At 44.2% G+C, this 255,451-nt stretch overlaps 2 protein-coding genes across 3 annotated transcripts; both read right to left on the bottom strand.

Annotated features, from left to right (window-relative positions):
- Positions 1-116,388: 116,388 nt before the first annotated feature.
- FADS6 (fatty acid desaturase 6) lies at positions 116,389-142,318 on the bottom strand. The gene is made up of 6 exons (XM_056549741.1): positions 141,550-142,318; positions 130,896-131,062; positions 130,565-130,745; positions 123,966-124,150; positions 120,801-120,980; positions 116,389-116,701 (listed from the first exon to the last, which is right to left on the bottom strand). Exons 1-6 carry the CDS (start codon positions 141,869-141,871, stop codon positions 116,552-116,554), a joined length of 1,185 nt encoding a protein of 394 aa, XP_056405716.1. The 5' UTR covers positions 141,872-142,318; the 3' UTR covers positions 116,389-116,551.
- A 4,416-nt stretch (positions 142,319-146,734) lies between these two features.
- Positions 146,735-247,884, bottom strand: USH1G (USH1 protein network component sans). Of its 2 annotated transcripts, XM_056550054.1 has the most exons (4): positions 247,570-247,884; positions 195,881-196,264; positions 168,368-169,207; positions 146,735-155,475 (listed from the first exon to the last, which is right to left on the bottom strand). In XM_056550054.1, exons 1-4 carry the CDS (start codon positions 247,731-247,733, stop codon positions 155,472-155,474), a joined length of 1,392 nt encoding a protein of 463 aa, XP_056406029.1. In that variant the 5' UTR covers positions 247,734-247,884; the 3' UTR covers positions 146,735-155,471. The 2 variants fall into 2 exon arrangements, with proteins under 2 accessions (XP_056406029.1, XP_056406030.1); XM_056550055.1 differs by lacking the exon at positions 146,735-155,475 and having other exon boundaries at positions 168,364-169,207.
- Positions 247,885-255,451: the final 7,567 nt, after the last annotated feature.

The following is a 255,451-nucleotide window of genomic DNA, read 5'->3' as shown; positions in this document are numbered from 1 at the left end:
AGTCAAACAACATATTGATTCACACAAACAATATGTCTACTTTATGATGGCATCATAAAGTAAACTTAGCAGTACTCTGCATGCGCACGGCAGCATTTAGAAAAGAAGGAGCACCATTTGGGTTTTGGAGAGAGAATTAGGCTAAAGCAGTGAGCATTTTACACCCCAAAGGTGTTTGACACAATTTTGGAACAGTAGGCCATGAATATACCCCATATTTGGATATAAAGTGCTCTGCAAGCACACAGCAGGGCTCAGAAGAGAAGGAGCGCCATTGGGCTTTTGGAAAGAGGATTTGACTGGAATTGAAGTCGGGGACCATGTTGTATTTACAAAGCCCTTATGATACCAGGACAGCAGAAACCCCCACATATGACACCATTTTGGAAACTACACCCATAAAGGAATATAACAAGTGGTACAGAGAGCATTTACACCTTGCAGGTGTCTGGAACTGTTTCTTTATGGATGCACAAGGGTATTATCCCCATTTGTATGGGGGCACAAGGGTATTAATAATTTATGGAGGCACAGGAGGGTATTACTACACTGGGGGTATCATTAATGAAGTGGGGGCACAATGGGGACATTACCAATTAGGGGCATTATTTCTGGATGAAGACACAGCCTATACAGTACTGGTATCTACCGCTATGTGGTCGCTGTATAATGGGGGGGGGGGGGGGGGGGGAGGGGGATTGGTATATGTGATGTTGAGGGGTTATCTGACTCTTGTATATTGCTGTTAGTGAGTTCAGGACTGTATTATAGGTACATAGTTCATAAGGTTGAAAAAAGACCAGAGTCCATCAAGTTCAACCTATATCCCTATTGAGTGCCTACTGAGTTAATCCAGAGGAAGGCAAAAAACCCTCATACAAGAGGTAAAAATACCTTTCCAACTCCAATATGGCAATTAGAATACATAGTAACAGTTTATAAGGTTGAAAAAAGACCAGGATCCATCACGTTCAACATATATCCCTAATGAGTCCCTACTGAGTTAATCCAGAGGAAGGCAAAAAACCCTCATACAAGAGGTAAAAATACCTTTCCAACTCCAATATGGCAATTAGAATACATAGTAACAGTTTATAAGGTTGAAAAAAGACCAGGATCCATCACGTTCAACATATATCCCTAATGAGTCCCTACTGAGTTAATCCAGAGGAAGGCAAAAAACCCTCATACTAGAGGTAAAAAAAATCCTTCCCGACTCCAAATATGGCAGTCAGAATAAATCCCTGGATCAACGTCCCTATAATTTTAATCCATAATGCATCCAGACCCCTTTTAAATTCTTTTACAGAGTTCCCCATGACCACCTCCTCCGGGAGAGAATTCCACAGTCTCTTACAGTAAAGAACCCCGTCTGTGCTGGTGTAGAAACCTTCTTTCCTCTAAACTGAGAGGATGCCCCCTTGTTATAGATACAGTCCTGTGTATAAATAGATCATGGGAAAGATCTCTGTACTGTCCCCTGATATATTTATACATAGTTGTTAGGTCTCCCCTAAGCCTTCTTTTTTCTAAACTAAATAACCCTAATTCTGATAATCTTTCTAAGTACTGTAGTCCTCCCATTCCCGGTATTACCCTGGTTGCCCGTCTTTGAACCCTCTCCAGCTCCACTGTATCTTTCTTGTACACTGGTGCCTAGTACTGTACACAGTATTCTATGTGTGGTCTGACTGGTGATTTGTACAGCGGTAGAATTATTTCCTTGTCGTGGGCATCTATGCCCCTATTGATGCACCCCATGATTTTATTTGCCTTGGCAGCACCTGCCCAAAACTGGTCACTACAGCTAAATTTACTGTTAACTAAAACTCCCAAGTCCTTTTCCACTTCAGTCGTCCCTAGTGTGCTCCCATTTAATACATAATCCCAGGCCGGATTTTTCCTCCCCATGTGCATTTCCTTACATTTATCAGTGTTGAACCTCATCTGCCACTTCCCAGCCCAAGCCTCCAACCTATCCAGATCCATTTGTAACAGTGCCCTGTCCTCTATTGTGTTTACCGCTTTACAGAGTTTAGTATCATCTGCAAAGATTGCTACTCTACTATTCAACCCCTCTACAAGGTCATTAATGAATATGTTAAAGGGGTATTCCAGGAAAAACTTTTTTTTATATCAACTGGCTCCAGAAAGTAAAACAGATTTGTAAATTAGTTCTATTAAAAAATCTTAATCCTTTCAATAGTTATCAGCTGCTGAAGTTGAGTTGTTCTTTTCTGTCTGGCAACAGTGCTCTCTGCTGACATCTCTGCTTGTCTCGGGAACTGCACAGAGTAGAATAGGTTTGCTATGGGGATTTGCTTCTAAACTGGGCGGTTCCCGGGACATGTCATCAGAGAGCACTTAGACAGAAAACAACAACTCAACTTCAGAAGCTCATAGGTACTGAAAGGATTAAGGTTTTTTAATAGAAGCAATTTACAAATCTGTTTAACTTTCTGGAGCCAGTGGATATATAAAAAAAAAAGCTTTTTCCTGGATAACCTCTTTAAATATAACAGGACCCAAGACTGACCCAGGTAGTACCCCACTAGTAACAGTCACCCAATCAGAATAAGTACCATTAATAACCACCCTCTGTTTCCTATCACTGAACCAATTACTTACCACTTGCACACATTTTTCCCCAGCCCAATCCTTCACATTTTATACACCCGTGGTGACGGTGTGATGAGGGCAGATCGAATTACCCCCTTGTGTTCGTGATGCCAGGGCATGGTTTATCCTCTACACCACCCGAAGGAACACCGCTGGACCTTGGGCTAGGCATGGGGGCAAATAATGACTCCGATGCCAAGTTATGGAACAACGGCAGCTTTACTGAGTCAGACAGATGTAACCGTATATACAGCTTGGCTTGGCCCATGGAGGTGACCAGTGACTTCAAAGACCACAGTGCTTGCTGGGACTTATGGTAGACTTGGACAATTTGATGCAGGCCACGCTGACTTGAGACAGGTTGACTTGGACTGACTTGACTAAGACTATACCTCTTTTTTTAGCTTACCAGGCTTTGACTTGGACCTGGGGGGTAGTGGACTTGTGGATCCGTGGCTGTGTGGTAGACTTTGGCCTCCTCTGGACATACACACACCTTGGACTTGACCTTACTGTTCCTCAGTAAAGTCTCAAAGAGGTTGAGCTAGCTCCTCCCAGGGCGTATATGGGGGAGACTCTGGAGGGGTCCCATAGGTCACCCTGTAGTCACCTGGTCACTGGTACCTTCCCTGGTCACAATCACATGACACAATATAGGCATAAGGCTAAGTTTCCACTTGGTTTTTTTTCTGCCAGTTTTTGGAAAACTGCCACTGCAGTTTTTGAGCCAAAGTCAGAAGTGGATCCATAAGGGAGGGGATGTATAAGTTCTTCCTGTATATTTCCTATTCCTTTTGAATACACTTCTGGCTTTGGCTCAAAAACTGCCAGAAAAAAAACCAAGTGGAAACTTAGCCTAATACATTATATAACATAGGCATTAGATGTAATATATACAAGACATAGGGGAGGGAGGGCCCAGGGGTAACAAGATGGAGTCTGCTGGACAGGGCAGCTAGGTTACAGGGGTGCAACTCCTGTACTGGGCCACCACACACCAACCTTTTATGTGGCACCGTATAAAATGCTTTGGAAAAATCAAGATATGTAACATCCAGCGATTCCCCCTGGTCCAGTCTGGAGCTCACCTCCTCATAAAAGCTGATAAGGTTAGTTTGACAGGACCAATCTATCATAAAGCCATGCTGATATGGAGTCATACATTTATTTTTATCAAGATATTCCAAAATAGCATCTCTCAGAAAACCCTCAAACAATTTACTTGGAACGGAGGTTAAACTGACAGGCCTATAATTCCTGGGGTCACTTTTTGAATATTGGCACCACATTTGCTATGCACCAGTCCTGGGGAACCGTCCCTGTCACTATAGAGTTCTCAAATATTAGATATAGGGGTCTGTCTATTAAAATTACTTAACTCCCTTAGAACACAGGGGCAGAGATTATTTGAGCAGGGCTGAGAAATAACCCAAGGAGAGAATATTGATAAGGGTTCATATCTATGCCTTTTTCTACAAGTTGTTTTATAGTGGCAGAATGGGTTGGGGACTGAAAGTGCCTTAGGGCTCATACCTGAAAGAAGCTGTCTCATGAAGACAACCTGTTTACATATGTTCTAGTAGAGCCAAATATTGGCCATTATACTGTTGGCCATTCTATTGAATGGTTGGTGATTGCTAGGCCAGATACAATTTAAAAAAAGGGTTTATCTTCAAGAGACAAGCCGGAGAATCGGAATGGTAGATTTAATAATTTTTTTTCTTTTTTCTCAAATAGTCTACAATATGGAGGATGAAATCGAAGGATTGTGGTCACTAGCATTTAGAGGTGACACATATTCTGCTTCCCTTTCCCACATTTAATTTTGTTTTAGAATGATTGGGGTCTGTAATCTCACAACCCTCGGCAAGCACTATTTTACATAAAGTCTAAATATAGCGTTCTGACCTTAATTAAACACTGCAGTTAAAATACACTTCAAAATACGCATTTAATATTGATATGGTACAAAGTGTATAGTTAAGCAGCTCTTGAAAAACCCACATCATATTCTGCATAGCTACAGTAATTGGAATATTAGATTATTTGCTTGGATAAAGACTAGATTATAGCTTTCTCCAGCTATTGTATCACAGTGTTAAAGGGGTATTCCAGGATTTCTATTTGACTATGCTACAGGGGCTGTAAAGTTAGTGTAGTTCATAATATAGTGTCTGTACCTGTGTGTGACGGTGATCTCGCAAGTCTTCTGTCATTTTTGCCCCAATGTTTATTTTTAACAGCCTACAAAATGAGTTTCATCTCAGGTTTTCCCAGGTTGCAGTGCAGCTCAAGACATCACTAGTCAGCTGATGACAGACAGCCTATCTGCTTTAATGGGTGGAGCGAATGCTGGGTGGGAAGGAGATCATTTTGCAGTGAATTTTAGTTTTGCAACAGCTGGGGGCATCATAGTTAGAAAACACTGGTCTGTTGTTCACAGCAAAGCATGGAAGGCAGCACACATGTGCTTCAGTGGGTGGGGTGGCTGATGTGTGGAAGAGAGAAAAGTGACCTTACACTTACAAACAAGGTATAATGGGACTTGTGGTTTGACAGAGGAATTTCAACAGGAAATAGGCAGTTCACAAAAAAAATAGCCACAGCGTTATGGTAATCACACAACATAGCCATTTAGCTCCAAGACAAGCATGGATCCTTCCTAAGCATGTCCAGTACTGTCTGGCAAGTATGTACTAAAATCACCTTATGGTGGATAACTCCTTTAAGAATACAAGTCACGTTGCTCTGTTAGCTGTGCCTGATAAGCTCAACTCAACTCCTTTCCCTGACAAATGAGCTCGTCCTGGCCCTCTATGCTGCAGGGACCGTCCGGTGGGGAGAATTAGTCGTTGCAGGCTGTGTCCATTTTCACCGGGGGGCCTCTTCTCGGCGCTTCAGGCCCGGACTAGTGACATTGCCTTGACGACAACGCATAGGGACGTTGCGCATGAACGTCCCTGTGCGGCATCGTCAAGGCAGCGTCACTAGTCTGGGGCCGGGCCCGAAGTGCGGAAAAGAGGCCCCCTGATGAAAATGGACAGCCCGCAACGACTAACCGTCCCCACCGGACGGTCCCTGCAGCATAGATGGCCCGAACCAGCTCACCCTTCCTTGCCACCGAGGGGAGGTGAGTACAAAACAAAAGGGGGGGGGGGCTGGACTGGATGATGACGAAGGCCACAGTGGTCTTCAACCTGCGGACCTCCAGAGGTTTCAAAACTACAACACCCAGCATGCCCGGACAGCCGATGGCTGTCCGGGCATGCTGGGAGTTGTTGTTTTTCAACATCTGGAGGTCTGCAGGTTGAAGACCACTGATGAAGGGATTGACAGGCAGAGAGTTCACTCGAGTATAAGCCGAGGGGGGCGTTTTCAGCACGGAAAATCGTGCTGAAAAACTCGGCTTATACTCGAGTATATACAGTAAGTGAGCATTGATCACTCCTATTTAGGAGTATCTTGTATCTGTGCAATAGTCATTTTTATGGCAATTACCTGATTATTACTTTTACATTACTGATAGTACAGTGCTAATGTTTTCAGGGATTTAATTACAGCACTTTGGGCTACTACATGCACTTTATCTTTATATATGGGTAACAAAGGAGTTTACATGATGCAGCAGTCTATATGTTAGCCCCCTTCTGTTGTATTGGCAGACTTTCACAGCACTCGTTCATATTGCTTCCAATTATATGTTTTTTAATATGTTTACAATAATGATATTTTGAAGTTTTATATCAGGTGTTGTTTGAACTCTTTTTCTTGTTATATTTATTACCTTTCCTCTAAAGTATTCTACTAATTGGAAGGACTGGCTCTCTGTGGCTGCACTGGTACTTTGGCCATACTTTGATCTGATGGGACACAGTCAGGAAGAATATGCTACGATATTGGTGACTATAGGTGATATCTTCTGGATAAGGAGGGGGGGGGGGAGAGAGTCATCAAAACTTGTGCAGAGGAAAAGTCAACCAGTTGCCCATAGCAACCAATCATATTGCTTCTTTCATTTTTGTTAAGATCTCTGAAAAATGAAAGAAGCAAGCTGATTGGTTGCTATAGGCAACTGGTCAAATTTTTCTCAGCACAGGTCTTGATGAATCTCCCCCAAGGTTCCTGTTTGGGGCTGCCCTTTTCAAGGTGACTGTCCCATTGGTCCAGAAAGGCACAATAGGGCTTAGGTGGAGCGAGAGGTAGAAGTGCTCAGTGTTTCTTCTTCTTTTGACTTTATTTTCCTCCGTGGAGCATTACTACCTGCTCAACACTGTACTTGATCCTAACAAGACTTATCCAGGACCAGACATTTGGTCACATGCATTATATCATCTTTTACTACATTTTTTTTTTTTTTTTTTGTGATACTTCAAATAAAAGTTGACTTATTTCGACATATTAAGATGTGGTGGACAAGTCACATAATTAGAGTGAAATTTGACAGACTGAAAATAAATCCCATCCTACTCTCACCTTCTTAAAGGGGTATTCTGTTTTCAGAAAATTAAAGAGTACCTGTCAAGGCTGTCGTGATCTTGATATATATATTTTTTTAAATCCTCCCAGTTCACCCCCCATCATAATAAAACCTCCCTGCCTTTTATTTTTATTAAGTTTTTTTTTGTTTTGTTTTTTTACATTGATATTGGGCTGTATATTCTGCTCAGTCCCAGTCAAATCCATGGACTGGGAAGGGGTGTTCCTCAGCAGGTGTGACATCATCTCAAGCCCTGCAGGGGAGAACTTCTTCCCTTACTCTGCTATGCTGCTCTGAACACACAGCCTAGAGCAGTACAGTGTGAGATGGGCTGTGATTGGCTGAGATTGCACAAAACCCCCTCAGCTCTGAATTCAGCCTCCAGCTGTTGCAAAACTACAACTCCCAGAATGCCCGCACAGCCTTTGGAGATTTGCAATAGCTGTAAGCACCCTGATTGGAAAACCTTGCTCTACAGTATAGCTCAGCTCAAAGGGAAAGGGAGCTGTAATATTCAGCTCTATACACTCTACACACTGTGCTGGGCTAAGGTCCCACCTGCATTTCCTGACTTTTGTCTCAGACTGTCTTTGTCTCAGGCTTTGTGCCAGGCTGCTGCAGGAGACAATCTACTAGCAGAACTGCAATAAGGACCAGAAGGAGGACCCCTGTTGGCCAAACGTTTAGGGGTTAATTTAACACATAAAGCTACAACATTTTACTAAGTAGTATATTAGAAAAGTAAATCAAATAGGCTAATCCATAATATTACATAGTAACATAGTTACATAGTTAGTATGTTTGAAAAAAGACATACGTCCATCAAGTTCAACCAGGGAATAGAAGTGAAGGATGTAAGGGGCTAAGGGGAAGGGATGTTGTTTTATAATTCTGCATAAGCATTAATGTTATTTTGTTCCAGGAATGAATCTAACCCTGTTTTAAAGCTATTAATTGTTCCTGCTGTGATCAGTTCCTGAGGTAGACTGTTCCATAAATTCACAGTTCTTATGGTAAAGAAGGCGTGTCGCCCCTTTAGACTAAACCTTTTCTTCTCCAGACGGAGGGAGTGCCCCCTCGTCCTTTGGGGGGGGGGGGGGGGGGTTAACCTGGAACAGTTTTTCACCATATTTTTTGTATGGGCCATTTATATACTTATATACGTTTATCATATCCCCTCTTAAACGTCTCTTCTCAAGACTAAACAATTGTAACTCCTTTAATCGTTCCTCGTAGCTAAGATGTTCCATGCCCCATATTAGTTTAGTCGCACGTCTCTGCACCCTTTCCAGCTCCGCAGTGTCCCTTTTATGGACAGGCGACCAAAACTGAACAGCATATTCCAGGTGAGGCCGTACCAATGCTTTATAAAGGGGGAGTATTATGTCCCTGTCCCTCGAGTCCATGCCTCTTTTTATACATGACAATATTCTGCCGGCTTTGGAAGCAGCAGCCTAAATTGCATGCTATTCTGTAGTCTGTGATCTACAAGTACACCCAGATCCTTCTCTACCAGTGACTCTGCCAGTTTTATCCCCCCTAAGACATATGACGCATGCATGTTATTTGTACCCAGATGCATAACTTTACATTTATCCACATTAAACCTCATTTGCCAAGTGGATGCCCAGACACTTAGTCTATCCAAGTCATCTTGTAACCTATACACATCCTCTATAGACTGTACTGTGCTACAAAGTTTGGTGTCATCTGCAAAGATAGAAACAGAGCTGTTAATACCATCCTCTATATCACTGACAAATAAATTAAACAACAGCAGTCCCAGTACTGAACCTTGGGGTACACCACTAATAACCGGGGACCAATCAGAGTATGAATCATTGACCACCACTCTCTGGGTACGATCCATGAGCCAGTGTTCAATCCATTTACAAACTAAAGTTTCCAAGCCCAAAGACCTTAACTTACCTGTCAGACGTCTATGAGGGACAGTATCAAATGCTTTAGCAAAATCCAGAAACACTATATCCACAGCCATTCCTCTGTGAAGGCTTCTACTCACATCTTCATAAAAGCAAATTAGATTGGTTTGACAACTTCTATCCTTAGTAAACCCATGCTGGTTATCACTTATAATACTATGTGTACTCGGGTAGAAAACAGACATGGTGCACATCTACAATCTTGCACAATGATTCAATTGCTTCTCAGCATAATTTCAAAAACTAACAGGTTGTTAGTATATACGTTTTGATCAAAAAGTACAAAGCCCACTCGCCACATTAAGGACACCTATTTAGAGTGGGTCCCTAATGTCCCTAGCATAAAATGGCGTAGCACTGGGCGGCGACCACCACCGCTGCGACACCAGTGCCCACAGGGGGAACGACCCACTGGCAGAGCGGCCCCAACGTCACTCAAACCAGTCCATGGGTCGCACCTCCCCACAGACACGGCTCCACGGCAGCAACGGACGCCGCACAGCACCACACCAGTGTGAACAGGATGTTATAGCACACTTACCATGCTCTCCCAGTCAAACTGGGAGGCTGCCAGGAGAGAAAAGGCCCATGTGTAGCTAACTACTACTTATATAGGGTTGGGCTGAGGGGGTTGGGAAGAGTGCAGACAACATGTAAAAAAAAAAGAGGGGATAGAAAACACAATGGCCCTCATTTACTAAGAAAATCGGGTTGTAAGTCTATGTTGCTTTCTTACCCGACTGCTTTTTTCCCCTGGTATTTATTATGTCACATCCTGTTTGTCGCACGTGGGTTTTGTAGGTTTTGGTTTCCAACTCCTCTGAGCTGTCGGGAAAAAATCCACAACAATTCAACAAATTCGGGTTGGAAACCTTAATAAATACGTGGGAAAGCTCAGAAATGTCGGGTAACGCCCCTTTTTCGGGTTTGGGAGAATCCACATCGGGTCCGTCGGGAAAAAATGTTGCATAGTGTCGCAGACTGGCGCACGATGTCTGCGACATGGCGCAGACAAAGATGCGACAAAAAAAACCGACAAAAGAGGTCGGGTTTAGAATAGTAAATGAGGGCCAATGTGTACTCAGGTAGAAAACAGACATGGTGCACATCTACAATCTTCCACAATGATCCAATTGCTTCTCAGCATAATTTCAAAAACTAACAGGTTGTTAGTATATACGTTTTGATCAAAAAGTACAAAGCCCACTCGCCACGTTAAGGCCACCTATTTATAATACTATTATCCCCTATGTATTCCTGTATGTAATCCCTTATAAGTCCTTCAAACAATTTACCCACAAGGCACGTTAGACTTACTGGTCTATAGTTTCCTGGGGAAGACCTAGAGCCCTTCTTGAAGATTGGTACCACATTCGCCTTGCGCCAGTCCCTTGGCACAATACCTGACACCAGTGAATCTCTAAATATCATGAACAGGGGTACAGATATTACTGAACTTACCTCTCTAAGAACTCTTGGGTGTAGTCCATCCGGCCCTGGAGATTTGCTTACATTTACTTTACTTAACTTACCTTGTACCATCTCTACATTAAACCAGTTCAGTACATTACATGATGTGTTACCAGCACTGACCTGTCCAATGTCAGCTCCTCCTTCTTCCATAGTATATACAGAACTAAAGAACCCATTCAGTAGCTCCGCCTTCTCTTGATCGCCCGTGACAACCTCTCCATTATCATTATTAAGGGGTCCTACATGCTCTGTCCTTGTTTTTTTTTTTTTGTATTTATATATCAAAAAAAAATATTTAGGATTAGTTTTGCTTTCTTTGGCCACTTGTCTCTCATTTTGAATTTTTGCCGTTTTTATTACATTTTTACAGATTTTATTAAGTTATTTGTACTGTTTAAATGTTATATCTGACCCATCAGATTTGTATTTTTTAAAAGCCATTTTTTTGTTGTTTATTGCTCTTTTAACATGATTTGTCAGCCATGTAGGATTTAGTTTTAATCGTTTATATTTGTTCCCCTTTGGTATATATTTAGCTGTATAGTTATTTAGAGTTGATTTAAAGATGTCCCATTTACCTTCTGTATCAGTATTTGAGAACACCTCCCCCCAGTCTATGTCCTGTAGTGCAGCTCTCAGCCCAGGGAAATTTGCCTTTTTAAAGTTATATGTTGTTGCATTCCCCGTCTGTCTTTGTTTTCTGCATTTTAAGTCAAAAGTAACTATTGTGGTCGCTATTACCAAGGTTTTCCCTCACAGTTACATTACCAACCAGCTCTGCGTTGTTGGAAATGATCAGATCCAACAAGGCATCACTTCTTGTTGGGTCCTCCACAAACTGTCCCATAAAATTATCCTGCAATAAATTTAGGAATGTTCTCCCCTTTGTAGTTTTAGCCAACCCCGGACCCCAATCTATATCTGGATAGTTAAAATCTCCCATTATTACCACTGTACCTGCCCGGGCGGCCCTCTCTATTTGTTTATGAAGCTGAACTTCTATCTCTTCAGTGATATTAGGGGGTCTGTAGATTACACCAAGTACAATTTTTTCAGTATTTCCCTCCTTTTATAATTCTACCCACAATGATTCCACATCCTCAAAATCATCACACTATGGCATCGTTCACACTGACTTTCATACACTGTGAGCCGCAGGCCCAGGGCTGGCTGACAGCGGGAGGAGACATCCATCCACAACACCAATTTAATGAATATTCATTATAGGGGGGGGGGGTGTAAAAGGGGCAAAACCATTTCAGGAGAAAAAAAAAACAGCAATGCCTGCAGCACAGACGTCTTATGCACAACAGTGAACAAAAATGGCCGTGAGTGTGGACGACAATCAAAAGCAACCAGAAAAACTACTGAACTTCCGTCACAGAAAAGAGGTCAGTAAAAAAACAGACATGCTGTGTACAGATGTATAACATGTGAATTACAAAAGTTCTCAACTCGTTACATACACGCTAGATAATCATAAAGGTGTAATACCGGAGTACCCCTTTAATGTTTTCCTTCTCCTGGATCAAAACAGTGCATTTTAAAGGTCAGCTGTCACGCCCCATCCCATAGGGGGCATGGCCTTGACATCACGAGTAGGGCGCAGCTGTGACGTCTCGAGCCTCCGCCCTGCATCGCCAGTCGCAAAGTTTGCTCCATGCACCGGATGTCTGGGGTGCCCCAGCTGAGAGCAGACATTTTATCCCCTATCTTTTGGATAGGGAATAAGATAGGGACCTTTTATAACGTTACAAAAATGCACCACAACTATGTATATGCAAAAATAGATGTACAATTTTATTGGTTTACAAAAACAGGTAAGTAAAAACATAAAGAAAAAAATAAAAAATAAAAAAAAGACGCCCCCTGAGGAAGCGATTTTACAGCAAAACGGTCATTGGGGTGGTATAGGTATGGTTTGGCACTCTGCTGTTGTTATTTGCATCCACTTTACTCAGGTCTTTTCCCTTACCATTTAGTGTATGCATTTATGATTATGCTTTGTACCTGATCTCTAGTATGTTATTCTGTCCCCCCTGGGGATTCAATCCCATACCTATACTTTGTATGTATCTGGTGCTAAATATGTCCTTCATGAATTATTTTTAATAAAAAATATTTTTTTTTACTTACCTGTTTATGTAAACCAATTAAGTTGCACATCTATTTTTGCATATACATAGTTGTGGTGCATTTTTGTAACGTTATAGGGGTCTATTTCTATATATGCACCCTTTTACCTACAATCTTATGTAGGGGTTTTTCCTGTATCGCTGTTATAATAGGGAATAAGATGTCTAGGAGCAGAGTATCCCTTTAAGTTAAACTTGATGGACTCTGGTCTTTTTTCATCCTTATGTAACTATGTAATGCAGCACAACAGCTTGGGAATTAACTCCTTAATGACGCAGGACATATATTTACATCCTTCGTTGGCTCACGCGATATATCGCAGGATCACACGGTGACCCCACATCATATCGGGTCGGTCTTGGTGGCTATCAATGCCCGGGGCCCGTGGCTAATACCGGGCATCACCAATCACGGTGATGCCTGGTATTAACCCTTCAAACACATAAAACCTTCCCGGCAGCTCAGTCGGGGCTGAGCGGGAGCACTGCGGTGAAACCCTGGTGTCCTGATCAGCTGTACGTTGTCCGATCGTCAATTCACTGCTCCGTGCCTGAGATCCAGGCAGGAGCAGTGGAGCACCGATAACACTAATCAATGCAATGCTATGGCATAGCATTGATCAGTGTCTGCAATCAATGTACTGCATGTTATAGTCCCTTATAGTGTAAAAAAAAATTGTTAATAAATGTGATTTAACCCCTTCCCTAATAAAACTTTGAATCGCCCACCCTTTTCCCATTTAAAAAAACTGTGTAAAAAAAATATACATATGTGCTATCGTCGCGTGCGTAAATGTTCCGAACTATAAAAATATATTGATAATTAAACCGCATGGTCAATGGCGTACATGTAAAAAAAAAATCCAAAATAACATATTTTTGGTCACTTTTTATACCATAAAAAAATTTCTAAAAAGTGATCAAAAATTCCGATCAAAACAAAAATTGTACCAATAAAATGTTCGGATCACGACGCAAAAAATTAGCCCTCATACATCCCCGTATGCAGAAAAAAAAAATACTTCAAGAAGAAGAATAAAACGCTGCACTCACCGAAAATTCCGACCAAGGTGTCTTCTTTATTCATAAAGGTAAAAACGCCAATAGGCACAGCGGGAGAGCGGGTGGGCAGACATGCGGGGGGAGTGACGACGGACCGTTGCATGCTCACAGTACTTCCTCAGGCCATACGTCACTCCGTCAAGAGGTGTGCTCTTGTACCTGCCGGTGCAGGTATCACCATAGTGACCACAACAACAAAACAGCTAAAATCACATATAAGGTGAAAAACAAGTTAAACACAATTACCTCTTGACACTGTGAGTCTCTCTTGGTATACACAACTTTTAGGTAGTTAAAAATGCTCCCATTTCGCATTTATCATTCATGCCTAGTTGGCCCAATGCATTCGTTCGGAGTATCCATTTGGATTGTCTCCTTAGGAGTTCCTGGTTTTTATCCTTACACTTCCCAGTATGTTCTACCTTTTCTATTGCGCTAAACCTAAATGGGATTGGTTCATCTGCATGGCATTCTTTTATATGAGCTATGAATCTAGGAGCCCCCACTGCTGTGGTGAGGGACCTAACATGCTCATGAATCCTATGAAATAGTGGTCTAATTGTCTTGCCGATGTAGAACCTGCCACATTTGCAAACTAGGGTATACATGACGTAGCTGGTTCTGCAAGTAAAAAACTGCTTGATATGCACGTCGTGTCCCCCCAAGTTCACAAACCTGGCTTTGGCATTGTACTTACAGGACGACCATCACTAAGCAAGTTAGTTTTCTGTTTTTTTTCCCTTTCATATTTTTTTATTGTATCATCTACTGTTCTGTTCTTTTTAAATGTAATTATCGGTGGATTCTCTACTGCCCCTTTTAAATCTGTGTCTTGTTGGAGCATATACCAATGGGTATTTATTGCTTTTTTAATCAGACGGTTCATAGGGGTGTTCCTAAAGGAAAAGACTGTTCTACCCACTTCTCAGTTTCTTTTTTGTTTTAACAAGTTGTTCTCTAGGGACTTTATCTATCCTCTCCTTAGCTGTTTTTAGTACCCTCGGTGGATAGCCTCTCCTAAGCAGCCGTCTCTCCAGTTCTTCAGCTTGTCGCTCAAACAAGACTGGGTCATTATTAATCCTCTTCAGTCGGGTAAGCTGGCTGAAGGGAATCGCATTTTTTGTATTCACTGGGTGGGAGGATCCATAGTGCAGAATAGAGTTCATGGATGTAGGCTTCCTATAGCCTGTTGTAACAATGCTGTTATTAACTATTTTAATTTTTACATCCAAGAACTCCAGACTGTCATCCCCAAACACGCTGGTAAACATCATGTTACCCTGATTAGATTCATTTAGGTACCGTACAAAGCCATAGAATTCCTCCTCCGTTCCGTCCCAGACGACAAACATGTCATCCACGAAACGGAGGAGGTTCTTAATGTGGCCCACAAAAGGATTAGAACCTGTGAAAATGTGTTGCCTCTCAAAAATGGCCAGGAACAGGTTAGCGAATGAGCACGACACCGGAGTGCCCATGGCCGTGCCCGTTCGCTGCCTGTACCACTGGCCATCATAATGGAATGCATTATTATGCAAAATCAAATCCAGGGACTCGGCTACAAACTCAATGAAAGCCGAGGACTTCTCTGTACACTCAAGGAATTCCTTCACTGCCCATCCTGTGGGATGCAGGTATATAGACTTTCTACGTCTATAGATGCCAATTTGTATCCCTCCTGCCATCTAAAATCTTTTAAGGTAGCAATGAGGTCGCCCATGTCGCGGATTTATGTAGGAGTGTATTTTAACAATGGGGACACCAACCAGTCGATGTAGCTGGACAGGTGTTCCATTGGAGCACCTATCCCAGCCACTATCGGCCGGCCTGGTGGAGGAGACATTTTTTTATGCGTTTTTGGCAATATATACTACCCCGCCTCCTTTGTCTGGTTTCGAGATGACTATGTCATCTTTTTCTCCTAGCCATTTCAAAGCTTTTCTTTACTCTGCAGTTATGTTATGGACAGGGGTGGGATATATTAATGCCTTGATGTCCTTACAGACTGAAAAAAAAAAAAAAGAGAGGGAGAAGTGCCGTGTGTTGTGGGTCCCCTGGGTTTTAGGGTGATATGTGAGGATTCTCCGGGAGATGAAGAGGTAATTATGGACCTAATGATCTTGGGGGGACACTTGGAGGAGGAGGCCTTGGATACAGAGGAAAAGTTTTTTTCAGGGGGTAATGCATCAGTTTTTAACCCCCCTATAGCTCCAGGTGGGGCTGTGGATCTATTCTACAGATCAGTCTGTAAGAACATCAAGGCATTAATCTATCCCACCCCTGTCCATAACATAACTGCAGAGGAAAGAAAAGCTTTGAAATGGCTAGGAGAAAAAGATGATCTAGTCATCTCGAAACCAGACAAAGGAGGAGGGGTAGTTGTCTGGCGTAGAGATGACTATGAAAAAGAAGCCCATAAACAACTAGATAACATTCATGTTTATGAAAAATTAAAAGGTGATCCTACACTAAGAATAATGGACAAACTTAGGAAGTACACGGAGAAAAACATAATCACTGAAAAACTAGCCGAGCGCCTTCTTCCCAATAACCCAGCAAAACCTAAGTGCTATATATTGCCAAAAAAGCATTAAAAAATGTCTCCTCCACCAGGCCGGCCGATAGTGGCTGGGATAGGTGCTCCAATGGAGCACCTGTCCAGCTACATTGACTGGTTGGTGTCCCCATTGTTAAAATACACTCCTACATATATCCGTGACACGGGCGACCTCATTGCTACCTTAAAAGATTTTAGATGGCAGGAGGGATACAAATTGGCGTCTATAGACGTAGAAAGTCTATATACCTGCATCCCACAGGATGCGGATATGGGTAGTGAAGGAATTCCTTGAGTGTACAGAGAAGTCCTCGGCTTTCATTGAGTTTGTAGCCGAGTCCCTGGATTTGATTTTGCATAATAATGCATTCCATTATGATGGCCAGTGGTACAGGCAGCGAACGGGCACGGCCATGGGCACTCCGGTGTCGTGCTCGTTCGCTAACCTGTTCCTGGCCATTTTTGAGAGGCAACACATTTTCACAGGTTCTAATCCTTTTGTGGGCCACATTAAGAACCTCCTCCGTTTCGTGGATGACATGTTTGTCGTCTGGGACGGAACGGAGGAGGAATTCTATGGCTTTGTACGGTACCTAAATGAGTCTAATCAGGTTAACATGATGTTTACCAGCGTGTTTGGGGATGACAGTCTGGAGTTCTTGGATGTAAAAATTAAAATAGTTAATAACAGCATTGTTACAACAGGCTATAGGAAGCCTACATCCATGAACTCCATTCTGCACTATGGATCCTCCCACCCAGTGAATACAAAAAATGCGATTCCCTTCAGCCAGCTTACCCGACTGAAGAGGATTAATAATGACCCAGTCTTGTTTGAGCGACAAGCTGAAGAACTGGAGAGACGGCTGCTTAGGAGAGGCTATCCACCGAGGGTACTAAAAACAGCTAAGGAGAGGATAGATAAAGTCCCTAGAGAACAACTTGTTAAAACAAAAAAGAAACTGAGAAGTGGGAGAACAGTCTTTTCCTTTAGGAACACCCCTATGAACCATCTGATTAAAAAAGCAATAAATACCCATTGGTATATGCTCCAACAAGAGACAGATTTAAAAGGGGCAGTAAAGAATCCACCGATAATTACATTTAAAAAGGGGATAGGGGATAAGAGGTCTAAGCACCGGAGTACCCCTTTAAAGGGTTATGATTTTTAAAAGGTGAGGAGGAAAAAATGAAATTGCAAAAACGGAAAAACCCTGAGTCCTTAAGGGTTTAAATTCCCACTAAGCTACAGCTAAGGCTATGTTTTATCTGCATTGAAATAATTGACATTCTATTTTTCCTGTGAAAATCATGAAGCTGTGGCAACCCAACAGACCCCATTTAAATGGGCATTGTCAGAATCAAACACTTTTTATATGTTGTGCATCTTGGCAAAACATTAACCTTTCCAATATACTTCATTAAAAAAAATGAATCTCCTTATTATAGAAATCATGGCTTATAAACAGACCACTAGGTGCCCCCATACCATGTACTAGCTGAAACACAGGCTGGGACCAAGTTCAGTAAGTTAGGGCAGGACTTGCACTCCTTTGTGCTCACTCCTGTTAACCAGACTCTTGTCTTAAAAGGGTAATCCGGTGGAAAACTTTTTTTTTTTTTTTTTAAACTAACTGGTGCTAGAAAGTTAAATAGATTTGTAAATTACTTCTATTAAAAAATTGTTATCCTTCCAGTATATATTAGCAGCTGTATTCTGTAGAGGAAATTCTTTGCTTTTTGAATTTCTTTTTTTTGTCTTATCCACAGTGCTCTCTGCTTACACCTCTGTCCATGTCAGGACTGTCCAGAGTAGCATAAGTTTTCTATGAGGTTTTTCTCTTGCTCTGGACACGGACAGAGGTGTCAGTAGAGAGCACTGTGGACAAGACAAAAATGAAATTCAAAAATAAAATAATTTCTTCTGTAGCAAACTGCTGGTAAAAAGTTCTGGAAGGATGAAGATTTTAATAGAAGTCATTTTCAAATTTGCTTAACTTTATGGCACCAGTTGATTTTAAAAAAAATGTTTTCCACCGGACAACCCCTTTAAAATAGAGAGGAGGGAGTTACAGAGTAGCCTGAAGTGATTGGATGAAGAGATCCAGCACAGCACAGCAGACTCAGAGAGGAAGTGAATTCATAGTGAGTAAGGGTGGGCTTAGTGCTTGGTTCGTACACAACCCTTCCTGAGCAGTTGTTGTATGAATGAGTGAGCAGCAGAACAGATGGATTTGAGAACCAAATACAAAAGCTAATTCACCATATAGGTGAAAAAAAGGAACAGAAAAAGCGCGGACATGTGTTCCTATACTAAGTCAAAGAGGGAAGTGAATAGGTAGAGATGTGCTCACCTTTCGGTGTTATGCTGTGAGCACACCATTCTAAAAAGCCTTGAACCATGATGTGGTAATTTAATGGGGAGCTGCCGGCATCTATACCCTCTCCTCAATCGCATAAATGGTGGCATAACGTATAAATATAGGTGGTCGTCTTGGTTAGAAGCAAAAGACGATGCAGGGCTAGCGCTCACACAATATAGGGGTAAATAGTAACCATAGCGGACAGAAAATTAAAACAAATTGAAAGGGCTTTTATTGTCAAGTATAATATTTACACACGGACAGCATGTTTTGAGAGAATGGCCCCACTCTAACCAAGAAGACCTATTTACACAAATACAAAAGCTAGACACAAGTAAAGCTAAAAACGTGTGATGCATCTGTATGACCTAGTGGTCATACAGAAGGAGCATTATTTTTTGTTTGTGATATCACAGGTACACTTTTAAGTATTACTGAAGGTTTCAAGTCTGCATCAGGATTTGATGAATGGAGCCTATATGTTCTTAAAGTTGAGGGCTAACTTCCACAGAAAATTTAGGTATACAGTAGGGATGGTCTTTGTTAGAGATAACCAAACTTTTGGTTCTGATGGATCCCTGAACTTTAGCAAAAAGTTCTGGTTCTGACCTAACTATTTTGGTCTGAACCTGTACTTCACCAACAGCCCAAAATGTGTATATAACACTGTCTAAGAGCCCTAAAAGCCCTGTATAACACTGTTAGGTCACCTATGAGTGTATGTACATTTATGGCTATATGTAAACAGATAGTATACGGTGATAACTACCAGATTGAATAAAAGCACATCTGCAGATTTTTCATGTTTTTTATATTAATGTCCAAAAATGATCCCTGTTTGGGAGTAGCGGCAGGTTTTGTGCTTGAAAAGTGAAGAAGCAATGGCTTTTTGTAAGCTGTGAAAACTAGAGATGTCGCGAATTGTTCGCCGGCGAACAGTTCCCGCATCGCCGGGCGAACATATGTGAAGTTCAATCCGCCCCCTATACTTTAACATTGCGGTAAACTTTGACCCTGTGAGTCAGAGTCAGCAGACACATTACAGCCAATCAGCAGCAGTCCCTCCCTTCCAGACCCTCCTGCCTCCTGCACGGACGCCATTTTACCTTCATTCGGCATGCTGCAGGCTTAGAAAGTGGAGGGACAGAGAAGCTGCTCCTGCTGTAATAGGGAAAGGGACAGCTAGGTTGCTGCTAGGTGGTGAATTCAGGGTCCACTTTACTCCTAAAGCACTAGTCTAACATCTGCTTTAAGGACAGCACCCAAAAAAGCCCTTTTTAGGGCTCAAATATCAGTCCGTGGGTCTTGCAACAGCTGGAGACACCCTGATTGGGAGGGAACCGCTGGTTAAAAGGGGTACTCCAGTGTAAAACTTAATTTCCTTCAAGCAACTAACTACAGTATTAAAAGGGCTGTAAATTCAGTCCTAGTGTCTTGCAACTGCTGGAGGCACCCTGGTTGGAGACCTCTGCTTAAAAGGGGAACTCCGCTGGCAACCTTTGTTGGTCATTGTCACAATAGTTGTTAAAAAAAACACCTTTTTTGGCTGTGAAATAAAACCAGTCAGTTCACGTCACAGTTGTGAGTTTTTTTGCCTGCAGGGCTAATTGTGGCACCCTAGTGCAAATCACATTTGGTGTGACACTTGTGCAAATAAAAAAAAAAATACCTTTTTTGGCTGTGAAATAAAACCAGTCAGTTCACGTCACACTTGGGAGTTTTTGGGCCTGCTGGGCTCATTGTCACACTAGTGCAAATCATATGTGGGTTGACAGTTGTGTAAATTAGAGAAAAAAATACCTTTTTTGGCTGTGAAATAAAATCAGTCAGTTCACTTCACACTGCTGTGCTCATTGTCACACTAGTGCAAATCATATGTAGTGTGACCGTAGTGTAAATTTGAAAAAAAAAAAAAAAAAAAACTTTTTGGGCTGTGAAATAAAATCAGTCAGTTCACTTCACACTTGGGAGTTTTTGGGCCTGCTGGGCTCATTGTCACACTAGTGCACATCATATGTAGTGTGACAGTTGTGTAAATTTTGCAAAAAAAATAAAATTTTGACTGTAATAGATTGAATAGCAGTTAGTTGTCTGCAAGCGTGTTTCTCAGGCATTCTCTATGTCTACGTCTGCCAAGGACATGTTTGAACGTAAGATGCCAATGTCACAAGGTCACCCCCTAGCCCGGCGTCTGACATCTGGCTTGTCTGAACTCATAGCCCACCAGCTTTTAAAAAATGTATAAAAACATTTTTTTTTAAATGTAAAACATTTAAAAAAAAATAGCTACATTTTTTTTTTTTAGCTATTGGGACACCGCAGTGGAGGGTACCGGGCCAAAATTTCTTTGCACAAAAGGCAATCCCCAACCGGTACTCGATTGTGCAACAGGAAGTAATGGCGTGTCTGGCACACAGTGTTGGGGCAAGGGTCCATCTGACCACTGATACCTGGTCTGCAAAGAATGGTCAGGGCAGGTATATCACCTACACTGCGCATTGGGTAAACCTGGTGACGCTGTGCAGGGTTGCCACGGTGGATTTTGAATGAAGACGGGCCTCTTGAAGCTGATTGGTCGCCCCCATACCACCCAGCAGCAAGCGACCAATCAGGAACGTGCCATACATGGCTGTGTACAGTTACGCTGTCATAGGAAAAAGTCGGTGAGGGGATGTCATCCAAACATGGGGTTGGTGGGCTTAACTCTGATTGGCTGTTCGGGATGTCGAGTGAGCCAATCAGAGAGGGGACGTATGTGTTCAGGTTGCAAGTCTTTGCCGCTGGTGGCGGCCGGATGTCTTTCAAATCTTTCAGCCAATTGCTGCTAGGCAGGTCCGGGCGGCGATCAATCAGGTTAAAGACGTATAATTCCTCTTTGGGGATTCCTAGAGGCATCGGGGGCAAATCTTTTTTGAAGAATTTGACCAATCGCTGCTGGACAGGTCCAGTCGGTGACCAATCAGAGATGCGACGTGTATTTCCTCTTTGGAGAATTCCAAGAGGCATCGGCGGCAACTCTTTTTTGAAGAATCCGACCAATCATGTTCCGTCTGGGTAAGGTGGCGACCAAGGATGACTTGCATGACTTATCCGCTACCAACTATGGTTCAAGCCGCAATGTTTTTTTGGCACTTTCTGGCTGGGAAACAAACAGAAATTTTTCTGGCTGCTGCTACAGCAGCGTCTGCAACAATACCAAATTTTTCAGCTATGTGTACATGCCTAATTTTTCTGGTACTCTCTGCTGACATCTCTGTCCATCATGCCAGTGAGGCGCTTGATTTGCGACAGCCCAACATGTTGGAATTCAACACTCCTAATGTTCGACCGCCTGCTCCAACAGGAAAAAGCCGTCAACGAATATTTGTATGACCGGGGTGCTAGGACATCATCTGCGGAGCTGGGAATTTTTTTGCCACGTTACTGGACGCTCATGCGCAATGCCTGTAGGCTCATGCGTCCTTTTGAGGAGGTGACAAACCTAGTAAGTCGCACCGAAGGCACCATCAGCGACATCATACCATTTATTTTCCTCCTGGAGCGTGCCCTGCGAAGAGTGCTGGATCAGGCAGTAGATGAGCGTGAAGAGGAAGAGTTGTGGTCACCATCACCACCAGAAACAGCCTTATCAGTGTTACGCCGAGCGCACCGGGTCCCCGCTCCACCCCGGAGCGCTCACAGCGTTCTCCTATTCGCAGCGCCCCGGTCAGACCTGCCGACCGGGTGCGCTGCGATAATGTTCCCAGCCGGGATGCGATTCGCGATGCGGGACGCGCCCACTCGCGATGCGCATCCCGACTCACTTACCAGACCCGTTCCCCGTCTGTGCTGTCCCAGCGCGCGCGGCCCCGCTCCCTAGGGCGCGCGCGTGCCGGGTCTTTGCGATTTAAAGGGCCGGTGCGCCACTGATTGGCGCATGAGGTTTTAATCAGTACCGTCACCTGTGGACTTCCCTACTTATACCTCACTTCCCCTGCACTCCCTTGCCGGATCTTGTTGCCATTGTGCCAGTGAAAGCGTTTCCTTGTGTGTTCCTAGCCTGTGTTCCAGACCTCCTGCCATTGCCCCTGACTACGATCCTTGCTGCCTGCCCTGACGTTCTGCTACGTCCGACCTTGCTCTTGTCTATTCCCTTGTACAGCGCTTATCTCAGCAGTCAGAGAGTTTGAGCCGTTGCCGGTGGATACGACCTGGTTGCTACCGCCGCTGCAAGACCATCCCGCTTTGCGGCGGGCTCTGGTGAATACCAGTAGCAACTTAGAACCGTTCCACCGACACGGTCCACGCCAATCCCTCTCTGGCACAGAGGATCCACCTCCAGCCAGCCGAATCGTGACAGTAGATCCGGCCATGGATCCCGCTGAGGTCCCGCTGAGGTCCCGCTGCCAGTTGTCGCTGACCTCACCACGGTGGTCGCCCAGCAGTCGCAACAGATCAACAAGGCCACCAGCTGTCTCAACTGACCGTGATGCTACAGCAGCTGCTACCACAGCTTCAACAATCATCTCCTCCGCCAGCTCCTGCACCTCCTCCGCAGCGAGTGGCCGCATCCAGCCTCCGTTTATCTTTGCCGGACAAATTTGATGGGGACTCTAAATTTTGCTGTGGTTTTCTTTCACAATGTTCCCTGCATTTGGAGATGATGTCGGACCAGATTCCAACTGAAAGGTCAAAGGTGGCTTTCGTAGTCAGCCTTCTGTCTGGGAAAGCCCTGTCATGGGCCACACCGCTCTGGGACCGCAATGATCCTGTCACTGCCTCTGTACACTCTTTCTTCACGGAGATTTGAAGTGTCTTCGAGGAACCTGCCCGAGCCTCTTCTGCCGAGACTGCCCTGCTGAACCTGGTCCAGGGTAATTCTTCTGTTGGCGAGTACGCCATCCAATTCCGTACTCTCGCCTCCAAATTGTCCTGGAATAACGAGGCCCTCTGCGTGACCTTTAAAAAAGGCCTATCCAGTAACATCAAAGATGTGCTGGCCGCACGAGAAATCCCTGCTAACCTGCATGAACTTATTCATCTTGCCACCCGCATTGACATGTGTTTTTCCGAAAGGCGTCAGGAGCTCCGCCAGGATATGTACTTTGTTGGCACGAGGCGGTTTCTCTCCCCGGCTCCTCTCTCCTCTGGTCCACTGCAATCCGTTCCTGTGCCTTCCGCCGTGGAGGCTATGCAAGTTGACCGGTCTCGCTTGACACCTCAAGAGAGGACACAACGCCGCATGGAGAATCTTTGCCTGTACTGTGCCAGTACCGAACATTTCTTGAAGGATTGTCCTATTCGACCTCCACGTCTGGAAAGACGCACTCTGACACCGCACAAAGGTGAGACAGCTCTTGATGTGAACTCTGCTTCTCCACGTCTTACTGTGCCTGTGCGGATTTCTTCTTCTACCTTCTCCTTCTCAGCTGTGGCCTTCTTGGATTTCGGATCTGCAGGAAATTTTATTTTGGCCTCTTTCATCAACAGGTTCAACATCCCGGTGACCAGTCTCGCCAGACCCCTCTACATCGCCTCTGTTAATAATGAAAGATTGGACTGTACTGTGCGTTACCGCACGGAACCCCTCTTAATGTGCATCGGACCCCATCACGAAAAGATTGAATTTCTGGTCCTCTCTAACTGTACTTCGGAAATTCTTCTTGGACTACCGTGGCTTCAACGCCATTCCCCTACCCTCGATTGGACCACCGGGGAGATCAAGAACTGGGGTACTACTTGCCACAAGAACTGTCTTAAGCCTGCTGCCTGTACTGTCAGTCTAGACCCTGTGGTCCCTCCGATATCTGGTCTCCCCAAGGCCTATCTGGATTATGCTGATGTTTTTTTGCAAAAAACAAGCAGAGACTTTGCCTCCTCACAGGCCTTATGACTGTCCTATTGACCTCCTCCCTGGTACTACTCCACCCCGGGGCAGAATCTATCCTCTGTCTGCTCCGGAAACACAAGCCATGTCGGAGTACATCCAAGAGAATTTAAAAAAGGGGTTTATCCGCAAGTCTTCCTCCCCTGCCGGAGCTGGATTTTTCTTCGTTTCCAAAAAAGACGGCTCCTTACGCCCTTGCATTGATTACCGCGGACTTAATAAAATCACTGTAAAAAAACGCTATCCCCTACCTCTTATCTCGGAACTCTTTGATCGCCTACGTGGCGCCCACATCTTTACCAAGCTGGACTTAAGAGGTGCATATAATCTCATCCGCATCAGGGAGGGGGACGAGTGGAAGACCACGTTTAACACCAGAGATGGACACTTTGAATATCTGGTTATGCCCTTTGGGCTTTGCAACGCCCCTGCCGTCTTCCAAGACTTTGTAAATGAAATTTTTCGTGATCTTCTATATACCTGTGTTGTGGTCTACCTAGACGATATTTTGATTTTTTCTGCTAACCTAGAAGAACACCGCCAGCATGTCCGCATGGTTCTTCAGAGACTTCGGGACAATCAATTATATGCCAAAATGGAAAAATGTCTCTTGGAATGTCAATCTCTTCCCTTTCTAGGATACTTATTCTTTGGCCAGGGACTCCAAATGGACCCAGATAAACTATCAGCCGTATTGGATTGGCCACGCCCCTCCGGACTCCGTGCTATCCAACGTTTTTTGGGGTTTGCCAATTATTACAGACAATTTATTCCGCACTTTTCCACTATTGTGGCCCCTATCGTGGCCCTAACAAAAAAAAAACGCCAACCCTAAGTCCTGGTCTCCTCAAGCGGAAGATGCATTCAATCATCTCAAAACTGCCTTTTCTTCTGCTCCCGTACTCTCCAGACCTGATCCATCTAAGCCCTTCTCGCTGGAGGTTGACGCCTCCTTGGTGGGAGCTGGAGCAGTACTCCTACAAAAAAATTCTTCCGGACATGCTGTTACTTGTGGTTTCTTTTCTAGGACCTTCTCTCCGGTGGAGAAAAACTACTCCATTGGTGATCGAGAACTACTGGCCATAAAATTGGCGCTTGAGGAATGGAGGCACCTGCTGGAGGGATCCAAATATCCAGTTATTATATACACTGATCACAAGAATCTCTCTTATCTTCAGTCTGCCCAACGGCTGAACCCTCGCCAGGCTAGGTGGTCGTTGTTCTTTGCCCGTTTTAATTTTGAAATTCATTTTCGCCCTGCTGACAAGAACATTAGGGCTGCCCTCTCTCTCGTTCATCGGATGCCTCTGAAGTGGAAGCTTCCCCGCAACACATTATTCTTCCGGACTGTCTGATCTCCACTTCTCCAGCCTCCATCAGACAAACTCCTCCAGGGAAGACCTTCGTCTCTCCACGCCAGCGCCTCAGGATTCTCAAGTGGGGACACACCTCACACCTCGCAGGCCATGCTGGCATCAAAAAATCCATACAGCTAATCTCTCGATTTTATTGGTGGCCTACCCTGGAAGCTGATGTTGTTGATTTCGTGCGGGCTTGTACAGTCTGTGCCTGGGACAAGACCCCTCGACAGAAGCCTGCTGGTCTCCTCCATCCTCTGCCTGTTCCTGAACGACCATGGTCTCAGATTGGTATGGACTTTATTACTGACTTACCTTTATCACATGGCAACACAGTTATTTGGGTGGTCGTTGATCGATTCTCCAAGATGGCACATTTTATCCCTCTTCCAGGCCTTCCTTCTGCGCCTCAGTTGGCGAAACAATTTTTTATACACATTTTTCGCCTTCACGGGCTTCCTACGCATATCGTCTCGGATAGAGGCGTCCAATTTGTGTCAAAATTCTGGAGGGCCCTCTGTAATCAACTCAAAATCAAATTAAACTTCTCGTCTTCTTATCATCCCCAATCCAATGGGCAAGTGGAAAGAATTAATCAGGTCCTGGGGGACTATTTGCGACATTTTGTTTCCTCCCGCCAGGATGACTGGGCAGATCTTCTACCATGGGCCGAATTCTCGTACAATTTCAGAGTCTCTGAGTCTTACGCTAAATCCCCATTTTTTGTGGTGTACGGCCGTCACCCTCTTCCCCCCCTTCCCACTCCCATGCCTTCTGGTTTGCCCGCTGTTGATGAGGTGACTCGGGACTTCTCCACCATATGGAAAGAGACTCAAAATTCTCTCTTACAGGCCTCATTCCGGATGAAAAAACATGCCGATAGGAAAAGAAGAGTTCCCCCCATTTTTTCTCCCGGAGACAAAGTATGGCTCTCTGCCAAGTATGTCCGCTTTCGTTTCCCCAGTTATAAACTGGGACCAAGTTATCTTGGTCCTTTCAAAATCAAGTGCCAAATCAACCCTGTCTCTTACAAACTCCTTCTTCCTCCTTCTCTCCGTATTCCCAATGCTTTCCATGTCTCTCTCCTTAAACCACTCATTCTTAACCGCTTCTCTCCCAAGGTTGTTGCTCCCACTCCAGTTTCCGGGTCCTCTGACATCTTTTCGGTGAAGGAAATTCTGGCATCCAAGACGGTCAGAGGTAAAAAAATTTTTGGGGTTGATTGGGAGAATTGCGGCCCAGAGGAGAGGTCATGGGAACCTGAGGACAACATCCTGGACAAGAACCTTATCCTCAAATTCTCAGGTTCCAAAAAGAGGGGGAGACCCAAGGGGGGGGGGTACTGTTACGCCGAGTGCTCCGGGTCCCCGCTCCTCCCCGGAGCGCTCACAGCGTGCTCTTATTCGCAGCGCCCCGGTCAGACCTGCCGACCGGATGCGCTGCGATAATGTTCCCAGCCGGGATGCGATTTGCGATGCTGGACGCGCCCGCTCCCGATGCGCATCCCGACTCACTTACCAGACCCATTCCCCGTCTGTGCTGTCCCGGCGCGCGCGGCCCCGCTCCCTAGGGCGCGCGCGCCGGGTCTTTGCGATTTAAAGGGCCGGTGCGCCACTGATTGGCGCATGAGGTTTTAATCAGTACCGTCACCTGTGCACTTCCTTACTTATACCTCACTTCCCCTGCACTCCCTTGCCGGATCTTGTTGCCATTGTGCCAGTGAAAGCGTTTCCTTGTGTGTTCCTAGCCTGTGTTCCAGACCTCCTGCCGTTGCCCCTGACTACGATCCTTGCTGCCTGCCCTGACCTTCTGCTACGTCCGACCTTGCTCTTGTCTACTCCCTTGTACCGCGCTTATCTCAGCAGTCAGAGAGGTTGAGCCGTTGCCGGTGGATACGACCTGGTTGCTACCGCCGCTGCAAGACCATCCCGCTTTGCGGCGGGCTCTGGTGAATACCAGTAGCAACTTAGAACCGTTCCACCGACACGGTCCACGCCAATCCCTCTCTGGCACAGAGGATCCACCTCCAGCCAGCCGAATCGTGACAATCAGCATCGCTTGCTGGACCTGCGGCAACACTGGAAGAGGATTGTGAGGGAGAGGAGTCAGAGGAGGAATGTGGCTTTGAAGAGGAGGAGGAAGACCAACCACAACAGGCATCCCAGGGTGCTCATTGTCACCTATCTGGTTCCCGTGGTGTTGTACGTGGCTTGGGGGAAGAAGATGATACCTTCCCTGACATCACTAAGGACGCGGAATGGGACATGAGTAGCTCGGCATCCAACCTTGAGCAAATGGGGTCTTTCATGCTGTCGTGCCTGTTGAGGGACCCTTTTATTTTGGAAAGGATTTCTATGTGTTTTTCACCATCCTGCATTATAGAGTCTTCTGGACTTTATGATAATTTAAACTTGAATTTTCAAGAGTACTAACCATTACACAAAGGAACGCTTGTTGCGTGTGATTTTTTAGCTTACATTTTCAAAAGTAAAATACAGAGAGGGAAGAACTGTTTCTTTATTTGATGAAAAATGTTATTTAGAAAGTAATTTATTTGTGTGTTTCTACAGCAGCGGCTGCAACAATACCAACTTTTTGAGCCATGTGTACATGCCTAATTTTTCTGGTACTCTCTGCTGACATCTCTGTCCATTTTAGCTACCGTGCATATTAGATGTATGCTAAGGGTAGCATGGTGGCTCAGAGGTTAGCACTGCTGCCTTGCAGTGCTGTGTTCAAATCCCACTATGTGCTGCCTAAAGGGGGGCTCTAACTATGTGCTGCCTAACATGGGGGGATCTAACTATGTGATGGCTAAAGGGGGGATCTAACTATGTGCTGCCTAAAGGGGGCTCTATGTGCTGCCTAAAGGGAGGCTCTACCTATGTGCTGCCTAAAGGGGGGCTCTATGTGCTGGCTAAAGCACGTTATTCCAAAGAATTTAGGAATGTTAGGTGATTTATGCCCTTTATGGATTAAAACCAGACTCTGCATCAACTAAGTAATTTTCCATGGGAGTTTTGCCATGGATCCCCCTCCAGCACGCCACAGTCCAGGTATTAGTCCCCTTGAAACAACTTTTAAATCACTATTGTGGCCAGAAAGAGTCCCTGTGGATTTTAAAATTCGCCTGCCCATTGAAGTCAATGGCGGTTCGCCTGGTTCACGAACATTTGCGGAAGTTCGCCGTTCGCGAACCGAAAATTTTATGTTCGCGACATCACTAGTGAAAACATGAATCTCATTTTTGGGAGTAGCAACAGGATTGGCCTCCTAGAAAGTGTACAAAAGTGACCCTCTATGCACTGCTTTTTCACAAATAGTGTAAAACAAAAAAGTAAAGTGCACTTAACTTCCAATTAAAACAGATTTTCTACTGATAGAACATATGCTGAATGCTTTATTCTGCTTTACTACAGTTATTTTATGTGTGGTCCTACTCCTATCTGTGCTGTTTACTGCTTAGAGTCCCTTACAGAGATCTTCACCTAACACCTGCCATCTTTATAATGGCTACTGAAGCATGGGCTTTTATAATGGCTTTGACATCACCCATATACTGCCTCCTGATTGCCTGGGAGAGCTGTTTGAAAGGCACTCTCGGATTCCATTAGGTTATATGATCCCTCCTTTTTTATCTTTTCTGTCATGTGGCTTATGTTATTTTAGCAGGTTCTGCTGATCCAAACCGATCAGCCGAACCAAACTTCTAGCAAAGTACTGACAGGACTTCTACAGGTTTGGTTCGCTCATGTGTAGTCTTTTTATATAAAATATTATTATAGTCTATTTCATTACTTACATTTGTAAAATATGTGCCTTTTCAGGTTTGGATGACCAGGATATGGCTCTGCAGTAAAATATAGGTAAAAAATGTACATTTTAACTTCATAAAGATGGAACAAATAAACAGCTGTGTAGTCTGCACCATCCTGTCAAGGCAATCTGGTAAGGAGTTGAGGACAAGACTGAAGACTGCTATTCAGTAAACAATCAATTTTTTTAGTGTAAAACTATGCTATAAAACCTCGTACAACAATAGTTTTTTTTTATTCAGTTATGTGAAGCCCAATTTTGGGTGATACAGAGGAAAAGTGATTGTTTTTGATTTATAAATAACTGAGTACATGGACTTGGAAGGTTACCTTGTTTCTAAAAGCCTGTATTGTGCATCTTTTCAGTGAATGCCCTTGGTTTTGAATCCCTTCCCACGATCGATACCACTGTACCTTGAAATGCTGAATCAGGTTAGCAGCAGAATGCCAATCTTTACAGCCATATCTTAAATAAAAGAAGGTTTATTTTTATACACGTTAGAGACCTTTCCATAAAACACAACAAATATTGTAACAAATTGGCTGCACCCACAATGCATTTGTTTCATGATAATTCAGGACACTCTTCGTTGAGTCTGATAGATTACTTTGTGTACCCATGTCTTGTTTATTACACAGTTCTTGCTCAGAACAATGAGCTGTTGTACTTAATATTTTAGACCATTTTTCTTATTAATTGCTATTTCAGGGAAGATACTCTGCTTGGACATCACCTCCTCCATTGTTCAGCTGATGTAAAAATGTGTTTTCATGTGTTCTATGAAGTTAACTAATAAACTTGGTAATTTATTTTATTGAAAAATACAATAGGTGCCTTTAACAAGTAAATGTTAGTGAAGTAATTGAATACTAGTTTGTCCTAGAACATTGATTCAAATCTGGGACACATTGGTGTTACAGGCATAGCATGCTGTGCTGGTTTACCTTGTTCTTTAGGTAGTTATAGAAGCTTAGAAGAAAAATCTGTGCTTTTTTGCTAAGAGCATTGCCATTTGTGTTCATACATTGTGGCTGGGAATTGCAGCTCATCCCATTTGAAGGAATGAATAACATTTTAGGGATAGCGTCATGTATTTAATTTGATTAAATTACATTCTTTATTGTCAAACCAAGTCTATGAAGATGCAAACATGTATGCAGAAAATGTATTGCATATCACCAGGAAGTAACCCAGCACTAAAAAACCTGGTAAGGTGGTGTACATAAAAAGAAACCAAAACCATTGAACAGAAATCATGTATTGCACAGGAATAAATCAGAGGGTCCAGTTAAAAAACGGAAAGAAAACAAAAATATCAGAAATATCAATATAGTGACATGCAATAACGCATGTCTGAGAGGTGGACATCCAGGGCTCCCACATCGCATTTAATCTGTCCACCACATCCTTCCTCATATTGTTTACTTTCTTTGGGAGAACAATAGAATTAACCCTGGCAATGATCCTATCGTATGTATGTGTGTCGCAAATTAAAAAAGTTGGAGAGACGGAACAGTGTGTTGGGAATATGAGAAGGTTGATATCCCAGTAGACAGAAGGTAGGGGATAGGGGCAGGAAAAACTAGTAATGGTACCTATGAGAGACAGTTAAACCCTAAAAACGATGACCCACTGGGCATATCCACCATTTACGACGCATATCCTCAGTCTGAGCACAACCCCTGATACATAAAGGTGAGGAGATAGGGAACATATGATTTTTTTCTATAAAACTTTTCTGGGGAGTCTATTTTGGAGACACATACTTTCTTCCCGAAGAGTTAGGACACAAAGGTCTGTATATTTTTTATAGCTGGAGAAATGAATTAACAGCAATCTCACAGACTAGTACAGTCTCCATGAACTGATGGAATACAGTACCTTCCAAAGACCACCTAGAGCTTTAACTGTATGCTTATTGCAAGTCCAATCCATGGGTGTTGCCATCCTTACTAGAATGGAAACAACCATAACTTTAATTTTTTAGTTGATATAGCCATATGGGGGCTTGCTTTTTGTGTGATGGGTCAACATTTTCAATGCTACCATTTTAGTGTATAGAGTTGTTGTCTGAATTATATTAAAAGATTAATTATTAAAGGATTAAAAGAAAATACAGTGCTCCCTTAAAGGGGTATTCCAGGAATTTATTTTATTTGACTATGCTACAGGGGGTGTAAAGTTAATGTAGTTCATAATATAGTGTCTGTACCTGTGTGTGGCGGTGGTCTCCCAATTCTTATGTGATTATCGCCCCAATATTTATTTTTAACAACATACAAAATTACTCATGTCTCGGGATTCCCAAGTTGCAGTGAGTCAAGACCTGACATCACTAGTCAGGTGATCAGAGGGAGCCTGTCTTGCTTCAATATGTGGAGCGACCGCTGGGTGGGAGGGAGATCATTTTGCAATAGCTGTAGGCACCCTGATTAGAAAACACTGGTGAATTGCATTGAAGTAATCACAGGTGTGTTTCAATGGGTGGGATAGCTGATGTGTGAGAGGGAGGAATGTGACCTCATACTTACAAACTATGCAACTATAGGATGTGTAGTTTAGAGAAAGAAATTCAACAGGAAATACAGTCAATAGGAGATGTAGTCGACACCACTCTACCATAGATTCAATACAGTCCGCAGGATAATCACCACAGGTACAGATCGCACAGAAATATGTTCGGTGCCAGCATCCAAAATTAGACGTAAACACAGTACCTTGAGAAGGATAGATGATACGGCACCCGGAACGCTTCTTGCAAAACTCACTGCTATATTGCTTACAGCGGGGTATACAGACAAGGATGCATCCTTGTCTGTATACCCCGCTGTAAGCAATAAAGCAGTAAGTTGTGCAAGAAGCGTTCACGTGCCTTGTCCTCTATCCTTCTCAAGTTACTCAACAGGAAATACCAAGTTCTGGCAGGTATGTACTGCTAAAATCACCTTATGGTGGATAACCCCTTTAAGTTACAATATTAATTGTGTCCAGGATAGCAATTGTATACTGAAACTGCAAATCACTTTTTATGTAGAGGGCAGGAGCTTCTTCAGGGTCCTGTACAGTACACACAGTGTCCCAAAAAAGTGAAATAGAGCCGCCCTCACCTGGTGTCCAAAGGAGCAGCTAACCCTGGCACAGGTAAAGAGTACAGTAGTACAGAACATGTAGTATTTCCCTCTACTGTATAGAGGTGCTACCAGAAAGCCAGTCAGTGCATGCACATAAGTAATACAGGTGTTTTACCAGTAAAAGGCCCTCTCTGATTGGTCGGTTCTTCCAGCCATTTATAGGTTGTCCCTATAGAAAAAAAAAGTTTGGAAAATTTGTTATGGCTCTCAGTATAATGGCTTCCCTTGGGTTTTAATGGTGTAAAAGTAGCAACATATATACAATATATACATTTGATATCACTTATTTTGACTCAGTGCAGTATAGCATAATTGCATTTAACATATCTAACCATATTATTTATGTCGCTTGGTGGTAAACGGCATAAAATGTACCTCAAAAAAGAATTTTACAGAACTGCGGATTCTGTGGCAGATGATTGGTCACTCCTGATGCCAATCACAACTGGTTTATTGACGTCTCTATATCATCGTCCAATAGGAGCTCTGCTTGCTTCTTCTGCCTATAACTAGAGCTTTGTCCACAGTTTACTAGAGATATAAATCTATGGACTATATAAGACCAGAACCTAGTTGGGGTACCAATATCGCTACTGAAGAAGGGGTCACCCTGAAATGCGTTTAGCCCAGATATATACACCCCAAGAACATAGAGCACCGCACATTAGAACTGTGTCCAATTTGCAACAGCTGGAACCCCCCACTTTGAGGACCACTGTGAACCATCTGTCGGCCGGACGTAAGTCTGTGCCACCACTGACATCCAGTGTGACCACTACGCGGACAACATCTTCAGGCCGGCTGCCCAGCCGTGCCAGTCTGCAGGAGCGACACATGCCTACCACTGTGGTACCATCTCCCGGAGGCTTCTGTTTAACGGTACGGTGAGTGGTGCAGAGCACCAAACTCTATTATCACAAACTATTTATATTGGATACAATATTCTATCGAACACAGCAACAATTACATTCTTTACAGTGATACAATATCACAGGACTGTGGGTGGCTATTTTGTTACTCAGCAACACTATTTTGTTACATTCTCTGTTTTATTCATTTTTATCATATATGTGCAATTTATCTACAGTATAGTCCATAGCAAGGGCCCTGCTTGAACATACATTTGTATATTTACATGTTTGAATAAATGTTATTCTTGATTTTTACATACAACTAGTCCATTTAAATTATTTTAATATTTATTATATATATATATATATATATATATATATATATAGAGGTCTGTATTATTTTCCTTTTTCTATTTGCATTTTTTGGCACGAAGGAAATGTGCATGCCAGGTACCTCGATATATACAATTAGCAATTGGGACTGTGCGGGTATGATGCGAGCTCAGCTCCTGAGCTCGCCTCATAACCCTCCCGTGCCGCAGCGCCTGGTATACCATGCGTTCTGCAGCAAGAGGTGAATTCTTACAAACTTTGAACCCCCGTTTCACCCCGTCGGGGATGGAATTTTAGAAACACGTTTTCTTTATCTCTAATTGTTAGCCTAAAAACAAAGTTTCATGCTTCTAGCTTCAAAAATTATGGACTTCCATACAAACTTTCAACCCCTTTTTCACCCCCTTAAGGGTTTTATTTAAAAAAATCCATTCTTATTCCTCGTCTAAGTCTTAAAAACACCACCAGTGAAACAATTCAGCTTTCTAGGTCCAAGGGTTTAGGCTGGGCGTTGATGAGTCAGTGAGTCAGGCCTTCTCTTTTTATATATATATTATAAGTGAGAGTAGCTTTAGGTCCAAACATGTGCAAAGTTTCACTGCAATGTTCCTGAGAACAATGGGGGAGATTTATCAAAACCTGTCCAGAGGAAAGTTGCTGAGTTGCTCTTAGCAACCAATCAGATCGCTTCTTTCATGTTTCAGAGGCCTTTTGAAAAATGAAAGAAGCGATCTGATTGTTTGCTTTGGGCAACTCAGCAACTTTTCCCCTGGACAGGTTTTGATACATCTCCTCAGATGTATCTTGAGCTTTTATACTCCCTTAAAGGGGTACTCCGGTGGAAAAACTTTTCTTTTTCAAAACAACTGGTGCAAGTTTACTTCTATTTAAAAATCTTAACCCTTTCAGTACTTATCAGCTGCTGTATATATAGATATACTAAAGAGAAATGTATGAAGTTCTTTCCAGTCTGACCACAGTGCTCTCTGCAGACACCTCTGTCCATGTCAGGAACTGTCCAGAGCAGGAGAGGTTTTCTATGGGGATATGCTTCTAATCTGAACAGTTTTTGAGACGGACAGAGGCGTCAGCAGACAGCACTGTTGTCAGACTGTAAAGAACTGCACAATTTTCTCTGTAGCATACAGCAGCTGATAAGTACTGGAAGGATTAAGATTTTAAAATAGATGAAAACAGTTGATCTGAAAACATTTGTTTTCCACTTGTTTCTACCGGAGTTCCCCTTTAACTATATGCATCTCTATGATATAACAAGATACAAACTCTTGTGTGTAATGCACATATAATATAATGCACTTATTAGGTCAATGGATAACCTTAAGCCAGGGAATTTAAAGTACAATAACTTGGGCTGGCACAGCCTGGGGTAATATAGTTTAAATCCCCTAGCTTAAGTGCATGCCTAACTACTAAGACCCTGGGCCCTATGCCAAAATAGCCAGAGCCAAATTCCTAAGCAACAATTATAGTGAGACCAGCATATTTGTGATTGCAAGTGGCAAATCAAAGTCTAGAGTTAAAGGGGTATTCCAGGCCAAAACTTTGTTTTTTATATATCAACTGGCTCCGGAAAGTTAAACAGATTTGTAAATTACTTCTATTAAAAAAATCTTGATCCTTCCAATAGTTATTAGCTTCTGAAGTTGAGTTGTTGTTTTCTGTCTAACTGCTCTCTGATGACTCACGTCTCGGGGGCTGTGCAGCTCCTATGGTGATATTCTCCCATTATGCACAGCTCCCGGGACGTGACATCATCATTGAGCAGTTAGACAGAAACTTCAGAAGCTAATAACTGTTAGAAGGATTACAATTTTTTAATAGAAGTAACTTACAAATCTGTTTAACTTTCCGGAGCCAGTTGATATATATAAAAAAAGGTTTTGCCTGGAATACCCCTTTAACTCTTGTATCCAAAAAAGTTTATACCTATCTGAATAGCAATAGACAAAACCGCAGTTCTGTAAAATTCTTTTTTGAGGTACATTTTATACTGTTTACCACCAAGCAACATACATAATATGGTTATATATGTTAAATGCATTTATGCTATACTGTACTGAGTCAGTAAAATAAGTGATATCAAATGTATATATTGTATATATGTTGCTACTTTTACACCATTAAAACCCAAAGGAAGCCATTATTCTGAGAGCCATAACAAATTTTCCAAACTTTTTTTTTTCTATAGGTACAAGCTATAGTTTTTACTGCTGCCATTTTGAGAGACCTAAGGCTTTGCAGGTAAAACATTATGGTTATTTTATAGTATTGATTATTATGGACATTCCAGAGTGAAAAGTGTTTATTTTTTTATTTTTTATTAAAGCACTTGAAATGAAAACATATTTTCTAACAAATCTCTGCTTCAAATAATAGTAAATATAAAATTATGATACATCGCACCAGCTCATGTGATCGAACATAAAAATTGTTATTGTTTATTCAAATTTCAGAATCTGAGCACAAAGCACATACAGGCCAACATGCATGTAGGTTGTCAAAACAGAGCACAAAATTCTATAATGGCCTGAGAGCATCTTTCCAGACTGAAGCCAACAAAGGCAAAAGGGAGTCAATAGTTGCACAGAACTATGTAGAACATCTCAGACTCCTCATCAGACTCCTCAATCCAGTAATTGGTGGAGGTCTCTATACATGAGCCCCCAACAATACTATCTTGTGACATGACAGAAGAAAGAAAGGACATGGATACAAGAACGGCAGAGAGGAAATCTTAGATCTTATTTTTCCCTTATTGATCCAGTGGAACAATATGTTGTGTACATAAAAGAATAACCTCCCTTCACTTCCAGACCTTTAAATCACCATCACTGATTTTATAAAGACTCTGTGATGCTCACTAAATGGACCAATGCTATGACTGTTCACGTTGGAAAATCTTTACAATGAACAGACCTTTTTTCTGGAAAAACAGCTGAGATCTGAGACAAGACAGGACCCTACAATGTTTCTCTCTGCCATGTATTTCTGCCTCAGGCCTTTATACATTTAGACGGACTTATTTTAGGCCCCATTTTCTTTGTTATGATCTACACTGTTTGCACAGTTAATAGGCCAAGTGAGTTGTATGCATATTTTCCAACTCCAAGCTGTATAAACTTGAATGCATATCAGGGGATATAAGGTCATAGCAGGTGGCCTAAGGAGATGAACACTCTATATCATGGTATGCATAATTCTTAAGCCTCCTTGGGCAACAAAAGAGATTAAAAAAGTCCATCAGAGGGATGCTGCACTCTTGAAATTGTTCAGATATTGAGGCTTGATCACGGAACCATCAAATGTTTTGCAGCAAATAGTCAACAGGGTCGCAAGAAAAAAGGCACAAATAAACTGACAAAGATTTGAAAAGGATCAAACATAAAGCTACCAGAATACCATAACCCTCCAGTGCCGTCATATTCCGGGACTGCAACCTATCTGGAGGGGCCAGAAGTACAAGGCGTTCAATGCTCAGTGGAATGGCCAAGGTAAATAAAGTTGGCTGAAACTTGAACCAACACTGAACAAGACACAGAAGTTGATTGTGACAGGTGTCTCTCTCTGCCTTTAGCGGTAGCTCCCACTCTTCCTGTCCTAATTTCTGTGACAATATCTTGGAATATCAGGAGGCCTGGATGATGAGATAATTGTTTTCGGCTTTGTTGTCCATAGCTTCCTGGGTTGGGCTTTTTAAACTTCTTTCAGTCATTTAAGTCTCACCTGTGATAAAGGTACAGTGTCTCACATAAATATTTTTGTACATAGTTTATTATATCTTTTCATTTCACAACAAAAGGGATGAAAAACACAGGGGGCGCTCCCTTATGAGGGGTATCTGCTGGTGTGTGCCCTTCACCACACCGGAGTGAGATACCCACCTTGTATAGCGGTGTGCTGATTAATGCAGCAAACGGTACAAATAGGTCGGTTGCGGTTGTTGGCTGCTGCACTCTTACCGGTATCGGACCCCAGTGCTGGTGACCGATAATAATGGAGGACAGATAAAGCGGGAAAAAAAACGTTGGTAGAAGCGCTGCACAACTGTGATCATGAAGAGAGGACTCGAGCAGCACAGGACAATAAAACTTTTATTGATAAATGGGAACAACGCGTTTCGGCACGCACGCGTGCCTTCTTCAGGTCCACTTACAGTACCCAGGGTTTGCTGGGCTTGGTTCTGTAGAGCTGGCTGTGAAGGTCCTGTGTTTCTCTGTGCTGCCGCTGGTCTGAGCTCCCCATTTGTCCCCATTTTACCAATAAGTGGGAAGCCGATCAGGCTGAATTTGTGGGAGGGGCTTTGGCTATTTAACATCCATCGGCCCCTCCCTCTGGGCGTATGCTGGGTTGGCGAAATTGCGGGGGTTCTTTCGTTGCGTACGCTGGGTCAGGTGTGTGGTGGTGCAGGTAAGTGCCGGGTGACCGGCAGGTTTCTTTTACTGGGGCCCTGGTCTGTTGCTATTGCTCCCCTCGTTTGGCGGGCAGGCTCCGGCACCCAGCGTGTTATGTAGGCGGCGGTCCGTCGGTGCAGCGCGTGCCCGGGCTGGCCGCAGTGAACACGGCCTCTGGATCCAGCGGCAGCTGGCGGCATGGCAGGCGCGGGGAGACGCGACCCACGTGGGTCTCCCTGTGCCGGCGTCTCACGTGTAACACGGGGCTCTGAACGGGCGGAGTCACAGCATGCCAGTGAGCCGGCGGTATAGCTCCACGGATGGCCAGCAGGTGGCGCTGAAAAAAAAAAAAAAAAAAATGTGTGTGAGGAAATGTGTTAGGCTTACAGAGTGTATTGGTACCATGCAGTAATAAGGGGCTGGCTCATGGTGCACCGGTGTCAGGCCACAGTTCCTGACACATGCACTGTCACAGACAAGGGGCAGCTTGTAAAGTTAATAATACGATAATCCATATTACTGTGGCTTCGGTTTAGGGGGGGGGGGGTGGTCATGCATATCGGGGTACCGGGTCAGAGGCTTGGGGTAGTCAAGTAATTAGTGGGGTTGGGGTAGTTTCAGGCATAGGGGGGGGGGGGGGCTAGGGGGTGCCAGCATGTATGGGTCAGAGGTGGTAGGTGGCGCGTAAACCATATGGTTAGTACACTGTTAGTTTCTCTTGCAGATTAGGTGGGCTGTATCCAGTTAGGTGGTCGTTACGTTCCTGGTCATTGCAAACTTGGCTACGGTCAGTACCAACCGTACGGCGGTTGTTCATGTTATTTATTCACGTTTCACGGTGGTCATCACTTTCGCTAGCAGACGCTAGTTCACGTCATTTCAGTCAAATGCTTAATACTCCTGTTACATTAGTTAAATGGTACGCACTGCTGCTGTTACACATAGGCCCTGAATCACTGTATATCTGACTCGACATGTCAGATAGGGTTCAAGGCGTCATTGCTACTGTCACGCATACAGAGCATTTCGTTTACACGGGTAGTGGTCACTGCGATCTTGACTCTTCTTCAAGGGTGACCACTTGCCTGCGGTGGTTGCTGACACGTCTTCAGAGCCATCGCTAGTTAGTTAGAAACGGTGCACACTGTAATCTTGACTCGCAGTCAGGAGGTGTTCACGGTTTAATTATTCATGACTATACGCGTCATGCACACGTTCTCGGTCAGACACACGGTCAGGCCTCGTTTCAAACTATTCAGGTGGTACTCTGGGTCGCACTGGCACTACGGTCAGCACTCTTGGGTTTGGCCACATTGCACGGGCAGTCTGCAGCTGTAAGCTAACATTAAGTATGTATTCGGTTGTTTGCAGGGTTACAGTCGATTTGCTGTTCGTTTCAGGCGTCTTACTGTTGTGTTACAGTGGTGGTAAGGTCAGTCAGTACTCAGCAAGGGGGGTACGTTTCTCATATCTGGTGACTCACGATTACCGTGTTTTTTTTCCCCGGCACCCGTTACGGCCCGGACAGGTCATGTCTCATGTGTCAGACATAGAGGACCCGATGTCCATCCCTGATACACCAGCTAGAAGCTCCGTGCGAGGGACGCCCTCCTCTGCAGCTTTCAGGGCTTGGACGATCCCCAAGTTGATGGAGGAGTTGCGCAAGAGGGCAATTCCATTTCCAGCAACCGCCCGAAAAGCAGAGTTGTACAAACTCCTCATGGCGGATCAGGGGGCTGGCGACAGTCAGGAGGGGACCTCGGGCCAGTCCACCCTCTCTGAACTGCATGCAATGATGACTTCCATGTTGGGCAGGCTGGATTCTCTGATTCTCTGGAGAGAAGGGGCATTCAGGGGCCCCCAGCTCCAGCAGCATTGCAGGCGCCAACGCCTACACAGATGTCTGCCCCTGTTCCGGTAGGCAACCCAGGTAGGCGCTCTGGGCCGCCAAGGGTGTCACCAGTCCATTTTGTCCCAGCGGCCCTGAGAAAGGACATACTGGAAGGGAAGGACATCAATTTGGCGGCCCTGTTGCTATCTGCCTTCGACGTTGAGGACACTAGAACGGTAGCATGCGCTGACTTATCTGTTGTCCTTAAGAGTAAGGACACCAGGCTGAAACGGAAGCTAAATATCCACGAGTTTGTGATTGCCTTCAGCAAATACAGGGAGGTGATATGCTCAGCCAGGCCGGAGCGCAGAGAGGAGCTCGACCTGTATTTGCTGAGGGTTACTGAATACGCATACAAATACGGTGGTACCCATTTCTACGATTATCATAGAAGTTTCTCAGCCATGGCAGCGGCGGCCTTCAGCCAAGATGGGTACCTCACGGACTGGAGCATCGAAGATTCACAGATGTTCTGCAGCCACTTCGCAAATCTCAAATTCCCCGCATGTGCCGCCTGTCAATCAATCACGCATACTACGGCGTGGTGTGTAGGGCTGGCTCAACAGGGCGAGCAGGGCGCCACCAGACCGTCCACTTCCACGGACAGTTTCAGCAGGTCCGCACCTTCCGTGGATAAGTTGGGCCGTCCAGTACACTATCTCGGAGGCTCACAAATTTGTAACAACTATAACATGTCTTCGTGCAACTTCAGCAATTGCAGGTTATTACACGTCTGCTTCTACTGCTTCAGGGCACATCCGGGCTCTGCATGTAGGCAGAAAGGGCCAGCATGACTAGGCGGGGTACGTACCCCAGTCCTGGCCGCTCTGCTCGCGGATCACCCGGACCTCAAATGGCAGGGGGCATATTATTTTGCTTCTAAGTTGACTTTCGGATGCAAGAGCAGCCCGTGGTTGTTTGACCAACTGGCCCAGGCATTGCACTGGCTGCTGGTTAATGTCTCTGGATGCAGCCAGGTCATCCATTATTTGGATGACTTTCTTCTGCTCAGTCGCCCGAGGGAAGAGCCGGACCAGTTGGTCAGATTGCTGAAACTGTTCACTGATATTGGGGTGCCAGTGTCTCCCAAGAAAACGGTCGGTCCAACTAAGTGTCTCACCTTTCTGGGAGTAATCCTAGATTCAGTCGCAATGCAAGTCAGCTTGCCCACTGACAAACTCAACCGTATCAGAGACACTATCCACAAGTACACGGTCTCCCAGGTCACGACCAAGGGCGAGTTGCAGAGCTTGCTGGGAATGCTGGCATTTGCTATGCGAGCAATTCCGCAGGGCAGAGCGTTCGTATCCAGAATATTGTCTTTGCTGCATGATGTCCCTCATCAACACAGTAGGGTTTGGTTAGATTGCCAAGCCCTGGCTGACCTGGACATGTGGGATAGGTTCATGGCACAATGGAATGGGACGGCTATGTTTGTCCCGCCAGCCTCCGAGTTGTTCCCCAAGATCTGCACCGATGCGTCATCTTCCACCGGTTATGGTGCAGTGTGGGGCGGCAGGTGGATGGCGGGCCAATGGTCCAAGCAGGTATTGGCTCTGGCAGGCTTCAGCAGCACTTCGGCACTTTTTGAGGTTTTCCCCATTGTAGCAGCTGCAGTGACATGGGGCGACAAGTGGTCAGGGCAGACGGTGGAGTTTCAGTGTGACAATCAGGCGACAGTTGCCATAGTCAACAAGGGCAGTTCCAGGCATGCTACTGTCATGTCATTCATCCGCAGGCTAGTCTGGGTGTCCTTACAACACAACTTCAATTTTGTAGCCAGACACATACCGTGGGTAGACAACACGGCCGCAGATGCTCTGTCCAGGGCTAATTTCCATCTCTTTTCACAGGTGGCTCCGCAAGCAGACGCAGTAGGAACACAACCCCCTTGCCTGGCACAATTAATCTTGGACTGAATTATTACACACAGGTGGCCCGGGAGTTAATGTCGGACGCCTTAGCCCCCAATACCAGAAAGGCCTATCATGCAGCACACAACACCTTTAGGTCATATCTGTCGCAACATAGCATCCCCTTTTCTTACGACACCACTATCATTCTATCTTTCATCGGTTTCTGCCACTCTTCTCTGCACCTGTCTCATAGCACTATTAAATCTTACCTTTCGGGCATTCAGCATTTCATTTCTTTATCCCACCCAGATAGGCTATCTATCCTATCATCTCAGGCTGTCAAGGCTGCGCTCAGAGGGGTGGTGGCTCGTAGCGCCACAGCGCCACCTCTCAGGAAACCGATCAGCGGCGAGCTGTTCCGAGCCATGTCTGACGCATTAGCCAATAACCCGTTTGGCTTCGAGCGCAGTCTGATAATCAAATCTGCCATTTATCTAGCCTTCTATGGCTTCCTCCGGCCGGGTGAATTTTCATGTGTCAGGCGGGGAGCGACACATCCACAGAAGGCTCATTTAAGGTGGCAGGGTTCTTGGTTCGAAGTTTCACTGTCTGTCACGAAAACTTGCAGGTGGGGGGCGGTGGTTAAGTATTTTCCGTCAGGCAACAACTGGTGCCCGGTGGCGGTGTTGGCACAACTGGTTGAGTTCCTCCATGATAAGCCTCTGGAGTCGCCACTGTTGCCCTTCGGTGGGGGTCCTCTTACCACTTCTCTTTTCACATCGCATGTCCGCACGCTGCTTGGCAATTTAGGACACAACCCCAGAGAGTTCTCAGGTCACTCATTCCGCATAGGAGCAGCATCGGCGGCCTCCAGGCACAAGGTGCCTGTACATGTCATACAGAAGTTGGGGAGGTGGCGTTCTGATGCATATACCACTTATGTCCCAGATCCCTCAAGGGAAATGGCAGAGGCATTTCAATTTTTGGCATTATAAATAAATGATACTTAATTACCCTAACTGGTGGTGTATTTTTGCCCTCTATAGGCGGACCCTCGACGCGGTTTTCAGGCACACCTCAACCGCTGTTCTATGTTATAAGTAGAGTTTTGTGTTAGGTCTTGGTAAATCTAGTTTCTTGCAGGTGGCCTTGGCAGGAGATAACAGGTAAGCCCATGCACGGTTCAAAGTCCTGACCACAAAAGTTTTTATTGTCCTGTGCTACTTGAGTCCTCTCTTCATGATCACAGTTGTGCAGCGCCTCTACCAATCGTTTTCTTTTTCTGCCTTATCTGTACTCTGCTACATTTTAAAATAGTGAGTGCACAGCCTGTATAATAGAGTTTAATGTTGTGTCCCCTCAAAATAATCTATTGATATCTAAACCTTGGAAACAAAAGTAAGTACACCCCTAAGTGGAAATATATAATGTGGCCACCATTATTTTCTTGTACAACCTAAAGCCTCTTGGGCTTGGAGTTCACCAGAGCTTTACAGGTTGCCATGGGAGTCTTTCACTCCTCCAAGATGACAGAGCTGGTGGATGTTAGAGAGATTGTGCTCCTCCACCTTCTGTTTGAGGATACCCCACAGATGCTCAACAGGGTTTAGGTCTAGAGACATGCTTGGGAAGTCTATCATCTTTAACCTCAGCTTCTTTAGCAAGATAGTGTTCATTTTGGAGGTGTATTTGGGGTTGTTATCATGTTGGAATGCTACCCTGTGGCCTAGTCTCTGAAGGTAGGGGACCAAACCACACACAAAGAATAGTGAACCAATAAAACATTACCCATAAGGGTGCTACCAGTGCTTGAATCCTAGACACAAAAGTTAAATAGAAAAGCAAAAGCACATATTTAGGCACACACTAATTCCATCTCACTGATTCTTTATTATAGTACACAACATGTAACAAATAGGCAGCACAATAGTCATAAAAAACACTAAAAACAAGAGAGGCCAGGTAACCCACAGCCTCCCTAAGCCACGAAGGGGAACCCCAGAATACTGGAGGATTTCCCTCAGGGACACCCACCTGCTCCCAATAACACAGTATATACAGTCCCTCTAGCTGTAAACCCCTATGCTGAATAGCAAAAAAGTAAACACAATATTGCACAGTATATAGCAGCTGCATAAATATTCAATCATTCAAATAAAGTGCATGGTCAGGACAGATTGTTAAAGATACATCATAATGTGATGGAGCGGTTGTCCCCAGAACAGGACCTGCTGTTAGCCACCAGTCCTTTCTGATGAAGCTGGGGCACCAGCGAAATGTCAAAGGAACTGGCTAACTGGTAGTTTTAAATTGCAGCTTAAAGGAGTACTCTAGTGCAGAGTATTCCTGCTCCGTCCTGCCGGGGCTGCAAAATAAATGAAAATGAACGATCACTCACCTCCCTGGGTTCCCGCGGAGCGCCACTACAGCTGATCGGTCCTCCGGTCCATCTCATTTATACTTCCGGGTGTAACGAAGCGTCACATGGTGCTCAGCCTATCCCCGGCCACCGCAATGTTCTGCCTCGGCCGACAATAGGCTGAGCGCCATGTGACGCTTCGTTACACCCGGAAGTATGAAGGAGATGGACCGGAGGACCGATCAGCTGTAGTGGCGCTCCGCGGGAACCCAGGGAGGTGAGTGATGGTTCATTTTCATTTATTTTGCAGCCCGGGCAGGACGGAGCAGGAATACTCTGCACTAGAGTACTCCTTTAACAGTCATACTCCATACCTTACAATATTAGTGCACCTCCTTTTTCCAAGAGCAGAATGGTTGTCATATAAATAAAAGAGGATATAGACTGGAGCTGTGTTTTTAAACTTAAGTGTGGTCCTGACACCTAGTGATCAGTAAGGAATAAAAGTAACTTTTTATTGGGAGGGTCTTAGTTTAGGGTACCCCTTTGGGGATTTCCCCTAAAGTTGTTGTTAATAAGTTGTTACCCTGGTTCTGTTGTAAATTATTATTTCAGTGTTATGACATAAAAAAATAACATATTTACAAAAATGTGTGAAATCTACTCACTTATGCGAGGTACTGTATATATCTTGGTTCTGGCGCCGTGTCTTTGAACTCCTGTGTATTTACATTTTCTATTTTTGTTAAGTGACCTGACTTTTCTATGACAGACGATTTTGTGTCTTGTCGCTATCTTGGTTGTGACCATGTCTGCCTGACTTTGCTTTGCTTGCCTGCTTGTCAGTTTGTTGTTACCTGTTTTGTGCTCCCTTGGTTGTGCTTTAGTTAAATCTTTTTTTTTTGTCCTGAACTGTTCCCTGAATGCTATACTTTTGTTTCATTATTTTGACTTGCTATTTAGTACTGGGACAGTCTCCCACTTGGGGGTCTGGCGCTCAGGCAGATCATCAAGTAAGCAGAGAAAGAGGCTGTTGGCATGCTCAGGCCTGCATGTGTCCCTGCCCAACCTGACATTATCACAGGCCAAATTTCACATTTGCTCCTCTGATTGCTATGGGTGCTATGGAAGCATTGGTTGATCAAGTGACTGACGCAACTAGTTCAGGACTTAGCAATGCATGTTCTTGCACAAGAGTCAGCTCAGTCTCAGCTTCATTCTCCAGACCCATTTTCTTCTGTAGTAAGCCCATACTGAAGTTGCCTGATCATTTATTTAAGTACAGGAAGGTCTTTGTAGTGTTTGGTGAAGTTCTAAGCTGTATTTTGGGGGGAAAAAATCATTTTGAGGTCCCAAAAGTGGTATAGTGATGGCCCTTCTCCCATCTAAATTTGTCGCACAGAAAGTCGCAGTCTAAATATGTGCGACTTTTTTGCAACTTTTGCTTTAGAGGATTTTTAGAACGTGATGCATTCTATCTATTTTAGACAGAAAAATGCATTGGTGCTGAATTTATCAAAAGCGACTTTTCGGCGACAAGTCGCATCGGCTGAAAGTACGCTGAAATGTTAGACCATGTTGGAGCAGGTTTAAATACAGTCTAAAGCATAGATCCCGAAGTCCATGTGCAGAATTTATAAAGAGCCCTGCGCCTTTTGATAAATTAGGCGCACAATAGACCAGCCTAACGCTCTGTAGTTTGGTTTATATCGATGCAGGATATAGACAACTTTGATAATTCTCCCCCAATGTCTTTAGCAACATGTATAGACAGAAGGCTTAGGGAGAGGGAGCGTGAACGATCTGTCACTCCTACTTCATCTGTCAACCATTCAATTTCTCCGTCCTACTCTATCCACCACTAACAGTATATTCACATGGCAGAATTTAATTTGATGCGGAATCTGAATATGGAATCTGTGCAGAATTACGTGTGTGGAAATTCTGCTGTATGAATATAGTTACATAGCCTAACTCATCTCAGTCAGTTTCTGATAATGAGGCCATGCAAGTTAGGACTATGACCTTTCAAGAGAGAGGGAAGCTCAAGAGGAACAAAAGTCTATGCATTTTTTATGGTTAGGTCAAGCATATGCTTAGAGCCTGCCCAGGACTTCAGCAGCCAGGAAATTCCAAGAGCCTGAGTTCTTATTGAGGAGATTACTCAGGTGCACAAGTGTCATGAAATTATCATTCTAAAATATTGGTACCTATCTATATACACCTATCTATATACTCTATGTTGACAAGACTGTTTCCCGGTCTGCTTTCATTGACAGTAGCTCTGCAAATAGTTTAGTAGCAGGTGCTTCCTTATTAGTGGGTACATACTTCATCCCTAAAGGCACTCCAACATTTTTTGAGTTTTGCTAATTATTAGAAGAAATTTATTCCAAACTTTTTATTTATTGCAAGACCATTACCAATCTGACCCCTACCGATGGTGATCTGGTCAATTGGTCGTCCGAAGCAGTGGCAGCTTTTAAACATCTCCAAAAAGAAAAAAATATCATGGCACTGGTTTTGGTACAGACAGATCAGACCAAGCCTTTCATGGTGGAGGTGGACGCTTTAGAGGTTGTAGTTGGGGAAGTTGTTTGTTCGGAATCCCCCTTAACATACCCACCTACATTCATGTGCTTTTTTTTTCTCTCATAAAATTTCTAGTGCAGCTCAGTAAACAATGTCATCTGTTTCTATAAAATAAAATAAAAAGTCCCTTCTGCTAAGGTCCATGCTAATCTTTCTCCAAAATATATTTTGTATCATGGTGTCCCAGACAATATTGTATCAGATGGGGGAGCTCAGTTTGTTTCTGAATTCTGTCATGGTTTTTCTCATCGGTTAGGGGTAAAATTGTCATTCTCGTCTGCCTTCCATTCATTCTCTGTCTGCCTATTCGCCTGGGAATCAAAATGGGGAAAAGTACTCAAGATGTTACGTGGCAGATAGACAAGCTAAATGGGTCTCTGAATAATCATATCATTTCCTATAAAGGCATGTCTCCCTTCTATTGTGTTGATGGTTTCTACCCTCGCTTCTCTTCTTGCTTTGAGAGTGAATTTAGCAATCCTGAAGTTGATTTCACCATATAAAATCCATGCTCAGTTTGGACTTGGGAATCCAACAAAAACATGCCGCTAACAAGACACATTCTTGTGGCACAAGCTTTGAGTAGCTGACAAGGTTTGGACCCCCCCCCCCCCCCCAGGAATTCCTGCAGGGGGACCAATAATTAAGTCATCCCCCACTGAGCTGCCGCTGGTACCGGCTGCTGGGTACTTACAGGCAGAGCCTTGGCTCCCATGAGGCAGCTCTTCTGCTCATCTCTCCTGTCCGGGAGAAGACCAACAGGCTCACACAGTGAGCGGAGGCTACAGAGTCTGACCTACAGTACAGACAGGACACTCTTGGCTGACTCTCCTCTCTTGCCTCCTCTGGCTCCTCCTCCTCCTGCTGGCTCTCAGGAACAGATGCTGCTAGGGGAAAGATGTGCTACACTGGGTGAGAGGAACCTGATCTTATTACTGGGAGTTCTGCTATGTTTGAGGGGAGGGGGCGTGGGGCTGGGAGTTCTGCTATGTGTGAGGGGAGGGGAGTGGGGTTGGGAGTTCTGCTATGTGGGAGGGAGGGGAGTGGGGCTAGGAGTTCTGCTATGTGGGAAGGGAGGGGGGCTGGGAGTTCTGCTATGTGGGAGGGGAGGGGGGGCTGGGAGCTCTGCTATGTGTGAGGGGAGGGGGGCTGGAAGTACTGCTATGTGTGAGGAGAGGGGGGCTTGGAGTTCTGCTATGTGGGAGGGAGGGGAGTGGGGCTGGGAGTTCTGCTATGTGGGAGGGGAGGGGGGGGCTGGGAGTTCTGCTATGTGGGAGGGGAGGGGGGCTGGAAGTTCTGCTATGCGGGAGGGGAGGGGGGCTGGGAGTTCTGCTGTGTGTGAGGGGAGGGGGGCTGGGATTTCTGCTGTGTGTGAGGGGAGGGGGGCTGGGGGTTCTGCTGTGTGTGAGGGGAGGGGGGCTGGGAGTTCTGCTGTGTGTGAGGGGAGGGGGGCTGGGAGTTCTGCTGTTTGTGAGGTGAGCGAAGGAGGGCTGGGAGTTGTGCTGTGTGGGAGGGAGGGGGGAACTGGGAGTTCTGCTGTGTGTGTGAGGGGAGGGGTGTGGGGGCTGGGAGTTCTGCTATGTGTGAGGGGAGGGGGGGCTGGGAGTTCTGCTATGTGGAAGGGGAGGGGGTCTGGGAGTTCAGCTATGGGGAGGGGGGCTGGGATTTCTGCAATCTGTGAGGGGAGGGGGGCTGGGAGTTCTGCTATGTGTGTAAGTGTTTGGGGTGGGGGGGGGGGAGCTGAGAGTCCTTCAATGTTCCTTGTATGTGATGGTGGTGGTGGGGGGGATGGATAGGTGGGGCTGTTGTCTGGAGGGAAAGGGGGGAGGTTGAGGCTAAATAGGAGGGCCTGTTATGTGGAAGGGAGAGGGGAGCCGAGAGTCCTGCTAGGGGAGACCTACTATAAGGGAGGGGGGCTCAAGAGGGGAGATGGATTATAAGAGGGGGGGCTGGAGAGGGGAGACATTTTATAGGGGGTGCTGAAGAGGGGAGACATGTTATGGGGGGGCTGAAGAGGGGAGACGTGTCTGAAGAGCGGAGACCTGCTGGGAACTTTGGTTCCCTTTTTTTTGCAATGTAATTTGCGCATTTATTCTTTTATTGTCTTTCAATTAAGTATATTTTACTATATTTAAAGGAAAACTGTCAGCAGAGTCACCCACACTAACCAGTGATACTGTCTGGGTGACAGTGATAAAAACGATGCACACCATGCCCGCATCCTTTGTTCCGTTATCTTCATTTTTCAAAATATGTAAGTGAGCAACAAGTAGCATAGGCAGAGTTACATCAGCGCTGTTCATTTAGCGCTCGGCCTGGCTGATCAGTATGCCTTCCTCTGCCTCTCCCCGCTCTGTATTCTCATCTACCGCGCATGTTCAGCTTCCAGGGTACACCCAGAAGCGGCCTCAGAGCAGCTCCATAGTGGGTCTTCAAGTGGGTCTCCAGCTGTTGCAAAACTACAACTCCCAGCATGCCCAGACAGCCAAATGCTGTCCGGGCATGCTGGGAGTTGTAGTTTTGCCAAAGCTAGCTACACTCTGTTTGGTAGAGATACATAGATAAACACATAGGGGAACATTTATCATTGGGTTTACACCACTTCAGTGTACTAAGTGTCCCTGCTAATTTTGGGCAATAGCATTTTTTTGCGCAATTTTCACTAGAACATCATTGTTGTCTACTGTTTGGTGCACTGGACCCTACTTTTTACAGTGGAGCAAAATTTTATTTGAGCAAATTAAATTTAGAAGTTTTTTTTTTTTTTTTATGCGCAAACCTACACCACCTAATAGGACACGTACAAAAGTGTCAGATGCCAGAGCACAAAGCTTAAACCAATCTCTGCAGTTCACTGGTTTCTATAATTGCACAAAATGTATCAAGTCCTGTGCACCTTTTTGGTAAATTTTGAGCAACTGTGCAAACAATACACCAAGCAAACAGCGGTAAAATCTTTACTACCGTACACCAACATTTATAAATGTCCCCCATACAGTACACGGTAGACTAAAATACAGAGCGGGCAGGAGGCAATGAATATAGATTAGCCGGGCCGAGCGCGGAACGAACGCTGAGTGCTGACGTCACAGTGCCCTAGACAAGGATGGTAACCCCGCCTGTGCCAATTGCTCCTAACTTGACTATTCTGAAAAATGTAAATAATGGAAGAAAGAAGCGACAGATGCGGGCATGGTGAACTTCATTTTAATCAGGGTCACCCGCACTACTAGCTAGTACCACTGGTTAGTGTGGGTAACTCAGCATACAGTTTTTCTTTAAAGTTAAAGGAAACCTGTCATCAGTTTTATGCTGCCCAAACCACAGGTACTATAAAACTGGAGAAACAATAGGAGGTATCCAGCTTCACAGCAAACTGTTAAAAGGTTCAAGCTTTAATGTATTCCATTAAAAAACATGATGGTACGTAATAAAAACAACCGCGCTAAAGAATTTCGGACCTATAAGTCCTTAATCATGGCACTTAAAAACTGGTGCAGTCATTGTGTTTGTGGGACATTATGGATTACACTGAGACAACAAGGTGTCTCAGAGTAATCATAATTTAAAAATGCTGCCGTGACCCGGGTACTAGTCCTTGGGGTGGGTCCCGTGACTTGTTACCTAGGTCCTTGTGCAAAATATAGCTGGGAAAATAGTGGGGGAAAAAGTACATATTTTAACACCTCTCAAAATCTGAAACAATGCACTGGTTGTCAAAAAGAAAAATCCTTTTTTCCTAACTTCCTAGATTCAAAAGAAATTTGTTTAAGGAGTACTCCACAACTTTACATCTTATCCCCTATCCATGGCATCCTGGTGAGGGTCGACAACCCCTCTCCATTTATCTCTTTGGGAGAGCCAGAAGTATACGAGCACAGCGGTCATGTATCTCTGGCTCTCCCATAGAGATGAATGCACTAGGAGAGCGCCATGCAAGAAATTGCAGGGGGTTCCAGTGGCCAGACCCCTTGTGATCAGACACTTATCCCCTATCCTGTGAATTTTTACTGACTTCACTTGTTTTAGCACAAACTGTTAAAAATAAAATGTTGTGGGGGCAAATAAAAAATAAAAAACTGCCACTTTGTAATTTTTACTGAAAAGTACACTGTGTGAGACCTAAGCCCCTAAAAGTTTGATCAAAACCTGTCCAGAGGAAAAGTTGCCCAGTTGCCCATAGCAGCCAATCAGATTGCTTCTCTCATTTTTAACAAGGCCCCTCAAAATGAAAGAAGCGATCTGATTGGATGCTATGGGCAACCCGGCAACTTTTCCTTTGCACAGGTTTTGATAAATCTCCCCCATAGACCCCAGACGCCTAAAGGACACACTGCCTTAAAGGGGTACTCCAGAGGGAAAAAAAATCTTCAACTGGCGTCAGAAAGTGAAACAATTTGTAAAGGATTTCTATTAAAAAATCCTAATCCTTCCAGTACTTATCATCTGCTGTATGCTCCAGAGGAAGTTGTATAGTTATTTTCTGTCTGACCACAGTGCTCTCTGCTGACACCTCTGTCCATATCAGGAACTGTCCAGAACAGAATAGGTTTGCTATCTGGATTTGCTCCTACTCTGGAGAGGTCCTGACATGGACAGAGGTTTCATCAGAGAGCACTGGGGTCAGACTGGAAAGACCTACACAACTTCCTTTGGGGCATACAGCAGCTGATAAGTACTGGAAGGATTATGATTTTTAAAAAGTAATTTACAAATCTGTTTAACTTTCTGGCACCAGTAGATTAAAAAGAAATTAAGTTTTCTACCGGAGTACCCCTTTAAGGTGTTAAGATGCCTACACAGGCTGTAGAGAAACAACCTCCCCCTCCCCCGACCTCTCACACAGCCTGCCTCCCACAGTCCTGATAGATCCCTATCTCCTGAATTCACTGCTCCCTGAAGTTACCTGTGCTGATGAGCATGAAGCTTGATTTTGTAGCATCATGCAACATTGAATGGTTCCTCCCCTTTTGTGGCTCTGCCCCCTTTGTGACTCCGCCCTTGCAAAGCCCCACCTGGTTACAATGCTATCCCCCCAGATTTCTGAGGGTTCCTACGCCTCTGAACAAAGAGATACCAGTGTCACTGGGAAGAGCAATATAGAACTGCAGTTGGAAAAAGCGTGACAGCAAGCTGTTATGGACGTGGCAACCCAATGCAGTCCTCTGGTTCTACAACGTAGAGGCTTAGAGATCTATGATAAAGACCATGTATGAAGAAACCATGAAAAATGAGATATGAAAGGAAAACTGTATTACCCCCCCCCCCCCCCCCAAAAAAAAAAATAAAAAAAAAAAAATGATGATGAAAACCAAGGAGATCAGTTACATAGTAAGTGTCCAGATGTCTCTTACCAGCCAGAGAGGGGCTAACATAGATATCACCCGGGCCAATGATGTATCCTACTGCTGTAAGATAATGCTGAGGCTGTAATAAAATTAAATGAAACACCTCGCTAAGGCTGCATTCACACCACGTTTTGTACATACGGTGACTCCGGTCGGCTCAGTTTTGACCCGTATGCGGTTTTTGACCGGACCTAAAACCGTAGTATACTACGGTTTTAGGTCCGGTCACTAAACCGCATACGGGTCAAAACTGAGCCGACCGGAGTCACCGTTTCACTCCGGTCGGCTCATTAAAGTAAATGGAGTCACGGCTGATCCGGCTGGGGTATGGGAGCGCCCGGTTTGCCCCTCCCCCCCCCCCCCCCCCCCCGAATCCAGCACCCGTATGCACAAAACGTGGTGTGAATGCAGCCTTAATGACAGATGTCTTATACAGTGCCCCAGAGGGAAGAAAAATAAATAATAATACTAGACTGGGGCTCACTGACCTGGTGCAGGATGGGAGCTTAGATATGGCACCCAGCAACCAATAGTAGAAAAAGATATGGATAATCCAGCTTCCTAAAACTTCAATTCTTTATTCAATCCATTAAAACTTAATAAAAAGGTGCAGAGTAAAAGCCAAATGAAACGCCAATGCGTTTCGGTTTACTTGAAAACCTTATTCATAGCAATATTTTGCAGAGGAGAGTGTTCAGTATATATACCTGCTCAGAAGTATTAGGTTGGTATAGACACGCCTTCCATAGGGCGTGAGTTCTAAGTAGTTGCAAGTATACGAGCAGGTGTATATGCTATGTACGCATAAAAGAAATGAAAAAAGACAGTGTCTAAAGAATGTATGCATGAACTTATAAATATGCACAAGTAGATGCGTATGTTTTATGAAATAGATCAATAGATATAAGAAAGATCATTCTTGTAATCCAAATCCAAAACGCCTCCCGTCTAAACACCTGTTTGCTCCAGTCGCCACCTCGTCTAGATGGTTTAACTCTTTCAATTCCTTGAACACTCAGGTTAGACAGGTCTCCGGCATGTTTTTCTAGTAGATGTTTTTTGAGTCCAGACATAGATCGCTGAGGGGTTAGAAGTTGGTTATGGAATGCAAGATGTTTGTCAATTTTCATTTTTAGTTTTCTAGTTGTACAACCAATATATTATAAATTACAGAGATTGCATGTGGCAAGATAAATGACGTGTGGTATGACAATTAATGAATGATTTAATATTGTAGCTATTATTGGTAGATGAGGATTTAAATTTATTGGAACGGTTAATATATTTACATAGGTTGCATCGTGTGTGGCCACATCTGTAGGTTCCTGTACAATTAAGCCAATTTTGTTTCCTGCCAGGTTCTGTTCGGAGGTCGCTTGGGGACAGTTGATTGTATAACTATTTTTCTTTGCGGGGAACTATTCTGACTCCTGCATGCAATATTTTTGACAGGGTTTCATCATGATAAAGAACAGGTAAATGTTTTAGAACAATTTGTTTTAGTTATTCAAAGTCCATACTGTACGCTGTACTAAATGTGAGAAGATTAGGCTGTAAAAAATTCCGGTTCTGTTGAGGTGGATGTGGTTTGTTTTTTAGATAATATTCTTGTGGTTTGGAGTTAACAATATTTATAGCCCGTTGGATATCGGTTTGTGTATATCCTTTCAATGATAGACAATTAGATGTCTGTACAAGTTTTCAAATATTCATGATTATATGGCCAGAAGATGCAATCTGGCTATCTGCTGATATTGTAGCATTATACACATGTATCCCCCAAACTGTAGCATATCACTTGGATAAATATAGTAACTATAACAAGAACTTAAACAATATATACTGGATGTCTTGTCGTTCTTGCTTGCACAGAATTTTTTACGTTTTGATTTACAATACAATTTACAGACAACTGGATACCCTATGGGAGCAAAATTCTCCCCATCGCTGGCAAACTTATATATGGCCCACTGGGAGGAGGTTGTCCTATAGAATACCTCCAATCCATTTTTCCACCTAATCGGATGGTATGGAAGATACTTGGACGACCTCCTCCTGGTGTGGCTTGGTACAAAAGAACAAGCAGTTACATTTTATGAGTTTCTCAATCATAACCAATACAACTTACGATTTATCACTCAATGTGATAACCATAATACCAATTTTTTGGATGTTACACTAATGAGTAACCCACAATCGAATAAAATCGAAACTAAACTGTTTTGAAAACAAACCGCAGGCAACAGTTTGCTACATGCAGAAAGCTGCCACCGAGCGAGAAGGACATGTTCAAAAAATCATGAATATTTGAAAACTTGTACAAACATATCTAATCGTCTAACATTGAGAGGATATACACAAACCGATATCTAACGGCTATAAATATTAACTCCAAACTACAAGGACATTATCTAAAAAACAAACCACATCCACCTCAACAGAATTGGAATTTTTTACAGTCTGATTTTCTCACATTTAGTACAGCGTACAGTATGGACTTTGAACAAATAAAACAAATTGTCCTAAAACACTTACCTGTTCTTTATCATGATGAAACCCTATAAAAAATATTGCAAGCAGGAGTCAGAATAGTTCCCCGCAAAGGAAAATCGCTATACAAAAAACTGTCCCCAAGCGACCTCCGAACAGAACCTGGCAGGAAACAAAATTGGCTTAATTGTACAGGAACCTACAGATGTGGCCACACACGATGCAACTTATGTTAATATATTAACAGGTCCAATAAATTTAAATCCTCATCTATCGATAATAGCTACAATATGACATCATTCATTAATTGTCATACCACAAATGTCATTCATCTTGCCACATGCAATCTTGCATTCCGTAACCAACCTCTAACCCCTCAGCGATCTATGTCTGGACTCACAAAACACCTACTAGAAAAAAATGCTGGAGACCTGTATAACTGGAGTGTTCAAGGAATTGAAAGAGTTAAACCACCTAGACGAGGGGGTGACTGGAGCAAACTGGTGTTCAGACAGGAGGCATTTTGGATCCTCCATCTGGACATATGTATCTACTTGTGCATATTTATAAGTTCATGCATACATTCTTTAGACACTGTCTTTTTTACATTTCTTTTATGCGTATATAGCATATACACCTGCTCGTATACTTGCAACTACTTAGAATAATTTGCTCTGCCAGAACTCACGGCCTATGGAAGGCGTGTCCTATACCAACCTAATACTTCTGAGCAGGTATATATACTGAACACTCTCCTCTGCAAAATATCGCTATGAGCAAGGTCTTCATGTAAACCGAAATGCGTCGACGTTTCATTTGGCTTTTACTCTGCACCTTTTTGTTAAGTTTTAATGAATTGAATAAAGAATTGATGTTTTCACATCACATGATTGCAAAATGTAAACAGGGGTGCAAATACAAGAAAGCAGAGTAAATAAGCCAATCTGGACGTTGGTAAAGGGAAAAATACTGATGAAAGATAGAAAATAAATAAAATACAAGGAAAAGATTAAGCAAATGAAAGGTAAATAGTAGATGAGTATGGGAATATAAGCATGACCCTTATTGAAATCTGCTTATTAAAAAATGTATTAAAAAGACAAAAGAACTTTGACTTCGGGCATGGCACCTAGGAACCCAGGCTGACGATGATAGAAAAGATGTGGATAATGCACAGATAGTTAATAAACAACTGGACAATAAGGAAAAGGAAAGTGGGGTAGGAGGAGAAATATCAAAGATGGAATTAGATGGATGATGCAAAAGATAGGGCATCATTCAAACCGAGAGGAGTTACTGTTTTTAATCGGTATATCCAACTTGCCTCCATTTGGAAGAGTTGTTGCTCAATAATCCATCCTCTAATATTCATTTTTAATGTTTCAATGGCTTGTAAAGATATATTTAAGGGGGAATCCGTGTTATGGAGGTGCATGTGATTGGATAGAGTTTTGTCCCTTTTGTTCTTAATATCCCCCACATGTTCTAGAACACGTCATCTTAGTTCTCTCTGGGTTTTACCCACATGACCTTTTGGACAAGGGCATGTAGCCAGATAAATTACTCCTGCAGTCTTGCAGTTGGCATAATTTAAATTTCTAAACTCGTGATTGTCTATATACCTTTTAAAAGCTTTTGATACTTTAATGAAGTCACATGCTTTGCACCCACCACACCTGTATGTCCCCGTGATGTTAAGATTCAACCAGGTTGATTTTTTAGGAGGTGTGAAATGACTATGAACCAGCAGGTCATTTAGGTTTTTTGCTCTTCTGTGATGACTGCCCTATCTTCTACAAATTGGCCCACTATTTGATCAGATTTTAAAATGGGCCAGTATTGGTTAATGATGGGCCAGATATAATTAGCAGCCGCATTAAATATAGCAATGATCTGTGACGGAATCGTGTTGGCTGGATCGTGGACCCTGGGGTGTAGGAGTTGAGTTCTGTCCCTTTGTTGCGCACTTTGGTAGGCTTGTCTTAAAATCTGGATAGCCCCTTTCTTTAAAACTAGATCTAATTTCTTGGGCTTCTGCTTTAAATGCTTGTTCAGTATTTTCTTTGGATACGGTAATATTGTCCCTTTGGTGTACCTCTTTTTAAATGTGTCGGGTGGTGGCTGTCAGTATTCGGCTGGCTGGAGGTGGATCCTCTGTGCCAGAGATGGATTGGCGTGGACCGTGTCGGTGGACCGGTTCTAAGTTGCTACTGGTATTCACCAGAGCCCGCCGCAGAGCGGGATGGTCTTGCAGCGGCGGTAGCAACCAGGTCGTATCCACCGGCAACGGCTCAACCTCTGACTGCTGAGATAAGCGCGGTACAAGGGAGTAGACAAGAGCAAGGTCGGACGTAGCAGAAGGTCAGGGCAGGCAGCAAGGAACGTAGTCAGTGGCAACGGCAGGAGGTCTGGAACACAGGCTAGGAACACACAAGGAAACTCTTTCACTGGCACAATGGCAACAAGATCCGGCGAGGGAGTGCAGGGGAAGTGAGGTATAAGTAGGGAAGTGCACAGGTGAAAGTACTGATTAAAACCTCATGCGCCAATCAGTGGCGCACCGGCCCTTTAAATCACAAGGACCCGGCGCGCGCGCGCCATAAGGAGCGTGGCCGGGTCAGCACAGACGGGGAACGGCTCTGGTAACATCGCGAGCGGGCGCGTCCCGCATCGCGAATCGCATCCCGGCTGGGAGCATTATCGCAGCGCACCCGGTCGGCAGGTCTGACCGGGGCGCTGCGAATAAGAGCACGCTGTGAGCGCTCCGGGGAGGAGCAGGGACCCGGAGCGTTCAGCGTAACAGTACCCCCCCCCTTGGGTCTCCCCCTCTTTTTGGAACCTGAGAATTTGAGGATAAGATTTTTGTCCAGGATGTTGTCCTCAGGTTCCCATGATCTCTCCTCTGGGCCGCAATTCTCCCAATCCACCCAAAATTTTTTTTAACACTGACCGTCTTGGATGGCAAGATTTCTTTCACAGAAAAAACGTCAGAGGACCCGGAAACTGGAGTGGGAGAAACAACTTTGGGAGAGAAACGGTTAAGGATGAGTGGTTTAAGGAGAGAGACATGGAAAGCATTGGGAATACGGAGAGAAGGAGGAAGAAGGAGTTTGTAAGAGACAGGGTTGATCTGGCACTGGATTTTGAAAGGACCAAGATAACGTGGTCCCAGTTTATAACTGGGGACACGAAAGCGGACATACTTGGCGGAGAGCCATACTTTGTCTCCGGGAGAAAAAATGGGGGGAATTCTTCTTTTCTTATCGGCATGTTTTTCATCCGGGATGAAGCCTGTAAGAGAGAATTTTGAGTCTCTTTCCATAAGGTGGAGAGGTCTCAAGTCACCTCATCAACAGCGGGCAGACCAGAGGGCATGGGAGTGGGAAGTGGGGGAAGAGGGTGACGGCCGTACACCACGAAGAATGGGGATTTAGCAGAAGATTCGGAGACTCTGAAATTGTACGAGAATTCGGCCCATGGTAGAAGATCTGCCCAGTCATCCTGGCGGGAGGAAACAAAATGTCGCAAATAATCACCCAGAACCTGATTAATTCTTTCTACTTGCCCATTGGATTGGGGATGATAAGAAGATGAGAAATTTAACTTTATTTTCAGCTGATTACAGAGGGCCCTCCAGAATTTAGACACAAATTGGACGCCTCTATCCGAGACGATATGCGTGGGCAGCCCGTGAAGGCGAAAAATGTGTATAAAAAATTGTTTCGCCAACTGAGGCGCAGAAGGAAGACCTGGAAGAGGGATAAAAATGTGCCATCTTGGAGAATCGATCAACGACCACCCAAATAACTGTGTTGCCATGTGATAAAGGTAAGTCAGTAATAAAGTCCATACCAATCTGAGACCATGGTCGTTCAGGAACAGGCAGAGGATGGAGGAGACCAGCAGGTTTCTGGCGAGGGGTCTTGTCCCGGGCACAGACTGTACAAGCCCGCACTAAATCAACAACATCAGCTTCCAGGGTAGGCCACCAATAAAATCGAGAGATGAGCTGGATGGATTTTTTGATGCCAGCATGGCCTGCGAGGTGTGAGGAGTGTCCCCACTTGAGAATCCTGAGGTGCTGGCGTGGAGAGACGAAGGTCTTCCCTGGAGGAGTTTGTCTGATGGAAGCTGGAGAAGTGGAGATCAGACAGTCCGGAGGAATAATGTGTTGTGGGGAAGCTTCCACTTCAGAGGCATCTGATGAACGAGAGAGGGCATCAGCCCTAATGTTCTTGTCAGCAGGGCGAAAATGAATTTCAAAGTTAAATCGGGCAAAGAACAACGACCACCTAGCCTGGCGAGGGTTCAGCCGTTGGGCAGACTGAAGATAAGAGAGATTTTTGTGATTAGTGTATATAATAACTGGATATTTGGATCCTTCCAGTAGGTGCCTCCATTCCTCAAGCGACAATTTTATGGCCAGTAGTTCTCGATCACCAATGGAGTAGTTTTTCTCCGCCGGAGAGAAGGTCCTAGAAAAGAAACCACAAGTAACAGCATGCCCGGAAGAATTTTTTTGTAGGAGTACTGCTCCAGCTCCCACCGAGGAGGCGTCTACCTCCAGCGAGAAGGGCTTAGATGGATCAGGTCTGGAGAGTACGGGAGCAGAAGAAAAGGCAGTCTTGAGATGATTGAATGCATCTTCCGCTTGAGGAGGCCAGGACTTAGGGTTGGCGTTTTTCTTGGTTAGGGCCACGAAAGGAGCCACAATAGTGGAAAAGTGCAGAATAAATTGTCTGTAATAATTGGCAAACCCCAAAAAACGTTGGATAGCACGGAGTCCGAAGGGGCCAATCCAATACGGCTGATAGTTTTTCTGGGTCCATTTGTAGTCCCTGGCCAGAGACTAAGTATCCTAGGAAGGGAAGAGATTGACATTCCAAGAGACATTTTTCCATTTTGGCATATAATTGATTGTCCCGAAGTCTCTGAAGAACCATGCGGACATGCTGGCGGTGTTCTTCTAGGTTAGCAGAAAAAATCTGAATATCGTCTAGGTAAACCACAACACAAGTATAAAGAAGATCACGAAAAATTTCATTTACAAAGTCTTGGAAGACGGCAGGGGCGTTGCAAAGCCCAAAAGGCATAACCAAATATTCAAAGTGTCCATATCTGGTGTTAATTGCTGTCTTCCACTCGTCCCCCTCCCTGATGCGGATGAGATTATATGCACCTCCAGTCCAGCTTGGTAAAGATGTGGGCGCCTCGTAGGCGGTCAAAGAGTTCCGAGATAAGAGGTAGGGGATAGCGTTTTTTTACAGTGATTTTATTAAGTCCGCGGTAATCAATGCAAGGGCGTAGGGAGCCGTCTTTTTTGGAAACAAAAAAAAATCCAGCTCCGGCAGGGAAGGAAGATTTGCGGATAAACCCCTTTTTTAAATTCTCTTGGATGTACTCCGACATGGCTTGTGTTTTCGGAGCAGACAGGATAGATTCTGCCCCGGGGTGGAGTAGTACTAGGGAGGAGGTCAATAGGACAGTCATAAGGCCTGTGAGGAGGCAAAGTCTCTGCTTGTTTTTTGCAAAAAACATCAGCATAATCCAGATAGGCCTTGGGGAGACCAGATAACGGAGGAACCACAGGGTCTTGACTGACAGTACAGGGAGCAGGTTTAAGACAGTCCTTGTGGCAAGAAGTACCCCAGTTCTTGATTTCCCCGGTGGTCCAATCGAGGGTTGGGGAATGGCGTTGAAGCCACGGTAATCCAAGAAGAATTTCCGAAGTGCAGTTAGAGAGGACCAGAAATTAAATTTTTTCGTGATGGGGTCCGATGCACATTAAGAGGGGTTCCGTGCGGTAACGCACAGTACAGTCCAATCTTTCATTATTAACAGAGGCGATGTAGAGGGGGCTGGCGAGACTGGTCACCGGGATGTTGAACCTGTTGATGAAAGAGGCCAAAATAAAATTTCCTGCAGATCCGGAATCCAAGAAGGCCATAGCTGAGAAGGAGAAGGTAGAAGAAGAAATCCGCACATGCACAGTAAGACGTGGAGAAGCAGAGTTCACATCAAGAGCTGTCTCACCTTTGTGCGGAGTCAGCGTGCGTCTTTCCTGGCGTGGAGGTCGGATAGGACAATCCTTCAAGAAATGTTCGGTACTGGCACAGTACAGGCAAAGGTTCTCCATGCGGCGTCGTGTCCTCTTGAGATGTCAAGCGAGACCGGTCAACTTGCATAGCCTCCACGGCGTAAGGAACAGGAACGGATTGCAGTGGACCAGAGGAGAGAGGAGCCGGGGAGAGAAACCGCCTCGTGCGAACAAAGTCCATATCCTGGCGGAGCTCCTGACGCCTTTCGGAAAAACGCATGTCAATGCGGGTGGCAAGATGAATAAGTTCATGCAGGTTAGTAGGGATTTCTCGTGCGGCCAGCACATCTTTGATGTTACTGGATAGGCCTTTTTTAAAGGGCGCGCAGAGGGCCTCGTTATTCCAGGACAATTCGGAGGCGAGAGTACAGAATTGGATGGCGTACTCGCCAACAGAAGAATTACCCTGGACCAGGTACAGCAGGGCAGCCTCGGCAGAAGAGACTCGGGCAGGTTCCTCGAAGACACTTTGAATCTCCGTGAAGAAAGAGTGTACAGAGGCAGTGACAGGGTCATTGCGGTCCCAGAGCGGTGTGGCCCATGACAGGGCTTTCCCAGACAGAAGGCTGACTACGAAAGCCACCTTTGACCTTTCAGTTGGAAACTTGTCCGACATCATCTCCAAATGCAGGGAACATTGTGAAAGAAATCTACGGCAAAATTTAGAGTCCCCATCAAATTTGTCCGGCAAAGACAATCGGAGGCTGGATGCGGCCATTCGCTGCGGAGGAGGTTCAGGAGCTGGCGGAGGAGATGATTGTTGAAGCTGTGGTAGTAGCTGCTGTAGCATCACGGTCAGTTGAGACAGCTGGTGGCCTTGTTGCGCTATCTGTTGCGACTGCTGGGCGACCACCGTGGTGAGGTCAGCGACAACTGGCAGCGGGACCTCAGCGGGATCCATGGCCGGATCTACTGTCAGGATTCGGCTGGCTGGAGGTGGATCCTCTGTGCCAGAGAGGGATTGGCGTGGACCGTGTCGGTGGACCGGTTCTAAGTTGCTACTGGTATTCACCAGAGCCCGCCGCAAAGCGGGATGGTCTTGCAGCGGCGGTAGCAACCAGGTCGTATCCACCGGCAACGGCTCAACCTCTCTGACTGCTGAGATAAGCGCGGTACAAGGGAGTAGACAAGAGCAAGGTCGGACGTAGCAGAAGGTCAGGGCAGGCAGCAAGGATCGTAGTCAGGGGCAACGGCAGGAGGTCTGGAACACAGGCTAGGAACCCACAAGGAAACGCTTTCACTGGCACAATGGCAACAAGATCCGGCGAGGGAGTGCAGGGGAAGTGAGGTATAAGTAGGGAAGTGCACAGGTGAAAGTACTGATTAAAACCTCATGCGCCAATCAGTGGCGCACCTGCCCTTTAAATCGCAAGGACCCGGCGCGCCCTAAGGAGCGGGGCCGCGCGCCGGGTCAGCACAGACGGGGAACGGGTCTGGCATCGCGAATCGCATCCCGGCTGGGAGCATTATCGCAGCGCACCCGGTTGGCAGGTCTGACCGGGGCGCTGCGAATAAGAGCACGCTGTGAGCGCTCCGGGGAGGAGCAGGGACCCGGAGCGCTCAGCGTAACAGTGGCTTTCTGAATACTCTGGTATTGATACCTCCATGATTTTTTCGTTCAAGAACAACATCTAAGAAATTCAGAGTGTTTTTTTTTTTAATTTCCTGGGTAAATCTGAGGCCTATGTTGTTATTATTGAGAGTTAATACAAATTCTTCAAAAAGTTGGGACGTTCCAGACCATTTGATGATAATATCATCGATATACCTGCCCCACAGTACTATGTAGTCGTGGTATTAGGGGGGTGGACTCCAAAGACGATCGTCCCCTCCCCCCAGTCCAGGAGTAAATTGGCATAGGTGGGGGCCACTGGGGTCCCCTTTACCGTTTCCCTGAGCTGGTGGTAGATCCTGTTATTGAAGACAAAGAAATTGGCCTTTATTTACTATTGCAAACCCGACATGGTTTGTCGGGTTGTGCGCCAGATTATGTCGCATTGTGCCAGAAATTCTGTCTGCGCCAGAATTTGCACCAGAATTGAAAAAACCCTACAAACTCTCCATTTTGCTAATAAAACCTGAAAAAGGGGTGTGGCCGCAAGGGAAAGGGGGCATGGTCTCCAAAAAGGGGCGTGTTCCCGACATTTTCACAAAAACCCAACATATTTACTAAGGTTCTCACATAAAATGTGGTGGATTTCAGCTGAGGAAAACCAGACAGATCAGAACATGTGTAAAAAAAGCAAAAGTCTAGGGAAAGTGGAAAATGTAGGGAAACCTTAGTAAATACAGTGGAAAATAAATTGTAGGGAATTAAAACACACAAAGAAACCTATACTCCACTCTTGGTAAATAAGGGCCATTGTGCGTAAAAAAAAATGTAGGTAATGACATAAAAAATCCGTTGTGGGGGACTAAATAAACACTCCTACATTTTAGATAAAAATATTTTGCTGCCAGGCCCGCTTGGTGTGGGATCGAACTATACAGGGCCTCAACATCAATGGTGCAGAGCCAATGGTGGTCCTCCAATGTGATGTCTTCCAATTTTAACAACAAATCTGTTGTGTCCCAATTATAAGATGGTAGACTAAGTACAACTGTATGGAGGATTAGATCAAGGTACATGCTGGCATTTTGAGTGAGGTTGTCCACCCCGGACACAATGGGTTGACAAAGGGGACATCCCCTTGTGGACCTTGGAAAGTCCATAGAAAGCTGCCATACAGGGATGGGAAGGTAACAAGAAAGAATACTCTTTGTCATCAATAAGGTTTAATAATTTGGCTTGTTTGAAAATATTCTTCAGCTCTTTATGGTATATACCCATTGGATTTGAACCCAGAATTTGGTGGAGTCATCAAGTATCTGAAGGCACATTTTTGCATAGTCATCATGATTGAGTAATACAAGGTTACCACCTTTATCTGAAGGCTTGATAACAATACTGTTGTCTCTAGTGCTGTATCTTTGAACTGCTGTGTATCTACAGTTTCTACTATACATGTTCTATCCTTGCTTAGCTGACTATTCTCTGCCTGACGATTTTGTACCTTGCCGCTTTCTTAGTTGTAGTAAGTAGGACAAATAACTTCCAGCTCTGGCGCGTCTCCAAACTTGAAATGGTTTATTCAAAAATAATAACACATAGTTACAGGTCGGTGGTAGCACTCATCAAGACGTTTTGAGTTCGAACAGAACACTTTTGCAAGTTTGGAGAAATACCAGAGCTGGAAGTTATTTGTCCTATTAACCATTGCTGATTGCCAAGATCCGGAGGAGATCGGGGATTCCTGGGCTGCTGACCTACCTTCACGACATGCTGTTATTGATGTTGTGCTCTTAGCATAACCAACTTTGGTGAGCATAACTGCTTTCTACTTATCCTACTTTTCATGTTATGGGATAATGCACTAGGATCTCGCACCGGTTTCTCTCTTTTTTGGTGCTATATGGCTTTCCTGATGTTAAAATTTAAAAACTGGGCCAAGAAATATCTGAAGAAAGATTTAAAGAAGGCTTTATTGACTATTGAGAGTTATTTGTGACAGTCCAGCTAGATGGACCCGTAGCTGGATCAGTAGTGGGCACATAGCTCCACTTTGATTCAAACACCAGCAAGGTGAAAGTGGGGTACTGATATGGGCTGGCATTTTTAAAGATGAGCTATTTGGACTTTTTTTTTGTTTAAAAATGGATTCAAAATCAAATCTTAAACCCACTGCCAGTTTTTAGAAGACCCTTTGTTCATCTTTCAAGAAGACCATGATTTTTATGCAGGGCAGTGCTCAGTTGCATGCACTTAAAGGGGTATTCATTATTTTTTTTTTTTATTTGACTATGCTACAGGGGCTGTAAAGTTAGTGCAGTTTATATTATAGTGTCTGTACCTGTGTTTCATGGTGGTCTCGCAATTCTTCTGTGATTTTTGCACCAATATTTATTTTTAACGGCATACAAAATTACTGTCTCAGGTTTTCCCAGGTTGCAGTGCATCCTGAGACATTACATTACTAGTCATGTGATCAGAGGGTGCCTGTCTTTGTTTCAATGGGTGGAGCGACTGCTGGGTGGGAGAGAGATCATTCCGCAAGAATTTAGCTTTGCAGCAGCTGGAGGCACCCTGTTAAGAAAACACTGGATGCATTGAAGGGATCACAGGTGTGTTTCAATGGATTGGGTGGCTGATGTGTGAGAGGAAGAAGAGTGACCTTACACTTACAAACAAGGAATCATGGGATTTGTAGTTTAAGGGAACGAACTCCAACAGGAAAAAGCCAGTTCACAAAAAGATAGCCTCAGCGCTATGGTAATCTCACAACATGGCCATTTAACCCAAAGATAAGCAGATATCCTTCCTAAGCATGGCTATCACTGTCTGGCAGGTATGTACTAAAATCACTTTATGGTGATTAACCCATTTAAGTACTCCACTGCTAGGCTAGCTAGTAAAGGCCTTAAAGATTACCTCTCATGATCTTGTTACATTTTATAATCCTCCTAGATCACTGCCCCCATCATGATAAACCACACCCTGCCTGTATTTTTTATTATTTTTTAGTTTTCTACCTTGAAATTGCTCTGTATTTTCTGCTCAATCTCAGATTCACAAACTGGGAAGGGGTGTTACCCAGCAGGTGTGACATCATCTGATGCCATACAGGGGAGAACTCCCTCTCTCTGCTACACACAGCCTAGAGCAGTTTAGTGTGAGATGAGCTATGATTGGCTAAGGCTGTCCCCCACCCCCAGCACTCCAGACTGCATTTTCTGATTTTGGACTTCTGCCAGGCCAGCAGAAGTCCAAAGTCTGTACAAGAGAAAGGGAGAAATATGCTGGTTGAACTTGATGGACATATGTCTTTTTTCGACCGTACTAACTATGTAACTATGTAACTATGCTCTGGACAAGTAGGGAGACACTTAGTGGCAGCTTTTTTAAACACAATTAAAACATGGAAAACGTAATTTTTTTTAAACAAAGTACATTAGAAAGATTTTTTTATTAACCATAAGGAGTGCAATAGCAAAAAATAGTTTTAATGAGAGTGCCCATTTAAAGATGAAAAGATAATAACATGACCCCCCCCCCCCCCCCATCTGACCAAAACCCTAATGAGAACTTGTGGGCCCTTTTTAAATGGGATATTTATGATAAAGGAAAATAAGTCACAGATTTTTATTTTTTAAAAATATTTTTTAAAGTCACAAAAGTTGATTTTTAAAGTATGAGTTGTTTGTTTATTCTCCGTTTAACTGCTTCTTCTGGCAAGCCTTTTTGGCCTTCATGCCCAAGCAACTTTTTTTCATTTTTCCATTTTTTCCTTCCAAGTGTCAAAACTTTCTTATCTTTCTGTCCACAAAGCCAGGCTGTGTCAGTGGAGCGCCGATCACACTGTATAATGCTACACAATAGGCACAGCATTATACAGTGAAAGCAATCTAGAGTGCATATACTGTAAAAGTTTCCTATGGAGACTTAAAAACTGTAAACATATACCAAATAAACACACCGCAAGTGGAATTGTCTAAAATAGTAAATATAATGGCCCTGATTTACTAAGAGTGAAGTGTAGGTTTCTTTGTGGGTTTTAACTCCCTACAATTTTTGTTCCACCGTATTTACTAAGCTTTCCCTACATTTTGCACTTTTCCCAACATTTTGCCTTTTTTACACATGCTCTGATCTGTATGGTTTTCCTCAGCTCAAATCCATCACATTTTCTGTGGAAACCTTTGTAAACATGTTGGGTTTTTGAGTAAATGTCGAGAACACGCCCCTTTTCTGTGACCATGCCCCCCTTTTCCCCTACAGACACGCCCTTTTTTCAGTTGTTTTTTTCTCGGTAAAATGGAGAGTTTGTCGGGTTTTTCATTTCTGGCGCAGACAGAATTTTGGCGCAAATTCTGGCGCATACAAAATTTTCTGATGCAATGTGCCAGAATCTGGCACTCAACCCGAAAAAACGTCAGATTTACAATAGTAAATCAGGGCCATTGTATATAATCCCTCACGGTGAAAAGTGCGGGGCTGCAAAAAAGGATGACGTCATTATTATGGGGGACTTTAACTACACTGACCTAGACTGGGAAGTTGAAATTTCCAGGTCCAGCAAGGGCAACCAGTTTTTGGCAATAATAAAGGGTGTTTACTTTGGGACCTTATACTAACCAACAGGCCAGACAGAGTATCTGAAGTAGAGGTAGGGGGTCATTTTGGTAGTAGTGACCACAGCATAATGAGTTTTCCTTTATCCTATAGGAGGATGTCTACTAGTTGGGCTACAAAAATATTAAACTTCAGGAAGACCAATTTTCTCTAACTGAAAAGGGACCTCAATGACATATATTGGGACCATGCCCTCAGTAATAAAAGTAGACAAGCTAAATGGGACATTTTTAAAAGCATCCTGAATAGATCTTGAGAACGACATATACCCTACGGGAATAAACATGCTAGAAATAGGAGAAAACGAAAAAAAAAGTTAGGGATGTGATAAATGATAACATGAAAGTATACAGAATACTAAAACAAGAAGGTAGCGGGGAGGACTAAAACAAATTATAAAGAGAAGAATTTATACTGTAAAAAAGAAATAAAAGTAGCAAAAATTTCAACATAGAGCAGTAAAAAGGACCCCAAAATATTGTTCACCTACATTAATAATAAGAAATTATAAACTGAAAATGTTGGCCTCCTAAGAAAAAAATCTGGGTGTAATGGTGGAGGAGGATAAGGAAAAGGCTGTTCTACTAAATGCCTTCTTCTCTACTGTATTTACACAGGGAAATCCAATGTCAGAGGACAGGAAAAGGGATAATGTAAATTTTTCAGCAAATCTCACAACCAAATCTCACCAACAAGAAGTGCGGTGCCACCTTAGTAACATTAAGACACACAATGAATGCAAATATCGCTTCATTAAACTCCATTTAGTGTGGTCCAAGCTCCAGGGCATCTAAAATGGCGGATCCACATGTGAGGAATCCTGGGAAGGTGGGAACAAGGGTAGACGGGAAGACACTGAATCACATGCAGAATGCAGCCTATCAGAAGCCAGTCATCCCTGTGATGTTACAGCCCTATATAATCGGCAGCCATATTGCGGCCAGTCACTTCAGCCTTTCACTGCAGAGAGATAGATAGGCAGTAAAGAAAATAAAAAGGGAACAAAAGGGGGCGCTATCTAAGTGCCGTGATTTTGGTATAATACAAGGATGGTAAAAAGAAAGATAAAAATAAAAATAGCAAAAAGAAATTTCAGGTGAGATTAGCAAACTCACCTTTTCGTGTTGCGCTAATTCAGGCACAACACTGATGTTCGCATTGCGAGTGTAAGATTCACTCTATATGTTCCTCGCGGCTGCCAAGCATCTGTCCCGATGGTCCGTAACATCGGTCTGGTAAGTGGTTGCTTCAATGCCGGAGTACCTCTGCATGGTGCTTGTCCAGCGGTTTACAATTGATGCTTCGTTGGGGCACCTCGGAGGATTCCTAGTCCCAAGATAGGGTTTCGGAATGATGGTACAGTAGCGTGACAAGGTAATGTATTTTCTTTATTTTGACAATGCGTTTTGCAAGGGGTCCCTTGCTTCATCAGGTCCTGACAACAAAACATGCAAACGCACTTTATAAACATACCAATTTTGAAAAAATGAGGGAGATGAGACGTAGTGATGACGTCACTTAATTGCCGGATGTGATGTTTCGGCTTTGACATCGCAACCCAGTAATGATGCTGTTAGAATATAAGTTTAAAAATAGAATTTGCAGTAGGAATAGTTAATATTCATCAATGAAGAACAAGCAGCACCTTTGGAGGAGCTGACGGGTATCGCGATATATTGGAAATGCTATCTAACATCGGGCTAGGGGAAAAGGTGCATCTGTCATACATAAATAAAATAACATGGCATGCATCAGCATAAATGCAGAGATGCATTAGTCTAGTATATGAAATTCAGATGCAGTAGTATATTGGTATAAAGATATGCATCGTATGCGCATTGGGATTATGCACATAAAATCATGCACATAAGGAAAATGTAATATTAAATCACGCACATACAGATATATGCCCATAAAAGACATTAGACATTAGATGAAATGTATGCACATAAAATCTAGTTAGAGATCATGCACGTAAAGATATATACCATACAAGATATATGAAATATAGAATCATGCACCTAAAAATATATCCATAAAAATATTAAACTCTAAATAGAATAGAATATATGCATATAAGCAATATATATAGAATGCATGGACCTATATATATATGACGTATATATATTGTGACGATCCGTCTTGGGGATTAGCTCGGGGATCGTCCTGGACCACGCCACAGGATGCGTTTCTTCTCAATAAACCAGCAAACAAACGCTTATAATGCAAATCTGGCACCTTGCCAGTTTTATTAGACAGGTTGCAGGGAAAGAAATAAACAAAAAGCAGGAACAAAACAAAATCCTAGACCGTCTGGTCACTGACTAAACAGATCAGCTTGTCCTGACTAACAACCGCTGAGCTTCCCTCAGCCGGTTAAACTTATGTCCCCTGCAACCTTCTACTCACAATTCATGGCAGTCTCTTTGAGCCTCTCTTAGCTCGGGCTGTGTACTCCTCAGCAGGCTCTGTCTCTTCCATACAGCCCACATGCTGTCTCCTAGGAAGAGCCCCCATTACACTGAGTCTCCATCTCATATACTCCTCCCTTCCCTCCTGCCTCATTACTTAAGAAGCAGGTGAGAGCTTCTGCAGGGTGAGCCAAGGAAATACACCCTTTCCTTGCCACACTGCCACATATCCCCCCCCCCCCCCCCTTTGCTCAGACCACCGGGAAGGAGCACATGTATTTGAAAGGCAGAAACCATCTGCCTTTCCTTTCTCTTGGACAACTTTTGTCCCACAGTCTCTGAAGTCCTTGACTTTTTTCTTCCGGACTTTTACCAGCCACCAATTGCAAGTCTCTCGGTCACACCTCTCCAGTACCAGGTTCTTCCCCCTGGTGTGGGCAAGGTTCTTGAAATTAAGGCGTGAGAGGACCGATGCTTCTAACCTTTGTCTTCTTCTTGCTTGCCGGACCTCTGCCTCTGCTTTAGAGAATTTTTCGGCCTCAGTGGCTTCACCAACCACTGTCTTGTTCTCTGTACCGTCAGAGGACCTCTGACACGGGTCCATCTCATCCCATCCAGCTTTCTCTTCTGGGGCACCAGCTTCCTCAGGTTTGGCTTCAGAGTCTTTGGCTGCTTCAGATTCTTGTGTAGAATCAGCTTCTACTACTGCAGCTTCTTCAGGCTTACTCTTCTCTTCACCTGTAGCTTCAGTTGTGCCATTCTCTTTACTCACAGCTTTTGAGGTTGACTCTGGTTTAGCTTCTGCTTCAGAGGATTTCTCTGCCTCAGCATTACCTTCAGAATTTTTGGTCTGCTCAGGTTCAGAGGATTTCCCACCTCTCTTCTCCTTAGTCTTCACTTCAGAGGATTTCCCACCAGGTTTCAGCTCAGTCCTAGCTTCAGGAGACTTCTTACAGGACTTCACCTCAATCTTAGCTTTAGAGGACTTTTTCGCAATCAGAGAAAGCATAACTGTATCCTGTAACTTCGGCCCCAGAAGCCTTTCTTGAGCCAACTCCGCCATATCTTGGTCTCAGCTCACTTCTAGGACTTCCTGGTCCTCTTCCTTTTTCTCACATTTTCGCAGCTTACACTGGAGCTTAGCGGACTTCATCCTCTCACAGTCAAGCAACTCTGTCAAGTCCCTGACAGTATCCTCCGAAGACAGCAATTGTCTCCTCAATTGTTCATTGTCCGCCAGCACAGCCACCTGCTCGTAGAGTTGCGCTCCCAGCAAAACCAAGGCAGCTACGTGGGACCTTCTGCGCGTTTCGTTCTGCGCTTCCAGGCTCTCTTTTAAGATCTTCATGTCATCTTCCAGCTTTATATATCTCAGCTGCTCACTCTTGAGTTGTGCGGAGATCACCTTCTCACTGTCCAGCAACTGTTTCTTGGACTTCACTAACTCATTGATAGATGTTCCACTCTCACCAATCTGTTGAGATAGATCTGAGATCTCCTGTTGCAAGTTTTTGTTTTCATGTTGCAGAGTCTCAACTTGTTCCAGGGCCTCCTCATAGTGCTCACGGAGCAAGACATTGTCATGACGAGCAGATTGAAGAGCATGTGCAAGGGCATTCTTCACCTTGACTTCCTCCTCAAGTTGTCTCTTAGCTTTAGAGACACTCTCCAAATTGCTGGCAAGAGCTTCAGCTTCCATTTTCATTTCATTCTTCTCTTTTTCTATTTTTTCCATGGCTACCAGGCTAGCCTTGTGATCACTCTGCAGAGCCTGATATGCACCATGTAGAAGACTCACTTCTTCTTCCTGGAATGACATCCGCTTGGCCAGACTCTGCACTTCACTCTCCTTGCTGGTCACAAGACCCTGGGAGCGGGACAGTTCATCCTGCAGAGCCACAAACTCACTTCTGTGATGCTCCATGACTTTTTCCAGCTGAAGCCTCACTTCTTGCTCTTTTTTAAAGTCAGCAAGTGATTTGTCCCTCTCCTCTGTCAAGCGATGTACCTCTTTTTCTTTCTCCAACAAATTCACAGAAACCATCTGCAGGGTTTCTTCCAGATTCTGGATCTGCTCCAGTTTTTTCCCAAGGCCAGCTCGTCTTTTCCGAGACCTTTTACTGACAGCGGTCTCCTCACTCTCGCTGTTAGACCTTGAGACATCCTCTGGTCCTCTGTCAGACACTCGACCCAGCTCTTCTCCATCTCTAGATGAAGTCTCCCCCTTTTCCGGGGTTGCGGCCACTTGTGCCTCATTATTATCATCCACAACAGGTGCCACTGACACCTGGCACTCTTCCTCTCCCACCACGTTGGCAACTCTGGAGACTCTCGCTAAACACTCCCGTCGGACCGGCAATCCCTTGGCGGTAAGTTTGTTGCCCCTAGCAACAACTTTCAATGGCTCTTGGCACCAGCGAGTCAGGGATATTCCTGATCAGTTCCTCTGAACTGTCTCTCGGCTTCTTGGCAGACTTTTCTTTTGTCTTGTCACAGTCTCCTTCACTTAGGACTCTGTCTGTGACCGTAAGTGCATCCCCCAGCTCCACTGGTACTCTTTTCTGGAGTTTTGGTTTTTCCACAGCCATCTCTGGAGCGTCTATTCCAGTCACCACTTTAACTTGACTCGCGGACTGTTCTTCAGCTCCCCTAGTGGTCTGGCACACTCCCACCTGACATATACCTAGGGTCTGCTGACACTCCCTGTCCTCAGCTGAGTTACTGTCCCCTGCTATGTGGTGAAAACCAAGTGTTGTGAGCCTATCAGGTGTTCCTGCTCTAGTCACCTGACTATCTTCCCACAACTGCTGAAAAAACGGAAAATCCTTCCCCAGCACTACTTCATACTCTAAGGTAGGCTCTATTGCAACCTTGTGACTTATGGTACCATAGGGAGTAGAAATACACACATTAACTGTTTTATAACCCCAAATACCGGCTTGTATAGACACTATAGCGGGGTCTGGCTTTCTGCAGCTGGTTTTTACCAGACTTATTATACATTTTGGATCTAACAAAACAGTCATCTTTTTACCTTCTATTTCCAGCTCACACAGGTTTTCTTTTGTCCTGCGAGAGGTGGGAATAGAACTCTTTACATCAGAACACATTAACATAAGTGTTTCAAGAAAAACATTATCAGCCTGCATGGGTTCACAATATACAGCACCATTCACACAGTCCAGTAGAGACCCCCCAGTCCTCACTCCTTCCGGAACCTTTGTGTGCGAACTCTCAGGTGCACTCTCAGCATCCCACAGCTGCCAGAAATACGGAAAGTCTCTGCCCAGTACAATTTCCACTGTAAGTTCCGCACATACCTCCATCATATGGCTTACTGTCCCAAAACATGTATCAAAGGTAATTTGAACAGTCTTACCGGGCTCCGGGCGGGACTTCACAAAGGGAATTATTTCTGGCATAATCCGAGATAGTCTGGCAACAATCCAAGTCCACCCACAGTGGGATTCCGCCCACCGACAACTCACGGGACCTCGGCTTCTTCTTGGCGTCCATCGGTTGTGGCCCACGTCGGTTGCTCCCAGCAACAGCCTTTCGAGGTTGTCCCATTTTCTTGAAAAAAATTCTCGATCCGTTGCCCCTAGCAACGCTCCTCCACAGACACCAAACTGTGCTTGTTGGTTGCCCTTGGCAACGGGTTGCCCTTAGCAACGGCGTGCCCGCATCCTCCACCAAAATGTGACGATCCGTCTTGGGGATTAGCTCGGGGTTCGTCCTGGACCACGCCACAGGATGCGTTTCTTCTCAATAAACCAGCAAACAAACGCTTATAATGCAAATCTGGCACCTTGCCAGTTTTATTAGACAGGTTGCAGGGAAAGAAATAAACAAAAAGCAGGAACAAAACAAAATCCTAGACCGTCTGGTCACTGACTAAACAGATCAGCTTGTCCTGACTAACAACCGCTGAGCTTCCCTCAGCCGGTTAAACTTATGTCCCCTGCAACCTTCTACTCACAATTCATGGCAGTCTCTTTGAGCCTCTCTTAGCTCGGGCAGTGTACTCCTCAGCAGGCTCTGTCTCTTCCATACAGCCCACATGCTGTCTCCTAGGAAGAGCCCCCATTACACTGAGTCTCCATCTCATATACACCTCCCTTCCCTCCTGCCTCATTACTTAAGAAGCAGGTGAGAGCTTCTGCAGGGTGAGCCAAGGAAATACACCCTTTCCTTGCCACACTGCCACAATATATACATGTAATCCACAAATGATAGGACATGGCAGCTATCATGATTCCTGTTGCTGCGGTGGTGAGGAAAAAACATGCATCCTATCAGACAATAAGAACAATAAAACCATAAGCATGGTGGGCATAACAGAACTGCACATATGCTAATGTCATATCTAGAGATTCAAAAATTTGATTCGGCCGAATCTAACAAGCCCCCACAGGGCTCATGTGGCCATGAGATGTAGGCACAACGTCTCCATTGCCCTGACCAAACATTGTTTCCAACACTTTTCGCAAGGCAAACCATGTGAAGAACAGCGTGACACCGCCGTTCCCTGCACACATGGTATGCTGAAGGGCCACTGAGACTTGTCGGGCAGTGGAGGCTGAGGACATGGTGGAGGATGAGGAGGCAGAGTCGCACACTTTCACAGGACCAACGGGCTGACAGAGTGGAGCAAGAAGCAGCATGAGTACACAAGAGGGATTCACAACCCCTAAAATTAAAAGGTGAATGTTGAAATCTCTATTGAAGATGCATGTTAGGTAGTGCTACCATACAAAAATTTAAGGACCAAGCCCAGAAGCATCAGTAAGCCAAGTAGTTCCTGAAAGACTCAGTCAGGAAAAGGCATCAGCAGTTTACAAGAGGATTTCATAACCAACTAAGATTGAAAGATCAATATTGAAATCTCAATTAAGCATGTATGTAAGCTGGTGCAAAACTTCCAAAAATGTAAGGCCCAAGCCCAGAAGCATCAATAAGCCATGTAGTTCCTGAAACACACAGTCAGGAGCAGGCATCAGCAGTACCCAAAAGGGTTTCATAACCCCTTACATTGAAAGATCAATGTTGAAATTTCTATTAAGCATGTATTAAGCTAGTGCTAAACATCTATAAATGTAAAGCCCAAGCCCAGAAGCATCAATAAGCGAAGTAGTTCATGAAACAAACAGTCAGGAGCAGGCATCAGCAGTACCCAAGAGGGTTTCATAACCCAACATTAAAGATAAATGTTGAAATTTCTATCAAGCATGTATTTGGCTCGTGCTAAACATCCAAAAATGTAAGGCCCAAGCCCAGAAGCATCAGTAAGTCAAGTCATTCCTAAAAGACACAGGAGCAGGCATCATCAGTACACCAGAGGGTTTCCTAACCCCTTACATTGAAAGATCAATCTTGAAATCTTAATTAAGCATTTATGTTAGCTAGTGCTACCAGAACATATTTGGCGTTAATATCCCAGTCCCTGTAGCATCAGAGAATGATATATTGGCTGGATGACACAGTCTGGAGGTGGGGAAAGCATAAGGAGCCTATGTAGTGTCTGAATGGTACAGCCTGAAGGTGTCTGAAGCATGAGCAGACCATTGAAATACAAGAATTTTAAATAGAAATCTAAGATTTTGAAATTGAGGATTTTGAAATGGAACTTTTAACTCCCAAGTTTTATTGGCCCTAATCTAACAAGGAGTCCAATGTCACATGTCAGCACAATGACAGAGCCTTGAGGTGGCATCAGTAGGAGGAGACATATAGTGTCTGAATGGCACAGCCTGGAGTTGGCTGAAGCATAAGGAGACTCCAGGGATTCACCAAAATCGTCAGAATACAACCTGACATTCAAAATAATAAAATGATAGATACGTTCTATGAAGAAATTGATCCTTCATTAGATGACAATATGAGTATTGTGTGTTAAAGTGACATAGGAGGAACAGGAAAAGATGATACAACTTAATTCTGCAACTGAAGAACCACAACAAAGAATTAACGACTTAAAGCCTACTGGAACTGAGGATCTTCTAAATTGTAAATCTACTACCTGGGATAGCCAGTCAATTCCAACAGCTGGTGGTCAATATCCACAGTTCCCTGTTTCTGCTAGTCCTTGGTAATACTCCTTTTATGACTGGTCTAGTAGCAACATGGCACAGCCTGGAGTTGGCAGAAGCATGAGGAGACAAAATAGTGGCTGAATGAAACAGCCTGGAGGTGGCAGCAGCAGCATCAGGAGTCCTGAAAGTGACCCGGTGACAGAGTGGTGCGGTGGGTGGCATTACCAGTACTCGGTAATGAAGGTGGATGGAATGTTTGTAACTGGGGAGCAGTACCTTAAATCTGTTTGGCACTATCCATATTTGTGCAGTGTTGGTGTAGCACCATGGTCAATCTACTCTGATGCATCTGGCATTGGTGGGTGGAAATTCTGGTTGATCCATGCCTGATTCATCTTCACAAAGGTAAGTGTCTCCACATTTTTCGTGGACAGACGAGTTCGCCTTGGGGTGACTATGGCCCGCGCTGCACTAAACATCCGCTCTGATTCCACACTACTGGCCGGGCAGGACAGCTTTTCCAGGGCAAACTCTGCAAGTTGCAGCCACAAATCAAGTTTGGCTGCCCAGAACTCAAGCGGATCTTCAAGGTGTGTTGGCATGGGCATGTCAAGCTATGCCACCACCTGCTGGTTCAGGTCCTGCTCCATGTCTACCTGCTGCTGATGAGTTGCTTCACTATGCGGGTGAAGAAAAGTACTCATCAGTGGCTGTAGACTCAGGCTGCAGCTGATGTAGCTGGTACTGCTCCAGCCACCCCACCCCTCCCCAGCAGCCATGGCAAAGGAAGGTGAGCGCAGAGGGCCCCCCAAGTAAGACCTGCTAGTGGATGGACGATTGTGCCGATAGGCATCAGCCAACTGATTACATAGGATCTTTCTGTATTAGGTCAGTTTGTCCTCCCTCTCAGTGGGTGAAAAAAATGCCCCCATTTTGTGCCGGTAGCGAAGGTCCAATAATGTGGAGAGTCAGAAGTCATCCCGATGCCGAATGGTGACAATTGGGCTGTCACTACGCAAGCAAATGAGCATACATCGTGCCATTTGTGCAAGTGACTCGGAGGGTCTCCCTGCCTCCATCTCCACTGCATACTGCCACGGTGTGTCTGGGTCCTCTGTCTCACCTTCCTCATAACCTTCTAGCTCCTCTAGTTCATCATGCTCCTCCTCCTCTAGTTCAGCCCCCACAGAGATCATGTGGCCGTGAGATGTAGGTGCAACGTCTCCATTGCCCTGACCAGCCATCATTTCCAACACATGTTGTAGGAAATGAAGCAGTGGAATGACGTTGTTCATCCTGTAATACTGGCAACTTACGTATTATGTGACTTCCTCAAAGGGCCTGAGCAAATGGCAGTTGTCACGTATGACCTGCCACAGGTTCACATTGAAGTTACACACAAGATTACCCCTGTCCCCTTGGATCATCAAGAAATCAGTGATGGCTTTTCTCTGTTCGTACAGTCGGTCCAACATATGCAGGGCGATACCCATTCTGACACTGCAGCTCAAGGAGGGTGTGCTTTGCGGTGAACGAGTGGCTGAAGTGCATGCAAAGTTTTGTTCCCATTCTTAGGATGTCTTGCAAATTGGGGGAACACTTCAGGAACTGCTTGACAACCAGATTTAACACGTGTGCCATGCAAGGCGCATGGGTCACCCTTCCTTGTCGCAGCACGGCCACAATGTTCTTCCCCTTGTCGGTCACCATGGTTCCCATTTCTAGTTTTCGTGGAGTAAGCCATGCTCCGATTTCTTTATGAATGACTTTCAGCAGTTCTTCCCCTGTGTGACTCTTTTTGCCAAGGCAAACCATGTGAAGAACAGCCTGATGCCGCCATGCCCTGCACACATTGTATGCTGAAGGGCCACTGAGACTTGTCCGGGCAGTGGAGGCTGAGGATACGGTGGAGGATGAGGAGGTGGAGTAGCACACTTTCACAGGACCAATGGGCTGACAGTGTGGAGGAGGAAGCGGCGTGATCTGTCCAAGTTGGGGTTGTTGCTGTTCAGGAACCTCTTTCACCGAGAGAGCCATAAAGGACATGTATTGTCCCTGACCGTAGTTACAGCTCCAGACGTCAGCGCTGCCGTGCACTTTGGTACACACCGACAGGCTCAAGGACTGGCCCTACTTCTCTTCCACATGGCTGGTACTGCCTTCTTCGCAAAGAAATGACGGCTTGGTACTCTCCACCTTGGTTCGGCACAAGCCATCAGTTCTCTGAAAGGTGCAGAATCCACCACTTGAAAAGGGAGGGACTGTAGCACCAGCAACTTAGACAAGAGCACATTCAGCTTCTGTGCCGTTGGATGAGTGGGCGCATACTGTTGTCTCTTGGACATGGCTTCGCGGATAGATTATTGGCAGAATGGTTGACTAAAAGTGGGAGAAGCAGGAGCATCTGGAGTGACAGAAGGAGGGTATGACACACAGCTCCCTTCCGCTGAGGTGGTGGAGCCTTGGCTGGCTAAAGGAGGGAGCGGCTTGCCACTGGGTGATGCAGCAGGCTGGACCACTATATCGGAGCCACGGTTCTCCCAGGCCGCTTTATGGTGGCGAAGCATGTGTTGACGCAGGGCTGTGGTGCCAACATTGGGACCCTGGCCACGCTTCACCTTCTGCCGACATATCTTGCATGTGGCTACGTGAACCTCCTCCGGATGCTTGATGAAAAACTACCACATTGTCGAGTAGCTGATTTCCCCACCAACAGTCTGCACTAATTGACTGCTACTGCCGCCATCTCCAGGAACCCCTGTTCCACTACCTCCCGGAAAGGTAGGCTGCCGCGAAGCAGGAGGTCTCCCCCAGGCACGTTTGGCTCCAGAATTTCCCTTTCTGCCACCACCCTGACTGCCAACCATGCTACCGCCTTGCTGGCTCAGCTGCTGCCTCAAGGGCAATCTGCAACACTCTTCTCCTGATGATGATGAAGCCCCTTCTGCACCTGACTCCCAATTGAGATCAGCTTCATCATCATCAACAAGTGTCTGCATGTCACTGATGTCCTCCTCAGGTTCCTCCTTAGTGTCTGCTTCCGGACCCTGAACCCTGGCAACACTGCCTCCCACATCACTCTACTCATCACTACTTGGCCACCTAGCGGAGGAAGCGGCGCATGTCTCTTCCCCTTCTTGGCTGGGCAGTAGCTGCTGACTGTCCTCTATTAGATCGTCCTCACTGAATAGTGGAGCTGAACCCACAGCATAAGATACTTCTGTAGGAGAGGGAACAGCATAGGACACAGGCAATGGAAGGACAAGGACTGCTCCTGGGCCATGCCAACTGAGGGTTGTATCTGAGGAACCCACAGACTGTTGACTGGGGGTGTCAGATGTCACTTGTGATGAAGTGGATGACCGTGTTAACCAATCAACGACGGCAGATGGGTTGCTGGTTGAGACACGACCGCTAGCTGATAACGGGAGCTCAGGCCTCTCACTGCGACTCCTGCTGCCACTCGCCCGTAGTCTGCTGCGACCTCTGCCTGAAGGATTTAGGCCTCTGCCACTTCTCTGTGCACATTCCGGCACTTCTCTGCCTGACATACATAGTGCATATATGAGGGGAGTACTACTCTTAAATCAGTATTTGTCTAGAATAGCAGCAGGTGATTACTTTTGGCTGTCCTTTCACAGTATGTAGGCCCTTGACAGATTAACAGGTACAAAATAGTACACTGCTTAGATGTACGTATGCGGCATGCACTTAAGAGGGTAGAAAAATGCTCTACAATGAGCCCAAAAACTCTGTAAGTTTTGCAGAACACCAGCCGGTGAGTACTATTGCTTGGACTTTCACAGTATGTAGGCATTTGACAGATTAACAGGTACAAAATGGTACACTACTTAGATGTACATATGCGGTATGCACTGATGAGGGCAGAAAAATGCGCTACAATATGCATAAAAAACTCTGTATTTTTGTAAAACACCAGCCGGTGAGTACTAGTGCTTGGACTTTCACAGTATATAGGCCCTTGACAGATTAACAGGTACAATTTGGTACACAGCTTAGATGTAGGTATGTGGTATGCACGTATGAGGGCAAAAAAATGCGCTAAGTACACTTGGAAAACGTATTTTCATAAAACAGCCAGTGATAAGTTTTCGCTGGCCTTTCACGGTATGTAGGCTGGTTACAGATTAACAGGTACAAAAAAGTACACTACTTAGATGTAGGCATGTGGTATGCACGTATGAGGGCAATCCGCTACAGTACACTTGGAAAACGTATTTTCGTAAAACACCAGCAGGTGATTCATTTTGCCTGGACTTTCCCAGTATCTAGACTTGTTACAGATTTACAGATACAAAATAGTAGACTGCTTTGATGTAGGTATGTGGTATGCAGAAAAATGCACTACAGTCCGCTGAAAAAACGTATTTTTGCACAGCAGCAGTACACAACAGTGCTGCACCACAAAAAAATTAAAAATTGCACTGTGTCAAAGAGTACACAGAACTGCGCTGAAAAATAATTCCTGCCTCCTGTGATACAGTTCATGAAGTTTAGGCAGCTTGTTGATCTGTATGAGGCAATGAAAAGCTATCTGTCCCTCTCTGATAAAATGCTGAATAAAGTGACTGGGAGGTTAATGGCTAGCGTAAAAATCCTTCTAAGTGACAACAAGCAAAGCACTGCACTGCTCTCTGTCCACAACGCTGATGTGACTAGCAGTTGGCAGTGGAACGCTACGGTATGATCAATTTAGCGTGTCTGTGTAAAACACAGATACACGCAGCCATCCTCTCTCTCTCTCTCTCTCTCTCTCTGCAGTGTATGGCATGAAAGGAGCAGCTGCAAAATGGTTGCCGATTATATAGGGCTGTGACATCTCAGGGGTCAAGGATTGCTGATAGACTGCATCCTGCATGTGATTCAGGGTCATCCTGCCTACGTCCCTTCCCGCTTGCCTTCCCAGCATCCCCTGCCCCATGTACTGACATGTGGATCTGCCATTTTAGGTGTTCTGGAGCCTGGAATGCTGTAAAATTCAGTTTAATTAAGCGATTTGCGCGATAGAATCGTGGTGATATTCGCATTCGTTTCGAATCGTATAAATCCTGAAATTTGTAAAAAATTCGGGTTAGTCTGCTTCGATTCGCTCATCTCCAGTCATATCGCACACATGTACATGAATAAATGTGCATGTACTGGATGAAAAATATATATATGGGGTGTATGAGACCTAGTTAAGGTCCTGCAGTCTGAATGGAAATGAAGTATTTTTCATGAATAAATGTGCGAGTACTGGATGGAAAATATATATATGGGGTGTATGAGACCTAATTGAGGTGCTGCGGTCTGAATGGGAAAGCAGTATTGATCTTGAAGTGGTGTTATAAATATTGATGATTTTGCTTAAATATAAATACCAATAATATGGAATGATGCAGACACGATCTGTGGGATGGGTAAAAGTGTGAAGGGGAAGGAGGGGCCAAAAAGAGGGGGGAAGATGTGATTTACGTTTTTTGGTTTTTGATTTTTGAACTGACTGTGGTTATCGGATGAGTTCCGTGGCTTCATTTAAGCCTCTCGGAGCAAAAGTGCCGAGACGAAATATCCAAAACATTTCTCACTTCACGAGTTCTTCAAATCTGTTGTGAGTAGTTTCATCGATCTGATCTATTGGATAGATCCATATCGGGTATTTAGTAGATGCATGTTTTTCCCGGCAGTGGCAGGAGACACTATTTAGTAAATATCCTTTTTAATGTTGGCCCTATGGTTATGGTTATGTTCTAACAGCATCATTACCGGGTTGCAATGTCAAAGCCGATACATCACTTCCGGCAATTAAGTGATGTCATCACTACGTCTCATCTCCCGCATTTTGATGTCATATGTTTTGATGTCATGACCTGATGAAGGAAGGGACCACTTGCGAAACACGTTGTCAAAATAAAGAAAATATGTTGCCTTATCACGCTTCTGTACCATCTTTCTGAAACCCTATCTTGGGACTAGGATCAGAGATCCTCTGAGGTGCCCCATCGAAGCATCAATTGAAAACTGCTGGACAAGCACCCTGCAGAGGTACTTCAGCATTGAAGCAACCATATACCCGAGAGATAGGGACAGACAGCGTTGTTTGTTGCACAGAAAAGCTTTTTACCAGCAGCGATTCTCCTCCTAGTCAAGTCAGCGTTCTGTTGCACAGAGAGAGGGTCAGAGAGCAGTGTGTGTTTCACAGAAAAGCATTCTTACTGCAGCGATTCAACTCCCAGTCACTGTCTACAGTGTTCTATTACAGAGTGGGACAGGGAGCAGTGTGTTGCACAGAACAGCAGTGATTCAGCTCAAGCACAAATCCTGCCTAGAAGCACTGATAGGAAAGGGAGTGAGATTGAGAGAGAGTGCAATTTTGGGTGTAGTACACAGTGAAAGTGTGCTGCAGCACTGGTGTGTACTGCTGGTGTTGTGCAAAAATGCTTTTAAAAGCGTACTGTAGCGCATTTTTCTCCCTCCCCTCATAAGTGCATACCACATACATACATCTAAGTGGTGGACTATTTTGTTCCTGTTAAAGTCTCAAGGGCCTAGATACTGTGAAAGGCCAGTCAAAATTACTCACTGGCTGGTGTTGTACATAAATACTTTTTTAAGCGTACTGAAGCGCATTATTCTCCCCTAATAAGTGCATACCTGTGAAAGGCCAGGCAAAAGTACTCACCGGCTGGTGTTTTACACAAATACTTTTTTAAGCATAGTGGAGCGTATTGTACTCCCCTCATATACACACTATGTATGTCAGGCAGAGAGGTGCCAGGATGTGCACAGATGAGTGGCAGAGGCCTAAATTCATCAGGCAGAGGTGGCAGCAGACTAGGGGCGAGTAACAACAGGAGTTGCAGCGAGAGGCTTGAGCTCCCGGTATCAGCTAGCGGTCGTGTCTCGTGGTCGCGGTCATGTCATCTGCCATCATCGATTGGTTAACACAGTCATCCACTTCTTCACAAGTGACATCTGACACCCCCAGTCAACAGTCGGTGGGTTCCTCAGACACATCCCTCAGCATGGCCAGCGAGAAGTCCCTGTCCTCCCATTGCCTGTCCTATGCTGTTCCCTCCCACACAGAAGTATCTTATGTTGTGGGTTAAGCTCCACTATTTAGTGAGGACTATCTAGAGCACAGTCAGCAGCCAAGAATTGGAGGAGACATCTGCCACGTACTACGCTAGGCGGGCAAGTAGTGATAAGGAGAGTGGACTTGGAGGTGGTGTTGCGAGCATTCAGGCTCCTGAAGCAGACACTATTGAGGAAGCTGAGGAGGACATCAGTGACGTGCAGACACAACTCAATGGTGATGATGAAGCCGATCGCACTTGGGAGCCGGGTGCAGAAGGGGCTTCATCATCATCGGGAGAAGAGGGTTGTCGGTTGCCCTTGAGGCAGCAGCTGAGCCAGGAAGGTGGTAGCATGGTGGCAGAAGTGGAAAGTCTGGAGCCAAATGTGCCCAGGGTAGATCCTCTGCTTCGTGGCAGCCTACCTTCCCGGGAGGTAGTGAAACGGGTTCTTGGAGACGGCGGCAGTAGCAGTCAGTCAGTGCAGACTGTTGGTGGGAAAATCAGCTACTCCGTGGTGTGGCAGTTTTTCATCAAGCATCCGGATGAGGTTAACCTGGCCACATGCAAGATATGTCGGCAGAAGGTGAAGCGTGGCCAGGGTCCCAATGTTGGCACCACAGCTCTGCATCAAGATATGCAGCGTCAACATAAAGCGGCCTGGGAGAACCGTGGCTATTATGTGGTGGTCCAGCCTGCTGCATCATCCAGTGGCATGCCACTCCCTGTTTCAAACAGCCAAGGCTCCACCACCTCAGCCACAGGGAGCTGTGTGTCATACCCATCTTCTGTCGGTCCAGATGCTCCTGCTCCTCCTACTTCGAGTCAGTCAATCTGCCAGCAATCCATCGGCAAAGCCATGTCCAAGAGACAACAGTATGCGCCCACTCATCCAACGGCACAGAAGCTGAATGTGCTCTTGTCCAAGTTGTTGGTGCTGCAGTCCCTCCATTTTCAAGTGGTGGACTCTGCACCTTTCAGAGAACTGATGACTTGTGCCGATCCGAGGTGGAGAGTTTCAGGCCGTCATTTATTTGCGAAGAAGGCAGTACCAGCCTTGCACAATTTTGTGGAACAGGTGGGCCAGTCCTTGAGCCTGTCTGTGTGTACCAAAGTGCATGGCAGCACCGACGTGTGGAGCTGTAACTACGGTCAGGGACAATACATGTCCTTTACAGCCCACTGGGTAAATGTGGTTCCTACACAGCCACAACAACAGCAACTTGGACAGATCACGCCGCTTCTGCCTCCATGCTCTCAGGCCGTGGGTCTTGTGACAGTGTGCGACTCCGCCTCCTCATCCTCACCATGTCCTCAACCTCCACTGCCCGGACAAGTCTCAGTGCCCCTCCAGCATACCATGTGTGCATACCTGTTCTTCACATGGTTTGCCCTGGAAAAGCTGTCCTGCCCGGCCAATAGTGTGGTGTTTAGTGCAGCGGGGGCCATAGTAACCCCAAGGAGAACTCGTCTGTCCACTAAAATGTGGAGAGACTGACCTTTGTGAAGATTAATCAGGCATGGATCAGCCAGGATTTCCACCCACCAATGCCTGTTGCATCAGAGTAAATTGACCATGGTGCCACACCAACACTTCACAAATAAGCATAGTGCAAAACATGTTTAACCCCTTAAAGGGGTACTCCGCCCCTGGCATCTTATCCCCTATCTACAGGATAGGGGATAAGATGTTAGATCGCTGCGGTCCCGCAGCTGGGGACCCCGGGGATCGCCGCTGCGGCACCCCGCCATCATTACTGCACAGAGCGAGTTCGCTCTGTGCCTAATGACGGGTGATACAGGGGCTGGAGCAGCGTGACGTTATGGCTCCGCCCCTCATGACATCATGGCCCGTCCCCTTAATGCAAGTCTATGGCAGGGGGCGTGACGACCACCACTCCCCCTTCCCATAGACTTGTATTGACGGGGCGGGCCGTGACGTCACGAGGGGCGGAGCCGTGATGTAACGATGCTCCGGCCCCTGTATTGCCCGTCATTACGTGCAGAGCGATCTCGCTCTGCGCAGTAATGATAGCGGGGTGCCGCAGCAGCGATCCCCGGGGTCCCCATCAGCGGGACCCCGGTGATCTGACATCTTATCCCCTATCCCTTAAGGACCAAGAGTTTTTCTGTTTTTGCACTTATTTCCACCTTACCTTTTAAAAATCATAACCCTTTAGATTTTTCACCTAAAAATCCATATGAGGGCTTATTTTTTGCGCCACCAATTCTACTTTGTAATGACATCAGTCAGTTTACTCAAAAATCTACAGCGAAGCGGGAAAAAAATTATTTTTGTCGACAAAATTAAAGAAAAAAAATAAATTTTGTCACTTTTGGGAGCTTCCGTTTCTACGCAGTACATCTTTCGGTAAAAATGAAATTTTATCTTTATTCTGTAGGTCCATACGATTAAAATGATACCCTACTTATATAGGTTTGATTTTGTTGTACTTTTGGAAAAAATCATGACTACATGCAGGAAAATGTATATGTTGAAAATTCTCATATTCTAACCTCTAACTTTTTTATTTTTCTGCGTACAGCCGGTATGAGGGCTAATTTTTTGCGCCATGTTCTGAAGCTTTTATTGGTATAATTTTTGTTATTGATCGGAATTTTTGATCGCTTTTTATTCATTTTTTCATTATATAAATGTGACCAAAAATACGCTGTTTATTTTTATTTACACATTTTTTTCTTTTTTTATGGGAAAAGGGGGGTGATTAAAACTTTTATTAGGGAAGGGGTTAAATGACCTTAACTTTTTTTTTCCACTTTTTTTTTGCAGTGTTATAGCTCCCATAGGGGGAGCTTGGAGCAATCAAACGCCGATCGGACGCGACGGAGCAAGGTAAGGGGGTCTCCGCTCGTGTCCTAGCTGATCGGGACATCGCTATTTTATCAGCCCGACTGAGCTGCCGGGAAGCTTTTACTTTCATTTTAGTGGCAGCAATCAACTTTGATCACCTCGTCTAAAGGGTTAATAGCACACGGCACAACGATCGGTGCCGCACGCTATTAGCCCAGGGTCCCGGCTATTAGCCCAGGGCCCCGGTATGATGCGGGGTCACAGCGTGACCCTGTTTTAAATACTGGGACTGGGCGTAGGGCGTACAGGTACGCCCTATGGGGGAGATTTATCAAAACCTGGGCAGAGGAAAAGGTGCCTAGTTGCCCATAGCAACCAATCAGATCGTTTCTTTCATTTTGTAGAGGCCTTGTTAAAAATGAAAGAAGAAATCTGATTGGTTGCTATGGGCAACTTTTCCTCTGCACAGGTTTTGATAAAGCTCCCCCTATGTCCTTAAGGAATTAAGAACTCAGTCTATTTTTGCTTTATTAAAGGGGTACTCCAGTGGGGGAAAAAAATTTTAATCAACAATCAACTGGTGCCAGAAAGTTAAACAGATTTGTAAATTAAATTAAATTAGGTTTATTAACATTTTGGAGAGCACTTTAGATTTTCAGAAATATAATTACTCCCCAAAAATACAACTTGCCTAATAATTTGGTATACAGTGTACTTCCCCTTGAGAATACTTTTTTTCTATTTTGCTGCGTTACAATTATATTTTTTTGTGTAATACTGTGTGGCAACTAATATGGAGATTATAATTGCCTTCACACAGTTTGTCGCTCTGCTTTCCCAAACTCCAAAACAGCTTATTGGTCTAGTTATAAACCAATACTTTACTGGTAAATATATCACAACATAAAAAAAGGAAGAAAACTGATTAATAACTTGGTAAAAAAAAAAGTATATGTTGAGCTAGCAATAGTGGTTTTAACCCTCCCCGTCCCCAATGAAAACTAATAACATCTCTAAATATCTAGATCACATTATTTTTTAACACCTTCTTTTTATTGCTAGAATAGATAGTTCTCTATAATTCTATCGCCATCTTGTGGAGATGTATTGTATGCAACACAGTGTAATCTATGGAGAGTCTAAACTCTACATAATTAATAATGTCCTTCGGAGGGAATCCACCCTCAGGAATGAGCCCTCTTAATGGGGGAATCACTAAAACCTAACTTTTATTAGTTATAAGATGTAAATCATAGAAAAAACACATGTGAACTTTAAACATTTTCAGTACTGTTCACTATTCTTGAGTATGCACATAGTTGGGATATATCTTATATGAGGATTTTGTCCAGTGATCGGAGGTCTCTCACACCTTCCTCATATATATATATATATATATATATATATATATATATATATATATAAACAAAGAATAAGTCAGCCAGCACTTTAGTTGATACCAAACTATTATATGGACCTGGCCTACAGGTGCACGCTACTGTATATATATATTTTTACTGGACACTCATCAAATGCATCCCACTATGTGTCTCTATCAGTGGTATATCTCTGATCCTATAGCTATCCAGATCATGGGAGGCTTATCTCACACACCTTCCCTTTATGATAGTAAAGCCTAAGCACTTTAGATGTGCTTTTTTGGATGCTCATCAGATAATTATATTTTTCATTTATAATATTAACCCTAATCCTTTAGATTCGTGGCAGTACTGTCTAAAATACTAACACCAGCCTCCCCGACATTTCACCACTAAGTGGCTTTGTCAAGGGTTACTGAGGCTTATGGCCGCTTGAATGCTCGTTTGGCTATTTATAATCTTTTGATGTGATGTCACTTCAGGTTTCAGGATTCTCTAATACTCACCAATAGGGCTTCCGTTTACAGTTCCTTATTCCTATGTACCAATGGGCTTCTATTTACTATTTAGTTCTTACTGTCATGTGACCATCACGTGACTTCCTCCATCATCATATGAATTGCTCTGTTGCGTCCACGCTCTGCTGATGTGTCTCGTGATACTGCGCGTCCTTCTCACGTCCGTGCATGATCACGGACTTTAACTTTCCATCCCGAACATTGCTATCCGTGCATGCCCGCGGACTTAAAGGGGTACTCTGCTGCTCAGCATTTGGAACAAACTGGAGCCAGCGCCGGGAGCTCATAGCCCCGTCCATCATGATGTCACACCCCGCCCCCTCAATGCAAGTCTATGGGAGGGGCGGGACAGCCGCCACGCCCTGTCCCATAACTTGCATTGAGGGGGCGGGGCGTGACGTCACGAGCTCAAAGCTCCAGCGTTCAGAACAGTTTGTCCCAAATGCTGAGCAGCAGAGTACCCTTTAAAGGGGTTATCCACCATAAGGTGATTTTAGTATGTATTTGGCAGACAGTAATGGACATGCCCGCAGACTTAAACTTCGGGGCTTCATTCTTCTTTAGTTTGCGCATGACCGTATTCTCAGGCTCCTGTATGACAGACTCCTTTCCGTAAACCTTATATTGGATTATGACCTCCAAGGTAACTTCCTCATTCATCCTTCATATTTTAAATTTTACTTTTTATTTTTTTTAAATATTCTTTTTATTAAACATTTTTTGCATATGAAGCACACATTATGTAAGCACATAAAAGATGTATGGCACTACGCAGAGCACCGCAAATAACGAATATTAAGAACAATTATAACAATAACCAGAACCCGCAATGGTAAGCCGCCATGAGTTCCAAGTGGGCAAGAGTCCGGTTCAAGTGCGACAGGGATAAACAGAACAGCATCCCACCATCCCCTCCCCTCAAGGTCCCAATGGAAGTCCGTTGCCATAACAGTGTGACCAGCGAGTCCAGGTCAAGTCCCCAGCCGAAACATTTATCCCACAGCAATGAAAAGCACAATGCCTGAATCATACATTTTAGGAAGGAAACGGCAGTTATAAAATAATCCGGGTTAACATGTTAAGTGGGAAGGCATAGGGCACCCAAAGTGTCCTTCAGGGCCTCTAGGCTATACCATTCCGTCCAACGGAACAGGCGGACAAGTTCCTGTATTTCAGTTGCGGAATAGTGTGTAACTATAAATGATTTCCACTTATCAAAAAACCTTTTCGTATCTGTGTTTTTATGTCGTTCCGTATCTACCCTGTCTATACCACAGTATAATTTTAACTCAGAAACCAAAAATGGTATGTCGGGGGGTGTAGAGGAGATCTATGAGTGAAAAAGACATCTAAGCGCTACATGCAGTACTATGTGCACAATGACAGGCACTTTGGGTGATTCTAGACCCTCCCCCTCAGAATAAGGTGGCCTAGGTTGGTGGAAGAGGACAGCTTGAGGTGTCATAGGAAGGTTAATACCCCAATAGGTGTTTGCGTGCCAGAACTGAAGCCCAGTAGGCTTTGGTTACCTCACATGTCCAGACGCCATGCCATAGATTGGTTAGTGGTTGTGAGCACTTCGGACAGGCTGTAATTCTATTCGGGAATGTGGGTGAGGGTAAAATATTGAACCGATATAAAGCGCTATGGGCTAGCTTAAAATAAGTCTCCCACCAACGTTCGTTAATGATGCATGTGCCTACAGTTCGCCAGCCCTGGAGGATACATTCCGTGATATCCTCATCTGGTACCCAATTTCGCCAGGCATCAAATACAGTATCAGAGTGAACCTTGAGAAACCTGTCACGTAAGGCATGATACTGGAGAGTTATGGATGTCCTGTGGGTGTCTGGACCTATGATGCCATCTAGGGTATGGGGATGAGTTTCTTTGCTAAGGTCACGCAAGCGTGATCGACAGAAGGATATGACCTGATGAACAGCCAACGTGTGAGAGGATGGTAAATCAAAGCAGTCCAAAATGGTCAGCGTTAATGCCCATCCAGCACTCTCCGTGTCCATGAGATCCCCCACTCTAAGAAGGCCCCTATCATGCCAAAGTGTACAACTGGGAAACGTACTATCTGTAGGAAATTCAGGATGACCAATCAGCGGCATGTGTATAGAGAGAAGGAAGGGTAAGTGAAAAAGTTTGCTTATTTCTTTCCATGTAACTATCGTGTCGCGGAGGAGAACTGAAGTTTTCACATGATTAGGTAGAGATAAGTAGGAAGTATTAAGGAGAGCTACCAGATTACAGGGAGAAGCCTGGGCTTGTTCTAACGGGATATTGGTGTAACAGGAGGTACCATGTAACCAGTCAATAACATATCTAAATAGACATACTAAATTATAGCCTCTGACATTAGGGAATCCCAAACCCCCAACCAGTTTCCCCAACATCAGTTTCTGAAGAGCGATGCGAGGGCGGCGCCCCTGCCATATAAATAAGGTAAAGGCAGACTGCAAAGAAGTGACATCTGTGTGTTTTAGCAATAGAGGGAGTGTTTGTAGGGGGTACAATAGGCGTGCAAAACTAACCATTTTGATAAGGCGGCAGCGACCCATAAAGGAGATCGGCAAGGAACTCTACTTATGAAGTTCTGTACGAATTTTAGTCAGAAGAGGAGGGTAATTTAAAGAGTAAAGAGAATCCGGGGTCTTCCCTATCTTTATGCCCAAATACGTAATTGCTTGGTTGGAAACGGTGAGACCCAAGTGACTAATCCCAGGAAGCCAACGTGGAGGAGACCTGCCCAACGGAAGCAATTCAGTCTTCACCACGTTGATTTTATATCCAGAAAAGGTCCCATAAGTGTGTAGAGCATGCAGCACTCCTGGGAGATCATGAACTGGATTACTGAGAAACAAAAGAACATCGTCGGCAAACATTGCGAGCTTCACCGACTCCAACCCTACCGATATACCATCAAAAATAGAAGAGTGTAAAAGATGTTGGGCTAATGGCTCTATAGCTAGATCAAATAAAAGTGGGGAGAGTGGGCATCCCTGTCGAGTCCCCTTAAACAGAGAGAAGGGGGTCGACAGAATGCCAGGGGTATGAATACGTGCTTTCGGAGAGGGATATAGACTGGACAGAAAAGTTCGAAAGGCCCACGTGATGCCGAATCTTCTCAGTACCATGTCTAGCCACGCCCAATTAGCGTTATCGAAGGATTTTTCCGCATCTAAAGCCAAAAGAGCCGGTTGGGCAGTCGAGGCTGACTCACTCTGAACAGAGTCCAACACCGAGAGAACCCTGCGAATATTAGTCGTGGCAGATCGGTGGCGGACAAAGCCCACCTGGTGAGGTCTCACAAGTCCCGGAAGAAATTGCGCCAGGCGATTGGCTAAGAGTTTAGTGAACAGTTTGATATCTTGGTCAATTAAAGAAATAGGCCTATAAGAGCTAGGATTTAGCGGATCTTTGCCCGGTTTTGGAAATACTTTGATATATGCCATTGATGCTGTACGTGGGAGAATACCGGTCTGTAGGAAGCCATTAAAGACGTCCGTAAGGCAGGGGGATATTTGATCGATCAGGGACTTGTAGAACTCCCCAGGGTAACCGTCCAGTCCCGGAGCCTTACCATTATGTAGAGTTTTGATGGTGCTACGCACCTCCTCCTCAGTCACGGGGGCATTCAAGTCAGATCTCTGATCGTCAGACTAAATTTTACTTTTATTGGAAGATTTTAGTTATATCTACCAATTTTATTTGTTTCTCTTTTTACCTTATTTCTGGTTATATATACATGGGAATATTTTAATACTTCTGCATTTCCCATCAAATGGTTATATGGATGTGTGAGTGTTCTGTATTATTCATGTATGTGGACATATCATGTAGGTGCTGCCTTATATTACTATCAATTGGCCATGCATATTCCATTGTATATTGGTGAATATATATGACCCTATGATTTATTGTTGGTATAACTGCACATTCCATTGCCATTATGTGGGCTATGCATATTCTATTATATGGAGGTGAATGAGTAGTTGTATAATTACATAATCGCATCATTGTATATGGATAGGCATATTATTGCGAATGTTCTTGCCTCTATAGGGACCATACATGATTGTTTTTGTATCTATGCATATTACATACCTATGAGTGAATTCCTATGTTCTCTTTTCCTCTTATTTTCTAACTCCTAAATATTATGTTGATTATATTAGTAGTTTCCCACTCACTAAAGCATTTGTGCTCACAGGGGCATGAAATAGTGTTCAACAAAAATATGCATTGTCTATACTAGGCCATTCAGTTCGGGATGGACATTATTAGTCCACTTGTTTGTGGTCGTTATAATTTGCTTATTGTTATATTATTAGAGAAAATATTGGATGGAACTGTATTGATCTTTTTTTATTAAAATTTTTCATTTAGGGGTCATCGTCTCATCACCCACATCGAAGCCAGAACCTTGGTATCGAATCTCCGATCTCCCTGATGTCTCCATTGGTGAGTATTTATTCTTGATCTTACTGTACATTTTTAAATGTAATTTCTCCATAATTTGAGCATTCTGGTATTTTTATATTTCTCTAGCCTCTTCTTCTTTTTCATTCTTATTCTTGTCTTAAGTTAGGAATGCAGAGTACGAGAAGCCTTTGTTCAATCCAAATGGCTGCTTATTATTTAACCTGAATATTCATTTTGCTGCTTCTCGCAATAGGACTTTATCTAGGTCTCCTTTTCTCAGGCCTATTTTCAGTTGACATATCCCCCAAAATTGCATGCCTCTATGTTGCTATTATGGAAAGTATTTCCATTCCTGGCTATTGGTGTATGCGCTCTGGTCTGAATGATACTGAGGTGTTTATTTACCCTATTCCTTAGTTCTTGAGTAGTTTATCCCACATAAATTCTGGGACAGGGACATTGTGCTATGTAGACCACATTTTGGCTTACTGCAGTTAATGAACTGTCTTAGTGTATATTTCCGTTTGTCAACTGGATTTTGGAAAGTCATTGGGGGAAATTTATAAAAACCGGTCCAGAGGAAATGTTGCTGCCATAGCAACCAATCAGATTGCTTCTTAAATTTTTCACAGAAGATCACCTAATTAGGTTGTGATAAGAGCTTCATTCGTAACTCTTGATTCGTAACTCGCTCACCTGGACAGGTTGTTCAGAATCCAGGCACAACACTTACCGAGATGTGATGGAATGGTCAGCTGCTGCATCTTCCCACGCCGAAAGCATTGGAGAATGGAAGCTTGGATCACGCTGCTGGAGGACCTGTATGCAGAAGAACAACATCAGAAGGTATGGAAAGTAGTTTTTATTCATGCAACACGTTTCTGTATATTTAAAACCCTTTCATCAGACATCACTCATCATTTAAATACCCAGAAACACGTTTCATTAATAAAAAATCATACTACTTTCCATACTTTCTGATGTTGTCCTTCTGCATACCAGTCCTCCAGCAGCGCGATCCAAGCTTCCATTCTCCTGAACTTCTTTTATTGTTAACTAGCTGAGTACCCGGCGTTGCCCGGTTTTTCCTTCCTAATCCTTTTTGGGGAGGAAAATAAACAAAGGAGGAAGCTTTTGACTTCATATCCCGTCCTTGTATATTGTTGTCATATCCCAACCCCACATCCCGTCCTCCTATCCCGTCCTCCTATCTCGACCTCCTATCTCGACCTCCTATACCGTCCTCCTATACCGTCCTCCTATCCCGTCCTCCTATCCCGTCCTCCTATCCCGTCCTCCTATCCCGTCCTCCTATCTTGACCTCCTGTCTCGACCTCCTATCCCGTCCTCCTATCCCGTCCTCCTATCCCGACCTCCTATCCCGACCTCCCATCCCGTCCTCATATCCCGACTCGTAATATGTGTACCAGGTAATGAAATAGCTCCAGCCGTACGGAAATTTCCCATTGATTTGCATGGGACTTTAAAAAAAAAAAACCTGACCCTCACAAATGGGGGTAGTTAAGGGTTAAATTAACTATCCTATATTTTAAGTGGACATATAAGTAACATGTGACCAAGTATTATCGAAATATCTCCAGCCGTTTGGAAGTTATGCGGTAACATATATTTCCCATTGACTTGCATGGGACTTTAAAAATAAGCCCCGCCCCTGGCAAATATGGGTGAGTAAGGGTTAAATTACCTATCCTATGTTTGTTGTTGACATATAAGTAACATGTGTGCCAAGTTTCATGTTCATATCTTTAGTCGTTTGAAAGTTTTTGTGGAACATACACACATACACACATACATACATACACACACACACACGTTGAGTTTTATTTATATAGATTTTTCACAGGCCTTTTTAAAAATGAAGGAAGTGATATGATTGGTTGCTATGGGCAACTCAGCAACTTTTCCTCTGGATTTTGATAAATCTCCCTCTTTATTTTTGGCATCACTCTACATGTGGAACATTGCCCACATGGGAATGATCCTGTAGGGGGTTTAGGTAATCAGGTCTCACCTTGTTCTTGTTCCATCTTCTGGTGACTGTGTACTAAGATGTCTCTTAAGTTTGGTCCTCTCCTCTATGTTATGTTTGGTCTTTCTCCTAATACTTCTTCCAGATCCCGATCTAATCTCAATAGATGCCAGTAGGATCTAAGGATTCTCGTCACTTGTCATGCATAGACATCGTAAGTGACGATGCATCAAATTATTTTGATTCTTCTTGTGGTTTTACTGCATTACCTAGTAACATGTGACGCTCACTGTGTTTTGTTCTATGAAAGGCTTTTTTCATCCCTTTCTTTGGGTACCCTCTTTGGTAAAATCTCATCATCAAATTACTGCTTTCTTTCATGAAATTACTCTCCTCTGAACAGTTCCTCCTGGCTATCAGATATTGTCCTATTGGAATGCTACGTTTTAGAGGAGTAGGATGCCAGCTCTTCCAATGCAGGAAGCTATATGCAGGAAGCTATTGTTCGCTGTCAGTTTTTAATAAATATCCATCTGTATGTGATTGTCTTTGTCTATAAATATAGTTAAATCCAGAAAATTCAATGCTCTCCCACCAATCTCTGCTGTAAATTTCATGCCAATGCATTGTTATTCAATACTGCTACAAAATCATGAAATAATGTGCTCCCCCATCCCAGAAAATTTAAATATCATCAATGTATCTACCCCAGTAAAGAATGTGCTGTGTAAAGTGCCTAAAATCCTCACCAAAAACAATTGTGTTTTTCCACTGCCCTAAAAAAATATTCGCAAACATAGGTGCAAATGCCATCCCCATTGCTGTACCTTTTATCTGTCGATAAAAGGTACCCCCAAACAAGAAAACTCTTCATTTACAATCAAATCATTAATTTCATGGACAGTGCCTTTTGTGTCGTTTAAAGGGTGCCAATATTGCCAATATTTATTATTGCCAATAATAGGGTGCCAATATTTTATCTATGAAACGATTTTATCCGGAAACGATGGGCAACCTTTTATGGGATTCGTCTTTTTGTGCATTTTTGGGAGAGTATAAAAAGTAGCAATTGTTGGGTGTGCATTCAATATATATTTCTGTTCTTCCTCTGAGATTATGTTCTTAGTTTTTGCTTCACTTAGAATGGCTTGCAGTTCCTGTAGATATTAATTCAATGGATATTTACTTAAGACTTCATAGGTATCCTTGTCGTCTAGAAGTCTTCTTGCCATAGCCACATATTCTTTGGTATCTATCAAAACTATATTTCTGCCCTTATCCAAGGGCTTAATTACTTTAGTTTTATCTTCTTGTAATTCTTTAAGGGCCTGTTGTTCATCCAGAGATAGATTCGCTTTGACCTCAATTTTCTGAGATCTTGTGTTACATTGACAAAGGTTGCTATGTAAGCAAACTGTGTAAATGGTGGGGTCGTTTTTGACCGAGGGTTCAAGTTGGTAAATGGTCCTTTAATTTCTTCTTCATTACCCTCATTTTCATCCAATAAACCACAAAGTGTCTCTAAGACTGTTGACTTTTGGATGTTGGATACTTTTTCCTCCCTTTCCTTGATCGCATGTACCTTATGTAGGGCCAACTTACGGGTGAACAGATTTGCATCTTTACCCCATTCGAAGGAATCGAATCTTCATGTTGGAGTGAAAGAGAGGCCCTTCAATAGGAGAGATCTTTCTGCCTCTGTTAGTATACATGATAAGAAGTTAAATATTTCCATACTTGATTTGTTCTTTTGCATGGACTCTCTTATCACCAGGGCCGTTTGAAGGAATTTGGGGGCCCCAAGCAAAATGGACATGGAGGCCCCCCCCTTTGATGTTCACGCACGTCACGCTCTAGGGCCGGCGTCAGGACATAGTAACGCCGGCCCTTGAATTCTGGGAGCGCAATGTGAGCTAACGTCGATACGATGCACATTAGGTGCAGCAGAGTCCGCCCCACATTAGGTGCAGCATAGTTCTCCCCACATTAGGTTGGCAGTGTTCCCCCCACATTAGGCAGGCAGTGTTCCCCCCACACTAGGCAGGCAGTGTTCCCCCCACATTAGGCAGGCAGTGTTCCCCCCACATTAGGTGCAGCAGTGTTCCCTACCCATACCCCCTGTCCACCCCCCCCTTGGGCCATTTTTTTTGGTGGGGGTCTGACTGCTGAGACCCCCACCGATCACCTGGGTTGAAGTGGTTCTCCAGCTGTTGGAAAGCTAAAACTCCCATCATGTCTGGAGAGCCTCTGGCAATGAAAGTTGAAGTTTTGTAACAGCTGGAGAGACACAGATTGGACACAGTTTTACCCATCATCACTGCAGAACTTACAATTGACTACAGCTCTGATGGGACAGTCAGGAGAATACACAATGATATCAGTGACCTGAGTGACGTCTTCTGCCTTGAGTGACATCTTCTCTGTTATCTTTTCTTCTTCATCTGGTCCAGAGACCAGGTCTTCCCCCAGCTCCATCTTCTCTGCAGAGTCTGACATCCAGACATAATTGGCTCCTCACTGTCAGCAGATCCTCATCCTCTGCATGAAGACAGTAATCATTATAACCTTGCCAGAAAGTGATCCCTAAATATAATCCTGCCCCACACTGTACCCTGAATATAATACTGCTATACACTGTACCCACTAAATATAATCCTGCCACACAATGTACCCTGAACATAATACTGCTATACACTGTACCCTGAATATAATACTGCCACACACTGTACCCCTGAAAACAATACTGCCATACACTGTACCCACTAAATATAATCCTGCCACACACTGTACCCTGAACATAATACTGCTATACACTGTACCCTGAATATAATACTGCCGCATACTGTACCAACTAAAATTAATACTGCCACACACTGTACCCTGAATATAGTACTGCCACACACTGTACCAACTAAATATAATACTGCCACACACTGTACCCTGAATATAATTCTGCCATACACTGTAGCCTGAATATAATACTGCCCCACACTGTACCCTGAATATAATACTGCCACACACTGTACCCTGAATATAATACTGCCCCACACTGTACCCTAAATAAAATACTGCCCCACACAGTACCCTGAATAAAATACTGCCCCACACAGTACCCTGAATATAATACTGCTATACACTTAACCCACTAAATATAATCCTGCCACACACTGTACCCTGAACATAATACTGCCACACACTGTACCCTGAATATAACACTGCTACACACTGTACCCACTAAATATAATCCTGCCCCACACTGTACCCTGAATATAATACTGCCACACACTGTACCCTGAATATAATACTGCCACACACTGTACCCTGAATATTATACTGCCATACACTGTACCCTGAATATAATACTGCCATACACTGCACCCTGAATATGATACTGCTATACACTGTACCCACTAAATATAATACTGCCCCACACTGTACCCTGAATATAATACTGCCACACACTGTACCCTGGATATAATGCTGCTATTCACTGTACCCACTAAATAAAATACTGCCCCATACTGTACCCTAAATAAAATACTGCCCCACACTGTACCCTGAATATAATACTGCCATACACTGTACCCTGAATAAAATACTACTATAACCAGGGGGGGTTATGGGGGGGTGATGAAGAGAGGTGCAGGGGGGGGCACCTCTCATCACCCCCATAACACCCCTCCCTGCATCTCTTATCACCCCCATAACACCCCCTGCACCTCTCATGACCCCCATAACACCCCTGCACCTCTCATGACCCCCCATAACACTCCCCCTGCACCTCTTATCACCCCCATAACACCCCTACTGCAAATCTTATCACCCCCATAACACCCCTACTGCAAATCTTATCACCCCTCATAACACCCCCCCTGCACCTCTTATCACCCTCATAACACCCCCCCCTGCACCTCTTATCACCCCCATAACACCCCCCTGCACCTCTTATCACCCCCATAACACCCCCCCTGCACCTCTTATCATCCCCATAACACCCCCCCACACACACACCTCTCATCACCAATGTAGTCCCCTAACCACCATACAATCCCCCGACACCCCCCCCCGGCCAGTTTACTTACCCTGCCGCGGATCGTTGCAGCAACGTGAGTCTTCTGCTGCTCCTGTCACTGCATGAGGAGGATGCTGGAGGATCGTGTAGGGACGTAAGCAAGGACAGGTCAGGTGATCGGAGTGGACGTGCGTGCCTGCGCTGGGCACGTGACGTCTCTACTCCCATCAGCCCCTGACCTGTCCGGTGCCAGCCCTGCGATTTGTTTCTTAAGGGGCCCACGGCCTACAAAGGTAATTTAATTGAAATGTGCGGGCCCCCCGAAGTGCCCCATCGCTACTGGATGTGCACCAGCTCTGCTCGGGGCCCCCAGCCAGCTCGGGGCCCCAAGCAATTGCTTGGTTTGCCGGTCCGGTAGCGACGGGCCTGCTCATCACTGTATTATTTTCTAATGAAGTATTCTCTCTCAGGTATTTATTGTCACCGGTGCTGTTATCGGATTCGGTATTGATTGTGTCATCATTGCTTGCGACCCTAAAAAAAGGGCTGGGGGGAGTAGAAGTCGAAAAAATTGTCATTGTTGTGGTATTGGTGTGTGTCGGCATCCTGTGCTGTCCAGAGAAATTGAGATTCATACCCATATGGGAGGCACTTGATTAACTCATAAGGGGTACCATCATACTCATTGTTGGACCTTTTTGAAAATAACTGCCCACAGGATTGCACATATTATTGTCCATATTGCATATTGTTCAGATGTTCTCTTGACTCTAGTTGAGGATTTGAGGATTTTTATATGGTGGTTTTTGGTTGGGTACTTATGTCTTCCTCGTTTCACTTTTCTCTTTGTACCAGTTTCAGCTGCATGAGTGGTACTACTAGAATCAGAAAATCCTTCTGTTCCTAATGTTTCAGTTTCTGAAATTGACTGCCACTTGGAGTTTGTCCTCACAGAACATCCCCTTTGCTGTTTTTCCTTATAGGTATAAACCCTACCTGTGGCAAAATCATTATAGTCACGTATAAAATATAGGCAATATATATATTATGTTTTCTTTCCTTCAGTTCTTTTTGTAGCTCTCTAAGTTCTTTGTAGCTTGCTTTCCAAATTCTGAAATTCAGAATTACTGAAAAACTTTGGATTTGCTGTATCTCTGATTCTAGTTGTGTTGTCATTTTCTGGAGGTACCCTCTTTCATATTCCAGGAGATAATTAATTAGTCCTAGAGAATTTTCTGTTTGTATTTTATCCCAGCCTCTTATGAAGTCCTCGTCCATCCAAAGTTTGGCCAGTAATTCTGAATTTCAGAATTTGGAAAGCAAGCTACAAAAGAACTTAGAGAGCTACAAAAACAAACTGAAGGAAAGAAAACATAATAAATATATACAGTGATCCCTCAACATACAATGGTAATTCGTTCCAAACGAGCCATCGTTTGTCGAATCCATCGTATCTTGAGGGATTTGTGCAATGAAAAGTATAGGAAGCTGTACTCATCTGTCCCCGCCGCTCGCGATGGTGTCCCCGCCGCTCCCGATGGTGACCCTGGGCCTCCGCTGGGCTCTCCTGGTCATCTCCGGTCCTCTGCTGGGCTCTCCTGGTCTTCTCCGGTCCTCCGCTGTCTTCTCTGGTCTTCCTATTGGATGACGTGCGCAGCAGGGTATTATCGTCACCGGAGAGGGCCGAGAAGACACCGGAAGACCAGCGCTGGACCCGGAGGGCACCCCGGAGCATCGTGGAGGGGTAAGTAATACTTACCGCACCACACGGGGAACATTAAGCTGCTATCCGGCAGCAGCTTAAGCATTTTGCACTGCCGGATAGCACTTAATGCGATGGCCCCGACATAAAAAAGCATTGTATGTCAATGCAGATATCGACATGCGATGGCCTCTGAGAGGCCATCGTATGTCGATTTGATCATATGTCGGGGCCATCGTAGGTCGGGGGGTCATTGTACGTGACTATAACGATTTCGCCACAGGTAGGGTTTATACCTATAAGGGAAAACAGCAAAGGGGACGCCCCGTGAGGACAAACCCCAAGTGGCAGTCAGTTACAGAAACTGAAACATCAGGAACAGAAGGATTTTCTGATTCTAGTAGTACCTCTCATACAGCTGAAATTGGTACAAAGAGAACAGTGATAGGAGGAAGACATAAGTACCCAACCAAAAAAAAACACCCTATAAAAAACCTCAACTAGAGCCAAGAGAACAACTGAACTAGAGATGAGCAAATTTTTAGTAAAATTCAAATCGGGCGATTTGGCAAATTTTCCGAAAAAATTTGGTTTGCAGCGAATCGCTATTAAAAACAGCTATTTCTGGCCTACAGAGAGACTCCCTTTGTCCTAATATGCATAGGAAGTATCCTGTGTTAGTGAAATAATACTGTTATTCAGTATGACATGCAGATTAGAGGCATCGCTATTAGAATCACTGTCGCAGAGCGTCTAGATGGGGCAGCAGGGAGACCATATGGCATCAGAATTGAAGAGAATTAAATAGATTTTTAATTAAATTTTTATTTCATTTAATTTGAATTTATTTAAATTTTTTGAGTACCCATTCTGGTGAGCATTGAGCTGGCGGTCCGCCGCGAGGCAAGCTACCACCTGTTCCAGCCCATGGCCTCTCAGCGCCCCCGGCCAACCTTCCCACTGTTTTACTCTTTGCGGAACTGCAAATGTTTCATTTTATCAGTTATGGTTCATTGTAATCGCTCCAACCTGTTTCATTGGATTCTTGTGGTAATTTCACAACTATCGTATTTGTATTTATCGGCATATAACACGCACTGGCGTATAACACACACCCCAATATTTACAGTTAAATTTAAGTTAAAAAAATAAATGACTTGGACTAAATGCCACATCATCCCCCCAACTTTGATTTCCCCTGCACCTCAGTTTGGTCCCATCCGCCCCAGTGGCACATCATTCCCTGTGCCACAGTTATCCCTCTTATTGCCTCCTCCATGTCTAATCATCCCCCTCATCATTTCCCCCTGTCTCATCATCCTCCCCATCATTCCCCTCCTCATCATTGCTCCTATGCCATTCTTCCCATGCCTCATCATTCCCCCTTTTCCCCTGCTTTTTATATATTTTTTTATTTTCCTTACCTGGCTGCGCTTGCGGGCTGTGTAGTCTGGGAAGAAGATGAGTGACGTCCTCTGCCGGCTCCTCTGCATGGTATCAGGGACGTCACTTTTCATTTCCTGTAGTCGCCACTGGTCACTATTCTAAAGTGGCCGCAGCTGAGCTGCTGAACTTAAGCCGACATGTTGCTGACTAGTGGGGGCTGCAGGAAATGAAAAGTGACGTCGCCCGCAAGACCCACTGAAGAACAGCCAGGTAAGTAAAAAAAAGCAGGGCAAAGGGGGGAATTATGAGGAAGGGGGAGGTAAGTAAAATAAAAAACAGAGCGGGGAGAAGTCTGAGCCAGCAGGAGACCCCGCTGGTCACTGATTTAAAGTGGCCACAGCTAGGCTGCTGATCCTTCACAAGCAGCCGCCGCTACGGCCACTTTAGATCAGTGACCAGGCTTTTTGCCTTACATTTAAGTTTTAAAAGTGCATGTTATACACCAATAAATACGGTAATATATGACGTCGACGACCATAGGTCCTCAGTCTTGAAAAGATTACATCGATTTTTTTAAATTGAAATTTAAGATTTTGAAATTGAAATTTTAGATTACACACCCAAGTTTTAATGTACCGGGCCTCGGCTTTTACTGTGAATAAATAGTGTGGTTCCAAAAGACTGACTCTAACAAGGAGTCACATGGCCGCACAACAATAGAGCCTGGAGGTGGCATCAGTATGAGGAGACCATATAGTTGCTGAATGGCACAGCCTGGAGTTGGCGGCAGCATGAGTAGAGCATATGGTGGCTGAATGGCACAGTCTGGAGTTGGCGGCAGATGAGGAGACAATATGGTGGCTTAATGACACAGCCTGGAGGTGGCAGAAGCATGAGAAGATCATATGGTGGCAGAATGAGACAGCCTGGAGGTGGCAACACCAGCATCTGGAGTCCTGTAAGTGGCCTGGTGACAGAGTGGTGCGGTGGGTGGCAATACCAGTACCAGGTGACGAAGGTGGATGAAAAAAGGTCTGATGCGGAGGAATGTTTGTGAAGATGAATCAGGCATGGATCAGCCAGGATTTCCCCATTACAAAGGTCAGTCTCTCCACAGACGAGTTCTCCTTGGGGTGACTATGGGCCCCGCCGCACTAAACACCCGCTTTGATGGTACACTACTGGCCGGCCGGGCACTTCAGCTTTTCCAGGTCAAACTCTGCTAGTTATGGCCACAAATCAAGTTTGGCTGCCCAGAAGTCCAGTGGCTCTTCAAGGTGTGTTGGCATGGTCATGTCAAGGTATGCCACCACCTGCTGGTTCAGGTCCTGCTCCACGTCTACCTGCTGCTGATGAGTTGCTTCACTATGCGGGTGAAGAAAGGTACTCATCAGCGACTATAGACTCAGGCTTCTGCTGATGGAGCTGGTACTGCTCCTGCCACCCACCCTTCCCCAACAGCAATGGCAGTGGAAGGTGAGTGAAGAGGGCCCCCCGAGTCAGACCTGCGAGAGCATGGACGATGACGACGATAGGCATCAGCCAACTGACTATGTAGGATGTCTCTGTAGTAGGTCAGTTTGTCCTCACTCTCAGTGGGTGTAAAAAAGGGCCCCATTTTGTGGCGGTAGCGAGGGTCCAATAAGGTGGAGAGCCAGAAGTCATACTGCTGCCGAATGGTGACAATTCAGCCGTCACTATGCAAGCAAGTGAGCATCCTGCCTCCATCTCCACTTCATACTACCATGGTGTGTCTGGGTCCTCTGTCTTGCCTTCCTCATAACCCTTTTGCTCCTCTGGCTGCTCCTGTTCCTCCTCTCCTGTCAGATGACTAGAAAAACCGCCCATTTCGTGAAACCTAAACTGTGCTCCACTGTGTCCCTCCCCCCATCCCCTCCTCCTCCAGTTCAGCTCCCACAGGGCTCATGTGGTCGTGAGATGTAGGCGCCACGTCTCCAGTGTCCTGACCAGCCATTGTTTCCAACACGTGTTGTAGGAAATGAAGCAGTGGAATTATGTCATTCATCCCGTAATCCTGGTGATTGACTAATAATGTGGCTTCCTCAAAGGGCTTGAGCAAACGGTAGGTGTCACGTATGAGCTGCCACTGGTTGACATTGAAGTTACACAGGGGAGTGCCCCTATCCGCTTGGATCATCAAGAAATCGGTGATGGCTTTTCTCTGTTCGTAAAGTCTGTACAAGATATGGATGGTGGAATTCCAACCTGTGGGAACATCATAAATCAGACTATGTTGGGGGATACCGTTAGGATGCTGCAGCTCAAGGTGGGTGTGCTTTGCGTTGTATGAGTGGTTAAAGTGCATGCAAAGTTTCCTTCCCATTGTCAGGATGTTTTGCAAATGAGGGGAACAGTTCAGGAACCGCTTGACAACCAGATTGAACACGTGTGCCATGCAGGGCGCATGGCTCAGCCTTCCTTGTCGCAGTGCAGACAAGATATTCTTCCTGGTGTTGGTCACCATGGTTCCCATTTCCAGTTTTCGTGGAGTAAGCCATGCTCCAATTTCTTTATAAATTACTTTTAGCAGTTCCTCCCCTGTGTGAAGGGGCACTGCAAAGGCAAACCACATGGTATGCTGAAGGGGCACTGAGACTTGTCTGTGCAGTGGAGGATGAGGAGGCGGAGTCACACACTGTCAAAGGACCAATGGCCTGAGAGCATGGAGGAGGAAGTGGCGTGACCTGTTAAAGTTGGTGTTGTGGCTGTGCAGGAACCACATTCACCCAGTGGGCCATAAAGAACATGTATTGTCCCTGACCATAGTTACAGCTCCAGACGTTGGTGCAGCCATGCACTTTGGTAAACACCGACAGGCTCAAGGACTGGCCCACCTTCTCTTCCACAAAATTGTGCAGGGCTGGTACTGCCTTGATGGCTTGGGACTCTCCACTTCGGCTCAGCACAAGCCATCAGTTCTCTGAAAGGCGCAGAGTCCACCACTTGAAAAGGGAGGGACTGCAGCACCAGCAACTTCAACAGGAGCACATTCAGCTTCTGCGCCATTGGATGAGTGGGCACATACTGTTGTCTCTTGGACATGGCTTCGCCGATGGATTGCTGATGGAATGACTGACTAAAAGTAGAAAGACCAGGAGCATCTGGAGCAACAGAGAGAGGGTATGACACACAGCTCCCTTCGGCTGAGGTGGAGGAGTCTTGGCTGGCTGAAACAGGGTGTGGCACTGGGTGATGCAGAAAGCTGGACCACTACTGTCAGGATTCGGCAGGCTGGAGGTGGATCCTCTGTGTCAGAGAGGGATTGGCGTGGACCGGTTCTAAGTTGCTACTGGTTTTCACCAGAGCCCGCCGCAAAGCGGGATGGTCTTGCAGCGGCGTTAGCAACCAGGTCGTATCCACCGGCAACGGCTCAACCTCTCTGACTGCTGAGATAGGCGCGGTACAAGGGATTAGACAAGAGCAGGGTCGGACGTAGCAGAAGGTCAGGGCAGGCAGCAAGGATCGTAGTCAGGGGCAATGGCAAGAGGTCTGGAACACTGGCTAGGGATACACAAGGAACGCTTTCACTGGCACAATGGCAACAAGATCCGGCAAGGAAGTGCAGGGGAAGTGAGGTAATATAGGGAAGTGCACAGGTGAACACACTAATTAAAAACCATGCGCCAATCAGTGGCGCACCGGCCCTTTAAATCGCAAAGAACCGACGCGCGCACGCCCTAGGGAGCGGGGCCGCGCGCGCCGGGACAGCACAGACGGGGAGCGAGTCTGGTAAGCAGGACGGGATGCGCACCGCGAGCAGGCGCGTCCCGCACCGCGAATCGCATCCCGGCTAGGGACATTATCGCAGCGCACCCGGTCAGCGGGTCTGGAGAACGCTGTGAGCGCTCTGGGGAGCAGCGGGGACCCGGAGTGCTCGGCGTAACAACTACATCGGAGCCACGGTTCCCCGAGGCCGCTTTATGGTGGCGCAGCATATGTTGACACACGGCTGTGGTGCCAACATTGGCACCATGGCCACACTTCACCTTCTGCCAACACATCTTGCATGTGGCTATGTTTACTTCCTCCGGATGCTTGATGAAAAACTGCCAAATCACCGAGCAGCTGATTTTCCCACCAACAGTCCGCACTAATTGACTGCTACTGCCGCCCTCTCCAGGAACCCCTGTTCTACAACCTCCCGGGAAGGTAGAATGCCACGAAGCAGGAGGTTTCTCCCAGGCATGTTTGGCTCCAGAATTTCCACTTCTGCCACCATGCTGACTGCCAACCATGCTACTGCCTTGCTTGCTCAGCTGCTGCCTCACGGGCAACCTGCAACCCTCTTCTCCTGATGATGATGAAGCCCCTTCTGCACCCGGCGTCCAATTGCGATGAGCAACATCATCATCATCATCATCAACAAGTGTCTGCACGTCACTGATGTCCTCCCCAGGTTCCTCAACAGTGTCTGCTTCAGGACCCTAAATGCTGGAAACACCACCTCCCACTTCACTCTCCTCATCACTACTTTCCCGCCTAGCGGAGGAGGCGGCAGATGTCTCTTCCACTTCTTGGCTGGGCGGTAGCTGCTGACTGCCCTCTATTAGATCGTCCTCACTGAATAGTGGAACTGAACCCACAGCATAAGATACTTCCTAAGGGGAGGGAACAGCATAGGACGGAGGCAATGGTAGGACAGGGACTGCTCCCGAGCCATGCCAACTGAGGGTTGTGTCTGAGGAACCCACCGACTGTTGACTGCGGGTATCAGGTGTCACTTGTGATGAAGTGGATGACCGTGTTAACCAATCGATGATGGCAGATGGGTTGCTGGTCAAGATACGACCGCTAGCTGATACCAGGAGATCAGGCCTCTCACTGTGACTCCTGCTGCCGCTGAGCCCTAGTCTGCTGCGACCTCTGCCTGCGCCTGATGAATTTAGGCCTCTGCCACTCCTCTGTGCACGTCCTGGCACTTCTCTGCCTTACACACTTATTGTGTATATGAGGGGAGTACATTATGCTTCACTACGCTTAAAACAGTATTTATCTAAAACAGCAGCAGGTGTGTACTTTTGGCTGTCCTTTCACAGTATCTAGGCCCTTAACAGATTAGCAGGAACAAAATAGTACACTACTTAGATGTAGGTATGTGGTATGCACTTATGAGGGGAGGACAATGCCTTACAGTACGCTTAAAAAAGTATTGGAGTAAAACAGCAGCCAGTGATTACGTTTGCCTGGACTTTCACAGTAAGTAGGCCCTTGACAGATTAACAGGTACAAAATGCAAGTGGGGCTGTATGCTCTGAACCAGCGACCAATGCAATACACCTGCGCAATCGGACCCGCCGGTCCCGCCCCGGCTTCACAGGAGAAATACAACAAGGAAAGAATGTCCAGCGCCCGGTGCGCACTTAAAACTTGCTTTATTGCTTGACTAGAGTCACAGTACAGGTACAAAATAGTAGACTACTTAGATGTAGGTATGTGGTATGCACTTATGAGGGGAGGACAATGCCCTACAGTACGCTCAAAAAAAGGTATTGGAGTAAAAAAAAACAGCCAGGGATTACTGTTGCCTGGTCTTTCACAGTATCTAGGCCCTTGACAGATTAACAGGTACAACATTGTACACTACTTAGATGTAGGTATGTGGTATGCACATATGAGGGCAGAAAAATGCGCTACAGTACGCTTAAAAAATTATTTGAATAAAACACCAGCCAGTGATTATTTTTGCCTGGCCTTTCACAATATCTAAGCCCTTGACAGATTAACAGGTACAAAATAGTACACTACCTAAATGTATGTGGTATGCACTTATGAGGGGAGGACAATGCGCTACAGTACACTTAAAAAAAGGCATTGGAGTAAAACACCAGCCGGTGATTAATTTTGCCTGGCCCTTCACAGTACTAGATACTGTGAAGGGCCAGGCAAAATTAATCACCGGCTGGTGTTTTACTCCAATGCCCTTGACAGAGTAACAGGTACAAAATAGTACACTACTTAGATGTAGGTATGTGGTATGCACTTACGGTATGAGGGGAGGACAATGCTCTACAGTACGCTTAAAAAAGTATTGGAGTAAAACACCAGCTGGTGTTACTTTTGCCTGGACTTTCACAGCATCTAGGCCCTTGACAGAGTAACAGGTACAAAATAGTACACTACTTAGATGTAGGTATGTGGTGTGCACTTACGGTATGAGGGGAGGACAATGCTCTACAGTACGCTTAAAAAGTCTTGGAGTAAAACACCAGCTGGTGTTACTTTTGCCTGGACTTTCACAGTATCTAGGTCATTGACAGATTAACAGGTACAACATTGTACACTACTTAGGTGTAAGTATGTGGTATGCACATATGAGGGCAGAAAAATGCGCTACAGTACTCTTAAAAAAATTATTTGAATAAAACACCAGCCAGTGATTACTTTTGCCTGGCCTTTCACAGTGTCTAGGCCATTGACAGATTAACAGGTACAAAATAGTACACTACTTAGATGTAGGTATGTGGTACGCACTTATGAGGGCAGAAAAATGTGCTACAGTACGCTTAAAAAACTTATTTGTGCACAACACCAGCAGTACACAACAGTGCTGCAGCACACAGCCGCTGTGTACTAAACCCAAAATTGCACTCTCTCAAAGACTATTAGGAATGGACTGCTGGGTATGTACTATACCATGTACAGACTAGTATAACCAGCAGACCTGTTACGCCGAGCGCTCCGGGTCCCTGCTCCCCCCCGGAGCGCTCGCGGTGTCTCTCTCTCTGCAGCACCCCGGTAAGACCCGCTGACCGGGAGCGCTGCACTGACATTGCCGGCGGGGATGCGATTCGCATAGCGGGACGCGCCTGCTCGCGAATCGCATCCCAAGTCACTTACCCGTCCCGGTCCCCGGCTGTCATGTTCTGGCGCGTGCGGCTCCGCTCCCTAGGGCGCGCACGCGCCAGCTCTCTGAGATTTAAAGGGCCAGTGCACCAATGATTGGTGCCTGGCCCAATCAGCCTAATTAGCTTCCACCTGCTCCCTGGCTATATTACCTCACTTCCCCTGCACTTCCTTGCCCGATCTTGTTGCCTTGTGCCAGTGAAAGCGTTTAGTGTTGTCTAAAGCCTGTGTTCCAGATCTCCTGCTATCCTCTTTGACTACGAACCTTGCCGCCTGCCCCGACCTTCTGCTACGTCTGACCTTGCCTCTGTCTAGTCCTTCTGTCCCACGCCATCTCAGCAGTCAGAGAGGTTGAGCCGTTGCCGGTGGATACGACCTGGTTGCTACCGCCGCTGCAAGACCATCCCGATTTGCGGCGGGCTCTGGTGAAAACCAGTAGCAACTTAGAACCGGTCCACCGACACGGTCCACGCCAATCCCTCTCTGGCACAGAGGATCCACCTCCAGCCAGCCGAATCATGACAGTAGATCCGGCCATGGATCCCGCTGAGGTGCCGCTGCCAAGTCTCGCTGACCTATCCACGGTGGTCGCTCAGCAATCGCAGCAAATTGCCCAACAAGGACAGCAGCTGTCGCAGTTGACCGCTACGTTACAGCAACTTCTGCCACTGCTACAGCAGCAACCATCTCCTCCGCCAGCTCCTGCACCTCCTCCGCAGCGACTGGCCGCTCCTAGCCTCCGCTTGTCCCTGCCGGACAATTTGATGGGGACTCTAGACTCTGCCGTGGCTTTCTGTCTCAATGTTCCCTACATATGGAGATGTTGTCGGACCAATTTCCCACAGAACGGTCTAAGGTGGCATCCGTAGTGAGTCTTCTTTCTGGAAAGGCCTTGTCTTGGGCCACACCGCTCTGGGACCGCAATGATCCTGCCACAGCCACAGTCCAGTCCTTCTTCGCTGAAGTCCGTAGGCGAGTATGCCATCCAATTTCGTACTCTTGCTTCCGAATTATCTTGGAATAACGAGGCTCTCTGCGCGACCTTTAAAAAAGGCCTATCCAGTAACATCAAGGATGTGCTGGCTGCACGAGAGATTCCTGCCAACCTGCAAGAACTTATCCATTTGGCCACCCGCATTGACATGCATTTTTCTGAGAGACACCAGGAGCTCTGCCAGGAAAAAGACCTTGATCTCTGGGCACCTCTCCCACAGTATCCTTTGCAATCTACCCCTGTGCCTCCCGCCGAGGAGGCTATGCAAGTGGATCGGTCTCGCCTGACCCAGGAAGAGAGGACTCGCCGTAGGGAAAAAAATCTTTGTCTGTACTGCGCTAGTACCGAACATTTCTTGGTGGATTGCCCTATTCGTCCTCCACGTCTGGGAAACGCACGCACCCAGCTCACGTGGGTGTGGCGTCTCTTGGTACAAAGTCTGCTTCTCCACATCTCACTGTGCCTGTGCGGATTTCTCCTTCTGCCAATTCCTCCCTCTCAGCCGTGGCCTGCTTGGACTCTGGTGCCTCTGGAAATTTTATTCTGGACTCTTTGGTGAATAAGTTCTGCATCCCAGTGACCCGTCTCGTCAAGCCACTCTACATTTCTTCGGTCAACGGAGTGAAGTTGGACTGTACTGTGCGTTACCGCACAGAACCCCTCTTAATGTGCATTGGACCCAATCACGAAAAGATTGAATTTTTCGTCCTTCCCAACTGCACCTCAAGTCCTCCTCGGTCTGCCATGGCTCCAGCATCATTCTCCCACCCTTGACTGGACCACCGGGGAGATCAAGAATTGGGGTTCTGCTTGCCGTATGAAATGCCTCACCTCTGCTCCCAGTCCCGTTTGTCGGGCCTCAGTGTCTCCTCCTGTGCCTGGTCTCCCCAAGGCCTATCAGGACTGTGCCGTGCCTCCTCATAGCCCCCGTCCTGGTGACACTCTGCCCCGTAACAAGCTTCACCCTCTGCCCCCCCTCCCCATTCCCACTTCTTCTGAACTACCTGCCGCTGGTATAGCTACCCAGGACTTCTTTTTTCTGAAGGAGACTCAAGAGGCGTCCCCTATGTTCTCGTCTCTTTTGAAGGGACAAGGAGACAAAAAGAGGGGGAGACCTAAGGGGGGGGGGTACTGTTACGCCGAGCGCTCCGAGTCCCTGCTCCTCCCTGGAGCGCTCGCGGCGTCTCTCTCTCTGCAGCGCCCCGGTCAGACCCGCTGACCGGGAGCGCTGCACTGACATTGCCGGTGGGGATGCGATTCGCATAGCGGGACGCGCCCGCTCGCGAATCGCATCCCAAGTCACTTACCCGTCCCGGTCCCCGGCTGTCATGTTCTGGCGCGCGCGGCTCGGCTCTCTAGGGCGCGTGCGCGCCAGCTCTCTGCAATCAGCCTAATTTGCTTCCACCTGCTCCCTGGCTATATTACCTCACTTCCCCTGCACTTCCTTGCCGGACCTTGTTGCCTTGTGCCAGTGAAAGCGTTTAGTGTTGTCCAAAGCCTGTGTTACCAGATCTCCTGCTATCCTCTTTGACTACGAACCTTGCCGCCTGCCCCGACCTTCTGCTACGTCTGACCTTGCCTCTGTCTAGTCCTTCTGTCCCAAGCCATCTCAGCAGTCAGAGAGGTTGAGCCGTTGCCGGTGGATACGACCTGGTTGCTACCGCCGCTGCAAGACCATCCCGCTTTGCGGCGGGCTCTGGTGAAAACCAGTAGCAACTTAGAACCGGCCCACCGACACGGTCCACGCCAATCCCTCTCTGGCACAGAGGATCCACCTCCAGCCAGCCGAATCGTGACAAGACCATTTGTTGTGGAGCAAAGAGACAGTGATGTGGTAAAATCTTATTCCTCCCTCCTCTGCTAAGGTTTCTGCAGCTGAGCGAGCTTGTTCAAACGTATGAGGCAACACACAGCTCTCTGCCCCTCTCTGTAATACAATGCTGTAGAAAGTGACTGGGAGATTAATCGCTAAAGTAAAAATTATTTTCTGTGAAAATGCACTGCTCTCTGTCCACCAGAAAGCTGACTTGACTAGCAGGTGAAACGCTGCTGGAAAAAGCTTTTCTGTGTAACACACAAAGCACTGTCTGTCCTATCTCTCTGCAGTGAAAGGATTAAAGGGTAGCTCCCACCATCCTATATTTTTTTTTCTGTCCCTGCCTATTGCCCATCTATCCCTAACCCCCTCCCTACTTTTTAATATTTTTTTACTATATTAAAAATAACTTTATGTCTGCCTGGTAGTGTGTCCACTACCAGGCAGACTTCACCAGCAGGCACCACGTCACTGATGCCTGCTGGGGGGGGACTTCCGCCCTTAGTTCATCTACACAGGGTGCCTCCAGCTGTTTCACCACTACAACTCCCAGCTTGCCCTGATATCTATCGGCTGTCAGGGCATGCTGGGAGTTGTAGTAGTGAAACATCTGGAGGCACCCTGTGTAGATGAACTATAACTTAGTGCCATGCGGCACTACGCCTGCCGCCGCATACTCCATTCCCTCTGTCACAAACACCCCGCCCCCCGCATACCCCGTTCCCTCCGTCACAAACACCCCGCCCCCCGCATACCCCATTCCCTCCGTCACACACAGCCCCCCCCAGTTCCCCCTGTCACAAACACATACCCAGTTCCCCCTGTGCCCCTCCTTCTGATGCTTACTGATACTGCAGAGTCCGGCAGCAGGCATGCAGGGTCAGCGGCGGCGACGACACGTGAGGGAGGAGTGCCCAGCCAGTGGCCGGGGAGCCAATGCGATCGCTCCCGCCTGTCTGATTGACAGGCAGGGAGCGAGAGCAGCCTAAATGAAAAAAGGCTGATTGCCTGGCCAAAATCAGTCCTTTTTCAGGCGTGACGTCACGCCAGGCTGCAGCCAGTCACTAGGAGGGTGACCCCTTGTGGCCGGTTTTCAAACGTAAAATTCACCCTCAAAATGAAAAAATAAATATTGAAAATAAATTACTGATATGTTGTAGTACATAAGTACTACAACATATCAAAAAATAAAGTTGGTGACAGTGCCCATTTAAGTGACTAGCCGCAATATGGCTGCCGATTATATAGGGCTGTGACATCACAGGTGTGACTGGCTGCTGATAGGCTGCATCCTGCATGTGATTAAGGGTCATCCCGCCTACCCTTGTTCCCGCCTTCCCAACGTTCCTTGCCCTATGTCCTGACATGTGGATCCACCATCTTAGATGACCTGGAGCCTGGACCACACTAAATGGAGTTTAATGAAGTGATTTGTGTGATCGAATCGCGGCGATATTCGCATTCATTGCGAAGTAAATTTTTCCTGAAATTCGTAACAAATTCATATTCGTCAGATTCGATTCGCTCATCCCTACTCATGGATAAAGAATGTCGTAAAAGCTCCTATTAGTAATGTGTAGATGTCCTAATATTTTTGTCCATACCTGCATTGGTAGGGTCCATACCTGTGGTAATGGAACTGAATGAAAAACCTAAATGCAATTATGGCAATGGAACTGAATGAAAAACCTAAATGCAATTATGGTAATGGTAATGGAACTGAATGAAAAACCTAAATGCAAGACGTGTTCCAATACTTTTGTCTATAGGAGGGTGCTCTTACATGTTCAAGATTTGGTCAGGTTTTATTTCAGGGGTTAGTAGCTTATGGGGATTCCTGTCTTCGTGTTGAGATAGCTGGTGCATCAAAAACTTCACCAAAATAAATTTTAGCCATCTAGATTCTAATACAAGACAGCATCCCTGACAGTTTAAAGTCCATTACCAGTCTTGGTATTCTCCAGGCTCCACAAGCTTTAGCACTGCCTTTAACTTCACCAGACTTGGAGTCATCACCCGAGAGGCTCAGCCCTCTAAGAGGTTCCTTGGATGGTTCTTACTGAGCCTTTTTAACTCTAGGTCTTAGGCTATGTTCACAAGGCAGAATTTCTGCACCAAATTCTGCATGAAAATTCTGCAGTAAATTCCGCAGAAATTAATTGCTTACTTCAATGGGATTCCTGCTCCTGCAGCAGAAATTCTACAGTAGAAATTCTGCTGTGTGAATGGGACAGCAGAATCTCATTGAAGTGTATTGGCTATAAATTAATGCAGAAATTCTGAAATGTGAACGTTACATTAGGGCTAGTCAGTGGGAAATTTAACATAGAATTGACATAGAATTGATGCAGAATTTCATGCTTTCTGCATGATTTCACAGCACAGTTAAAAGGGTGGCCTTTTTTAAAGCTAAGTTTACATTTCGCACAAATTCCACATGTATTCCATATGCATTGTGCAAAAATAAGACCAGACATATTTTTTCTGGAGCGTGGAAAGTGGGATTTCCATATCAAACATTCTTCAGAAGAAATTCTGCTGTGTAAATGTCCTCGAGGAATCCCATTAAAGTGAATAGGTAATAAATTAAGGCGGACTTCCGTGGGGAATTTCTGTCATGTGAACTTGAGTTAATGGACTGGGAGCTGCCTCTAATTGCCAAGTATACTATCATTGCTGAGTTTTTCTTTCTTTATTTTGACTGCCGTCAGTGCATCATTACTATTAACCCATATTAACCATAAGGACACTTATAAGAGGGCTTGTTTTTTGTGCCACCAACTGTACTTTGTAAGTAAATAACTTACCACCAAATCTACAGCAAAATGAAAAAAAAAATTTTTTTTACACAGTGCACTTTTCATTGCAAATGACACATTGGCCCTCATTTATTATTGCAAACTTGACATGTTTTGTAGGGTTGAGCGCCAGATTCTGGCGCATTGTGCCAGAAACTCTGTCTGCGCCAGTATTTGCGCCAGAATTGAAAAAAACAGACTAACTCTCCATTTTACTAAGAAAACCCTAAAAAGTGAAGTGGCCATCAGGGAAAAGGGGGGAAATGTTCCTGACATTTTCACAAAAACCCAACATATTTACTGAGGTTTCTACAGTAAATGTGGTGGATTTCAGCTGAGGAAAACCCTACAAATCAGAAAATGTGTAAAGAAAAAGCTAACTGTAGGGAAACCTTAGTAAGTACTGAGGGGAAAACAATTACTGTATTTTTCGTCCTATAGGACGCACCGGCGTATAAGACGCACCCAATTTTTAGGGACAAAATCTAAAAAAATAAAGATTTTGAACCCAATAGTGGTCTTCAACCTGCAGACCTCCAGATGTTGCAAAACTACAACTCCCAGCATGCCCGGACAGCCGTTGGCTGTCCGGGCATGCTGGGAGTTGTAGTTTTGCAACATCTGGAGGCCCGCAGATTGAAGACCACTGCAGGAGGAGGTAATACTCACGTGTCCCCGCCGCTCCGGACCCGTCACCGCTGCCCTAGATGTCGCTCCATCGCTGTCGCCGTGTCCCCGTCGCTCCGGAACGTCTCTACTGCCGGCCGGGAATCCTCGCTCTCCGTCGCCGCCATCACGTCGTTACGCACGCCGACGCACGTACGCGACGACGTGATGACGAGGAAGGAGAGCGCCGGCCATACAGGGGATCCCTGAACGGAGAAGACGCCGAGGAGGCAGGTAAGGTCCCCCCCGGTGTCCTGTAAGCACTAACCCGGCTATTCAGTCGGGCTGTTCGAGACCGCCGCGGTGAAATCGCGGCGGTCCCGAACAGCCCGACCAAACAGCCGGGTTAGTGTCACTTTCCCTTCAGACGCGGCGGTCAGCTTTGATCGCCGCGTCTGAAGGGTTAATACAGGGCATCACCGCGATCGGTGATGTCCTGTATTAGCCGCGGGTCCCGGCCGTTGATGGCTGCAGGGACCGCCGCCATAGGGGTGTATTCGCCGTATAAGACGCACCGACTTTTTCCCCCCAGTTTTGGGGAAGAAAAAGTGCGTCTTATACGGCGAAAAATACGGTATAGGAAATTAAAACCCACAAAGAAACCTACACTCCACTCTTAATAAATCAGGGCCATTATCTTTATACTGTAGGTCCATATGATTACATTGATACCTAACTTGTTAAATTTGACTACTTTTAAAAACGTATAATTTTTTGTACGATAATTAATATGCCTAAAATTGTCATCTTCTGTCCCCCCATAAGTTTTCTATTTTTACGTACACTAGGACATATGAGGGCTCATTTTTTGCACTTTGGTCTTTAGTTTTTACTGATACCATGTTTGTTTTGATGGGACTTTTTGATCAATTTTTATTATTTTTTTTTTCTGGTATATGAAGCAACCAAAAATATGCAAACCTTTACTTTTGATGCCAATTAATGTAATATTTTAGTAGTTTGGACATTTACGGCTGCGGCGATACCCATATTTATTTTTGTTTACATAATTACATTTTTTTTAAAATGGGAAATGGGGGTGATTTAAACTTTATTGGGGATGGGGCATATTCATATTTATTAACTTATTAATAATTTTTTACACTTTATTCACAATTTGCAATCTTCAGGTTGCATACACTGATCAATGCTGTTCCATAGAACAACATTGATGAGTGTTATCGGCTCCAGGAGCGCCGATCAGACAACAGGAAAGCAGGTTAGAGACTTCCCTCGGTCCTTACAGCTGATCGGGACATTGTGATTTCCCTGCGATGGTCCCGATCAGCTACCCTGAGCTACCGGCTGTAGTTTTTGGAAGTTTTTGACACTGTGATCAACTTTGATCATGCATCTAAAGGGTTAATACCGGACATCAGCCTGATCGGTTATCATATCCACAGATGTTGGCTGCTGATAGCAGCTGGGACCAAGCGGGTATGATGCCATCTCAGCTTCTGAGCCCGCTTCATACCCCTGCAGTGCCACTGCACCATTTAAAGATGGTGTTCTGTGGCAAGGAGTTATGTGCATATGCCTTGTCAAGCTTGTATAATTTTTTGCATGGTTGTTATAGTTCATTTAAATACTCTTTTCAATGTAATTAACAGATCATAATTTAATCTCATTGCATTTTAAGCACAGGGTTGGGCCAGTAAGATTATTACATACTGAATTATAATTACAGTTAATGTATGGTTTAATGGTTTACTATCTATGCAGTATATACATTAATTTCTTAAGATCACACATGTGAAAAAATACAATATACAAAATAAATAAATATAAAATTAGTTGTGATGGACTGACCAGGGACCTCTCAGTGTCCCCCTCCGCCAATAGTGACTTCTCCTTCCAGACGACAAGCCTCAGGATACCACAGGCAATATCCCTAGGCAGAACCAGAGAATATTGCATCCCCTTATCCAAAGAACCAGGCAACACCAGTCTTCAGGGATAAAAATCAATCTCTCTTTATTCAGGAACCAGTGTCTCCTTTTATAGGAAAGACATCACAGGGAGGAAGGGGCAGTAAAGACAATACAGGTGACAGTAAGTCTGGAAGGTAATTAGCTCTCCCTATATAGTGCCTTGTGCAGAATGTGGACCGTGTGCAGAATGTGTCATGAAAACAGCAAATGAAGGTATTTTAATAAGATATCCAACAAAGAGCTTGATGTCACTGGACAACATTAGCTGAGGGGCACAAACTGTGGAAATAGTGATGTCCTAAAGTCCATCAAAGTCCTGGTCTTACCCATGCCTGCCCCTGAAGCTAGTCCGAGTTCCATTCAGTCACTCTTCCATAGTCCATAGTCACTCTTCCATAGCCATAGTCCTCTGGGAGCAACAATAGCGAAGGGGTAAGTTGACTCTAGGAACCATCACATTAGTGTTTCAGAATATTATCAGTAAGGAAATGTAGAGCATTATATATATATGAAGATTAAGATATGATCTAAACGGACCTCAGTGAAATTCCACCAGATGAGCAATGGGTGGAGCAAGAACCATAAGCTCTTTATAATTGCTCAGAAATAGTTGAAGACGTGACATATATGTGTCCTCGTGGTAGGGCAGATTGTGATCACACACATATTTAGACACCAAAGGCTTTACCTGTGAGAACATAAGAAAAAAAAAGTAAGTCTTTAAGTATAAACAGGGCCATTGGTAGGGACTATTAAAAGATAAATAAATAAATCTTATGCATATGCTCTGCCAACAAAAAATATATGGAATACAGTTTTATCACTACACTATATCTGTATTTAATATATAATGAAACCTATACCCAAAAATCAGATCAGCTCTGTCCCCATGGGCAAATAAACTTTTGGGGGGGGGGGGGGGGGGGGGGGAGATAGGAGGGGTATTAGGTAGTATGCAGGTAATGTAAGGGGGCCTGATAATATATGGCGGCGAAATGAGGGGGCCTGCCAGTATATAGGGACAATGTAAGGGGCATACTACTATATGGGGGCAAATTGAGCAGGGCTGCTATTATATGGGGACAACATAAGGGACCTACTACTATATGAGTGAATGTGAAGGGGTCCTGCCATTATATTGGGGCAATGTGAGGGGGTCTAATACTTTGTGGGACACAGAAGAGGCCTAAAACTATTTGGGAACAATGTGAGGGGCCCTACTACTATATGGGGGCAGTACGACGAGCCTTCTACTATATGGGGGCAAAGAAGGGGCATATTACTAACTGTGGGGGCAGTGTAAGGATGTCTCTTTCTATAAAAGGGCAGTATGAGTTGGCTAACACAGTCAAGGGGGAAGTGCGAGGGTTGCCTGCTAATATAGGAGGATGATGTAAGGACCTAATGCAATATGAGGGCTATTACTATGTGGAGGCATGAAGGAGGCCTATCTGCTATGTTGGGGCATAGAGGTACCTTATTGCTGTATGAGGGCATAGACAGGCCTAATATATGGAGGCACAAAGTGAGGCAATACAGATGGGACGTTTGTAAAGAGGTGAGGATTGTGCTAAGACAAGGAGCTTAAAATATGATTAGTTGTTGCCTGGAGAAGTCTTCAAGATGGCCCAAGACAAATAGTGAAGTAAAAGAAAAGTAAGCAACTCAGATCAGAGAACACGTTACCTGTGAATCACTAGAAGCACAGTATCCAGTGCATGAACTGCATAGTAATCACTTTCGGTCAGCAGGTTGTTAGCATCCAGCTGTTATCTACTGCTATATGATCAATTTATGTGGGAATATTGGTCTTATTGGTCTTTGTTTGTATGTATGGCAGTAATAAGTCAGTTGTTAGATACAGAGATGGGAGCTCTACATAAAATACTTAAATGAAGACCCAGGCCGAGGATACTGCATTGCACACACCCGATGTGCCTATAGATACTAATAATTAACAATAAATGGAGCAGTCCGACTAGGCTAGGGGAAAAAAGGTTATAGAAATCAGAAGAATTGAAATAATAGGAGAGAAAAAGAGGTTTGTGTCAAATATTGGACATTTATTTAAAATAACAATGATACTCTTGATGACTTAATGGTGATGTCCTTGGCAGGGCCCTTGCTTTGGACAACACACAATATAATACAAATGATATATAAAATGTAAAATACATAAAAACACAATTGCTAGCTAAAATTGCACTAGTGAGGTGGCTGGGACACAGGGTCTGTGCTATAGTAAACACAGTGGGACAGTCTGTAAATTGCAAATGTCCTATTTGTTATAGGTGATGATTGGTGTGAATTGTAGTCTCAGTGAGGGTATTTAGCGCAAATAGCGCTGAAAGATTAAATCCACAGTGTTGGCCGTAGTTGCAGCGCTCGACAGCGCTGGAAACTCCCAGTGCTTAGCCCACTCTCCCTGTCTGCGCAGGGCTGTCTGTAGAATAGGCAGATACGTGGTAGCGCTGAAGCTTCACCAAGTTTCACACAGTATCAAGAAGTTACTCCTTCTATACCCCGACGGCACGGGGACAAGTTAAAGAAGGTGATAAAGGATAGGCCTCTTACCAGCTCTTACTTTCAGCCCCCCCTCCCCCCACCCCCGAGAGCTTTTCCTCAAATATTTGCAGGGCTGCCCCTGTCTGTCCCCAATAGATCACATCAGCCCAGCCCCCAAATAATGCTCCCCATCAAAAACAGCATTATTCTGAATAATAGTCATGCACTTAATTCCTCCATAGCAAAACCATATATATCTACTACAAAGACCAATAAAATCAACAATATCACCATACAGTGCGCATACAGCTGCCACACACCAGTACTACACTGGTATTCTACAGGGTCTAATCTATAATCACACTGTAGACCTTATATAAGCTATTGCAGTACAGTTACAGTTTGGTGCCCCTCCCAATTAGTGATAGTTCCCTATTGCCCTACAATTGGTTATAATGCCTTTCATGTTCCCTACTCACATGGGCAAATGTAAAAAATAAAAAATAACCTAATGACATTATTTCATCATGTTGACCTGTGCAGGCTTCCCATCCCAGCCAGAAGTGCCTGCAGCCTATGTGCAGCAGAGGAGGGAGCTGACAGCTCCCTGTTCTGCTTTTTTATTCAAGTGCATCTGCATCTAAAGGACACAGATACTCTTAAAGGAAATGGCTGCCCAGAGGTTTACACAATTTGGATGACTGGTGCTTGTGAGTTGTGACTGATTATAGAGATGCTATATACCTGCAATTTGTAGTATATATAAAAATAGTATGTGTTATCCATCATGAGCAGACCTGGGTGGTATTAATCTGTTCTTTTTCTGCCCATGCTTCTGGTTTTATGATGGCAAAAATATCAAAGCCTGCAGTACTATTTTTGTTGACTAAAATATTTTATCTGACAAAGGAACTAAGACTCCATTTTAAGTTTATGGGTTTTGTCAAGATCAGTCACGGCTCTCATTTCTCCATTGTAAACAAAGCCTAATAAATATACAGTATCCTTTGTGCAATTTGTATGTATAAAGATATGGGTGTTAACAGTACTGAAAGAAGCACTTCAGCCCCCCCCCCCCCCAAATATTGTAAACTGACTGTCACCTCTGAGGTAGGGAGCAGTGCAGCCATGAGTCTAGTCCAGATAACTGTCCCTACCTATTTGAATTATCCTCCCTAAAACGATGCCCCCCGACTGGGCAATGGTCCCTACAATAGACAAAGTTCAGGGGCTTCAAAAATAGTCAAATAGTCAGCAACAGCTGGCAAAAAGGTACCAATACAGCAAACAAATTTTAAGCCAGGGACAATCCAAGAGTCAGAAACCTAGATGGCAGTAAAAGTACAGAATGTCAGGCAAAGGGATAGTCAGGTCACATGCAAGGGTCAGGTACAACAGATCAGTAGAAGATAAAGTTATAAATGCTAGTGCATGGAAAAGGCCACTAACACAAGTAGATGAGTCCCAGACTGACTAATGTTAAAGGGTTACTCCACTGGAAAATATTTTTCTTTTAATCAACTGGTGACAGAATGTTAAACAGATTTGTAAAATCCTCCAATAAAAAATCTTAATCCTTCCAGTACTTATCAGCTGCTGTATGCTCCAAATTGTTTTGCCCCATAACCTCTGAAGACGTCACATCTGTGATGAAACAGGTTGGCGGGGCTCTGTGAAGAGTTTTTAATTACAGCACAGGCACTGTTTGTAGGCACACACTGCAGGTGTGCCATTAAAATTAAGAAGCAAGCAGTAGCGGTAAAAAGGAATCCGATCCTGGCGCTCACTCGTGCGGCTGCTGAGGAATTGAGTCAGGAGCCGGTGATAAAGTAAAAGAAACCCTTTATTTGAGACTATGCAGGGACTACGCGTTGCGAGGGGACACGCTCCCCTCTTCCTCAGGTCCGGACGACTGGACCTGAGAAAGAGGGGAGCGTGTCCCCACGCTTCTCTCCCCCTTGCTATTGGCGCCGGCACCGTTAGTCAGGGGGACAGAACGGGCAGCGGCGCCGATAGCCAGGGGGTGAGAAGGGCCGACAGCAGCGCTCTAGACCCCAGGAAAGGCAGGGGGAGAGAAGCGGGCAGTGACGGCCTCTCTCCCCCTGCCTTTCCTGGGGGTGTATCGGCGTATAACACGCACACAGATTTTAGGCTAAAAATTTTAGCCTAAAAAGTGCGTGTTTTACGCCGATAAATACGGTATATACAGTACTATTATATCTATGTACAGCACGTGCTACTATGAATTGTGCCTTTATGGCTAAAATTTAATTGTTTCTGACCTTAAGACACATATTGTCGGAAAGATGTGGGAAAAGATGATGTTCCACATGACAACTGATGAGGGAGTGTCCAAACGTCCAATCCAGAATGACGTTTCGGGGCAGGTTTAGTACTGCATTAGTCATTAGTTGAAGGCGACGTGGCCGATTTGATAGGGAAAACATTGGGAGACCAATGTGCTAGGTGGAGGCAAAATGAAACATACAAAAAGAATGAACACATTTAGTTTACACAGCTCTCCACCCCTCTCCACCCCCAAATTATAAATGAACAATGAGGAGCTTTATAGAGATTAGAAGTTTTATAGCTTACTATAGCATGACTAAGGTAATTGGTAAATAAATTAAATAATAGAAAAAAATAGTGTGCAATTGACTTCACTACAATTGTAGCACACTCCTCAATGTCACACTTAGTCATCTGCAAAAAGATTATACTTCAACCCTTTCCCTATATACATTTTGTAAGATCTCTACGTATAAATAATAATAATACATGAAAAAATAATTTTCTTTCGTTATACTTCATAAAGGGGTACTCCACAATAGAACTTATCATTTAAAATCTTGCCCAGCTGCTGGCCTAAAAAACATAAAAATAAAAAAACTGATAGCAATGCGGTGAGAGACATTACATCACTAGTCAGGTGTTCAGAGGAAGCCTGTATTTGCTTCGATAGGTGGAGCGACCGCTGGGTGGGAGATCATTCTGCAATTATTTGCAGCAGCTGAAGGCACCCAGAAAACACTGGTCTATTGCATTGAAGATCACAGATGTGTTTCAATGGGTGGGGTGGTTGATGAGTGGAAGGAAGAAAATGACCTCACACTTACAAACAAGGAACTATAGGATTTGTAGTTTGTGAGAACAAACTCAGGAAATAGCCAGTTCACAAAAAGATGGCCTCCGCATTATGGTAATCTCACAACATAGCTATTTAATCCAAAGATCCTTCCTAAGCATGTCCATTTCTGTCTGGCAGGTAGGCACTTAAATCACTTTATGTGGATAACCTCTTTAAGGGAGTGGTGGGAGGTAAGATATTATTTATTTATTTATTTTTTGCTGGCAACTGGGCCGAATTTTTAACTTCATAAGGACGAAGGGCATACCTGTACGCCCTCATCCCGCTCCCCTTCTATGATGCGGGGTCGGGAGCTGACCCCACGTCATAGCAGGGTGGTCCCGACGGCTATCAGCCGCCGTAACCCGTGGCTAATACCGGACATCACCAATCCTGGTGATGCCAAGCATTAACCCCTTAGATGCCACGATCAAAGTTGATTTTGGCATCTAAAATAATCCCGGCAGCTCATCGGAGCTGATTGGGACCACTGCGGTAAAACCGTGGGACCAAAGAATAGGGGATAACATGTCTGATCCCAGCAGAGTTGGGTCCAGCCACTGGGACCCCCCATCCCCGAGCTAGCTCTGTAGCGTTCATGCACATAGCACCCTCCCATAGACATGTATGGAAGGGGTGTGGTGTGACATCATGAACACTGCAATCCTTCCAGTACTTTTTAGGACTGTATACTACAGAGGAAATATTTTTCTTTTTGGATTTCTCTTCTGTCACAACCACAGTGCTCTCTGCTGACCTCTACTGTCCATCCATTTTAGGAACTGTCCAGAGCAGGAGGAAATCCCCATAGCAAACATATTCTGCTCTGCACAGTACCTAAAATGGACAGCAGAGGTCAGCAGAGAGCACTGTGGTCGTGACAGTAGCGAAATCCAAAAAGAAAAGCATTTCCTCTGTAGTATACAGCCCCTAAAATGTACTGGAAGGATTAAGATTTTTTATAGAAGTAATTTACAAATCTGCTTAACTTTCTGGCACCAGTTGATTTGAAATTTTTTTTTTTTAATGATTTCCACAGGAGTACCCCTTTAAGGGGTGTCCTTAAAGGAGAACTCCAGAATATAAAAAATGTGTTATCACTTTAATGCTTCCTGAACCACGAGTCATCAGGACATTCTGCACTGGTTTTTCCCCTCCCCACCAGCCTTGATTGATCAAACCCTATTAACTCAATTAATGCTGGTAGAGTGGGTAGAAGCCAATAAGGACTGTCCTGATAACTCATGGGTTGGGCAGCATGAAAGTAATGACCGGTTCCCTATAAGCTGGCCATACACAATATATAAAAGTAGGTTGATGGTTGAATGACTGTTCAACTAACATTACTGTGATAAATGATCTTCTTGTAGTTACAGTAACACATTTTAGTCCATACTGGCCATTACAGTTGTTAAAGCTAGCTTTCCTGAAAATATTATGGGAACGTTATGGTAATTTTATGAGCACATACTTTCCAGAAAGATGGTTCGAGGATCAAAAAAATCTCTCCTGGATGAGAAAGATTTCCTAAATAAATTTCAAAAACAGTCTACTTCTTTCTAGGCCATAACAGCCTGCCAGCTAAAATGATCATTCATTGTTACAATTCTAAAAATTATCATTTTGATGTAGACAATCTGTTTTCATCAACTTTATTCTAATTTGTATGTGTACTTTAATTTATCAGGCTTCATTGTTGTCAAAGCAATAGCACTGCAAATGACATATAGTATCCTGATTCTCACCTCCAGTGTTTTTAGTGTTTACAGAGCACACATGGAGGGCAGAGAATATACATTTGATTAGACAGCCACATGAATAAATAGGCCACTTCATCAACATTCTGCCTCAACACAAGTGGCCAGACATGGCTCGGCTCCCTAGGACAGTCAGAAGGGCATATTGTGACACTGTAAAAGATTCACTGAGAATTAAAGGGGTATTCCAGGAAAAATAAAAATTTTTATATATCAACTGGCTCCAGAAAGTTAAACAGATTTGTAAATAACTTCTATTAACAAATCTTAATCCTTCCAATAATTATCAGCTGCTGAAGTTGAGTTGTTCTTTTCTGTCTGACAACAGTGCTCTCTGCTGACACCTCTGTCTCGGGAACTGCACAGAGTAGAAGAGCTTTGCTATGGGGATTTGCTTCTACTCTGGACAGTTCCCAAGACAGGTGTCATCAGAGAGCACTTAGACAGAAAAGAACAGCTCAACTTCAGCAGCTCATAAGTACTGAAAACCTGGCTAACCCCTTTAAGGTAGCTATCAATTGTGTTGTCTCATATATCATTTATCCATACATGCTGAATATTACCTGAAATATATTAACATGTATAAATGGTATGGCTAACAGAGCTCTGGAGAGAAACATGCACCCAAGTGCTGATGAATAACTCAAGCCTGAGACATTTACAAGCAACTGGAAGTTACTCCACAATCCGAAAACCATACAGAAAAGACTGCGCAGTGCTGGGACTAATGGCATCTGAGTCACATATTCTGAAAATATAAAAAAAAAGACAAATGTTTATATAATCATGTATGTACAACAGACCTGGGAACATATATGGATAGTTCATTAATACAGGAAAGAGTAGTCAAAATTTAGATCGCTCTACCATGAGAGATGGCAGATATAGTTACAAAAATCGATATATTTATCTCTATAATATTGAGAGGTGTTATTTAGGGATGAGCAAATCGAATCTGCCAAATCCGAATTAGTTATAAATTTCATGAAAAAATCAGTTTGCAACAAATCCGAATATCGACGCGATTCGATCACAAGAATCGCTTCATTAAACTCTTATGCAGTTCAGGCTCCATGGCATCTAAGATGGTGGTTCCACAACTCAGGACATGGGGCAAGGAACTCTGGGAAGGCGGGAACACAGGTAGGCAGGATGACCCTGAATCACATGCAGCATGCAGCCTATCAGCAGCCAGACACCTCTGCCTATATAATCGGCAGACATCTTGCGGCAAGTCACATCAGCGCTCTATTGCAGAGAGAGAGGGACAGAGAGCAGTGTGTGTTGCACATAAAAGCATTTTTACATCAGCGATTCCCCTCAAGGCCAAATCCAGAATAGAAGCACTGATAGGGAAGGGAGAGAGATTGAGAGAGTGCAATTTTGGGTGTGCTACACAGCAACTGTGTGCTGCAGCAATGGTGTGTACAACAACTGAAAAGCTAATAGTAGCCAGCCAGTTAGGGTGAGCAGAGCACTAAAAGCCATAATCACCTGCTATTAGTGCCTAATACAGGTTGTGTGGCGTACCGTATTGTCCTCTATTAAGTGCAACCTGTGCGTACATAGGTGAATTCAGATTTTGTTCCTGTTAAAGTCTTAAGAGCCTACTTACTGTGAAAGGCCAGCCAAAAGTACACACCTGCTGGTGTTGTAGTAAAATACTGTTTTAAGTGTAGTGGAGCGTATTGTCCTCCCCTCATATACACACTAATTATGTCAGGCAGAGAAGTGCCAGGACGTGGACAGAGGAGTGGCAGATTCCTCAGGCAGAGTTTGCAGCAGACTAGGGGTGAGTGGCAGCAGGAAGAGCAAGAGGCCTGAGCTCCCGGTATCAGCTAGTGGTCATGCCTCGACCAGCAACGCATCTGCCATCATCGATTGGTTAACTCGGTCATCCACTTCATCACAAGTGACATCTGACACCCCAGTCAACAGTCGTGGGTTCCTCAGACACAACCCTTAGTTGGCATGGCCCGAGAGCAGTCCCTGTCCTCCCATTCCTGTCATATGCTGTTCCCTCCCCCACAGAAGTATCATATGCTATGGGTTCAGCTCCACTATTTAGTGAGGACAATCTACTAGAGGACAGTCAGCAGCTACTGCCCAGCCAAGAAGTGGAGGAGACATCCGCCGCTTTCTCCGCTAGGCGGGCAAGTAGTGATGAGGAGTGGCATGGGAGGCGGTGTTGCGAGCGTTCAGGCTCCTGAAGAAGACACTGTTGAGGAACCTGAGGAGGACATCAGTGACGTGCAGACACAACTCGATGATGATGAAGCCGATCGCACTTGGGAGCCGGGTGCAGAAGGGGCTTCATCATCATCAGGGTTGCAGGTTGCCCTTGAGGCAGCAGCTGAGCCAGCAAGGTGGCAGAAGTGGGAAGTCTGGAGCCAAACTTGCCCGGGGTAGACCACCTGCTTCGCGGCAGCCTACCTTCCCAGGAGGTAGTTGAACAGGGGTTTCTGGAGTCGACGGCAGTAGCAGGTAATCAATGCGGACTGTTGGGGGAAAATCAGCTACTCGGCGGTGTGGCAGTTTTACATCAAGCATCCGGAGGATGTTAACCTGGCCACATGCAAGATGTGTAGGCAGAAGGTGAAGCGTGGCCAGGGTCCCAATGTTGGCACCACGGCCCTGCGTCAACATATGCAGCGTCACCTTAAAGCAGCCTGGGAGAACCCTGGCTCCGATGCGGTGGTCCAGCCTGCTGCATCACCCAGTGGCACGCCACTCTCTGTTTCAGCCAGCCAAGGCTCCACCACCTCAGCCGAAGGGAGCTGTCTGTCATACCCATCTTCTGTCGCTCCAGATGCTCCTGCTCCTCCTACTTCGAGCCAGTCATTCCGCCAGCAATCCATCGGCGAAGCCATCTCCAAGAGACAACAGTATGCGCCCACTCATCCAACGGCCCAGAAGCTGAATGTGCTCCTGTCCAAGTTACAGGTGCTGCAGTCCCTCCCTTTTTAAGTGGTGGACTCTGCACCTTTCAGAGAACTGATGGCTTGTGCCGAGCCAAGGTGGAGAGTCCCAAGCCGTCATTTCTTTGCGAATAAGGCAGTACCAGCCCTGCACAATTTTGTGGAACAGAAAGTGGGCCAGTCCTTGAGCCTGTCGGTGTGTACCAAAGTGCACAGCAGCGCCGACATGTGGAGCTGTAACTACGGTCAAGGACAATACATGTCCTTTATGGCCCACTGGGTCACGCCCCTTCCGCCTCCACACTCTCAGGCCGTTGGTCCTGTGTCAGTGTGCGACTCCGCCTCCTCATTCTCTACCGTGCCCTCAGCCTCCACTGCACAGACAAGTCTCAGTGCTCCTTCAGCATACCATGTGTGCAGGGCACGGCGGTGTCACGCTGTTCTTCACATTGTTTGCCTTGACGAACGGAGTCACATGGGAGGAAAACTGGAAATGGGAACCATGGTGACCTACAACGGGAAGAACATCTTGTCTGTGCTGCGACAAGCAAGCCTGAGACATGCACCCTGCATGGCACAAGTGTTCAATCTGCTTGTCAAGCGGTTTCTAAAGTGTTCCCGCCCATCTGCAAGACAACCTAAGAATGGGAAGGAAACTTTGCATGCAATTCAGCCACTTGTACACCGCAAAGCAAACCTTCCTTGAAATGCAGAACTGTATCCCCCAACATAGTCTGATTTGCCCTGGAAAATCTGTCTTCCCTGGCCAGTAGTGTGCCATCAGAGCGGGTGTTTAATGCGGCGTGGGCCATAGTAACCCCAAGGAGAACTCGTCTTTCCATGAAAAATGTGGAGAGACTGACTTTTGTGAAGATGAATCAGACATGGATCAGCCAGGATTTCCACCCACCAATGCCTGATGCATCAGAGTAGATTGACCATTGTGCCACACCAACACTTCACAAATATGGATATTTAAGGTGCTGCTCCCCAGTTACAGAAATTCCTCTGCATCAGACCACAAATAAGTATTGAGGGATATGCTTTAGCTAAAACTTAACTTTTCTTAGGATAAAATATATGGACCCCAATATTTTTTATATCTAAGAAAAGGAAATGTGCCACCTACACCACCAAGTATTGATGTTATGCAAACGGGGAAGGGAACATGGTATGGTCCATTGTAACAGGTGGGGGTAAAATCTTCCCCTGTATACTCTACTCTCGCATTATTAATTCCCTTCTTGGCAAGTGTTACTCACCCTAAAAAGGTTGGCCCCACACAGGAACCTCTCCCTATTTCCACCTACAAACACTGCTATTTCACAGGGTTTCTAGGTGCAAATAGGGAGAGTTTCCTGTGTGGGGCCGCCATTTTTAGGGCAAGTAACACTTGCCAAGAAGGGATTTAATAGGGCGAGAGTAGGGCCTTACAGGGGAAGTTTTTACCCCACCTGCTACAATGGACAATACGTTGTTCCCTTCCACCTTTTCAAGGAAAGTGTTACTCGTCTTAAAAAGGGCGGCCCCACACAGGAACCAATCCCTATTTTCACCTAAAACCCTTAGAAATGGCAGTGCTTGTAGGTGGAAATAGGGAGAGGTTCCTGTGTGAGGCTGCCCTTTTTAGGGTGATTAACACTAGCCAAGAAGGGAATTAATAGTGCAAAAGTACGGCCTTACAGGGGAAGTTTTCAACCTGACCGGTTACAATGGACTATACATTGTTCCCTTCCATCTTTGTATCACATCAATAATTGGTGGTGTAGGTGGCACATTTCCTTTTCTTAGATATAAAAAATATTGGGGTCCATATATTTTATCCTAAGAAAAGTTAAGTTTTAGCTAAAGCATATCCCTCAATACTTATTTGTGGTCTGATGCGGATGAATTTCTGTAACTGGGGGAGCAGCACATTAAATATCCATATTTGTGAAGTGTTGGTGTGGCACAATGGTCAATCTACTCTGATGCACATGGTGTTTTTTGCACACCTTTCCTTTTGTTAAATAAAAATAAAAATTTTGGTTACATATATTATATCCTAAAAAATGTATTAAAAGTTAAGTTTTACATAATGCATATCCTCAATCCTTACTTGTGCACACTAACACTTTTACAAAAGAGACAGTTTTCTTCTGCCTACCTTCCTCAGATACTATTCTGATGCCACACATAAGCCAAGTTCTCCGTTTTTCACCCACCTTCGTCTGGGTACTGGTATTGCCACCCACCGCCCCACTCTGTCACTGGGTCACTTTTAGGACTCCTGATGCTGCTGATGCCACCTCCAGGCTGTCTCATTCTGCAACCATATGTTCTCCTCATGTTGATGCCAGCTCCAGGCTGTCTCATTCTGCAACCATGTGTTCTCCTCATGCTCATGTCAGCTCCAGGCTGTCTCATACTGCCACCATTTGTTCTCCTCATGCTGATGCCAGCTACAAGCTGTCTCATACTGCCACCATATTTTCTCCTCATGCTGATGCCACCTCCAGGCTGTGTCATTCAGCCACTATATGGTCTCCTCATGCTGCCGCCAACTCCAGGCTGTGTCTTTCAGGCACTATATGGTCTCCTCATGCTGCCGCCAACTCAAGGCTGTGTCATTCTGCCAGATTATGGTCTCGTCATGCTGCCGCCACCTCCACGCTGTGTCATTCAGCCACTATATGGTCTCCTCATACTGATGCCACCTCCAGGCTCTGTCACTCTGCGACAGTGATTCTAATAGCGACACCTCTAATCTGCATGTCATACTGAATAACAGTATTATTTAAAGGGGACCCCCCGTGATCTCCTGTACGGGGCCGTGGCAATGTACAGGAAAGGGGGCATTCCGTCCCCGCATGATGCGACAGCGGGCACGTCCCTCCATGTATCTCTATGGGATTCATGGAGGGACGTGTCGGTTGCTGCATCATTCGGTGATGGAACGCCCCCTTTGCTGTACATTGCCACGACCCCATACAGGAGATCGCGGGGGGCCCCAGCGCTCAGACCCCCCACAATCTAAAACTTATCCACTATAAGTTATCTTATCCCCTTAGTGGACCAAACCACAAAATTCTAACTTAAGGACCACCTAGGGGATAGATAGAATAAACTTTAAGCAGCGCTGCAAAAGTTTAGAACTGACCACGCCGATCCCGCACTGCCAGCATTTAGGAGAGTGAGAGCGCACCTCCCCTATGGGCTGACAGAACAGCTAATCAGAATTCAGAGCAGACAGAGACTCTGCAAGGAGCTCTGAGCAGGCAGAGCGCTGCGGCTTCAGCTTCCTAAACATAAGCCCCGAGCTGAAGCCTCCAACCCTGAGAGATGAAAAAAAGGTTAGAGGAGGAAAAAAGTCCTTTTCATAGTACAAAAAAAAAAAATGGGGGTTTATATACCCTTTTGAGGGTTTATATTTTGGGGGTATATATTTAATTAATTGGATCATTAAAGATTCCTATTGACCTACAAGTGCACAGAGGTGGAGCTTCACCCCATTGTTGTGCTACTGCCAGGATGCTAGGGATACATACATATATAAGGTACCTGAATCCCTAGTAGACACTTGCATGTTAGGCACATCTGTTAAAAGATATTGTCCACGTTGTCCCCTATCAGCCTATGTAGAGTGGGTTGCTTGCTGTTCTATATTTCCTGCTGAAGGGAGGGAATAAGATTTGTGCAATGATTACTGTTGGAAGGGATGAGGTGTGAGCCTTGTGCTTACTTCTGGGAATAAGATGTGAGCCCCAAATGTGCTTACTGCTCGGCATAAGATGTAAGCCTTGAATGTGAATACTGCTGGGCACAAGATGTACGCCTTGAATGGGAATACTGCTGGGCACAAGATGTAAGCCTTGAATGTGAATACTGCTGGGCACAAGATGTAAGCCTTGAATGGGATTACTGCTGGGCACAAGATGTAAGCCTTGAATGGGAATACTGCTGGGCACAAGATGTAAGCCTTGAATGGGAATACTGCTGGGCACAAGATGTAAGCCTTGAATGGGAATACTGCTGGGCACAAGATGTAAGCCTTGAATGTGAATACTGCTGGGGAAAGAGGAAATGTGAGCCCTAAATGTGATTACTGCTGGGGTTGCGATGTGAGCCCTGAATGTGATTACCGCTGGGGAAGAAGAGATGTGACCCCTGAATATTATAACTGCTAACAGAGGAGTTGTGGGATGTGTTTTATATTCTTATGTATGTGATTAAATAACAGATATTTCAAGTACATTTATACTTACTTAATCCAACAAAAACTGTGACGATAGGTAGCAACAGTGGTGCCACAAACATATAGATGCCACAACTAAGGTATGGAACCTTCCAGATGCTGGAGTCCCCTAAACCAATAATGTTTGTGTAACCATGATGTAATTTCACATGCCCTTCTTCTCCACATTGAAGTGGTACACATGAACACACCTAAAATATATTTAAATATGTTACATCTCTGTGATGGAGCATTCAAGACTCTCACTTAAACACCTCAACACACAATAACAGTTTGCAGATGACTATTGCATGTCACATGTCTTACTAAATATTTATTTTCTGCTTTATTACTCCTTGTACCTCAGCGAAGAACGTGGCCCAAAACTTGCCCAAGGTGCGAGACTGGCACAGTGTGCGATGACTTGACATATGACTCCCTTTAATTGTGAAGACAAAATGAACCAGTCCAAGTAAAAAAATGCCCACTGCACACAAGAAAAGGCTTTGGGATCTCAGGCACAGGAAACCTACAAAAAGAATATGAGCATGTAACAATCTGATAATACAAAGGCAGTTGAAAAGTTTTGCATTCAAGAAGTTAAAAAGCTTTTAGTTTCTAACAACTTTCCTCTATTTGCAAATCACATTAAAAAAATCTCTAAAATCTTGTCCACTAGGTGTCTCACTTTTCTGCTGTTCCCTGCTTGTTGTACGACTCAGTTTAGCTCTAGTAACAGAGAGACCAGGACAGGACACAGGAAGTAGGGGAATGGCTAAGCTGATATTTTGTAAAAGAAAGGGGAGAGCAAGCCTGCAATATATACCTGCAATCTGTGAGCTTATCTGCCTCCTCCCATTGATCTACACTGTCCAGTGCTTAGTGTAACCCCTTCCTGGTTGTGTTACTGCTGATTAATTCATTTCTGCTCACATAGTAACTTGGAAAGCCAGTGCATTAATGCTAGTGCCATTTATATTAATGGTCTGTAAATCATCCCCCAGCAGTGTTTTTCTCCGTAAAAAAACTGTTTAAAAATGATTCCTTTAAAATTTACACTGAAGTTAGAGATGATCGAATTGAAGCAGACGAACCCGAATTTTTTACGAATTTCAGGATTTATTCGATTTGCAACGAATGCGAATAACGCCGTGATTTTATCGTGCAAATCACTTCATTAAACTCCATTTTAAAGTGTTTCATGCTCCAGGACCCCTAAAATGGCGGATCTACATGTCAGTACATGGGGCAGGGGATGGTGGGAAGGGAGGTAGGTGGGATGATCCTGAATTACAGGCAGGATGCAGCCTATCAGTATTCATTGACCCCTGTGATGTCACAGCCCTAAATAGTCGGCAGCCATTTTGCAACTGCTCATTTCATGCCATTCACTGCAGAGAGAGAGGACGGCTGCGTGTCTCTGTGTGTTACACAGACATGCTGAATTGATCATACCGCAGCGTTCCACTGCCAACTGCTAGTCACAGCAGCATTGTGGACAGAGAGCAGTGCAGTGCTTTGCTTGTTCTCACTGAGAAGGATTTTCACGCCAGCCATTAACCTCCCAGTCACTTTATTCAGCATTTTATCAGAGAGGGGCAGATAACTTTTCATTGCCTCATACATATCAACAAGCTGCCTTAACTTCATGAACCATATCACAGGAGGCAGGAATGATTTTTCAGCGCAATTCTGTGTATTTTTTCCACAAGAAATCATCAGCTGCTTATACTAGTCTGTGGATGGTATAATAACCAGCAGTTCACACCATTCTTAATACTCTGTGACAAAGTGCAATTTTGTTTTGTTTTTTTCTGTGGTGCTGCACTGTGTCATGCTGCCGTGCAAAGATAAGTTTTTTCAGTGGACTGTAGAGCATTTTTCTGCCCTCATATGTGCATACCACATACCTACATCAAAGCAGTCTACTATTTTGTATCTGTAAATCTGTAACAAGTCTAGATACTGGGAAAGTCCAGGCAAAAATAATCACCGGCTGGTGTTTTACAAAAATAAGTTTTCCAAGTGTACTGTAGCGCATTATTTGGCCCTAATACGTGCATACCACATGCCTACATCTAAGTAGTGCACTTTTTTTGTAGCTGTTAATCTGTAACAAGCCTACATACAGTGAAAGGCCAGGGAAAACTAATCACTGGTTGTTGTTTCATGAAAATACGTTTTCCAAGTGTACTGTAGCACATTTTTTTGCCCTCATACGTGCATACCACATACCTACATCTAAGTAGTGTACTTTTTTGTATCTGCTAATCTGTAACAAGCCTACATACAGTTAAAGGCCAGGGAAAACTAATCACTGGCAGTTGTTTCATGAAAATACGTTTTCCAAGTGTACTGTAGAGCATTTCTTTGCCCTCATATGTGCATACCACATACCTACATCTAAGTGGTGTACCATATTGTACCTGTTAATCTGTCAAGGGCCTAAATACTGTGAAAGTCCAAGCACTAGTACTCACCGGCTGGATTTTTACAAAAATACAGAGTTTTTAATGCGTGTTGTAGTGCATTTTTCTGCCCTCATCAGTGCATACCGCATATGTACATCTAAGTAGTGTACCATTTTGTACCTGTTAATCTGTCAAAGGCCTACATACTGTAAAAGGACAGCCAAAAGTATTCACCTACTGCTGTTCAAGACAAATACTGTTTTAAGAGTAGTGAAGCGTATTGTACTCCCCTCATATACGCAATAAGTATGTCAGGCAGAGAAGTGCCAGGACGTGCACAGAGGAGTGGCAGAGGCCTAAGTCCTTCAGGCAGAGGTCGCAGCAGACTAGGGGCGAGTGGCAGCAGGAGTCGCAGCGAGAGGCCTGAGCTCCCGTTATCAGCTAGCGGTCATGACTCGACCAGTAACCCATCTGCCATCGTCGATTGGTTAACGCGGTCATCCACTTCCTCACAAGTGATATCTGACACCCCCAGTCAACAGTCGTTGGGTTCCTCAGACACAACCCTCAGTTGGCATGGCCTGGGAGCAGTCCCTGTCCTCCCATTGCCTCTGTACTATGCTGTTCCCTCTCCTACAGAAGTATAATATGCTGTGGGTTCAGCTCCCCTATTCACTGAGGACGATCTAATAGAGGACAGTCAGCCGCTACTGCCCAGTCAAGAAGGAAAGGAAACATTCGCCGCTTCCTTTGCTAGGCGGCAAGTAGTGATGAGGAGAGTGACGTGGGAGGCAGTGTTGCCAGGGTTCAGGGTCCTGAAGCAGACACTGTTGAGGAATGATGATGAAGCTGATCGCAATTGGGAGCCGGGTGCAGAAAGGGCTTCATCATCATAAGGAAAAGAGAGTTGCCCATGAGGCAGCAGCTGAGCCAGCAAGGCAGTAGCATGGTTGGCAGTCAGAGTGGTGGCAGAAGTGGAAATTCTGGAGCCAAACATGCCCGGGGGAGACCACCTGCTTCGTGGCAGCCTACCTTTCCGGGAGGTAGTGGAACAGGGTTTCTTGGAGACGGCGGCAGTAGCAGTCAATTAGTGCGGACTGTTGGTGGGAAAATCAGCTACTCGGCGGTGTGGCAGTTTTTCATCAAGCCTTCCGGAGGAGGTTCACATAGCCACATGCAAGATGTTGGCTGAAGGTGAAGCGTGGCCAGGGTCCCAATGTTGGCACCACGGCCCTGCATCAACACATGCTTGGCCACCATAAAGCGGCCTGGGAGAACCGTGGCTCCGATGTAGTGGTCCAGCCTGCTGCATCACCAAGTGGACAGCCGCTCCCTCCTTCAGCCAGCCAAGGCTACACCATCTCAGCCGAAAGGTAGCTGTGTGTCATACCCTCCTTCTGTCGCTCCAGATGCTCCTGCTTCTCCCACGTTTAGTCAGACATTCCGCCAACAATCCATCCACAAAGCCATGTCCAAGAGACAACAGTATGTGCCCACTCATGCAATGACCCAGAAGCTGAATGTGCTCCTGTCTAAGTTGCTGGTGCTGCAGTCCCTCCTTTTTCAAGTATGGACTCTGCACCTTTCAGAGAACTGATTGCTTGTGCCGAGCCGAGGTGGGGAGTACCAAGCCGTCATTTCTTTGTGAAGAAGGCAGTACCAGCCCTGCACAATTTTGTGGAAAAGAAGGTGGGCCAGTCCTTGAGCCTGTCAGTGTATACCAAAGTGCACGGCAGCACCGACGTCAGGAGCTGTAACTATGGTCAGGGAAAATACATGTCCTTTATGGCTCACTGGGTGAATGTGGTTCCTGCAAAGCCACAACCCCAATTTGGACAGGTCACGCCGCTTCCTCCTCCATGCTGTCAGCCCGTTGGTCCTGTGACAGTGTGCAACTCCGCCTCCTCATCTTCCAACGTGTCCTCAGCCTTCACTGCTCGGACAAGTCTCAGTGGCCCTTCATTATACCATGTGTGCAGGGCACGGCGGTGTCAGGCTGTTCTTCACATGGTTTGCCTTGGCGGAAAGAGTCACACAGGGGATGAACTGCTAAAAGTCCTTTGTAAAGAAATCGGAGCATACCTTACTCCATGAAAACTGGAAATGGAAACCATGGTGACCGATAACGGGAAGAACATCGTGGCCGCACTGCAACAAGGAAGGGTGACCCATGCGCCCTGCATGGCACACTTCTTAAATCTGGTTGTCAAGCAGCTCCTGAACTGTTCCCCCCATTTGCAAGATATCCTAACAATGGGAAGGAAACTTTGCATGCACTTCAGCCACTCGTACACCACAAAGCACACCCTCCTTGAGCTGCAGTATCAGAATGGTATCCCCCAACATAGTCTGATTTGTGACGTTGCCACACGTTGGAATTTCACCCTGTCTATGTTGGACCGACTGTACGAACAGAGAAAAGCCATCACCGATTTCTTGATGATCCAAGCGGATAGGGTAATCTCGTGTGTAACTTCAATGTGAACCAGTGGCAGCTCATACGTGACACCTGCCGTTTGCTCCGGCCCTTTGAGGAAGTCACATTATACATAAATCGCCAGGATTACGGGATGAACTACGTCATTCCACTGCTTCATTTCCTACAACGAGTGTTGAAAATGATGGCTGGTCAGGGCAATGGAGATCTCACGGCCACATGATCCCTGTGGGGGCTTAACTGGAGGAGGAGGAGCATGATGAACTAGAGGAGCTAGAGGGTTATGAGGAAGGTTAGACAGAGGACACAGACACCGTGGCAGTATGCAGTGGAGATGGAGGCAGGGAGTACCTCCGAGTCACTTGCAAAAATAGTGCACGATGCATGCTCACTTGCTTGCATAGTGACAGCCGAATGGTCACCATTTGGCAGCGGGATGACTTCTGGTTCTCCATCTTATTGGACCAGGGTGGCAGGAGCAGTACCAGCTCCATCAGCAGCAGAAGCCTGAGTCTACAGTTGCTGATGAGTAGCTTTCTTCACAAACATAGTGAAGCAACTCATCAGCAGCAGGCAGACCTGGAGCAGGACCTGAACCAGCAGGTGGTGGCATACCTTGACATGCCCATGCCAACACACCTTGAAGATCTGCTGGACTTCTGGGCAGCCAAACTTGATTTGTGGCCGCAACTTGCAGAGTTTGCCCTGGAAAAGCTGTCCTGCCCGGCCAGTAGTGTGGCATTAGGGCGGGTGTTTAGTGTGGCGAGGGCCATAGTCACCCCAAGGAGAACTCGTTTGTCCACGAAAAATGTGGCGAGACTGACCTTTGTGAAGATGAATCAGGCATGGATCAGCCAGGATTTCCACCCACCAATGCCAGATGCATCAGAGGAGATTGACCATGGTGCTACACCAACACTGCACAAATATGGATAGTGCCAAACAGATTTAAGACACTGCTCCCCAGTTACAAACATTCCAGCCACCCTCCTCACCGGGTACTGGTATTGCCACCCACCGCACCACTCTGTCACCGGGTCACTTTCAGGACACCTGATGCTGCTGCTGCCACCTCCAGGCTGTTTCATTCAGCCACTATTTTGTCTCCTTATGCTTCTGCCAACTCCAGGCTGTGTCAGTCAGGCAATATATACTCTCCCATCATTATTGCCATATTGATACCAGACCAGCAATAAAAGGAATATTGCCAAGGACTTGCAGAAACAGGGAACTGTGGATATTGACCACTGGCTGTTGGAATTGACTGACTATCCCAGGTGGTAGATTTACCATTTTGAAGTTCCTCAGTTCCAGTAGGCTTTAAGTCGTTCATTCTTTGTTGTGGTTCTTCAGTTACAGAATTAAGATGTATCATGTTTTCCTGTTTCTCCCATGAGCTTATGTCACTGGGACACACAATACTCATATTGTCACCTAATGATGGAGCCTTTTCTTCAGAGAATGTATCTATCATTTTATTATTTTGAATGACAGGTGGTATTCTGACATTTTTTGTGAAGCCCTGGGGTCTCCTCATGCTTCAGCCAACTCCAGGCTGTGCCATTCAGACACTATATGGTCTCCTCCTACTGATGCCACCTCCAGGCTCTGACATTGTGCTGACATGTGACATGGGACTCCTTGTTAGATTAGGTCCTTTGTACCCACACGCCGGGGCCCGGGCCACTAAAACTTGGGAGTTAAAAGTAACATAGTTAGTATGGTTGAAAAAAGACATACGTCCATCAAGTCCAACCAGGGCATTGAAGGGAAGGGTGTAAGGGGATAAGGGGAAGGGATGTAGTTTTATAATTCTGCATAAGCATTAATGTTATTTTGTTCCAGGAATGTATCTAACCCTGTTTTAAAGCTGTTAATTGTTCCATTTCAAAATCCTCAATTTCAAAATCATAGATTTTTATTTAAAATTCTTGTATTTCAATGGTCTCCTCATGCTTCAGCCACCTTCAGGCTGTACCATTCAGACACTACATGGCCTCCTTATGCTTTCCCCACCTCCAGGCTGTGTCATTCAGCCAATATATTGTTTTCTGATGCTAGTGGGACTGGGATATTAACTCCAAATATGTTCTGGTAGCACTAGCTAACATCAATGTTAACTTAATTGAGATTTCAAGATTGATCTTTCAATGTAAGGGGTTTTGAAACCCTCTGGTGTACTGCCTATGCCTGCTCCTGACTGTTCTTGTGTCTTTCAAGAATTACTTGGCTTACTGATTCTTCTGGGCTTGGGCCTTACATTTTTGGATGTTTAGCACAAGCTAAATACATGCTTAATAGAAATATCAACATTGATCTTTCAATGTAAAGGGGTTATGAAACCCTCAGGTGTACTGCTGATGCCTGCTTCTGACTGCTTCTGTGTGTTTCAGGAACTACTTGGCTTATTGATGCTTCTGGGCTTGGAGCTTACATTTTTGGATGTTTAGCACTAGCTAAATACATGCTTAATAGAAATTTCAACATTGATCTTTCAATGTAAGGGGTTATGAAACCCTCTTGGGTACTGCTGATGCCTGCTCCTGCGTCTTTCAGGAACTACTTGGCTTTCTGATGCTTCAGGGCTTGGGCCTTACATTTTTGGATGTTTTGCACTACCTTACTTACATGCTTAATTGAGATTTCAACATTGATCTTTCAATCTTAGGGGTTATGAAATCCTCTGGTGTACTGCTGATCCCTTTTCCTGACTGTGTCTTTCAGGAACTACTTGGCTCACTGATGCTTCTGGGCTTGGGCCTTACATTTTTGGATGGTAGCACTACCTAACATGCATCTTCAATAGAGATTTCAATATTCACATTTTAATTTTAGGGGTTGTAAACCCCTCTTGTGTACTCATGCTGCTTCCTGCTCCACTCTGTCAGCGCGTTGGTCCTGTGACAGTGTGCGACTGCACCTCTTCATCCTCCACCGTGTCCTCAGCCTCCACTGCCTGGACAAGTCTCAGTGGCCCTTCAGCAGGGCACGACAGTGTCACGCTGTTCTTCACATGGTTTGCCTTGGCGGAAAGTGTTGGAAACAATGGCTGGTCAGGGCAATGGAGACTTTGCGCCTACATCTCATGGCCACATGAGCCCTGTGGGGGCTTGTTAAATTTGGCCCTTTATAGCCACACGCCGGGGTCCGGGACACTAAAACTTGGGAGTTAAAAGCTCAATTTTAAAATCATTAATTTAAATTTTAGAATCTTAAATTTAAATAAAAAAATCATACATTTCAATGGTCTCCTCATGCTTCAGCCAACTCCAGGCTGTGTCATTCAGGCAATATATGGTTTACTGATGCCGCTGCTGTGCCTGGGTTGGGGAATAACATTTTTGTTATGGTATGTAGCACTAGCTATCCAATATCTTCATTTTAAATTTAAAACATTCTTGTGTTTTTTCTTGGGGATTGTGAAGCCCTGGTGTGTACTCATGCTTCAGCAAACTCCAGGCTGTGTCATTCAGGCAATATATGGTTTACTGATGCTGCTGCTGGACCTGGGTCTGGGAATAAAAATGTTGTTATGGTAGGTAGCACTAGCTATCCAAAATCTTCATTTTAAATTTCAAAAATTCTTGTGTTTTTTTGGGGGGGGGATCGTGAAGCCCTGGGGTCTCCTCATGCTTCAGCCAACTCCAGGCTGTCATTCAGGCAATATATGGTTTACTGATACTGCTGCTAGGCCTGGGTCTGGGAATAAAAATTTTGTTATGGTAGGTAGCACTAGCTATCCAAAGTCTTTGGTTTAAATTTCTGAATTAATCTTTTAATCTTAGGGATTGTGAAGGCCTAGTGTCTACTCGTGCTGCTGCCACCTCCTGGCTGTGCCATTCAGTCACTATATGGTCTCCTCATGCTGCCAACACCTCCACACTGTGTCATTCAGCCACTATATGGTCTCCTCATGCTACAGCCTCCTCCAAGCTGTGTCATTCAGCCACTATATGGTCTCCTCATGTTGCCAAAACCTCCATGCTGTGTCATTCAGCCACTATATGGTCTCCTCATACTAATGCCACCTGCAGTCCCTATTATTGTGCCGCTCTGCTGCAGTAATTCTAAAAGCGATGCCGGTTATCTGCATGTTATTCTGAATAACAGTATTATTTCACTACCCCAGCACACTCCATATGCATGTTAGAACACTGCAAAGTGTTCTATACCCCTATTGAGGCTCTCTGTAGGTCATAAATAGCCGTTTTTAATATAGATTCGCCACAAATAAATTTGGATCGAAACAATTTTTAGAAAAATTCGGAAAATCGTCCGAATCAAATTTTTGAAAAGTTCGCTCATCTCTAATTGAAGTCTATAGCAAATGGATGAGCTATTAATGTCATCAGTTTGCACCCAGTTTTTAAAATCAGTTTTTGAACCGTTTATATTTCTGAGCATGCTCAGAAGAGGTGAAAGCAATAGACTCCTGCAGTGTTACGGGACTACTACAGACTTGTTTCCAAGATGGGAGTAGTAGTTTCCCTGGCTTCGGGAGTCTGTGCGTGGCTGGGGAGGCTACATTAGTGCCTATACTACTATCCCCATCATGGAACAGGGCCTGTTCCATGTTGGGGTTAGTAGTACAGGGGCTGAGGGACAGATGGCACAGGGTCTCACTTCTGAGACTCCATGCGATCATAAGCTATTAACCAGGGGAGCGGGCAGAATGCTCCACTCCCCTGCGATGTATCATGCGTCTTTTACTTTAATTTTCAAATATCCCGCTGGGAGCTCTGAATGGCCAGAACAAAGGGGACATTCAGGGCTTCCAGCAGGTTTTTTAAAGTCAGTCAGTGCCATTGTAATTATAATGTGCAGGCCGGCCAGACACACTGCTTTAAACAATCCTTTCCACATATAGCGCAGCGGGGGCAAGCCATATAACACAGCGGGAGCAAGACATATAGCAATATGTCTGGCCCCCCGCAGCTCTTCTATGTGGCTTGTCACCCGCAGCGCAATTTGGCTTGCCCCCCCCCCCCCCCCCCACGGTGCTATATGTGCAAAGCATTGTTTAAAGCAATGCTTCTGGCTGGCCGGGGAACGCTGCGCGATGCCGCCTGCTTCCCCAGGCCCGCCGGCACAATGTAATCACGATCGCACTGACTGCATAGCCATATTGCACAGCGGGGGAAAAGACATATAAAATATTGCAGCAGGGCAAGCCATATTGTGCTGCGAGGGACAAGCCATATAGAAGAGCTGCTGGGGCCCAATATATAGGTATATGTCTTGACCCCGCTGTGCTATATGGCACCTTGTCACAAATCTTTTGAAAACTTTTGAAATGACACGTACACTAAGGAAAATAAAGACACCTACAAGTACTTGCCATCAAATAAGTAAACATAACTTGGACTTATACGTTCGTTATACTGTATTAAAATTCCATGATGTACAGCTTCACACTACAATTTATGTATACATACACACCTAGATTTTAGTCATACAAGTAAAAATGTATGCAAAAAATGTATTGCATTGTGTTAACAATGAATGCATTGGGCCCATAAATAATACTATACTATAGCTAACAGAAAACTGATTTTAGGCAGAGCACAATTTTGGGTGCATAAGATGCATAAATCATTTCATATGTACATATAACTCAGTCCATAAATGCATATATATATCAATTTATAAACAGAAAGCCAGGAGAGGATATATATATATATATATATATATATATATATATATATATATATATATCCCATATTAGAATAGATGCTATTCACAAGCGGACCATAATTACCTGCCTCTGATATTATATATATCTGCCAGGCAAAGTTAAAAGTGAATAGAGCTGCTCGTGTTCCCCCACCCTAACCAACGCATTACACTTTAAAGACACACTAAGCTGCTAATAAAAAAATCAGCTCATAAGAAAGAATTTTCAGCATGCCCAGACAATGAGCAGTAAGCAGATACCTTTTACATATAAAAAAAAAATAAACTGTGCCAAGAATTTATTTGTCACAAGGTTGGTACATCCCTTCCCCTTCTCCCCTTACCCCCTTCCCTTAAATTCCCTGGTTGGACTTGATGGACGTATGTCTTTTTTCAACCATACTAACTATGTAACTATGTAATATAAAAAATATTTAATTTTATAAATACTTTTCTGTATCTTTATATTACCAGTATTTGTGTGGTGTTACTTACCAACAGGTAACATGCAGAATGCCAGTCCAAATATACTCCAATCTGTTCCATACCTCTCCCACCAACTGCTGTTTTTCCATACTTTATGCACCACCTGAGAAAGTTCCTGCATCCTGTCATCTTCATCTGTATTTGGAGATTTCCACAACTGATCCTTTATAGAGTCTGTGCCACAGTCCGGTGAGTGCTGTTTGTCCCTCCTTTTTCTATGGATCAGTAAGCATTCATCTGAGAGACTCGCCTCTGATTCTTCCATTTTGGATGCCTGAAGACATAGATTATTGACTTGCCGGGAGTTAAGCTCTTCCACCTCATCATCCATTTTTTTTTCGAGGCAAAAACAACAAAGACACAAAATGTAACAAACACTCCCTCCCTGGTTTATGTCACGTCATCGAAGTTTACTGACAGGTGAATGTTGCAACTTGGCCTCAAATGTCTTCAAGTAAAGTCTACTGAAATAAAACATGAAAATGACTTTGAGTCAAAAAGCAAAAAAGAATGTATTGTTATACAGAGACACATCTCCAAAAGATCACCCTTTTTGAAAAGGTTGCTCTATAAAATGTTTTTATCTGTAAGTATTTTGATAATATGTGCAAGGACCACAATTCCTAGGCAGACTTTTCTCCAATAACTTTGGCTGGCTATCTCAATGAGGTTAAATTGGAGGGGTGGACATTAAATATGTGCAACCTGGACCATTCCTACAGTTTGTTAGAGTGCATGAAAGGGAATGTGATATCCAATATAATTCCTTACAATAAAAAGTACAGGCAGGCAAAGCAAAAATTGAGCTGATAGGCACTGTTCCAAGGCAGTTCATAAAATGAACGGACACATATCAAATGTCCTAAATTCAGATTTATTGGCAATACAGCAACGCGTTTCTGGTCCGGAATGGACCCTTCGTCAGGCGCGTTGCACACAGCCAACTGTTCTCTTAGGTTCTGTATCTCGGCGTCTCTTAACCGGATTTCTTCCGGTTAAGAGACGTCGAGATACAGAACCTGAGAGAACCGTTGGCTGCATGCAACGCGCCTGACGAAGGGTCCGTTCCGGACCAGAAACATGTTGCTGTATTGCCAATAAATCTGATTTTAGGACATTTGATATGTGTCCGTTCATTTTATGAACTGCCTTGGAACAGCGCCTATCAGCTCAATTTTTGCTTTGCCTGCCTGTATTGTTTCCGGACCTGTATCATTCGAGTCCAGCAGACCAACGGCTGCGGATCCATAACCAGCACCATTTAAACCAGACGTCCACTGAGGTGTAGCGCTCTTAGTGCAACCTCATAGGGTGAGTGCAATTCCACCTACTGTATGCTTGTGTGTACTGTGATATATTTCACTAGGGGCGCATATCTCTCTTTTCTCTTTTTATCTGTGCTTACAATAATAAGTGGATTGGAAGAGAGAAATAAGGGCGTTTACTCTGCTGAAGTATTTGGAAACAAGAGGCCCATATACAGTAAAAGCTCTTTCAGAAGACTACCCAAAATTGAATGAAAAAGTGGTCTTGTATCTTCTACTCTGCAAAATGTACGGTGGTCTGAGAATCCATTACACAAAATCTTGCCTGGATAAGGGGAGGGGGGTGTCTTCTATATACATATCTAAGCATATGTAATAAGATGTTATAAAGATTATAACTGCCAAAATAACAATGTAAAAATATAATAACCAAACTTTGTAAATCTGATACGCAAGTGTGGTAATAGCAAATGTTAACAATGTAGACAGTTGTTAAAGGTGACATATCTTCTAGGGTCAGGGGCATATTTTCTATAGCTTTTCCTAGAAGAGACAGTCGTTAGGGGATGTACACAGAATTTGCATTGTAATTAGATATCAGATATACAAAAATAAAGAATAAAATGGAAATAAAAAAATGTTCTCACCTTCTTGGAATATCTTGACTGAACTGTCAGCCCAGGACAACACTGTCTCACTTGTTCACCTGACAAGTAGAACAAGACCATATAGAAGGGCGGGAACCTTAGAACTAGTATAATGAAGACAGTGAGTCACAGCGTTCATTAGAAAATGGTTTATTAGAAGATTACATTTTACATGAGGTCAAATAAATAAGTGTGACACAGAAGATGAAGATGCATATTCATACAGTGATACACAGGAAACATTACTGGCATACATTATAATGTATTGACTTGTTTCATATAGAGGATGTACCAGAAGAAAAAAAAAAAAACAGCTCAGACAGAAAGCATAACAAGACCAGACACCAGAACATACGACTGAGCGCTTTGACCTGCTTTTTCTCTATAGGTGCAATGTGTGACTATACTATAAGTCCAAAGATGACTGCTGATGCAGTAATGCATTCTAATAGTAAGGTGTTTCATTTGTGGTATCAGTCCGTCTTGCTCAATATATTGTAATACACATATGTAGATTAAAGTGCCTAAATGACAAATGAATACAATTTTTCTACCATATATAAATATATGCCAACACAAAGATGTACATAAAAGACCACTGTATTAACAAAAATAGCACCATACATACATATACAAATAAAGACATTTTTACACATCGATATGGCCAGACAGAGAATACTCTACATATTTTACCCTCCACTATATCACAAGAATAGAATAATTTATTATCCAGGCATTTTATATTGTAGATTGTCAGCCCTCGCTGGCAGGGCCCTCTCTCCCTCTATATCTGTCTGTCATTTACTGTTTTAAGTCCATTGTACTTATATTTGTATTAACTCCATTTGTACAGTGCCATAGAACCATACAAATAAATAATAATAATGTTAATTTACAGAAAATACCCAAAACCTTATTCCCAATGGGACTCACAATCTAATTTCCTCTGTCAAGCAAATACACACATAAAGGGCCAATGTCATAGAAATAACATAAACATTTATAATAAGTGTTCTAGTGCCTAATAAAAGTCTGAGTCTCAAATCAGTAAAGTCTAGGTGATGTATTTATTTTAAAAAATAAATATTTCTGATACTATGTTTAAAGTGTGGTTGTGTTTAATTGTGATCTGGATACATATTCGCTGGAAGTCCCATGCATGTCTGCAAGACCTCTGTATCCAAATAATGATAGTCTTGGAATAAGTCTCCGGCTCAAAAGTTGCCTGGGAATTTTAAACATATATCCTGCTCCAGACCATTGCTGAATGTACACTTTAATCTTGACTTGAAAGAGGACCAGTGGTCAGAGTGTGTCACAGTAAACGTACCGAACACACAACATATTATCCAAGAGAAAAGTATTCAAGAAAGGCACTCGCCCATCTGGCGGATAACTGTGACATTTATTGTGCAAGTATGTACATACAGCAAACCAGCATAGTGGGAGAGGGACACCGGCAGGAAGGGGATAGCTATTTCGCATGTATCACATGCTTTTTCTGACCAGAAGTCAGAAGAAGCATGTGATATGTGCAAAATATCTATCACCTATCTGCTGGTGTCCCTCTCCCATGATGCTGTGCCATTCTTGAATTCTTTTCTATTGGATTGTTGATGGACTTTATCTCCTGATTTGAGCAACCCGCACTGGTACCTTTCATGTATTGGGATCCTGTAATTTATCTGAACTAGTGTTGCGGAGATTCAGCTATGCCGAGAGCTGTTTCTAATTGCTGTGGGACACCACATATTATAGTCATATTCCTGCCCCTCTGAGAGATTATCTCAATTGTCAGGACTACAAAATGCTATATCTTAAGACCAGGAGGGATCGATCGACATGCTATAAAAAGGTATGCGATCAGCTCCCCCATCAAAAGGTTACACTAGTTTTTTTTAAGTCAACCTCTTTAAATCTGTATTCATAGTGAGGCTAAGTTTACATACTTTATGATCGGAAATCCAGCAGTGTGGTCGCATGCACTTTTTTGGGATTTGGTGAGTTAACAGGTCTGGCGGAATTCCCACGTCCCATTTCTTTATGCATGTGCAATGCATCAAGCTTACTGCAATCAGCATTTCTATCAAGGGAGGCTCCAGTATGGAAGTATGTGAACCCAGCCTAAGTGTACGTTCAGACGGGTGAATCCACAGCATATTTTAACCTGCGGATCCACCGACAATGAACCCCTTGTTGGTGCCTCAGATGTTACGCCGCTACAAGCAGACACACTGCTGCGATGTGCGAGTCGCCGCGCATGTGCAGTGTACTAGCACACACCGCGATGTGTGTGAGTATACTGCGCATGCACGCGGCGACTCACACATTGCAGTGTGTCTGCTCATAGGGGCGTATTCCCGCTCCGAGCAGGCACATCTGAGGCACTAACTAGGGGTTCATTATCAGCAGATCCGCAGCATAAAATACACAGTGGATCCACCTGTCTGAAGTACCCTAAGATAGTAAATAGTTTTTTGTGCTCCCTAATACTTGAACCATATAATGAAAAATATCTGTGGAATACATAATAAAGATTAAAATTAGACTTTCATGATATCACCACACTCATGAATCAGTAATAGTAGAAGTCTATTGATTTTATGGTAAATACACTTAATATAAAAATTTGTTGAATTTTTTGAAAATAGATAAGACATAAGGCATTTGATGTATTGTTTATCATCATTGCCAGCTAAATGGAAGTAAAGATGGTAAAAATCTGCACTTCCCAAAGTTGTTGGACTTGCTGTTTTCAAAAGTAGAGAGCGCCATGGACCTCCATCATCTATGTTTTCTATCTTTCTAATACAACAAGACCATTTACTATAACATGCTAGCTTGTTGAGGATGGATTTATGAATATTGCACCTTGCGCTTTTACTTCATACATAAGCTGGAATCAAAACTTCATTTTGGAAACATCTAAATTCTGTATTCAAGAGAAAACAATCTGGAGTTTAAAAAAAGAAACCAGCAAAAGCCAAAAGGATCAACACTGTATGAATAGTTAATAAGACAGTTGAATATATTTAGAATCCAAGGGAATAGTCAAGTAATTAGCATATACAATGTAAAAAAAAAGAATAGAAACTAACATGTTAAATATTAAAGGAGAACTGTGCTGAAATATTTTTCATTTTCTCTGTGCAGGGGCTGCAAAAGCTAAAAATACAAACTTTAACTCGCCTTCTTACGTTCCCCCGTTGTGCCGATATCGGCATCCCAGTCCTCCGGTGCTTGTCTTCTTCCTGATTCCTGGGCTCGGTAACTCCTACTGTGCTCAGCATATTGCAGCGATGTCAGCAGGTGATAGGCTGACTGCACTGTCATGTAAGGAGCCCGGGCAGAAAGGAGAAGGCAGGGCACAGGCTCCTTACATGACAGTGCGCTCAGCTCATCACCGGCCAAGGCAGGACATTGCTGCAGCCAGTGATACGCTGAGCGCAGTATGAGTCACCAAGCCCATGAAGCAGGAAGAAGACCAGCACCGGAGGACCGGGAAGTAGATATTGGCACAACAGGAGAACGTAGGAAGGTGAATTTTTTTTTTTTTTGCAGCCTGGACACAGGGGAAATGAAACAATTTTCAGCACAGTTCTCCTTTAAAATGTTGCCGCCATTTTAAAAGAGAACTGTTCCAGTTGCTTCATCCCATTTGAGAATTATACTGCATTGATTAAAATAGCTTAAAGTATGTGTTTACACTTTAATATTAAGGTCAATGGGCAGCAAAATCTGAAGCAAAAAATGAGGTGTGAACTGGCCCTAAAAGTATTTTTTACATGTAGGAACAGTACTATGTACCAGAAAAATTGGACATCTAACAGGGTGCTGAACTCAAGGGCTCTACTTGCTTGCGTTCAGCGCCCCGTTAAATGTCCCATTTTTCTGGTACATAGTACTGCTCCTACATGGATCTATCACCAGTGATCAATTCCTAGAACAACGGAGGGACCTGGAGGCTGCGAACATGGTTTATAATCTACGCCCTTTGAGATGTTATGCTCTTCGCATAACACTGCTGGGTAAGGTGCCAACTATTCCACCTTCACATCACCAGTTTCCTTTTGACGATCTGCACGAGGTGCGCACAGTTTCTCCTTTGTCTTTAAAAGTATTCTTTGGTTTTGCAAAAAAATCCTCATACAGCCCAACCGAAGGAACACTAAAAGAGTTATGGCTCTTAAAATATTAACATTTTCTGGTCTTTAAGAGGTTAAAATTAGCTGGATGGTTTAAAACATTTAAATGTGACAAATTAGCAGAAATAGAAGAAATGAGGGGTAAATACTTTTCACAGCACCATACACTGAATCCATTATAAAACACAGTATGCAGTAGGTTTCTAATCCCCTCCTTGTAGCTAAATTGGTATCTATTAAACCTGCTGTATGTCAATGTTGGCGATTTGAAGCTTTATCTTCTATATAGATACATAAAAAAATAAATCAGTGAAGGATATGTACATTAAAATGACATGATGATAAAAAAAATTGCACATTAAGAGTATTGTTACAGTGAGTGAGTTGAGTTACTGCGTCTATTATAAATATTATAAAATGTAAGCCTCCCACTAAAACACTATTTATCCAGTCATAAAGAGACACAATGATAACAATCATGCAAGTCCCAACAAAACATTATGGCAGATTATGCTTCATGAACCAGATGGGCTTCTGAACCAAGTGAACAGAAGTAAGTCTTCAATAAAAATGCTCTGTTGGCCACCAATCTTTCATCCAAGCAGCATAAGCTTCAGCTTGATTCAATTCTATGTTTACTGATTTAAAGGGGCTTTCCAAGAAAAACTGACTGATGGCCTGTCACTTTGCCTGGAGAACCAGAAAAGAAAATGGGAGCCTTCGAGGGGTTTTAAATAATAATAAAATACAGCATAGTCACTATGATAAATGCAGCGCCACACCTCCAGTCCACTCCTACGGCATCTGTTTACTTCCCCTGATGAAACTCTCCCCTGATGACATTTTTAACGTTAGATGAGTATGCTATTTTTTTTTATCCATAATAGTTTTATTATTTATTTATTTTCACCCTTTACAAGTTGTAATTTTTTAAATTTATATTGGAATATCAATATAAGAAACTACGTAATATGTATGTGTACTATATATATATATATATATATATATACATATACATAAAAATAATGTGTGCATTACAGATGAGAAGACCTTGATTGTTCTTGATCTTGTTTTGGTGCGGCAGGATTTTTCTACTCCTTCCATGGGCCCTGCCTCCTGTACATCACCGCAGCCCCCATGCAATCCTACTATTGTACAGCTTTTTGTTGCCTGCTTCTGTGTGAACACATTAAGCATATGCCTGCTGCTTGCCCACATCCTGGACTTGGGATGCAGAAAGAACTATTGGTAGCAAGATTCATTGCCATCCTCAAGAAAACCAAGGAGAAAGAGCCTGGTAGCAGATTGCTAAGAAAAATAAAGTGTGTCTCCTGCAAAAAAAAGTAAATAATCCTCTTTGCCAATGCCTGTTTACCCTTCATTTGTTGGTGAACTACAAACTCCAAATCCAAGCAAGCAGACTTTCAGGACCTGCTGGGAGATTACTACATAAGAGCCATCAATTGTAATTCTATCTTAAACCCTTTCCACCATGTCATATAAAACTGTAGTTGGCCACAGTTTATGGGTGATTCCTCCATACCAGTATTCTATTACACACTATTTTTGCTGATAGATTTACTATTTCCTCCTGATGAAAAAATGTAATAGGAGTCAATTAAAGGGGTTAGCCACCATAAGGCGACTTTAGTACTTACCTGCCAGACAGTAATGGAAATGCTTAGGAAGGATCCATGCTTGTTTTAATGTTAAATGGCGGTGTTGTGAGTCCGCTAAAACACTTCTGCTATCTTTTTGTGAAATGGCTATTTCCTGTTGGAGTTTCTTCCCTTCAATTACAAGTCCCAGGGTCCCTTGTTTGTAAGTGTGAGGTCATTTTTCTCCCTCCCACACATCAGCCACTCCAAGCATTACAGTGCAGCTGCAGCCCTGTGAAGAATGGTCCCCCTTCCCCCCAGCAGCCGCTCCAACCACTGAAATAAAAGCAGTCTCGATTTCAACGCCTGACTATTGATGTAATTTCTTGGGCCGCACTGCAACCTGGAAAAACCTGAGACTACACGCATTTTGCATGCAGAAAAAAATGAACATCAGGGCAAAGATCACATATGAATTGTGAGACCATCCATCAAACACTGGTACAGGCACTATATTATGAACTAAACTAACTTTCATTTAAACCCCTTTAAATTATATGGGCCCTTAAAACTGTGCTATTAAAAGCTTAAACTTCTGCTGCAAAAAAAAAAAAAACACACACCTACTCAGCTGCAAAATCACAAAAAAAAAATTATAAAAAAAGTTATGGCTCTTGGAATGTGGTAATGGGGTGTACATTAATTCTGAGGTCTATGCTGCAGGCATATTTATTTGACAGTATTGTATTTGGCAGCATTGGGCACTCTTGGTATGTTTTTGTGATAGCAGCATTTGTGATAGCAGCATTATGGCAGTGTTAATGGATGTGAAGGGGGTTGTGCTGTAATAAAAGCTAAAGATGGCAGCAGAAAAGTGGGGCCAAAGATATCTCAAAGATCTCAGCAGCAATCATAAGAAGTGGTCATGAAGTCACAGGTAGAATGCTTGACAATCATCTCCCCTGACTCACAGATGAAGTATCCTAAGTCTCCTTTTCTTCTTCATCTGCATCAGATAGATCAGCCAGATAGAGAAGAAATATAAACTTTCCAACTTTACTCAAAGAAGACGTCACCTTACGGGATATCATTTTTGGGTATTCTGCTAGTGACTGCATTTGACCAGCACAGTATTCTTTTGTATAGTTTGAAGAACACTTGTGTAGAGCAGGTATATATGATTGACCACCATATAGTCACTTTATGGTGGGTTTATTGGTTATATTTTTATTTGAATTATTTATTGTTATTTTTATATACTGTATTACATTTATAGTTTGGGGTAATTGGGTTGATTCTAGTGCTATAGCAGTGATAACTGAAGAGTCAGTTTTTAAATAAGATTAATGTTGGATGTGTGCATGAGGACTCATGTTAAAGGCCTCTAGCCAACCAGCACCCTACCTTGTACTGAGTAAGAACCACAAAATAGCTGTTAACAGATAAGTTCTCTTCCTTTTTGAAGAGATTATGGTCAGGTTATGTAATGAGTGATGCCATTACAAAGTACAATTGGTCGTGCAAAAACAAGCCTCTTATGGGTCTGTGGATGGCAAAATTAGTTATAGCTCTTAGAATGCGAGGAGGAAAAAATCAAAATGAAAGAAAAAGGAAACTTTTTGTGTCTTCAATGCCAAAATGGGCTGTGTCCTTAATTCTATGAAGCGTTTGTTACAGTTTGTTATCAGAAAGATAATTTGTTACAGTGACAGTCACCCAAGGGCCGTCACCGCCACATTAGGAATGCAGCCGCTCTCTACCACTTTAACAGAGCAATGGCTGCTGGGATAGACGTGTTGAGACAGTCACGTCTGCTAGAATACACCGGGCCCTCCGCTGCCCGCCAATGAGGAGCAGAACAGCCCCGGACTGTGATGGTAACTAACTTCAGTTGGGGCCTACTGCCATATAGGAGCTATACAGGAGGGTTGGTTATCTCTACAGGGGGGGCATTATTACTGTTTGGGGCACTATAGGTGCAGGAAAAGTGCAGAGTCTAAAATGTTTGTCTTGCAGGTTCTGTGGAGATGAGTTGTGTCTGGAATTAACCATCATGACATTCTGAGCCAGATGAAGAAGAAAAGGTAAATAACCGACTCTGATCAGAGAAGACGTCACCTGATGTAACTGTATGTAATAGTTTATTTGGTCTGAGTAGAAGTGGGGGTAAAGGGCAGTAGTTACCTCTGTTCTCTCCTTCTCAGGCTACTTTATAGGGTCCTATATATTCACACCACGATTTATCCTTACACTTAGGGTATATATTCTGTCAACATATACTGCGGTGTAGTGGCAATGCCCTCATTTACTTTAGTGGCCTAAACATAGTCAAGGGCTAGTGTCTATGTTTAGTTCATTTTCTGCATGCATATGTTTACTTAGTGTGACTAAAAAGTGTGGTCTGCTGTGCTTTACAGTGCTGCAAAGTTAACATACATGCAGGGAATGGACTAATACTTAGTCATTAGTTGAAATAAAAAGTGAAATAGACCACTGCCAGTACACCACAGCATGTGCTGGCAACCCATTTTGTATATTCAAAGCGTTAGATGGTGATGTGAACAGCCCCCTAGTAGGATAACACAGAAGGTTAACCTGCTATAAAAAAAATAATGTGTATACAGTTAAAATCTGTGACTGAGCAATGAGTCTTGCCCTGTTACTAAACTCTTATAAACCGTAGGCAGCTGTATGCCTGGGGCCTTTAAGAAGCCAGCCTGGTACCATGCAGGATGTCAAGTTTTAGCTTGGATGTTTTTTTTTGTTTTTTGCGCAAAGTGTGTGTGTGTGTGTGTGGGGGGGGGGGGGGGTGTTGTATTAGTAATCTTGGGTTAGTTCCCACACTTTTTTTTTCCAGGACTTGACCCCTGCTTCTCAGGTGCATATAAATACCTAGCTGGTCTGCTCACTCCTTGATTGTATTCAGTTCTTCTGCACTCGCTCTTGTATATTCCTTGTCTGTTTTAAATCTGTATATTCCGACCTCAGTTTGTGACACTACCGTTCTCTGCCTATTGATTTGGTACTTTTGCTGCTCTCTGTTTGGACCTGGCTTGTTTGACTACTCTTCTTGTTTGACCACTCTTTTTACCACTCTCCAATCAGTTTGTGTGTTTATTACGTGTTTACTTTCTTGCATTTTGTTTGTTATCCCTCTGAATCCTGACCTGTTTCTCTAATGTTTATACAGTGTTTTGTTCATTGTTTACACCTTGTTACATCACTGTACTTACTCAGAACATGGACCACTGCCCAGTTGAGGATTCATCGCTTAGGAGATTTACTCCTCAGGTAGAGAGAAGAAGTGGCTGTAGGTGAGCTCAGGGCTGCACTTATCCCTGCCCTTCACAACAGGCTCATGTTTCAAGGATCTTAAATGGGTCAAACATTTTTCCGTGTAGCTGCAGGTTAGGCCCAGAGGATTCTTTAGTCAACGTTCATGTTACTTGCTGTTGGAAGCATATCAGGGATTTTAATAACTTCTAGAATAGTGTATTATTCTTTGTACATTATTATAGGGGGGCTGCAATCTTGCCTGAGATTTTTTTTAACAGCATTTAGAGATTTAGAGATACACTTTACAGCAGGACCCATGGACATAGGCAATAAAATGAAGCTGTCCCATTCACATGTATGGAAAAGCTCAGTTAACTTTTCAGAGGTCATTCCACAGGAAGAGAGAGGCTGATCTGTGCACAACAGCTTTTGTGTGTAGCCTTGTTATCTACTGGTATCACCTTTTACTGAACTCCTGTCTGTGCTGATAAAAAAGCACTGATAGAAAATTTGCTGTACAGAACTAGAAGTATCAACTTAGTTTTAGGATAGTAGCCAGAATAGAAACTGCAAGATTTCACAATTATTTTATAATATTGATATAAAAATGGAAAAAGCATTACCAAAAATGTTTCAAAAATATGGTTAACATAAAAACCTGATTTAAGCAGTAAGTAATTTTCCCTTTAATTCCAATATTCCATTGCCATTAAAGTTATCACAGTAACAGGATGTTGAGATCTAAATTGTTCTATACGGGTACTTCACATCACATACATCGCATCCACTCATATTATTGCACATCAATACTCAAAAAAATCTGTAAATTAAACAGAAAGGTGCATCCTATTGCAATGACATATGCATAACTTACAAAGAAATGTGGAGTCAAGTAAACAGGCCAATAACCTGGTAGAGTGGTGCTAATATAGGAGCAAATCTACTGAAGACCAGCACCGAGTGAGTTCTTCTTACCAGGGAGAAAATGAATCAAAGTATAATTGACCCTGGACATCGATGTAAAGCATTGGAGTACATGTAGTAGTACTCTTAAGTTTGTACCATACTATGCGTTTTGGTGCTCCTACACTGGGACCTTCATCAGGGTTAATAACTCATGCATTTCAAGATACAATTCCAGGTTTTATAAGAATGGTGGAAACCTTTGTAATTAATAACACAGGCTCATCTGGCTTTCAATATCACGTAGCATCCACTAGTATAATTGGGCATCAATATTCAAAAAATATCTGGTTTTAGCTTCAATATTTCACTGCTAATCAAGTTATCACATTAAAAGGATGTAATGAGATCTAAGCTGTCCTTGTGCCTATCTAGTAAAGAGTAAAAAAAAAAAAAGGGGGTAACATAATGATGACTCTCCAGATGCTAGCACAAGGCCATTATCCCAGATGTCAGCTTCCTAGGCTCCTATAAATATGAAATAGCACACAAATCCATATTTACATGAACGCAGAATGTCATATTTTGGTTGACTGAAAATGTAGGGGGAGATTTATGCAGAGGAAAGGTTGGCCATTTGCCAATAGCAACCAATCAGATTGCTTATTTCATTTTTAGAGGCCTTTTAATAAATGAAAGAGGCAATCTGATTGGTTGCTATTGGCAACTGGCCAACTTTTTCTTAGCACAGTTTTTGATAAATCTTCCACAAAATGTCTACCATTTCGAATTGTGTAAGGGCATGGACTGATCTATAATAAGATGGTGACAACAATTTCAGAGACAGGGGACATTGATCATAAATCCTTTGTATTTCACTTAAATATTGGGGGGGATTTATCAAAACCTGTCCAGAAGAAAAGTTGCTGAGTTGCCCATAGCAACCAATCAGATTTTTATTTTTCACAGGCCTTTTCAGAAAGAAGCGATCTGATTGGTTGTAATGGACAACTCAGTAACTTTTCGTCTGGACAGGTTTTGATAAATGTTCCCCATTGTTTCCCCTGTATCACTGGTGTCTGTAGAATAAACAAAACAAGCCACATGGCAAATAGCACACTAAAGAGTGGAACTTTATAGTGTAAACTTTTGTCAGACATAGAAATCTGCCTGAGAATAAGTTGTCTAAAGGGAAACTGACACTGATTAACAAGGTACCTTTATTATTCCTCTCCGATGCAGTGTATTTGTGTAAAATAAATGTTTACTAATATGCTAATGAGGGTGTTCAATGTACGGGGGAGGCACTACTTTACCCCTAGGGCCAGATTAATATTCATGAAGAGGGTGTTTTACAGCAGTGTGAGGGTAAATTAGTTCACCTAGGGGTAAAGTAATATCCTCGGTGCACTGAACACCCTCATTAGCATATTAATAAACATTTATTTTACACCAGATTTGATGCGCAGGATTTGATGTTGTGGATTTGAAGCTCCATTAAGTATTTTTGTTTACATTGAAATCTGCAGCATAAAATCTGCAGCTTTAAATCCTGCATGTCAAATATGCGCAAGAGATTGACTCAAAAAGGGCTTGTATGAGATTAGTAATTGCATTTCTGATCAGTGTCAGAACCTAGGGTGAGGCAGAAGCTCCAGGCAAAGTAAAGCAGCCTTGCCAACTTTTTTAGAGACATTTCCACACCCAGTCAGACACAGTGTAGCAACCTCAACACTGTTCTTTTTACTTTAATGGAACTATGTTGTAATTCTTGACGGGGCGTCTGGCAACATTCTCCTTTTGTTCTCTTGACCGGTGAAATATACATACGTATATACAGTGAAAAGAAAAAAAAAATATATATATATATATCACTAAGAATATAGAGTTGCGCAGATTTTTCTGCATGTTTTAAAACACATCACACTGTGGATTCTGAAATTCCTTGAGTACAGAAGTAATTGTCTTGGCACCTGAATGAACCATGAGGCTATGGAGAGTAACACATCTCCTTGTGTGGCAAACATTTGGCGTGGGTCAGTCTCTAGGCTAATGAATGATATATCTGGCACTGTAGTTGGGTCTTGCTTGATTCCACTATCTGTAAAATAGGAAGAAAAAAACACAATTGCTTATACTTCTCTGCATAAATAATGATTTTCACTTTTGTTTTATGTATGAATAGTATAACAATAGGGAAAAAACATTTCTACAGCAATTTCTGTGATCCTAGATAGTTTTCAAACCTAACTGTGTAAGGCTACATTTAACTGAAAGGCAAGTTACAAGAAAAATGTTGCTGCCAAGATGACCTGCAGATTACAACTAATGATTCATGCAGAATGATGCTCCTCAATCAGCTTGTTATTGGGAAAAAACAGACTGCTCTAAAGTGGTTAAACTTTTTCTAGGATTTAAAGGGGTTCTCCACCATAATGTGACTTTAGTACTTACCTGCCAGACAGTATAGGACATACTTAGGAAGGATCTGTGCTTGTCTTGTGGCTAAATGGCTATGTTGTGAGAATACCATAAGGCTACTGCTTTCTTTTTGTGAAATGGTTAATTCTTGTTGGAGTTCCCTTCCTCTGACTACAAGTCCCAGGATCCCTTGTTTGTAAGTGTGAGGTCACTTTTCTCCTACCCACTCATCAGCCACCTCAGCCATTGCAGCACCGCTGAGCATCTTTTCCATGCATGCTGTGATTGGAACTACAATCCCCTGCAGCCCTGTGGACAATGATCTCACTCCTACCCAGCGATCACTCCACCCATTTTAACACCTGACTAGTTCATGCAATGTCTAGGGTCACACTCCAACCAGGGAAAAGCCTGAGACAGCACACATTTTGTATGCAGCTAAAAAAGTGACATCAGGGCAAACATCTCATAAGAATTGCGAGACCAGCCATCAAACACAGGTACAGACACTTTATTATGAACTACACTACCTTTACAGCCCCTGTAGCACAGTCAAACAAAATATCCCTTTAAACGCACAGTGTCAGATCCCAAAACTTTTTATATGTTGTTACTGATGAACATTAAAGACATTTTGTAATATGGTTATTTAAAAATGTTTTAATATTTAATTTAAAAAAAATGGCTCCTGGAAATCCCACCACTAAGGGTCCCCATAATTACTGGGACACTAACCAGTCCTGCAGCATCACCTTGTCCATGAGTTACGGACAAGAAATGCCTCATGGACAAGGCTGCATGAGCAGACACACCGATCACCTCCCACCACCACACGCCCCCTTCCCCTGAGAGGATTTCTAACACTGTGAGCTTATGAAGAGGTATTTTTATAATAAACATAGGCGATGGCATAAAAGAGGCATAAAAATTAGATATACATGGTCAGGATTGGGTACTGAGTTAGGTTCCTTTCACACTATGAGCATTCATCTGTTATTAAATATCCGTTTTCTGTGTAAAAACAGATGTATAACAGGGTGCTAACGGCTGAATAATTTCGGTCAAAATAACGGGCATATTCATCCGTTAAGACCCGTTATAACATCCCTCATGTATGGCCGTTTTTACATCTCTGCCTACAGACTCCCACAGCTGGGACTACTACTACTCCCATCAGGGAACAGACTTGTTTCCATGATGGGAGTAGTAGTTCCCCGGCTGTGAGAGTCTGTCGGTGGCTGGGGAGGCTATATTAGTGTTTGTACTACTACCCCCATCATGGAACAGACTCTGTTCCATGATGGGGGTTGTAGTACAGGGCTGAGGCATTGGTCTCACTTCTGAGACCTGATGCGATTAGAAGGTATTAAACAGGGGAGCGGGCGGCATGCTCCACTCCCCTGCGATGTACGATGTATTTACTTTCATTTTTTAATTCCCTGCCGGAAGCCCTGAATGGCCGGTACTGAGGAGCCATTCAGGGCTCCCGGGGGGGGGGGTTTCAAATAGAAGCGCTGCGGTGGGGAAAGATATATAGAATCGCTGGGGGTGGGGGGTATATATATCTGGCCCCCACAGCGCTTCTGTGAATATTAAAAAATAGGGATCTGTCTATTACATTACTTAATTCCTTTAAAACCCGGGGGTGAATGCCATCTGGACCTGGTGATTTGTCTATTTAGATTTTTTGTAGGCGGCACTGTACTTCTTCCTGGGTTAGACAGGTTATTTGTACAGGGGAGTTTAACTTATCTCGCTGCATTTAATTTTCCTCGGGAAATACAGTGGAGAAGAATTTGTTTAATATATTTGCTTGTTCCTGATCCCCATCTATAATTTCTTCCTCATCATTTTTTTAAAGGGCCAACACTTTCATTTTTGAAAATAAAAAGGTGGAAGTATTCCGTACGGCGCCTATCCCCAAAACAAAAGTATGCAAATGTATTTTCTATACAATTGGCGTTTATTAGAATAAAAGGTGCAACACAGCTGTTTCGAAGCCGGGCCGGGTTCTTCCTCAGGTAGCAGGTATTACAGACACAAAAGCGCGCCAACTTAAGTATACACATGGACATTCAATTGCTGCCGGGTCACCGGGTCACAATGACAATGGTAAGAAAATACAGAAAAAAAGGAAAACATTTTTTAAAACAATTTCTACACATACCAAATATAAAATGATATGTAAAACAGTACAAACACCTGGTTATAAGATCCAAGTTCGTTCATTATTATTTAAAATTCCTTTATTATTTGCTCTGTTGCGCTGATGGTTTATGCATGGAGACCCATGCTGGCGTGATCTAAAAGGATTTTTGATATATATACACAGAAGGACATTTCAGGACATTCGTGATACCTTCTTTTGCAGCGCTGGAGACCTCCACAACGAGGCCCACACTGCTTCATGAAAGAGATGCGCTCCACTCTGAATAAGGAGGGTGCTCATTAGGGTTTGCGGTCAATGATGTGGCAGAGGAAATAGGAGGATATATTGTATTTTAGTGCTGAGGGGTTTGGATGTGGATTATGCTGGTGGGAATGTCGGATGTCGAGCTGATCAGGTCTAATGGCCGCATTTTGCAGCGCTGGAGACCATGTACAGAAGGACAACGCATGAACGGGGCCGGCATTTTCGGCATATAGTGCATCGCTGATGGTCCAGTCGCAGGCAGACCGCACTGTACATGAGGTGAGTACAGTGTTGGTACAGTTTCTATAGATATATTGGAGAGTATTTATTTCTTGCAGAGGTGTGCAGCGCAGTTCTTGCATTTTCGGCATATTGTGCATCGATGATGGTCCAGTCACAGGCAGACCACACTTCACAAGGGGGGGGGGGACAGTGTTGGTACCGTTTCTATAGAAATATTGGCAAGTATTTATTTATTGCAGAAGTGTGTAGCGCAGTTCTTGCTGTAATAGAATGCAGAAGTTTGTAGAGATTCCGGCAGTGGTAAAGTGTTGGTCCCATTTGTGTCCAACACTTTGTGTCCCATTTGTGTCCAACACTTTACCACCGCCGGAATGTCCACAAACTTCTACATTCTACTACAGCCAGAATTGCGCTACACACTTCTGCAATAAATAAATACTTCCCAATATTTCTATAGAAACGGTACAAACACTGTTCTCACCCCATGTGAAGTGTGGTCTGCCTGTGACTGGACCATCATCGATGCACAATATGCCGAATATGCAAGAACTGCGCTGCACACCTCTGCAAGAAATAAATACTCTTCAATATCTCTTTGGAAACTGTACCAACACTGTAGTCACCTCATGTAAAGTGCGGTCTGCCTGCGACTGGACCATCAGCGATGCACTATATGCCGAAAATGCCGGCCCCGTTCATGCGCGGTCCCTCTGTACAAGGTCTCCAGCGCTGCAAAATGCGGCCGTTAGAACTGATCAGCTCGACATCAGACATTCCCACCAGCATAATCCACATCCAAACCCCTCAGCACTAAAATAAATTATATCCTCCTATTTCGTCTGCCACATCATTGACCGCAAACCCTAATGAGCACCCTCCTTATTCAGAGCGGAGCGCATCCCTTTCATGAAGCAGCGTGGGCCTCGTTGTGGAGGTCTCCAGTGCTGCAAAAGAAGGTATCACGAATGCCCTGAAATGCCCTTCTGTGTATATATCAAATCAAAACTGTGACCTCAACAGACCTTTTAGATCACGCCAGCATGGGTCTCCATGCATAAACCATCAGCGCAACAGAGCAAATAACAAAGGAATTTTAAATAATAATGTACGAACTTGGATGTTATAACCAGGTGTTTGTACTGTTTTACATATAATTTTATATTTGGTATGTGTAGAAATTGTTTGAAATTTTTTCCCCCTTTTTTTCAGCATTTTTTTACTATTGCCATTGTGACCCAGAAGCAATTGAATGTCCATGTGTATACTTAAGTTGGCGCGCTTTTGCATCTGTAATACCTGCTGCCTGAGGAAGAACCCGGCCCGGGTTCGAAACAACTGTGTTGCACCTTTTATTATAATAAATGCCAATTGAATAGAAAATACCTTTGCATACTTTTGTTTTGGGAATAGGCGCCGTACGGAATACATCTACCTTTTTATTTTTTATTTCAATTTTACCGCACCGTTCCCTGAGGGATACGGTGAAGGATGCCGGGCAGCCACCCATCTGAATCTACAGACTTCCAGCGAGTCTACAGGCAATACATGGTGTTGTGCCCTCAGCACAACCACATACGGTAAGGTGAAATTAACCCTGCACGTGCCACCCTACCATAATAATATTCCACTAGGAGTGCACCTCTTTTCTTTCATTCTATTTCAAACACTTTCATTTTTTACTTTTTTGCTATTTATATAGTTAAAGAACATTTTGAGGTTAGTTTTACTCTCTTTGGCAATGAGTCTTTCTGTCTCTATTTTTGCAGCTTTTAACAGTTTTTTACATATTTTAAATTTTTCTCTATAGCTTTTTAATGCTTCTTCACTGCCGTCCTGTTTTAGTAGTTTAAATGCTTTATTTTTGTCATTTATTGCACCTTAACATTTTTATTCATCCACATTGGTTTTCTTTTATTCCTGAACCTTTTATTCCCATAAGGTATATGCCTCTTACAGTGAGAATTTACAATATTCTTAAAAGTCTCCCATTTAGTGTCAGTATTCATGTTTTTGAGGACATTATCCCATTTTATATTGTTACTGGCTGTCACAGCGAGCGCTCCGGTCCCTGCCTCTGGACCTGAGCGCCCGCTTCCTCTCCTCCTCTCCCCGGGATCCCGGCGTCTCCCGCTCGGACATACCGACCAGGAGCATGGGATCCCTTGTGTCAGGGATGCGGCTGCCGTGGCGGCTGGTCCCCGCTCATGCGCCGCGTCCCTGTCTAACTCACCCTGCACCCCGCTCCATACGCCGACTCTCTCTGCCTTTCGGCGCTCATGGCCCCGCTCTCTAGGGCGCGCGCGCCATCTTCAGTAAATTTAAAGGGCCAACACACCATTGATTGGTGCGCTGGCTAATTGTTCCCTGCTCCTTCCCCATAAAAGTTACCTGCCCCTGCCGGATCTTTGTGCCCTAGTGCCTTTGAGAAAGTGTTCCATATAGTGTGTATTGCCTTGCCTGTTGCCGAACCCGTTGCTACCGCCTACTCGCCTTTGAACCCTTGCTGCCTGCCCTGACCTCTGCTACGTCTGACTACGCTCCTGCCTGCTCCCTGTGTACCACGCCATATCAGCTGCCAGAGAGGTCGAGTTGCTACTGGAGGATACAGCCTGGTGGTTACCGCCGCAGCAAGTCCATCCTGCCTTGCGGCGGGCTCTGCGGAAAACCAGTAACCACTTAGAACCGGTCCTCTGGTACAACCCGCGCCATCGCCTCTCTGGTCAAGAGGATCCACTACCAGTCCTGCCGGTACGTGACAGTAAGATCCGGCCATGGATCCCGCTGATGTTCCTCTGCTAGCCCAGCTAACTGCCATGATGCAGCAGCTCCTGCCGTCTCAGCAACAACCAGCCCCTCCGCTTGCATCTGCTGTATCTCCTCCGCCTGCAGCTACTACTGGTTCCAGAGTCCGCCTATCCCTGCCGGACAAGTATGACGGAGATCCCAAGCAGTGCCGAGGGTTCCTTTCACAGTGCTCTCTCCACCTCGAGCTACTCTCTGACCAGTTTCCTTCCGAGCGAGCCAAGGTAGCCTTTATCCTAAGTCTGCTCTCCGGGAAGGCCCTGGCCTGGGCTACACCACTATGGGACCGCGCTGATTCTGCCACCTCCTCCGTCCAGAGTTTCTGTCAAGAGTTCCGGAATGCTTTCGAGGAACCTGCCCGGATTACCTCCGCAGAGACTGCCTTACTAAATTTGTCCCAGGGAGGCTCTACCGTGGGTGACTACGCCATTCAGTTTCGCACCCTAGCCTCGGAACTGAACTGGAACAATGATGCCCTGTGTGCCACATTTAAGAAGGGACTTAACAGTGAAGTAAAGGACGTCCTGGCTGCACGTGAACTACCTTCCACCCTTAGTGACCTCATCTTGTTGGCCACTAGAATCGACAAGCGTTTCGCCGAGAGACGAGAGGAACTCCTCCTAGAAAAAGGAAACGCTCAACCTAGATGCTACCCTCGTCTGGCTCCCGTTTTTCACCTCAACCTCTTTCTGGGCCTCCCGCTGTGGAAGCCATGCAGGTGGATCGGTCACGCCTGACTCCGCAAGAACAAAGCCGTCGCAGGGACAAGAACCTGTGTCTGTACTGTGCCAGTACTGAGCACTTCCTGCGAGACTGTCCTCTCCGTCCACAGCGTTCGGGAAACGCTCGCACCTAGTAAATGTGGGAGAGGCGTTGCTAGGTGTGGATTCCTCCTCTCCACGTCTCATTATATCCGTGCAGTTGTTCCTCTCTTCCAAGTCCTTCTTCACTGCTGCAGCCTTCTTGGATTCCGGTTCAGCCGGCAACTTCATTCACGCCTCCTTGGTCGACAAGTACCACATTCCGCATTCCCACTGGACTCCGAGCCATACAAAGGTTTTTTGGCTTTGCCAATTATTACAGGCAATTCATCCCTCATTATTCCACTCTGGGGTCCCCAATTGTAGCCTTGACTAAAAAGGGCGCTAACCCTAAATCCTGTCCTTCTCAAGCCAAAGAAGCCTTCCAGTCTCTGAAGATCGCCTTCGTCTCAGCTCCAGTTCTCTCTAGACCTGATTCCACCAAGCCCTTCTCTCTCGAAGTGGATGCCTCCTCGGTGGGAGCCGGAGCTGTGCTCACACAGAAATCTTCCAAGGGCAAGACCTTAACTTGTGGCTTCTTTTCAAAAACATTCTCTCTTGCGGAGAGAAATTATTCCATAGGGGACAGAGAACTGCTGGCTATTAAATTAGCACTGGAGGAATGGAGACATCTTCTTGAGGGAGCCACCCATCCTGTGAATATCTTTACGGACCACAAGAACCTGGCCTATCTCCAGTCTGCTCAGAGACTAAATCCTCGTCAGGCTCGCTGGTCTCTGTTCTTTGCCCGTTTTAATTTTGAGATCCATTTCCGTCTGGCTTCTAAGAACATTAGAGCAGATGCCCTGTCTCGCTCTTCTGATGTGGCGTATGACGAGTTAACACCTCAACACATTATCCCACCTGAACGCCTGATTGCAGTCGCTCCTGCTGATTTGAGCCATCTTCCTCCTGGCAAATCCTACGTACCTCCACGTCACCGGGTGCAAATTCTCAAGTGGGGCCACACTTCTCATTTCGCTGGTCATCCTGGGGTACAAAAATCTCTCCAACTAATCTCCCAAAGGTATTGGTGGCCTTCTCTTGAGAGGGATGTCTCAGACTTCGTCCAAGCCTGTATGATTTGCGCACGAGATAAGTCGCCTCGAATGAAACCTGCAGGCCTCCTCTTACCTCTTCCTGTTCCAGAGATTCCCTGGTCTCATATCGCTATGGACTTTGTTACTGATCTTCCCACCTCCCATGGCAACTCCGTTATTTGGGTGGTGGTAGACGCTCTCCAAGATGGCTCACTTTGTGCCCCTGCCCGGTCTTCCCTCTGCACCCGTGTTGGCCAAACAGTTCTTTCAGCACATCTTCCGCCTCCATGGTCTCCCTAAACATATTGTCTCCGATCGTGGCGTGCAGTTTGTCTCCAAGTTCTGGAGAGCCCTTTGTGGTATGCTCGGGATCAAGCTGGACTTTTCCTCTTCTTACCACCCACAGTCTAACGGTCAAGTGGAACGGGTGAACCAAATCTTGGGGAACTATCTCCGTCACTTTGTGTCCTCTCGCCATGACAATTGGGCGGATCTACTTCCTTGGGCGTAGTTCTCCTACAACTACAAACAATCTTCTGCTTCCAACAAGTCTCCTTTCTTTGTAGTTTTTGGCCGTCATCCTCTTCCTCCTCTGCCACGATATCCCACCCCTTCTTCCGTGCCTGCCGTTAACACTCTGGTACAGGATTTTTCCTCCATCTGGCGTGAGACCCACGCTGCCCTCCTCAAGTCTTCTTCACGTATGAAACGTCAAGCAGACAAGAAACGCAGAGCTCCTCCGGATTTCCACCCTGGCGACAAAGTATGGCTGTCCTCTAAGTACATTTGTTTTAGGGTCCCGAGTTACAAATTGGGTCCTCGTTACTTGGGTCCCTATAAGATCAAGAGTCGCATCAATCAAGTCTCTTACCAACTTCATCTTCCTCCCTCCCTCCGAATCCATAACTCCTTCCATGTCTCCCTTCTTAAGCCTGCCGTCTTTAACCGCTTTTCTCCCAAACTTTTTTCTCCCACCCCGGTAGCCGGTACCTCTGATATTTTCTCGGTCGAGGAGATCTTGGCGACCAAGATTTCTCAGGGAAAGAGATTTTTTTTTGGTTGATTGGGAGGGTTGCGGTCCTGAGGAGAGGTCTTGGAAGCCTGAGGAGAATATTTTGGATCACAGCCTTATCCTTAGTTTTTTGGGCGCCAAGAAGAGGTGGAGACCTAAGGGGGGGGGGGTACTGTCACAGCGAGCGCTCCGGTCCCCGCCTCTGGACCGGAGCGCCCGCTTCCTCTCCTCCTCTCCCCGGGATCCCGGCGTCTCCCGCTCGGACATACCAACCGGGAGCACGGGATCCCTTGTGTCAGGGACGCGGCTGCCGTGGCGGCTGGTCCCCGCTCACGCGCTGCGTCCCTGTCTTACTCACCCTGCACCCCGCTCCATACGCCGACTCTCTCTGCCTCTCGGCACGCGCGGCCCCGCTGGCTAATTGTTCCCTGCTCCTTCCCCATAAAAGTACCTGCCCCTGCCGGATCTTTGTGCCCTAGTGCCTTTGAGAAAGCGTTCCATAGAGTGTGTATTGCCTTGCCTGTTGCCGAACCCGTTGCTACCGCCTACTCGCCTTTATCTTGCTGCAGTACTGCTAGCTCTGAAATGGCATCTCCCTCATCCGCCAACCCGGCAAACTTGTTGGGGTGTGTCAGCTAAGGACTAGCCTCCCTGACACTCTTCCCTCTACCCCGTTTTCTAACTGTAACCCAGCTAGCTGCCGGACTGTCCTGCACCTCCGTCCCACTATCCTCCCACACCTCTACCCCAGAGAGTACTTGCTCAGTGAGCAGGAGACTCTTCTCCAAGTTATCAATGCATCCCAGTGTTGCCAGTTGCTCTTTTAGATCCAGGAACTGGGCTTCCAAATGAACAACTTGCACACATCTCACGCAGCAGTATGCACCCTCAAACTGCTGTTCAAGGATTGCATACATCGCACAAGATGTACACCGGACTGCATTGGAGGCCATCGAGTTATGGGGATTTCACAGATTAACAGCCAAAAACAGACAGTAAATATTACAATTAAATTCTTAGTAGACCTTGTGAGTTTAAAGTCCCTAAAGTGTAAGGAAAGTAACACTCACAGCGATCTCAAACTCCTGCTTTCAAACTCCTGTTTTTCAACTCTCTTTCAGCTGCCTCTCCCCAAAGCAACACTCATACAGAGCACGCTAAGAACTGGGTCCCAAACTAAGATTTGAGCACCAATCTACCCCTCCCTCTAGAGGCAGAGTAGAGAAAAAAAGTGAAAAGGCTGTTTAAAATTCTGTCAGTGATCCCTGTGAAAATGTAAGTACTCACACAAGTCACTCCAACTTCACAGATTCACTCCACACAGCAGATATCTCCTGTTTTTCCACTCTCTCTCTATCAGCTGCCTCTCTTCCAAAGCAACACTCAGATAGAGCCTTATTAACTATTGAAAGACTATCCCTCTACTAACTATAATCATGGGAATGGAACAATTAACCTACTAATATGATTCATGCCATACATGTGGATGTGAAAGTCACTAACTAACTGGTGCTTCTTGGTTACAAAAATGCAAGTGATTTTTCAATATGATTAAGTGTGTATATGATATGTAAAGAGAAACAAGAAAACAGCAGAAGGCGCTATATAATGCAGTAGAGAGTTTTTGTATGTATAAATAGAGGTGAACACACAAGCAGTTGATCTGTAGTGCAGGGTGCTCACCTTTAGGTATTGTGTGGCAGGCACAACACCGTAAAACACCTTAGATAAGTGGAACAAGGAGCTGCAGGCTGCAGGAAGGATTCTTATTAGAGAGTTCTGGCAGAAACACTCCTTGAAAAAACGGCTTGTGGCTGCACTCACTTAACCCCTTAAGGACCAGGCCCATTTTGGCCTTAAGGACTAGACCATTTTTATTTTTGCATTTTCATTTTTTCCTCCTCGCCTTCTAAAAATCATAACTCTCTTATATTTCCATCCACAGACCCATATGAGGGCTTGTTTTTTGCGTCACCAATTGTACTTTGTATTTACATCACTTATTTTATCATAAAATGTACGGCGCAATCAAAAAAATATTATTTGGGAAAATTTAAAAAAAAAATAAAAAAAAATTGAAATCTCAAACCATTTTAACAAAATTAGTATGTTTGAAATTGCCCTATTTTGACCATCTATAACTTTCTAATTTTTCCGTATACGGGGCAATATGAGGGCTCCTATTTTGCGTCATGATCTGTAGTTTTCATCAGTACAACTTTTGCTTAAGTTTTACTTTTTATTAATTTTTTATTAATTGTTTTTGGAATAAAATGTGACAAAAAAGCAGCAATTTGGGACTTTTAAATTTTTTTTTACGTTTACGCCGTTACCCGTATGGGATGATTAACAATATATTTTAATAGTTCAGACTTTTACGCACGCAGCGATACCAAATATGTGTATTAAATATTTTTTTTAATGCTTTTTTTGGGGGTAAAATTTGAAAAACGGACATTTTACTTTTTTATTGGGAGGGGATTTTTCACATAGATCTGTGTAATCGGTCCTCCATTACTAGAGCCTAGTGCAACCAGGCTCTAACAAATAAAGAGCCACGGATGGCACAGAAGGAGAGGCAAGTCTTCTGGCTACCTTAACTGTGGATTGCAACCCCCCCCCCCCCCCCTTTGCTTACCTCCAGAGTGCTTTTTCGGTTCCTTCGGTCGTGTCCCCTGATGTGATCAACTTCCTGAGCTGCAGCATGACATATTGGGCCCAGGAAGCACCCAGGCCCGGTGTCTCATACTACAGCTCAGTGAATAGCTGCCTAACGTATAACACCTGCAGAGTAGGGTCATGCGTAACGATCTGCAGTGTGTTTTACTCGCACGTCCATGTGGCTCCCTGTAGCGGTGGATTGCTGCTGCGAGCAGGACGAGGGGGAAAACAGCTGGAGGTACACTATAGGGTAGGGTCATTGGTGCATCCACATCGTAAAACACGTTGCGGATCCGTTAAATGTGACCCTACCCTTAATGGTACAAACTCAGATTGAGTGACTGTTACTAGTTGGGTACCACAGATGTCAGTGCTGGCCCTACTCTTTTTAATATATTTAATAATGACCTTGTAGAGGGATTATATAGTAAAGTTTCAATCTATGCACTGGTTAACACAATAGAGGACAGTGCATTGTTACAAATGGATCTGAAAAGGTTGGAGGTTTGGGCTGGGAAGTGGCAGATGAGGTCTAACACTGATAAATGTAAGGTTATGCACATGGGGAGAAAAATCCAGCCTGGGAATATGTATTAAATGGGAAAATACTGTGGACAACTTACATGGAAAAGGACTTAGGAGTTTTAGTTGACAGTAAATTTACCTGTAGTGACCAGTGTCAGGCAGCTGCTGCCAAGGCAAATCATGGGATGCAGCAAAAGGGGCATAGATGGCCACAACAAGGAAATAATTCTACCGCTGAACAAATCACTAATCAGACCACACATGGAATACCGTGAACAGTACTGGGCCCCAGTGTACACGAAAGATATCGTGGAGCTGGAGAGGGTTCAAAGACGGACAACCAGAGTAATACAGGGAATGGGAGGACTACAGTACCCAGAAAGATTATCAGAATTAGAGTTATTTAGTTTAGAAAAAAAGACGGCTTAGGGGCAACCTGATAAATATGTATAACTATATCAGTGGGCAGTAAAGAGATCTCTCCCATGATTTATTTATTCCAAGGACTGTATCTATTAAAAGGGGGCATCCTCTATGCCTAGAGAAAAAAAAAATTGCACACCAGCACAGAAGGGTGAAACTATGGAACTCAAAAAAGTTCAAAAGGGGCCTGGATGCATTTCTAAAGAGTAATAATATTATAGTCACTAGATTCTGGAGGTGGGATGATGGTTCAAAAATATACTCCTATTGCCAGATTTCTCATAGTCAGGAAATAATTTTTACCCCTTAAATTAGGAAAATTTACTTCCACCTAATGATTATTTATTTATTTATTTTTTTTACTTTCCCTGGATTAACATTACATGGTAATAGGCTGAACACTATGAAGTAATAGGCTGAACTGGATAGACATACATTTTTTTTCAGCCTTACAAACTATGTAACTAAGTTAGTTTTTAAGTATGCTCAGTCACTACAATCTGTGAGTGCATCAGCCTATACATCAGATATTTTCAGCCAACACATTGACTGTGTACCAAGAATGTAATATTAAGCAAACCTTGCAGAGTGGATCTATATGGAACCCCCTATACAACCATGATAATGTGTAATATGTAATAACAGTCACTTACAGCTCAGTGTCTTCCATGGACATGGGTCTCTCCAGTGCCTGTTTTCTCCTCTGAATGCCATCTAGGATTTTCTTGCGTTGTCCAAGTGGGATTCGTATACTTTTCAAGTCATGGTCTGAGCAGAGTGTGAGAGCTGCCAGGTCAATCTTCTCATCCTGAAGCAGGGAGACCAGTTCGGACATCTGTAGGGAGGCTAAAAAAGTCTCCAGTGGAGTGGTGTCAGGCTCCTCATCATCATCTAATCCTAATTCTCCATCTTCCCATGGTAGCTCCTGCTCATTTCTTGCCTCCAAACTGCTAGCACTGCCAATGCTATCATCTAGACTTGAAGAGCGTTTTAGTCGGCTGCGTAGCTTAACCTCCCCACCTCCTATATTGAGTGCATTTTCTTCTTGTCTTCCAACGCCAAACAACCCACTGCTAAGATAGTTCCTCCTGAATACCATGGTACCAAGGCCTGGTCTAGTAAACAAAGAGTCATGCCCAGAATCTGTGCTAACCTCAGAGTGGGCTGACTCTAAATGAAGTCCAGGGTCACTTACAGCTCTAGACATTGAATCTTCTTCATGTGAAAACATATCACGAAGGTGTTGGCGACCTCTGTCCCTGGGGCTTGCATAAGTTCCCTGCTTCACAAACATTACGTCACTACCTAGTTGAAGTCCAGAGAGCGAGCGCACACTTTTTCTACCATCTTCATATATCTTAAAAGTCCCATCATTCTGCTTCCTTCTTTCCAGCTTCTTTTGCATCTTAGTTTTGCCCTTTGTGGCGCCTGCAGCATGTGAATATGGCATGGTAGCAAGCAGTGTGGCACTCGGGAAGCGTTGGCTTACTGAGCTGAGGAAAGTAGAAAAGAAAGAAAACAATTTAACATAAAGATTAAGTGACTTCTGATCAAATGACTATGATTTTTGTCTTTCACCTTGATCCCACCAGAAAAATTATTAAGACCCACCCTTTCTTGATATTATTCATATTGAATATTGATGAGGCAGAGAAGCTTGGCTCCCCGCCTCCAATGTGTGCTAGAGTGCAAGAGGAATAAAAGAATAAATAGTCACAACTTTGCACACAAGCCACAAAATGACTGAGTGACCCCTCATTAAACAACTATTCACCCACACTATAACCCAGTTTATCACATCATCACATCATAAAATGTCTGATCGCCGGGGTCCTGCCGCTTGGAACCCCCACAATCTCTCCTGCAGCACCCCGTCATCTGCTGCACGGAGGTAGCTTTGCTCCATGCTTGATGACTGGCGATGCAGGGGCCAGAAGTTTGTGACATCACGCCCCGCCCATTCAATGCAAGTCTATGGGAGAGGGCGGGCGTCGTGAGGGGGTGGGGCTGTGACATCACGATCCTCTGGCCCCTCCATCGCCAGTCATCAGGCAAGGAGTGAAGAGAAGCTCTGTGCACCAGATGACAGGAAGTGCTGCAAGAGAGATCGCGGGGGTTTCCAGTGGGAGAAACTGCTTGCGATACTCCCACTACAAAATAATGGTGCCCAAAGGACCCCATTATAGTAAATTGGGACCAGTAAAAGTAGCCTTAGTGTGGGTGAATCAGCTGTCAGATTCCTTTTAAAGAACACCTGTGGCCTGTCATAGCCTCTCTTAGTAAACACCTATGAAATAACAATTCAAGAATATATTATACAGGTTTGTGTTGTGCCATTCATATATTATTCTTACTTAAAAGTGGTGGATTGTTCCTTACACTGTCTGATATATATTTTTAGTAAGAATAATAGATATACTGCACAAAAAAGAGTTATAAGTAAAGAAGCTCCAAGTCTGGTATGAGTGGCCACCTCCTATTTAAATACATATGACACATAGGACTCATTAGAAATAAGCACATAGACTTGCATTAAGGGGGCAGGTCGTGACGTTACGAGGGGCGGAGCCGTGATGTCACGATGCTCCGGCCCCTGTATTGCCCGTCATTACGCACAGAGAGAGTTTGCTCTGTGCAGTAATGACAGTGGGGTGCTGCAGCCAAGATCTCGGGGGTCCCCAGCGACGTGACCCCCGCGATCAGATATCTTATCCCCTATCCTTTGGATAGGGGATAAGATGTCTATGGGCGGAGTACCCCTTTAACCCCTTGGGGACGGAGCCCATTATAACCCTAAGGACGGGAGCATTTTTTGCAATTCTGACCACTGTCACTTTAAACATTAATAACTCTGGGATGCTTTTACTTTTCATTCTGATTCAGATACTGTTTTTTTGTGACATATTCTACTTTATGTTAGTGGTACATTTTTGTCAATACTTGCATCATTTCTTGGTGAAAAATTCCAAAATTTTATGAAAAAATTTAACATTTTGCATTTTTCTAACTTTGAAGCTCTCTGCTTGTAAGGAAAATGGATATTCCAAATAAGTTATACATTGATTCACATATACAATATGTCTTCTTTATGTTTGCATCATAAAGTTGACATGTTATTACTTTTGGAAGATATCAGAGGGCTTCAAAGTTCAGCAGCAATTTTCAAATTTTTCACAAAATTTTCAAAATTTGAATTTTTCAGGGACCAGTTCAGTTTTGAAGTGGATTTGAAGGGCCTTCATATTAGAAATACCCCATAAATGACACCATTATAAAAAGTGCACCCCTCAAAGTATTCAAAATGACATTCAGAAAGTTTGTTAACCCTTTAGATGTTTCACAGGAATAGCAGCAAAGTGAAAGAGAAAATTCAAAATCTTCATTTTTTACACTTGTAGACCTAGTTTTTTTTTGCATTTTTACAAGGGATAATAGGAGAAAAAGCCCCCCAAAATTTGTAACCCAATTTCTCTCGAGTAAGGAAATAACTCATATGTGTATGTGAAGTGCTTGGCGAGAGCAGTAGAGGGCTCAGAAGGGAAGGAGCAACAATGGGATTTTGGAGAGTGAGTTTTTCTGAAATGGTTTTTGAGGGGCATGCCACATTTAGGAAGCCACTATGCTGCCAGAACAGCAAAAACCCACCCACATGGCATACTATTTTGGAAACTACACCCCTCAAGGCACGTAACAAAGGGTCCAGTGAGCCTTAACACGTCACAGGTGTTTGATGACTTTTCATTAAATTCGGATGTGTAAATGAAAAAAAAAATTCACTAAAGTGCATTTTTCCCCAAATTTACAATTTTTACAAAGGGTAATGGGAGAAAATGCCCCCCAAAATTTGTAACCCCATCTCTTTTGAGTATGGAAATACCCCATGTTAGGACGTCAAGTGCTCTGCTGCCGCACAACAATGCTCAGAAGAGGAGGAGTGTCATTGGGCTTTTGGAGACAGAATTTGTTTGGAATGGAAGTCAGGGGCCATGTGCATTTACAAAGCCCCCATAGTGCCAGAACAGTGGACCCCCCCCCCCCCCCCCCACACACACACACACACATGTGACCCCATTTTGGAAACTACACACCTCACAGAATTTAATAAGGGGTGCAGTGAGCATTTACACCCCACTGGTGTTTGACAGATCTCTGGAACAGTGGGCTGTGCAAATGAAAAATTACATTTTTCATTTTCATAGGCCACTGTTCCAAAAGTCTGTCAGACATGTGGGGCGTAAATGCTCACTGTACCCCTTATGACATTCCGTGAGGGATTTAGTTTCCAAAATGGGGTCACATGTATGTGTGTGTGTGTGGGGGGGGGGGGTCCATTGTTCTGGCACTATGGTTCACTTTGTAATCACACGTGGCCTTCAATTCTGGACAAATTTTCTCTCCAAAAGCACAATGGAGCTCCTTCTCTTCTGAGCATTGAAGTGCACCCGCAGAGCACTTTACATCCACATATGGGGTATGTTATTACTCAGAAGAAATGGGGTTACAAATTTTGGGGGGCTTTTTTCCAATTTTCCTTTGTGAAAACGAAAAATTTAAGATAACACCAGCATTTTAATGAAAAAAAAATGTTTTTCTTCATTTCCCCATCCAACTTTAATGGAAATTCGTCAAACACCTGTGGGGTGTTAAGGCCCACTATACCCCTTGTTAAGTTCTGTGAGGGGTGTAGTTTCCAAAATGGGGTCACATGTGGGTATTTATTTTTTTGCCTTTATGTCAGAACCACTGTAAAATCAGCCACCCCTGTGCAAATTACCAATTTAGGCCTCAACTGTACATAGTGCGCTCTCACTCCTGAGCCTTGTTGTGCGCCCGCAGAGCATTTCACGCCCACATATGGGGTATTTCCGTACTCAGCAGAAATTGCGTTACAAATTTTGGGAGTCTTTTTTTCCCTTTTACCTCTTGTGAAAATAAAAAGTATGGGGCAACACCAGCATGTTAATGTAACATTTTGAATTTTTTTACACTAACAGGCTGGTGTAAACCCCAACTTTTTCTTTTCATAAGGGTAAAAGGAGAAAAAGCCCCCCATAATTTGTAGTGCAATTTCTCCCGAGTACGGAAATACCCCATATGTGGCCCTAAACTGTTTCCTTGAAATACGACAGGGCTCCGAAGTGAGAGAGCGCCATGCGTATTTGAGGACTAAATTAGGGATTGCATAGGGGTGGACATAGGGGTATTCTATGCCAGTGATTTCCAAACAGGGTGCCTCCAGCTGTTGCTAAACTCCCAGCATGCCTGCACAGTCAGTGGCTGTCTGGAAATGCTGGGAGTTGTTGTTTTGCAACAGCTGGAGGCTCCATTTTGGAAACCCTGCCGTACGATACATTTTCATTTTTACTGGGGGGGGGGGGGGGGGACAGTGTAAGGGGGTGTATATGGAGTGTTTTACCCTTTATTATGTGTTAGTGTAGTGTAGTGTTTTCAGGGTACATTCGCACTGGCAGCTGTTTACGGTGAGTTTTCCGCTAGGAGTGTGCGCTGGGGTGGGAAATTTGCCGCAGCTCAAACTTGAAGCAGGAAACCCTCTGTAAACCCGCCCGTGTGAATGTACCCTGTACATTCCCATAGGGGGGCAAACCTCCAGCTGTTTCAAAACTACAACTCCCAGCATGCACTGACCGACCGTGCTTGCTGGGAGTTGTACTTTTGCAACAGCTGGAGGCACACTGGTTGGAAAACCTTCAGTTAGGTTCTGTTAGGCTGGGTTCACATCCCTTTTTTGCCATACCATTTTCAATCCGTATGGCAAAAAAATGGATGGAACAGTATGGGAAAAAGTAAACCGTATGCATTTTTAAACTGTATACTGTTTTTAAAAGTGCATATACAGTTCCGTCCGTTTTTATAAAAAAAAAAAAAAACATAAGTTTTTGATAATATTGCCCATCTTTAATCGGAGGAGTGTTGGGTGGGGACTTTAGGATGCAAATGCGCATGTGCAAAGTAAAAACCGTATACGGTTTCCCATATGGAACTGTATACATGTGCGTTTCCCATTGACGTCCATGTTAAAAAAAAATATATGTGGTTGCAGTACGGTTTTTAAACCGGAGTCAAAACCGTGGTTGACCACGTTTTTGTCTCCGCTTTAAAAACCGTACTGCAACCGCATACGTTTTTTTTTAACATCGACGTCAATGGGAAACGCACATGTATACAGTTCCATATGGGAAACCGTATACAGTTTTTACTTTGCACATGCGCATTTGCATCCTAAAGTCCCCACCCAACACCCCTCCAATTAAAAATGTACAAAATTATCAAAAACGTATAATTTTTAAAAAATAAAAACGGACGGAACTGTATGCACTTTTCAAAACAGTATACAGTTTAAAAACGCATACAGTTTACTTTTTCCCATACTGTTCCATCCGTTTTTTTGCCATACGGTTTTCTTTAGAAAAACAGATTGAAAACAGTATGACAAAAACGTGATGTGAACCCAGCCTTACCTAACTCAATATTTTCCAACCAGTGTGCCTCCAGCTGTTGCAAAACTACAACTCCCAGCATGTACTGATCGCCGAAGGGCATGCTGGGAGATGTAGTTATGCAACAGCTGGAGGTACGCAACTACAACTCCCAGCATGCTTAGACAGCTGTTTGGGCATGCTGGGATTTGCAGTTTTGCAACATCTGGAGGGCTACAGTTTAGAGACCACTGCACAGTGATCTCCAAACTGTGGCCCTCCAGATGCTGCAAAACTACAAATCCCAGCATGTCCAGACAGTAAACTGCTGTGTGGGCATGCTGGGAGTTGTAGTTTTGCAAGATCTAGAGGGCCATAGTTTAGAGACCACTGCACAGTGATCTCCAAACTGTAGCCCTCCAGCTGTTGCAAAGCTACAAATCCCAGCATGCCCACACAGCAAATAGCTGTCTGGGCATGCTGGGAGTTGTAGTTTTATAACCAAAAACAAAGAGACCCACAATACTAATATTATTTCAAAAAGTATAACAATCTTTATTAGACAATAAAAAGCAAACAATTTAAAAATAGTAAAAGGCAGAGGATGACCTTACGCAGGAGACAACAAGTGCCAGTGGACCTGGTATGGGCGATGTAGGTATTCAGTCAAGAACATACATAATGTAAGACTGGCACGGCTGCACACTTATGATATCGTAACAATAGATATAATATCTAACATACATTGATGTAACATAGGGAGCAGCAATGCAATATAACAAACATAAATAGGGACCCAAGATGGGTGATACCTAAAAAGACTACCTGTCATATACCCAAAGGCCAGGAACACCAAGCACCAACACCCCAACGCACGTTTCGCGTATGGGCTTCGTCAGGGGGCGTGTCCTGATTCCCAAAAGAGGCAAGTATATAAGGGCTAACATGCCCAATCAACATCCGCAGATCATGGTGATGGACAGTCGTCAAGGCCAATAAGATCCAGCCGATCGATAAAGGTCAGACCGGGTAGGGTAAGTAAAAACCGCCCAATTATCTGTAGGCCGGAAAAAGGGGGCATCCCTCCTCATGAGCCGGAAGTCCGGCGCTAAAGAATGACGGCACCTATATTTCCGGCATCCCGAGGTGACGCACGGCGCGTCATCCATATTAAGCGGGCAACACAAATAGGGCATGGCTCCACAAAAATGGTCGTGCAATTAGTCGTGCGCATGCGCCCAGAAGGGCGCACGCGCTCAACGTAGGGGAGCCCATGCCATCGCGCACGCGTTGGATATCGGCGCACGCGCGATAGGGATGGGCTCCACAAAGATGGCGCCGGAGCGGTGAGCGGAGACAATAATGCCATGAATGGCGACACTGGGAGGAGACGCTCGGAAGACCAGATAGCTATAAAGAATAGCAGCATACGTCATAATGTAAAGGGGAAGGTTAGAAAGGTATAACATATAAATAAATAAAAACAAATGAATTAGAAATAGGGGAGATGAAGAAGAACCACCGCACGTGAAAAAAGTGTGTGAAAATAGGAAAATAAGCAAAATACGATAAAGACACCTACCACCTAAGAATGAAAAAAATGAATACCTATAATGAACATAAAGATAAAAGGAAATAAATAAATAAACAAAAACAAGGTTATTGATATTATCCATTTTTAATGAATTGTTAATATTCACACCCATTTTTATATGACTAACCTTGTTTTTGTTTATTAATTTATTTCCTTTTATCTTTATGTTCATTATAGGTGTTAATTTTTTTCATTCTTAGGTGGTAGGTGTCTTTATCGTATTTTGCTTATTTTCCTATTTTCACACACTTTTTTCACGTGCGGTGGTTCTTCTTCATCTCCCCTATTTCTTATTCATTTGTTTTTATTTATTTATATGTTATACCTTTCTAACCTTCCCCTTTACATTATGACGTATGCTGCTATTCTTTATAGCTATCTGGTCTTCCGAGCGTCTCCTCCCAGTGTCGCCATTCATGGCATTATTGTCTCCGCTCACCGCTCCGGCGCCATCTTTGTGGAGCCCATCCCTATCGCGCGTGCGCCGATATCCGACGCGTGCACGATGGCATGGGCTCCCCTACGTTGTGCGCGTGCTCCCTTCTGGGCGCATGCGCGCGACTAATTGCACGGCCATTTTTGTGGAGCCATGCCCACACTGGCGGGCGCCATATTTGTGTTGCCCGCTTAATATGGATGACGCTCCGTGCGTCTCCTCGGGATGCCGGAAATATAGGTGCCGCCAGTCTTTAGCGCCGGACTTCCGGCTCATGAGGAGGGATGCCCCCTTTTTCCGGCCTACAGGTAATTGGGCGGTTTTTACTTACCCTACCCGGTCTGACCTTTATCGATCGGCTGGATCTTATTGGCCTTGACGACTGTCCATCACCATGATCTGCGGATGTTGATTGGGCATGTTAGCCCTTATATACTTGCCTCTTTTGGGAATCAGGACACGCCCCCTGACGAAGCCCATACGCGAAACGTGCGTTGGGGTGTTGGTGCTTGGTGTTCCTGGCCTTTGGGTATATGACAGGTAGTCTTTTTAGGTATCACCCATCTTGGGTCCCTATTTATGTTTGTTATATTGCATTGCTGCTCCCTATGTTACATCAATGTATGTTAGATATTATATCTATTGTTACGATATCATAAGTGTGCAGCCGTGCCAGTCTTACATTATGTATGTTCTTGACTGAATACCTACATCGCCCATACCAGGTCCACTGGCACTTGTTGTCTCCTGCGTAAGGACATCCTCTGCCTTTTACTATTTTTAAATTGTTTGTTTTTATTGTCTAATAAAGATTGTTATACTTTTTGAAATAATATTAGTATTGTGGGTCTCTTTGTTTTTGGTTATATATCGGTACCCCCGGGACCTACATACGGTATTGTTTTGCCGTTTTGTTGTTTGGCTAAATTGAGTTGTAGTTTTGCAACATCTGGAGGGCTACAGTTTAGAGACCACTATATAGTGGTCTCAAACTGTAGCCCTCCAGATGTTGCTAGACAACACACCGGCTTCCGTAGGATCCAGGGAGCCGCATCGCCGTCCTCTTCTGCCGCGATCCCCGTCGCTGATCGCCGCCGCGGATCGGTAAGTGGATCTTTGGCGCCGGTCCCCTTCGGTTTCCCCGTTCTGCGTGGCCTATTGTGGGTGGGCAGAACGGGGACACTGAAAGTTAACCCCCGCCCTCGATCTGCTATAGTTTGTCGCTTCTAGACGACCAATTACAGGGATAGGAGGGGTGGAACCCCTGCCACCTCACTCCTATCCCTTCGTGGGGATGGTGGGTGTCTTGGACAACCCCAATCACCCTTATTTTCTGGGTCACCATAGACCCGTATGACCCAGAATAGCCCAAAATCGCCAGTGTGAATTCACCGACGATTTGCGGCGATCGCCGACATTGGGGGGGGGGGGGGTCTCAGGGCCCCCAAGGGCATTGGCACGGTATGCCTGCTGAATGATTTCAGCAGTCATCACGGTCCGAGCGTCAGAGATTGGAAATGCGGAGGGCGTACAGGTACAATTTTATTTCTACGTGTTCGTTTTTTTCTTCCTCGACTTTTAAAAATCATAACTCTTTTATATTTTCATTCACAGACTAAAATGAGGGCTTGTATTTTGCACGACCAGTTGTCCTTTGTAATGACATCACTCATTTTATCATAAAATTTATGACAACCAAAAAATACTGTGGGGAAATTGATAAGAAAAGTTTAGTTTTCACGCTGTACACTTTATGGTAAAATAGAAATGTTTTCTTTATTCTGTGGGTCAATACAATTAAAATGATACCAAGATTTCATACTTTTCTATTATTATACCGCTTTAAAAAAATCGCAAACTTTTTAACCAAATTAGTACATTTATAATCCCTCTAATTTGCTGACCTATAACTTTTTTAATTTTCCGTATAAGCGGCTGTATGAGGGCTCAATTTTTGCACCATGATCTGTACTTTTTATTGATACCATATTTGCATATGTAAAACTTTTAATACATTTTTTTATCAATTTTTTGGGGAATAAAATGTTATAAGAAAGCAGCAATTTTGAACTTTTTTTTTTTAAGTTCACCGTATAGGATCATGAACATTATATTTTAATAGTTCGGATATTTAAGCAAGCGGCAATACCAAATATGTTTATAAGTAAAAAATTTTTACACTTTTTGGAGGTAAAATGGAGAAAAAAGGGACAATTGATATTTTTATTGGGGGAGGGGATTTTTTAATTACTTTTTTTTTTTTTTTTCTACTTTTATTTTTACACTTTAATAGTCCCCATAGGGGACTATTTATAGCAATCATTTGATTGCTAATACTGTTCAGTGCTATGCATTGCACTGATCAGTATTATCGGCAATCTACTTCTCTGGTCTGCTTGATCTCAGACCAGAGCAGAAGACGCCAGAAGACAGATGGCGGCAGGTGAGGGGACCTCCGTCCGCCATTATGTATGATCGGATCCCCGCGACAGCGCTGCGGGCGATCCGATCATCCATTTTAGTGACCACACATGCTGCGCATGACCCAAGCGTCGCTCTGATGCTCGCGGTCATGTACAGGATGTAAATGTATGTGCTGGTGCGTTACGTACCACTGCACCAGGAAGTACATTTACGCCCTGCGTCGTTAAGGGGTTAAAGGGGTAATTCAGCAAAAAGAGGGTTAAAAAAAATGCCCTCTCACACAGTATCACTGGTCAAGTGTCCGCCGTGCTCCACTTTTTGGTGTCCCAATTTGTCGGTGTCGCTCAGCTAATTATTGACTGATGCCGAATATCTCTGTGGCCAGTGATTGCGGGGTCCTGCTTGAGGCAGTGATTGGCAGTGATTCAGGCAGTGATTGGTGTCACTCTAATGTCTTGGGCCCCAAGGAGGACTTCCCTGCTCCTGACAAATTATGGCCTCTACTTGGCCCATATGTGTTTCTTACAGTCTCACAGTTGCTCTCTGCTCCAGTGGGCAGCTCTGCTCACCCACACAAGTCCCAGACACCATCAAGCACAGTTCCCACCTGTAGCACCTACAACTTTTCCTCTGCAGCACTATGGTCACTAGCACTAGTCACCAAGAATTTTCAGGCATAGACACCGAGCTGTAAAATATAACATACTAAACATTATGTCCAGAAGGGCTAGACAAAAGAAAATTCCAGGAGCAGTCAAGGTCAGAGCAAAAATGCAACTTGAAAAACAGACTTGGAATATGGAGCTGTTCCTGATAAGCTACTAAAGAAGCATTCCAGGTGTTTTCCTTTTTTGTCCTATCATGCACATTCAATCACTGGTTGTACAGCGGCATTTGGTTCATTCCAGCACAGCTGCACCTATGTGTTTATTACTCCAACTTGGTCATGTGATCGGGTGGTACTTTGGAACCTCTTTATTATCATTGCAATAGTGGACAAGGTGTTTCCTTCATTAGGTCTCTTAAGTGGGCACTGTCATTAAACATTAAAAAAAAATGTTTTATGTTAGTTTTTCTGCTGTATACTTCTGGCCACCAGGGGTCTCCCTTCTTGGCCAGAGCACATTCTGTTTGGTCACAATGTCAGATTTTGGTCTCCTGCTTGTAATGGCAGGAAATTAAAGTCAGGAAGTGTTTCTCTGCACTGAGCTTGATTGACAGCTGTAAGGAGACTCACTGAATGCAGTTGCACACACTAAGCTGCACAGACTAAAAGAACTGAAAGAGCCTCACTGAAAGATACATAGAGCTTGAGGTCTTCTATTCATCACAGCGCTACAATGATGTAAGGGGGGAAGTGGTCCCCCAGCAGGCTTCAGTGATATCATGCCTGCTGGGAAACGCCCACTTTCTTCTGCTGAGAGATTTCACTATGTGATCAAAAATAAAGGTAAATACAGAACTTTTAAAAGCTCTGAATTTTTTTCTTAGGGTGGGAGGGTTGTTACGAGTAGTTAGGGAACATAGCCTGAGTTGGTTCAGAAAAGTTTATTTAGTGACAGGTACTATAATTTTACACATACAAGTTTTTAAAACTGGTGGGAGAGAATGATCCGAAAGAATAATTTGACACATATGCTTCACAGATAATCTATATACATAATAGAAAAATATTACACTTTTACATTTCCCTTGGATTGTTACTTCCATACAGGACTAGCAAGATTATTGATAACACACTAGCCACTAGCTAGTACCTGGCCTTGTCGGGTATTCCTAGCTTAAACTTGTGGGAAAGGAAAAACAACAATGGTTTATAAATAACACAATCTTATATATATGGTAAAGTATGATTTAGCTGTCTGGGCTCTGCAGGTTTATTCTCGAGCTCCCTGGATGAGGGTGGCTACGTAACTTTTTAAACAGCAGTGATAATAACTGCCAGGAATCACACAGTGCAAGAGCCGATAGGGAGCAACATTATACAGTTTTATGAATGCCTTATTATATATGGGCTTCTTTGTGACTGTATCACATTTATTATTCTGGTTTACTATCCTGAGCAGAGGCTGTGATTTTAAGTAACACACTGACACCTAGTGGTCTTATCATGACAATGCACTAGACTTTTAATTGTATACTAATAAAGGTATATATATTTTTCTTTATTTGGGGGGGGGGTTCTAGTTTAGGGTGTGCCCCTTGGGGGTGACCCCTAAAGGTTGTTGGGATTCATTAGTAGTGCCCTGAAATCCCCCTGGCATCTGGTTGCTTACAAAAGGAGTCTTGACCCTCATTTTGGGTCAGACTGAATTATTGTGTACTTTTTAAATGGTTTTAGTTTTTTGCAGTGTGTCCATGTTATTTTAATTTGGGATTTGTATAGGTATTGTTTTTCCATGAATAAAGTTCCTGCATATTGTTTATACTCTTCAGAAGTGTAGGTTGTGTTGTATATAACTGCTTTCTTTTTTGGTATTAAGTGATTTGCCCTTTGCAACCAATCACAGCTTTGCTTTCATTTCTCAAATCACTCTGGTAAAATAAAACTGTGGTTGGTTGTTATTGGTAAATTAGATGGTTGTCCTCAGAAAGACTGATAAATCTGGGCCATAGTCTCTTTTGTACAGCCTATAATGCTATAGCATATCGGGATATTTGGAAATGGGTTCCTCTGGAAAAAGGCGCTGGTCCACAATTATTGTAAACAAATTTTATTTATTTATATCAAATAAAATTTGTTTACAATAATTGTGGACCAGCGCATTTTTCCAGAGGAACCCATTTCCAAATATCCCGATATACTACTTCCACCAGATAGACTGACGTCACTCCGGGAAGTTCCTTGTGGCACCGGTCCAGTCGCTTCTCTCCAGACTCTACTGTAGGTGTTGTGCCCTGAGCGCAACACCTAGTGGTAAGAACCCATCTTTATTTCTCTTCAGCTATACCTGCTAAACGGTCTTCACTAGGGGTGCACCTCTTGTCTTTTTTTTTTCTCTCTCTATATTATAATGCTATAGCGGCATCTAGTGGAAACCAATAACTTTGCAGACATACATTCAGCTAGAGTAGAACACAATGAACAGTGTATTACATAATACAATTTTGTTAGGGGGCAGAAATCACCTCTTGCAGTTCATTCCCCTCACATAGGTATAGTTTACCCATAATTTCTCTATACAGTGCCAAAAATTATCGCTAGTTTCTAAAACCACAATACTTTCTTTCGAGGTGCATTTGAACTCATGAAAGGTGGTGCTGACAGCTCAATATGAGCATTAAAGGAGTACTGCAGTGCAAAATAATTATCCCTTATCCTTCCAAACTACAGGCTAAACCATCTTTGATGTAATGTCCTTAAAACAAGTCAAAATGAGGCCCAGTAGTGTGTGGCCTCCACATGCCCGTATGGCCTCCCTACAAAGCCTGGGCATGCTCTTGATGAGGTGGCACATGGTCTCCTGAGGGATGTCCTCCCAGACCTGGACTAAAGTATCCGCCAACTCCTGGAAAGTCTGTGGTGTTGGTGGATGGAGCGAGACCCAGTCCCAGATGTGCTCAATCGGATTCAGGTCTGGGGAACGTGCAGGCCAGTCCATAGCATCAATGCCTTCCTCTTGCAGGAACTGCTGACACACTCCAACCATATGAGGTCTAGTATTGTCTTGTATTAGGAGGAACCCAGGGCCAACCGCACCAGCATATGGTCTTACAAGGGGTCTGAGGGTCTCATCTCGGTACTTAATGGCAGTCAGGGTACCTCTGGCACGCACATGGAGGGCTGTGTGGCCCCCCAAAGAAATGCCACCCCACACCATTACTGACCCACCGCCAAACCGGTCATGCTGGAGGATGTTGCAGGCAGCAGAATGTTCTCCACGGCGTCTCCAGTCTGAAACTGCTTTCATCTGTGAAGAGCACAGGGCGCCAGTGGCGAATTTGCCAATCTTGGTGTTCTCTGGCAAATGCCAAAAATCCTGCATGGTGTTGGGCTGTAAGTACAACTCCCACCTGTGGACGTTGGGCTCTTATACCACCCTCATGGAGTCTGTTTCTGACTGTTTGAGTGGACATATGCACATTTGTGGCCTGCTGGAGGTCATTTTGCAGGGCTCTGGCAGTGCTCCTCCTTGCACAAAGACAGAGGTTGCTGGGTTGTTGCCCTCCTTTGGCCTCCTCCACGTCTCCTGATGTACTGGCCTGTCTCCTGGTAGCGCCTCCATGCTCTGGACATTACACTGGTAGGAAATCGGTGTGGCTTCAGAGCTGTGGAAAGAAGGTTTGCTGTGTCTGTCAGTGTAATGTCCAGTAATCTAAAAAAAGGAAAATAGTGTGCTCCTTGGTGTAATAAAAGAGAGATTCTCAACATAAAATATATGTATGAAAGCCGCTCACCAGAGGTGGTTGTGTATCAGCATACACAACAATGCTAAGCGCATCAGATGGTATGGTATCCGCAGCCCTCTGGCATAGCAATGGCAGGAAATCGGTGTGGCTTCAGAGTAGACGCCGGCTCCACATGGCGCAGGATACAAACAGGAGGAGGAGACAAGGTAAAATCAGGGTAGTTTATTTCCCAAGATGCAACGCGTTTCGCTGCAGGAAAGCAGCTTCATCAGGCATCATGATCAACTTGGAGTTACATTGTGTTGTTTAAGTGTTCCCTTTATTTTTTTGAGCAGTGTATGTGCACAAAAGCAAGGTAACATATTTAAAAATGTGTCCAATGACTTGAACCATTGTTCTGCAAAATTCTAGCTTTTTTAGTTTTATTTATAGTTTATGCCTTGTAGGCTTGTGGGATCAATGGGGGGAGATTTATCAAAACCTGTGCAAAGGAAAAGTTGCTCAGTTGCCCATAGCAACCAATCAGCTCGCTTCTTTCATTTTTGAAAAGGCCTCTGCAAAATGAAAGAAGTGATCTGATTGGTTGCTATGGGCAACTGGGCAACTTTTCCTTTGCACAGGTTTTGATAAATCTCCCCCCCAATAACGTTATATTTTTATAGTTCAGACTATTCCACACACGGTAATACCGCATATGCTTAACTCCTTAGGGACTCAGCCCATTTTCACCAGAAGGACTCAGCCCTTTTTTGCAATTCTGACCACTGAGATGCTTTTACCTTTTATTCTCATTCTGAGATAGTTTTTTAGTGACACATTCTACTTTAACATACTGGTAAATTTTCCTCGTTACTTGCATCCTTTCTTGGTGAAAAATACCAAGAAACTTACTACTTGTTAGGAAAATTACATTCCAAATAAATTATACAGTACAGACCAAAAGTTTGGACACACCTTCTCATTCAGAGTTTTCTTTATTTTCATGACTATGAAAATTGTAGATTCACATTGAAGGCATTAAAACTATGAATTAACACATGTGGAATTATATACATAACAAAAAAGTGTGAAACAACTGAAAATATGTCATATTATAGGTTCTTCAAAGTAGCCACCTTTTGCTTTGATTACTGCTTTGCACACTCTTGGCATTCTCTTGTTGAGCTTCAAGGGGTAGTCACCTGAAATGGTTTTCACTTCACAGATGTGCTGGTGTGGAGGAGGAGGTGTGATGGTGTGGGGGTGCTTTGCTGGGGACACTGTTGGGGATTTATTCAAAATTGAAGGCATACTGAACCAGCATGGCTACCACAGCTGTAACGCCAAGTGCTCCGGGTCCCGCTCCTCCCCTCGCTGCGTTCTGTTCATGCTTGCAGCGCCCCGGTCAGACTCGCTGACCGGGAGCGCTGCTCTGTGTCCCCCGGCGGGGATGCGATCCGCACGGCGGGACGTGCCTGCCCACAGGTCGCATCTCGATGATCTCACCTGCCCCGTCCTCCTGCTCAGTCCCGGCGCGCACGGCCCCGTTCTCTAGGGCGCGCGCGTGCTGGATCTCTCAGATTTAAAGGGCCAGTGCACCATTAATTGGTGCCTGGTCCAATCAGTTCCTAATCACTCCCTACACATAAAAACCCACTTCCCCTTCCTGTCCTTGCCGGATCTTGTTGCCTTGTGCCCTGAGAAAGCGTTTAGTGTGTTCCCTTGCCTGTGTATCCAGATCTTCTGCTGTTGCCCCTGACTACGAACCATTGCTGCCTGCCTTGACCTTCTGCTACGTCTGACCTCGCTTCTGTTAAGTCCTTGTGTACCGCGCCTGTCTCAGCTGCCAGAGAGGTCGAGTCTCTACTGGGGGACACGACCTGGTAGTTACTGCCGCAGCAAGTCCATCCCGCTTTGCGGCGGGCTCTGGTGAACACCAGTAACTACTTAGAACCGATCCTCCAGTACGACCCACGCCATCGCCTCTCTGGCACAGAGGATCCACCTCCTGTGTCCTCACCAGCCACCAGTCCGGATCCTGACAGTAGATCCGGCCATGGATCCTGCTGAGGTGCCGCTGACGAGTCTTGCTGATCTCTCTACCGTTGTTGCCCAGCAGTCCCAGCAGATCGCCCAAGGACAACAGCTGACGCAGTTGACCGCCATGCTCCAGCAGCGTCAACCATCTCCTCCGCCAGCTCCAGCTTCTCCTCCACTCCGAGTTGCTGCAACTACCTCTAGACTCCGCTTGTCTCTCCCGGAGAAATTTGATGGGGACTCTAAGATGTGCCGGGGATTCCTGTCCCAATGTTCCCTACACCTTGAAATGATGTCGGACCAGTTCCCCACAGAACGGTCGAAGGTGGCTTTTGTGGTCAGTTTGTTATCTGGAAAGGCCTTGTCCTGGGCCACACTGCTGTGGGACCGCAACGATCCTGCCACTGCTTCTGTCCAGTCCTTCTCCGTAGTACGCAGCGTCTTCGAGGAGCCAGCCCGGGCTTCCTCTGCCGAGACGGCTCTTCTGAATCCCGTCCAAGGGAGCTCTTCAGTGGGCGAATATGCTATCCAGTTCCGCACCCTCGCCTCTGAGCTAGCTTGGAACAACGAGGCTCTCTGCGCGACCGTCAAGAAAGGTTTATCCAGCCACATCAAAGATGTTCTGGCCACACAAGAAATTCCTGCTACCTTGCCTGAACTCATCAAGTTGGCCACCCGCATAGATATGCGTTTCACGGAAAGACGCCAGGAGCTCCGCCAAGAAAAGGATCTTGTTCGCACCAGGTGGTTTCCTCGCTCGGTACCTCTCTTCAAGAGTCCTCTGCAACCTACCCATGTGCCTCCCGCTGAGGAGGCTATGCAAGTGGACCGGTCTCGCCTGACCCCAGAAGAGAGGACTCGCCGCCGAAATGGAAATCTGTGCTTGTACTGTGCCAGTACTGAACATTTCCTTAAAGACTGCCCTATTCGCCCTCCGCGTCAACACACGCACCTAGTTAACGTGGGAGAGGCGTTACTAGGTGTGAATTCCTCCTCTCCACGCCTGACTATTCCAGTGCGGATGTTACGCCGAGCGCTCCAGCTCCTCCTCCTCCGGAGCGCTCGCGGCATCTTCTGCCCTGCAGCGCTCCGGTCGGCAGCGCTGACCGGAGACGCTGCTCTGTTGTGCCTAGCTGAACGTGCCCGCTCGCAAATCGCACCCTGTCCCACTCACCTGTCCCGATCTCCTGCTGGGTCCCGGTGCGCGCGGCCCCGCTCTCTAGGGCGCGCGCGCGCCGGGGCTCTCAGATTTAAAGGGCCAGCACACCGCTAATTGGTGCCTGGCCCAATCATCCTAATTAGCTCCCACCTGCTCCATGTGAATAAAAACCCACTTCCCCTTCCTGTCCTTGCCAGACCTTGTTGCCTTAGTGCCCTGAGAAAGCGTTTAGTGTGTTCCCAAGCCTGTGTACCCAGACCTTCTGCTGTTGCCCCTGACTACGACTCTTGCTGCCTGCCCTGACCTTCTGCTACGTCCGACCTTGCTCTTGCCTTGTCCCTGTGTACCGCGCCTGTCTCAGCTGTCAGTTGGGGTTGAGTCGCTATCGGGTGGAACGACCTGGGGGTTACCTGCCGCTGCAAGTCCATCCCGCTTTGCGGCGGGCTCTGGTGAAAACCAGTAACCCCTTAGATTCCGTTCCCCTGGTACGGCCCACGCCATCACCCCACTGACACAGAGGATCCACCTCCAGTGTCCTCACTGCATACCAGTCCGGATCCTGACAGCGGATTTCTCCATCCGCTAACTCCTCCTTCTCTGCGGTGGCCCTCCTGGACTCTGGTTCTGCAGGAAACTTTATTGAAGCCTCATTCATCAACAGATTTACCATTCCAGTTACCCATCTCATCAAACCCTTCTTCATCTCATCTGTAAACGGAGAGAATCTGGACTGCACCGTGCGTTACCGCACGGAACCCTTGCTCATGACCGTTGGAGTACTCCATCAAGAAAAAATTTTGTTTTGCCGAATTGTACCTCGGACATTCTGCTTGGCTTACCCTGGCTCCAGCGTCACATTCCTACCCTCGACTGGACCACTGGGGACATTAAGTCCTGGGGCGCTTCCTGCCACAAACGTTGTCTTAAGTCAGTACCAATCAGCCAAGTCCCCATCGCTACTCCTTTGCCTGGCTTACCTAAGGCCTACCAGGACTTTGCTAACGTCTTTAGTAAAAAGCAAGCGGAGGTCTTGCCACCACATAGACCTTACGACTGTCCTATTGACTTGCTCCCTGGTAGCACACCGCCCCATGGCAAAATTTATCCTCTCTCCGCTCCAGAAACTAACGCCATGTCTGAATACATTCAGGAAAATCTTAAGAGATGTTTCATTAGGAAGTCTTCTTCACCAGCCGGAGCAGGGTTCTTCTTCGTTGCCAAGAAGAATGGTTCACTACGCCCCTGCATAGACTATCGTGGCCTCAATAAAATTACTGTAAAGAACCGCTACCCTCTGCCTCTCATCTCTGAGCTCTTTGACCGTCTGCACGGAGCAAATGTTTTTACAAAGCTTGACCTCAGGGGTGCCTACAACCTCATCAGAATTTGTGAGGGAGATGAGTGGAAAACCGCTTTTAACACCAGAGATGGCCACTTCAAATATCTCGTCATGCCATTTGGACTTTGCAATGCCCCTGCAGTCTTTCAAGATTTTGTCAACAAAATCTTTCGGGACTTACAGTATACCTGCGTAGTTGTCTACCTAGATGACATCCAAATTTTTTCCTCCAACCTTGAGGAACAGCGGCTCCATGTCCGTCAAGTGCTCCAGCGCCTTCGTGTAAACCATCTTTACGCCAAATTAGAAAAATGCCTTTTTGAACGCAGTTGTCTTCCTTTCCTGGGATACCTGGTCTCTGAACAGGGTCTTCAAATGGATCCTGACAAGCTCTCCGCGGTCTTGGATTGGCCACGCCCCTCTGGACTTCGTGCTATCCAGCGCTTCCTCGGATTCGCCAACTACTATCGTCAGTTCATTCCCCACTTCTCCACCCTCGTTGCTCCTATTGTGGCACTGACGAAGAAAAACGCAAATCCGAGGTCCTGGCCTTCCCAAGCGGATGAAGCTTTTACTTGCCTTAAGGCCGCCTTCGCTTCTGCACCAGTTTTGTCTAGACCAGATCCACTGAAGCCTTTCTTCCTTGAGGTTGACGCCTCCTCGGTAGGAGCCGGGGCCGTCCTTCTTCAAAGAACCGCTAAGGGAAAAAACGGCACTTGCGTTTTTTTCTCTAAAACTTTTTCGCCTCCTAAAAAAAAACTATTCTATAGGAGACCGTGAACTGTTGGCCATCAAGTTGGCACTTGAAGAGTGGAGACATCTCCTGGAAGGGTCCCTTCATCCTATCACCATCTACACTGATCATAAAAATCTGTCCTATCTCCAGTCCGCCCAGCATTTAAATCCTCACCAGGCCAGGTGGTCGTTGTTCTTTGCCCGCTTCAATTTTCAAATTTATTTTCGTCCTGGAAACAAGAATATCAGGGCAGATGCCTTATCACGTTCCACCAATGCCTCCGAAGCCGAGACCCTTCCTCAATACATCATACCTCCTGAGTGCCTGATCTCTTCTGCTCCTGCTTCTCTGGTGCAAGTTCCTCCAGGAAAAACTTATGTTCCTCCACGTCTTTGCCTCCAGACTCTCAAATGGGGTCATTCCTCCCATCTGGCTGGTCATGCCGGAATTAAAAAAAATCCATACAGTTGATTTCCAGACACTATTGGTGGTCTTCCCTGGAAAAAGATATGACTGATTTCGTACGGGCCTGTACAGTATGTGCACGTGATAAAACTCCACGCCAGAAGCCTGCAGGTCTTCTCCACCCCCTACCAGTGCCTGAACTGTCAGACTCGCTGACCGGGAGCGCTGCTCTGTCTCCCCCGGCGGGGATGCGATCCGCGCGGCAGAACGTGCCTGCCCGCGGGCCGCATCCCGATCATCTCACCTGCCCCGTACTCCTGCTCAGTCCCGGCGCGCGCGGCCCCGCTCTCTAGGGTGCGTGCATGCCGGGTCTCTCAGATTTAACCCCTTAAGGACGCAGGACGTAAATGTACGTCCTGGTGCGGTGGTACTTAACGCACCAGGACGTACATTTACGTCCTGTGCATAACCGCGGGCATCGGAGCGATGCCCGTGTAATGCACGGCTGATCCCGGCTGCTGATCGCGCTGATCTCGCGGGCGTCCGCCATTAACCCCTCAGATGCTGGGATCAATACAGATCTCGGCATCTGCGGCAGTACGCGATTTCAATGAATGATCGGAACGCCGCACGGAGGTCCCCTCACCTTCCTCCTTCCACCTTCCTCCTCCTGGCGTCTCCTGCTCTGGTCTGAGATCGAGCAGACCAGAGCAGAAGATGACCGATAACACTGATCTGTTCTATGTCCTATACATAGAACAGATCAGTATTAGCAATCCCTATGGGGACTATTCAAGTGTAAAAAAAATGTAAAAATAAAAGTAAAAAAAAAGTGAAAAATACCCACCCCCAAGAAAAAAGCAAAACGTCCGTTTTTTCCTATTTTACCCCCAAAAAACATTAAAAAAATGTAATAGACATATTTGGTATCACCGCGTGCGTAAATGTCCGAACTATTAAAATAAAATGTTAATGATCCCGTACGGTGAACGGCGTGAACGTAAAAAAAAAAAGTCCAAAATTGCTACTTTTTTTAATACATTTTATTACAAAAAATTATAAAAAATTTATTAAAAGTTTTTTATATGCAAATGTGGTATCAAAAAAAAGTACAGATCATGGCGCAAAAAATGAGCCCTCATACCGCCGCTTATATGGAAAAATAAAAAAGTTATAGTTCATCAAAATAAAGGGATTATAAACGTAATAATTTGGTTAAAAAGTTTGTGATTTTTTTTAAGCACAACAATAATATAAAAGTATGTATTAATGGGTATCATTTTAATCGTATTGACCCTCAGAATAAAGAACACACGTCATTTTTACCATAGATTGTACGGCGTGAAAACGAAACCTTCCAAAATTAGCAAAATTGCGTTTTTCTTTTTTAATTTCCCCACAAAAATAGTGTTTTTTGATTGCGCCATACATTTTATGATATAATGAGTTATGTCATTACAAAGGACAACTGGTCGCGCAAAAAAAAAAGTCCTCATACTAGTCTGGCGACGAAAATATAAAAGAGTTATCATTTTTAGAAGGCGAGGAGGAAGAAATGAAAACGTAAAAATTAAATTGTCTGAGTCCTTAAGGCCAAAATGGGCTGAGCCCTTAAGGGGTTAAAGGGCCAGTGCACCATTAATTGGTGCCTGGTCCAATCAGTTCCTAATCACTCCCTACACATAAAAACCCACTTCCCCTTCCTGTCCTTGCCAGATCTTGTTGTCTTGTGCCCTGAGAAAGCATTTAGTGTGTTCCCTTGGAAAGCGTTTAGTGTGTTCCCTTGCCTGTGTATCCAGATCTTCTGCTGTTGCCCCTGACTACGAACCATTGTTGCCTGCCTTGACCTTCTGCTAAGTCTGACCTCGCCTCTGTCTAGTCTTTGTGTACCGCCCCAGTCTCAGCTACCAGAGAGGTCGAGTCGCTACTGGGGGACACAACCTGGCAGTTACCGCCGCAGCAAGTCCATCCCGCTTTGTGGCGGGCTCTGGTGAACACCAGTAACTACTTAGAACCGATCCTCCAGTACGACCCGCGCCATCGCTTCTCTGGCACAAAGGGTTCAACTCCTGTGTCCTCACCAGCTGCCAGTCCGGATCCTGACAACAGAATCTTGCAGCTGCATGATATTCCATCTGGTTTGCGTTTAGTTGGACCATCATTTATTTTTCAACAGGAAAATGACCCCAAACACACCTCCAGGCTGTGTAAGAGCTATTTGACCAAGAAGGAGAGTGATGGGGTGCCGCGCCAGATGACCTGGCCTCCACAGTCACCGGAACTGAACCCAATCGAGATGGTTTGGTGTGAGCTGGACCGCAGAGTGAAGGCAAAAAGGGCCAACAAGTGCTAAGCATCTCTGGGAACTCCTTCAAGACTGTTGGAAGACCATTTCAGGTGACTACCTCTTGAAGCTCACCAAGAGAATGCCAAGAGTGTGCAAAGCAGTAATGAAAGCAAAAGGTGGCTAGAACCTAGAATATGACATATTTTCACACTTTTTTGTTATGTATATAATTCTACATGTGTTAATTCATAGTTTTGATGCCTTCAGTGTGAATCTACAATTTTCATAGTCATGAAAATAAAGAAAACTCTGAATGAGGTGTGTCCAAACTTTTGGTCTGTACTGTATATTGATTCACAAATACAATATGTCTATTTTGTGTTGGCATCATAAAGTTGACATGTTTTTACTTTTTGAAGACAATAGAGGGCTTCAAAGTACAGCAGCAATTTTCTAAATTTTCACGATAAATTCAAAATCTGAATTTTTCTATGACCAGTTAAGTTTGAAGTGGATTTAAGGGACTCCCTGCACCCGCTCTCGCCCTCCGGGAAAATAGGGTCACCCTTACAGCAGGCGTCCTGATTCATCTGTTGGTAACGGCCGACCAATCAGGACGATCGTGAGGTGGCACCTCACTCCTGCTGCTAAAGGATGAGAGGTGCCATCTCGGACCCGATTGACCCGGAATTGCCACAAATCGCTGATCTGAACCCCCCCCCCCAGGCATTGTCACAGGATGCCTGCTGAATGATTTCAGCAGGCATCCCGGTCTGTCCTGAGTCCTTAAGGATCAGGGATGCAGGGCGTATGCATGCGCTCTGCGTCCCCAAGAGGTTAATATCCTTTTTTTCATGGTGAATGGAAAAGGAGTGATTTAAATTATTTATATTTTTTTAAAAATTTTACACACATTTTTAGTCCCCCAGGGGACTTGTATGAGCAATCATTCAATACTATGTACTGAATTAATCCATGCAATTAGCACTCTATTGATAGAGCCTGCCATAGGCAGATCCCAGAAAAGATACGTTTCTTCGAGTTTCTTCTCGATGAGTCATTATTTACAATTCTGCAAATTTTTTTTTTTTGTAAAATGGGAACAGAAGCGTGATTTAATTATTTAAATTTTTTACTAGGGGAGGGGCTTTATATAATTTTAAAGCCATTATATATATATATATATATATATATATATATATGCAATAGAGGCTGTGGAGTCCGCTCTCACTGAACATCCAGGTAGCTCACCTGTGCCAGGGACCGGCCGGTACCGCCCTCGGCAAAAAGTCCAATCAACAAAAGAAGAAGGTCCGGCACGTTAGGTAGAGGATAAAATAAGCTTTCCTTTATTCACAAATCTTGACACGATTCACATACAGAAAAAGGTCTGAGGCGTTTCACCTACGTTGAGGCTTAATCGTAGACTCACGTCTTAGTCTACGATTAAACCTCAACGTAGGTGAAACGCGTCAGACCTTTTTCTGTATGTGAATCGTGTCAAGATTTGTGAATAAAGGAAAGCTTATTTTATCCTCTACCTAATGTGCTGGACCTTCTTCTTTTGTTGATATAAATATATATATATATATATTTTTTTTAACACTTTTATGGTTACCATGGAGGACTTTTATATTCTGTTATATTCTGTTATTCTATAATGTGTGATGACTCGCTCTTGCAGATAGGTGCAGTTGGAGTATAGAGGCAAGGAAACAGTACTTTTCAAATCAAAGTTCAGTGTTTTTATTCACACTTGGCACATAGCAAACAGTCTTTAAGTGCAGAACAAAGGACAACGTAACAAAAGTCCACCTGTATTCCTTAGGTGTTTGTTCACACCTGAGTCCATGCCATGCGGCATCAAGAAAGTCTTTTCATGGCCTCCAGGCAGGCTGTTCACCAGCTTCCAACCTTGGAGCAAACGCAGGGAAGAACTCCACTCTCAGCTCTCTCTCACAGTGTGAGCTGCAACTAGCAAATCCCCCTAAGCTGGTGAAGCAGGCTGCCTTTAAGGCCAACAAAACGCGGCCTGGATTGTCTGGAATGATCCCCACCCTGCACTTGGTCATTCCCAGTAAGAGCCGTCCCAGGTTGGCCTTCCAGCCATACTACGGCCATAGTGTCAGTCTGCATTTCAGCACAGACACTGAATAAATACCGTCTTTTACTTCACCAAGGCCAGGAGCCTTGGTGACACATATCGCCCATCCGCCACGATGCCTTTCACCTTCTCACAAATGCTATGCCTATTGCATAGCATTACCAAGTGTGATCAACGCTCCAAAGGCATAATTGGAGAGTTGATGCGGCTGCCGGATACAGGTAAGGAGACTCTCCGCCACCATTTTAGATCATCGGACCTCCACAATCATGTTGCGGGGATCCGAAGAGCTCCCAGAGCTAACCGGCATCTGTGATTTAATATTTTAGACAAAGTGATCAGACTTGATTACAAAGTCTAAATGGTTAATAGCGGGCAGTGACGGAATTGTTATTGTGTAATCTTATGTCTGATACTTGTCTTTGTTTGTACCCCATAATTGTAAGCGCTGCGGAATCTGTAGGCGCTATATAAATAAATAAATAAAAATTGTCACTTCCTGACATTAGGGGTGAGTGTCCGGCTAATGATCACTCACCACCTACGAAGCAAGCGCAGCTACTGCGCTCAATTCATAGTCACTTAACGATCCAGGGCATACATTTACATCAAGTCCCAGATAGCAAGGGTGTACATGTATGTCCGATGTTGTCTAGGGGATAAAGAGACCCTTAAGAAGCTTATGGCATAACACATAACAGTGGAAGCAATCAAATGACTGGTTATAATAGTACACTATAAGGACTTAGAGGACTTCAAATGTGTAAAACTTCATTTAAATGTGTAAAATTTTATGACCAACAAAATAGTAATGATGAAAACAACAAATAGCACAAAAATTAGCCCTCATACGGCCCTGGACATGGAAAAATAGAAAGGTTATAGGGCAATTTTGATCAATTTAAACTGGAAGGTCCAGTAAAGTGAGTTGACGAACTAGAACAAGATTCTTTATTTAGACAAGAAATAAAAAACACTGGCAATGCAGTACTTCCACTTCTTAATCACAGCAAATCATGAACCAATGAGTGCTTCCATCAGTGTGAGTGAGGAGTAAAGTACCCAGGTACAGAACAATCAGAAAGTGGTGAGCAAGTTTCTTGGCTTAAAGGGGTACTCCAGTGCTCCAGCGTTCTGAACATTTTGTTTAGAACGCTCAGAGCCAGTGGCCGTGATCGTGACGTTACTGCCATGCCCCCTCGTGGCATCACGTCACACCCCCTTCATTAATGTTGATGGAAGGGGGCATGTTGGCTGTCACAGACTTGAATACAAGGGGCGTGGTGTGATGTCACGGGGGGCGTGGTCGTGACATAACGACCACTGCCGCAGAAACCCGGCATTTGTTTACAATGTTGGGTGCAGCAAGAGTAGCGGGACCCCCACGATCAGACATCTGAACCCCTATCCTTTGGATAGGGGATAAGATGTCTTGCAGCAGAGTTCCCCTTTAACTGATTTTTTCTTGCTCTCCAGTCCTGTGTCACAACCCATTCGTGCACCAAGACAAAACATACTGCAGTCCACAACACAACCTGATGCTAGCTGCTGTTAAAATTCTGTGTATGATCCATCTTGAGAATGTAACATTTAAAACTGGAGAGCTAGCTATTAGGTGCCTTCTTGTGGGGTTTCCTTTCACCACCACAATGTTCAGAAATACATAAAAGGTATGATGCACCCCAACACTTTGCTTATGCATCAACATTTTTATCTTTATCAATACAAAAACATACATCACTCCAGTGATATATCACCAATTCTTGTGCAACGTCATTTAAATCAGTCAGATTTATGTATAAATGGCAGATTTCTAAGTCCCAATGCAATAATGTATCTGGGTTATCGAAAATGTCAGGTGTACTCAGAGCAGTTGTTTCTGAACAGGAGCCATCAGATGTCTTTACAGACCAAGACATGAACGTTTTGCAATGCATCATACTTTTTGTGTACTGCTGATCCATCTCAAAGGCCACAGAACACACATGAATGAACATTTTTGGGTGTGCACACACAAAAACAGAAATAATATTGCAAACTATAAAAACATACACACCAGTATCCATTATACAATACAAATGCTGTGATACTGATCAGCCTTGTTCACAACAAAGAAATTCAGCAAGGAAATTTCTCCAGTAAACAAGAATAGCCATGGGTAAAATATGCCAGTAATTTGTTAAAGAGAGGTATGTATAGATTCCTTAGCCATGTTCACATGGTCGATTCCGTGGGGACATTCTGCAGATTTGAATGATCTGGACCACTCGGAAAAGCACTTCATGGACATTCTGCCATGTAAACATGGCCTTAGGGTAAGCTGATCACATACCTTTTTACGGTTTATCGATCTGGAACAGGGGTAGAGGGGGGGTATCAACAAAACTTATTAACAACATGTGATTAGTGATTTTCCTACAACAACCAATCACAGCTCAGCTTTCACTTTACCAGAGTTCGTTAGCTGAGCTGTGATTGGTTGCTGGGGGGAAATCTCTCCACTTTTTCCCCCACACAGTTTGCTAAAAACACAATTTGGGAGATTTATCAATGTCCACAGGTTCTCTTTAATAAAAAGATTGTAGTATTTACTGCAGGCTGAGCACCTCCTCTGGAATATGAGTTATATAACTGAGCCCAAGCCCTCAAAATATTATCTGACAAGAGTAAAAATTACTACTGTATGAAGCAAAATATATAATATATCTCATTCATTGTATCTGTAAAACTAGTAGAATAGAGGATAACTATTTCATATAATGTGTTGTATATATAAAGCATTTTTTCCTATTTAAACCTGTATAGTAGCATTTCATGATGGACTTTTTTATGTTATAATATCTATTATGTACAATATGCAGTACTCTATAGTGTGTTACCTTGAGAAACTGGAGAAGCTCATTGTATCAGAATGGTCAGACATCTCCTTGCGGTAACGCCGCTCCATACGCTCGTGGTGCTTGCGTTGCAGTTTTGCACAGTCTCGGATACGTTTCTCTGCCTCTCGGAAAGCTCGGTCCTTCAGTTTAGACACCAACTTGGGATTTAAACTATTTTGCTTGGCTGCAATGGAATCCAGATAGCGTACACACTCCATGTGCCCCTTGGTGGCTGCCATATCCAGAGGGGTGTGATAATCATTATCCAGACACCAAATATTGGCCCCAAAGGACACCAGAAAGGATAGGCAATTCAGATGACCATTGGCAGCAGACAGATGTAAAGGTGTGTTTCCCCAAATGTCACATTTATCTGGATCTCCCCTAAAGAAACGGAAATAAGAGCAAAAAAGAAAATAGTAAACAGACATTCCATGTTTTCTTTCATTAATCATTGTACTTTATGCAGCAATATGTATCAGTGAAGGAATACTTCCATTACTTAACCAAATATTTGTTAAATTAAAAATATGTTAAGTCTGGAAGTATGCCATAAACCCTCCCATAACAACATGTTTTGGCTACAAAAGCCCTCTACAGATACCTTGTAAAGTGTTTTTGCCCTTTTTAGTGTCTTTCCCGTAAATGCCACCTTTGCTGCCAGCCCAAAGTGTCCTCTTGTACCTTATAGTGCTTATTTTGTACCTTATAGTGCTCGTCAGTTTTCTCTAACTTTCTATTTGTTTTCTTCCTTTTGTTCCATTTTCCCTTCTCCACTCACTTCCACTCACCCAACTCCACCGATTGCTCACTCTTCCCAACCTGATAACTACATAAAGTGAATGTATTGCATAGATTTTGTTTTTCTGATTAGTGCCACATACTAAAACTTTTCTTCTAACTTGTTTCTATAAAATGAAAGTGTTGGCCCTTTAACCCCTTAAGGACGCAGCTCATTTTCACCTTAAGGACGCAGGCCTTTTTTTGCAAATCTGACCACTGTCACTTTAAGCATTAATAACTCTGGGATGCTTTAACTTTTCATTCTGATTCCGAGATAGTTTTTTCATGACATATTCTACTTAATGTTAGTGGTAAAATTTTGTCGATACTTGCATCATTTCTTGGCGAAAATTTAGCATTTTTTTTTACTTTGAAACTCTCTGCTTATAAGGAAAATGGACATGCCAACTAAATTATATATTGATTCACATATACAATATGTCTACTTTATGTTGGCATCATAAAGTTGACATGTTTTTACTTTTGGAAGACATCAGAGGGCTTCAAATTACTGCAGCAATTTTCCAATTTTTCACAACACTTTCAAAATCAGAATTTTTCAGGGACCAGTTCAGGTTTGAAGTGGATTTGAAGGGCCTTCATATTAGAAATACTCCACAAATGACCCCATTATAAAAACTGCACCCCTCAGAGTATTCAAAATGACATTCAGTAAGTGTGTTAACCCTTTAGGTGTTTCACAGGAATAGCAGCAAAATGAAGGAGAAAATTCTAAATCTTCATTTTTTACACTCGCATGTTCTTGTAGACCCAGTTTTTGAATTTTTACAAGGGGTAAAAGGAGAAAAATCTTCCTAAAATTTGTAACCCAAGTTCTCTGGAGTAAGAAAATACCTCATATGTGTATGTGAAGTGTTCTGTGGGTGCACTAGAGGGCTCAGAAGGGAAGGAGCGACAATGGGATTTTGGAGAGTGAGTTTTCTAAAATGGTTTTTGGGGGGCATGTCACATTTAGGAAGCCCCTGTGGTGCCAGAACAGCAAGGAAACCCCCACATGGCATACTGTTTTGGAAACTACACCCCTCAGGGAACATAACAATGGGTACAGTGAGCCTTAATACCCCACAGGTGTTTGACGACATTTCGTTAAAGTTGGATGTGTAAATTTAAAAAAAAAAATTCACTAAAATGCATTTTTCCCCCCAAAATTTTACATTTTTGCAAGGAGTAATAGAAGAAAATGTCCCCAAAATTTGTAACCCCATCTCTTCTGAGTATGGAAATAGCCCATGTGTGGACATCAAGTACACTGCGGGCGCACTACAATGCTCAGAAGAGAAGGAGTCACATTTGGCTTTTGGAAAGCAAATTTTGCTGAAATGGTTTTTGGGGGCATGTCACATTTAGGTCCCTATAGTGCCAGAACAGCAAAAAAACAAAAAAAAACACAAGGCATACTATTTTGGAAACTACACCCCTCAAGGAACGTAACAAGGTGTACAGTGAGCCTTAACAGCCCACAGGTGTTTGACGACTTTTAGTTAAAGTTGGATGTGTAAATGAAAAAAAAAAATTTCACAAAAATGCTGTTTTTTCCCCAAATTTTACATTTCTACAAGGGGTAGTAGGAGACAATGCCCCCCAAAATTTGTAACCCCATTTCTTCTGAGTATGGAAATACCCCATGTGTGAATGTCAAGTGCTCTGCTGGCGCACTACAATGCTCAGAAGAGAAGGAGCCACATTTGGATTTTGGAAAGCAAATTTTGTTGAAATAGTTTTTGGGGGGCATGTCACAATTAGGAAGCCCCTATGGTGCCAGAACAGAAAAAAAAACACATGGCACACTATTTTGGAAACTTAACCCCTCGAGGAATGTGACAAGGGTACAGTGAGTCTTAACACCCCACAGGTGTTTGACAGATCTTTGGAACAATGGGCTGTGCAAATGAAAAATTACATTTTTAATTTTCACGGACCACTGTTCCAAAAATCTGTCAGACACCTGTGGGGCGTAAATGCTCACTGCACCCCTTATTACATTCAGTGAGGGGTGTAGTTTCCAAAATGGGGTCACATATGGGGGAGTCCATTGTTCTGGCACTATGGGGGCTTTGTAAACACACATTGCCTTCAATTCCGGACAAATTTTCTCTCTAAAAGCCCAATGGCGCTCCTTCTCTTCTGAGCATTGTAGTTCGCCCGCAGAGCACTTTACATCCACATATGGGGTATGTTCTTACTCAGAAGAAATGGGGTTACAAATTTTGGGGGGCTTTTTTTTCCAAATTTTCACTTGTGAAAATGAAAAATTTAGGATAACACCAGCATTTTTGTAAAAAAATATATATATTTTTCATTTCCCCATCCAACTTCAACGAAAATTCGTCAAACACCTGTGGGGTGTTATGGCTCACTATACCCCTTTTTACATTGTTGCTTTGCAACAGCTGGAGGCTCCCTTATGGAAACACTGCTGTACGATACATTTTTATTGGGGGGGGGGCAGTGTAAGCAATATGTAGTGTTTTACCCTTTATTATGTGTTAGTGTAGTGTAGTGTTTTTAGGGTACATTCACACAGACGGGAGTTTACGGTGAGTTTCCCACTAGGAGTTTGTACTGTGGCGGAATATTTGCCGCCGCTCAAACTTGAAGCCGGAAACTCACTGTAAACCTGCGCGTGTGAATTTACCCTGTACATTCACATGGGGGGCAAACCTCCAGCTGTTTTAATACTACAACTCCCAGCATGCACTGACAGACCATGGAGGAACACTGGTTGGAAGACCTTCAGTTAGGTTCTGTTACCTAACTCAGTATGTTGCAACCAGTGTGCCTCCAGCTGTTGCAAAACTACAACTCCCAGCATGTACTGATCACCGAAGGGCATGCTGGGAGATGTAGTTATACAACAGCTGGAGGAATGCAACTACAACTCCCAGCATGGCGAGACAGCCATTTGCTGTTCATACATGCTGGGAGTTGTAGTTTTGCAAGATTTAGAGGGCCACGTTTAGAAACCATCGCACAGTGATCTCCAAACTGTGGCCATCCAGATGTTGCAAAACTACAAATCCCAGCATGCCCAGACAGCAAACTGCTGTGTGGGCATGCTAGGAGTTGTAGTTTTGCAAGATTTAGAGGGCCACAGTTTAGAGACCACTGCACAGTGATCTCCAAACTGTAGCCCTCCAGCTGTTGCAAAACTAGAAATCCCAGCATGCTCACACAGCAGTTTGCTGTCTGGGCATGCTGAGATTTGTAGTTTTGCAACATCTGGAGGGCTACAGTTGAGAGACCACTGTATAGTGGTCTCCAAACTGTAGCCCTCCAGATGTTGCTAGGCAACTCACTGGCTTCTGTAGGATCGCCGCACCATGGGGGAGAGAGGATCACAGCCCGCCGCCGATCGCCAAAAAGGGACCTCCACAGCCATTGCAGGACAGTTCACCCGTTCTGCCCGGATTATCGTGGGTGGGCAGAACGGGGGAACTGAACTTTAACCCCTTTGCCCCGATCTGCTATCGGTCGTTCGCTTCTGACCGACCAATAGCAGGGATTGGAGGGGTGGCACCCCTGCCACCTAACTCCTATCCCTTCAGGGGGAACAGGGTTGTCTTGGACACCACCGATCCCCCTTATTTTCCATGTCACTGGAGACGCGTATGACCAGGAATCACCACAGATCGCTGGTCTAAATTGACCCTGATCTGAACATTTGCACGGTATGCCTTCTGATAGATATCAGCAGTGATCCCGGTCCCTGGTAATTTCCACGGGCGTACAGGTACGCCTTGGGTCCTTAAGTACCAGGGTGCCAGGGCGTACCCATACGCCCTGGGTCCTTAAGGGGTTAAGCAACATTTAGTGATATGCTTTGCAGCAAGCCTCATCAACATAGATGCAATGAATATATATCTCCAAACCCTATTCCTTGTAGGGGACAGGTTTGTAAGCATGCCCTGTGGCCTATGCAAAAGTCATTCTAAACGGCAGGCGGAGGCTGAGCTCCTATTGTCTTCTCTGTCTACTGATGTCACCTGTCAATGTAATGCTGTGGATATCAATTTTCGGCAGCCTCTTACTAATCATCACAGATTTAGTGACACAAATTTAAACTGAAAAAAATGCAAAAAAAAAAAAAAAAAGTTAACCTATTTAAATAGATTTAAACCATAGGTCATTTTCTGATGACACATTCAAGCATACCTTGCTGATAAGTGTAGTTTTTACATTAGGCATTGTATCAATATTATACCTTCTACACTTCTACCACTACATTTCCCTATAAACAACACTTATCACCTATCCAATTAAAAGTTAATAAATTATTGCTGTGGACCCCACAGTTAGGGCCCCCACTAATACTTAGTAACATAGTTCGTAAGGTTGAAAAAAGACCAGAGTCCATCAAGTTCAACCTATATCCCTAAGGAGTCTCTACGGAGTTGATCCAGAGGAAGGCAAAAAACCCTCATACTAGAGGTAAAATTCCTTCCCCACTCCAAATATGGCAGTCAGAATAAATCTCTGGATCAACGTTCTGTCCCTATAAATCTAATATACATTACCATCAATGTTATTACTCTCCAAAAATGCATCTAGACCCCTTTTAAATTCTTTTATCGAGTTAACCATTACCACCTCCTCAGGAAGAGAATTTCACAGTCTCACTGCTCTTACAGTAAAGAACCCCCGTCTGTGCTGGTGTAGAAACCTTCTTTCCTCTAAACTTGGGGGATTCCCCCTTGTTATAGATACAATCCTGGGTATAAATAAATCATGGGAGAGATCTCTGTACGGTCCCCTGATATATTTATACATACCGTATTTATCGGCGTATATCACGCATTTTTTAGGCTAAAATTTTTAGCCTAAAGTCTATCTGCGTGTTATACGCCGATAAGCCGCTGCAGTTCAATTATTTAAAGCGGGCGCTTTAAATCAATGAACTGCAGTGGCTTTTGCAGGTCCAGAGACCGCCACCCGCTTCTCTGCCCCTGCCTATCCTGGGGTCCAGAGACGGCCGGCACCGCTGTCCCATTACTTCTCCCATCCCCCCCCCCCCCCCCCCCGAGGCGCAATGACGAGGGACGCGACGTCACTCGTCATTGCTATCCGCAGCGCATAGCAACGACGCATAGACGCCACACCGGAGCCAGAAGCAACGCGGACCAGAGCCAGAAACAGTGCGGACCCGAGCCAGAAGCAGCGCGGTTCCGAGCCAGAAGCAGCGCAGACCTGAGCCAGAAGCAGCGCGGACCCGACCCCGGCAACAGGTAATCATACAACTGGGGATGGGGGAGGCAATGGGACAGCGGCGCCGATAGCCAGGGGGAGAGAAGCAGCGGCAGCAGGGCTCTAGACCCCAGGAAAAGCAGGGGGAGAGAAGCTGGCAGCGACGGTCTCTCTTCCCCTGCCTTTCCTGGGGGCTTCTGCGGGGTTAGAAACAGTGTATCGGGGTATACACATGCACACACACGCACCCTCATTTTACCAAGGATATTTGGGTAAAAAACTTTTTTTACCCAAATATCCTTGGTAAAATGAGGGTGCGTGTTATAGGCCGGTGCGTGGTATACCCCGATAAATATGGTAGTTATTAGGTCTCCCCTAAGGATAAAATGAGTTATGTGTCTCCCATCTGAATAAGTGGCAGCTGGGCATGTGTGCTACTACTACTTCCCATAAAGTAGCTACTATTTCCCATAAACTTAAAGTGAGAAAGTAACATTGCAATGGGGCTCCTGATTTAATTTCTGTATTAATTCACTGTGGCTTGCTAAAAATGAACAGAACTTATGAACTTATGTTCAAACCTGAAACTAAACTACGTTTCTCATGTCAGCAAGCTGGCAGAATGGTATGCCAACGTATACGGCTCGTACCCGTGCCAGATCCATTGATTTCAATGGACCAAAATATTCTTAAAGTGACTCTGTTTTAACCATTTCTAAATGTGCAAGACTCAAACCACAGCTGTCTGCACTTTTAAGTCCCCCCAAAAAACTGTGTACACTTAGAAATGTGCTGAATATAATCACTACTGTTTTACATTTGGTTCAGTGAAATCAATAGATCCAAAGTGAACAGGCAGCGCTATATGTCTGCTGTTCTGCTGGTTTGTTGATGGATGATAGGGGATAAATTTCAGAATGCGGTGGGTCCGACCTCTGGGGCCCCTTGCGATCTCCTGTACGGGGCCCCAAGAGCCCGCACGAAGAGGGCGTGTTGACCACCGCATGAAGCGGCGGCTGACACGCCCCCTCAATACAACTCTATGGCAGAGCCAAAGCGCTGGCTTTGGCAATCTCCGGTTCTGCCATAGCGATGTATTGAGGGGGCGTGTTGGCCGCCGCTTCGTGCGGTGGTCAACACACGCTATCTGCCCAGCGAGCCGGGGCCCCGTACAGGAGATCGCGGGGGGCCCCAGCGATCGGACCCCCCGCAATCTGAAACTTATGCCCTATTCTTAGGATAGGAGATATGTTTTTCACCACTGGACTACCCCTTTAAAGGTTAAACTTCCTATATTGCTATATAGAGCATTTGAAAACTGAGTAAGAATGACACAGCAAAAAGTAACTGAATGAAAATAAATTAGCTACATAGAATTTAACAACCTAGAAGTAAGTCTTTATCTATTGCGTTTTACTTCTTTAGACTGAACATTTCGTCTGGATAGAGTTGTCTTTCTTAGGTTGCAAAGAACAGTATTAGCATTTAATCCTAGAAATACTGTTTCAAGGAGCAGCTCCACCCTCTGAGCTATCTGAGAAGTTGGGCAGTTTATTTACTAGTATCAGTGTCAAGATACATGATCATTGTGCTAAATCCACATACAGTGGATGGTGTTTTAGAACCATTCACCTTTTGGCAATTACACATTTTAATGAGTGAAATATATCATTTGAAAACTTTTGACACCTTTTTTGAAAAGTTATCACACCTATTTTCGTCTCCATTATGCCAGTTTCTGTTGAGCAAAATTAATTTGCTACTCCTCTAGACAGTCACTATCATGGACAGAGGTCACAGCAGTGAGCACTATGGGGGTTATTTATCAATAATGGTCTTGGCTAGATCATTTTTGTTGTTTGTCTGGATGCGTTTATTTTGGCGGTGCTGCACCAAATGTATCATATTGTTGCAGTGACCATGATAAATTTCACGCAGATCAGCAGAACCACACCCAGATCATTTTCTTCTGCCGCTCTCAGATCATGTCTACCCTGCTTCTGAGGAGCTTGTTTGTCTGTGTGTTTATGTTTATTTGTTTTAATTTTAAGGCAAATTAATATCTAAAAGAAGGTCTGCAAAGAGAGTCTCCTTCACATTTGAGTAGTAGTTTACCTTTCAGCAGGCCTGGAAAAAAAAACTTTAGTGATTGAGTGACGGAGGTTTTTTTTTTTATTTTACCTTACACCATTTTTATTTTTTATTTTGTTATAATCACTTTGTTGGATATTATTTAAACTTGGGCACATTAAATTGTGAGATGTTGGCCATTGTTAACAATCTTATTGTTTCTTACATCGTTACCATTCCTTTTTTGTACCTTAAAAAATATATCTGACTGTTTCATATGGACAACTGCTTTAATTTTCCTTTGCAGGTTTTCTTTCATTTTTAACTTTTTATGTCTTTAAATGTTCTTATCTGCTACCTTATTATCTCTCTCTCTTCCCCTCTCTCTCTCCTCCTCTCTCTCTCTCTCTCCCCCCCCCCCCCTATCTCTCTCCCCCTCTCTTTCCTTTCCTCTCCCCTGCTCTATCGCTCTCTTTAGACCTAGTCAGGAGGTGGTCTAAATTTGCAGATTTTTTTTGCATCAGTTGTAGCAAAATTTGCACAAAAATCTAAAACACACAGTTCATAAATTTGTGACCACTGCATCTCTCACTTCAAAAAATGGTCTAGCAACACCAAAAGTTCAAATTGACGGATTTTCGAACTAAGGAAATAAAAATGCAAAAAAAAAATAAAAAAAAACAGCAACGAGCAAACTGTAGACCAAAAAAGCACAAGAACATAACCCCCATGTCTGACTGAAAAGACTCACAATATAGAATAATTCAACCAATGAGGCAAGGATAAATAAAATATAACTTTTACTAGATTCATATAAAATTACAAAAAAGTCTAACACCATAAATCACAGGATTGACGATGGCTCCTGATGGGGAGGGGGTAGGATACAGGTGAATACCTGATGCTTGATAACCCCTGCCTATCAATTTGCTAGTCTCAATCTAAGTGTGGATAGGGATAAGGGAAAGAATTGGTGGATGAAACCATTAGGATATATATACATTAATGGTAACTCAAAGTGACAAATTTCTCATGCTCCATGTTCCAACGCGTTTCTCCTAGGTATTGTCAGTGGGTTCATCAGGGAAGGAGGAGAAGTAGAGACACCAAGCAATATTGACATATAAATAATGAAGAGCGATAGAGATACATCCAAAATAATTAATAAAAGATAGAAAGATTCTCAGCACAATAGGTAGAGAGACAGCAGTCACTATCATAAGTGTAATCACAGGTCTGTAATTGTCAGTCAATGACAGAGATGTCAGTCAGTGACAATGTGAGTGACAGAGATGTCAGTCAGTGATAAATAATAAGTTGAGAGATGCACCAATAGAAATTGTTGTATGGGGTCAATGTTAGTAAGATAAGGTTAAATATAGAACAAATAATAATACATTTTACTCCAGTGTTGAATATAGTGACACAACCAATATCCAATGAAATATGTAGCACATTAGATTATGGCTCAATAAAAAAAACAGGTATAAGATATCATGTAATGATGCACATATCCAAACAATGACCTGTAATAAAACAAAAGAGGGGAGTATCACTAACTCTGATATAGACTACAACATGTAAGTATAAAAAATAGGTGTAATTAGAATAAATGTGTACCTGAGATTAACCTAGGCCATATTTGACCCCTAGATGATGATGATGATACAGATATTATAGATAGATATGCTACAAGAAATAAATATAATTTAACCATTAATGGTGGCTATTGTAGATCAGGAAATGATGGCAATGTGAAACGTTGAATTGGGTACAGTGACCCCCCGACTTACGGTGGCCCCGACATATGATCAAATCGACATACGATGGCCTCTCAGAGGCCATCGCATGTCGATGTCAGCATCGACATACAAAGCTTTTTTATGTCGGGGCCATCGCATTAAGTGCTATCCGGCAACGCAAAATGCTTAAGATGCTGCCGGATAGCAGCTTAATGTTCCCCGTGTGGTGCGGGGTGCCCTCCGGGTCCAGCGCTGGTCTTCCGGTGTCTTCTGGGCCCTCTGCGATGACGTCAATACGCTGCTGTGCACGCCATCCAATAGGAATGGCGTACGCAGCGGCGTAATGACGTCGCTACGCAGGCCCAGTTAGGCCTTGCGGGAGACAGCGGAGAACCGGAGAAGACCAGGAGAGCCCAGCAGAGGACCAGAGAAGACCAGGAAAGCCCAGCGGAGGCCCAAGGTCACCATCGGGAGAGGCGGGGACACCATCGGGAGAAGCGGGACGCTGTCCGGAGTGGAGGGGACAGGTGAGTACAGCTTCCTATACTTTACATTGCACGAATCCCTCAACATACGATGGATTCGACAAACGATGGCTCGTTTGGAACGAATTACCATCGTATGTTGAGGGACCACTGTATTGCTCATGTTAGGCTTACCCGCAGTGACTATGTACAAGATATAGCCGGAGCAAGGCCTGGATGTTTGCCTGTCTCGGATGTCATGATATGATGGTCTTCCGAGATGAGCGAATCGAAGCAGAGGAACCCGAATTTGTTACGAATTTCAGGATTTATTTGATTCGCAACGAATGCGAATATCGCAAATCGCTTCATTAAACTCCATATTACAGCGTTGCAGGCTCCAGGACACCTAACATGGCGGATCCACATATCAGTACATGGGGAAGGGAATACTGGGAAGGCAAAGCGAGAAGGGAGGTAGGCGGGATGACCCTGAATCACATGCAGGATGCAGCCTATCAGCATTCATTCACCCCTGTGATGTCACAGCCCTATATAATCGGCAGCCATTTTGCGGCTGCTCATTTCATGCCATAAACTGCAGAGGGATAGGACGGACTGCGTTTCTCTGTGTGTTACACAGACACGCTGAATTGATCATACCACAGCGTTCCACTGCCAACTGCTGGACACATCAGCATTGTGGACAGAGAGCAGTGCAGTGCTTTGCTTGTTGTCACGGAGAAGGATTTTTACGCCAGCCATTAACCTCCCAGTCACTTTATTCAACATTTTATCAGAGAGGGACAGATAGCTTTTCGTTGCCTCATACATATCAACAAGCTGCCGTAACTTCATGAACCGTATCACAGGAGGCAGGAATGATTTTTCAGTGCAATTCTGTGTATTTTTTCCACAAGAAATCATCAGCTGCTTATACAAGTCTGTAGACGGTATAATAACCAGCAGTTCACACCATTCTTAATACTCTGTGACAGAGTGCAATTTTGTTTAGTTTTTTTCTGCGGTGCTGCACTGATGTGTCCTGCTGCTGGGCAAAAATACGCTTTTTCAGCGGACTGTAGTGCATTTTTCTGCCCTCCTAAGTGCACACCACATACCTACATCAAAGCAGTCTACTATTTTGTATCTGTAAATCTGCAACAAGTCTAGATACTGGGAAGTCCAGGCAAAAATAATCACCGGCTGGTGTTTTACGAAAATACGTTTTCCAAGTGTACTGTAGCGCATTTTTTTGCCCTCATACGTGCATACCACATACCTACATCTAAGTATTGTACCATATTGTACCTGTTAATCTGTAAAGGGCCTACATACTGTGAAAGTACAAGCAATAGTACTCACCGGCTTGTGTTCTACAAAAATAAAGAGTTTTTAGGCATATTGTAGAGCATTTTCTGCCCTTATCAGTGCATACTACATACCTAAATCTAAGTAGTGTACTATTTTGTTCCTGTTAATCTGGCAAAGGCCTAGATACTGTGAAAGGACAGCCAAAAGTAATCACCTGCTGCTGTTCTAGACAAATACTGTTTTAACCCCTTAAGGACTGAGCCCTTTTTCACCTTAAGGACTGAGCCCTTTTTTTGCAATTCTGACCACTGTCACTTTAAGCATTAATAACTCTGGGATGCTTTTACCAATTGTTTTGATTCCGAGACTGTTTTTTCGTGACATATTCTACTATAACACATTGGTAAATTTTGCGTCGTTACTTGCCTCCTTTCTTGGTGAAAAATTCCCAAATACAATGAAAATTTTTAACATTTTGCAAGGGGTAAAAGGAGAAAAAGCCCCCCAAAATTTGTAACCCAATTTCTCTCGAGTAAGGAAATACCTCATATGTGTATGTCAAGTGTTCGTCGGGCGCAATAGTGGGCTCAGAAGGGAAGGAGCAACAATGGGATTTTGGAGAGTGAATTTTGCTGAAATGGTTTTTTGGGGGGGCATGTCACATTTAGGAATCCTCTATGGTGCCAGAACAGCAGAAAACCCCACATGGCATACCATTTTGGAAACTACACCCCTCAAGTCACGTAACAAGGGGTCCAGTGAGCCTTAACACCCCACAGGTGTTTGACCACTTTTGGTTAAAGTTGGATGTGTAAATCATTTTTTTATTTTTTTCACTAAAATGCTGGTTTTCCCCCAACTTTTACATTTTTACAAGGGGTTATAGGAGAAAATGCCCCCCAAAATTTGTAACCCCATTTCTTCTGAGTATGGAAATACCCCATATATGGATGTAAAGTGTTCTGCGGGTGAACTACAATGCTCAGAAGAGAAGGAGCGCCATTGAGCTTATGGCAATAGAATTTGTTTGGAATGGAAGTCAGGGGCCATGTGCGTTTACAAAGCCCCCCGTGGTGTCAGAACAGTGGACTCCCCCACATGTGACCCTATTTTGGAAACTACACCCCTCACAGAATTTAATAAGGGGTGCAGTGAGTATTTACACCCCACTGGCGTTTGACAGATCTTTGGAACAGTGGGCTGTGCAAATTAAATTTTTCATTTTCATGGACCACTGTTCCAAAAATCTGTCAGACACCTGTGAGGTGTAAATGCTCACTGGACCCCTTATTACATGAGGGGTGTAGTTTCCAAAATGGGGTCACATCTGGGTATTTATTGTTTTGCGTTTATGTCAGAACTGCTGTAAAATCAGCCATCCCTGTGCAAATCACCAATTTAGACCTCAAATGTACATGGCACGCTCTCACTCCTGGGCCTTAATGCACTTAATGCCCACATATGGGGTAGTTCTGTACTCAGGAGAAATTCTGTTACAAATGTTGGGGGTCTTTTTTTTCCTTTTACCGCTTGTGAAAATTAAAAGTATGGGGCAACACCAGCATGTTAGTGTAAAAAAAATTTTTTTTTACACTAACATGCTGGTGTAGACCCCAACTTTTCCTTTTTATAAGGGGTAAAAGGAGAAAAAGCCCCCCAAAGTTTATAGTGCAATTTCTCCTGAGTACAGAAATACCCCATATGCGGCCCTAAACTCTTTCCTTGAAATACAACAGGGCTCCGAAGTGAGAGATCGCCATGCGCATTTGAGGACTAAATAGGGTATTTGAATCCGCCACAAAAATACCCTACGGCAGTGTTTCCCAAACAGGGTGTCTCCAGCTGATGCAAAACTCTCAGCATGCCTTGACAGTCAGTGGCTGTCGGCAATACTGTGAGTTGTTCTTTTTCAACAGCTGGAGGCTCCGTTTCGGAAACACTGCCGTACAATACGTTTTTTTTATTGGAGTGGGGGGGGGAGGGACTAGGGGTACGTGTATATGTAGTGTTTTACCCTTTATTATGTGTTAGTGTAGTGTTTATAGGATACATTCACAGGGGCGCAAGTTTACAATGAGTTTCTCGCTGCGGGTTTGAGCTGCAGCGGAAAATTTGCTGCATCTCAAACTTGCAGCAGAACTCGCTGTAAACCCGCCCGTGTGAATGTACCCTGTACATTCACATGGGGGGGGGGGGGACAAACCTCCAGCTGTTGCAAAAGTACAACTCCCAGCATGCACTGACAGACCATACATGCTGGGAGTTGTAGTTGTAGCAACAGATGGAGGCACATTGGTTGCAAAACACAGAGTTTGTTACTTAACTCATTGTTTCGCAACCAGTGTGCCTCCAGCTGTTGCAAAACTAGAACTCCCAGTATGTACAGTCTCTCAGTGCATGCTTGGAGTTGTATTTTTGCCACAGCTGGAGGCACACTGGTTGCAAAACAATAGGTTAGATAACAAACTCAGTTTCACAACCAATGTGTGCCCAGCTGTTGCAAAACTGCAACAATCAGCATGCATTGACAGCCGAAGGGCATGCTGGGAGTTGTAGTTTTGCATCAGCTGGAGGCACACCGCTACAACTCCCAGCATGCCCTTTGGTAGTCTCTGCATGCTGGGAGTTGTAGTTTTGCAACAGCTGGCTGCACACTTTTTCATAGAAAAAAGTGCCTCCAGCTGTTGCAAAACTACAACCCCCAGCATGCACAGACTACCAAAGGGCATGCTGGGAGTTGTATAGATGTTGAAAAACTACAACTCCCAGCATGCCCTTCGCCTGTGCATGCTGCGATTTGTTGCTAAGAAACAGCAGGAAAGTGAACGCCGCTGGAACGCCACCGCTGCTGCCGCCGATCCTGCTGCTCCTGTCGCCGCCACCGATCCCGAGGGGACCCCGCCGGACCAGGGCAAGGTAGGAGACCCGCGCAGACGCCAATCTCCACCATCCTCTGAATTGACATGGTCATCGCCGACATGGGGGGGTCTCGGGACCCCCCCAGGGGTTTGCACGGGGTGCCTGCTGATAGATATCAGCAGTCACCGCGATCCGGTCCCCGCCCGGCGAGTGACGGGGACCGGAATTCCCACGGCCGTATCAATATGCCCTCAGTCCTTAAGGACTTTAAAATGGGGGCGTATGGATACGCCCGGCGTCCTTAAGGGGTTAGGAGTAGTGAAGCGTATTGTACTCCCCTCATATATGCACTAAGTATGTTAGGCAGAGAAGTGCCAGGACGTGCACAGAGGAGTGGCAGAGGCCTAAATCCTTCAGGCACAGGTCGCAGCAGACTAAGGGAGAGTGGCAGCAGGAGTCGCAGCAAGAGGCCTGAGCTCCCGTTATCAGCTAGCGGTCGTGTCTCGACCAGTAACCCATCTGCCGTCGTCGATTGGTTAACCCCGTCATCCACTTCATCACAAGTGACATCTTACACCCCCAGTCAACAGTCGGTGGGTTCCTCAGACACAACCCTCAGTTGGCATGGCCCGGGAGCAGTCCCTGTCCTCCCATTGCCTGTGTCCTATGCTGTTCCCTCTCCTACAGAAATATCTTATGCTGTGGGTTCAGCTCCACTATTCACTGAGGACGATCTAATAGAGGACAGTCAGCAGCTGCTGTCCAGCCAAGAAGGGGAGGAGACATGCGCCACTTCCTCTGCTAGGCGGCCAAGTAGTAACGAGGAGAGTGGCGGCCAAGTAGTGATGAGGAGAGAGAGGGTCCTGAAGCAGACACTGTTGAGGAACCTGAGGAGGACATCAGTAACGTGCAGACACTTGATGATGATGAAGCTGATCGCAATTGGGAGCCGGGTGCAGAAGGGGCTTCATCATCATCATCAGGAGAGGAGTTGCAGGTTGTCCTTGAGGCAGCAGCTGAGCCAGCAAGGCAGTAGCATGGTTGGCAGTCAGCGTGGTGGCAGAAGTGGAAATTCTAGAGCCAAACGTGCCCGGGGAGACCACGTGATTCACGGCAGCCTACCTGATAGTGGAACAGGGGTTTCTGGATTTGTCGCTCCAGATGCTCATCCAACGGCGCAGAAGCTGAATGTGCTCCTATCTAAGTTGCTGGTGCTGCAGTCCCTCCCTTTTCAAGTGGTGGACTCTGCACCTTTCAGAGAACTGATGGCTTGTGCCGAGCCGAGGTGGAGAGTACCAAGCCATCATATCTTTGTGAAGAAGGCAGTACCAGCCCTGCACAATTTTATGGAAGAGAAGGTGGGCCAGTCCTTGAGCCTGTCGGTGTGTTCCAAAGTGAATGGCAGCGCCGACATCAGGAGCTGTAACTACGGTCAGGGACAATACATGTCCTTTACGGCTCACTGGGTCAATGTGGTTCCAGCACAGCCACAACCCCAAATTGGAGAGGTCATACCGCTTCCTCCCCCACGCTGTCAGCCTGTTGGTCCTGTGACAGTGTGCGACTCTGCCTCCTCATCCTCCAACGTGTCCTCAGCCTCCACTGCCCGGACAAGTCTCAGTGGCCCTTCAGCATACCATGTGTGCAGGGCACGGCGGTGTCACCGTTTGCCTTGGAGAAAAGAGTCACACAGGGGATGAACTGCTAAAAGTCATTTGTAAAGAAATCGGAGAATGGCTTACTCCACGAAATCTGGAAATGGGAACCATGGTGACAGACAACGGGAAGAACATCTTGGCTGGGCTGCAACAAGGAAGGGTAAAACATGCGCCCTGAATGGCACACATGCTAAATCTGGTTGTCAAGCAGTTCCTGAAGTGTTCCCTCCATTTGCAAGACATCCTAAGAATGGGAAGGAAACTATGCATGCACTTCAGCCACTCGTACACCGCAAAGCACACCCTCCTTGAGCTGCAGTGTCAGAATGGTATCCCCCAACATAGTCTGATTTGTGAAGTTGCCACACGTTGGAATTCCACCCTCCATATGTTGGACCATATGTACGAACAGAAAAAAGCTAGGGATCGACCTTTTATCGGTTTGGCCAATAATAACGGACGATATTCACGATTTTGGACATTATCGGTATCGGCAATTACCTTGCCAATATGCCGATAATGCACCGCCCCCGCCCTGCCTCCCCTGCCAGAAACCACCACCTCCGCTGCCCCATTGCATCCCCCATCCCCAGTTTTATAATTACCTGTTCCCGGGGTCCGCGCTACTTCTGGCTCCTGCGACGTCCTGCACTATTGCTGCGCGCTGCGCAGCCCAAATGACGAGTGACGTCTTCAACGCGACGTCAGCATCAGTACGCACAGAGACAGCTCAGGACGCCGCCGGAGCCAGAATAAGCGCGGACCTCGGGAACAGGTAATTATAAAACCGGGTATGGGGGAGGCAATGAGGCAGCGGCGGTGGTGGTTGTACTAGGGAGGACCCCAGGACAGGCAGGGAGAGAGAAGCAGGCGGCGGCGGTCACTGGCCTTCAAAAGCCGATGCAGTTCATTGATTTAAAGTGCCTGCTTTAAGTCATTGATCTGCTGGGCTGGGGGGGGGGGGGGGTGGTTGGTGTCTGGGCGAAATAGCCGATAACTTATACCGGAATATCGGTGTAAGTTATCGGCTATCTGCCTGAAAGGTCACAGATTATCGGTATCAGCCCTAAAAAATCGATATCGGTTGATCCCTAAAAAAAAGCCATCACTGATTTCTTGATGAACCAAGCGGATAGGGGTAATCTCATGTGTAACTTCAATGTGAACCAGTGGCCCCTCATACGTGACACCTGCCATTTGCTCAGGCCCTTTGAGGATGCCACATTATACATAAGTCGCCAGAATTACAGGATGAACGACGTCATTCCACATACATATCCTAAAACAATTGTTGGAAACTATGGCTGCTCACTGCAATGGAGACGTTGCACCTACATCTCACGGCCACATGAGCCCTGTGGGGGCTGAACTGGAGGAGGAGGATGATGAGGGGCACAGTGGAGCACAGTTTAGGTTTCATGAGATGGGCGGTGTTTCTAGTCATCTGACAGGAGAGGAGGAGCATGATGAACTAGAGGAGCTAGAGGGTTATGAGGAAGGCGAGACAGAGGTCCCAGACACACCGTGGCAGTATGCAGTGGAGATGGAGGCAGGGAGTCCCTCCGAATCACTTGCACAAACGGCACGACGCATGCTCACTTGCTTGCGTAGTGACAGCCGAATTGTCACCATTCGGCAGTGGGATGACTTCTGGGTCTCCACCTAAATGGACCCTCGCTAGCGGCACAAAATGGGTGCCTTTTTTACACATACTGAGAGGGAGGAGAAACTGACCTACTACAAAGAGATCCTACGTAGTCAGTTGGCTGATGCCTATCAGCGCCATCGTCCATCCACTAGCAGGTATTACTCGGGGGGCCCTCTGCGCTCACCTTTCACTGCCATGGCTGCTGGGGAGGGGTGGGGTGGCAGGAGCAGTACCAGCTCCATCAGCAGCAGCCTGTGTCTACAGTCGCTGATGAGTACCTTTCTTCACCCGCATAATGAAGCAACTCAGGTAGACATGGAGCAGGACCTGAACCAGCAGGTGGTAGCATACCTTGACATGCCCATGCTAACACACCTTGAAGAGCCGCTTGACTTCTGGGCAGCCAAACTTGATTTGTGGCCGCAACTTGCAGAGTTTGCCCTGGAAAAGCTGTCCTGCCCGGCCAGTAGTGTGGCATCAGAGCGGGTGTTTAGTGCAGCGGGAGACCTTTGAAAAGATGAATCAGGCATAGATCAGCCAGGATTTCCACTCACCAATGCCAGATGCATCAGAGTAGATTGACCATGGTGCTACAGCAACACTTCACAAATATGGATAGTGCCAAACAGATTTCGGGCACTGCTCCCCAGTAACAAACATTCCAGCCACCTTCATTACCGGGTACTGGTATTGCCACCCACTGCACCACTCTGTCACAGGGTCACTTTCAGGACTCCTGATGCTACTGCTGCCGCCTCCAAGCTGTTTCATTCAACCACTATTTTGTCTCCTTATGCTTCTGCCAACTGCAGGCTGTGCCATTCAGCCACTATATGGTCTCCTCATGCTTCGGCCAACTCAAGGCTGTACCATTCAGACACTATATGGGCTCCTTATGCTTTCCTCACCTTCAGGCTGTGTCATTCAGCCAATATATTGATTTCTGATGCTGCTGGGACTGTCTTGAATATTACAATTTTTTTTATGTTAGCACTAGCAAACATATATGCTCAATCGAGATTTCAACATTGATCTTTTAATGTTAGGGGTTGCGAAGCCCTCTTATGTATGCATCCTGTTGCCTGCTCAAGGCTGTGTGTTTCAGCAACTATATGGTTTAGTGATGCTGCTGGGTCTGTACCTAAAATTTATTGAGGTTAGCACTAGCTAACATACATCTTGTACACAGATTTCAATATTAACATTTTAATGTTAGGGGTTGCGAAGCCCTCTTGTAAACTCATGCTGATGACTACTCCAGGCTGTGTGTTTCAGTAACTATATGGTTTAGTGATGCTGCTGGGCCTGTGCCTAAAATTTTTTGAGGTTAGCACTAACTAACATACATCTTGTAAACAGATTTCAACATTAACATTTTAATGTTAGGGGTTGTGAAGCCCTCTTGTAAACTCACGCTGATGCCACCTCCAGACTCTGTCATTGTGCTTCCATGTAACATGTAACTACTTGTTAGATTTGGCCCTTTGTACACACACACCGGGCCCGGGACGCTAAAACATGGTAGTTAAAAGTTCAATAAAAAAAATCCTCAATTTAAATTTCAAAATTTGAAATTCAAATAAAAAAAATAATAAATTTCAATGGTCTCCTCATGCTTATGCCAACTCCAGGCTTTGTCATTCAGGCAATATATGTTTTACTGATACTGCTGCTGGGCCTAGGTCTGGGAATAAAAATGTTGTTATGATAGGTAGCACTGGCTATCCAAAATCTTCATTTTAAATTTCAAAACTTCTTCTGTTTTTTTCTTTGGGATTGTGAAGCCCTTGTGTGTACTCATGCTTCAGACAACTCCAGGCTGTGTCATTCAGGTCATATATGGTTTACTGATACTCCTGCTGGGCCTGGGTCTGGGAATAACAATTGTGTTATGTTAGGTAGCACTAGCTATCCAAAATCTTCATTTTAAATTTGAAAAATTCTTCTGTTTTTTCTTTGGGATTGTGAAGCCCTGGGGTCTCCTCATGCTTCAGCCAACTCCAGGCTGTGTCATTTGGGCAATATATACTCTCCCAGCATTATTGCCATGTTGATACCAGACCAGTAATAATAGGAGTATTGCCAAGGACTAGCAGAAACAGGGAACTGTGGATACTGACCACCGGCTGTTGGAATTGACTGAGTATCCCAGGTGGTAGATTTACCATTTTGAAGTTCCTCAGTTCCAGTAGGCTTTAAGTCGTTCATTATTTGTTGTGGTTCTTCAGTTGCAGAATCAAGTTGTATCACGTTTTCTTGTTCCTCCGATGAGCTAATGTCACTGGGACACACAATACTCATATTGTCATCTAATGAAGGATCCTTTTCTTCAGAGAACGTATCTATCACTTTATTATTTTGAATGGTGGTATTCTGACAATTTTTGTGAAGCCCTGGGGCCTCACGCTTCAGTCAACTCCAGGCTGTGCCATTCAGACACTATATGGTCTCCTCCTACTGATGCCACCTCCAGGCTCTGTCATTGTGCTGACATGTGACTCCTTGTTAGATTAGGTCCTTTGTACCCACACGCCAGGGCCCGGGCCACTAAAGTTAAAGTTCCATTTCAAAATCCTCAATTTCAATTGTCTCCTCATGCTTCAGCCACCTTCAGGCTGTGCCATTTAGGCACTACATGGGCTCCTTATGCTTTCCCCACCTCAAGGCTGTGTCATTCAGCCAATATATCATTTTATGATGTGACTGGGATATTAACTCCAAATATGTTCTGGTAGCACTAGCTAACATAAATGCTTAATTGAGATTTCAAGATTGATCTTTCAAAGTAAGGGGTTATGAAACCCTCTGGTGTACTGCTAATGCCTGCTCCTGACTGCTTCTGGGCTTGGGCCTTACATTTTTGGATGGTAGCACTAGCTAACATGCATCTTCAATAGAGATTTCAACATTCACCTTTTAATGTTAATGGTTGTGAATCCCTCTTGTGTACTTATTGATGCTTCTGGGCTTGGGCCTTACATTTTTGGATGTTTATCACAAGCTAAATACATGCTTAATAGAAATTTCAACATTGATCTTTCAATGTAAGGGGTTATGAAACCCTCTGGTGAACTACTGATGCCTGCTCATGGCTGTGTTTCAGGAACTACTTGGCTTATTGATGCTTCTGGGCTTGGGCCTTACATTTTTGGATGTTTTACACAAGCTAAATACATGCTTAATATAAATTTCAACTTTGATCTTTCAATGTAAAGGGTTATGAAACCCTCTGGTGTATTGCTGATGCCTGCTCCTGACTGTGTGTTTCAGGAACTACTTGGCTTATTGATGTTTCTGGGCTTGGGCCTTACATTTTTGGATGTTTAGCACAAGCTAAACTCATGCTTAATAGAAATTTCAACATTCATCTTTCAATGTAAGGGTTTATGAAACCCTTGGGTGTACTGCTGATGCCTGCTCTTGACTGCTCTTGTGTCTTTCAGGAATTACTTGGCTTACTGATGCTTCTGAGCTTGGGCTTAAATTTTTGGATGTTTAGCAATAGCTAAATACATGCTTAATAGAAACTTCAACATTGATCTTTCAATGTAAGGGGTTATGAAACCCTTGGGTGTACTGCTGATGCCTGCTCCTGACTGCTCCTGTGTCTTTCAGGAATTACTTGGCTTACTGATGCTTCTGGGCTTGGGCCTTATATTTTTGGATGGTAGCACTAGATAACATGCATCTTCAATAGAGATTTCAACATTCACGTTTTAATGTTAGGGGTTGTGAATCCCTCTTGTGTACTCATGCTGCTGCCTGCTCCTGTATGTGTCATATAGTAACTACATGGTTTAGTGATGCTGCTGAGCCTAGAACATTACCTATATATGTTTATGGTGGCACTAGGTACCATACATCTTCAATTGAAATTTCAAAATTCATATTTTATTATTAGAGATTGTGAGGCCCTATATGTGTCCTCATCTGCCACCAACTCCAGGCTGTGCCATTCAGACACTATGGGGGAGATTTATCAAAACCTGTGCAGAGGAAAAGTTGTCCAGTTGCCCATAGCAACCAATCAGATCACTTTTTTCATTTTTCACAGGCCTTGATGAAAATGAAAGAAGCGATCTGATTGGTTGCTATGGGCAACTGGGCAAGTTTTCCTCTGCACAGGTTTTGATAAATCTCCCCCAATATGGTCTCCTCATGCTTCAGCCTCATCCATGCTGTGTCCTCCAGCCACTATATGGTCTCCTCATGCTGCCACCACCTCCACGCTTTGTCTTTCAGCCACTATATGGTCTCCTCATGCTGCCAACACCTCCACGCTGTGTCATTCAGCCACTATATGGTCTCCTCATGCTTCAGCCTCATCCAAGCTGTGTCATTAAGCCACTATATGGTCTCCTCATGCTGCCAACACCTCCACGCTGTGTCATTAAGCCACTATATGGTCTCCTCATGCTGCAAACACCTCCACGCTGTGTCATTCAGACACTATATGGTCTCCTCATGCTGCCAACACCTCCACGCTGTGTCATTCAGCCACTATATGGTCTCCTCATGCTTCAGCCTCATCTAAGCTGTGTCATCCAGCCACTATATGGTCTCCTCATGCTGCCAACACCTCCACACTGTGTCATTCAGCCACTATATGTTCTCCTCATGCTGCCAACACCTCCATGCTGTGTCATTCAGCTACTATATGGTCTCCTCATGCTGCCAACACCTCCACACTGTGTCATTTAGCCACTATATGGTCTCCTCATGCTTCAGCCTCATCCAATCTGTGTCATTCAGCCACTATATGTCTCCTCATGCTGCCAACACCTCCACGCTGTGTCATTCAGCCACTATATGGTCTCCTCATATTGATGCCACCTCCAGGCTCTGTCATTGTGCCGCTCTGCGGCAGTGATTCTGAAAGAGATGCCGGTAATCTGCATGTTATTCTGAATAACAGTATTATTTCACTACCTCAGCACATTCCATATGAGTGTTAGAACACAGAAAAGTGTTCTACACCCCTATTGAGGCTCTCTGTAGACCAGAAATAGCCATTTTTAATATAGATTCACCATGAATAAATTCAGATCAAAATAAATAAAAAATAAAAAATTTGGCAAATCAGCCGAATCAAATTTTTCAAAAGTTCGCTCATCTCTAATGGTCATGATGTGGCTAATAAATTTTTTTTATATGTACATATAAGGATAAGGCGCCATTCAAAAAAGCAACAATATTCTTGCACGATAGATTAAGAGATATGGACACTAATAAAGTGACAATAACCCCTTAAGGACTCGGCCCATTTTCGCCTTAAGGACTCAGACAATTTAATTTTTACGTTTTCATTTTTTCCTCTTCGCCTTCTAAAAATCATAACTCTTTTATATTTTCATCCACAGACTAGTATGAGGGCTTGTTTTTTGCGCGACCAGTTGTCCTTTGTAATGACATCACTCATTATATCATAAAATGTATGGCGCAAACAAAAAACACTATTTTTGTGGGGAAATTAAAACGAAAAACGCAATTTTGCTAATTTTGAAAGGTTTCGTTTTCACGCCGTACAATTTATGGTAAAAATGACGTGTGTTCTTTATTCTGAGGGTCAATACAATTAAAATGATACCCATTATTACATACTTTTATATTATTGTTGCGCTTAAAAAAAATCACAAACTTTTTAACCAAATTAGTACGTTTATAATCCCTTTATTTTGATGACCTCTAACTTTATTTTTCCGTATAAGCGGCGGTATGGGGGCTCATTTTTTGCGCCATGATCTGTACTTTTTTTTTATACCACATTTGCATATGAAAAACTTTTAATAAATTTTTGATATTTTTTTTTAAATAAAATGTATTACAAAAGTAGGAATTTTGGACTTTTTTTATTTTTCGTTCACGCCGTTCACCGTACGGTATCATTAACATTTTATTTTAATAGTTCAGACATTTACACATGCGGCGATTCCAAATATGTCTATAAAAAAAAATTTTGACGCTTTTTGGGGGTAAAATAGGAAAAAACGGACGTTTTACTTTTTTATTGGGGGAGGGGATTTTTCACTTTTTTTTACTTTTACTTTTACATTTTTCTACATTTTTTTTACACTTGAATAGTCCCCATAGGGGACTATTCATAGCAATACCATGATTGCTAATACTGATCTGTTCTATGTATAGGACATAGAACAGATCAGTATTATCGGTCATCTTCTGCTCTGGTCTGCTTGATCACAGACCAGAGCAGGAGACGCCGGGAGCCGGACGGAGGCAGGAGAGGGGACCTCCGTGCGGCGTTATGAATGATCGGATCCCCGCAGCAGCGCTGCGGGCGATCCGATCATTCATTCAAATCGCGAACTGCCGCAGATGCCGGGATCTGTATTGATCCCGGCACCTGAGGGGTTAATGGCGGACGCCCGCGAGATCGCGGGCATCGGCCATTGTCGGCGGGTCCCTGGCTGCGATCAGCAGCCGGGATCAGCCGCGCATGACACGGGCATCGCTCCGATGCCCGCGGTTATGCATAGGACGTAAATGTACGTCCTGGTGCGTTAAGTACTACCTCACCAGGACGTACATTTACGTCCTGCGTCCTTAAGGGGATAATGCATCAAAAGTGTATACATGAAATGCAGTTAAAGGTGCAGGGACTAGTATAACAATAAGATCCTCAAGAAATGCACATAATAAGATGCATCAAAGGAGTGTATATATGGAGTGAGCTACAGAATATAGAGGCTGGAGTAGCAAGATAATGCTCCTGAGATATACGCACCATAGTAGGATGCAGCATATATGGAGTGCACAACAAAGTATAAAAGCTAGTGCAACAGGATAATGCTCCAGAAATATACACACAATAATAGAATGCAGTTCAGGGAGACTTACAAGATAAATGAAGAGGCTAGGAGCAGTGAAGCTGCTAAAAGATAAGATGATGTTGTGCTTACCCAGAGCGGTGACTGCCTCACTGATAACCCAGCGTGGACTGGCGGCGTCTAACAGCGCCGCAATTCCGGTTAAATGGAGCGCTGGACCGGATGTGTTATGACGTGCGCAGATGCTAATGCACAAGTGTAAATATCACTGAATCGCAGTGTGTGTCAGCGGCCGGAAGTGAGTCGCATAATGGACCGCAATGCGTGTCAGCGGCCGGAAGATGGCAAACTACATAGGGGTTGAGGCGCATATGCGTATGCATGTCGGAAAACCAATTAGATCCCTGACAGGTATATGATAAACCACTACAGATGGCCATGATAACGAATATGCCTGATAAAGCAGTCAAGCCCGCATTGTAGCCCAATTCAATGCAATTAATGCATAATATACCAAAGACATGTGACAACAAATATGAGAGGTGGTATAAAAAATTATGAAAACCCAAGATAGATACAATAAGATATTTTGATACCAATGATAATCCATATAGATAATAGTATTACAATGATTACTGTATATGGCAAATAAATAGTACAGTAATAATATTAACATAAACTATGACAGCAATTATATATTTTTATGAAATGTGACAGAACAAGTATTTAAATGAAAGAACAAAATGACATAGAGTCATTGAGGCCTCATGGAGTCAATGTGCCTAATCGGTATATCCATTTTACTTCCTTCTGCAGAAGTTTTTGTCCTAGATTACCCCCACATATATCTCTTTTGAGAACTTCAACAACTTGGAACTTCAAAGCCTGGGGATCATCCGGGTGATGTCTATACATATGTAGGGATATAGGTTTCTCTCTCCTATGTCTGAAATCACCCAGATGTTCCAAAATTCTGTGCTTAAATTCGCGAGTTGTCCTCCCTACACACTTAAGGGAACACGGATATGTCACCAGATATATCACCATTCTAGTTTTGCAGTTGGCATAATCTAGGCATTTATAAGTTTTACTGATGTCTGAACCACAGAATTATTTTGAAACATGAATAAAGCGGCAGGCTTTTCAGGTGCCGCATCGGTATGTACCGGTGACTTTTCTGTCCAACCATGCACCAATAGATTTAGGAGGACTATAGTGGCTATGAAACAAAGAATCGTTCAGATTCTTCCCCCTTCTGTCTTCGACCAAGGTACCCACCATAGGGTCAGTACTCAAAATTGACCAATGTCTAGTAACGATAGATTGTATTTCCTCCGAGGCCACATTGAATGCAGCTATTATCTGTGTTGGGACTGCTTTAGATTGATCCTTGGTTTTGGGATGAAGAAGAAGTGTTCTGGGTAACTGAGCCACTTGGTGGTATGCGTCTCTCAGAATCTTATTGGGGTAACCCCTTTCTTTAAATCTACTCCGCAGGGCTTTAGCTTCTTGCTAGATATAGGAGTGTATTGTCCCATAGGGATCCCCTTCTTCACGGGGTGGGGGTGATGGCTACTCCAGGATAATAAATTGTTCCCTGCCGTGGGTTTTCTATGAATGTTGATATCTATACCCCCCCCCCCCCCCTCTTAGATTCTTCTTCAGTGTAACATCCAAAAACACTAAGGAATCAAGATGAATTTCATGAGTTTCATGTGACTGAAAAGACTACATAATGTCTTCCAGGGCATGCAGCAGCTCATAATTCCGCAAAGGCTTAAGTTTTTGCTTTTTTTTATTTTTTTCAGTAAAAGTAATACACAAATCCATATCATTTTCTGGCACGAGATGATTTAAAAAAAATTAAATAATAATAATAATCCAGTCAGTGGGGACCAACTGCTGTGACCCTTCCAAAGTTCTCATGGCACAAGGAAAGTACTGTGTCACTGCTCTTCTAACTGATACACATTTGCAAACTTAGGGCTCGTTCACATTAACGTCAGCCCCCGTTAATTCATGTCCGTTCTCAAATCTGTTCAAGTCTTTTGCAAACGGCTTGCAAATAGATAAATAAATAGATCTATTGATGTCAATGAGATTTTTCTTATAGTCCTTCGTCACCCCTTTGGTTCCTTTTCCATTATTTTTAGCGGAGAAAAGACGTTGCATGCAGTATTTTTTTTCTCCGTCAAAAATAACATATTAGAAATGTATATATGAAATTTTGCATTGAAGTCTATGGAAATGGATGAACCTGTAATGTCATCTGTTTGCATCCTTTTTTCAATCTTTTTTTAATCTGATATTACTTCTGAGCAAGTTCAGAAGAGGTGTGAGCAACCAATAAAGGATACAAACGTATAAAAAACTGATGAAACAGGATGTCACTAAATGGCATCCCTTTACATCAGTTTGCATCCGTTTTTTAGTATGGTCCAGCAGTGATGACGGGAGAGTAGCGGGACGGGAGAGAATAGCCATGTGAACCTTGCCTAACTTTTAAAATGAAGGTGGACTTTTTTTATGTGCATTTTTAAATGGAAATTACTAAGGGTGCTTTCACACCACATTTTGTACTTACGGTTCCCGAATACGGCAGGGAGGAGGGGGCGGGGCTTAAAAACGCGGTTGACGCGGTTGACCACATTTTTGCCTGCGGTCGGGAAACCGCATACGGCCGAAAACGCAGCCGACCGGAGGCTGCGGTTCACTCCGGTCGGCTCATAGACATGCATTAAATACGGTTCCCGAATACGGCTGGGTGCGGGCGCCGCGATTAAGCACCGCCCCCCCTCCTCCCAGCCATATTCGGGAACCGTAAGTACAAAACGCGGTGTGAAAGCACCCTATCTGAAACAATAACTTGGTTACTTAACATATTCTTTTTAAATGTCTGTTAGCTCAAGCCTTAAAAAACATCCTTGCAGTCACTTTACAAAAGAAATAGTAGAACTTCACAATGCTGCCTCAGGAGAAATCCAATTTCACTTTGAGCTACAGATCTTACCAACTACATTTATTTTCTTTTTATAATCTCCTTATGACACAGCAAATGCAATGCAGCATATTTGTTATGCTCAAAAGGCCTCTCTACTGCTTGTATAGATCTACTTGCATACGTAACTGCAGCATAAAAGTTTCATTGATATGCATAATTCATGGTGCTCGGTTAGTGAGATGGAGAATGTAACTGAGCTCATGAGAGGCAGCTATGTGACACACACACACACACACACAACAGCATCTACAGTGACCTTTGCACACATGTGGCTTCCCTTACTATACCTACAGTACATTAGAATGAGAGCCATGGTATTAACTTTACTCACAAATATTTCAGTCACACTGTATTCAGAAATAACTACATAGTGCTTTTTAGAAGAGCGGGTTTCCATACATACTCCACAAGACACATCAGCGGGTGAATCACTTATGCCACATGCAAAATAAATTACCGTATTTTTCGCCGTATTAGACGCACTTCTTCTTCCCCAAAACTGGGGGGGAATAGTTGGTGCGTCTTATACGGCAAATACACATTAAAACCCTGTCCTATCGCGGCGGTCCCTGCGGCCATCAACGGCCGGGATCCGCGGCTAATACAGGACATCACCGATCGCGGTGATGCCCTGTTGCTCAGTCGGGCTGTTCGGGACCGTCGCGGCGTCCCGAACAGCTTACAGGACACCGGGAGGGACCTTACCTGCCTCCTCGGTGTCTGCTCCGTGCCGGGATCCCCTGTATGGCCGGCGCTCTCCTTCGTCGTCATCACGTCGTCGCGCACGACGTCCCATTATCCAATAGGAGCGGCGTGTGTAGCAGCGTGCATAGCGACATGATGGCGGCGATGGAGAGCGAGGATACCGGGCAGCAGAGACGTTCCAGAGCAACGGGGACACCCCGGGGACGCGGCGACAGTGATGAAGGGCAACATCCAGGGCAGCGGTGACGAGCGGTGACGGGTCCTGAGTGGTGGGGACACGTGAGTACTACCTCCTATACCAGTGGTCTTCAACCTGCGGACCTCCAGATGTTGCAATACTACAACTCCCAGCATGCCCGGACAGCCAACGGGAGTTGTAGTTTTGCAACATCTGAAGGTCCGCAGGATGAAGATCACTGTCCTATACTTTACATTGTATTTGGTTCAGAATCTTGATTTTCTGGACTTTTAAACTTTAAAATTGGGTGCGTCTTATATGCCGGAGTGTCTTATATGACGAAAAATACGGTACTTGGTGCGTATATGTACACAGTTAAACACGTACATGTGTATATATTATAAAACAGTATATACAATGTCTTAATATATCTGTTATCAGAATCACTTGGTTGGCATAGTCATGAAGCATCTAAGGAGTGGCTGACCTGAAAAGATTACTCAAAGGGTGCAGCAACAATTTAACGAGGAAGCTACAGCATGCGTGTTCAGATATTTAGATAACACTTACAGTCATATGCATAAAGTGTATGCACCCCTGACAATATCCATGATTTTCATTTATAAATAATTGGGTGTTTGGATCAGCAGGTTGTCAAATGTAAATTTGGGCAAGCCAGTTTCATTTTGAAAGAAGGTGCTGTGGACTGATGAAACAAAGTTATTGAGTTATTTGGTCCCAACAGAGTTATTTGGTGTCAAAAGAACACAGATTTCCAAGACAAACACACACAGTAAAATTTGGTGGAGGTTCCATCATGCTGTGGGCTGTGTGGCCAGTGTCGTTACTGGAAGTCTTGTTAAAGGGGTACTCCGGTGAAAACCTTTTTTCTTTTAAATCAACTGGTGCCAGAAAGTTAAACAGATTTGTATATCACTTCTATTAAAAAATCTTAATCCTTCCTGTACTTATTAGCTTCTGAATACTACAGAGTTAATTCTTTTCTTTTTGGAATGCTCTCTGATGTCGTTATAATAATAATAACTCTTTATTTATTGTTGTCCTTAGTGGGATTTGAACCCAAGTCCCCAGCACTGCAAGGCAGCAGTGCTAACCATTGAGCCACCATGCTGCCCTTAGCATACATCTGCTATGCACGGTTGCTAAAATGGACAGAGATGTCAGCAGAGAGAACTGTGCTCGTGATGTCATCAGTGTTCTAAAAATATAGGAATTTCCTCTGTAGCATTCAGCAGCTAAAAAGTACTGAAAGGATTAAGATTTTTTAATAGAAGTAATTTACAAATATGTTTAACTTTCCGGCACCAGTTGATTTAAAACAAAAAAGGTTTTCACCGGAGTACCCCTTTAAAGTTGAGGGCTGCATGGATTACACTCAGTATTAGTAGATACTTGAGAATAATGTAGAGGAATCAGTCACAAAATTGAAATTACATCGGGGCTGGATATTTCAACAAGACAAGGACCCAAAACACTGCTCAAAAAGTACTCTGACATTTATACAGAGGAGTAAGTAGAAAGTTCTGGAATGGCCATCCCAGTCCCTAGACCTGAATAGCATTGATAATCTGTGGTGTGATGTGAAGCGGGCTGTATATGCTTGGCAACTATCAAACATAACTGAAATGGAGATGTTTTGTAAAGAGGAATGGTCCAAAATACCTTCATCCAGACACTAATTACAGTCTAGAGGCCGTTATTTATGCTAAAGGAGGCTAAACTAAATATTGATGTCCTATTTCTGTTGGGGTGCTCAAATGTATGCACCTGTCTACTTTTGTTTTTATGCAGATTGCATATTTTGTTTATCCAATGAACCGGTAATTTTTTTAGTGAAATATTTAGTTTTTTTTTTATATTTAATAGCTCAAAATTAACTTGCTGATTCAAACACATAATTATTTATAAATGAAATGGAAATTGTCAGGGGTGCCTAAACTTCTACAAACGACTGTATTTAGCCAACAACTGTCTTTGTAAATTCCTGTGAGGCTCTCTTTGATTTTAAAAAGGGCATCACAAAAATAAAAGAAGCTATTTGATTGGTTACTATGGGTAATTTCCTATACACAGGGTTTCATAAATCTGTCCAAAAAGTTCATAATGAAAACTACCTGATCCTTTTCTTCATTAACATTTGCAGTGGAAAGGGCTGGAGGGGTGTCAAAAGCAGACAAATATATTCGATGCTTGACTGGGTTCGGCTAATAGGTTATCTAATATGAATGGTCAGCTTAAAGGGGTACTCCAGTGGAAAACATTTTTTTTAAATCAACTGGCTCCAGAAAGTTAAAAAGATTTGTAAATTACTTCTATTTAAAAATGTAATCCTTCTAGTACGTATCAGCTGATGTATGCTCCACAGGAAGTTATTTTATTTTTGAATTTCTTTTCTGTCTGACCACAGTGCTCTCTGCTGACACCTCTGTCTGTGTCAGGAACTGTCCGGAGCAGGAGAGGTTTGCTATGGGAACTTGGCTCTGCTCTGGGCAGTTTCTGACATGGACAGAGGTGCCAACAGAGAGCACTGTAGTCAGACAGAAAAGAAATTCAAAAAGAAAAGAACTTCCTCTGGAGAATACAGCAGCTAAGTATGGAAAGGATTAAGATTTTTTAATAGAAGTAATTTACAAATCTGTTAAACTTTCTGGTACCAGTTGATTATAAAAAATTATTTTCCACCGGAGTACCCCTTTAAGCTCTATGGGATAATGTTCTATGGACAGATTAGTCCTAGGCTACACTTAAAGGGTAGCTCCCACCATCATGTTTTTTTTTTCCAACCCTGTCTATTGCCCTTCTATCCCTAACACCCTCCTGGTAGTGTGCTCACTACCAGGCAGACTTCCCCAGCAGGCACCACGTCACTGATGCCTGCTGGGGGGGCCCTTAGTTCTCCTAACAGGGTGCCTCCAGCTGTTTCACCACTACAACTCCCAGCATGCCCTGACATCTATTGGCTGTCAGGACATGCTGGGAGTTGTAGTGGTAAAACAACTGGAGGCACCCAGGACAGGAGCTTCATGGGGGAAGGAGTGAGCCGGGAGTCGATGCGGGAGGGACGGGTGCGGCGGAGCCTCTTCCTGCCGCTCGGTGAGTAACACCCAAACACCAACACCCCCCCCCCCCCCCGCACCTTGCAGCAGCGCCCCCGCGCCCCCCGTACCTTGCAGCAGCGCCCCCCCCCCCCCGTACCTTGCAACAGCGCCCCCCCACCCCCCGTGCCTTGCAGAAGCAAACCCCCCCGCCCCCCGTACCTTGCAGCAGTGCCCCCCCCCGTACCTTGCAGCAGGGCCGTCGGCGAGTGCGGGGAGCCGATGCGCAGCCCTGGATGTTCCTGCGGCTGCGCAAAATTTTGACCGATGCCCTTCCGGAATCAGTCGGAATTTTGCAGTGACGTCACTCTGCACTGCATTCGGCCATTAGGAGGGCGACCCCTAGTGGCCGAATTTCTAATTGCTTTTAAAATGTTTTAAAAGCATTTTTTTAAATAAAAGTATATACTACTACAACATATCAAAAGTACTACAATATCAAAAGTACTACAACATATCAAAAATAATTTCATGACAGTGCCCATTTCACAATTTGTGACAGGTGGGCATCTACTGGTACTGGTCAGGGTTAGGCCCCTTTCACACTATAAATTCATCCATTTTAAAGACACGTTATAATGTTCCATTATGAAAACTCTTGGCTGTTAAACGGCCATTACAAAATCCCATACAGCCGTTACAAAATTCTATTGTAGTCTATGGGATTTTTACATTATCCGCTTTAACCCGTCATAGCCCGTTATTAATAACGGATGTTATTTTGTGATGGGAGAAAGAACGGAAGAAATAGTGCATGCACTATTTCTCCCGTTACTTTCTCCCGTCACAAAATAACGTCCGTTATTAATATTGGGCTAGTGGCAATTTTATAGAGACACCTTCTTTATGTGTATCTCTACTTCTCCCTTGGATTTATGGTAACATACCTGAGATCTAGGGCAGGTGACCTTCTCTGCTTAGATTCTATAGCAGAGAACAGGTTACTGCCAGTGGTATATGTTGAGGCCTTCCTACGAAAGTATACCTTGGAAGCTTTACCAGGGCTTTACTGGGGTTTCTGGGAGATGCTAAAGACAAAAATTTAAATTAAACTTTACCAGTAAGATGAAGTGCTGGTATCATTGAGGGCACATTTTGTTTAATAATCTAAAATAACACTGTTTACTAGGCTTGACTGACAGATCTCTCCAGATGAGTGTATAGGGAGAGAACTGTCAGTCAAGTCCAGCAGAGCGGACAGAAGATGACAGAAAGCCGACCTCCTTGATTGTATGCTCAGTTTCTGGCTAATCTTTATAGCTCTGGATTTTTTTTGGAAGCACCACAATGCCTGCATTTTAATGAGAGAGTCTGTGTCTGCTTCATGCTGCCTGTGAGGGGAGAGTGGCTGTCTAAATTTACAAAATACAGGGGACCCACTCCACCTTCAAACCCGACATTACTCCCCCCCCCCCCCTAAAAAACAAAACAAACAAAAAAGACTAAAAAGGTGAGTGTCCTCTCTGGAAAAGGGGTGTCTCCCCCGACAAAAGGGGCATGGCTCCCGACAAAGGGGGCATGTCCCCGAAATATCTATTAAGGTTTCCACTTAATATGTGGTTGATTTGAGCTCTGGAAAAAAGCAAAACATAGGCAAAAGCAAAACATAAGGAAAAATGTGTAAATACCGTGGAAAAATATTGCGTAGTAGAAACAGCATTCGGCACAGCTACTGCTTCGAAGTATAGTGCATACAGGAGTCGGTATGGTGAAGTGCGGAGGAAGTGCATATGGTGACAGTCTGAGGCCCGCACGGAGGCATGATACGGCTGTGACCGCGCTGGGTCACCCGGCATCCCTGTCTACCTGTATTTTCTTTATGACACTGCACCGTTTGCATTAAATAAAGAAGATCCGCTACCTTGAACCTGGTGAGTGCCGCTTTCTATATCTACACCTCTTACATCTTGAATACCGTGGAAAAATACCTGTCAGGAAAAAAACCCTAAACAGAAAACTACATTCCACTCTTAGTAACCCTAATGTGTACACTCAAAGAGGGTTTTGGAATAGTAGTAAACTGTTCTAATTGATATAAAAAATACATGTTTTGCCTCCTGTGCTTAACCCCTACCATGCCAATGACAAAAAAAAAAAAGCAAATTCATAACTTTTATGCGAGGCAACAGTACATGACATAACTAAAATGTAATAATATCTTAACCCCTTAAGGACTCAGGGTTTTTCCGTTTTTGCACTTTCGTTTTTTCCTCCTTACCTTTTAAAAATCATAACCCTTTCAATTTTCCACCTAAAAATCCATATTATGGCTTATTTTTTGCGTCGCCAATTCTACTTTGCAGTGACATTAGTCATTTTACCCAAAAATGCACGGCGAAACGGAAAAAAAAATCATTGTGCGACAAAATCGAAAAAAAAACGCCATTTTGTAACTTTTGGGGGCTTTCGTTTCTACGCAGTGCATATTTCGGTAAAAATTACACCTTATCATTATTCTGTAGGTCCATACGGTTAAAATGATACCCTACTTATATAGGTTTGATTTTGTCGCACTTCTGGAAAAAATCATAACTACATGCAGGAAAATTTATACGTTTAAAAATGTCATCTTCTGACCCCTATAACTTTTTTATTTTTCCACGTATGGGGTGGTATGAGGACTCATTTTTTGCGCAGTGATCTGAAGTTTTTATCGGTATGATTTTTGTTTTGATCGGACTTTTTGATCACTTTTTATTCATTTTTTAATGATATAAAAAGTGACCAAAATACGCTTTTTTGGACTTTGGAATTTACTTGCGCATACGCCATTGACCGTACGGCTTAATTAATGATATATTTTTATAGTTCGGACATTTACGCACGCGGCGATACCACATATGTTTATTTTTATTTTTTTTTACACTGTTTTATTTTTTTTTATGGGAAAAGGGGGGTGATTCAAACTTTTATTAGGGAAGGGGTTAAATGACCTTTATTAACACTTTTTTTTTACATTTTTTTTGCAGTGTTATAGGTCCCATAGGGACCTATAACACTGCACACACTGATCTCTAATGCTGATCACTGGCGTGCATTAACACGCCTGTGATCAGCATTATCGGCGCTTGACTGCTCCTGCCTGGATCTCAGGCACGGAGCAGTCATTCGTCGATCGGACACCGGGGAGGCAGGTAAGAGCCCTCCCGGTGTCCGATCAGCTGTTCGGGACGCCGCGATTTCACCGCGGCGGTCCCGAACAGCCCGACTGAGCAGCCGGGTCACTTTCACTTTCACTTTAGAAGCGGCGGTCAGCTTTGACCACCGCTTCTAAAGGGTTAATACCGCACATCGCCGCGATCGGCGATGTGTGGTATTAGCCGCGGGTCCCGGCCGTTGATTAGCGCCGGGACCGACGCGATATGATGCGGGATCGCGGCGCCATCCCGCTTCATATCGCGGGAGCCGGCGCAGGACGTAAATATACGTCCTGCGTCGTTAAGGGGTTAAAGGGGTACTTCCCTGTAAAACTTTTTTTTTTTAATCAACTGGTGCCACAAAGTTAAACAGATTTGTAAATTACTTCTATTTAAAAATCATAATCCTTCTAGTACTTATCAGCTTCTAATTGCTCCACAGGAAGTTATTTTCTTTTTGAATTTCCTTTTCAGTCTGACCACAGTGCTCTCTGCTGACACCTCTGTCCATTTTAGGAACTGTCTGGAGCAGGAGAGGTTTGCTATGGGGATTTGCTCCTACTCTGGACAGTTCCTAAAATGAACAGATATGTCAGCAGAGAGCACTGTGGTCAGACGGAAAGGAAATTCAAAAAGAAAAGAACTTCCTGTGGAACAAATAGAAGCGGATAAGAACTAGAAGAATTAAGATTTTTAAATAGAGGTAATTTACAAATCTGTTTTAGCTTTCTGGCACCCCTTTAACACACTTATTGGCACCAACACGACAAGAATGTTTTCCCTTTAGTTTTTGTTGCACATTTTCTGCCACAAAGAAAAATAATATGACTAGGCCTCCTCAAATGTCTTGAATCGCCTTCCCCTCATAATACAATGACACTATGCCAAAAAGGAGGAGAACATCTATTGTTCAATGGGCACAAACAAGAGCTCATTACTGAATATTATCTGGATGCCAGGAACATGCAGTGTATTTCCCAGCATTTCAGTAAGACAAAAGGAATTTGGAACACCAATTGCTACTATTAAATATAAGGGCATAACATAGCACAATAACATATGTGCTAAAATAGACTGAAGAGGATGAAACAAAGGCCAACCATACATAATAACATTTGATGTGAAAAATGCCACATGAATGCATATAGCAATATGTTAAGGTGCCCCTGTCATAAAAAATAATAATTCATAGAAATCTCAAAAGTTTTGAATGGAAGGGGTCTTTGTGCTAAGGGCACTTCCTAGCTCATAGGGATCGCTTCAGATGCTCTGGATGGCCCCATAAACTTAAATTGCTATGAACTGGGGAGTTAGACACATGCTTCTCCCTGCTCCTTCTGCAGATATTTTGGGGGTCACTGAGACCCCAACCAAAAACATTTTTGTCATGTTTTTTTTTTTTTGTGTATGTGTGTGACAGGGACATTTAAATTTTATTGCTAGATTAATACAGTGATTCCCTCAATTTACAATGGTCTCAGGTTACAATATTTTAACATACAATGGTCTTTTCTGAACCAGTTTAGCTTGAAACCAGACTCAACATACAATGCTACATACAGACAGTCCCGATCTGCAAAACGTGTAAGTGGCTGGAAGAACTGACCAATCAGAATGGGCATTTTATACCTGTATTAATAAAGTGCATGCAGTGCCTGGCTGTCTGGTAGCGCCTCCCTACAGTACAGGAAAGTACTACATGTTCTATAGTACGCTTTATCTTTGACAAGGTTAGCTGCTCCTTTGGACACCAGGTGAGTGTTTCTCTATTTTACTTTTTTGTGACACTGTATGTACTGTACAGAACCCTGAAGAGACTCCTGTTCTATACATTGACAGTGACTTCCAGCAGCTCTTTCTTACTTTTATATGTAAGGACTTGCTTTATCTACTTATTTTTCTTTAATCTTCCCTTTTTCTATTTTGGAATGGCATTTTGTGGCTTTAGAATCAATTACAAGGTTTCCGTACATTCATGGTTCTCAATATTCAATAGTTTTAACATAAAATTGTCATCCTGGAACCAATTATTTTTGCAACTTGAGGGATCACTATACAATATCCGTGGCCTACCTATAAACATACTTATTTCTCTTTTATCTAACCTTCAAGAGGTACTCCAGATTTTTTTTTAAAAAGTGTGTTCTATTCACAGGATAGAGGATAAATGTGTGATCATGGGGGCCCAACCTCTAGGACCCAATCTCCAAAATTCCCCCTGCCATATGAATCATGTGGTCGGCACACCCTTCATGCATTCTTTATGGGAACACCAAAGATACATGATCACGCTGTATCTCTGGTGCTCCTGTAGAGAATGCATGGAGAGTGTGCCGACCCCTCTTGTTCTGGAGACCGCAGAGGTCCAAGGAGTTGGTCAGACATTTATTGCCTATGCTGTGGGGATAAGTTTTTAAACACTGGAGTATTCCTTTAACCTCTTAAGGACTCAGGGTTTTTCCGTTTTTGCACTTTCGTTTTTTCCTCCTTACCTTTTAAAAATCATAACCCTTTCAATTTTCCACCTTAAAATCCATATTATGGCTTATTTTTTGCGTCACTAATTCTACTTTGCAGTGACATCAGTCATTTTACCCAAAAATTCACGACGAAACGGAAAAAAAAATCATTGTGAGACAAAATCGAAGAAAAAACACAATTTTTTAACTTTTGGGGGCTTCCGTTTCTACGCAGTGCATATTTCGGTAAAAATGACACCTTATCATTATTCTGTATGTCCATACGGTTAAAATGATTCCCTACTTATATAGGTTTGATTTTGTCGTACTTCTGGAAAAAATCATAACTACATGCAGGAAAATTTATACGTTTAAAAATGTCATTTCTGATCACGTTTTATTCATTTTTTAATGGTATAAAAAGTGACCAAAATACGCTTTTTTGGAAGTTGGAATTTTTTTGCGCGTACGCCATTGACTGTGCGGTTTAACTAACAATATATTTTTATAGTTCAGACATTTACGCACGCGGTAATACCACATAAGTTTATTTTTATTTACACTGTTTTATTTTTTTTATGGGCAAAGGGGGGTGATTCAAACTTTTATTAGGGAAGGGGTTAAATGACCTTTATTAACACTTATTTTTTACTTTTTTTTTTGCAGTGTTATAGCTCCCATAGGGACCTATAACACTGCACACACTGATCTCCTATGCTGATCACAGGCGTGTATTAACACGCCTGTGATCAGTGTTATCGGCGCTTGACTGCTCCTGCCTGGATCTCAGGCACGGAACAGTCATTCGCCGATCGGACACAGAGAAGGCAGGTAAGGGCCCTCCGGGTGTCCTGCAAGCTGTTCGGGATGGCGCGATTTCCCCGCGGCGGTCCCGAACAGCCCGACTGACTAGCCGGGATACTTTCACTTTCACTTTAGAAGCGGCGGTCAGCTTTGACCGCCGCTTCTAATGGGTTAATACCGCACATTGCCGCAATCGGCGATGTGTGGTATTAGCCGCGGGTCCCGGCCGTTGATGAGCGCCGGGACCGACGGGATGTGATGTGGGGTCGCAGCGGGACGTAAATATACGTCCTGCGTCGTTAAAGGGTTTGTCCAACAGGTAAAAAAAAAAAAGAGAATCTTTCACCCAGTGCCCAGCTTTCCAAGGTGTTCATTGTATTATGTAGCATTTATGCCATTAATTACAATGGGACCTTTTATTTCAGTCTTCATGGCTTATAGATGATGAAAATAAAGTTTAATCACTTCAGAAGCATAGACACCAGCTTCTAGCATATGCTACCAATGTCTAGCTGGCTGTGACCTTTGACTTGCTAGAATTGACTGTGACACTAGGATACACTTGGAATACACATCTAATCTCTGCTTTTTCCAAGCATTGGCTGTCCATAGAGTTCTTTTCTAGTGCAACGGGAACTTTAATTTCCTAGGATATACCATTGATGTCTATGATGAGACATCCTTCCAAATGGGTCTAGATGATATAGTTGAGGCCACTAAACACAAGTAGCATCTTCATCTGTCAGTAGGACATTGTCCCACCGCTGTTGTAAAATCAGTGGCATTACTGAATTTTAATCCACCATCTAATGGTCTTAAAATGCACATTCTTAAAAGCAAATATATGTGGAGACATATGTGCTATCAGAACATAAAATATCAAACCCATGGGTGGTGGAGCGGGTCCCCATTTGCTGTTATAGCATTCTCCTAATAAGGTCAGGCTCTGATATTGGGCAATGAGGCTGTATTCATGCAGTTATTCCACATTTTATGTTCTTCAGTGATTTTGAGGTGATTCTGGTGAAACTGCTGCAAAAAATTAGCTACTGTACTTTACCATGAATGCACAAATGTTACCATTTTGCAGATACATTTACCAAAATCATGGCAAAATTGTGGAGAAAAACACCAAAAACATGGAAAAAACAAACAGTGTATACAGAGCCTAAGGTTTGGCTCCTAGTTCCTCATTTATGTGTTTATCATGCCCTGTGTATACCTGGCCATACACATAAGAGTATGTTCACATGACTAAAATCTATTGTGATCTGGACACAAAATCCATGACGATTTCTGCATTATAAATTAGCGCATTTCTGCATAATCTTCCATTAACTACAATGGGAAACAGCCTTGACTGTTCACACAACACTTAAAAAAATCGCCATGCTTTTTTACATTATGTATTTTTCTGTGCAGAAAATAAAGTACTATGTTACCTAACTGCATGCTTTTGTATAGAATTGCTGCAGATTTCTCCCTTTGTAAACAAATCCACATAAAATTACAAAACCACTTCAAAAGTTTTTTTCACCATAGATTCTGAACAAATGTATACCCCCCTAAGGACTCATTTAAATGTTTGCACTTTTGTTTTTTCCTCCTCACCTTCTAAAAATCATAGTTTTCCACCTACAGACTTATGAGGGCTTGCTTTTTGCACCACCAGTTTTACACTGCAATGAAATCAATTATTTCACCACAAAATCTACAGAAAAATAAACAATATTTGTGGGGCAAAATTGAGAAAAAAATGCCATTTTATAACTTTATACACAGTGCACTTTTTGGAAAAAATTTTTAATACATTTTTTAAGGGTATACAAAGTGACCAGAAATACTCAATTGTGGTATTTATTTTATGTATACGCCATTGTCCGTGTGGTTTAATTAACGTTATATTTTTATAGTTCGAACATTTATGCACATGGCGATACCATATATGTTTATTTTTGTTTACATATTTTTTATTTAATTGGGAAAAGGTGGGTAATTCAAACTTCCATTAGGGAATTACATTTATTTAAAAAAAATTTCCACATTTCTTACACCATTTTTTTTATCCCCCATAAGGGACTATAACATGCAATCATTAGATTGTATACGTTTAACAATACTATGCCATAGCAATGCATTGATCAGTGTTATCGGTGCTCCATTGCTCCAGTCTGCCATGTCGGAGCAGACGGTGAGGAGGCAGGTAAGGGACTTTTGCATTTAAGGGACATTGCGTTTTCACTGTTTTCTCCGCTGTGCTGCCGGAAGTGTATTTATTTTTATTTAAGATGCAGCAATCAACTTTGATTTTGGTGATTGATTTGATTTCGGTGATGTCCTGGACCACTTTGCTATGATGCGCGCTCAGCTCCCGAGGACGCGTCATAGAAGGGAAGTGGGCGCAGGGCATACATGCATGCCCTGGATCCTTAAATGGTTAAGGCAGAATTTTTGGCCTCTTAAAAGGGGTTTTCCAAAGAAAGAAACAACCTGTGTATATTAAAGCAACGTACTAATATAATGTTATTAGCCCCACTGCACAGATCTTTCATTATGAGCTGAGCTTTCTGGCATCACGTCACAGGCTGTCCTTGCTCCCCCTCCCCTCCTATCTCCTGACAACCAGCCCATTAATGTAAATAAAAATAAACAGGAGCGCTTCCTTGTGAAGGATCCAAGTGGACAGCGTGGTAGTGTAAAAGTGATAAGACAGCACTCACCTGGTGCGGTTGTGCAGTGACCAGGCACAACGCTGACAATGGCAGAAATGAATGAATCGTGGAAGATTGGATTCGCACTACTAAAAACTTTGTAAGAGATTACCAAATCGGTAAGTTTACACATTTATTTGCACACACAACGCATTTCTGGATATTAACAACCCTTTCATCAGGCATGAAGAAAGGGTTGTAAATACCCAGAAACGCATTGTGTGTGCAAATAAATGTGCAAACTTACCGATTTGGTCATCTCTTACAAAGTTTTCAGCAGCGCGACTCCAAGCTTCCACGATCTTCTTCCTGTTCCTGTGATTAAATAGGGGGACTACTTAGATTTTCAGACAGCAAGACTTTCTCGGTTAATACAGCAGTGTGCCTGGTCTGATGGAAACTACTGTGACTGAGAAAGGCTTCTAAGGTGGTCAGCGGTCTAATGATAATATGAGCATCCTCTTCACATTCACAAATTGGTCCTCAGCCAACAGGAGGTGAGGGGAGAGCAAGAACAGGAACAGACTGCCGTTTAACCCATTCAAGACGTATGTATATGCCCTTGTGTCCTGGTACTTAAAGGGGTACTCCGGCGCTTAGACATCTTATCCCCTATTCTTTGGATAGGGGATAAGATGCCTGATCGCGTGGATCCCAGTGATCTTGCACGCTGCACCCCAGTTAAAATCAGTCTGATTACCGGCGACCACAGGGCCAGTGGCGTGTGATGTCATGCTCCGCCCCTCAATGCAAGCCTAAGGGAGGGGGCTTGACAGCTGTCTCCCTTCCCTATGGCTTCAGATGATGTCACACCTGTTGGGTAACGCCCCTTCCCAGTCTGTGAATGTGACTGAGACTGAGCAAAAAATACAGAGCAATATCAAGGTAGAAAAGTAAAAAATAATAAAAAAAATAAAGGCAGGGGGTAGTTTATCATGATGGGGGCAGCGAGCTGGGAGGATTATAAAATTAAACAAGATCATGACAGGCACTCTTTAAGGCCAAAATTGGCTTGGTCCTTAAGGGGTAGTGAGTGTGAGAGAGAGTGTGACGTGATGTCACAGCTACAAGCTAGACAGCTTAGCTGATAATGGAAGATCTGTGCAGTATGGCTAATGACATTATATTGGTAAATTGTTGTATCATACATTTTCACACCACACACATTGGCTCTCATTTACTATTGCAAACCCGACATGTTTTGTCAGGTTGTAGGCCACATTCTGTCGCATTGCGCCAGAAATTCTGTCTGCGCCAGAATTGAAAAAATCCCGACTAACTCTCCATTTTGCTAAGAAAACCTGAAAAGGGGCATGGCTGTCGGGAAAAGGAGGCGTGGTCTCCGAAAAGGGGCGTGTTCCCGAAATTTTCACAAAAACTCAACATATTTACTAAGGTTTACACAGAAAATGTGGTGGATTTGAGCTGAGGAAAACCCTAAAGATCAGAGCAGGTGTAATAAAAAAGCTAAATTTAGGGAAAATGGAAAATGTAGGGAAACCTTAGTAAATTCTGTGGAAAATAAATTGTAGGGAATTAAAACCCACGAAGAAACCTACACTCCACTCTTAGTAAATAAGGGCCATTGTTTATTTTCCCGGACAAACCAATTAATTTGTAAACAATATCAAAGGTGTGGTTTCTGCCACATTCAGTTTGGATATGGATATCTCTCATGACAGAATAAAAGGTCGCTGTGTAGCCCCGACATAACATCATGCGGAATACCAATCATCATATGTAGGATCAGCCTGTATTATTTTCTTGATAATGTAACATATGTTGCTGTATTTACCGTAATTACCAGCCATTTGTAATTAGTGATACAGGTCAACAGATTATATGCACCCCACTTTTAGTCTGGGTTCACGCGGCGGAATATGTGCGGAATGTCTACAAGAAAAAAAGGGCGGACATTCCACACATTTGCCCAATCCGGCAGGTGCTAGGACCGCTCAGAAATGTGCAGCTTCATAGGTAGCAAGTCCGCTGACAAAATAAACATATCTATTTTTTCTGCGGATGCCGGAATGGAAATTTCGACTGGAGCAGAAATTCTGCCATGTGAACAGTGCAGAAGGAAATCAATGGGCTGCAGTGTGTCACGATTCGGCTAGCTGATAGTGGATCCTCTGTGTCAGCGAGGGATTGGCGTGGACCGTGTAGGTGGACCGGTTCTAAGTAGCTACTGGTATTCACCAGAGCCCACCGCAAAGCGGGATGGTCTTGCTGCGGCGGTAGCAACCAGGTCGTATCCACTGGCAACGGCACAACCTCGCTGACTGCTGAAAAGGCGTGGGACAGAAGGACTAGGCAGAGACAAGGTCAGACGTAGCAGAAGGTCGGGGCAGGCGGCAAGGTTCGTAGTCAATATGGAAATAGCAGGAGGTCAGGAACACAGTATGGGTAACACAGTAATAGCTTTCTCAAGGCACGAGGCAACAAGATCCGGCAGGGAAGTGCAGAGGAAGTGAGGTTATATGAGCATGGAACAGGTGCAAGCTAATCAGGGTGATTGGGCCAGGCACCATCATTGGTGCACTGGCCCTTTAAATCTCAGAGAGCTGGCGCGCGCGCGCCCTAGAGAGCGGAGTTGCGCGCGCCAGAGCATGACAGCCGGGGACCGGGACAGGTAAGTGACTTGAAATGCGATTCGCGGGCGGGCGCGTCCCGCTATGCGAATCGCATCCCCGCCGGCAATGTCAGTGCAGCGGGTCTGACCGGGGCGCTGCAGGGAGAGAAACGCCGCGAGCGCTTCGGGGAGGAGCAGGGACCCTTAACATACGATGGTAATTTGTTCCAAACGAGCCATCGTTTGTCGAATCCATCGTATGTTGAGGGATTCGTGCAATGTAAAGTATAGGAAGCTGTACTCACCTGTCCCCGCTGCTCGCGATGGTGTCCCCGCCGCTCCCGATGGTGACCCCGGGCCTCCACTGTGCTCTCCGCTGTCTTCTCCGGTCCTCCACTGTCTTCTCCAGTCCTCCACTGTCTTCTCCGGTCCTCTGCTGTCTTCCGCAAGGCCTTACTGGGCCTGCATAGCGACGTCATTACGCCGCTGCGTACGCCATTCCTATTGGATGACGTGCGCAGCAGCGTATTGACATCATCGAAGAGGGCCGAGAAGACACCAGAAGACCAGCGCTGGACCCGGTGGGCACCCCGGAGCATCGTGGAAGGGTAAGTAATACTTACCGCACCACACGGGGAACATTAAGCTGCCATCAGGCAGCAGCTTAAGCATTTTGCGCTGTCGGATAGCACTTAATGCGATGGCCCCGACATAAAAAAAACATTGTATGTCGATGCTGATAGGCCATCGTATGTTGATTTGATCATATGTCGGGGCCATCGTAGGTCGGGGGGTCACTGTATTTCTATTTGTCATATCATGGAATCTGGAGGGGGTACGCCAATGATATTTTGCTACAATGGGAAAATTACCATTACAATACATTGACATTCTCATAAAAAATACAATGGTGGGGTAGCAATGTGATTGGCAGAATGTGGTATTTGAGTGAAGTCGAGTGCAGAGGTTACTGTGGCTCCCATGCACTAGTGTCTTAGGCTGGGTTCACATGTAGTATTTTGGTCAAGAGTGTGTTTAAAAATAAGAAAAATGTGCAAATCTTTCAATGATTGTTTTTCTTGCATCAATTCTACTCCTGATTTCTCTACAAATACTAAGCAAAATGCTACTTGTAGACCTAGACTTATGACCCAGCACACATAATTGTCTCCTCAGATATTTATTGGGTTACCGGTACTTTTGTAATGTATATAAGGATACAGTGTAAATTCATTCCATATATCAGGAAGTGGGCCTATCATACTATAAAGTTATTGGTCATGGGCCTAAGAGCTTCCAGCTATTTATTTCTACAATATTGTATAAACAGAAGGCAAACATGTAAATATGTAAAAATAACTACCGTATATACCCGAGTATAAGCCGACCCGAATATAAGCCAAGGCCCCTAATTTCACCCAAAAAACCCAGGAAAAGTTATTGACTCGAATATAAGCCTAGGGTGGGAAATACATAATCCCCCCTGTCATCATCCAGACCCCCATCATTAACACCCGCATCATCATCACCCTGTCATCATCCCCCCTTCATCATCATCACCTGTCATCATCCCCCCCTTCATCATTACCCTGTCATCATCCCCCCCTTCATCATTACTCTGTGATCATCCCCCCTTCATCATTACCCTGTCATCATCGGGGGGATGATGACAGGGTAATGATGAAGGGGGGATGATGACAGAGTAATGATGAAGGGGGGGGATGATGAAGGGGGATGATGACAGGGTAATGATGAAGGGGGGGATGATGACAGAGTAATTACTCTGTCATCATTACTCTGTCATCACCCCCCCCCCCCCTTCATCATTACTCTGTCATCATTCCCCACCTTCATCATTACCCTGTCATCACCCCCCCTTCATCATTACCCTGTCATCATCCCCCCTTCATCATCCCCCCCTTCATCATTACCCTGTCATCATCCCCCCTTCATCATCCCCCCCTTCATCATTACCCTGTCATCATCCCACACCACCCCCTTCATCATCACCACTTGTCAATGTCTGATTTAACAATGGTCTTCAACCTGCGGACCTCCAAATGTTCCAAAACTACAACTCCCAGCATGCCCAGACAGCCATCGGCTGTCCGGGCATACTGGGAGTTGTAGTTTTGAAACATCTGGAGGTCCACAGGTTGAAGACCACTGCTCGGGCCTTCGTCATCATCCAGCCCCCCATCCCCCCTTTAGTTTTGTACTCACCTCCGCTCGGCGGGACGTTCGGGTGAGCTGGTCCGGGCCATCTGTGCTGCAGGACCGTCCGGTGGGGAGGGATAGTCGTTCCGGGCTGTCCATCTTCACCGCGGGGGCCTCTTCTCCACGCTTCGCGCCCGGCCCCGGAATAATGACGCTGCCTTGACGACGACGCACAGGGACGCAACGTCCCTGTGCGTTGTCGTCAAGGCAACGTCATTATTCCGGGCCCGAAGCGCGGAGAAGAGGCCCCCCCGGTGAAGATAGACAGCCCGGAACGACTATCTCTCCCCACCGGACGGTCCTGCAGCACAGATGGCCCGCACCAGCTCACCCGAACGTCCCGCCGAGTGGAGGTGAGTACAAAACTAAAGGGGGGATGGGGGGCTGGATGATGACGAAGGCCCGGGCAGTGGTCTTCAACCTGCAGACCTCCAGATGTTTCAAAACTGCTGGGAGTTGTAGTTTTGAAACATCTGGAGGTCCACAGGTTGAAGACCACTGAGGGCGGAGAGTTCACTCAAGTATGAGCCGAGGGGGGTGTTTTCAGCACGAAAAATCGTGCTGAAAAACTCTGCTTATACTCGAGTATATACGGAGGATATTGTCATGTATAAAAAGAGGCATGGACTCAAGGGACAGGGACATAATACTCCCCCTTTATAAAGCATTGGTACGGCCTCACCTGGAATACACTGTTCAGTTTTGGTCGCCTGTTCATAAAAGGGACACTGCGGAGTTGGAAAGGGTGCAGAGATGCACGACTTAACTAACATGGGGCATGGAACATCTTAGTTATGAGGAGCGATTAAAGGAGTTACAATTGTTTAGTCTTGAGAAGAGACGTTTAAGGGGGGATATGATAAACGTATATAAGTATATAAATAGCCCATACAAAAAATATGGAGAAAAACTGTTCCAGGTTAAACCCCCCAAAGGACGAGGGGGCACTCCCTCCATCTGGAGAAGAAAAGGTTTAGTCTAAAGGGGCGACACGCCTTCTTTACCGTGAGGACTGTGAATTTATGGAACGGTCTACCTCAGGAACTGGTCACAGCAGGAACAATTAACAGCTTTAAAACAGGGTTAGATACATTCCTTGAACAAAATAACATTAATGCTTATGCAGAATTATAAAACTACATCCCTTTCCCTTATCCCCTTACACCCTTCCCTTCAAATCCCTGGTTGGACTTGATGGACGTATGTCATTTTTCAACCATACTAACTATGTAACTATGTAACAATAAAAGCAAACTGTACTATTCCTTGAGCTGGAGGTGGTTGAAAAACTTACTTAATCACCTTTTTATTTTTTAGCCAATGAGGCAAGGCCAAGCTGCCACAGCCTAGCACACCTTACCACTTGCTCACACCTCCGGCTTCTCCTTGATTGATGTAAAAAAGGGGTACTAAAGTGTAAAAAAAAAAATTTCAGATCAACTGGCTCCAGAAAGTTAAACAGCTTTGTAAATTACTTCTATTTAAAAATATTAACCCATCCAGTACTTATCAGCTGCGTAAACTACAGATATACTACAGAGAAATTTGTGAAGTTCTTTCTAGTCTGACAATAGTGCTCTCTGCTGACACCTCTGTCCGTGTCAAGAACTGTCCAGAGCAGGAGAGGTTTTCAATGGGGATTTGCTTCTACTCTGGACAGTTCCTGACACTGACAAAGGTGTCAGCAGAGAGCACTGTTGTCACAAATTTCTCTGTATTATACAGCAGCTGATAAGTACTGGAAGGATTCAGATTTTTTTTATAGAAGTAATTTACAAATCTGTTTAACTTTCTGGCACCAGCTGATTTGAAAACATTTGTTTTCCACTTGTTTCCACCAGAGTTCCTCATTAAGGAGGTGTACCAGGCTGTGGCACTTGAGCAGCTTGGCCCGGCCTCCTTGACACTTGGCAAAGAAATAAAAAGGTCATTTAATTAGTTTATAACATGGAAAAATAGTGCTCTATAGTGAAATATCACCAAGCTGAAGAAAACAAAATGTGCAAGAAGCTTCTTACTAGGGATCGACCGATATCGATTTTTTTTAGGGCCGATACCGATAATCTGCAACATTTCTGGCCTATAGCTGATAACTTATATTCCAGTATAAGTTATTGGCTAACCACTACCCCCCCCCCCCCCCCCCCCGCAGATCAATGATTTAAAGAGGGCACTTTAAATCAATGAACTGCAGCGGCTTTTGCGGGGCCAGAGTCCTGGGGTCCTCCCTGGTCCAACCACCACCGCTGCCCCATTGCCTCCCCCATCCCCGGTTTTATAATCACCTGTTCCCGGGGCCCGGGGTCTGCGCTACTTCTGGCTCCGGCGGCGTCCTGAGCTGTCACACTGCGCACTGACGGTGACGTTGCGTTGAGGACGTCACTCATCATTGCGCTGCACAGCGCACAGGACGCCGCATGGCGCCGCAGGAGCCAGAAGTAGCACGGACCCCAGACCCCGGGAACAGGTCATTATAAAACCGGGGATGGGGGAGGCAATGGGGCAGCGGTGGCGGTGGTCTCGGCGGTGATCTCTGGCCTGGGAGGCGGGACATTATCAGCATATCGGCATGGTAATTGCCGATACCGATAATGTCCAAAATCGTGAATGTCGGCCGATAATATCGGCCAAACCGATAATCAGTCAATCCCTACTTCTTACCCAGGGCTGTGCCAGCCAATACACAACAAGAGGAATAGCATCATAACCCTCCTGCTCCAAACAATAGATACAAACACCAAACCTTCTCCCAAACAGGACATCTATCCTGAGTAGCGCCGTGTGCACCCTGCTTTTGTTTGGGAGAAGGTTTGGCGGTTGTATCTATTTAATTAAGTTGGCAACTACCATCAGCTCAAGAAAGAGTACGGTTAGTTTGTATACACTTACAGCTATCCAACTGTGTACAGTATATAGCTTTAAGCAGAAAATAAAGCAAACAGATTCCATTAAAGGGGTACTCCGGAGTAAAACAAATGTTTGCAAATCAACTGGTGCCAAACAGATTTGTAAATACTTCTATTTTAAAATCTCAATCTTTCCAGTACTTATCAGCTGCTGCATGCTCCACAGAAAGTTGTATAGTTATTTTCTATCTGGCCACAGTGCTCTACTGACACCTCTGTTCAAGTCAGAAACTGTCCAGAGTCCAAGCAAACCTCTCCTGCTCTGGACAGAGGTGTCAGTAGAGAGCAATGTGGTCAAACTGGAAAGAACTACACAACTTTCTCTGAAGCATACAGCAGCTGATAAGTACTGAAAGGATTAAGGTTTTGAAATAGAAGTAATTTACATATCTGTTTAACCTTCTGGCACCAGTTGATTTGAAAACATTTGTTTTCCACAGAAGTACCCCTTTAAGATGTGACAAATTTCCTCATTACAATAAGTGAGCCTTAGTTTTCTGGAGCTACAATAGGGTAGTTTAAAATAAATAAAAAAATATTTTACAAAATATAAATAAACTCCTCCCATAAAAAATTTAAAGCATGCACTTTTTCCATTTTCCAAATAAAACAAATCAATACATTATAGGTACCGCCATGTTCACAACTTACTCTAACACACTCCGCACAGTGAACATATTAATTGGATATTGCCCAAGTAATCTTACCGACCCACAGAATAAAGGTAGCATGATTTTTACCACACAATAAACAGAATTAAAAAAATTTACACTTTCTAAATTTTTCCAATTTTTCACAATATTTGGGAGTTTGTTTTTTTTACAAAAATTGCTGCATGTATCAACAATAAGTTACCACTAATACAAAGTACAATATGTCATAAAAAATGTAAAAAAATCTCACAATTGCTTTGATCAGTAAAAGCATTTCTAAAGTTATTACCATATAAAGACTGTCTCTTTATATGGCAATAACTTTAGAAATGCTTTTACTGATCAAATAATAAAATCGTTTATTGAATCATTAGGCTAGGACTCCACTGAGATTTTTGCACTGTGATTTTTTTGTCTTAAAAACGCCAGAAAAAACGCCAGAAAAAGTGCCAGTTTCTCCCTGCGTTTTGGCGTTTTTTCTGGCATTTTTTCTTGCGTTTTTACCTTTGTGTGGAATTTGCCTTTTTTGGCCCCTTTGGCGTTTTTTTTTTTACAAAATAGTTGGGTACCAGAAAAAAAAAAAAAAAAGGATGTCGTAGTGATGTAGAAATGTATTTAAATTTAACTAAATGTTTATTTTTTTTATAACAAAATTTTAATTATTTTTTTAGAAAGTGTGTGTGTGTTTAACTTTTGTTTTCTCTTTTTTAAAACATTTTTTATGTAGTACTACTACTCCCAGCATGGAATACACTGTCCCATGATGGTAGTAGTAGTACCTGTACTATAGACATTCGCTCCAGGTGTCAGTCTGACACCCGAAGCGAGCGTCCATTATATAGCAGAGATGGAGCGGCTCTATACATCGCTCACATCTCTGCTCTGTACTCCGGCCAGTCATGTGAATAGAACATCATTCATATTTCCCACCCAGAGTGGTGATTGGCCGAATGGTTGCAGCCAATCACAGCTCTGAGGGAAATATGAATGAGTGGCCGGAGTACAGAGCAGAGATGCGAGCGCTGTATACAGCCGCTCCATCTCTGCTATAGACAGGACGATCACAGCGGGTGTCAGTAGTGATACCCGCTGTGATCTGTTCTTACCTGCAAGTACTACTACTCCCAACATGGAGCACACTCTGCTTCATGCTGGGAGCTGTAGTATCTGCATTAATAGACAGATCGCAGCGAGTGTAATTTCTGACACATGATGCGATCTGTCTATTAATGCAGTTACTACAGCTCCCAGCATTGAGCAGAGAGTACTCCCTGTCAGGAGTAGTAGTACTTGTAGTTAATGTATAGATGCAGAGGCCGCTCTTCTATGGTCCCCTGCACTGACGTATATATACACATATTCCTTTTTCCCACAGAGAGCTGTGATTGGCTGGAACCAGCCCTGCGGGAAATATGAATATGTGTATATATACGTCAGTGCAGGAGACCATAGAAGAGCGGCCGCCGCATCTATACATTATACAGGAGGATTGCAACTGGCGATCTGTCTATTAGTACAGGTACTACTATTCCCATCATGGAACAGTGTGTTCCATGCTGGGAGTAGTAGTACTACTTTAAAAAAAAAAAAGTGAAACACACACACACCAAATTTTTATCATTGTCGGCTACATTTTTAGTGCTTTACCCGCTCACATAAATTGACCCCTGTTTAAAAATTAATAAACATTTCATAATAAAAAAGATACAAAAAGTTAGATACAATTTTTCCATCACTACTTTTTTATACATTTTTTTATGGTACCTACGAAATAATAAAAAAGGTATCTCCATCACTTTTTTGTATCTCTAAAGCCCAAAAAAAGAATAAAAACCGCCTGCAAAAACGCAAAATTTTAAACCAACATGGCGTTTTTCTTGGCGCTTTTGCTTACCCATAGACTTAACGCCATGATTTCAGGGCAAAAAACGCCAAACTAGGTTTTGTCGGGCGTTTTGAAAATCCAGCCTCTGAGCCCGAAATTGCTGAAAAACACCAAAAGGATTTAAAAAATGCCAAACTGAAAAACACCAAGTGAATCTGGCATTTTGCAGTTTACTATTGACTTGCAGATAACATTTGGACGTGGCGTTTTTTCGCTGAAAAACGCCGTGCAGGAAAATTGGCGTTTTTTTCCGCATTTTTGCAAAAAAAAAAAAAAAAAACCTCAGTGGAATTCCAGCCTTATGGTGAAAATAACCACGTGTCAATAAAAGGTTAAAAAGCATGCACCGTGTGGACAATGGAAGGCGTTCCACATTTTAGTCAATAGGAGATGGATTTCCATGCGTAAATGCACTGATTTAGATGCGGAAATTGGCGCTACATCCATATCAGTGTGGAGTTACCTGCCCTTACATTTCAATAAAAGACCTTTCACATATAAGACTGAGGTAAGGGACCATTTACACAAGTGGACTCCGAACTGTGGCCCTCCAGCTGTTGCAAAACTACAATTCCCAGCATGCCCAGACAGCCGTTGGCTGTCTGGGCATGCTGGGAGTTGTAGTTTTGCAACAGCTGGAGGGCCACAGTTTGAAGACCACTACATCATACCCAGTCCTGGTCAGAAATAACTTTGTACCATTCAGCATCAGGACAACAGGCAGCAAAGCAACTACAACTCCCAGCAATTCTAAGGATGTATACTGAGCAGTGTGGCGACCTGCACTTCACAGCTGTCGAGTATTTCTTAGGTTGCTCACCCTCGGCTGACGATGACCCGCAGCGCCCCCAAGTGTCCATGATAAGCCGCCCACAGAGTCGGGGTCATGCCATCCTCATCAGGCGAGTTGAGATCTCTCCGGGTCGCCTCCTTCAGCACGTCCAGGAAGCCGTCCCGGGCGGCTCGGTGATAGCGCCCGTCCATCCTGCATGTCCCGGGCACTGGCCTCCAGGCGATGTCACCGTGCAGCCCCCGGCTCGTCTCCCCTCCCGGGCCCCGCCCCTACCGTCACCTTGTCTCTGGTGTCACCGCCTGTTCACAGGATTGTATGGCAGCGGCGCGCTTCACCCATCAGTGCCCCCGGGATAGTAGCGCCCACCCTGTATTATTTACTAGACATTCAATGTGCCGGAAGCATGGAAGACGTTTAGGGGAACTTTACTGGAGAAAAAATAGTTAAATGTTCCCATATTACTAATATAACTTATATACTTACATGTATTTATTTATTTTACCACAGATATTACTCTGATATCCTTATAATCAGCTTTAACACTTTGTTGGGTGGTTATAATTTTATATTTTAAATAAGAGGTGGAAAGACTAAGCCCATTATGACCTTAACCCCTTAAAGGGGTAGTCCAGTGGTGAAAAACGTATCCCCTATCCTTAAGTTTGAGATCGCGGGGGCTCCGACCGCTGGGGCCCCCCGCGATCTCTCTGTACGGGGCCCCGGCTCTCCGCCGAGATAGCGGGTGTCGACCCCCGCACGAGGCGGCGGCCGACACGCCCCCTCAATACATCTCTATGGCAGAGCCGGAGATTGCCGAAGGCAGCGCTTCGGCTCTGCCATAGAGTTGTATTGAGGGGGCGTGTCGGCCGCCGCTTGGTGCGGAGGTCGACACGCCCCCTTCCCGCGGGCTGTCGGGGCTCCGTACAGGAGATCGCGGGGGGCCCCAGGGGTCGGACCCCCCGCGATCTCAAACTTATCCCCTATCCTTAAGATAGGGGATAAGTTGTAAACCACTGAGTCACCACTGGACTACTCCTTTAAGAACCCAGGTTTTTACTGTTTTTACCTTACCTTTATAAAATCATAACTCTTTACATTTTGTACCTAAAAATCCATATGAGGGCTTATTTTTGCGCCACCAATTCTACTTTGTAATGACGTCAGTCATTTTACCCAAAAATCTACGGTGAAACAGGGAAAAAATTATAGAACGGGAGCGGACTCATGACGTACTGGTACGTCATATATCCTTAAGGGGTTAAAGGGGTATTCCGGGCAAAAATATTTTATCCCCCCCGCGCGATCTGGCATGAAATGTTTTTGCCCGGAATACCCCTTTTTTGCAAATCTGACCACTGACACTTTAAGCATTAATAACTCTGGGATGCTTTTACTTTTGAAACCGAGATAGTTTTTTCGTGACATACTTTATGTTAGCGGTAAATTTTCGTAGATACTTGCATTATTTCTTGGTGAAAAGTTCCAAAACTTCATGAAATATTTGAAAAGTTTAGCATTTTTCCACATGTTAGGGGTCTTTTTTCCTTTTACCTCTTGTGAAAATGAAAAGTATGGGGCAACACTAGCATGTTAGTGTAAAAAAATATTTTTTTTTTACACTAATATGCTGGTGTGGACCCCAACTTTACCTTTTCATAAGGGGTAAAAGGAGAAAAAGCCACCAAAAATTTGTAACACAATTTCTCCCGTGTACGGAGATACCCCATATGTGGCCCTAAACTGTTTCCTTGAAATACGACAGGACTCCGAAGTGAGAGAGCGCCATGTGCATTTGAGGCCTAAATAAGGGATTTACATAGGGGTTGATCCAGATGCAAGGGTTACAATTGCCTCCACCAAAAATACCCTAAAGCAGTGTTTCCCAAACAGGGTGCCTCAAGCTGTTGCAAAACTCCCGGCATGCTTGAACAGTCAATGGCTTTCCAGCAATACTGCTCCGTTTTGGAAACAGTGTGGTACAAAACATTTTTAATTTTTATGGGGGGGAGGTAACTGTGTAAGGGTGTGTGTATATGTAGTGTTTTACTTTTTATTTTGTGTAGTGTAGTGTTTTACTTTTTATTTTGTGTAGTGTAGTGTAGTGTTTTACTTTTTATTTTGTGTAGTGTAGTCTTTTTAAGGTACATTCACATGATTTATAGCTAGTTTCTCGCTGGGAGTTTGAGATGCAATGGAAAATTTGCCACAGCTCAAACTTGTATCAGGAAACGACTGTAAACCGCCGCCCGTGTGAATGTACCCTAAAAACACTACACTACACTACACACACAAATCTCCAATTGTTGCAAAACTATAACTCCCAGCATGCACTGACATGACAGACCATGCATGCTGGGAGTGTTAGTTTTGCCACAGCTGGGGGCACACTGGTAGAGAAACAACGAATTAGGTAAAAGACTAAATCAGTGTTTCCCCACCAGTGTGCCTCTAGCTGTGGCAAAACTAAAACTCCCAGCATGCATGGTCTGTCAGTGCATCCTGAGAGTTGTAGTTGTGCAACAGTTGGAGGCACAGAACTACAACTCCCAGCATGCCCAGACAGACGTTTGCTGTTCGTGCATGCTGGGAGTTGTATTTTTGCACCATCTGGAGGGCCACAGTTTAGAGACCACCGCACACTGATCTCCAAACTGTTGCCTTCCAGATCTTGCAAAACTACAACTCCCAGCATACCCAGACAGCAAATGGCTCTCTGGGCATGCTAGCAGTTGTAGTTTTGCAAGATCTGGAGGGCCACAGTTTGGAGACCCCTGCACAGTGGTCTCCAAACTGTGGTCCTCCAGATCTTGAGGCCACTAGGATCGCCACCCGCCTGCAGGACACCGCCACCACCCTCATGTCACTGCCGCCGCCTGCCCGCATGTCACTGCTGCTGCCTGCAGCACTCCTCATCGGGTAAGACACCCACTGTTCCAACCGTTCCCCCGATGTGCCCGACCCCAATCTTCTATTGGTCTGTCACTGGGATCTGATCATCCATAATGGCGCCTCCATCCATATCCAAGGGTCTTCTGCTCTGGTCTGAGATCGAGCAGACCAGAGCAGAAGATCGCCGATAACACTGACCAATGCTATGCCCTATGCATAGCACTGAACAGTATTAGCAATCAAGTGATTGTTATAAATAGTCCCCAATGGGGACATAAAAAGTGTAAAAAATAAAAATGTAAATTGTCTATTTTCCCATTTCCCCCCCAAAAAGTGTAAAAAAAAATGTTTTATAAATATATTTGGTATTGCCACGTGCGTAAATGTCCGAACTATCAAAATATAATGTAAATGATCCCGTATGGTGAATGTCGTTAACGTAAAGAAAAAAAAGGCTTTGTTTTAAATTTATTAAATGCTTTATATAAGCAAATGTGGTATCAATAAAAAGTACAGATCACGGCACACAAAAAATTTGCCCTCATACTGCCGCTTATATGGAAAAATGAAAAAGTTATAGGTCGCCAAAATAGAGGGATTATAAACGTACTAATTTGGTTAAAAGTTTAAGATTTTTTTTTAAACGGTATAATAATAGAAATGTAGTCATGGGTATCATTTTAATTGTATTGGCCCACAGAATAAAGAAGACATAATTTTTACTGTAAATTGTACAGCATGAAAACAAAACCTTCCTAAAATTAGCAAAATTGTGGTTTTCTTTTCAATTTCCCAACACAAATAGTGTTTTTTTGATGCGCCGTACATTTTATGGTAAAGTGAGTGATGATGTCATTACAAATTAATGCCAGTTAGTTCAGTGGTGCTGTTCGGGATCACCGCGGCAAAATTGCGGCATTCCGAACAGCTGTAGTACAGCAGGAGGGTCCCTACCTTCCTCCTGTGTGTCCGATCGCCGAATGACTGCTCAGTGCCTGAGATCCAGGCATGAGCAGTCAAGCGGCAGAATCATTGATCAATGGTTTCCTATGAGAAACCATTGATCAATGTAAAAGAGCAGTGTGTGCAGTGTCCAAAATAACGTAATTTTTGGTCACTTTTTATAACATGAAAAAATGAATAAAAAGTGATCAAAAAGTCTGATCAATACAGAAATGGTACCAAAAAAACTTCAGATCATGGCACAAAAAATGAACCTTCATACGCAGAAAAATAAAGAAGTTATAGGAGTTAGAAGATGACAATTTTAAACATATAAATTTTTCTGCATGTAGTTATGATTTACAGAAGTACGACAAAATCAAACCTATATATGTAGTGTATCATTTTAATCATAGGGACCTGCAGAATAAAGAGAAGGTGTCATTTTTACCGAAAAATTTACTGCGTACAAACGGAAGCCCCCAAAAGTTACAAAATTGAATTTTTTCTTCAATTTTGTCGCACAATGATTTTTTTTCCATTTCGCTGTAGATTTTTGAGTAAAATGACTGATGTCATTACAAAGTAGAATTGGTGGCGCAAATAATAAGCCATCATATGGATTTTTAGGTGCAAAATTGGAAGGGTTATGATTTTTAAAAGGTAGGGAGGAAAAAACGAAAGTGCAAAAACGGAAAAACCCTCTGTTCCCAAGGGGTTACCCTCTTAAGGACGTAGGGCGTACCTGTACACCCTACGCCCAGTCCCGGTAAATAAAACTGGGTCACGCCATGACCTTGTGTCATAACGAGTCGGTCCCGGCGGCTAATGATAGCCGGGACCCTGGGATAATAGCGTGCGGCACTGATTATTGTGCCGCGCGCTATTAACCCTTTAGGCGTGGCGATCAAAGTTGATCGCTGTGTCTAAAATGAAAGTGAAAGCTTCCTGGCAGCTCAGTCGGGCTGATCGGGACCATCTCGATAAAATTGCGATGTTCCGATCAGCTAGGACGTGACCAGAGGCCCCCTTACCTGGCTCTGTCACGTCCGATCGGCGATTGATTGCTCCAAACCTGAGATACAGGCTCAAGCAATCGACCACCTATAACACTGACCAATACAAAGCTATGGCTTTGCAGTGATCAGTGTGAGGCTCGGTTCAAATCACGTTTTCTCCCATACGGGAGCGCATACGGCAGGAGGGGAGCTAAAACCTCGCGCTCCTGTATGCTTTCGTATGCTCTCCCATATGTAATTCATTTCAATGAGTCGGCCGGAGTGAAACGTTCGGTCCGGTTGACTCATTTTTGCGCCGTATGCGCTTTTACAACTGGACCTAAAACCGTGGTTGACCACAGTTTTAGGTCCAGGGAAAAAGCGAATACAGCGCAAAAATGAGCCGACCGGACTGAACGTTTCACTCCGGCCGACTCATTGAAATGAATTACATAAGGGAGCGCATAGAAAGGCATACAGGAGCGCAAGGTTTTAGCTCCCCCCTGCCATATTCGCTCCCGTATGGAAGAAAACATGATGTGAGCCCAGCCTTAAAGATCAGTGTGTGCAGTGTTATAGCCCCCTATGGGAGCTATGAAACTGCAAAAAAAAAGTGGAAAAAATAAAATAAAAAGTTAATGAAGGTCATTTAACCCCTTCCCTAATAAAAGTTTGAATCACCTCCCTTTTCCAATAAAAAAAAGTGTAAATAAAAATAAACATATGTGGTATCGCCGCGTGCAGAAATGTCTGAATTATAAAAATATATTGTTAATTAAACCGCACGGTCAATGGCGTCCAGGAACTGTCCAGAGCAGCATATGTTTGCTATGGGGATTTTCTCCTACTCTGGACAGTTCTTAACATGGACAGAGATGTCAGCAGAGAGCACTGTGGTCATGATGTCAGCAGACAGCTCTGTGTTCCAAAAAGAAAAGAATTTCCTCTGTAGTATTCAGCAGCTAAGTACTAGAAAGATTAAGATTTTTTAATAAACGTAATTTACAAATCTGTTCAACTTTCTGGCACCAGTTGATTTAAAAAAACTTTAACCCCTTAAGGACCGGGTTTTTTTCCGTTTTTGCATTTTCGTTTTTTGCTCCTTGCCTTTAAAAAATCATAACTCTTTCAATTTTGCACCTAAAAATCCATATGATTGCTTATTTTTTGCGCCAACAATTCTACTTTGTAATGATGTCAGTCATTTTGCCCAAAAATCTACGATGAAACGGAAAAAAAATCATTGTACAACAAATAAAAACGCAGTTTTGTAACTTTTGGGGGCTTCCGTTTCTACGTAGTACATTTTTCGGTAAAAATGACACCTTATCTTTATTCTGTAGATCCATACGATTAAAATGATACCCTACTTATATAGGTTTGATTTTGTCGTACTTCTGGAAAAAATCATAACAACATGCAGGAAAATTAATACGTTTAAAATTGGCATCTTCTGACCCCTATAACTTTTTATTTTTCCGTTTATGGGGCGGTATGAGGGCTCATTTTTTGCGCCGTGATCTGAAGTTTTTAACGGTACCATTTTTGCATTGATAGGACTTATTGATCGCTTTTTATTCATTTTTAAATTATATAAAAAGTGACCAAAAATGCACTATTTTGGACTTTGGAATTTTTTTGCGCGCACGCCATTGAACGAGCGGTTTAATTAATGATATATTTTTATAATTCGGACATTTCCGCACGCGGTGATACCATATATGTTTATTTTTATTTACACTGTGTTTTTTTTTATGGGAAAAGGGGGGTGATTCAAACTTTTAATAGGAGAGGGGTTAAATGATATTCATTCACTTTTTTTTCCACTTTTTTTTTGCAGTGTTATCGCTCCCATAGGGACCTATAACACTGCACACACTGATCTTTATCATTGATCACTGGTTTCTCAAAGGAAACCAGTGATCGATGATTCTGCCGCATGACTGCTCATGCCTGGATCTCAGGCACTGAGCAGTCATTCGGCTATCGGACAGCGAGGAGGCAGGTAGGGGCCCTCCCGCTGTCCTGTAAGCTGTTCGGGATGCCGTGATTTCGCCGCGGCTATCCCGAACAGCCCACTGAGTTAACCGGCATGGTTTCACTTTCGCTTTTAGCCGTGCGGCTCAGCTCTGAGCGCGCGGCTAAAGGGTTAATAGCGCGCGCGCCGCGATTGGCGCTGCCCACTATTAGCGGTGGGTCCCGGTTTCACTATGACGCCGGGCCCGCCGTGATATGATGCGGGGTTACCGTGTAACCCCGCGTTATATCACGGGAGCAGGACCAGGGACGTACCGGTACGTCCTTGGTCATTAACCCCTTAAGGACCGGAGGTTTTTCCGTTTTTGCATTTTCGTTTTTTGCTCCTTGCATTTAAAAAATCATAACTCTTTCAAATTTACACCTAAAAATCCATATGATGGCTTATTTTTTGCGCCACCAATTCTACTTTGTAATGACGTCAGTCATTTTGCCCAAAAATCTATGGTGAAGCGGGAAAAAAAATCATTGTGCGACAAAATTGAAAAAAAACGCTGTTTTGTAACTTTTGGGGGCTTCCGTTTCTACATAGTACATTTTTCGGTAAAAATGACACCTGATATGTATTCTGTAGGTCCATACGATTAAAATGATACCCTACTTATATAGGTTTGATTTTGTCGGACTTCTGGAAAAAATCATAACTACATGCAGGAAAATTAATACGTTTAAAATTGTCATCTTCTGACCCCTATAACTTTTTTATTTTTCCGTGTATGGGGCGGTATGGGGCTCATTTTTTGCGCCGTGATCTGAAGTTTTTAACGGTACCATTTTTGCATTGATAGGACTTATTGATCACTTTTTATTCATTGTTAAATGATATAAAAAGTGACCAAAAATGCACTATTTTGGACTTTGGAATTTTTTTGCGCGCACGCCATTGACCGAGCGGTTTAATTAATGATATATTTTTATAATTCGGACATTTCCGCACGCGGTGATACCACATATGTTTATTTTTATTTTTATTTACACTGTGTTTTTTTTTTTATTGGAAAAGGGGGGTGATTCAAACTTTTAATAGGGGAGGAGTTAAATGA

The sequence above is a fragment of the Hyla sarda genome, chromosome 13 (assembly GCF_029499605.1).
Source record: "Hyla sarda isolate aHylSar1 chromosome 13, aHylSar1.hap1, whole genome shotgun sequence".
Lineage (NCBI taxonomy): Eukaryota > Metazoa > Chordata > Amphibia > Anura > Hylidae > Hyla > Hyla sarda.
This window is presented reverse-complemented; position numbering and strand designations above follow the sequence as displayed.

What these genes read in the sequence shown, in the direction of transcription:
- USH1G (XM_056550054.1), bottom strand. Translation starts at nt 247,733, where the DNA reads ATGGACGGGCGCTATCACCGAGCCGCCCGGGACGGCTTCCTGGACGTG. An exon ending in CGGGTCATCGTCAGCCGAGG is followed by an intron (nt 196,265 to 247,569) that starts GTGAGCAACCTA and finishes CCGTTTCTTTAG; the next exon opens with GGGAGATCCAGATAAATGTG. An exon ending in AGCTTCTCCAGTTTCTCAAG is followed by an intron (nt 169,208 to 195,880) that starts GTAACACACTAT and finishes TACTTTCCTCAG; the next exon opens with CTCAGTAAGCCAACGCTTCC.
- FADS6 (XM_056549741.1), bottom strand. Translation starts at nt 141,871, where the DNA reads ATGGATGATGAGGTGGAAGAGCTTAACTCCCGGCAAGTCAATAATCTA. An exon ending in TACATGTTAATATATTTCAG is followed by an intron (nt 120,981 to 123,965) that starts GTAATATTCAGC and finishes GCCTCCACCTAG; the next exon opens with CACATTGGTCTCCCAATGTT. An exon ending in CCGACAATATGTGTCTTAAG is followed by an intron (nt 116,702 to 120,800) that starts GTCAGAAACAAT and finishes ATGTTCTCACAG; the next exon opens with GTAAAGCCTTTGGTGTCTAA.